Source organism: Mytilus galloprovincialis, chromosome 12 (genome assembly GCF_965363235.1).
Source record: "Mytilus galloprovincialis chromosome 12, xbMytGall1.hap1.1, whole genome shotgun sequence".
Taxonomy (NCBI): domain Eukaryota; kingdom Metazoa; phylum Mollusca; class Bivalvia; order Mytilida; family Mytilidae; genus Mytilus; species Mytilus galloprovincialis.
In genome coordinates, this window is record NC_134849.1 from 57,924,616 (window position 1) to 58,205,936 (window position 281,321).

The following is a 281,321-nucleotide window of genomic DNA, read 5'->3' on the forward strand; positions in this document are numbered from 1 at the left end:
TATGTTATTAATATATAATTGTTACGATTTAAAATCAATGATTTGATCTAAGTTACAGTATAAAAACAATATTAGGCCAATGTCATAAAGATATAAACTTTTTGGTATTCTGAATGAAACTGGGGAAGTGCACAGTAAAATCTCACTCTTCCCCATGCCCAGTTTCTCAGCCTCATACATATACAATATTAGGTCAATGTCAGGAAAATCAAAACTTTTTTTTATGAAGCTGAGAAACTAGGGAAGAGCGAGGTTCTACCGCGCACTTCCGAGCACAAAAAAGTTTATATTTTTCTGACATTAACAATATTGTTTTTATACTGCAACTTAAATTAATAAATTTATAGCTTTTGTCAAACTTATTTTCATCCCTTAATGTACCCCTGAGTGCGGAGAAAGTGTGCCATGATGACATTGACATCGTACAAATATGGCTTTGTTACTATATAAAGGAAATAAACACAACTAATTGCAGTATATTTTATTTTATATTTTTTTGAATTTGAACTTATATTTTATGTGTAGATGTACTTTAAGTACTGAAAAATGACTGAAATTTTCAGTAATGAAAAGTGACTAAATTTTTCAGTACTGAAAAGTGACGGAAATTTTCAGTTCTTATTGCTAGACATCTCATCAGGAGTGCACCATTTTGAAAAATCGTGCGTACATGTAAGACTTTGAAGCTTGTGCACACGACATTTAAACTTTTTTGTCAAAATCTGGTGCATAAGACTTGTTCGTATGAGTTTCATTTTTTTTCCTACGAATTTCCAACTACTGCACATGACTTTAAAATGGCAGGCACGGCCTTCATAAACGTGTGCATGATTTATAGAACATAATAGTACAAAGACAAATAAGGGGAAAACTTGAGACCATTCTGTTTTATTTAAATAGACGCTGGATATCTATCTGTTAGGGCTTGGTACTACTTTTTTTTTATCAAAAATTGGTGGCTCAGGCTCTGACAACTTTTACAGACTATATGTAACAGTTGCCATCTCCTGGAAATCAAATAAGTTAAGATTAAGAAATATATACTCCATCCGCCGATAAAATGGTAAATTGCTGCTTAGGTGAAGACAATTTATGATTTCAGATATTTGAAATTATCTCGTGTGGTCTATAGTCAAGTTTTCGGTATATGGCTTAAAATAAGGTCCGAGGAGCTGAACGTGTCATGTCTTCCATTTTCAATTCAAGACTTTTTATGGTATCTAATCAGAATTTTTCATTTGTTAATGTAAAGAATATCTTTAGTACACATATATGTAAAAGTAAATGATATATCTTTATTGATCTACGCTTTAAGCAAACATAAACGTGCAAATGGAGATATTTCCAGAGGAAGACGACCAGACATACTATCGCTTTACTCTTTTTAGCATTATAAATACAAAGATATTTGTTGTCGACTATTCACTCTACTGAAGGCATTATTATCTTGGATAACTAATTACATGAAACATTGCTTTTGAAAGTAAAACAGGTCTAACAATGGGCATATATGTCGTGAACCAGTTTTTATTTTGTACAGTTTATAACTTTTACAAAAGTACCTCGTACATGTTATAACCTGTACAAAATATTGCTTAAAACTGGTTTTAACCTGTTCAAAATTTGAAAATAATAATAGTAAAGTAGAATATACATTCATGATTGAAATTGATTAAATAATAAAGAACAATAATCAAAAGTTAAAGAAGATGAATAATTTACAGCATGCATAATATACAACATTTTCATACATTTTAGAAACAAGTTTTTTTTACTTGTTGCTACAAGACAGAGACATTTGACACATTGAGTGAAGACCCTTTTAGCCCCAAACTTTCATTCTTCTACATTTACACCTACAAAACTTACAACTGCCTTTCTTACACTTGCAATGCACACAACTTTGCCCTCCCCTCCATGTTAACTTTCGTATTATCTCTCTCACATTCATATATCACTCATTGTGACTTCACACACATTTAAAGTTGCATATGCAAAAAATTGAACCTGGTTTCTACTCAAGTATCCCGTTATTTGTCCAACTTTATTTCCAATATTATAGCCGCAATGTTCATTAACATTTATAACGGCGCCTTTTATATTTCTCTCATCGACAGGGCCCCCATCAATGGACGGAATAGGAATGATAACGTCATCACCTAGGGAGAGAACATTAAACCTAATTTTTAAGTTTTTTGGTAAGGTGTCAGCTTTTACCTGCTGGCCAGATTAGACGAAATCATTAATTCACCATGTTTACGTTCTTAGCAAGAAATTACAAGCTCCAACCACTAACGAGTATATCAAACAGTAAATTAATTTTTGTTATTGATCATTAAGTCTAGTCACGTCTTGTCTATCAAGATCAAAAAAATTCGTTGAATGATTAAAAATCAACAAAATCAACAAAGTTATGCTTTTTTAAAAATAATATGGACGATTTCAAGTAATAACTTAATTTTATTTTACTAAATGTAGGACTATCTGACAGAATAAAGATTAAGTTTCAAATATATCATGATATAAAAGAATGTGATCATTTTAGCTACACAACATGTTTTAATGATTCTCATTTAATTTTGTATCGCTTTATGTGTTTTGTTAAAAATTACTGCATTTTTTCTTTAATATAGGTTGAATTATTTTGACTAATATTTTTTTTCTAAATAGTTCCCCGTTTCAAAAATACAGAACTTTTTTCACACATCTTGAATTGTATTCAAATCTTAAACCAGATATTCTACGACCTGATCAAATGCTTGATAGTCGTTAGTTATTCTTAAATGATAATTTTTATATACCAAATGTCATCCCGTACTATCGTGTTGAAAATTAAGTACACATTCGGTACCAAGTTTAATAAGGTGAGGTCTCAATCTAACAAAGAGGACGGGATTGTTGTTACGACAATTGGAAATATCTTTAGTAACTTCGTCTTCATCACTTATAGTCCATGAATCTTGCAAGCAGCAACCGTCACATCTCTATATTTACTCAATTGTTTGTGTACTGAATAGTTGTTAAATCAAATATGTATTGAATTAGCTAGATGGTTGTATTCTATGAACTCATATACGTATATATTTCTTTCAAGGTTTATGAGAGTAATTATGTTTTGTTATTAATGAAATTTAGAGTTGACAAATGATAGAATTAATTCATCCAATTTTTAAATTATATTGCATAGACTTAGCTATCTAACAAATCAGTTTTTAGAAAATACCAGTATTGCTTCTAATATTCTACCAAACATAAACGAATGAATTTAGATATTTAGAAATATCGTATAATTTGATTTTTAAAGGTTTTTTTTACTAAATGAATCAGATTCTTACCACTCATTACATCAAAAGTAGTATACTATTTGAACGCAATAATTTCATAGTTACTTGATTCTATCAACTCCATCCGACCTAAATGCATCTTTCCCTCAAATATACTTAAACGTTGTATCGTTTCTTCATGTTTGGACTCCATATTTTCAATAATTACCTACAAAATATGTTAAGAAATGGCATAATTAACAGGTGATACTTTGAGCCTACACAATAATTTAAAATATAGACTAAGCTTTTGATTTTAAATAAGTTTTTAACGTTAGGTTACCATAAACTGCTAACATAGCATACGTTAAGAGGTTTTGCAAATAATAGATCCATCTCACTCTATCTCAATTACACCTAATGATATAATTCAACCTAACGCAACATTCCTTGTGATATGCAGAATGTTGAATTTATATAATTCTTAAAACTGCAAATTGTTCAATGTATCTTATATCTACTGGTCTGCTCGTTGCCAGTAATGGTTAATAATTCGAAAAGTTGCATCTGCGGGTATCACCATTTCAGTAGTCCTGTACCTCAGTCCTGGCATGAACAGATGCATATTATTAAGTGAATATTGTTGATATGACATCTGATGCAGTTGTTACTGTTTATCTTGCTTATTAATATAGAAGTTTCTTCACAAATATACAACGAGTTCAGGATGTATTCTTCTTACGTTTCAGTCTCGTTGAAATATCGTTCTGGAATTATTTCAAAAACATGAAATACAAGTGGGACATATAAATGAATTTCAAAAACAATTTTATCAAACATAACACTGTGAAAAAAATATGTATTTACAATGAATAGTGTTTGAGTAATCCAGTTTTCAAATTTTACGACCAATGAAATCAGTCTTTTTAGGCAAAATTTTGAGAAAATACGTGAGGGATACAACAAACGATTTTCCAAGAATCATGTACATCCCATACCATTCTTGTTTTTTCAAATTTCTTAGATATGTATGTTTTCAATCATTTATAACAAAAAAAAGTGGAAATAATATGCGTTTTGTTCTTAAAACCGAGAAAAATCACATATTTACAAAATTGACAGCATGGTAAATTTTACACAAAAAGCATCAAAATATGATAAAATTTTCTTATATTAGCACCTACCTATAGTTTTTTTAAGTTAAATTTATTTAGATTGGTCCACTTCATCTTTATTGAAAGTATGAGAAAAAGTTAAATTGTGGAACTGTGATTTTTTTCACGATAATAGCCCCAAAATAGGTAAAAATTGATGAAAAATGGAAATATCCTCAAAATTGGTATTTTCAAAGGGTCGCAGCAAAAAAAGAAGTTTGAATTTTTCTTCACCAATTCTTTTTGTACAGTCATATCAACCCAAAAATCAGGTTAAGAAAAAAAGTTTCATTCTAGAAATTTTTTGGGTTCTCAGAGGTGTACATCCTTAAATGCAACGATGAAATTACAGTTACACAATGAAAAACCAAATATTAAGTTTGTATAATTCTAAAATTTAAAAAATGACGACTGCTAAATATTTACAACATACCCTACATAGAAATTATTTTAAAAGAATTGTAATGAGTGATATAACCTAATACAATTCCAAAATTTTACTGGTTACGAAAATTAAGTTAATACACCAGAGGCTACGTATTTACACATCCAAGCACTGTTACATTTGCACTGGTATAAATTTTAGATTTCAAACTTAGACGAAGGTTAAGAAATTACAACGTGACTACATACTTATACACCGCAAATTATGTTACCCTGCAATTTAAACTGATTGAATTTGCAGAACTTGAGAGTTTGCGATGGTAGAATAATTACACCAGAGAATGCCCAGTAATACAGCACAATACATACGAAAAGCACTGTGCTATTAGAAATAAACTTTTTCATTGATCCCATTTGGTGCCTACGTTTTTAATTTTCTAATCCAAAATCTAAATTTTCAACTATTTTACCTGAGTGTACCTGATGAGAATAGTCTAGACTATTGCTTGGGCGCCGTAAAGTTACAAAATGTTATTTATACCTAAAATAAAGGTTTTTCCAATGTTGATATAAAAAGTAAAAAAATATATTTTCCACCTCTAAATGAGTCCCTTCTTGTCACCAAAAGCCATGACATTTTAAAATTGACTGTGTTCAAGACATCAATTGTTTCAAATGTCCATAAGGTGAACTTTATCTTTATAAAGTAGATTAATATAATCATATGTAATCAGTGATTAAATAGAATTCCTCAATCTAGTAAAATGGGTCATGTTGTTATTGTGTGTAACTAAAAATCCAATAATACCTTTAGTAATCGGTATCCAGTGTTTTATCCATCCCAAATTAATTTGTTGGTTTTTTTTGTTGTGTTTGTTGTTGTTATCGGATTTTTTCAAATGTTTTAACGTTTGTAGTTTGTAACGTCACTTTCGGCGTTGCATTGACCATGGCTAACAGGGCTGTGATTTTGTAATATATTCGTTTTTTATTCTATAGCTAGTCACCACTTCAGTTTAATCATGTAAACCTATTATATAGTCATTTTATAAAATTTACTGTTTGCAAAACTATGTATTATGCTTGCTAATAATGATGTTTTTGTCCAAGGCGGATAACCCTGGCCTCACAACTGTTTGGAACTTTTGGTCCTCGGCGATCTTCAACTTGGTAGTTGTAATGGCTTTCAAACTTTTAACATCTGAGAACAGTTTTGTGTGGACGTAGCGCGTGTGGCGTATACAAATATTTTTTTAACTTGTTACCTTTTGATTGCTATTATTTGTTTGTTTCTCTGTCCTACATTTTCTCCCATTTATATGTTTATTTATTGTAACCCTGTCGTGTAATGTTGTCATTTTAATGTTAAAATTAACACTGCAATTAAAGCGGGAGGTTTAGCATGCCACAAAACCAGGTTCAATCTACCATTTTTTCATAAAATGCCCTGTACCAAGTCAGGAATAGGGCCATTGTTACATTATAGTTCGTTTCTGTGTGTTTTACGTTTCGGTGTTGTGTCTCTGTTGTGTCGTAGTTCTCTTATATTTGATACGTTTCCCTCAGTTTTAGTTTGTAACCCGGATTTGTTTTTTTTTCTCTATCGATTTATGAATTTTGAACAGCGGTATACTATTTTGAACAGCGGTATACTACAGTTGCCTTTATTTAGACATAAACAAATACAGTTAAAGTCTGAACTGATAGAGTCATAAAACATGGATGAAAAAATAGACAAAAAAGAAAAACTTGTTGAATGTTTTAAAAAGCATATTAGATAAACTACCTTTCTAAGGTCTTCTATAATATTTACCTCGTTTTTCTTTATGTCCTCAAGGAGAGATTTGCGATAATCTTCACAAAGGCCAACATCTAAACTTCGTTTTTCCAAATTTTCCAATTCAAACTTCATTTTTGTTTCTTCGCCATAAAAACTTGCAATATATAGAAGGCATTCCATTAGTTCGGTCCATTTCTCTGTGAATGCCTTTTGGTCAATTTCTGCTTTTGTAACATGGCCGTACATTGTGTTACGTAATAACCTTAGCTTGTCTATTTTAATTTTCAACGGACATAGAATGTTGAGAATTGTACAAGCAAGTTTATTGTCTAATTGTGAAGTTTGGATTCCTGAGGTAGCTGCTGCACTTTTAGGATTATCGTATGTATAGGTATAGAGTATATCCCACTGATCTTGATCAAGCTTAGGATTAGATTGCGGAAACGTGTAACTAGAAACACATTGGCTACATGGTTTGGTATCAATCCTAAGATGAAAGAGGTCGTGTTTATTTGCATTTAGAAAAGATTCCAATGTACCACCGGTCAAGCAACATTTCCAGAATAATTCAATACAACAGTTGACCACAATAGAGTAAATAAGAGTGAAATCAAGGTCTTCAACCGTAACATTTTGTTGTACATCGCAACAACAAAAATCATTATTTCTACCAGTATGACATGATAAAAGGTTAGCTGATTGTCTTTGGAATAACACTTCTAATTGTTCTTTTCGTAGAATTCTTTGGCTTGGATAGTCACAGTCTTTTGCACAGTTACATCTTTTAATAAAGTATAAATGATACAAAACATGCTGATGAGTTCTGAGAAACTTTACAAAGGATAAATTCGAATCGTTTAAAATTTTCTCCAGCAGCTTTCGATAACATTGTGTACCATAATGTAATATTCCAGTAGCCATTCGATAGAAATTTTCCTCTTCCTGTAAACATATGTGAGTTATTATGAATTATATAAACATATGTCCAAAAAACTATTAACAAAGAAGGAGAAAGAATGGTAGATAAAAAACCCAAATTTACCCTAAACTATGCTACTTATCCGAAGATGGAAGATTTTGCATGTTTTGTGTTAATTTGCATTCAAAAAGGGTTCTAAAATTCGATCGGTCATATACACACTAGTCAGTATAATTTGTGATGTAGCTCTTTCAATCAGTAAGATCGGAACCTTACATGATGAAAAGAATACATTTCTTTCTGTTCAGTTTACCAATAAAGGAAAGGATGCAATCAACACCAGTAACGTTCAACATCAAAAGGTGGTAAATTCGTAAATTTCATTTTCTTTTCAAAATCAGTCGGTTCCAATTGTATCCTACAATTACACTAAAACCTTTACACCTACAGTATTTAACTATAAGCAAGGATAGAAGGATATTAATCTAGATACCTTAAACACCCTCTGACATGTTACTGTTCCCACTCGCCTTATATTAAGAGTCCCTCAAGCTATCCTCTGGCGTCCCTCTTTGCCATGTTATTACTACAGATCTTATCATAAATCAACATGAACATCTCCGAAAGGTGATAAATTTAGTGAAACCCAACACATCAATTGAAACCATAACTTAAAATAGTTATTGGTTCCAATTGAGGACTACACCAGAGCATTTACACGAGCTTAGCGCTAAAAAGTTGAACTGCACTTTTTGTCAGAATTGATCAAACCAATCAGGTCTCTGATTAACACGTCAAATTCATTAGTTGCAATGATCGACCAAAGACATTTTTCGAAGACAAAGAAGTTGTGAAATTTCTATCATCTCTTCACGAATGCATGTCGTTTCGTACCTGGTCGATTCGTAACTACTTTGATTTGTAACTGAGGCCGTGTTCCCACCAAACGCCGTGTAGAGTAAACATGTTTACATTTGGTTTAATGTAATGTACACTAGTTTCACATTATATTTGTTCACATCTATACACCTTGTTTAGCTACCTGTACATAAGATTTGTTCACACTTGTAAACTATATGTCATTTAAATGTTCATTACGTAGAACCGAATTCAAATTTTCAAACAACTTTTCTAGCAGTTAGGGAACGACCATCGACTTTAAAATAAATGGGGGGGGGATGAATTTTTCCACAATTTGATTTTAAAAAAATGGGTCATTCAGATAATAATAACAATATTGTAATGTTTTTAATTTAAAACTTTCTTAAATCTTTTTAATTATTGGGTAATTGGCTAATTGGTAATTACGCTCGATGACAACTTTAATGTTTTATGACAACTAATGACAGGTAAAATAAAGTAATTATAGTAGGTGTAAAGTGATTAAGTTGATTAATGGCACATGATCTATCGCACACGACCTAAAAATAATTATTTCCTACTTTTTCCCCACTTTTACATGTAATTGCATAACCCACCTCCTTTTTCAACCGGGCTGGGGACCGGCGTTGTCGGAGTTATAGTTTGTTTGTTTTATTGCCTTTTTAACACTCTATCTTACTCTTTTCCTTTTTCTTTCTTTCAGTAAAATCACTATGCTGTTCTTTGTTTGCATGTTTATTATGGCATAAAACCTGATTTTTCATCCGAAAAACACCGATTTAAACATGAAACAAAGTCTAAGCTGGCCGGAGCAGCAGCAGCAGTTGTTCCGTATACAAAGGCACACCTCCTTAACAATGTACCTCAGGACATCTGGGTTTGAGTGTATTCATCCCAGATTGAGAAAATGCGTCCTTGTATGTAGCGGGTCCTAACACGCTGATACCGTACTTGATCGTTAGAGGAGGAAACGATGTCTTCCTGTGTAAAAGTCGACAAAGAAGGTAGAACAGAGGGTTGCCGATGACAGCTTGTGTGTTAAGATCGTTGTGCCACCCCTCTACGTCTTTATTGGTGCGAATGGATTGCATAAACACACACCAGCTTGCAATTGGCCACAGACGACTGTTTATCCAACGTTGTTGGACATAGCGAAGAACTACTCGAAGACGACCAGCTGGAGCGGTGTCCATTAGCTTGTTAAAGGCAGTACTGATGTGCTCCACTGGCAGGAATGGTAAGGCCATCAACTTACGTAAAAAATAAAAGTGTTGCCCTTGGAATTGTATGAAACTACCAGGCCAGTCCTTTGGATTTCACGGAAGATGGCTTGACTCCAGTGATATGCACAACCTTGGACAGGGACTCCTGGAAACAGATGATGTAGAGCATTCCACAGGCCACATTTAAAGTCTGCTATAAACTTTTGAACGGCAGTGCGTGGCAGTTGTTGCAAAATGGCCTTGAGACATAGTCATCGACGTGACATGATAACATACATGAGAGATACCTGTTTGATTTCTGTTCCACTGGTTAGGAAGCAGTTGATGTAAACAGCTGCATGAATGGTGTTTACCACTTTGAAAGTGCCGTCCATATACCAACATTTGGACTTAGACGGTAATTGCAGTTGCTGGTCTGTGGCTAAGACTCTATATCTTTGACCATGATTTTTGATATCAGCTTTAAGGAAGTTGGCCGGCAGGTAGTAGTCTGCAAGATCGAAATCTAGGTGTTTGGGCTCAGAAGGACGATCTTTTTTACGTCTACGAAAACATTGTCTTTTTAAATTAGTGATGACAGGACGACTTGCCTCCAGCATATTTACATTAGCATGTGTTGCTAGAACTGTCTTCCCAATCTATGATGATCATAGCATTGCATAGTGAAGAAATTTAAACCAGAAATTTAAAAAAGACGGGGTACATCTAAATGATGATGGACAATTTAAATTCTTCTGTTCTATTCGCATATGTACAAAATTGTACTTGTATTAAAGTGTAAATTTAACTATTATGTTCAATCAATTATTTAATAAATAAATTTATATATATATATATAACAAGTCAAAAAGGGTACAACATCACCATTAAATAACTATAAAGTGAACAAATATTAGATATTTCGGATAACAGATATCCTTCTTCAATAATAGCACGATGTCAAATGAATCATGTAAATATATTCAAACTGAGAACCTTTTTCTTAATCTTGAAATTTAAACAATTAAAGCGAACACCACAGACGCTGATACAATTTTAGAATTTCCAAACACGGCGCAAAGATTACAAAGATATGCCAAATGAAAAAAGTTATTTCCGATGTTAACTGGCAAAACTCTAAATTTCCAAAGGTTGTGACAGTATAGATGGTATCTACCTTTTTGGTAGTCTGCATCGAGTGTGTTCACCCGATCCGATTTTCTTACTGCATTTTCCATCATGCATTTGCAATTTTATTTTAAGAAATTAAGATCTTCTACTATCAAAATTATCAAAACAGAACATCACATTTCAAATTTAGAAACCTACATTGATCAAGGAATTATTCCGAAAGGATTATTTTTAAAAGCCGCCCCACTTACAACAGGAGAAAAGTCAAACAGATTTTTCCACAGATAGAATAACATTCTATACCACATTTCTTTTAGTCTGATGGATCTTTTACGCCAAGAAGCAATTCATCAAGTACATTATTTATATAAACTACGTGATAATTTGCACTGCCGATCTCGTGAACAATTGTCTGATCCTGAACTTGACGAAATTCAAGTACGTCTTGGTAATATCAACCATATTGAATCACACAAGCTCCACGTCAAACAGATTAACAAATTTCAACGTGATGGTGTTAATTAACCACTCTTTAATCAGACCCTCTAAAAAATCATAAACAGCCTCGAAATCGTAGATTTAAAAGAAAAATTCGCGTTCCGACCAATCCCAACATCACGGTTGTTAATTTATCCTCAGTCTCTTTATCTGAGGACGAAACTAAAGTCTTGTCTAATGTATGCCCTTCTCCCAATAACATAGATAATATGAAACTGGGAGATGACCTTGATAACTTTGCCAGAACCCTCAGAATCAAAGAATATTTTGGTAACAATGATAAAGAGGTGGATAATGAGAAAGACACAGACACGTCTGACTCGGAGGAAGAAATCATAATTCCGCATTTTAAAAAGAAGAGTTCATGGATTCCAAAACCTAGTAAATCTGCTACACTGGAAGATGTTATCGACAAAATCAAATCGGATGTTGTTCATCTAGCTAGCAACAAGTACTCGTCATTTTACACTTCTCCTGACGAGAAAAAAAGCCATACAATCGATGAGAAACCGAGATGATATTGTGATAAAACCAGCAGACAAGGGCAGTGCCGTTGTGATAATGGACAAAGCTAACTATATCGCGGAAGCAGTGCGTCAGCTCTCTGATGAGAGATTTTATAAGAAGCTAGACTTTTTTTTAAGATCTCATGTAGAAAATCTTCCTTCCAACATTCAGACACTACATATTATCTTCGTAAAATGGAATCCATGAACCCTCTTCCTCCGGAAACCCTGCTTGTCACCTTAGATGTCACCTCATTGTATACCAACATACCTCATAATGACGTCATACAATCTTGTAGGGAAATATGGGACTCGCGCAACATTTTAGAACCACCTACTGAATGTTTAGTCCAGCTGCTTACTCTGGTCCTGAAATGCAACAATTTCACCTTTAATGGTGATCATTATCTTCAAATAAACGGGACAGCGATGGGGACGAAAATGGCACCGTCTTACGCCAATATTTTCATGGGCAAATTAGAAAAACAAATTTTGCAGCATCTTTATCCAAACCTTTGTCTTGGTTCCGATTCATTGATGATGTTGACATGGAATGGATTGAATCCCAACAAAAACTGGATGATTTCATCAGACATGCAAACAACGCCCACCATTCAATTAAATTTACGTATGAAATTTCCGACTCTAAGATATCTTTCTTAGACCCAACAACATCTATAAAGGACGGTGTCATATCAACAGACCTCTACTGTAAACCCACAGATAAACATCAGTACCTTTCTACCCAAAGCTGTCACCCCAAACACTGTACAAAAAAGTATCCCGTACAGTCAAGCTCTCAGAGTCAAGCGGATTGCCCCTCTGAGGAGGCTGTCACGAAACGGTTACAGGAACTTCGCGGATTTTTGACAAAACAAGTTAAAAGAAATTGGACATAGATAAGGGGTTTGCGCGCGCTAACAATAACAGTCGCAATGACCGCTTACAGTACAAACGGAAGAGGCGCAGCAAAATAGTCCCGTTTGTTCTAACATTCAATCCAGCCTTTACTAAACTTTCACGTTTGATCCGTGCCAATTGGCAAACTATTGCAAAACACCCTAAATTATCCAAGATCTTTCCCAATCCTCCTGTCTTAGCTTTTCGTAGACCAGCAAGTCTGAAAGACTTATTTGTTAGAGCTGACGTCTCCTCAAATAAAAGCTGTTCAATTGCAGGATGGTGCAAGTCATGTGGTAACAGACGTTGTCTGCCTTGTCAACAAATACTAAATACTCAAACATTTACTTGCCACTCGACTGGGTCTGTGTACACTATATTTTGCAATGTAATTGCAAAACCCAGAATTTGTATACCTCCTTCAGTGTCGATGTGGCATGCAGTATGTTGGCGAGACAGAGCAGCCATTCAACAAACGCATGAATGGTCTTCGAAGTGACTACACTTGCAAGCCCGACCTACCCGTAAGTCGTCATTTGAGATCACCTGGGCACACACAAGCTGATCTCAAAAACCTTACCATCACAATCATAGACCACAACGAGGGTTGGTCGAAGGTCAACAGAGTCGCCCGGGAAAGATTTTGGATAAGAAAGTTACGGACAGTTTCCCCAGAGGGCATAAATGAAAAAACATAGAATGAGTCCCTCATTTTCCTATCATCACTTGTTTCCAGTAACTCCGGCTTTAGTACTGGCTTTACAGTTCGAAATTTTTTAATATACCAGTTTAAATTACAGGGCTCCATTCATTCGGGATGGATGTATAAGTACGTAGCAACGTTCAATTATTTTACCTCATTAGATAAAACTTATTTTTCTAATCATTTTTAGACTGCTATTCGTTTGGGAGGCTTAAATATGTAGTTTCTGTTGCAATTGCCCTACTGTTGTCAAATTTGAAATATTATACCAACATGGATCGGTAAGGACATTTTTGATTTTTTGTTTGTTTGAGGACTGCCCTCGATGCAGTTATAACATCTAAACTGTCACAACCTTTGGAAATTTAGAGTTGTGCCAGTTCACATCGAAAATAACTTTTTTCATTAGGCATATCTTTGTAATCTTTGCGCCGTGTTTGGAAATTTTAAAATTGTATCAACGTCTGTTAGTCCAGTCAATTTCTGAAACAATTGCTCAGATTGTGGTAAAAGCATAAAATTTTACAGAGTGTTAGTTGAGGTCTTAACTAACATTTATAGCTATGGACCCAATTCAGAAAATCAAAATGGCGGCTCTGGGCGGCCATTTTGAAATCATGTCAAGAAAATTAATAAAAATTATTATTAAAAATATGAAAAATATATTACATTACCAATTTTGATAAACTTTCGTATATCTTATGACAAAGACTATCAACTGAGGACTATTGAATTATTAGGTGGCAAACTTGAATGGTGGCCATTTTGGAAACGTAAATTTCAAATATATCATTAATCGCTATCCTAAATTGTTTTTTGAATTAATACTAAGTTTTATATGCATTTACAACTAGTTTTTCTTATCATTTATTTATATGACTGTTGCTATTCATATAGGATATATTCACCAAGTGCTCAAATAAGGCATGCATATGTTAACAAATAAATGTATTTAAAAAATACGCGTAAATTCTTTTAATTGCAGTTTAGCATGTAGGACTTAGCTACTTTTTTACCACCAAAAAATGCGTATATACAATATAAGTTATGACCACTGTATGTTGAAAAGGAATAATGCGTATTTATTAAGTCAAAGGAGCTGAAAACATATTAAATAGACTGGAAAGAATTCCGTACGCCAAGAGGGGACACATGAGGATTTACAATGACAATCAAATACAAAAAGAGCAGACATAGACATTTGAGCTGATAATCAGTCATTTTTGTAAGCAGATAACTGTTCCAAGTTGATGAAGGCCATGTAATGGGAGAAACACTCCAGAATCACAATGACGGCTCACACTCTGGAACCGATATTGTTTTAATATTTGAAATTGATGATATTGGTAAATTGTACAGTAAAGGTTCTTAGTAAATATGAGTTGTCATGGCAGGAATGATTAATACAACACTTCTGAAAAATTGAATACTAGCTGCCATAGATGTCAGATATGTAAGCACACACGAAAGGTTGCGTCATTCTCCGGATTCTCAACGAATATGTTGGGGAAGTTCTGAAATAGGCCATGTCTTTTAGTCGTGATGATGAAGGCCTCTTCATAGTCAAAGTAACTAGAATAGTTTTAAGAGTTAAGCTTGTTACTATAAAAAGGTTTAAGGACCATTCAATGTAGGCTTTCCAAATGAATCAGTTCCACAATCTTTAAGACATCTTACTCACCATCTGTTGAATTCTTTCAACGACGAGTTACACAATTGAACTATTATAGCTGAGAAATGCTAAGTCTTGTCTGCCACTCAACGATATTTCTGGACTGTGTCTTGATGTTTGGCCATTCTTACTAAGGAAATTTATGTCTGTTAAACTGATTCGTGTCAACAGCTGTTATTGAGTCTCCCTGTAAAGTTATTCCTAGTATCACGCATATATATTTTGCCTGCTATGGCTACGGTGATGTCTTTATATTTACCCTTTTATTATAAGGTCTGATTCAGAGCTGCACGATTACATTTGTTAAAAATCAAGAGCAATTTATCTTGCTTGTATGCTTATAGATATCCTGTGGCAGCTACATTCCAATTTTGTTAACCTCATTGTATCAGTTCTTCTTTCCATGATAACTCCAAGATCTTCGAGGAGTGATCTGCAAGCTTGGAGATTGGTACAATACTTCTTTCAGACCGTGTGCCATCAATGTATTTCATTATTTAGGAAAGCATAACTCCAAGGCTAAAATATTCCTGGTTTTCTTTCTGTGTCTTTTATTCTGCCTATTTGCTATGTTGTCAAGTTTCATCAATCATCAAGCATGATACTAGTCATTTGACATCTCCAGCTCTTACTTTGGCTAAGGGAATATGTCTTGTAGTACAAATGCACAGTCATGCCCTATTTTTGTCGATTTGAAAATGTAGATGTATCACTGAGATCTTCAGATACATCACCACAGAAAAAATACATTGCAGTCATTGTTTTTTTTATCCAGTTCCACTTTACAGTGTCTGGTTACTTATTGTTTCCTTTCAATTGGCAACTTATCTTCAACATCAGAAGTATGTTTTCCCTTTTGCTGATGAAATATTTTGAGGTCTGAAAATTTGTTTGACATGATTTGTGCCATTTTGCCTTGTGATTCCGGAGTGCTTCTGCAGTTCCATAGCCCTCATTCAACTGTTTCGAATTGAGCGAAAGGAAAACCAATTCAAGACCCAACATCTTCGTATGCTTGCATCAAAAGAGTGATTGCCAGCTCAAATGTCTATGACTGTTCTGTTTGTATCTGCTTGGCATTGCAAACCCTTACATGTCCTCTCTTGCCGTTTCACACATTCCTTCCAGTCTAATTGCCCATTATGTTTTCTTATATCTAGTTCCAGTGTTTTCAAAATCTACAATTTTGATCTCTTCCAAAAAAAAAATTTCGGTCATAAATTATATAATATATACGTAATTTCTGTTTTAAAAAGTTACTTAGGCAAACGTGTAAGTAACAGAAATTTTTATGCTGATATCTTAATTTTGTAAACATGTGCATGCCTTATCTGACCTCTTTGTGAATATCCAATATAAATTAGTAAAAAAGTATGAATGCAAACAGTGAATTAGCGAATAATTATATATTGGAAATTCATGTTTTCAAAATGGCCATCATTCAAAATGGCTACCAAAAAATCAATAGATATGAAGTCCTCAGATGACAGTTCTTGTAAATTGTGATGAATATACCATATGACTATATAATGATTTCCTGCAGCAAGCGCTTAACTTACATGTATAAGTCAAAGTGAACACGGTTACTAAGGAAATTCAAATGTGTAAAGGCAGTATTAAGTTGTTCTACTCCTTGTTGATGAGGAGGACGATGTGATAGAATATGATAAACAGAGTGTGGTTTGACAAAACATGTACATTTCATTTATTATTAGATATTTGTAACGTCACTTGAGAACATTTGGGCAGTTGATGTTCTTATAACATTACTTGTATGATATAACATTCATTATGTCTGCAATCAAGGTTTTTGAAAGTTGTTTCAAATGAACAATATCAACAAAACAAATTATCCAATGGTCAGCCAACTATTATAAATGACAGGTATACAAATATTTTCTTGCTTTATTTCTACGTATAAAATAAAATTCTCCTGTTATTCTATGTCGAACCAGCGGTTGCTTTCAGAGTAATAGTTCATTTTATGATCCTCTTCGTGCCTCTTTTTGTACACAAAACAATAGAATAACTCGGGGGGAGGGGGAAAGGCTATCTTTTTGTCCTGTTTATATAGCTCAAACAAATGCATTTGTATATATCTTCCACAATGCATTTTTTTTATTATGTCGAATAATGACTACATATTTTGGCTTAAAAAATAATCAAGATGGCCGCCATTTAATATGGGTAATATTTCCAAAACTTTTGTTCTACAAGACAATTGGATTCAGCACTGTTATTGTATTGATTTAATGTCAATATCTTCTCTAATATCATTTTCATGTTTTTCTATTATTAATCTATTGAGATCAAACGGCTGCCATTTTAAAATGGCCGCCTCTTCCGCCAATTTCGATTTTCATATAGGTCCATAGCTTTAAATGTTGTCCATGACATATACTACTACTATGCCAAATTTCATGCTTTTACAACAATCTGAGCAATTTTGTCAAAAATCTGCACAAATCGACTGGACTATGTGGTGTTCGCTTAAATTGTATAAATTTCAAGATTTAGAAAAAGTTTCTCAGTTTGAATATATTTACATGATTCATTTGACATCGTGCTATTATTGAAGAAGGATATCTGTTTTCCGAAATATCTAATATTTGTTCATTTTATAGTTATTTAATGGTGATGTTGTACCCTTTTTGACTTGTTATATATTATATTTTGTAGTGTACAGAATCATATTACATGATCCATCGCCCTGTAAGATTGATCGTTGACTATTTAATCAGTCATTTTATATATATATAATGTCTAAAAATAGCAACAATCAACATTCAATCTATTTAAGCGTTGATCAGTTTGTGAAAATAAACTGATACAGTTACTGAATTAAAATTATATAAACGTCTAAGAATATAACTTAAACACGCTAATTAATACATTAAAAAGTTCTATTAGATGTTAAATAGAAATACGCATATTTCGCTAAACAAATTAGCTTCATCAGGCGTGTGCATCTCTCAAGGTGAAATCGGATGCATGACAAAAAAATATTTTTGTAGCTTAATCTATACAAGAGCTGAGAAAAAGTGTAACATATTGATTGATGTTGCATAACATTTATTTGTAGCTACAACTACATGAAGTTGGAATAAAAGTTTAACACATTTATAGATGTTCGATTAATTGTATGAATTTCTTTAAATTAATTTGTATGATTTCAAGATAATTATAGTTTTGATTTGGTTTTAAATCTTTTTTCGTCTCTCTCATTGAGTCCATCAGGTTCAAGAGTTCGTAACTGGTGCATCCAAAATCTCTCTCTTTTTTGTCTTCCTTGTGTATCCCAATTTTGATATATATATATATACATAATGGGCATTTTTATTATTCTTTAAGTAACCTGCGACTCATATTATTAAACGACTAGGTTACGAAACGACCTGCACCCCTCTTCATGATGAATAGTTTGTTATTCCTGCGGACAAAGCTTTGAATATATTGAAGTAAATTGTATTGCTACAAGAATCGTGTAAAAGAATTATAAGGATTAAAAGAAAACTCACTTAATCCCACATACAAAAACATATCATTTTGACATGGTTGAGATTTTGGTGAATCATAAGTCATTCATGGTCTCAATGAACATTACTTTGAACAGAACATCTGAGAACTTAAAATTGAGAATGGAAATTGGGAATGTGTCAAAGAGACAACAACCCGACCATAGAAAAAACAACAGCAGAAGGTCACCAAAAGGTCTTCAATGTAGCGAGAAACTCCCGCACCCGGAGGTGTCCTTCAGCTGGCCCCTAAACAAATATATACTAGTTCAGAGGTAATGAACGCAATACTAATTTCCAAATTGTACACAAGAAACTAAAATTAAAATAATGCAAGACTAACAAAGGCCAAAGGCTTCTAACTTGGGACAAGCGCAAAAATGCGGCGGGGTTAAACATGTTTATGAGATCTCTACCCTCCCCCTATACCTCTAGCCAATGTAGAAACGTAAACGCATAACAAAATGCACATTAAAATTCAGTTCAAGAGAAGTCCGAGTCTGATGTCAGAAGATGTAACCAAAGAAAATAAACAAAATGACAATAATACATAAATAACAACAGACTACTATTTCATCATATGAATATCAGGCACAATCCTTCCCGTTAAGGGGTTCAGTATCATACCATCATAACATATATGAGAAGAACATAACCCGTGTCATGCCAACAAATGTTTTTTGAATAAATGTGTTAAGTTCCGATGCAAAGACCCTATGAATAAACTCATCATATGAATCAATATTAAGGCCAAAATATGCAATCTTTAATGACCTGACAACAGTATCGTAACTATATCCCTTCTTAATTAGTCTATTTAAAGGTGTTGTTAGTTTCTGAGGTGAATACTGACATGTTTGTGCTTTATAACGAATATTTCTATTATATTGTTTGTATTATTAGCTACAAAGCTTCACCCAATTCCGTACAAACAACGGTACATTGCAGGCTCATCAATTTTATAAAAACTTTAGATTTTTCAACTTTGTATACCACTATTCCCCAAGTGAAATTGAAAAATCGTCAAAAGAGAATAAGAGAAGAACAAGTGATCAGTATGCTTATTGACAACATATTTGTTGATTTGTCATTTCAATGGAACGAACTATGCACTTCTCCTTGTGGAATTCTTCTTATTTTCATATGAGGCGGATTTCCCTCAAACACTTGTCAAAAACAAGAAAATCAAAGACGCAAGATCATTTAATTTCACAAACAGATATATTGATGATCCAAACTTTTCTGATTTGGATGAATTAATATATCTTCCAGATCTAAAAATTAAACAACAGACAAGCCTTCATCAGCCTCATATTAAGACGTATACCTCGTATTTGACATAAGCGGTAATCTCCAGACCAGAATCTATTAGAAAAAGAGACGATTTTTATTTTCAATTATCAATTTCAAACACCTTAGTAGAAATATATCAACTTTACCTGCATGCGGGATATATGTTTCGCTGCTTTTTTGTATTTAAGAGCTTACAATTGCTACTCAAACGTCACCTGAAACTGATCAGAACGTTGATGGACCAAGGTTACTTTAAAGAACGTTTCGTCCTTTTTTTCTAAAGAAGTTCATCGAAAAAAATCAAGACCTTATGGAGAAATATTCTGTATCAACTTTTCGAATAATAAACGATGGTCTTTAAGTAAAGATTCTATGTATGTGTCTGTCCCAAGTCGGGAGCCTTTCATACTGTGATAGTCATTTGTTAATGTGTTGCATATTTGTTTTTTAATTATTTTTTTTCATAGGCCGTTAGATTTCTCGTTTGAATTGTTTACATTGTCATTTCGGGGCCTTGTATAGCTGACTATGCGGTATGGACTCATTGTTGAAGGCCGTACGGTGATCTATAAGTGTTAATATATGTGTCAATTTGGTCTCCTGTGGGGTATTGTTTCATAGGCAATCATACCACATGTTCTTTTTTTATAGGTGCTGACGTTGTTTATCTTCTTAATAACGTGTTATAGTGTTCTTTTATTTGTCTTTGCAAATTACTATCTTTACTGTTCAGTCTAATTTTTAAATAAATATTAATTTGACGTTGTGTTATTTTGCTTTGGTAATATTTATCATCTTGTCTTCCTTTTTGATCATGTGCTTTATCTGTATGCCTTTTTGGTTGTTGTTTTTTATTTTTGGTTTTTGTTGACATATTTGTTTGATTTTATCGTGATTAAAATTATTGACTGCTGTACCCTATTTTTGACATGTTTACCTTTTATGTCGGTTTGTTTTTGTCCACATATTGTTGTCAATATAGTGAGAGTTTTAGCTAAATATAAAACTAGGTTTTATCCACCATTTTCTGTGTAAAAACAATTTCTGTAGCCAGTCATGAATATGACATTTATTAACCATTCGTTTAATGTCTTTAAGCTGCTTGTTTGCCTTTTGATTAGGGACTCCCATTTTTTAATTTTCCTCCGAGTTCGTGATTTTTGCTACTTAATTTCATACAACAGCTCAAAACTAATTCAACAAAAAAAGCTAAAATTCAGTATATGAGAGTAGGATTAAGACATCAATGTGAGAAATTCACAATAAAAACAATATTTGTATATTTTGATATGGTAGGAGAGCTATTGATTGTTTTCAGAATAAATCTGCAAATTGTATAGGACATGCAATTCTATTACGTTAAAATACCAACACCTTACGCATTTCAATAGTATCAAGAATGGTATTACCAATGTTATTTTAACTGATCGGGCGCAGCTAACATTATAATTTGCGTAAGGACAGTCTATTTGAAGATGTGTGTGTGATAAGGATGATGACCGTTATAATTACAATTGATTTATTAATCACCTATCAGAGTCACCAAATGTATATACAATGAACTGAGTGTATGATATAGGACGAATAACTGGTCTCTTCATTAATGAGGTTATCCCGAAATAGCTGTCTATAGTTGGACTGGTCTTAAATAAACGAACCGGTTAAACCCCGCCCAGTCAAGTGAAACAAATCAAGTTATAACGGAGAATGTGTTTTAAGATGCGAAAGTTTTCAAAGGGACATTCAAACTCATAAGTCGAAAAAAACCAAACAACGCCATAGTTTATAAAATACAAAAGACCAACAGACAAACAACAGTACACAGAACACATAATAAAAAATAAAGACTGAGCAACACAAACCCAAACAAAAATTAAGGAGACAACAACCCGACAAAAATGAAAAAATACAGCCATTAATGTGATTTCAGCGCAGCAAAAAAAGTCCCGCATTCGGTGTTAACCTACGGTGGCCTCTGATAGTGTTATAGTTTACCGAAACTGACGCCTCACTTTACTCCGAAACATACAAATAATCTAAAATTGAAAAAAAATACAATACTAACACATACTAGATGCTACTGAGTTGGACAGGCGCATTAATACATTGGGATTACAAAATGTTCTGGGAAATATCTATGTTTGTCAGCTGCTACAACGTTAAGTAGGTGAAAAAGATTCCCTTTCTTTCCCTTCGCCTATTCAAAATTTCAGATTTGAATCTTCGTATGCATCCATTCCTTTTCAATCCTACATTAAATGTATCAAATCTTGGACATAAGCTAGAAGGAAAGCAATTAATCAACAGTTTTGTCTGTTGTATCCTTTTGCATTTGTTGCTTTTTTTTTCAAAAACACCAAAACAAAAATTAAAATTGATGAGGTGATTTACTTTCAAAAAGAAATCGCAAAAGTGTAAGTAAATTTCACAGAAGCCTTTTCATAGTTCAGAGATACTATGTAGAGTTTTTATTTCATTCCACAATTTCTCAGTCCTTTATTGGTCAATTTATAAAATCCTTAATAACGTTACTGAAAGAAGCACAACTTATCAGTTGAGAAATGTATACATTTTAATTGTCTATTCTAACATGATGTCAGCTACACTACCAAAAATTTGACTAGCATTTACATGTACATTAAATGCCACTAAATAAACAGTACTTTTAGGAAATATCACTAATCAGTACATTAAATGCCACTATATAAACAGTACTTTCAGGAAACATCACTAATCAGTACATTAAATGCCGCTATATAAACAGTACTTTTAGGAAACATCACTAATCAGTACATTAAATGCCGCTATATAAACAGTACTTTTAGGAAACATCACTATTCAGTACATTAAATGCCGCTATATAAACAGTACTTTTAGGAAACATCACTAATCAGTACATTAAATGCCGCTATATAAACAGTACTTTTAGGAAACATCACTATTCAGTACATTAATTTTTATATCATTTTAGTAATGTTGGGAAAAATTTGTTTACAGTACTGAAAATTTCAGTCATTTTTCAGTACTGAAAATTTCAGTCATTTTTCAGTACTGAAAAATTTCAGTCATTTTTCAGTATTGAAAATTTCAGTCATTTTTCAGTACTGAAAATTTCAGTCATTTTTCAGTACTGAAAATTTCAGTCATTTTTCAGTACTAAAAATTTCAGTCATTTTTCAGTACTGAAAATTTCAGTCATTTTTCGGTACTGAAAGTTTTAGTCATTTTTAATACTAAACTTTTTGTCATCTTTAAGTACTTCTAAACATACAATATAAGGTAAATGTCAGAAAAACATAAAATGTTTTTTTTTATACTGCAACTAGTTGTGTTTATTTCATATAAAATATAGTAACACAGCTATATTGTGTACGATGTCAATTTCATCATGAAACACTTTCTCCACAATCAGGGGTCCATTAAGGGATGAAAATAAGTTTGACATTTGTGTTACGATTTGAATAGCTATCAATTTATTAATTTAAGTTGCAGTTTAAAAACAATATTAGGTCAATGTCAGAAAAATATATTTTTTTGTACTCGGCGCAAAAATGGGGAAGGGCTCAGTAGAACCTTGTCCTTCCCCAGTTTCTTCTCAGCCACATACAAAACATATTACTGACACTGAGAAACTGGGGAAGGACGAGATTTTACTGCGCCCTTCCCTTCCCAAGTTTTATTCAGAATACCAAAAAGTTTATATCTTAATGACATTGACCTAATATTGTCTTTATACTGCAACTTAAATTAAAACATTGATTTTTAAATCGTAACTATTATTTAATGAATGGCTGTTATTTATTTTTAATTTATTGAACCATAAAATTAATTTTTGACTCTTCACATTGAATGTGAAGAGTCAAAAATTAATTTTATGGTTCAATAAATTCAAAATAAATTATTGCCATTCATTATAAATAAATTTCTATTAAAAATAAGGCTCAAAGATATATATTAATACGAATAACAACGTACACAGATGTTTGCGTATGAATACACAACGTTAGAGTGGGCGTGTCGCCATAAAAATTGATAACATTGAAAATAAAGCTAATTATTTTAACCAATCAGAAGACAGTAAATTCACCAAATTTATTTATATATTAATAGCATAAATATCAAATTTAGTTGTATCCCTTAATGAACCCCTGATTGTAGAGAAAGTGTTCCATGATGAAATTGACATTGCACAAAATATAGAAATCAACGACAACGGAAGCCCGCAATGAACGGTGTTTTAATATTTTGCTGACGACAACTTCCAAATCTACTCAGGACCAGGATTCTTTAAGGTAAAAAGTTACGAAATATATCAATGTAGTTCACATTTGAGAAAATCATTTAAGAATTGAATGCTGCTTTTTGTAAATTTATTGGGGTGTAAAAGCGTTGACCGAAGTACATTTTGTATGAAGCGCGGAAGCGCTTCATACTAAAAATGTGCGCACGGTCAACGCTTTTACAACCCTATAAAGTTACAAAAAGAAGCATTCAATACTTATAATTACATTTTTTTTAGCTAGAATCATGAAAACACGATTTTTATCAAGTTTTCATTTAATTTACCTGTGCACTTTATTGTGGGACCTCGTGTCATCATGAATGATAAATGTTATTGTCTAATACAATTGTTTCAGGAATAGCACGAGATGTGCAGTTGGCCAATCAGAATAACGTATTATAATGAAACATACATCTAATGTAATTATTTGAGTATATGGTGGTCCTGAAATCAAATAAGGTGTTCAAACTTATTTTAGTTGGGTGCAAAACTATGGAAGGGAATATCCGCCAAAATTATACAATTCTTAATTTGTGACATGGCATGCAATTTCTTATTCGTAACATATGCTTTTTGTAAAAATGTATTTTTTCAGTCCGTTACACAAATTTCTACATTTCTTGATTTGTGAAATGTAATTTCTTGATACATGTGTAAACACAATTTCTTAATTTGTAAACGTATTTTCTTCATTCGTTACATGAATTTCTACATTACTTAATTTTTGAAATGTAGTCCCTTTGTTTTAGTCACGTTTTGTGAGATTGCGTCTGTGTAATTGTTTCCGCTGCCAGCCAAAGAGAAGTTGCATTTCTATATAAAAAATACAAGTTACAAATCAACATGTTACAAATCAAAAAAGTTTGACATGTCTAAAAGTCTTACAAATCTAGAATAACATAGTTTCACAATATTGCACACGATGTCGCTGTGGAGCCATGTCAACTCGTTCCTTCGCAAACTCGTACCCAATATTTACCAACTCGTATTTCTACCACAATATATCTCAACTTTTAAAAATGAAACCCATTTTCAGACATTTCAAGTATATTTAAATAATATTTATAATTTATTATATGAAGTTACGGAAGTGTTTCACGACTTTTTTTTTGGAAAAAAAATTTATGAAGAATCTTGTGCAATCTAATACCTTCGAATAGACCTGCAGAGCTATTTATTTACGTACACATCAATTTCTTCCAACCATTATTTTGTCTTGACAATAGATCCCATATTGACAGTTTGCTGACAATTTGCATATAGGCTATTTTTTTTGCGTGATTAAACCAAATATGTAATAAAATATACCTTCATGTGCCACTTTTTTTTAGTAAAATAAGGTCGAAATTTTGTATATTTGCTCAAAATTCGGAATTGAGGACGTATTTTTCCTTTCGACAGAAATACATAACTTTTTTTATTTTAAAAGATAAACATAATCTGTTTTTTGTTAAATTATTTGTAAATCCTGTTTTATATATAAGATGTTACGTAGTTTAAATTTGTGCAATGTTTTTTTTCTTCAAATAATTCATATTTTTTTAATGAAAGTTTACTGTTAAACACAATTTTTATTTATTTTTTTTTAAACTGAAAAAAAGTTTTAAATGTCTGAATATCTATATTATTTTCTTTTTATTAGACATTATGATAATTTGGACTTATTTGTTCACTCTGCACTTTCAGGTCCTCCTTTTTGCTACTTTGAGTCCTGTTACCAAAGACATATGTAAACATATGGGCTAATGTAAACATATGGGCTAAGTTGTAATATTTTTTGTTAAACTCATGTGGCTCTAGTGAACTAATAAAGTTTAATACCGCAGTCCAACTAGGCAACGATCGCTGTACGATCTGTGAAAAAATGTAAATTTTGACGATCGTAGTGCGATCGAAGTAAGGTGGTATCATGGTCGTGGTGAGCTTTTCAAAATCTTGATGAGCGTAGCCAACTTTGAACATGTTCAAAACAATTTGGTGTGGTCGTGGCGAATTCAGGTCGTAGTAGAAGCGTAGTGAGAGCACACTAAGGTCGTGGTAGGATCGCAAAGGTCGAGACCACTACGATCTCACAGCGACGTTATTACGACCTCACTACGACCATCACGTTCCACCGCGACCCAACTACGCTTCCACTACGACTATATCACGTTTACACCTTGCTGTTGACAATACATGATACTAGCACGCGCATGCCGTCCTCATTACGCATTTCTTACGATCTGACTACGTTCATACTACAACCATCATTCTCATTGTCATTTTCAAATAAAATATTAAATCTATCCAGGTTTTGTCTGTCTGTATGTAATTAAGACAACTTGTCCATTTTCTCTAACAGGCTCCACCATGCCTGACACATATGTGTCATCTCTGCTGGCGTTCACTAAAATATCGTCATTTGAGCTTAATGAAACAGCAATAGGTTGTAATTTAGGTTGAATGGTCGGTTATATCTCTGCTGGATCAGGATTCGTTACTATCAAAGCTCCCTCTGCCTCTATATCTACCCCTACCACCACGCCCACGTTTTCTAGTAGATTTTGGTGGCATGACTGTATTGTTTCGGAGAAATCGACGTATTAATCAGAAATAGAAGGAATGGACGAGTATTGATATGGAACACGATGTTGACGTTATTGTTGAGAACGTAGTAAGATCGCGGTATAAACGTAGTATTATCGTGGCAAGAACGTGCTATAATCGCAGTAGAAGCGTGATGCTATCGTGTTGCAATCGCATAAATCGTGATATAGTCATAGTGAGAACGTGATGAGCGTAGAAAGATCTTGATAAGCGTAGTGAGGTCTCATAATAAGCGCGGTGAAAACGTGGTATAATCGTAGCGGGATCGTTGTAGAAGCGTAATGAGGACGTGGTAGCATCGTGAAAGCAACGAAAATTTACATTTTCATGCCGCTCATACCTCGACCTCACCACGATCTGAATTTATTTTAGATCGCGGTGAGCGTTGTGCGATCGTGGTCTAGTGGGACTCAAGCTTAAAACAAATCTTTTTTAGTGCGTGCCGAAATATTTTGGTGATTACAGAGAACTGCTTTTAAATGTTCACCAATGTAGAAAAAACATCATATTTTGCTGTATATCTATTTAACTTAAAAAAAAAATGCACGATTTTACGTGGCGACGGTGTTTTTTTTAACCCAAAAAAATTTGAAATCTTGTTTTTAGGAACTTTTTTATGATTTTTTTAATTATAATTTATTATGAATGAATGGACCACAATTAATTATACATGATTTATTCAGTTTTGTATTGTTATAGTCACTGGCATACATTATTATCTAAGAAGAAAAACATATTTTTTTGCTGCATATTAATCTCATTTAAAAAAAATTGCACAATTTACGTGGCGACGGGGTTTTTTTTTAACCAAAAAAATTTGTTTTTAGGAACTTTTTTATGATTTTTTTAATTAGATTTTTTTTATTAATGAATGGACAACAATTAATTATACATGTTTTATTCAGTTTTGGTTTGTTATAGTCACTCGCATGCATTATTATCTAAATACAATTTTCCTTGAATATCGTTAAAAATCGGATTTTTCAGCTTTTCACCTGAAAAAACGGGACGGACGATGTTCGATTTTGTTTCATTATATGATTGGGTACCCTTCCCTGAACAAAATGATGTATCATATTGGTATAATAGTATCACTAAGAAAAAAATCAAGGTTTCACACAAACCTTACCTTAATTAAAGTTGTGTCTACCAGATAAACTGCCGTATCTAAATTTTCTAATAAATTATCGTAAACTTTGTTTATGTAATCCAACACAAAAAATGTGCTATATTCGACGGCAAATTGAATTGTTGTTTTGTAACTTCAAAATATCTCCTGAAGAGGTCCTGATTCATTTTTTGGACTATTCAACAGAATATATTCTGGAGATATACAGAAGAGACTACTAAAAACATGTTAAAAACGCCCTAGGTCTGTACATGAAGAGACATCTATATCAGCAGTTGAGTACTAGTGCTATTCTCAAGTATTTTTTGGACTTGTCTGTCTGTTTATGGTCCTTGAACAAAAAAATTCACTTAAATAATTTCCGCACTTTTGTATTATGCTTGACGATTTTTACTTGACATTTGTTATATTCAATGTAGTTTAAAGAACAAGTTTAAGCGATAGGGGACTATATATTGCTATGCAATAGACAACTTTCGAGTTCGATGCATTTCCGTCAAAAACTCTAATAATTGACAATCAGCATTGCTGTCATAAGGAGACTGTGATTAAGTACTTACATAACAAACTTTATTTTTTAGTTTATCCTGTATAATGACGATGATGAACGGTAATAGTGCAGGGATACAGGCGATCCCCTCTATCTAGTAAATGACGTCATAAAGGCGTGCATAATTGACGAGTTTCACTTAATGCCTTATTTCACTTATTGCCGCTAACATATAGAAAAAACTTTTGTTCATTTATTAATGAAAATGAAATAGTCAAATAATTATTCGCTTAAACAGCCAGTATAGATCAATTTTGTCATGAAATTGCCTCCTTTGAAAGTATGCAAAGTGCATGCAGGTCATAATTTAATTCGTTGAATGAATTTTTTTTTAACTATTAGTGGGTGCCATAGGAGGTCCACTGGAATTTTTAGCGAGAATAACTTGGCATGGGAGAAAGAAAGAAAGATCATTCACAAGTTGACTAACATTTGTTTTCTCTGTTTTGATTAAATAAAAAAAAAAGTTTTCAAATGAGACTGCATAAGATAAAAAGATTCCCTGAGGAACGCCTCCTTTTTTTTGTGCTCTCAATTTTCAACCCTCGAATTAAGATTTTCGATCTTAATTAAAATCAAACCCTTGCTTTCTAACTGATCTTTATTATGTGCCGGATCGGCAACTTTTTAATTTTATTTCATAAGAGAAAATATACATTGCCGTTAAACACATGCACGTTGTTTGCTTGGATACGCGCCACAAAAAGAAATAAATAGCCTAACTCCAGTATAATAAATTCTTGCATCACGTGATTTTTGCCACAAGGAGCTTACCTAAGGATAAATATCGAATATGGAAAGTGAAACTAAAATTCAAAACATAACATCTGAAGGCGGGCACATAGAAGAAAAAGAAGGTTTAATTTTTGGCAAAGGATTTCTAAGCAATCTTCTCTGCATGTGTTCAAAATATACATGAAATATTTGCAACTACCCCTTGTCTGTTCTATAAATTATATCTGTCACTTTAAAGAATTTAGATAAATAGGTAATGAGTCCATTGGACAAAGCCCCGCTTGCATATCATATAAAGTTATAAAAGGACATCACTGAGGAACAGTAAAAGTGATACTACCTAAATTTAATTTGTCATTGATCCAAGTTTTGTCGTAATAAGTATTGTTTATAAGTTACATAACATTTGGTTTAGGCAATTTAGACTAAAGTTAAAAATAGAAACAAAAAAATATCATTTTTTCATTTGTATAGGGGCATAACTCTAAAATGGGTAGAATGACGCCACTAAAATTCAAACTTGATCTGTTTTTTGTTGTATTTAGCATTGTTTATAAGTTTCATAACATTTTGGTTGAGAAAAACTAATGTTTATAGCGAACAGAAACGAAAAAAATCAGCATTTTTTTTTAAAGGAGCATTACTCTTGAACTGTTGAGGTGACCCCACCACAATTCTAACTTGATCTGTGTTCTGTAAAAATAAGCAGTGTGTATAAGTTTCATACTATTTTTTATTGGGGCAAACTACAGTAAGAGAATGGAAACGAAAAATTCAGCAAGTTTTCCAATTGTAAAAAATATACAAGAGCAACACAGGCTAAAGGTCCTGACTTCGGTCAGACACAAAAAGGCGGCTGGTTTCAACTGGTTTTATGCACGCCGATCATTTCCCCTTCATCTCTAGCCAATGTAGACATATATAATTTTAACATCCACAATTTTGAGTGTCATTGTCAAAGAATAAATTTCGAGGTCCCTAACGAATATTGCCCGGCTCTACATCTGCACTAAAAAGCCCACTCTAAACGAAACTTGCAGAAGGGATCTTTTACATATATGTACCATTATAGCTTGGTTGCTATATCTTCCTTTACGTTTAATATGACGGTGCTAGCTATGAAATTTAATTATGATTAAACTGCAAGATATCCGCTGTATCTCAAAAGGCTACCTGCTTCTTCAGAAAATCATATAGTAGTGATTATGTAAGAAATCCATTTTATTTTTACGAAGAGATAAAAACAACCAAAAAATTCAACAATACTGTATACAACTCTATAAGCAATCATCATTCCAAAATTTTAAACAGTTACACCAAAAAAATAGTTTCGTTTCCACAGTTTTACGCAATTCGACTTTTGTAACTCGCAACTCGACTTTTTCAACTCGGAACTGTACTTTCTTAACTCGCAACTCGACTTTCTTAACTCGCAACTCGACTTTCTTAACTCGCAACACGACTTTTGTAACTCGCAACTCGACTTTTGTAACTCGCAACTCGACTTTTGTAACTCACAACTCGACTTTTGTAACTCACAACTCGACTTTTGTAATTCGGTACTCGAGTTTCTTAACTCGCAACTCGACTTTCATAAGTCTTATTGTGCCTACAAATAGTAAGCAATCGTACAATTCTCGACTTTCATCATCGGATAATTGTATTGTCACTAAATCAAATACAGAGTTATACAAATCAAGTTTTTCTTTTAGTGGTCCAAAAGCGTGGAATTCATTATCCAGTGAAATTAAAAAAATCAAAAAGTATATCTGCTTTCAAATACTCTCACCAGTCGGAAACCCAGTTGAAATAGAACAAAAGAATCTAAGCTCTTTATTAGAGAAGGCGATAAGTGCTTACTTTAATGTTTACTATAGACTATAGTCTCAACATTTTTAAATGTTAATAGAAATGAATAAAACGATAATTTTATCCTCAATTACGAAGTGTTTTATTTTAAAAACACCATATGCATAAGTTTTCAATTTATCTATTACATAGTAATGCAGAACAAATAGATATCAAGTCCACGTCATGGGTATCTATCAAGTTGATGTAGAAAATGCATAACCTCCGATTTTTTTTTTTTAAATTTACCACGCACGGAGAACCTATCAATCTATTAGTTCAGTAATTTTCGTGTCTGCCCTTCCATTATGTGACACAAGAAAAAGAAAAAAAAAACATCGAAAAGAGAAAATCGAGTGCACCTTTTTGTTAAGGCGTGTTTGAGGAGTATATTTTGTCTTTGAAACGTACAAAGCAAGAGTATTTGATATATCATCTCGCTTCAGATTCTATCATTTTTATATATCAAAGCTACAGACTGACTTTATAACTTAAAACAATCACAGTACGAAAAGATAAAATATATGGGTCAAGTGAAATACCTATCTAATGAATCACAAAAACAGAGTAGGTGTGTGGTCGAATAGCTATGTTTTTTTCTAAAAGTACTTGACGACAGTCTTTTAAGTTGGATGATGAAAATGCATATCTTCGAGAAAAAAAAATTGTGTGTGATAACTAGGGTTTATAATCTTCAACCACTGACATTTTTTAGTCTGCCCTTCCACGAAATATTTAATTATAAATTTCATAAATGTTTAAGAATTTTCGAAAATTCCACCAGACAACCGATCAGACAATAGTTTTAAGTTGAATCAATGCAGACTGCAAGATCATTAACTGATGCTCATTAGCTAGTAGATACATTTATCTTTTAAAATACAACTGACATATAAGGATCGTAATGGTGCTATGTGGATATTATAGCTTTGAATAATTATCACGTGTTATTTTTGTGTATACTTGTGTACAGAGAATTAGGTATAATGAACTATGTATGTATATTTCTTTCTATCTTGTTCACCATTGTAAATTATTACTTGTATTATTTGTCTGCCTCTTGTTACAGTGTAAACTGTCTAGAGTGTTAATAAAAGTTGAAGTTGAAGTTGATAAATTTATCGGTTTTCAAGAGCAAGATTGGCAGCGCGTCATCCCTACAATGGCATCCATTTCAACGATTGTGAAAATGAACTGGCGTAATGAGGAGATAATTTTAACGAAGTAGAATCCTGACTGTTACACGTCATTATATTTTTCAAAGTGTCAAAGAGGTATGGCCAATTTCCCGTGAATTCTTTTCATTCGATAAGATAGGTAAATTATGTTTTAAATAGCCCGATAGATGCTAATTATAGTACATTAAAATACGTCATATCATCTATTTTCATACCTTAAAAGGTATTCCTACAAAAAACAAGGCCAAGACTTTTTTTATTGATTTTTTATATTGATTTTATATAACTGTTAACACCCTTTATGCGCATGAGGTAACATGACACGTAACTTGTTAGGAAGCCAAATAATATTGAACAAATTCAAATAGGATGCTCTTTATCTCATTCTGAATATATGTGCATCTGTATTTGTCCTGGTCTTAAAGGTTTTATCGTCTGTAAGATAAGATAAGATCATATATATTTTAACCGGGCGACGAAATCTGACATTAGTTGGTCATAAAACACCTTGTGTTACCACACAACACATGGAATATGGCATTTCCTGGCATTTTAACAAATACAACAGCTTCTTGATGTTTTACATTTAATTACGATTTGTAGTGTATTTGATTTGTTCTGTGGTGTTGTTTTATTTTCTGATGACTTAGGTACCGGTACAGGGACAGTGGTACAAATTTCAGTAGTAGTATCTACACAGTTGGTGGATTGGCGACAAAATTGCTGTTGACTGCATTTGTTACATTTAATACCATGTTCAAAAAGATTTCCCAAACTTGTTTGTGTTGTTTTTGAAACTTGTGTCATGGAGTCATTTTAGACCTCATTTTATATTTTGGTGAAAATATAGTTTTCAGCAAAACGGCATAAGTTTAAGACATTTTTTTTACTAATTCTATTGTCCGGTAAACACAAACAAGTTGTTGTGTAAACAACATATGTCTAGGTAACCTGGTCTATAAGGGTTCTTTGTCCTGCCCAGCAAAGACCTTTCCACGCCCCCTTTTACCCCAAAATATCAGGATAACTAAGACAGCTTGATTGTTTAACGAATCTGATTGGACAAACCTGAAACAGTAACGCAAAATCGAACAAGTGAATTTCGGTCCCAAAATTGGCATTATTGAATGCGCTTTAGAAGATATAAGATCTACAACAAAATTCACTGTGTTTGTTTTAACTGTTTTCAGGTGAGTCAAGTATTTTTATTTAGTATTTTATTTAATTGCATCATGAAACTTCGTTAAGTTTCATTTCCATTTTATTTAGTAAAGTTGAAGTTAGTTATCTATAAGTTCTGCAAGGAAAGAAATCAAAACCAAATTGTTGTTTCTCGATCAGTGTAAATAGATGTATATATGTTCAAAAAAGGTTGGTTTATTCTTCCCAAACTTTCTGTACTCAAGGGTATTTTTAAACGCGTTATAGAATTAAGTTTTACGCTCGCATGTTGGAAATGATAAATTTAACTTATCGCTTGTTCATACGTAATACGATTTAAGGTCAGTTCCGCAAGATATTGATTATTTTAATAAACGCGTTTTGCGTAATTTTCACATGTGTAGATTAATTTAATAAGAAATTGTTTATCGTAAACTATTCTTGTCGTTTAGTCCTATATTATTATGATTCATGAATGTTTGATACAAAGCAAGCATTTATATTTTAAAAGCTAGTTTCCCCAATTCATATTTTAGTTTCATATTTATATTATTTGCATATTCACGATTAGTTTCGTAACGGTAAGTTTGTCTCGATTTCGAATATTTCTCAACCAATGCTCATTGTCGGAATTGATTATTTTTGGGCTGGTAGGTTAATAGTTTTAGTTTTTACAAGCGCCATATATGCTCTATCATGTTTATATTTCAAAAGATACCAGATCGCAACATGTTCTTACATGCCCGTTGTCAAAATAGTATATATTCAATATGTTATGCTGTTCAGCACGTTCTTTATGCTCTGTTAGGTTCAAATAGTCGGTCTCGCATTATGCTCATATATTTAAGATTAAGTCCGCATCTTGCTTATATATTTGAATGCTAAATAAGCTTTTATTTATAAGAAATATTATAAGCATACGTGTTCGTCAGTTTAAATGCATATTCTCATGCATTTACATAAAATTTGTATACTAGTATAGATATTATTTGATCATTTATATGAATTACATGTTTCTATTATTTATTCCAATGAAGAAGGCCGTAATGGCCGAAACGTATGGGAATTTGTGTTATAGTTTTTATTAATGATTATCGAATGCGCTTTAGAAGATATAAGTTCTACAACCAAATTCACTGTGTTTGTTTTAACTGTTTTCAGGCTATTACCCATATTCATAAGTCCGTACCATAACAGGCAAACGACAGTCCATAAAACCCAGCATCCGACAAACCTGATACCAGTCAGAATCCCAACTCTGATACTTGTATACAATGGCCTTATTTTAAGTTATATGTATATTACACATGTAACATTTGAGCTTCATTGCTATATAATCAATTCTCGTGTTATTGGTTATGTACAGGCATCTACTCCAGTTTGAAGGCAGTTGTTCCTTGCAAATATGTAATAAATGTAAACACATGAATAGAAAGTTAGTCAAGAGTATGTACAGTCATAGGAATGCATGCAGTAAGCGATACAATCTAATTAAAAACCGATCTCTCATCGCTCCTGTTTCTGATATGTCGCGTGGGAATTCTAACGAAACCGGATTTGAGGTCACATGTGAGTGAACTAAAAGTTATGAATTTATAAAGATATGCAAATGAGTTGACGACCTATTAATAAGCCAATCAAAAAAGTTTATGAATTATTTTGACTGACGATTTCGTCGTAAATAAAATGAGTTACATCCCTTTGCCTTACGTTAAACTTCCAAGATCGTGGAAGACTCAATTTCATTGGTCGAAAAGACACACCTACGACATATCAGAAACAGGAGCGATGAGAGATCGGTTTTTAATTAGATTGTAAGCGATACATTATTTGTTTTTCTTTAATAAAATGATATATAGTCAAAATGATCCAGAATGACTATGAGTTAAGCAAACATCCCAAAAAATATGATAAAAACATTATTATCTAATATTTCAACACCAAAAAAATCAAAAAATCCATGTGAGACTAGAATCCTTTCTTGAAAATAATATTTCCCTTCAAGTTCTAGGCTCTACCGATTGAGCCACGGCAGTAAGTAACCTGTGGTATTAATCAACTATATAGGTACAATTTAGCGATGTTCCACTTTTTCATTGAAAAGTTGTTTCTTAGGTAATAAGGACACACTAAACCAATTTCATTTTTGAGGGAAAGGTTGTATTAATTACAACAATATCAAAAAACATAACTTTTTTTTGGTTTGAAATATCCTACTTGGGGGATTCCCTGTTTTTCAAACCTAAAAACACCCTAAATTCTGCATCTTTGACTTTCATCCTTTTTTAGGGTTGAAATAACTATCTTTCGCACATATCATGATATATATATTAATCGAGATATTGATCAAAAAGCATTTTTATTTTTTGTTTTTAAAGTAAATTTTATTCTTTCAGCACTTTTTAAAATTGGCCCTTCTGTGAAAAAAATTATCGGGAAATTGGCCCTACCTCAAATTTTATAAGTTCAGCCACACGGTAAACTATAGGTGGTTTTTTATACGACCGCAAAAAATTGTTTGGGACCGTATAATGGTATGACGTCGTCGTCGGCGGGTTACACGCCATTATTCCGACAGCCCATTAGTCCGACAACCCATTAGTCCGACAACCCAATAGTCCGACAACCCATTTTCAATTCCTAATGTAATGGGAGAGCACCGATTCTTAATTAACATGAATATGAACTACCTTTCTTAAAATCAATAATATCTAAATATTTTTCTTCTTGAAACAGTCTTTAAATGAAAAATAAGTGTCAAGTATGCCACAAAACACATAATGTACTAAGTTTTTACAATAAGATAATTTTACAAAGACACAAGCGGGACAAGAAAGTCACACATTGTCTTAGATTTTTTACTAGTTGTTATTGGCTTTTATACTTCACCCGTTCTATTTAAGCAGTCAAATTGCGTTGACTGTATATTTCTATGTCATATACAGTCACTGACCCTGTCACACGATATCACTTTTCCTCATGAATATATTTAAATAGAAGTTGCCGAAATGTTCATGTCCGTCATATTTGTTTTTCGTCATAAGTTTTGTTGTAAATCATCAGTCCTGCACCTTACCAACCATTGTAAAAGAGGCATATTTTTTCTAGATTTTAAAATAAGCTTGGGATATAAAATTGGTATCCCTACAAATATATTAAGTGTCATCCATTAGACTATGTCTGATCGATTGCTATTGGAAGTGCTGTGTACTGGCTCCGTATTTCGTGGATTCACATTTCCGAAAATGGTACCGTATTTATTATTGGAATTGCTCATCTTTTCTGAGCACATATTTCGTCCTATTTGTCATCTTATTTTTTAGGATCTGGGTATGTATTTGTCTCTGTTTTTCTCATTTTGACTGACGCCACATAAGTCCCTTATTTCTGCGACAAAGTCAATTTAAATAAAACTCAGATGAGCGACACAAGGGGTAGAAAAGAGGGCGGGTAGTGTAATCCAACTCCGATATATTTATTTATGTAGGTAATTGTGGTGAAACCTCACTACCCTGATACGTGAAAGGGGAAAACCGAAGATCTAGTGAAAGAAGGTAGATCAAGACACACAAAAAAACAAGCGAACTAGAACAGCACAGACTGACAGTGGACACACAAACGACGAAATATAAAGACAAATAAAATACTCAGACACGTAAAACGAAACAGGGACGAAGGTGAGGAATGAGCAGTTGCAATTAGCATGTGTATCAACTCCAATATAATGAGACAAATATCCCGCATGAAAAGAATAATTGGAATCAAAACGGACAACTACAAATATTACAGAGAACAGAGTTGGTATTTTTAGAGAAAATTTACCAATACACACAAGACAGACGCATTGTCGGAGTAATGGGTTGTCGGAATAGTGAGCTGTCGGAAGAATGGGCTGTCGGAATAATGGTTGTCGGAATAATGGGATGTCACCCGTCGGCGTCGTCGTCTGCGTCGTCCAAAGTACATTGGTTTCCGGACAGTATCTTTAGTTAACGAAAATAGATCTTTATGAATTTTTTTCAGAAGGTTCAATACCACAAAAGGAAGGTTGGGTTCGACCTTGGGGATGGTGGTCCAAACCGTTTAGGAATTAGAGGCCCAAAAGGTGCCCAAAGCAAGCATTTTTCTAGTTTAAGGATAATAACTTGTGTATAAGTATTTCAATTGCTCTGAAATTGTACCACAATGTTTAAAACCACAAGTAGAAGGTTTGGATTCATTTATGGGGTTATGGGTCCAAAGTTTAGGAATTAAGGGCCAAAAAGGGGTAAAAAACAATCATTTTTCTAGTTTCAAGACAATAACTTACAAGTGTGTAATTGTATGGATCTCTCTAAAATTGTACCACAATGTTCCATACAACATGGGGGAGGCTGGTATTAAGTTTTTGGATTAATTGCCCAAAATATGTAGGAATTAGGGGCCAAAAAAGGACTGTTTCTAGTTTCCAAACAGTAGCTTGTGTTTAAGTGAATGGATCTCTCTGAAATTGTACTACAAGGTTCCATACTACAAAGGAGAGGATGGGATTGAGTTTAAGGGTTATTGCTTAAAGGGGGGTTTCGATAAGTTGGGGGGATTTTTGTTTACAAACTTTTTAAGGGATTCTTTTTTTTTCAAAATTTTTCAAATTTCGATTTTTGAAAAGTTTCAGAAGAAATCTTCAATTGTGCAGTAGATTTGTTAGATCTTTGACCACATTTATTTTGTGACAAAAACCTTTATTATGTAAAAAATTCGATCACAATCCAAATTCAGACAGTATCAAGCAAGAATATTGTGACCAAATTTGCCCCAACCGTTCAGGGTTAGACCACTGCGGTCGTAAAAAGTTGCGCCCTGCGGAGCACCTGGATGTTGTTGAAATTATATTTTGTTTATATACATCTATTCTTTACATTTGTGTATTAATAGATTAATTTTGTTTTATTCATGTAATTGATATTGTATGTAGAGAGCCTTTCAAACGTTATACTACAAATAAGCTATTACGTTATACTACATGTACATATGTGCTCATATGTAGTATGTGTGCTCATATGTAGTATATGTGCTCATATGTAGTATAACGTATTCAGAGATAAATATTTTAATTTGATTGAGAGCCTTTAAGTTACTGAAAATTGGTTTAATCCAAATGAGTTACTCTCTTTAAATAAAGATATTATTATTCTTATTATTATAACTGGCAACTCGACTTTCTCAACTTGCAACTCGATACTCGCAACTCGATAACAAGTGAATCTCTTGCGAATTCAGTATTATGCCGAAATGATGTTAGAGGCAGACTAAATGGGGGTATGGGTACAGGACCCCCCTTTTTGGAAAAAAATTGGTTGCTTATAATTAAATAGGGAATCACTGAAGCTTGACTGGAACAGGCCCCGTCTTAGGCATTCAGTGGGCCCCCACTTATCCACGTTATCCTTGTCCGTTAACTTATCTAAAATTGTAAAAACTGTTCTCCCCTTATATACTAATAAGCTTAATTATTTTATTAAACTAGGGAACAAGAAATCTTCATAGGGATATCTAGATTGGACATTTTCTAAGGGGATCCACAGAACTCTGTGTCTCATCTGCAGTTGCTGCTGTCAGTGTAATGTGAAAGTGTGATGTTGACTTAAAATGTGAGTATATTTATCAGTAAAATACAGAATTTAAAAGAATATATATGTGTATAATACTCCTATATAAACTATGGTTTTTATGTACTGATAATAAAATCAATGTTATACCAATAACAAAAAAATATATATAGATCTAATTGTAGAGGTAAAATTGGCATATTCTTATTAGAAAAATTTTCTTGTTCTAGTTTATGGAATGCAATGATAAATTATAAATTACAAAAAATCCTTAATCTCACTATTGCACATGTCAGAAATGCGAAATATGTGCATGACTCATCTTCAAAATTCCTTAGTAATAACCCTGATTGGTAATGTTACCGTAGTATTTGATGATTATTTTACGAAAATTGTACCCTGAATTTTATTTTTAGATTGCAGCAACAGAATGAAGAATTCCAAGAGTCTAATACGGTTTATTTAACAGGATTTTATCACTGAATCAACATCCTACACGAATATAACATACAAATAAATGAAAGAATCCATGGGTACTAATAGTAATTATGTGCAGGGGAGAACTTTTCAACAATACTTCAATATAAGAGACATATAGAGGTGTATTTTTAAAGAGACCGAAAGAACCTGTAATTACTCGCCATGAGTGTATATTTTCCCAACCAGAAGCTCGTTCATAATAATATACAATTTCAATTAAAATTATTGTATGAACATTACAGATAAAGTCTCAAAAGAGAAAATTTAGTTTTAGATAAAACATTACGTACAAAACATTGAAATAAAAATAATTTTTACAAACTTTTAGTCCTTTCCATGTTGTGGGACATGTAGAAAGTTTATGCTTTAACCATTTATGTAGCTCCATATAGGGAATTGGGTACCTGCCCCCCCCCCCCCCCCAAAAAAAAAATCCGACAGCAATCAATCGATAAAAAACACCAAACAAAAATCAAAAGGGAAACATGCCATTCGTACACTTATTTAATAAATAGTAATTTGTTTCAAAGTTGATCAACAAATACAACTAAAATCCAGGATATGCGAGTCATCGATGTATATGACATTGCTTGTCTTCTTGCTTTATTGTCGCGCCTGTGACATGCGAAAGATACAGATAACAATCCTACGGCGTTAGCTATTCGTATTGAGCTTGATATTTTATATGGTAATTGACTTGAACTGGAGGCTTCATACCTTGTGTACAGATGGCTTATACATGTATAACGAAAGTCTGTATTATGTCTGTTGGCCTTGACCTCATTTTCATTTGGAAACAAATTTCTATTTTTGTTATGTTAATTTCTCACTTACCTATTAGTGAACTACCGAAGTGGACTATTTACCGGGTTTGTAATAACACGAGCAACAGGATGGGTGCTACATTTATATGTGGAGCAGGATCTGCATACCCTTCTGACAGGAGCACCCGAGATCAAACCCATGATGGGGTTCGAGTTGCTTAGTAATTAGTTTTCTATGTGTATTGTATACTATTATTTGTCTAATTTGCACAGGTCATTGGTCAATATTAAATTTTGGATTGTCTATTTCTTTAACCAATAGATAAAACTAGATCTACATGTAGTGTATGAAATGATTTATGATTTAAATGTCTTGTCTAGCAGGGTTCATGTGACGAGTCACCTTGACTTTATTTTTTCATGGTTCATTGGTCAATATGTAATTTTCATGGTTTTGTCTGTTTCTTGTATAAGATAAGCAATAGCAAAACTATATTACGTGTGTGTAATGATTGTCAGCTATACATGTCTTTCTGACTTAAATTGGTTTATCTCGCATTGACTTCATTTTCATGGATCTTTGACAATGTGTGGTGTATGTGACACTTGTACTAAAACTCTATCCTTGGACTATCAGCATAAAATAATTCGTGTATAGAAAAGCAGGCGAGACTTTTCAGCTTGAGCATTCTTGTTGCATCTTATGTTATAAGTTGAATTTGAGACATTATTGGTTAGAGCTTACAGGACTGACTTTTATTGTTGAGGGCCAAGAAATTTGAACAACAAGAAAGAAAGAAAGAAAGAAAGAAAGAAAGAAAGAAAGGTTGTATAAAACATGCTCACTACCAAAAAAGAAGACATATTTAGTCGATATAATATTATCTTAAATATGTTCAGTTACTGTTAAATTCTTGTGAAGGCTCGATTCGTGTTCATTTCCCATAAAAAAAAATCTTGTGGTATCTGATTCACTTTAATTTCATAGGTAGAAAATGTGTCTGTAGTTTAGATAATTCTTTTACACTAACCGTGATTTTGAAAGTGCTTGAGGTCAAGGACAAAAAAAAATCAGTTTTTGAAATTGAACACTCCTTGACTTGTAACGTAAAAGATGAAGAAAACCGAATTAGACTCCATATAGCTCAGTAATAGACTGAAATATCTTTGGTAGAAGGGTTACTGTTTCGTGGGGATTTAACTAATATTTCTTTTTATATTTAGAATATGTATTTTAATTGGATTCTGCCTTTACTACCCTAAAAATTAGTCCAGCTTTTCATTCAAAATCTACTGCTGTCAAAATTCGTATGCTATATTAAAACCACATAAAGAACAATAAGAAGCAAAAATCTATGTTCTTGCCGTTGAATAGAAAATATCAATGTTGGTAAAAATAAGGAATGTGGTTATAATTTTCAAGGACACAACTATAATTCACCAAAGTTTTAGGTAGATATACGCAATTGTAGTCAATTGTACGTCCTTGATAGAGTGCGTAAAAGTCGCTATAAAAGATTTAAACATGTGAAATGTGAATATGAAACAATTCACATGAGAATATTAACTCCCTAATGTATAACAAAACAATTTACAAACAACAAATGGGACCGAAATGAACCAACCACAACCACTAGACTACAGGTTCCTTACTTGGTCCAAGGTTCATGTTATAAAAATATCTTGAAACGTGTGCTTATTCTTTTAAATTACTTTGAAATTATTACTGATAACAAACGTGAACTCTATTAAAGACTTCATTGCAATTCAAGTGCTACAAGACAGTGGCGGATTTAGAGGGGGGGGCCAGCCCCCCTCCTTTTGCCGGAGGAAAAATTTTGGTTGCTTTTATAGGGAATCACTGAAGCGTGACGGGAGCGGGCCCCCTCTTAGGCAGTCAGTGGGCCCCCACTTTTTGAAAATTTCTGGATCCGACACTGCAAGAAAGTATGAAAGAACAACAGATTTAATATAGACGACTGCATATATGATCTACATATTTAGTTCTATTAATAAAACAAGGAGATGTGGTATGCCTCCCTACTAACAACAACAGAACAAGGATACTATATTATATAGCAATAATGTTCAGCGTAGGACGTCGACAAAATCGGTTTAACCCGCCACATTTATATGCACCTCTGTCCCAAGTCGGACACAGTCATGTTATAGATATGTCTTTGTGTAGTTAAAAATACATTTAATTTTATTGAACAAGTTAACAATAAATACTAGTAGGTCTTGTAATAATAGAGGCCCACCGGGATGATGATCGGGAGGGGGGGGGGCAGGAATTTCGAATTCCACTGGAAAATAAAGGTATAAAGGTATATTAGATAGGGACAGAAATTTTGCCATGCAACAGAGTTGTTGCAAGGGTTCTTCACGTGCAGAGATCTTGTCACTCTCTTTACATGAGCCATTGGATTTATCCTCGCCATATGCATTCTGACAGGACGTAGCTGCAAACTTGATACATCTTGCACAGCCAGACGGACGCCCCACTTTGGCAAGCTTTTTACTGCCGGTCGGAACAGGACCAAGTGACCATATTTCTAATCCCAACTCACCCTTGGGCCTTATGAAATTTGTGATAGCATAACCGAGTTTTTTTTATTAGGTCATGAATTTGACTACAACTTTCAGTACTGGAAAATAACTAAAATTTTCAGTACTGCAAAATGACTGAAATATACAGAACTGAAAAATGACTGAAATTTTCAGTACTGAAAAATGGCTGAAATTTTCAGTACTGAAAAATGACTAAAATTTTCAGTACTGTAAACAAGTTTTTCCCAACATTACTAAAATGATATAAAAATTAATATAATGAATAGTGATGTTTCCTAAAAGTACTGTTTATATAGCGGCATTTAATGTACTGAATAGTGATGTTTCCTAAAAGTACTGTTTATATAGCGGCACTTAATGTACTGATTAGTGATGTTTCCTAATAGTACTGTTTATATAGCGGCATTTAACAAATGTTTAATGTACATGTAAACGATAATCAAATTGTTGGTAATGTATGCAAAATATTCAAATTCAATGAAATCATGATTCAAGGTACAGATTTTCTTAATCGTCAAACTTAAACATATTGTTGACGCACAGCCACCACCGCGTAAAACAGCATTCAAAATTCTCACCGTGGAGGCGAGACAAAACACTCACAATTAATCTTCTACATTGGTACCTTTTCATAATAATAAGAAATTGAGATATCATTCAATAGACTGTTTGAAAAGACTAGTTTGTGGTATGCTTTAATCATTCTGTTGGTAAAATCACAACATTTGCTTACCTTTCTAGGCATGTCTTGAACGTAATATATGACTATACATCAAAATCTTTGGCAAAAATACTGTAACAAAATACATCTATTCATTAAAAGTTTAATAAATATTCATAAATACAAAATTGTCATTCAAAAAAATATTATATACCTGTTTGTAAACAAAAAGTATAATCTTAAATACTCTTTAAAATGATATTATTTTCATAATTTGTGTACTGTTTCGGAGGGGACTTTTGTCCCCTACGAAACTGCTTCTAAACACACATATTTTTGCAATTTTAAATGTTTCCTATAGACATTCCAGTTTGTTTACTTTATATACTAGAAAAATCTCATTTTTTTCTGAATTGGTGAACCATTTTTTATCGATAAAGATTAGACGGTACTTCACATATGAAGGTACAACTCATGTTACGTAGTGGACATTTTGATGCGTTTCGAAGTTGACAAAACCGTTTCGTAGTGGACAAAAAGTTTCGTAGTTGACATCAACCCTATTCGATGTTAATAAAAACATAATAAAAATTACATGAAACTAACCTTTGTTATTTGCTTTGCACGAATATAATTGAAAAAAGAGTAAAAAAAAGACTGCATGGTAGTGGTAGTGTCCACTACGAAACGTTTTTCTCCCAAACTTGTTTCGTAGGGGACCGTTTCGTAGGGGACGTATTCACATATTTTATTTTTTTCTCACAACCCTATGTTGCAATAGTAACAAGACTGACTGTATTCATCAAAGCGTTATTGAGCTGTACACTGATATTTTTTTCATAATTTTAAAACCAGTTACTGAAAGAGATTTGACCCGTTTCGTAGTGGACATTTACAAAAATACGGTATCACTCTTGTCCATTTGATGTGCTCAATTTTTCTTACCAACAGTTTAATTGCCGTTATAAAAGCATCACTTCTTTTGTAAGACCCTAATGTTTATATCTCTTGCAAACAAAACATTACATTGATTTTATAAAACTGTTTATAAGCAAGTTTTAATGACTTCGTTTCGTAGTGGACATTATGTTAGGGACACACCTTCTAAAATAAAAAATCCTATGTTAAAAGCTGTTTATTAAAATATGTTGGCTCTAAACATACTTTTGAATTATTAAAGAACTTATATTAAGTAAAATTAATATTTATTTCTACATTTGTTTACGATATTTTAGAGTATGAATGTTGAACAGGCGGTCTAGGGACATGCCTTTTTGGTTGTTTTGGACCATTCAGGAATCAATATCTTATCAATCCCTCTAAAAAATAAACTGTTTCTTTGCTTAAAAATGTTATATCTAATTCAATGTCCTGACTGCACAAAAAATTACTTGCAAAGCTCAAACACATTTTTTTTAAAGTGGTTGGGACAAGAAAGTACGTTTTTATTGAAAAACACCCTTATATGCCCTGAACTTCTCAGAGTTTAAACTAACACTAATTTTCTTAACTACCCTTACCTCGAATGAAAGGTCATCACAGATTGTAATGTAAACAATATGCACATGTTTATTTACTGGTAACATTCCCAAGTTATGTCTCTGTGAGATGGAACACAGAGAGCATAACTAGGAACCAGTATGTAAACAAAATTAATTTTCTATGAATATTAAGATCTTCCCAAAAGAGGCGTGTTTTGAGAAACAGCTGTATTTACAAAGTGCAACCTAAAAAAAATCATCAAGCTCACGGCCGACACTCGGCTAACCGAGAAATTGGTCAGTTAATCTATATTGAGTTTGCGGCTATATGGGCGTTTGGTCTGTTAATCGGGTTGGATAAAGTCTGTTAATCAGGTGTTATCGGGAAAATCATTGCAAGATTCCTTTGTATAACTTTTTTTAAATATATATTTTATCATAAAATCTATTCATATCTGACAAAACAATTCAGTGTACTGAATCCAGCGGTGTAATTATTTTTTTCCAGCTTTGGTAAACGATCTATAAAATGAAAAGACGAGTTACTCATCAATAAATTTATACACATTTTACACACGCAAAATGTACACAAAATGACAAGTTGGTTGAATTTACTTGCATGCAATATTTTGAGCATCGTAACAAGACAGACATTATGTTTGTCAACCATATTAATATCATTATAAGAAAAATCTACACGAAAATCTGTATTATTGTGGCATAATTCAATTTTTATTAAAATCCTGGTCTGTTGATGGGTCGCATGTATAAGACGCGGTCTGTTAATTGGTCTGTTGAGAGTTATAAATGGCAATAAAAGTATAATTTGATTGCTATATGGGGTATAATCGGAACAAATGAGAAGGCACAAGACAAGTGGCTAAAATATAAAGAAAAAAACACACGAACAATGAAACATTAATTTAGACAATGAAAATGGAAAATTTTCAATACCGCAGATTTGAAATGTCTGCAGATGAGGTTGTTTTACTATCAGAAACTGCTACAGGGTTACACCATGTTTAGATAGACTCTCTAGCTATTGTTACAAATGAAGACTAGAATTAAAGTGTTGAAAAAACTAAATCGCCTGTTTTTAACTTTTAACATTATTCCATATGTTTTATAATACTGTTAATAGATATAGCCATAGGAGGATGTGGTGTGAGTGCATATAAGACAACTCTCCATCCAAATAACAATTTAAAAAAGTAAACCATTATAGGTCAATGTAAGCTTCAACACGGAGCCTTGGCTCACACCGAACAACAAGCTATCAAGGGCCCTAAAATTACTAGTGTAAAACCATTCAAACGGGAAACCCAACGGTCTAATCTATATAAAAAAAAACGAGAAACGAGAAACACGTATAAATTACATAAACAAACGACAACTACTGTACATCAGATTCCTGACTTAGGACAGGTGCAAATTCAGTTTTGTTATATAGTACTAAGCTGTGACAAATAATCAGCTGGGGTGGGGGATAAATACTTAAATAAGTTATTTAAAAATTTAACTGCAGAAAAACTACATTTGAAATTTTGTAAATCCCCCTTGGGAGTAAATAAAAGGGCAACACATTTAGCTGTTATGGCAGAACTTGGGAGATATCCCTTATTTTTAGAAGTAATAGTTGGCATATTCAAGTATTATATACATCTGCATCAATCTATACATAAATCTAATAACTCCTTGCTTTTTGAAGCACTCACGTTATCTCAATCCATTTTTACAATTTTACAATAAAAAAATGTTGGTTTGGATGTATTGATAGTTTGGCAAAATATTTAGATGTTGATTTAAATCACATTTTAACCTTGAAGAATGCGTTAAATGGTTATCAAAGGTACCAGAATTAAAATTTAGTACGCCAGACGCACGTCTACATAAGATTCATCAGCGAAGCTCATGTCAAAATATTTACCTTTTTTTTTAATAATCTCAAGTTAAAGTACGTTAAAATATGGAATATTGTATATTGGATGATAGAGTAAATCAGCAACATGGAAACAAATTAAGAACATATAGGTTATTTATAAGTCTATTTACAGGAACATTTGAGAGTTTTCTTTTATGTGAAAATTTTAATCAAAGACAACTTTCAAACAAAATTCAAAATTAGTGCTCCTAAATTAGAAATAGAAATTGGACGCTATAAGGAGCTTCAGGTACAAGAGAGAATATGTCAATTATGTAAAAGAGATATAGAGGATGAAATACATTTTTTATTACAGTGCCTAGTATTAGAAAAGATATTATTTTAGAGCTTGAACAAAATATGTCAATTTAAAAAACCTAAATTTGAAGTCAAACTTAATTTGGTTCATGTCATGTGAAGTTAAATATGTTCATAAGAAAATACATAACCTAATTTTTTATTTATAATGTGAGAAAAAAAACTTTACTGACTCCAGATATCTGATTGTAATTAGATGTCAAATTTTTTAAAACTATTACTTTTAGTTATCAAAGGTACCAGAATTATGTATTAGATACAATACAAAGGTAACAAAAAAATAGACCGGAAACAACCTGCCGGATAGTTCTTCTGCACGAGTAGTCAGGTCAAGGTACGAGGCGACGTTTCAATGAAGAAGTATTACATTTTGTAAGACTGAACATTTGAGAAACTTAAATGGCCTCAAAGGAGAAAATTTAAGTTATGGTATAAAGTTAACACATTTTTTTCTCCCTTCAACCGAGTTTTTTTTTAGAAAAAAATTCATGAATCTAATAATTTGATAAAAAAAAGGAACTATTTTAAGTAAAAGATGAAAGTTATCACATTTGAGACTTTTAACATGCAACTTCCATTCTCAATATTAACTTCGTAAAAAAGTAATATATTAAAGAAATATTTTTCTGGTAAATAAGATATCGTTTGATTTATATGGGGGAAAAGGGGCGGGGCTAATATAATTTGAAACAAACAGGCTGTGATCTTTAAGTTTGCTCCCTAATACATTAATTCAATATTCAGTGGGGGAGGGTTTCCGGGGTTGGAACCTCCTTTTTTGGACGATCAATGTATTTGAATGGGGACATATAGTTGGACCCGGGGTGTCCGCTGGCGATAAAAATACGTCATTTGCGAAAGAATTTGGCGAAAGAAATATATATAACGATTTATTTTCCTCCATCTTGTTTATTTACTTTTTTCGAGTTTTTCGGACTTTACCTGATCAGACAATACTCGGAATTCACCTTGACCTCATTAAGATTTTGACAGAAAATCAATAATCAGCTGATTGCATTTTATAGCGACTTATTAATAAAGCTGTTGATTGAATTGTTTGACAAAATGATATGGTTAAATGGCCTCCGCGAAATGTCACATAAAGGATTTATTTACCTCTGTGCGACGCACGTGTTTGAAGTAAACGTTTGGCGTCTCCTCTCCTTTTAAAGATAGTTTAGAAAAGAAAGCAAAAATGTTCAAACGCAAGAAAAATCTCCGATTTAACACTTTCATTATTATTTGACTTGAATATAGATAATTGATTAGGGAGACTACTTTAAAGTCGTTTGAGTGACACGCGTGTTTCACGCACAGTGTTACGTCTCAACGACTTCATTTACGATGGTCAAGAAAAGAAAACTGTCGGTATGAAGAAATCTATTCTAAAGGTTGGGAACAACCCCTCGAATGAGAATAACTCTTCAATGTAATGACTAAAGATGAAATGAGGGATCAATTTCATGTGATAAAAACTTTTGTTTTGTTGTAAAAACCACTTCTTAGTTCAAAGGGGCGCCCTACATCAGTATTTTTCTTTTAAATAAACTTTCCCAACGAATTATACTGGTATTATATGATCAAAACATGTCCATGAATTTTTTTATATTCCAGGACTTATATCTTCTATATTATTTATTATATTATTTTTTTCCCATTTTTAGTTTAAAAAAATCTGTTGTTTTAAAGTAAATGCTTAGTGTTTATTTATTACAATGTAGACTCTAATATAAGTTTGAGAGTGGGGCAAAATCATCTTATCTAAGGGAGGTAGTAGAAAAAAGTTAAAACTAAAACGAAAAATATATTTATGTACTTGGCGAAAAAATATATTGATTTGGTAATGGAGATGGCGAAAAAAATAATTGACCCAGGGGAAACCCTGGTTGACCCCCTTTTTTCCTGGGTTTTGAACCCCGTTCTTAAAATGGCTGGATCCGCCCCTGATAGATTTGAAAGCAACTTAAATATAAATTCAATAACAATATAAATGAAACAAAATAATGAATTTTCTACTTCATAAGTGTATAAAATGTTATGAAAAAAAGGATTTTGTCTTGTTATTGTATATATTAAGACAAACACTTACTATTTTTTTTAATTCATGCTCGTTCCTGCAAGTGTTGATTGCGATTAATTAAACACGTGTTACTTTATGCTCCAATCGCAGCCTACCGTCCAAAATTGAGGACATAAGTTGAATGATTTTCTTCAAGAGTTGCTGCTTGTTTGGACATTTATTACACGAACACTTTTTATTTATAGGATCAATCGTTAATTGGTGATAAGGATTTTATCTTTTGATGAGATTTGATTTTTATTTTCATATTTCCTGTCTTTTTTAATTGAAATATAAACGTCGGTATTATCATTTCTTTATTTTCAACATTGTCCAAAATACTATGCATGTCCATGTATTGAAGAAAATACGTTTATTGACCGATTATTTTGCTCCATAAAAGGGGAAAGGGCGGTATGTTCTTTTCTGAATATATTAACTATTTACCTTTACCGCCATCACCCAATATATATATATATATGTTCCAGACCGTATGAGTATTTGGACCGTACGCGTACGGTCTGGACCGTATGCGTACTTTTTCAAAATACTCATACGGTCGGACGCGTAATAGTAAAAAGTTGGTCAAGTTTATTAGATGCAAATGCATATAACAGATCAACATTACTTAACTCTTAAATGATTATATAAAAGTTCAATTGTAATTAAAATAAACACTTTATATTTTAACTATTTAAAAAACTCACGCTTATTAAATATGTTAATCTCTAGTATTTAGCATGTCGATCAATAATACATTTATTGAATAATGATCACTGAATTTGTAGTTATCGGAAGTAAATATAATGTGGGAGGCCAATTTAGTAACTTTACAAAGAAAATCCAAATGCAAAGGAACAAGCATGAATTGCAAACATGTAAATGTAAAAAATATTACGCTACTTGTGGTAGCAAGTGTCACCTTGGGCGAGAGTACCAAAATAGGACTGTGATATACAATTAAACAAATATTTAATTTCAAGTGTTTGTTTGTTAATTTTATCCATCCAATTGTAATAATGACAATTTGTAAAACTAAAAATAAATACATAGTGTTTGTTTAAATTTAACCCATACATGTATGATCTAATAACATGTATGGTCAGCTAGTACTGGACCATACGTGTATACTCATACGGTCCGCCCGTACGCGTATGGTCGGACCGTACGAGTATACGTATACGGTCCGGACCGTACGCGTACGGTCCAAATACTCATATGGTCTGGAACATCTATATTTATAATTAGCAATATCATATATATACGGTATTCGAAAAATCAGGAATCATGCTGATCAATAATTTGTTATCTGCTTTACTACCATTGTATTTTTTTTTCTCATAAAATTTGGGATCAAAATATGTTTTGTTTTTAGGAGAAAAACATACCCCCCCCTTTTTTTTAAATTAAATGTCTAATCACTTAGTGTACTGATATGAATAGTATTTTACTGCAAACGTGTGTAACACCCGTTTATGTACTATTCTTCTATAGCTCTGCGGGGGTAAAGTGGTACAAAATTTAATAAGCCAGGCGCGCGTTCGTCTACGTAAGACTCATCAGTGACGCTCAGATCAAAATAGTTATAAAGCCAAACAAATACAAAGTTAAAGAGAATTGAGGACCCATAATCCACCCCCCCCCCCCAATAAAAATTATGTAACTTTTAATATGGGGACGAAGTCCCCTATTACAGTAGAAAATTCAATAAAAAAAAAATAAAAAAAAAAAAATCGGGAAAATTTCCCGAATTTTTCATTGTACTAATGAACTCAAAATCGTTCAATTTTTTTTTGTCGTGTTTTTTAATTTCCGGATCTGCGCAGAACACATAACTCTACTTCCTTCTTCCAGTCTTGTTGTCGTCAGACAACTTCCGAAGCAAGGTTGTCGGCTCTCCGGACATTCCCGAAGTCCTGCGTTTAATTGATTGCCGAGTTTATGAGCTTCGGTCCTTGCTTGGAAGTTGGTCGTGAGACTTTGATTAGTCTAGTAAAATATAGGAACTCAAGGAACACAATACCAATATTTCATTTTTAATCATTCTTTGTCTTTGGTATGAATAAACGTTAGGCCTACCTGATGCATTGCGTTTCTTTCTTTACATTGAACATGACGTCATAACTTAAATAACGTCACAAGTAAAATCCCTAACAACAGAACCAAAATCGGAAACGTTACGGTATTTCCGTATCTTTTTCTTAACAAATATTTAAAATACAAAAAAAATAATTTAAACAAACTTCGTCCCCATTCACAGGTAATGCCTGCCTCATATTAGATATAAATTATTCAGTATATAATAACAAAAAAGACTGGCTTGTGCATACATATCCAAATATCCAAAAAAAAGTTAGATCACTGACATTAGACATCATTATATGATTATGATTATGATTATAGACCGTAACAGATATTTTTTATTTTAGTTTTTTTTTCATCACTGTAATCAACAAAGTTAATGTTAATCATATGTATATATCACAATGTGTATTAAATATTCTGCTCTTCATGGGCGTCTCGATTGACAAATAAAACTATTTTTTATTCCTATTCATCCCTTTTTCTCGTATGTGACCTACCGAATAAGACTTATTACCGGGTTCGTACTAGCATGAGCAACACGACGGGTGCCACATATGGAGCAGGATCTGCTCACCTTTCCGGAGCACCTGAGATCATCTCATGATTTTGGTGGGGTTTGTGTTGCTCAGTTATTAGTTTTTCTATGTTGTGTTTTGTGTATTATTGTTTGTTGCTTTTTTTCTTCATTTTTATCAAAGACTTTTCCACATAATTTTCTCAGTCCTGGTCCGGTATCTAGTCCAGGACCGGATTTCAGACCAAATTCCAGATCCGGATTCCCCTCCATTTCCAAAAGCTTACCCAAACAAATACAAAGTTACAAAGGTAACGAGGAATACCATGATTTAAATTATTAAATGTACCTTTAAAATTTTGTGAACATAAATTTTATCTTATAAACACATATTTTTAATTTTGGGATGAAATATTAGTGTTAAACTAAATGTAGATATATTGAAATGTTTATTAATAAATCTTTTTATGAACAATTATTTATTTTTATACGCAAATATTTATTTTATGAACAAAAAATTGTTTTTATGTCTATTTTTTTCTTAAAAGACAAATATTTTTTATTATACTTTATGGTAAAATGCCATATTTTGATTACCTAATACGTAGGAGATCATCAACTTTATCCTGCCACTATTGTAACAACGTCACGTCATGGAAAATAGTTTTAAATTACATTCATCTGTACAAGACAGTAATGATAGGGCATTTATTATAATAAATTAAATAACAAATGTCAATGTTATCTCGGGGTAAAAATCTGATCTATTATTCTCTCAGCTATGTATTATTTATGTAATGTTTTATGCATATATATCGTATTTTATGAACATGTTTATTGCATTTTATGTACACAAATATTGATTGTTTGAATATACAAATTATCTTTATGAACATACATGACATATACTAGTTTTAACAAATAGTTATTAAATTTTATGAACATATATGTTATATTTTTTGTGAATATTGAAGCGTTTGACCCGCAAATTGTTACTCATTACAGAAATTAAGTTTTATTTTTGCACATTAATTTACCTGACTTACCTTGGCCGAAACACACGACGTGTTTAACGTTGTTCTGTTCATTGTTTTTTCTGTATTTCTACAACTTATTTTGAATACATCCTTCTCTATAGCAGATCAACTACAAATGAATGTACATGTTGTGTCTATATTTCTTTTCAAAACATTTAAGTATTCATATATAAGTTGTCATGGTTGGCGAGTCTTACTGGTTTATCGATTGTTTAAAGTTTCATAAGTAATTGACATGGATTTAATTTCATTCCTTTGCATATTTTTATCTTTATCTTATCATAAAAATATGAAATATTTTTGAACAACATATATTTTAACAAAATCAGAACTGTCTGATAATAAAATAGTTCTAAAACTTGCAGATCAAAACATGATATCTAACTTGTTTGCAGATAGACAATTTTACGTCCATGCAAGTATAACGTTTATAAATTACATTTAATTAGAGGTTAATAGGCCTTATTTATAAAAGCTAGTTTGCATTTAAATCTTTTGATTCAGAATAATAGTATAAAATGGTTTATTGTGTGAAATTCTTTGTGTGCTTTTAACCATATATATTATCTGGTCTGAAGTATTCTAACTTCATAGTATACACATATATGTTTGGAGATAAGAAATATATGTGTCTCATCTGAATAAATCATCAATTAAATATAGTTTTAATAACTGAAATCTACAACAATCATAAAGCAGATTAGTCATTAGAACCTTTTCTCTATTTGCGCAGATATAACAACAACTGAAATTCTATACAATTCAAATCCTGCTTTTACAAAACATTCTTAAAAGAAACATTACTTTTATTATGTGCAGACTTTTATTTTACTTCTTCAAAATGATGTACATTTGTCAACAACGAGTGTTTATCTATTTATCATGTTGATAGAATAACGGTACCTCATATACCATGTATACGACATACAAAAAATCTTATGGAATTTATAACAAATATTTTGAGTCTGGTATTATCTTCAATGTAATAATAATTAAAAAAAAACACAGTGCTTTTGGTTCATTAAAGATAAAAATATATTGGGAGAAGTGCAATTAAAATAAAAACACACTGGCGGTAGACACGTCATTAGCTAGTAATATTTTGCGATAACACCATTGGTAATCTATATATCACTGTTTTCCTGTGTAACGTCAATGACATATATCCTTAAAAATTTATAAATACATTCAATAGTTTGAATCATTGGATCCCTCATTACTTTTGTAACAGTATTTTCCTGACGATATCAAGAATTTGGTATTTAGTCAAATCTTATCCAGAAATTGTGATTCTAAAATTTATTAAATGTAAATAAAATGTCGAAATATATAGGCTTGAAATAAATATATTTTTGGATAAGTTAATGCAAGCACACGAGGTGTATAGTGTCTTATACGATTACAGGTTTGTAATGTTTAACAACCATATTAAATCAGTGTGTAAACACGTTATTATGAGCTTTGAAAGTCGAGTAGTTCGAGCATTTTTCTGAGTAAGTGTTAAAAAAATTTCAAACAAATATTCCTTTGTGTGGCTAGAATTCATTAGTCGTCAGTATCTATAGATTAACAACTTGTGGTTATATTGATAATTTAGAATCTTTCTTGAAGGTGGCACACGAATTCGCAGCTAAATAACTCGATTGATGTGTCATTTGTATACAAGAGTTATATTCCTTTGAACTATGAGTCTATGTTTAATTTCATAAAGTCAATATGTTGATTGTCTACCTTGAACAGGGTTATAATTATATCTTATAAATATAGTTTTTTTATTGAATTTAAAATCGTTACTAAATCTGTAATGTACTAGATATTCGTATATTTCATTAGTTTATCAAAGACATTTATGTATATCTATAATTTATTTTATTTGTTTTGAAATGTTTAGAATTAATATATACCAATATAAAGAATTATTTTGTTATCTTATAAATATTTTTTTGTTATTTGTAAGTATTCATACCGTGTTTATACGCAAAAAATAAGCAAGGTCAAATCTGCCTTCATCATCACTAACATTCATAGAGCGATGAGACAAACTGCTCTAAATCCCAGATCACAGGCACTCGTTACAGAATAAAACTTTCCTTTGTTATACCTTAATATACCATTAAGGTATATAGGGGTAAATATTCTGAAACAAGTGACTATGTCACAGAAAAAGCATCTTCCCAGTATTCATGAAACTGCTCTCTATTAAAGCCATATCCTGGAAATTATTAAAAAAAAAAAACTTTTTTCCTACTTTTAATTTGAGGTACAATATGCCGGTGAAAAACATTAATTGTGCTGTCAAGGATACACTGTTTCAAGTTGTGGTATGCATCAAAAATTGTCCAACAGCATTCGTCATTCTACTCGTAAAAGCATTTGTTTCTAAGATCGGTATGGTGTATACCATTATGCCAGAACTCAAATGAAGCAGAAAGCTGATGTAACTTATCTGCTTTACTCGATCCCTTAAGACACATACATGAAAGAAGTGTAATAACGCCTAACACAAACACAAAACAGTACACCATAGCCACCATTTTATTCCAGAAGCTTCTAACTGATGCCGAATGCTATAGTGTAAAATTGTAATTGGGACCTACCCAAAACAATTAGAACTTTTCTGAAAAAGACTATAAATGAAAACAGAACTATATCATCTTCCTATAATGATTGAATGTAAGGAAAATTGACCAGAGTTATCTTACTTTAATCACAGAGAGGGGAAAGCAAACAATTGTTGATTTAAGCCTAATTAACATTAAAACAATTTTCCATTAACAAATAAAGTTAGCTAAATCTTAATTTTATTAGATATTATGAATTTTTATGACAATTGAGAATCATGCTACAGCATTTGATTTGGTTCGCTTTGAAACCAGACATAAGGTTCTTTTATTATGACCACTACCTTTTCCCTTCTTTTTTTGGACAGTGTATCATGTTAATAGAAAGAGATCATTGTATTCATGGTATATGATTGTATTCTTTCTTTCTGTCTTTCTTTCTTCATGCTTGAATCGCAGTTTTATATTAGCATACCCCTGCGGTGCAGGACGAGCAATTAGGTTTGTAAACATACACAACCACGTATGTTATATAGAATATGTTCAATGTTTAATGTCAATCAAAGGAATTTGCGGCAAATACGCTAGAAAAAAAGAGGCAAAAAATACCAGAGGGACACTCTAACTCATAAGTCGAACACAAAAATTTCGAAGTAAAAACAGAAATCTTTATATTTCAACGTTTCTTTTCAAAGACACGGAATGCCATTGAATAGAAACTGTTATTGAAAAATATGCTTCATTATCTAGTATTATTGTAAATCTATACTATACGAAAGCTACAACTCTCAAACTAATTTAAGGGTATATATATACTTGATAGGATATGCTGGAAATTTTACCCATTTACATCGATTACTGATTCAAACAATAAGCAATTAGTTCCGAAACTATCCGATGCGATTTCCTTTTAGTCATGTCATGATATGTCACATTTTACCTATAACCTTATGTGTACGTTCCGCATCTGTTAGACACCCCCCCAAACGATGTATTTAGGATTTGCTATATACACGGGTCATAATTACAGGGCTGACACTACTAAATTCAATCCATGTCACATTGTAGTATTTTAATCAGCATGACTTTAAAAAATGACAATACGAATACTAATTAAAAATCTAGACTTAAAATGAGGCATAGGTACAGTTTCCAATTTGTTAACCGACATGACGTTAAAACAGCGAATTGAAGAATTCAACTTTATTCATAACTAATATAAGACAATGCTGTTGATTAAAAATTTCTTTATTCAATCCCCTTTTGTTTTCCAAATAATTAATATTACCAATAATTGATAAGTCACATGTCGACGGGTTTAAACAGAAAGATTTTGAAAGCAGAGGAAAATGTGCATCTTATAATCAGCATGACTTTATCAGATGACAATACCAATACTAAAATGTCAGGCTAAAATAAGACTTGTTGTTTCTTTGAAACATTCCCCAATTCCATTCTCAATCTTATTAAACATAATTAGATACTTTAATTCAGTCACGTTTCATCTAACGATTTATACTTTCAATTTCAGTTAGAGCGAATAAAAAATAGGGCAATGTGCTAGTTTTCGTGATTTTAGCCAATGAAATTTTGGTGGGAAAATATTCTTTCTTGGTTTTTCATAGCTTTATCATTAACAAGTTAAAGTTATCAAAAATAAAAAAATAACAAAGAATTTATTATATTATATTTATTATATTTAACGATGGCTTAGAATCATAAATGTAAAAGATAAATAAAAAAAAATAAGTAAGAGGGCAAATGTTTTAAAGCATTCAAATTGATAAAATCAAGAACTCGGAAAATCTGACAAAAAGCCAAATTTTTACACGCGAACATCCCTCAAAGGGGCACTTGCTACGAAATATATGAAAACCTAATACATATATATTATTGTGTTTGGCTCAATCAGTAATGAAATACAAAAAGTGAAAGAATAACTAACTTTTAGTAGCAAATATAGTTCAATTTTGTCAAAATAAACAAACAAACATTGATTATGAATTTTTTACTTGCAAGTGAATAATCCGACCTCATTGAATCCGTGTTCATGTGAACTTTAATGTAATCCCTGAGCTTGAGATGGATAACACGTGAATTGTATGTGTAAAGTTATTTAAAGGAAGAGAATGTCAACATTGAAAGTGAAACAAATGTACGGTAAATCTTTTGATTGACTGATTCGATCCACAAATAAACATTCTAATACAGGTAAACACGATGATAAACATTTATTTTTTATCTATAATATGAAATTAAATAGACCTAGAATAATTCAACAGCACGTGTTTGCTTAATCTATTTCTAACTATATTTATGTTTACATCGCTTATATGGTCATCCGATGACTATAGAGGTCAACTCGTTAAATAATAAGATGTCGCCTAGACTCAAATACACACGAAACGAAGCTACGTATTTTCATGCCTGTGTCGTGTTTATTGTTTTATTAAGACTTTTAGTATTTTGGATAAATGTTTTACATTGTTATAAATCAGATATGAGAATTTGATTAGAATCGTTGAACATGAATTTGATAGCTAGTGCCACTTTAACAAACGTGACGATTAATTTAATATAGTAAAAAAGTGTATAAAGGCAAAACCCTGCAATAATTAAAAAACAATTGTTCAGAAAACAATTGAAGTGCTTTCAACATCATGTTTCTAACAATGGATTAGACGCAACTTCCGGTTTACTAAAAGCTACTATTGGCATCCAAATATAAGTTTCTTCATACTGAATCCACAAATAAATGTTCCTGTTTGAAAGAATGGTCACTGCCGGTCTCACATGATAAATTAATTACACTGATTCAAAAATATATAGTTTCTGTATACTTTTGCCTGGCCTGGATTTAGGAAGATATTAGGAACTTCCGATTTAGTGCAGTACACTTCCAGTCTCAAATGAAAGGTGTATGCATATTAAGAAAATATCTAGTTTCTAAGAAATTTTTCATGAAAATAAGTGCAATTATGGCTACTTCCGGTTTATTCAAGGTCACTTCCGTTTGACATTTTAACAGTCATATGTCAATCAACAGTTTGCAAAAAACACTATGGCTTTATCGTGTATCAAGTTGGAGTAATAATACATTAGCCTTAAAACAAAACATTTCAGGCAGTTACTCATATAAGATGTCACTGGATTGTTTCAGACCAAATGTATCATATCTTCATCTCAATAAAACATACCTTTTTCACTTTTATCGGGAGAAAACGTAAATCAAGCGAAAGACAAAATTCAGAACATGACCTTTCACCTTGACCTCATTTTCTAAGTAAGGACCCATGGAATTCAAATAAAAAGACTCTAGGTCTATACGGCCTACGTTTGATAAGTTACAAAAACTTCACGACAAATGTATTTGATGAACGTAGATAACTGTATCAAATTTCACCGGATTGCTTCCAACTAAATTAGCAAAATATTACTAAGGGTGTAACGAATAAATATGAAGAAGAATTTTCCGTTATCTCTATTGTTACGGAGGAAATAGACTAACAAGAAAAACACCGTCTTACAATATAACCTTAACAAGATGCTCAATAACTGGTCAATATAATATCCAATGTATCTAAGCAACATCTTGTGAAAGAACTTTATACGGCAAGAAAAGGGTTTGGCAGAAAAAAAAAAAAATAATAATAAATATGAATCAATTGTTTGAAAAACAATACTTAACGGTCTTTCACTTCCTAAACATAACTAATTGATTGATTGGTTGATTAATTGATTGGTTGATCGATCGATTGATTGATTGATTGGTTGACTCATTAAACACGTGTGATAGGGTCTTTTGTGTGCACGAAACAATTGAGATCTTGGAACCCTTATCAAACGCATGAGACCAAAACATGTATGCAATGGTTGGTTCGTTTGTTAGTTAATCAAACACAAGGGCCGAGCCACTAGGAATACTCGAATTGATAACCTATTTCCAGTGTTTGAACACTGGGAACCTAGCCTATATTAACATGCGAAAGAGGAATTTGGAACATAGTTTCCGTGTTTTAACATTTGAGACATAGCCTCTACAAATACGCGAAAATGAATTGAGAGCCTAGTTCCCGTGTTTAAACACCTGGGACCATGTCCCTAGGAAAACGCAAAAACGGGTCCGTGCAACATATTCCTTTATATTTAGATTTTGATATTTGTAGGAGCATGTAATGATTCAAACACGCCTACAAAAATATACTTGCATTTTCTTTTATCAATGCATTGTATTCAATTTTGTTTTTAATGTAAATCGGACCTCACCTGCATGGATCTTTTGTTTTTAATCTACGTGCACATTTTAATTTTTTTCGAAAAGAGGAAACTCCTATTTCATTTTAGGTAGTACTCGGCTGCAGAGGGTGTGGTTGTGACGTCACCAAGCTGATATTATATACACATAAAGTCTGTTATAAAAAATCATTTGCAGAGGGATTATCGTCCTAGCCCTGTAAATAAAGATTGTGCTAACAGATTTAAATTGTCTTTCATTTACACGTCATTGATTACGGATCGTGCATGCGTTTTCGTAAACATATTTACGGGAACACAGATTTGTTTTTAATGCATATTTTGATATTTGAAGGATTTTAATAAAATTTACGAACTTCAGGGCGATTTCTATGTCATTGGTTTAAATTTCTCAATCCAGATTGGAACGTCAATCGGACTGCATGTGATTTATACTGCTCACCGAAAATATATTTTCTCGATTCATTTTATAGAAAACTATTGTCCAATCTCTGACCACTGGTCGTCATTGCATGCACACAAAAATAATGCTGGTGTTATAGTACTTTAACTAATCTTTTATCGATTAATTTGCAGAAATACATGAATTGGCGCAGATTTTGGCAGGAATGAATTTGCATTTCAGCAAAAAAAAATCTTAAAAAAAGAAGGATTAGCATTTTTATTAGGAAAAAAAAGATGGGATTCCTTTAAAAACATAAGGGGGCTTGAAGGGTGGTTGTGTGCCTTGGATGATTGATAAAGATAAATTGCATGTATACGCATCATGATAAATGTTAAGTTGGAAACTCTATTTAGTTAATTTGTTAATTTTGTTCATTTTTGTGGCATTCCTTGATGTCATCTATAGCTTTTTCAACCTACAAATATTTCAAAAGATTAATTAAGAACATCAAGATGTAGATTTGGAGCTAGGATACTTAGTGCACACTTTTACAAGGAGTTACAGATCATGTTTGACACTTTTTTTAGTGAATAATGGCTATTGGACAAAGAAAATTTCATGAAACTGTTTCATGTTTTGACTGATTTTCTATTTTATCCTGTATTTAGATGATACTTAAAATGTGTTAGAATATTATTATGTAGGCAAATGAGTTATAGATCTATGTTCACATACTGCTAAAGAAATTATATCCAAAATACAATTTTTTTTTTGTAAAAACAAATACATTTTTATTTTATGTTTTACCAGAAAAAAAAATCAAATTTATAGTCCGTTTAACTCACTATTAACTTTTTTCTATGTGACAAACGATATATTTTTATTATAAAATTTATCTGAAGTAAAGTTTCCCATTGGTAAACTTCAACATTTCTAATTCTAATTATACATAGAGATGGATTGAAACTTACTGTATAAAGCACTGAATCTCTATTCTCCCATGTGTTGGCAATAACTTTTATTAGCAACATATCAAACAGATCTGCCATATCTGAGCAGATGTCTCATCGGCTGTCATGCTCATGGTCACATACTCCTTTAAAGCATGGATCACTTGTGCTCAAAGCATATGGTGCACAATGGTCAGCAACTGTTGAAGTTTGCCTCACATGAATCTGAAAATTTAAAGCTAAACTATATGTTCATGATAATATTTTGTGTAAGTAAATGACATTTATTGGCTGTCTAGTGTCCAGTGGCATAAAATATGCATATAAAGGACTTGGTTATGATTAATGAATAATAGCCATGCTTTGTAATAGACCATCAAATATTAATTAAGCCATATTTTTAATTTTCTAACTCACAGGACAACAGTTTACAGAGACATGTCGAACAAATCAATCTCTGGGCCAGCAGTCTTTGTTTTTTCTCCAAAATGCTATGCGTTAAAAGTGTAGAATTTTTTAATGTGCTAACACTTATAACAGAAAAGTTCACAAAAAGACATATCTCCTCACCTGGACCTGGACACATTATTCAAAATCAGGTTACCAGAAATGTCTCGAAATGTCTTGATGATCCCATTCTAATTTTTTTACAGAAATAAAACCATATTTTTAGAGAACAATTTCATATAACTGATATAGGCAAAAGCCCTCTGCTTTTTTAAATATACTTTCATATTTCAAGATGGCAACATGACATATACTGATATAAAATGTCTTTATTCCTTTCATGCAGACAAATCTTTTGAAAATCTTATTACTTTTTTCATTCAATATGCAAGGCAATTAAATAGGAAAAAAATATGTGCCTTAAATTTTTTCCCAAAAACAGAAAATATAAATTTTATTGTACCTGTACTTTTCAGGTACGCACATATATATAATGATTGGTAGCCATAGCAACAAAACATAACAAGAACCAAAAAATAAAAAAAAAGTGATTTAATGGTTCATGAATTATTCCTGCAAATTTTTACGCAGTTTGCTGTTATACCCTGGCATGGGTTTTTTGGTGGTTACAGAGAACTGGTCTTAAATTTTCTTTTCATAGTTGTTGTTGATTTTAAACAAAATTGGCTGAAATTACCAAAGTTACAGTGGGTCGTTCTTCGAAATGTGTAAATTACTATATTTCCAAAACGTCAAAAGTTTCAAATCAATTTCTTTATTCCATAAGGCAGAAAAAATACATTCAAAATATCAAATTGATTGATTGTTGGTTGCTTTACGCCGCATTAGCACAAAAAGGCTATATCGCGGCGATAAAAATATCAAAATACACATTCATAAAAAGTTAAAAGTGCATAAACATTTTACGGTGCACTCATAAATCAAACCTACCATGTCGGTTGATCATGCTATTCAAAATTATCGTTTATAACAATCAAAATCATGGCGTACATGTGGCTTTCAAAAAAAAGACAATGAACAAAAGCGATAATTCAATTAACCTGTCCCTCCAGTATCTTTCTCCCCTCTTTTTCAATCGAAAAACAGTGTCCATTGTTGACAAATTATAAGTAATCTACTTTAGACGTAATATAAAAGCCCCAGAATTTGTATCAACAAATTGCAATTATTCTAATTGATATCGAAGACCAATGTTACCGTGTAGAACCCCACATGGGGGTGTCGGCTATCCTTGACACGGGGTGGCGGTTTCGAACTGGAGAAAAACTATCAAAGTAATTTCAAGTATCGAAATTTCTTTTCTAAAAACTGTTAGTGCCAAATACTGTATTCCACGAAAGAAACAATTAACTGATACATAATAAATCTCTGGCAAGCAGATTCAGACGTTTTCAGAGCTCTGTTTTCTCAAACACTTCTCCGTAGGTTTCCGTGTTGCAGACTTTGAGGCTTAATATGCAAGTTTAATGATAAAAACAAACCTACTTTTTACGAGTTTTTCTCGCATTATTTATATAGAAATGAATTCCTATCATGGACTTTAACCAAATGCCAGCTTCTCGGTAATATGTTATTAGTTTTAAATCTCTTGTTTTCAACAAAATATAATGTGTCGCTCGGGGTGTCAGATTGTGCGTCTCAAGGGGTAGAGGCATTTATTTAAAAATAAATAAATTTGCATATAATGCGGCCTTTATCTGATACTTTGTAATAGAAAAACATATTCTCTGTTATGATGATCAAAATGCATTCGTTCGGTGTTCTCGTTTTTGTCAAATTCTTGTTGATCGAGTTAAGCCATTTCTATTAATGTTTTATAGTGTGTTTTTTTATGTTATAATGTCGTACCACTGTTTCAGGTTAGGGTGATGATTGTCGCCTGTTTGAACCAGCTGCATTTGTTTGCACAAGTAAAGAACTTGTTCTTAAGTGATTGTTGTCGTTCATTGATGTGGTTCATATGTGTGTTTCGTTTCTTGATTTCATATAGATTTACCCTGGGTTTTCCCGTTTGAGTAGTTTTAAACTAGTCATGTTGTGCCCTGTAGCTTGTAGTTCGGTATTAGCCAAGGCTCTATGTTAAAGTCCGTACTTTGATCTATAATGGTTTACTTTTTCTTTTTTTTACAAATTGTGAATTGGATCGAGAATTATTTCATTGGCACTCCTACCACATCTACTTATCTCAAATTACAGACTTAGGATATACATTTGGCCTATATTTTAGTCTTTAAAGTAATGTTGATTTTTTTCAAATGTAGAAATAGAGAGAAAAAAATGGATTCAGTCGAGGATTATGCCAGGCAATGGGCTAAGCGCGAGAAGGAAGACGTAGACACTCTTTCCGAATGGATTAAGGCAGTGAGGTCGTTGATACAAATCAGAATTAAGAAACTGAATGGGTCCATCAATGCCCATGCTACGTCTATCTTTAAAGACCCAAATGTTGCAAAACACCTATCCGACCTCCATGACAAATATGTTGTTGTCCCTGCAGATAAAGCCCCAAATAACATCGTTTTTGTGTGTAAAAGTCACTACATCAACTGCTTGATAAACGAATTAGGTATTGACAATTCACTTGGTAACTCAACATATACCCTCACGACACTTACCAAAGAGGAAATCCTGGATAATCATAGGTCTGTTCTATGTTCCTTTGGAATTTCAACCTAAGATGAAGAACTGGATCTTCCATCACTGTATTGGATACCTAAACTACATAAGTGTCCTTACAAACAACGGTATATTGCTGGGTCTTCCAAGTGCTCCACGAAACCTCTTTCTAAATTATTAACATCTATTTTATCAGCAATCAAAGACGGGCTTCAAAGTTATTGTGAAACTGCCTATTCTAGAGGTGGCGTGAATCAGATGTGGATACTTAAAAATTCAAAAGATCTTTTAGAGTACATACAATCTAACTCTCTTTCATCTTGTAACAGTATTAAAACATTTGACTTTTCTACCCTGTACACAAGTATTCCACATTCCAAACTAAAAGACAAATTGAAAGAGTTGATATTACTTTGCTTCATAAAAAAGAATGGCCAACGTAGATACAAGTATCTTGTCTCAGGGAGGGATAAATCCTACTTTGTAAAGAATCACTCTGATTCAAACAAAAAATTCTCTGAAACTGATATTATCAAGATGCTTGATTTCTTGATTGACAACATATTTGTTACGTTCGGAGGACGTGTTTTTCAACAGACTGTCGGCATTCCAATGGGAACAAACTGTGCCCCTCTACTCGCCGACTTGTTTCTTTATTATTATGAGGCTGACTTCATGCAGGAACTTCTTAGGAAGAAAGATAAAAAGTTAGCAATATCCTTTAACTCTACTTTCCGCTATATAGATGATGTTCTTTCACTAAACAATTCAAAATTTGGTGACTATTTGGAACGCATCTATCCAATCGAACTAGAGATAAAGGATACTACAGATACAGTTAAGTCGGCTTCATATCTTGACTTACATCTAGAAATTGACAATGAGGGTCGGTTGAAAACAAAACTTTACGACAAAAGAGATGATTTCAGCTTTCCAATTGTGAACTTTCCATTTCTAAGTAGCAACATTCCAGCAGCACCTGCATACGGGGTATATATCTCCCAATTGATACGATATTCCCGTGCTTGCATTTCCTATCATGATTTTCTTGATAGAGGTTTGCTGCTCACAAGGAAGCTATTAAACCAAGAGTTCCAAATGGTAAAGTTGAAATCATCCCTTCGTAAATTTTACGGACGCCATCACGAGTTGGTTGACCGTTATGGAATAACCGTTTCACAAATGATATCGGATATGTTCCTTACGTCGTAACTACAATCCCCTTCCCTTTCATGAATATGACCTACCGAATTAGACTATTTACCGGATTTGTAATCACTTAAGCAACACGACGGGTGCCACATGTGGAGCAGGATCTGCTTACCCTTCCGGAGCACCTGAGATCACCCCTAGGTTTTTGTGGGGTTCGTGTTGTTTATTCTTTAGTTTTCTATGTTGTGTCGTGTGTACTATTGTTTTTCTGTTTGTCTTTTTTATTTTTAGCCATGGCGTTGTCAGTTTGTTTTAGATTTATGAGTTTGACTGTCCCTTTGGTATCCTTCGTCCCTCTTTTATTACCACTGGGTCGATGTCTCTGCTGGTGGACATTTTGTCCCCGAGGACATCATCCGCCCAGTAGCAAAACTACAATTGCATGAACTTACGAAGATTAAACAGGAAACTGGCTCGGACGTCGCCCAGTATAAAAAGGTCCGAAACAGACGTCACCATGGACACGGTGTCGTCTGATACGGCAGGTGTCCCCTCATCACCAGACATGACAAATATCTCAAACACGACTCATTCAGATCATCGTCCTAGTGACAATAGCAATATTACACATATACAGCCATGTTCAGTTCTCCTTAAAGACATTTTGGTGTTTGATGACACAGTACAACACTGTCGCATTTCAAAATGTGAGACCAAAGGCTGCAAAACTTGTGCTATTTTAATTACAGATGCTGAATTCACTAGCAATTTGACCAAGAAGTCATATTTTACCAGAAGTTACGATGATCTGAATTGTAAATCGATAAATGTCGTCTACGGATTAGAGTGCAACCTTTGCGGATTGGTATACGTCGGTGAAACGAAAGGAAGGCTTAACAAACGTATGTGCGGTCATAGATCAGACATTAACCTTAATGCTAACGACATTCTATACCAGCATTTCAATCAGCCCGATCATTCCATCGTTTCTATGACAGTTCGCATTATCGAAAAGATATACCAAAGCTCTAACAATCCTAATCTTTCAACGACTCTCCGTAGACAAAAAGAAGACTACTGGATTAGACAATTGGGAACTGCAACACCTTATGGCTGCAATGACAAAATTGATGGTATAGGTATTCTATCTAGTCCTTCGTGTAACTCGGTGAATGTGATGAATATTTTCAACTCGACTCCTCGACGTAGACGCAGTCATGGTCATCGTCATTATACATCACCTTCTCTGCATGATGACTCTATTAATGACTTGCTGCCATTCATACAAAAGCCGTTAGGTATTCATCACATTCGCACGAAACTTTATTCATTACCCCTTTCGAAACTTCATTCTCTGTTCAATTTATGTTTGGAATCCACTGTTACAAACCCTCATTCAAACCAATACAAACTTGAAGCTATAATTTCGGATATTGCAAGTCACAGACTTTTCAAGCCAGTTCGCATTGGAAAAGATGAAAAAGAAAAAAGATCTTTTCTTAATCTTTCCTTTGCCAACAAAGGTCTCGATGGCGTCAACCTAGGCAATATCCTTCATCATAAATTAGTGCAATCGAAAATACCTCCTTATTTCAAAGACCAGTCTGTACCAATAATTTCTTATACCTATACCAAACCTATTGCAACTAAAATTTTCAATTACAAACGCGTTTTGCAGGATCTCGATATTGACGACTTCAAGTCTAAACCTCCTGATTGCACTTGTGCTAGTTCCAAATTCACATATAATCCTGCTGGCCACGTTATTACCGGTGACCTTAACATTGTTAATAACACTTCTCTACGAAATGTGTTATCGAAAGGTCCCAAATATCGTGAGCCTAAATCCATCAATTGGAAATACAACTTTAAAATTTTGATGGATTCAGTCGAGGATTATGCCAGGCAATGGGCTAAGCGCGAGAAGGAAGACGTAGACACTCTTTCCGAATGGATTAAGGCAGTGAGGTCGTTGATACAAATCAGAATTAAGAAACTGAATGGGTCCATCAATGCCCATGCTACGTCAATCTTTAAAGACCCAAATGTTGCAAAACACCTATCCGACCTCCATGACAAATATGTTGTTGTCCCTGAGGATAAAGCCCCAAATAACATCGTTTTTGTGTGTAAAAGTCACTACATCAACTGCTTGATAAACGAATTAGGTATTGACAATTCACTTGGTAACTCAACATATACCCTCACGACACTTACCAAAGAGGAAATCCTGGATAATCATAGGTCTGTTCTATGTTCCTTTGGAATTTCAACCAAAGATGAAGAACTGGATCTTCCATCACTGTATTGGATACCTAAACTACATAAGTGTCCTTACAAACAACGGTATATTGCTGGGTCTTCCAAGTGCTCCACGAAACCTCTTTCTAAATTATTAACATCTATTTTATCAGCAATCAAAGACGGGCTTCAAAGTTATTGTGAAACTGCCTATTCTAGAGGTGGCGTGAATCAGATGTGGATACTTAAAAATTCAAAAGATCTTTTAGAGTACATACAATCTAACTCTCTTTCATCTTGTAACAGTATTAAAACATTTGACTTTTCTACCCTGTACACAAGTATTCCACATTCCAAACTAAAAGACAAATTGAAAGAGTTGATATTACTTTGCTTCATAAAAAAGAATGGCCAACGTAGATACAAGTATCTTGTCTTAGGGAGGGATAAATCCTACTTTGTAAAGAATCACTCTGATTCAAACAAAAAATTCTCTGAAACTGATATTATCAAGATGCTTGATTTCTTGATTGACAACATATTTGTTACGTTCGGAGGACGTGTTTTTCAACAGACTGTCGGCATTCCAATGGGAACAAACTGTGCCCCTCTACTCGCCGACTTGTTTCTTTATTATTATGAGGCTGACTTCATGCAGGAACTTCTTAGGAAGAAAGATAAAAAGTTAGCAATATCCTTTAACTCTACTTTCCGCTATATAGATGATGTTCTTTCACTAAACAATTCAAAATTTGGTGACTATTTGGAACGCATCTATCCAATCGAACTAGAGATAAAGGATACTACAGATACAGTTAAGTCGGCTTCATATCTTGACTTACATCTAGAAATTGACAATGAGGGTAGGTTGAAAACAAAACTTTACGACAAAAGAGATGATTTCAGCTTTCCAATTGTGAACTTTCCATTTCTAAGTAGCAACATTCCAGCAGCACCTGCATACGGGGTATATATCTCCCAATTGATACGATATTCCCGTGCTTGCATTTCCTATCATGATTTTCTTGATAGAGGTTTGCTGCTCACAAGGAAGCTATTAAACCAAGAGTTCCAAATGGTAAAGTTGAAATCATCCCTTCGTAAATTTTACGGACGCCATCACGAGTTGGTTGACCGTTATGGAATAACCGTTTCACAAATGATATCGGATATGTTCCTTACGTCGTAACTACAATCCCCTTCCCTTTCATGAATATGACCTACCGAATTAGACTATTTACCGGATTTGTAATCACTTAAGCAACACGACGGGTGCCACATGTGGAGCAGGATCTGCTTACCCTTCCGGAGCACCTGAGATCACCCCTAGGTTTTTGTGGGGTTCGTGTTGTTTATTCTTTAGTTTTCTATGTTGTGTCGTGTGTACTATTGTTTTTCTGTTTTTCTGTTTGTCTTTTTTATTTTTAGCCATGGCGTTGTCAGTTTGTTTTAGATTTATGAGTTTGACTGTCCCTTTGGTATCCTTCGTCCCTCTTTTATGACAGTTAATACATGTAATACATGTACTAGAATATGCAGTTGTATTTCTCTTTAAATGACACTAGAAACAAAGTTATGCCAGCACATCAATCTATTTTTATACTTTCTTTTGTAAAGAATTCCATTTCCATCACACAATTCCTACCTTTAACTTTCATCAGTATTTTATTCGATCGGGTTTTGTTCAGCTAAAAAGATTAAAAAAACTAGATATGGACAATGTCCCCTCCCTTTCTGTTCTGTCATATGCATGAAGATAGTTCCACTTAGTTTAGATTTTACAAACATTGATCTTAGCATACAAATGAAATTGTTACGCTGTCTGCAAGACACTACTGATGCCCCGCCTGACCATAGGATTTCATTAATTTAACACTTAGTATGATGATATGATATATAACTGTATGAGGAGATACCGGCCAAACCATGATCTCTTTATGCAGCTAGTAGAAAAAAAACCTGACTGAGTCCAACTACCTGTCATTTGCCATGCACACCTCCATTATGTGTTCAAACATCCTACAAAATATTTTAGTTGTACCTTCAAACATGTAGAAGGACAGAGGCGGAATTAAGGGGGCAGGGGGCCCGGGTCCCCCCCCCCCCTTTTTGGGAAAAAAAATGGTTGCTTATATAGGGAATCACTGTAGCGTGACTGGAGCGGGCCCCCTCTTAGGTCAGTCAGTGGGCCCCCACTTATGAAAATTTCTGGATCCGCCACTGGAGGAAATAGCCAGACAATTATCTCTTTATGCAGCTAATACAAAAAAACCTGACTAAGTCCAACTACTTGTCTTTTTCAGAGTATGCACACCATCATAATGTGTATTAATATCCTACCAAATATTAAAATTGTACCTTCAAAACTGTTGTAGGAGAGAGCCGGACAAACAATGTATCCTAATCCAGACGGATGGACATTGGTAAATTATGCCCCACTATCGACATTTTGTCACGGGGGCATAATAATATTAAGAAGTGATTACAAGTATGTACAAACATATTTGAAATCATTTTTTTTTTCGTTTGCTTCTGCGCGATGGAAATGGAATTCTACATTTGAAAAAAAATAAAGATAGATTGTGCTGACATAAATATGTTTCTATTGTCATTTATAGTTTGGATCTGTCCGTATCTTAAACTTGAATATCTTTCCTTGTGCAACGCTATTTAAAAAGGAGGCTCGCGGGTGTAAGATTTAAAAAAAAAATTAAACATTTATTTTTCATTACAAGTTTTATTTATTACCTTTAGCAGTTGTTACTTTATCATATGGTACACAAATTGTTCTAAAAAAATCAATTCATGTTGGCCCCAAGTGACTGTTAAAATGTAGATATTATTGAAAAAGCTCAAATTAAATTATCTCCCTTTGGTGCAAAAATACCAATTTTTTACATTAAAATTGAAATATCTTTTTTAACTCATCGGTGACCTATATTTTTTATTGTTGTTTTCGAGTAAGCTGTATATACACTAAATAATTGTAAAATTTAAACGATTTCTGTAATTTGGTTCTTTTTTTATTTCGATATTACCGCTATTTCTCCTATTATTTCAACAGAAAAAAGGACATTAAGAAAAATGTATGTTTTTTTCGAATACAGATTGTGACCGTAAATGAACGGAGACTCCATTTTTTTATTTAATTTTTCTATTAAGCATAATATAAAGTTCATTTATAGAAAAATATAGCGAAATCCTACATTAAAAAAAAATTTACATTTTAACCGGCGAGCCCCCTTAATATAATGCATCATCGGGTACGCCTTTTTGCATTTACCCGTGTGTTATTGAACAGTTTTGCGCCTTAAACGTATAAAACAAAAACAAATAACATATCACCTCTATTCGTATTCCATTAGTTGCTTACTTTGGGGCTTTTTCTTTATATATAAAATAGTGTTGTCAAATAGTACACTTTTGCCTAACCGGTTACTCGTATAATCGTTCGACCGATTAACCGGTTAACCGGTACTTTAAGCTGATGTTAGAAGGCCTTATCAGTAGAACCCTACACATCGATATAAGAAGATGTGGTTTAAGTGTCAATGTGAATACCTTCCATCCAAGTCATACACTTTTTGTTTTTATAATACAATGAATTGAAGTTTGTCGTTTTGGTATTATAAGGCTTGTCTGTGAATATTCCTGTCCAAGTTTATTATCAAATACACGTTATCAACTATGGCGTTTCAGATTGAAAAAAATAAAAAAAAACGTCTTGATCTTGTAAAATTGAATTATGTCTGAAACCGATGAATCTTCCATTTTGTCTTGTTGTCTCCGAAAATATTGTGAGGTGTTTCAATTTAAATTGATTAATCCTGATATTCGTACCATCAAGTATACATTGATTACATTCACGTTGGTTTGGTTTTTTTTTTACAGTTTTTGAATTAGCATTTAGTTTAAAGTATGACAAAGACTTGCACGACGGAGATTGCACATTTAGATGTAGGTCTACACAATAAGTGTTTTCCAATTTATCCAACTTTTCAAAATAAGGTATTCTCATTTAGCCAACTTTTTATTTTTGTTAACTATTGGGTTGTTTGTTTAGTAATAATAAGGTGTCTTTCTAAAATTTGACAGTTAATTTGTTCCTGTAAGTTTTTATATTATCTAAAAAATATATCATATGATAGGCTAGAGTAAACTTGTTACAATTCTATTTAAATAAAATTAAGTATAATTTGAATAATAAATAATGCATTACTATTTAAAAACAAATGTATGATGTGTATATCTACTGAACATTTCTTTAGTGCCACTGTAGATGGTGGCAAAGGGTTATTTTCATGCAACGTTTCCGGCCCTTTTTATTTCTCGTATTTTTGTGTTTTGACGTTTTATTTCTCGTTTTCTCGTGTTTGGCTTGATTTGCGTGCCTCATGTTTCCCCTTATTTTTTTCCCGTGTTTCGTGTCTGTGCTCTTAATTTCTCTTCCATGTCCTGCATTTGATTAAAAAGTCAGTGTGTTAAAATACCTTATGAAATTTGTGTAATCTAATAGCTTGTCCACTACAAAACTCTTTTTAAACGCACATCTTATTGCATTTTAATGTCTCATATAGACATTCCAGTTTGTTTTACTTTTTATACTAGAAAGATCTCATTTTTCTCCGCATTGGAGAACAATTTTTTATTGATAAAGATAAGACAGTATTTCACATATGAAGGTACAACTCGTGTTACGTAGTGGACATTTTGTCGAGTTTCGTAGTTGACAAAACCGTTTCGTAGTGGACAAAAATTTCATACTAAAATGATAGTGAAAGTAAAATCAACCTTACCCATGTGTGCATGGCTAACCATATTTAGTTTGCGAACATGCCATTTTGTTTTTTTTTTTTGGTACCATTCAGGAATCAATATCTTATTAATCGGATTATCCCTCTAAAAATAGTATGTTTTTTGGCTTACAAATGTTAAATCTAATTCAATGTACTGACTGCACAATTACTTGTAAAGATCAAACACATTTTTGTAAAAGTGGCTGGGACAAGAAATCACGTTTTTATTGAAAAACGCCCATATATGTACTAGTATATATGTTGTGTGAGTTTTTTTCTGTTCAGTCTTTGTGTATTACGTATTCAACTTATAGTGTGTCCCGTTCGGATCATTTGGTCAGAAGAACAGAAAAAAATGAATGAATAGGATTTATTACACAAAAAAGCTCCATCTCATTGACAGATCTTTTCATGAATAACACTGCAACTATTTTTCTATCCAATTCACATTTTAATAACGGTTAAAAACTTAAAAATACTTTCAAATGAATTACATTACATTAACTAAATGTTAGTTGCACATTCTAACATACTATGCTAAATAATACTACAGAAAATTTAATCCGAGTATAATTGTCAGTCTTATTTTTCACCTGTCATGCAACACAAACTCTAATTGAAAACCCCTTGTTCTTGATTATCTGTGATCTCATCTATCCAATTTTTTTTTACCTGAACTACCTATAATTTAAAAAAGTTGGATAAATGAGAATGAACCACACAATTGCATTGAATTGAATATAAGATAAAAAAAGCAATAATGAAGTCAATCGTAAAATGTAATCGTATAACTGATTAAAAATTACTGTTTACAACATGTAACTAATTATGTTTCCTTAATATCTTGCCCCGAGCTGTGAGACAAGTTCTAATTAATTTTATATTTTTGGATTAACAATAGCAATCAATATACTGGACAATTGATCAGTCAAATGAATTACCTTAACGACAATTTTTAAAGAAAACACATATATTTCATGATTTCAATATAAATTATATATCAAATCTATAAAAATTGAAAAAAAAGTCCGGTTACCCAACCGGTTAGCATTTTTGGTATTCGGTATTTCAAACACTAATATAAAATGAGAAATGAACATTCAGTAGAAGACTAAAATATGGGTCAAATGTAATAACTTGTGTTTGTAATTTATCATTAAAACAGAGTAGGTGTGTTTAAATTAGCGAGTGTCAGATAAGGGCCGCATTATATCCAAATCTATTATTCTTTTAATAAATGCCTCTACACCTTGAGACGCAAAATCTGACAACACGAACGACACATTATATTTTCATGATGAAAGAGTTTAAAAACCAACACAGTTTTGCTAAGAAAATGGCATTTGGTTAAATTCCATGATAGAAATTCATTTTTATATAAATCATACGAGAAAAAATCGTCAAAAGTAGTCTTTTATCCTGAAACTTGCATATGAAGTCTCAAAATCACGGAAATTTAGGGAGAGGTATTTGAGCAAACAGTGCACTCAAAACGTCTGCTTCTGCTTGATGGAGATTTATTATGTTTCAGTTCCTTCCGTACAGTACATTATTTGGCACTAAAAGATATCAAAAAAGAAATTTTAATACTTGAACTTACCTTCATCGTTTTTCTCCGCTTCAAAACCACCACCCCGTATTAAAACCGTGACTAGAAAAGTTTCGAATTGGCACAAAAACTCTAGATGAACTATGTTTTAAGTGTCTCGTGAAATCCATACAAACAATAGTTTATCGTCAATGTCAGATTCGAAAATGAAAAATAATTTCCAAACGGATCGTTGTAATACTGTAGTTAGGGTTTAACTTTTGCAAAAAGTACTGCGCTAAAGCTGTGCATCACAAACTCTTGTGTTCAACCAACGGTCCTACAATGTGTTGGTGTATTTTCAACTAAAAATACTACATCTCCAACGTAGATACAAGTTAATTTTACGAACGCCATCACGAGTTGTTACGGAATATCCGTTTCACAGATGATATCAGATATAATCCCGCTTCCTTTCCACGAATGTGACCTTCTGATTTAGAATCTTATTACCGTGTGTGTAAAATATGAGCAATACGAGAGGTGTCACATGTGGAGCAGGATCTGATTATCCTTCCGAAACACCTGAGACCACCCCCAGTGTTTGGTGGGATGCTTGTTGCTTAGTCTTAAGTTTTTCTATGTTGCGTCTTGTGTACTAATGTTTTTCTGTTTGCCTTTTTTTCTTGTTTAGTCATGGCGTTGTTAGTTTAATTTTGATCTACAAGCTTGAATGTCTCTCTGGTATCATCTTGTCCCTCTTTTTCAAGTTTCTTTCGAACTTATTCCATTTGGCTTTCAAGGATTCTTGTATCCACCTATGCCACAATAAGTAGGTGAAATGTTTGTCAACACCTTCAAGTCTTCAATATTTTCTGAAATAGCTGTAATATGCCTTCCATTCAGAGTTGCTTCGACTTCACAAAATAATGTCCGGAGATTCTATTCATAAGGTCATACGTTTTTTTTTCTGGTGCATAATAGAATATAGTACTTTCCTCACAGAAATGCTGAACGGTTTTCGAAGCGGTAGTCGCTCCATCCTTTGAACTCTGTTCGCTGTGAGTGGTGCAACCCTTGACTTTCATTGCTCAAATGAGCAATGTATCCCATCGCTTTCATCTAATAATCGAATATAGACAATCTGTTTCGTGTTGTTATTGTTTGATTCTTTAATCTAATTAGGAACCCTAGTGTGTCACTATCAAAAGAGGTCGGTCATTTAAAGACGTGCCAACCGTATCGTTTACGTTGACGTATCAGCATCTGCAGATTTATCAAAAAACAGTATGTGATCTCGAGCTTTAATTGTATGTACTTTCAATAATGCAAATGGGGAACTGATTAATTTCTAATGCAAAAAATAACAAAACAATTAGGAAATATCGAGTTTTTGTGGAACATGTAATCCGAATTTTAAAGATATTCCGGATAGTTGGAACAGTTTACAGGAATAATGTGAAAGGGTGAAATTTAAATGGTTTGTATGTATATAGTTTTAACTTTCAGAATTGTACTTTGATCTATATGATGTTATGTTTTTCTGTATAATAAAATATCCATTGGAACGTATTTATTGGATTTGTTTACTTATTTACAGAATAGAATCTTATGTCAATAATAAAAGAATAAAGCATGCTGTTTTGTTTATCTTTATATGCTAATTAAGGTGATGACCTGAGTTCTGGTATGTGAACCCTTTAAATGCATATTCATAGTACTGATGGTCAGTATTGGTCACTTTGTCTATTCTCATTGGTCAGTTATATCACATGTATATGTGTGGAGGGAAATCTCTTTGTTCTTTGAAATTCTTCTTTTGGATTTACTCAGCATGAAGGCAGACATTTTGAACTAATCATACTAATTCATATTCTGATGTCCATTTGAGTCTTTATACTCAGCCACTGTGTTAATTTGTCACCATATTATTCATTTAGGAGTTACTATCATGATGATGTATTGTTGATTCCATCCCATGAGGGGATATTGTGTTTGACCTTCGCATCTAAGTGTGAGGGTCTTTTGTTTACAACCTTTTCGTTAACATAATAAAGAATCCAAAACCTGAGGAGTGTTTTATTTGTGTTTAAAGCCAAGAAAACCACTCGACAACAATAATAGGAGTGAATACGGTAAAATAGTTTATTTGTGTGCTCACTTGTGCTCACGTAGATCCAAATTGTTATTTGACAAATAGAGTGATACTCAGTACTGTTTTATTAAATGTACATGTATGTATATGACATCTGAAGACAACTCGTGTTTCTATTACCTCTTATGAAAACATCGCAAATGAACAATATTCAAAGTTCCTTACATGTATATAAGAAGTACATTTGATTTTTTGTGGGTGTTTAGTCATGTAAGATCTTGAAATATTTTTATAAGGATTATGTACCCTTCAATGCTAAACATATGACTGATATAGGATAATTGCATGCAGTGCATTGATTTCCTTAAAACAAGTTTATAAATGTAGTTATTGGTTAAAACAAATAAATATTAGGGTGCGCTCGACTTTAGTGACTCAGCACGAGGTATTTTAGAATTTACAGGTTGGTTAAAAAATAAACACTAGCACATCATAGAAAAGAAAGTGAGTAATATAATATGTTTCAAATTGTATAACAAAAATCTCTGTATTAAAGGCTGTGGATTTTCTATAAAAATCTTGGTTTATTTGCCACAAAGTACTCTTTTTCTTTTAAATGCAATGACACAGTATATTATAATGCTTTCCATCAAGTTTCCCCCTAGCATATGTTGAAAAAGGCCTGTCTCTATTATTCATTATATCTGTAGTTTTGATACAATTGATGTTTGAAAAATTCGTACAAAAATGGCTACAGAAGGGGTCATAAACCTTAAGGTTCATCATAACCAACGGACATATATGGCTTTATTTACATGCCAAAAACTACTCTGAGTACAGACTTACCTGTGAAATTGGAAAAGTTTTGATGCCTGGCATCCACTAGATATATTAAAGTTAAATGCATTTTGTTTTTCAGAAAGATAAAATATCTTTTGGATTTTGATCGGCATTTTTTTCCCTTGATGCATAAGGTGTGAAAATTAACTAAGTTGTGGTACAACTTTGAGATGCTCCCACTGGTAAAAAAAACCTGTTTGTATTGTTTTGATTGTCCTTAATTGACATTGACAAGAGGCATCTTTACAACCACAGGTGAGTTAAAGAGTTTATCTGAGTCAGTGAGTGGACAGTATCAAAGTAATTCATGTGTTTGTTTATTTTTACACCTTCTGCAGAAAGGAAAAAAATGCCCATCAAAAACCAAGACGGATTTTATCTTTCTTAAACACAAAATGCATTTAATTTCTATATATCTAATGGATGCTAGGCCTTAAAACTTTCCAAACAGTACAGGTAAGTCTGTACACAGAGTAGTTTTCGAGGTGAAAATACGGCCATATTTGTCCATTTGTTACGATGAACCTTTCAATTCAATTTTATGGAAAAACGAGCAGAAATACATATTTTTTTTGTCCTCTTGATAGATAAATATTTATGGTTTCAGGAAAGGTATCACTCTAGTTTATTGAAATTTTCTTTGGGCGAAATTTTGGAGACTTTTATGGCATTTACACTCCTGTTTTTGCAATATCTTGTATAAAATAAATGCAGACTGTAGCCATAGTTACATCAAAAAGAGATTATATTTCACCATAATAACTATTGGAAATCAAATCTATGGAAGATTCTCTTTCAACAGTTAAACGTACCCAATTAAAGGCATCAGTACTATACCGGTGTTTACACCTAATTTACAATAACCCTGGAAAATCTCACTACTAGTCTTGTTTGTAGTCTGCTCGGCTGTCTTCTCTACTACCTGATTGTCTATTATTGTTCTTTGTATCCCAATGAGTTCTTCGGAAATTTATTTAGTAACGCTTCGAATACTAAGTACCAGATAATTAGTAAACTTGACCGTATAAACTCGTCAATCGGTTGATAAGTAATTATTATATTATAAATAGCCTCGGACTAAATTTTATTTTATATTACTGGTTTGGGCATCAGTCGAGAGATGTTCCGAAAACTGTAAATTTGACCCTTTTGCACATGGCCTAATTTCTCTTTCCATATCAAAATCAGATAAAATACAACATCCAAAAACTTAGTTCTCCTTTTTTTCATTTCCACCCTAAAAAGAACTAAAAAGTTAACGAGGAAGGGAAAGAAAAAGAAAATAAGAAAAAATACACTGGAATTAAAAAGGATCCATATTCGTAAAAGAATCGCATGTACAAATTTTATTGGATTGATTTTCAGGATATTTTTTTTTAATTTATTTTAGTATACAACAAGAACTGTTATATTTATAAATAACAACATCCACTATAAATATAGAAATAGACTTAGACGCTGTAACTTTTTCTAGACCTTTGCATATAGCCATCTCAGTCAATTCACGTGCGTGTGTAATTCATATGACTATGCAAATAGTATCATAACTTTAAAACATTCTTCACATGTATGCAAGTCTGTGTGATATAGAGGTTGGTATGATAAATCTTTATGACGGTGTCCAATTATAAATATAAAAGTATTTGAGACGAATCGTCTGTCATAAAATCCATAATTGTTCATGCCAAAAGCGTCCCTGGGACGTAAGCAATATTTTCCAAATCAATCTATTTATGTCAAGTATTAGAAACGAGACGAAATCCATTTTAAGTTCCCCCCTAAAATATTGAAATTTCAATTCCAAATGCCCCATGAAGGAGGTTTTCCGTGTGAGTATATAGGTCACCATACGGCCTTCAACAATGAGCAAAGACATAACTGCATAGTCAGCTATTAAAGGCTCCGAAATGACAAAAGTAAAACAATTCAAACGAGAAAACAAACGGCCTAATTTATGCATAAGAAATTAACAAAAACAAATATATGACACATCAACCATGTCAACAAACGACAACCACGTGCTGAATTACAGGCTCCTGACTTGAGAGTCACACAGGCACATTCATAAAGAATGAGGCAGGGTAAAACATGTTACCGGCATCCCAATCCTCTAAAAATCAATTGAAAAAGGCTCAACTCATCAGATGGATACAAATAGAAATACTACACAGAATGAACGTTGCCGGGTACTGGTATATATCCTATCAACAAAATGGTCTGTGTGAAATTTATTTTCAACTTTGTACGATTTTGACGTGCAAACATTACATTTTACTTTTGTACACCTTTATTTTCTACATTGTGCTGGGTAAAATATATATTTTCTATTTTCGTTAATTCTGTTTGGGCGAGATTATTTATTTATAAGTCTTCACCAAGCCAGACTACTAATTTTTACAATTATGCACCTCTCCTCGGAATATCAAGTGATCGTCGCCTAACCTACAGAGTCAAAATAAAGGTGGTTACATCAACTTCAAGTAATTATACGGCCTACACCATTATTATCAAACCAGATACCATGTAGTCAGGCAGAAAGGACCCGACATGACAAAATGCGAAACAATTCAAACGAAAACAATCAACTCATTCTAGAAACAAACTTGCCTTAAGAGTTACAAGTGATCCATTAGCAAACAAGATTAGGCAACAAAGAGTAATCAGGTAATTGATGAGCTATATACACCAAACAAACTATAGCTAATTTCCCGGTATTCGGAGAGTTACTACATAAATTTCTAAAGAATTCATTGCGGTACAAAGGACAATCATAGACAGGTAGTAGAGAAGACAGTCGAGCAGACTACAAACAAGACTAGTAGTGAGATTTGTCAAGGTTATTGTAAATTGGGTGTACAAGTCGTAAATCGATTGAGGGAAAACAAATCCGAGTTACAAACCAAAACCTAGGGAAACACGCCAAATTTAACGTCTGTGCTACATCTTTGCACTATTGAATTTCCTGATTAGGACGAAAGACACACATTCGTCGTTATGACGATTAAAACATTGCTTAATTGCTGCAAAACAACATTTTTGTCTATATATATATGCTGATAACCACATCTGGCCCACGCTGGATCTGACGTAACTGGAAAAAAAACATGGTATCCACTGTGGCCTGGCGTTGTATTCCATCACTGCAACTCTGCTGAATTTATATGTAGGTCTCTGGGGAAATGGTAACTCGCTTGTTTGGTATATTAGGAAAGCTTGTTGAGCTGATGAGTCAACATGATCCAGACCTGGCACCAGATGTGATAAATACAAACTGGGTATATCATATGACTGGATTATATGTTGGCCTGTCATATCGAAATGACAAAACCGTTTATATATATATAACAACCCTAAAATTATTTCAATGGAATTGACAAATATTTCTCTTAATGAAAGACAAATTCAATTAATAGTGCGGTGACAGAAGTGTAAAAAGTCGTCTAGATAGCGAGTTTAATCTCCCCGAATAACACACGGCTAAAAATGGTCTTAACTTGAAGACAAATGTATCTTCTTTATTTTTTGCCCTGTCGTCAGAAGTTCGTATGGTCACATTTTTCCAAAAAGTCGTTTGAATGACTAGTAGTATATTGAAATGTTTCAACCCCCCTTTTTCAAAATGAAAATTTGAACATATTTGTTTACATTTAATTGATATATTTTTTTCTTAAGTTATTATCATATGTCGAACTATTATGTTCAGTATTTTATTTTCTTTTAATTTAATAATTTTACTTAATTTTGACTGTTGAAAATTCAGGTAATTTTATTTGCAAATTCAGACACAAACTTTAGTTTCTTCTTTATAGTAGTATTGAAAATTATCCAATGATATTTTAACCATAAAGTACTTTATAAAACAAGTTACTGATAAAAATTTCGGAGCCTAAATATGAAAAGGCCTTTAGATATCAAAGGAAAGAGAATAGACTAAAAAATTGAAATTTCAACACGGAACTTGATCAAATCTCTTCCATCACGTTTTTTGTATTATTAAACTTTATGGTCTCAACTGATATATGAAATTGCTACATTTTTCGCTATTATATACAAATATTTTCAATTAAGTGCACTAGTATATAGTACATAGTTTGTTTGTATATGTTTATATTCTATTTCTTTGTTGTAAAACATCAAAAATATATTTTGTTAGAAAATTGTTACTGTAAAAAAACTAAATAATTGACGGATAGTTTCAGTTAAAATTCCGCGACATGTACGATTCGTCAAGTCCGTTGAAACTTGACCCTTCTAGTCCTAAGAAAAGACGAAAGTCGTCAAATTTTATGCATTGTTTAATATGCCAAAAACCATCGACTGAACGTTTGAGTCAATTCACAAGTATAGGTAAGTCGACTTTTGTTTCTGCAATGAATAAAAGATTGGATGAGGTGTACAGCAGGGTTCTAGATGAATTTGGTTCATTTGATACTTGTGCATTTGAAGAAATGCAGGCAGTTTACCATCGGTCCTGCTACAAAAGTTACACAAGTAAGCATAATTGTTCCCCCTTTAAGAGTGATGAGGCTACTTGTCTGACATATAATGACGACAGACAATTGTCGGACTGTTGCCCCTCAGTTTCCGGGGTTTGTACGCGTTCGAGAATTCAATCGTTTGACTGGCACTCTTGTATTTTTTGTTGCAAGAAAACCTTTAAGAAAGATCGAAAACTACGCAAGTTTCAATCAGATGAGCGTATTAAGACTGTTTTATCCGTGGCGCAAAGCAATGACGATGATTTAAAAGTTGAAATTATTTCCCATCAATCTTTTAAACTTCAAGCACTTTATCATTCTGGTTGCATTACAAAATATTTGCTAAACACGAAAATACAAAAATCTGAACCCGTTGAAGCAGAAATCTCACATCACGATACTGCTTTTACTAATTTTATATTGGCCATTGACAATGATTTAATGGTGGAGAAAAAAGCATTCCTCATGACAACGTTACTTGATAAATACAGATCTTTCCTTCCTCCTGATTCATTGATTCTAATCTAAAATATTCTACTTGGAAGTTGCAGTCTAAACTCATTGATTTTTATAGGAACTCAGTTGTCATACAAACACATCAGGGTCAGGGTAAGTCTAACATCATATTCAGTAGCAACATAACTATTGGAGATACCATATCAGCTGCTAATCAATTAAAAACTGACCTCAAAATCTCAGAAATGCAGGCATCAATGTCAACTTCAATAGACACAAATAACGGACAGATATTGCATTCCGCCGCAAGTATATTAAGGAAAGACATCGAAACTCTACAGATTTCCACAGACGAGTACCCAACTTCGGATGAATTGTCTATTCCTTCTTCAATCCAGTCAATGCCTTCGTCTTTTTTTGAAATTCATTTCATGGTTACTTGATGATATTGCATACAACCAAGCATATTCACAAGAAGTCACACCCGATAAATTGCGTAAATGTTTGGCAATTGTTGAGTTTATTATTTCTGTGGCCAAAAACAGTTTTACTCCTTTTCATTTAGGATTGGCCTTACAAGTGTATCATGAGTTTGGTTCGAAACACCTTGTTGAAACATTGAACGCCAATGGATTTTGTGCTTCGTATAGTGAAGTTCGACGGTATCTAACAAGTGTTGCCAATCATGAAATTGAGCGAATCCAAGATGGTGTGTACGTTCCTTATAATGTTTCTCATGTTGCAAATGGTGGGGGTCTTGTTCAAGAAGGTGCCGATAACATTGATTTAAATACAGAAACAATAGATGGAAAAAACACATTTCATTCAATGGCACGGGCAGTTTTCCAAGTCAGTAATCCCAAAGAATCGTCTATTGAACCAGTTAAGATAAAACGTGGTAATGAGAGATCGTTGACACTGACCGAGGATGCCATGTCCATGATGAATTGTGCTATTTTCCATAAACCAAAAGATAGAACAGAACCACCCCGAGTTCCTAATGCATATGGAAAAATTTCCCTTTGCGCCACAGATAGAACAAATTCACATATGTTATGGGTGCTATTGAGATCTTTGTCTAGAGGTGTACTTGAATTAACTTTTGCATTGCCTTCTGACACTCCCCAGCTTCCTTTCTGGAGTGGGTACAATAGCACTCTTTCAGAAGTTAGGACAGAATATTCAGTTGTTTCATACCCACCCATAATTGACTCAAAGCCAAGTGATATGTCTACAGTATTTACTACCATGAAAAAATGCTTGGACATGAATGACCAAGTCTATAGGACAAGATCATGCTATCCAGACATTTGACCAACAACTGTATGCAATTGCTCAGCAAGTAAAGTGGGCTTTGCCAACAACATTTGACTGCCATGTCTTACGAATGGGTGGATTTCACACATTATCGTGTTTTATTGCTGCAATTGGTAAATTATGGGGCGATGGCGGTCTTCGTGATTTGTTAGTTGATTCATCTGTGTATGCTGCTGCAACTGTGGATCAGATGTTATGCGGGAAACAGTTTAACCGTGCAGTAAGAGGCCTTACATTAGTTTACGAGGCACTTTGCTCTTTGTGGTTTGGCGCATTCTTTCGTTGGCTTAATGATAAGATTGAAAAATTTCCAGAAAATACATTGACCCTTTTTCCACGTTTAGGTCAATGTTTCAGGCAGGGAAAACTGTAGAAGCCAAACACTTTGCTGAGGTGAAAGTTTTTTTTGAAACAAACATTTTGCTTTTGACTGAAGAGTTTCGGATTTGGGGTTGTGAAAATTCCCCCACATTTATGTTCTGGAACATGTTTTTGGAAGCCATTGAAATACTTCTACAGAATGTAAGATCAGAAAGAGAGGGAAATTGGTTCCTTCACTTAAGCTCTACTGCTGCAATGTTGCCCTATATATATGTTACAAATAGGATCAACTACTCAAGATGGCTACCTGTCTACCTGCTAGATATGCTATCATTACCACTAGATGTAGAATTAGCATTTCAACGAGGTGAGTTTTCGATACGCCAGAAGCCTGGAAAGTTCAACGGAGTATGGAGTGACATGGCAACTGAAAAGTCTGTCATAAAAGATTCTAAAGGTTGTGGTGGCATCAGTGGCATAACACGACAAAAGCAAGCCCTGATGAGATGGTCATTGACTCGACATGTGCTTGCAGACTTTACGTCAGAAATGAAAACTCGGTCTGGTTGCATCAATGACAAAATCGTTGAGCATGATGAGGTTAAGCCAACAGCTTTGATTAGAGATGAAGAACAAGTTCAGAAAATTTTAGACCATGTTCTAGAAAAAATGACTGACCCGTTTGCCACAGAACTCCATCCACCATCACTAATAAACATTTCTACTGGAATGCACGCTTCAAAAGACATACAGGCCTCTTTGACGTCAGCTGTTGATGATGGTAACACAATGGCAAAATCATTTATTGACGGGGCTTTTTGTGAAGGCAAGGTTCGTAGTTTCTTTGGTTCTATCCCTCGGTCAAAGTTAAAATCATTTGAGGACCTAATGCGGGGTTCACACATTGCCGATTATTGCTCCCGTTTGAGATCAGACAACGATACGACACGAAAAGTGAAAAAGTCGGATTAGTATCCTCAATTATCTGGAATGTCCTATTATTGTCTGAACGCAGTCGTTTTAATTCGTAACAGATTCCTACTGGTCGGGAAGGGTCCGAATAGTTCGGCAAAGCACCCCGACAGTTAGGTGCGTCCCGTAACATTCGGGGAAACTCAGCCGATTTTGTCTAGTCGGATTACAATCGTGCCTATGTCGTGACAGATTCTGCTGTATCGGATCGAATTCCTAACAATGTTCTGTGTATTCGGGACGGTGTCCTGTGGAACGGGAATGATCTGGAGAAGTCCCGACAATAACAGAATACAATACGACTGAGACCAGACAAAGCCGTTTGCAATGCGATAGAGCGGACCGTGATAGGATTACGTTCCGACAGTACCAGATCATCCCGATTATGCCGACAGTTTTCAAACGGATAACTTCCGTCAGCGTCGGTTCACTGTCTTGTCACTATCTGATCTCTGTCGGATTACATTCGGTAGAATCGGGACGCAGTCGTGACAGACTCGGTCGAATTTTACCTGGCGAAAGATACAAATCGAATTTCCATCCACGATTCACAGGATCTTGATCAGACTTTTGACAAATTTTAATCGGGAATGGTCCTGTCAAGGACGGCAGTAAAAATCGTGAATGTGTGACCCCAGCTTAACGAAAAAAACAAAATTGAAATGTAGAACAGGTGAAATTTTGAATCTTCATATCAATCCTGAACTCGTGTTCCGTCGAGCTTTGGTGTTAGCAAATAGTCGAGATGACGTCACTGTTGAAAAGGTGTTGACATTTCCGATTGGACCAATCCCTACAGCCCTTTTTCATGATGATGGAACCATGAGAAAATCATGTAAAGCCGATCTTTGTCATCAACTCGAAAACGAGACATCATATTGTCACTCTCTCCCTGACTTCGATAAATCGCTTACAGTTTTGATAAGGGATGGTATGGCTCTTATCCAGTGTATCAATGCTAAAAATTTGAAAACTTTTGGTGACATTGGGACAGAGATCGTTCAATCTCAGCTCCGCGGCTTTTCAAAAGCATCTTCCGTTGTTGATGTCTTTGACAGATATGACGTCAAACTTTCTATCAAAGCCGCGGAACGTGATCGTAGATCACACTTTACAGCAAAGGTTTTCCAAATAATCGAAGGTCGATCCCTTCCAGACTGGAAAAAGTTTTTATCTTCTAACGAAAATAAGCAAGCATTACTCAAGTTTCTTGGTAGTTTTATAGTTGGTTACCACACAAAGAATCCTAATGCACTAGTAAATAATAATGAACTTACGTTAGCTGGAACTTTTTCCGATCCTCAAATCGTAAAACGCTTTTGTGATCAAACTGTCAAAGACTGCGTTGATCTTTACAGTACGTATGAAGAAGCTGATACTCGTATGATTTTGCACGCAATCTATGCTGATAAGCAGTTTGGTAGTGGTAACACTTGAAAGGCAGGATCATAGTGAAATCCCCTGACACGGATGTTATAGTTCTTTGTGTCCACTACTTTTCTTCTATGAAAAACACAACAGAACTATGGTTTGAAACAGGAACTGTAACGAGCACCAAAGATGCAAGACGTTTTATACCTATACATGAACTATGCAATTCTTTGAATTCCATCGTAAGTCAATGCTTACCTGCAGTACATGCAATTTCAGGATGTGACACCACATCGGCAATGTTTGGTATAGGTAAAAACATGGTTTTCAAAGTTCTAAAGCAGGTGTGTTGTGATGTGTCTGATTTAGTAAACCTGGCAAACTGTGATGTTGAAGAATCTGTTTCAGTTGCAAGAAAGTTTGTTGCTATGCTGTATGATCAAAAGGGTAAATTCAAAAACCTTCACAGTGACCTCAATAAAATGCGTGTAAAACTAGCGACAACTAAAGATGCGTCTATGGCCAAGCTTCCCCCCTGTGAATCAACATTTACACAACATTTGCTTCGAGCATCCTTGCAGACAAGCATATGGATGTCATCGCACCTCCCAAAACCACCTATTAGATCTCCGTTAAATTTTGGATGGATTGATAAGGATGGTTTGAAGCCTGTGTTTTTCGAGGGACAAATGTCCTCGGACTTCCTACAAGACCTTGTTTGTACTTGTAAAGGAAAATCTGTATGCTCAAAAGAATGTGTTTGCTTTGAGCAGAACCTTTCATGTACAGACCTGTGTCCATGCCAGGCAAGTGAAATGTGTAAAAATATTAATACACGTCTTGTGATTCTTGCTGAAAATGAAGATGACGGAGATAACGCGTAAATGTGTTGCTTGTTGCCCTAGATGGTACACAATGTTTCAAGTTCTGGGAGGGTTTGCGTGCCTCCAAAATAATTAGTCCCCGCCACATTTTGTATGTGTCTGTCTCAAGTTCTGAGCTTGTTATGCAGTGGTTGTTGTTTCTTTCTATATGCTATATTTGTGTGTGTTTTCTTAATCTATTTTGTTCATTTATAAGGATGTTACATCATTCGTATACATTTGTTATTTTGGATATTGAAGACCAAGCAGTATAGGTTTTAATCATTGTTGAAGGCAGTACGGTGACACATAAGTATTAACTAATGTGTCAGATGGTAATTTTTGGAGAAAATTCTCGTTAACACTCATACCAAATCTTATTTTTTATATAGAATACCTTTGAAGATTGTTGCACGTTGCCAAGGAAAAAAGGGGGTTACAGATACCAGAACGATCATGTAATAGACAAGACAAGAGAATAATACACAACAGCAGATAATACTATGAAAGCCGCAATAATTGTGGAAGAACAGAAGCAACATTACAACACGGCCGACACTCGGCAAACCGAGAGATAGGTCGGTTAATCTATATTGAGTATGCGGCTATATCGGCGGTTGGTCTGTTAATCGGGTTTGTTATACGTCTGTTAAGAGTAAAACGCACAATTTTAATATTAAAATCTATTTAATATACAGATTTTAGGTACATTATAAGAATCAAATAAAAAAAAGAAAAGTGTCTGACAAAATGATATATATCATAGAACATTTTCCAACTGTAAAAACATTTCATAGTCTGCACAGTTTTCAGTAAAACTAAAAGGCGTCGCGCAAGTATGTAGTATTTATGCTTATACGCATAGCAATTTTTGTAATGAAAGGCGAAAAAAACAATTTTAGATATCATTTAAAGGACACAAAATCGTACTTTGGTTCTAAAATATAAATTGAAACTAGTAAATATTTCATAATTGTAATATAACGTGTGTAATACCACGTTTTAGTGAACATTATGGGAATAAAGTCTGTTAATGGGTTGGACAATTGAAATTGTGTCAGTTAAGAGTTATTTAGCCACGACAATAGTTGTGCTACCTTTATATTTTCCCTTTGAAAAAGTTAAGAATGAGATGCTCTTGAGTAAAAAAAATGACAATACGCTGCAACAGTATCCTTCTAGTAAGAACATTTTTATTTTGACTTCCTTTGCATTTTATCAAAGGGTGTGTCACTTCAATATATGGATATGGATTGCCTGCTGGAATATGCATGAATCTATTATTAACGTTTTCTTCAGCCTTAATTTTTGTGTCTGTTCAAAGTAGCACGTTCTCAAATTCGTCCGAAAGTGTCTTTCTAATACAACACAGGGTACATATAACGTGTTGTCGTTCTCATATGCACATGATATTTGTCACTGGACGTTAAACTCTAAATCGTCAACATCATCCGATTGGTTCTTTTCTTCTATTACTGAATCATCTGTTGTTTACAAATCAGTCTAGAGAAGTAAATGGAAAGGAGCAAATGCAGCTACATTTGGTTATCTTAAGTTTTAATTCATTTTATTCTGTTTAGTTCCTTTCTACATAAGTGCAGAGGAGAACTGCAGTGTCCGCATGTAAACTTTTAGCATTTATTACCAATATGAGTACATAGCAATCCGTTACTGTTTCAACACCCAGGGGTGTTTCATGTCTTTATTCTCAAACAGTTATTATTTTTTCTATCTTTTTTTATTAATGCATCACTTCCTACTGTCCTTATCTATTATTCTATATATTCTGTGTTTCCATCCAGATTCTCGTGTATACATTGACGGTCCGGATTGGGGGTGTTGTTTATTTCTATATTCTTTAAATTGTCTGTTACTTTTCTCTACATTTTATTTTATCTTACTCATTATTATTTCTTTATTCTGATACCGATCTGCTCTATCACCCTCTCAGCTATGTGATATTTGATATATTATAATGAATGTCCTATCATCATTTTCTTTAACAGATGAGTTTTATTATAAAGTATTTTCTATGTAGTCACGTACTTGACAGCGTAACGGGTATTTGAAAAATCATCAGAAGTGAAGTAAATAGACAATAGTAGTGCATTGACTTGACATATAAACGATACAAGGATTAGGCCCGAAACGGGAAAAAAGCTCTGATATCAAGGGGAAAAAAATATTTTCAATTGTTGTTATTTTGTTATTGTTATTTATTTTATTTAAATTTTGGGTAAATACCCCTTTCAAAAGGCCTCATATCTGGCTGAGAAATATACATCACAATGAACATGATGAAATGTACATCACCCGTTGAAACCTATCGATGGTGAACGAATGCGTTTAATATCAACAATAAGCATAACACACAATGATTTATAGGTTTTAAAGTAAAAATATTAACAAGTGAAATACGTTTTTCCAACAATTGTAAAAGAAATAAGTTTGAGTCGTTCCACGCTTCGTTGTATAGTAAATTAGAACTTTAAGCATTGTCTATAAAATAACTTGATGTAGATTCAATTCATTGTCGTTTAAACTGCCGATTTTTGATTGGTCTAGCCGAGAGGGTGACATTCCTAAAAATTTCCGTCACCCGCTCAGCCATGTGATAGAGTAAATTAACACCTTCGTATTGGGCAATCAAAATATGGCACTTTAACATGATGTATAATAATACTTTAATATTACACTTTTTTATATCAGTTTTCAATATTCATGGCCTAAATTCATTGTTCATGTCAGTGTTTCCGTATATATTATGTTTCATTGCTCATGTGTTGTTTCCGTAAATTTTAGCCACTCGTCTTGAGCCTACCCATTTGATCCGATAACACCCCATACAGCAATGAAATTATACTTTTATTGCCATTCATAACTCTTAACAGACCAATTAACAGACCGGGTTTTATACATCCGACCCATTAACAGACCAGGTTTTAAATAAAGATTGATTTATGTCACCAAAATACAGATTTTTGTGTAGATTTTTCACACAATGATATCAATTTGGTTGACAAACATAATGCCTGTCTTTGTTCGATGTTCAAAATATCGCATGCAAGTAAATTCAACCAACGTGTCTTTTTGTGTACATTTTGTGTGTGTAAAATGTGTATAAATTTATTGATGAGTAACACGCCTTTTCATTTTATAGATCGTACATCGAAGCTAGAAAAATAATAATTACACCACTGGATTCAGTACATTGAATTGTTTTGTTAGACATGAATAATTTTTATGATAAACATATATTTAAAAAGTTATACAATGAAACATGCAGAATTTCCAATGATTTCCTCGATAACACCTGATTAACAGACTTTAGCCAACCCGATTAACAGACCCACCGCCGATATAGCCACATACTCAATATAGATTAACCGACCAATCTCTCGGTTAGCCGAGTGTCGGCCGTGTACAAGTATTCTTTTGAAAAAACAGAACCATCCGCAAAAATCAATTTGAGGACATATTTGACTGTAGTGTATTATTGCTTCGTTTTGATACCACACCCAATATGATAGTTTTAAAAATAATTTGGAAGTACTGTCCTTCATGACTCTTGATTTTAATCTGAAATTGAAAATATTTATAAAGCTACGGTGCTCTAAACATTTTATGGGTTGAAAACTGGATTTTTGCAGTTTTGTTTATAAAACGTCGTTTACGGACATTTTTTATAAAAAAAATTGTTATGATTAATGTTTGTGTATAATAACAAACATTTCTAAAGCTAAAACAGTATCGTTTGTATTGAGGTAGAGATTAGAAATAGAAATAAATGTCAAAATTGAAACCCTTCAAAATTTTCACAGATTGGTACATATGACCTTTGACCTCAATTAAAAAAAATTGTGACCATATGAAGTATTGACGACAGGCATAATCATTGATAATGTTATAGCACAAGGTTTCCTCTTTCGAATGATATATTATATAGGTGTGTGTTCGGTGGGGAGATTAAAGTAAAAAAAATCTTCCTTCAGTCACCGCACTATAACAGATTATATTTATAAAAAAATAGCATAATTATATAGATAATAATTAACAAAAGAACATACAGAATTATTTGATGAAATTAACACGATTAATAATAATCTTTATTTGTCATATAAGTAACATTATTCTTGTGACATACAACTGATAATATAAGTAGGAAATCGTTTAATGACCTCTTCAAGCTGTCGTAAATTCTCGTTGTCCTCGAAAAAAACCCTTTTCGAAGTTGTAGTCTGCGAGCAACTAATCCTATATCTGTGTTTGTTTTGTTTATAGCCTATTGAATTTAGAGATTAAATACTTTAAATTCGGACGAGCAGGGCGAGGGAGAATCTAAATATATTTTATTTCGTTTGAAATTGGTGTTTTCCCGTTTGCTATTAGTGGCAATTATTTATAGATGGGAACTAGTATAACTAGTCCTGCAACAGTATGTACTATTTATAGAGTTTGATGTCGGGTGTATAATGCACGAGGAAAGTTTTGGCGGTTTCTACGGGTGGGATTTAATGGTACTATATAAAGTTTGGCATTTAAATTTGTACGACTTTACCCCCCGCAGAGCTATAGAAAAACAGTACATTAACGGGTGTTACACGGACTCTTTTTAGACGATACACGGACTCTTTTTAGTTGTTACACGGACACTTTTTATGAATAGAATCACTCGTGCATGAACAATGAGTTCATGGGCACTTTAACTTTCAATTAGATTTGAACGTTTTGGTTCAGGTTCACCGACATATTTCCTGTCTTTTTTTTTAATAAAATATTTACGTTATCATCAATATTTTTTTTAAACATTTTCAGTAAAATACCATTCATATCAGTATACTTAAAGATTCGTACATTTAACTTCAAAAAGGGGGGGGTATGTTTTTCTCCTAATAAAAAAAGATATTTTGATCCCAAATTTTATGAGAAAAAAATTACTATGGTCAACCAGATAACAAATTAATTATCTGCATGATTCCTGATTTTTCGATATATATATATATATATATATTGGGTGATGGTGTTGAAAAGGTAAATAGTTTATATATTCAGAAAATTACATACCCCTCCCCCTTTTTATGGAGCATGGACATGAATAGTAATTTTGGATAATGCTGAAAGTGAAGAAATGATGATACCGACGTTTATATTTCAATTAAAAAAGACAGGAAATGTGTAAATAAAAATCAAATCTCATCAAAAGATAAAAACCCTATCAACTCACCAATGCACGATTGATCCTATAAATAAAAAGTGTTCGTGTAATACATGTCCAAATGAGCAGCAACTCTTGAAGAAAAACATTCAACTTATGTGAGACCTCAATTTTAGAGGGTTGGCTGCGATTGGTCATATAGTAACACGTGTTTAATTAATCGCAAACAACACTTGCAGAGACCGAGCATGATTTTATTTTTTTTTTAAGTATTTGTCTTAATATATACAATAACAGAACAAAATCCTTTTTTTTTTTCATAACCTTTCACTAATGAAGTAAAAAAGTCATTCTTTTGATACATTTATATTGTTATTGAATTTAATTATAAGTTGAATTCAAATCTTTCAGGGGCGGATCCAGTCATTTTAAGAAAGGGTTCCCAAACCAGGAAATAAGGGGGTTTCTACTATTTGTTCACATTCAAATGCATTGATCGTCCAAAAAATGGGATTCCAACCCCCGGCACCCCCTTCCCCCACTGAATATTAAATTCATGTATTTGACAGCAAACGTGCAATTTTCACGAAATGTTTAAAGGGGGAATGAGGAAATGAAATGGCACATCCGGCAATTTTTTCAAAGTAAAGATCACAGCCTGTTTGTTTCAAATCAATTAAGGCCCCCTCTCGCTTTCTGTTTCACCCATAAAATTAAACGTTAGCTTACTTACCACTAAAATATTTCTTAATATATTACATTTCAACGAAGTTGCATTTTAAAAAAGTCTCAAACTTGATAACATTTATCTTATACTTGAAATTGTTCTTTTGTTTTTATCAAATTATTAGATTCCTAATTTTTTTTCTAGAAAAAAAAACTCCCGTTGAAGGAAAATGAAAAACAAATGTGTTTATTCTATAACTTACATTTACTGATTTGAGGCCATTTAAGTTTCTCAAATGTTCAGTCTTGCAAAATGTAATACTTCTTCCTTGAAATGTCGTACAAGTCAGATACAAAACAAAAGTAACAAAAAACAGGCCGGAAACAACCTGCCGTATAGTTTTTCTGCACTTGTAGTCAGGTCAAGGTCCTCGGCTAGCGCCTCGGACCTTGACCTGACTACTCGTGCAGAAAAACTATCCGGCAACGGTTGTTACCGGCCTGTTTCTTTGTTACCTTTGTATTGTATCTAATACGTAATATTATCGAAGGTGCTCGCAGTTGCGTCGAATTGAAGTTGGTCACATTGGTATATTAAAGGGGCACTAGCTACGATATATATAAAAAAATAAAGTATGATTTTTTTTAGATCAATCATTAATCAAATTGGAATAATGAAATAATAATTTGCTTTTAGCAATCAATTTCCTTTAATTTTGTTGAAATAAGCGATTAAACATAATTTTTGACTGATTCACTTGCAAGTGAAAACGTCATCATCATACTAACCGGTATTCATGTGAACTTCAAGTTAACCCCTAGCTAGAGATTGACAACGCATGCATTGTACGTGTACTGGTTATTTAAAGAAAAAGAATGTCAACAATGAAAGTGAAACTACGGTAAATCATTTGATTACTAATTCGATGCACATAAAATCATTCTTATATGGTTAAAAACAATGAGAAACATCTATTTTTAATCTATAAAATAAAATCAAACAGACCTATAAAAATGCAATTGCACGTGTTGGTTTAATCTATTCGTATCTTTATTTTTGTTTACATCGCTTATATGGTCATCTGAGGTCAAATCGATAGTTAATTAGATGGCGTCTGGACTAAAATACACACGAAACGAACCTATATATTATCTACCCCATGCTCTGTAAACTGTTTGTTTTAGACTTTTGATAGTTTGGATAAATGTTTTACATTGTTATAAACCAAATATGAGAATTTGAGTCAAATCGGTTACAATGAATTTGACAGCTAGTGCCCCTTTAATAGTTGCTGCTATGTTTATTACATACGTACAGGCGTTGGAGGTATTAACCGAGGAAAAAGAAATATGCGAATGAGAAACAATGTTATATGTCATGGATTTATATGTCCACGGCCGACACTCGGCTAACCGAGAGATTGGTCGGTTAATCTATATTGAGTATGCGGCTATATGGGAGATTGGTCTGTTAATCGGGTTGGTTATACGTCTGTTAAGAGTAAAACGCACAATTTAATGTTAAACTCTATTAAATATAAAGATTTTTGGCATATTATAAGAACCAAATCAAAACTGGACGTTTAACCCTAATTCGTAAGCATCGTCCAATTGGTTCTTTATTTCTATTACTTAATCATACAGTATGTTGTTTACAAATCATTCTCAAGTAGTAAATGGAAATGAGCGAATGCAGCTACATTTGGTCATCTTGAGTTTTAATACATTTTATTCCGTTTAGTTCCTTTCTTCATAAGTTATAGGAGAACGTCAGTTGTCCGCATGTAAACTTCTAGCATTTGTCACCAATTAGAGTACATCGAAATCTGTTACTGTTTCAACACCCAGGGATGTTTTTTAAACAATTATTATTTTTTTTCTCTTTTTTAGCAATGCATCACTCTCTACTGTCCTTATCTATTATTCTATATTCTGCTACTCCATCCAGATTATCGTGTATACCATGAGGGTTCGGATTGGGGGGGGGGGGTATTTCTGTATTCTTTAAATTGTTATGTCACGTTTCCTCCGTGACTTTTTTTCCTTTTACCTTTTATTTATCTTACTCATTATTCTTTCTATATTCTTTATATTTTAGCATCCCAATATATTTTACTTACTGATGTTTAGTTACATTACGATGTTTATCTCTGATCTATATACTGGCTACCAATGTAGATGACAAATTGGTGTCATTCATGACAATTAAACAGAATCCACATGACATATGCGACCATTCTTGGATGAAATTAACATTACTTTAATATTACACTTTTTGAAACCTTTTTTTATCAATTTTCAATTTCCATTGGTTAAATTGTTCATTGTTCATGTGTTGTTTCCGTATATTTTATGTTTCATTGCTCATGTGTTGTTTCCGTATATTTTAGCCGCTCGTCTTGAGCCTACCCATTTGATCCGATAACACCCCATATAGCAATAAAATTATACTTTTATTGCCATTCATAACTCTTAACAGACCAATTAACAGACTGGGTTTTATACATCCGACCCATTAACAGACCAGGTTTTAAATAAATATTGATTTATGTCACCAAAATACAGATTTTCGTGAAGATTTCTCAAACAATGATTTCATTATGGTTAACAAACATGATGCCTGTCTTTTCTCGATGTTCAAAATATTGCATGCACGTAAATTCAACCAACGTGTCATTTTGTGTACAGTTTGTGTGTGTAAAATGTGTATAAATTTATTGATGAGTAACCCGCCTTTTCATTTTATATAGATCGTACATTGAAGCTAGAAAAATAATAACTACACCACTGGATTCAGTACATTGAATTGTTTTGTTAGACATGAATATTTTTTATGATAAAAATATATTTAAAAAGTTATACAATAAAACATGCTGAACTTTCAATGATTTTCTCGATAACACCTGATTAACAGACTTTAGCCAACCCGATTAACAGACCAACCGCCGATATAGCCGCATACTCAATATAAATTAACCGACCAATCTCTCGGTTAGCCGAGTGTCGGCCGTGATTTCAGTGGTTTGAATCGAAGAAATATGTACAAGAAAGTAAAATAAAATATTGTATCGCAAGAGAAAATGATATGTTACTGCGAGCAACTAATCCTATATCTGTGTTTGTTTTGTTTATAGCCTCTTGAATTTAGAGATTAAATACTTTAAATTCGGATGAGCAGGGCGAGGGAGAATTTAACAAAACATAACTATTTGTTTATAAATAATTAAACATTTCACAACAACCATGATAACGTCTTAGCCGTACCAGACTCAACTTTCTAGAATCTGGATTTTTGCTATTGCTCTAATTCTTACTTGACTAAACCTTACAAGTGTTTTGCTTCGAGCACCACTGATAAGAGTCTTAAGAAAAACACTTATCCAACGTATACTAGATTATAACTATATAGCAACAGATCGGTTTGTTTGGTTGACAATTTAAACCTTGAAAGGGTGATTTACATCTAACGTTTCAGAGGGTTCTTCTTCTTGTTTCTCTTCGGTTAGCGGCAACCATCAACTTTCATATTACAACGTGCATGGATATCGGTTTATTAAGAAAAGGATAACATATTAAATAAAACTTCATTTTATATAATATATCATATATATTTAAAATCTGTGATTTTTGCGAAAATCTTGGCTTTTTTCCACCAAATCCAAATTACCCATTTAATTTAATGAGATATTTAACATTATTGCTTTAAATTTGAACAACGTCTCCCTTTGGTGTATGTTCAAAAATGGCACGTCACTTGTATTCTATATTTTTGTAGAAGGGATAGTTGATCTTTAAAGAAATAGGGAATTTGCTGTTAGTAGTAAATTAATAAGGAAACGACAATTTAACTTCAGGAGATATGGTTTTTCCTAATAACAATTATTGTAATCCCCAATTTGATATAAAAAAAAATGTGGTTAAGCAGATAAAAAAAATAAAATATTCTGAATCCAGATTTTCACCATACCTTTATAATGTTATTTTTTTTTATTTTCTGACTCATACCTGTACCCTCCCCCTTTTTTTGAAGAAAAAATGTACCATTATTTTTTTTTTCAGTTTGCAAAAAAATCCACAGACTTAATCATTGACATTTTCGTTATAAAATTGTAAACATATATAACTAACTGATTTATGCATGTTGTGCTAGCGTTTATGTTTTCTACAAAAAATCCTGAATAATCTTCATCATACTGAGTTCCTAAAAAATTAAAACGCACACTAGAAGCTGTATTTGATCAATTTTCATACTTGTTAAAACAATATGTTTACTTATATCAGAGACATATAATACATGTATTATATGTCTCTGCTTTATATATATTTGCATCATCTGTCCATTGTCCAAATTTTAAAACATAGGATTAACGTAAGGGTACCCAAATTGCACCTTTTTAGAAAAAATAGCAACGGAAATCTTACAACATTTCCTAGAGACTAAACAATTTGTATTTTTTTTATTTGATACTATGCACGTCTTTGGACATAGGTAAACATATTTAGATATACACAAAACGTTCACAGTATTTATCAACAGATGGACTGTTTACTGAAAAAGCAAAATGTTCGAAAACGTCACCGTACGACGTCATCAAAACGTCATCTTTTTAAAATTAGCAAAAACAATATATTATAAGCATCCATTTTGTAAAATATGAAGAGTAAGCATGGACTAATATCCAATTGTTCAAAATATTTGAAGAAATTAAACAAAAGCTCGGTTATTAGACTTTTGACGATGTGAATTTAAGCATGGATGCAACTTGGGTACTCCTCATTACAGAATCCTGGATAGTTTGTTGATTCAAACCCATTTTTTTGGGTCTCACTAATAAGCGACAACAAGCGTCAAGATGCGACAACAAGCGACAACAAGAATTATTTAAGCGACAACAAGCGACAAGAAGACTATTTAGCGACAAGAAAACATTTTTTTTATTAGATATAAAGAAATTTGTATTTAATATTGTTTTTTTTTTTAAATATACGAGCAGATATGTCTAATTAAAATGTTTTATTATATAGATAGACGAAAAAAGGAAACATTTGTGAGGAAGAAAGAGATTGTGAAGTTTATATTAGTATATTGGTAGATGAAGAAATTAAACATTTGTGAAGAAGAAAGAGATTGAGCTTCTTTTTTTTATTTTTAAATATGAAGAATATTTATAAGATAATGTATGTATCTGTTTTCATCAAAGTCAAAGTAAGAATAAACGAATGGAGATATATATGGAGCGGGCATAATAGAATATAATATTTTGATTCATTTGCTTAATACTATGCACTAAGTGTACTCTTGTTATGTCAATTCGATGCTTTATTTGTAGAACTCTCAACCACGCTTTGCCATCTTTATTATTTAAGCGTGTTTCCAGACCCCACGACGAGGACGTGGTTCTACCTTGGGGTCCATATAATTTTTTTAATTTTTTTTTTTTTTTAGTCATTATATAGTAATATGTACATTCCTATCTAACATAATATTTATACATTTTGTACATGGTGGTCCCATTTTGATAAGCCGTAGATTTTTACCACTAAGGTTCACTGTATTTTTGCCCTTTTTGAAGACCAGACTCAAGCTAGCGAACAATAAGCCAGCGAACAATAAGATGAACCAAGCTAGCGAACAATAAGCCAGCGAACAATAAGAAAACGCACCCACATGATCATGCCTAAAAACCGAAGATTTGCAATAACACGACACGTACTTATAAATATGATGACAAATAAATAAAAATGATGACAAATAATTTCCAATAGGAAGATGAAATGAAATTCCATTTAAACACAGAAAAGTTTAATAATTTATTTGTGTATTTAATAACTTTTTTTTAAGGCCGGGAATTAAAAAAAAAAACCTTTCTCCTTTCTCTTTGATAAGGGATTGGTTATTGTCTGTATAATAATAATTATAACAATTGATAACAACAGGTTACACTATACTACTGTAGCGAAACAATAAGATCTTCAAACTTATATAATTATACGATTAAAAAAAACTGATAACCATTATATTCACTTTTCGCCAAAGAAATAGCTAGTTCACGTAATTATTCAAAAGTAAATAGTCACTCTTGTAATTTATTTATTACATTTCGATAAGAGCGATAAGTGTAAGAGTTACACACGAATACACCGATTACGTCAAATAGAATGAAAACGATTTGACATAAATATTTTGGTTAATCTAAACAAGAGGACGTCTCTAATGTTGTTATAACTTGTGTCCAATCCCTTTTGCTACTTTTGCAAATAAAATATGTTTAAACTAACAATTTATTTAGAATCAAACCTAACTTTAATCCTTAAACATTTCCCTACGGCAAAGACCCGGATGGGGTAGGGTGACCTTACCACCCCCTTCTTTAATTCATAAAAAATAGCTACGGTAAAGCTTTTGTCCCCACTATACACAAATGATTAACACTTGCCTAAGCTTGCCTGGGCCCAAAAATCCAGGTGGGTAAAGTTACGGAATTTTTTTTTCGGAGGTCCAAAGTTGGGGTCGGGTGACCCTACCTCCCCCTTCTTTAATTCATAGCCAAGTCACTACGGCAAAGCTTTTAACCACACTAGGTACACTCGATAGACAATTGCCTAAGCTTGCCTTGGCCCAAAGATCCAGGTGTGTAAAGTTATGGATTTTTTTTCGGAGGTCCAAAGTTGGGGTCGGGTGACCCTAACCTCCCCCTTCTTTAATTCATAGCCAAGTCCCTACAGCAAAGCTTTTAACCACACTAGGAACACTCGATAGACAATTGCCTAAGCTTGCCTGGGCCCAAAGATCCAGGTGGGTAAAGTTACGAAATTTTTTTTTCGGAGATCCGAAGTTGGGGTAGGGTGACCCTACCCTCCCCCTTCTTTCGTTCATAAAATTTTCCCTACGCCATAGCTTTTTTGCCCACTAGGTACAAATGATAGGCACTTGCCTAAGCTTGCCTGGGCCCAAAGATCCAGGTGGGTAAAGTTACGGAACTTTTTTTTTTGAGGTCCAAAGCTGGGGTAGGGTGACCCTTCCCTCCCCCTTCTTTCGTTCATAAAATTTTCCCTACGGCAAAGCTTTTTTGCCCACTAGGTACAAATGATAGGCACTTGCCTAAGCTTGCCTGGGCCCAAAGATCCAGGTGGGTAAAGTTACGGAACTTTTTTTTTTGAGGTCCAAAGCTGGGGTAGGGTGACCCTTCCCTCCCCCTTCTTTCGTTCATAAAAAATATGAAATGCAAGTGCCTATCATTTGTTTTTCTTTCGTTCATAAAATTTTCCCTACGACAAAGCTTTTTTGCCCACTAGGTCCAAATGATAGGCACTTGCCTAAGCTTGCCTGTGCCTAAATACCCAGGTGGGTAAAGTTACGGAACTTTTTTTTTAAAGGTCCAAAGTTGGGTAGGCTGACCCTACCCTCCCCCTTCTTTCGTTCATAAAATTTTTCCTACGGCAAAGCTTTTTTGCCCATTAGGTACAAATGATAGGCACTTGACTAAGCCCGCCTGGGCCAAAAAACCCAGGTGGGTAAAGTAACGGAACTTTTTTTTTAGGTCCAAAGTTGGGGTAGGGTGACCCTACCCTTCCCCTTCTTTCGTTCATAAACTTTTCCCTACGGCAAAGCGTTTTTGCCCACTAGGTTCAAATGATAGGCACTTGCCTAAGCTTGCCTGGGCCCAAATACCCAGGTGGGTAAAGTAACGGAACTTTTTTTTTTGAGGTCCAAAGTTGGTGTAGGGTGACCCTACCGTCCCCCTTCTTTCGTTCATAAAATTTTCCCTACGGCAAAACTTTTTCGCCCACTAGGTACAAATGATAGGCACTTGCCTAAGCTTGCTTGGCCCAAATACCCAGGTGGGTAAAATTAGTAACTTCTTTTTTAGGTCCAAAGTTGAGATAGGGTGAATCTGCCCTCCCCCTTCTTTCGTTCATAAAATTTTCCCTACGACAAAGCTTTTTTGCCCACTAGGTCCAAATGATAGGCACTTGCCTAAGCTTGCCTGTGCCTAAATACCCAGGTGGGTAAAGTTACGGAACTTTTTTTTTAAAGGTCCAAAGTTGGGTAGGGTGACCCTACCCTCCCCCTTCTTTCGTTCATAAAATTTTCCCTACGTCAAAGCTTTTTTGCCCACTTTGAATAACTGATAAGCACTTGCCTAAGCTTGCCTGGGCCCAAATACCCAGGTGGGTAAAGTTACGGAACTTTTTTTTTTGAGGTTCAAAGTTGGGGTAGGGTGACCCTACCCTCCCCTTTCTTTCGTTCATAAAATTTTCCCTACGGCAAAGCTTTTTTGCCAACTAGGTACAAATGATAGGCACTTGCCTAAGCTTGCCTGGGCCTTAAATACCCAGGTGGGTAAAGTTACGGAACTTTTTTTTTTTAGGTCCAAAGTTGGGGTAGGGTGACCCTACCCTCCCCCTTCTTTCGTTCATAACTTTTTTCCTACGGCAAAGCTTTTTTGCCCATTAGGTACAAATGATAGGCACTTGACTAAGCCCGCCTGGGCCCAAAAACCCAGGTGGGTAAAGTTACGGACCTTTTTTTTTATGTCCATAGTTGGGGTAGGGTGACCCTACCCTCCCCCTTCTTTCCTTCATAAAATTTTCCCTACGGCAAAGCTTTTTTTAACTACTAGGAACAAATGATAGGCACTTGCCTAAGCTTGCCTGGGCCCAAGTACCCAGGTGGGTAAAGTTGCGGAACTTTTTTTTTTAAGGTCCAAAGTTGGGTAGGGTAACCCTACCCTCCCCCTTCCTTCGTTTATAAAATTTTCCCTACGGCAAAGCTTGCCTACTAGGAACAAATGATAGGCACTTGCCTAAGCTTGCCTGTGCCTAAATACCCAGGTGGGTAAAGTTACGGAATTTTTTTTTTGAGGTTCAAAGTTGTGGTAGGGTGACCATACCCTCCCCCTTCTTTAGTTCATAAAATTTTTCCTACGGCAAAGCTTTTTTGCCCACTAGGTACAAATGATAGGCACTTGCCTAAGCCTGCCTGGGCCCAAAAACCCAGGTGGGTAAAGTTACGGACCTTTTTTTTTAGGTCCATAGTTGGGATAGGGTGACCCTACCCTCCCCCTTCTTTCGTTCATTAAATTTTCCCTACGGCAAAGCTTTTTTGCCCACTAGGTACAAATGATAGGCACTTGCCTAAGCTTACCTGGGCCCAAATACCCAGGTGGGTAAAGTTACGGAACTGGGTTTTTTTTAGGTCCAAAGTTGGGGTAGGGTGACCCTACCCTCCCCCTTCTTTCGTTCATAAAATTTTCCCTACGGCAAAGCTTTTTTGCCCACTAGGAACAAATGATAGGCACTTGCCTAAGCTTGCCTGGGTCCAAATACCCAGGTTGGTAAAGTTACGGAACTTTTTTAATTGAGGTCCATAGTTGGGGTGGGGTGACCCTACCATCCGCCTTCTGTAATTCATTAAATAATAACCTACGGCAAAGATTTTGTCCCCACTAGGTACAATTGATAAGCACTTGCCTAAGGTTGCCTGGATTCACAGACCAAAGATGGTAAAGTTACGGAACTTTTTTTTTTTGTCCAAAGTTGTGGTCGGGTGACCCTACCACCTCCCTTCTTTATTCAAAAGCAAAATCCCTTCGGCAAAGCTTTTGTCAACACTGGGTTCATTCGATAGCCAATTGCCTAAGGTTGCCTTGACCCAAAGACACAGGTGGGTAAAGTAACGGGACATTCTAAATTAGGGTCAAAAGTTGGGGCAGGGTGACCTTTCTATCCCCTTTCTTTAAATTGCCCAAGGTTGCCTGGGCCCAAAGACTTAGGTGGGTAAAGTTACGGAACTTTTTTAATTGAGGTCTTAACGTGGGATAGGGTGACTCTACCATCACCTTCTGTTCCTTCATAAGATTTTCCCTATGGCAAAGTTTTTTACCCAATAGGTACAAATGATAGGCACTTGCCAAAGGTTGCCTTCACCCAATGACCCAGGTGGGTAAAGTTACGGAACACTTACAATTGAGGTCAAAAGTTGGGATATGGTGACCCTACCATCCCCTTTCTTTCCTTCATAAAATTCTCGATGGCAAAGCTTTTTGCCCACTAGGTACAAATGATAGGCACTTGCCTAAGCCTGCCTGGGCCCAAAAACCCAGGTGGGTAAAGTTACGGACCTTTTTTTTTAGGTCCATAGTTGGGATAGGGTGACCCTACCCTCCCCCTTCTTTCGTTCATTAAATTTTCCCTACGGCAAAGCTTTTTTGCCCACTAGGTACAAATGATAGGCACTTGCCTAAGCTTACCTGGGCCCAAATACCCAGGTGGGTAAAGTTACGGAACTGGGTTTTTTTTAGGTCCAAAGTTGGGGTAGGGTGACCCTACCCTCCCCCTTCTTTCGTTCATAAAATTTTCCCTACGGCAAAGCTTTTTTGCCCACTAGGAACAAATGATAGGCACTTGCCTAAGCTTGCCTGGGTCCAAATACCCAGGTTGGTAAAGTTACGGAACTTTTTTAATTGAGGTCCATAGTTGGGGTGGGGTGACCCTACCATCCGCCTTCTGTAATTCATTAAATAATAACCTACGGCAAAGATTTTGTCCCCACTAGGTACAATTGATAAGCACTTGCCTAAGGTTGCCTGGATTCACAGACCAAAGATGGTAAAGTTACGGAACTTTTTTTTTTTGTCCAAAGTTGTGGTCGGGTGACCCTACCACCTCCCTTCTTTATTCAAAAGCAAAATCCCTTCGGCAAAGCTTTTGTCAACACTGGGTTCATTCGATAGCCAATTGCCTAAGGTTGCCTTGACCCAAAGACACAGGTGGGTAAAGTAACGGGACATTCTAAATTAGGGTCAAAAGTTGGGGCAGGGTGACCTTTCTATCCCCTTTCTTTAAATTGCCCAAGGTTGCCTGGGCCCAAAGACTTAGGTGGGTAAAGTTACGGAACTTTTTTAATTGAGGTCTTAACGTGGGATAGGGTGACTCTACCATCACCTTCTGTTCCTTCATAAGATTTTCCCTATGGCAAAGTTTTTTACCCAATAGGTACAAATGATAGGCACTTGCCAAAGGTTGCCTTCACCCAATGACCCAGGTGGGTAAAGTTACGGAACACTTACAATTGAGGTCAAAAGTTGGGATATGGTGACCCTACCATCCCCTTTCTTTCCTTCATAAAATTCTCGATGGCAAAGCTTTTTGCCCAATACGTTCAAATGATAGGCACCTGCCTAAGGTTGCCTGGACCCAAAGACCCAGGTGGGTAAAGTTACGGAACATTCTAAATTAGGGTCAAAAGTTGGGGCAGGGTGACCTTTCTATCCCCTTTCTTTAAATAATAAAAAATTCCCTACGGCAAATATTTTGTCCCCACTAGGTACAATTGATAGGCATTTGCCTAAAGTTACCTGGACCAAAAGACCCAGTTGGGTAATGTTGCAGAACTTTTTTAATTGAGGTCCAGAGTTTGGATTTGATGACCCTACCATCCCTCTTCTTTCCTTCATAAAATTTTCCTTCGGCAAAGCTTTTTTGCCCACTTGGAACAAATGATAGGCACTTGCCTAATATTGCCTTGGCCCAAAAACCCAGGTGGGTTAAGTTATGGAACTTTTTGAATTGAGGCCCAACATTTGAGTAGGGTAACCCTACAAACTCCTTCTTTCCTTCATAAAATTTTCCCAACGGCAAAGCTTTTTGCCCACTTTGTACAAATGATAGGCAGTTGCCCAAGGTTGCCTGGGCAAAATAACCCAGGTGGGTTAAGTTACGGAACTTTTTTAATTCAGGTCCAAAGTTAGTGTAGCGTGACACTACCATCCACCTTCTTTCCTTCGTAAAATTTTCCCTACGGCAAAGCTTTTTTAACCACTAGGTTCAAATGTGAGGCACTTGCCAAAGGTTGCCTGAACCAAAAGACCCAGGTGGGTTAAGTTTCGAAACATTCTAAATTAGGGTCAAAAGTTGGGGCAGGGTGACCTTTCTATCCCCTTTCTTTAAATAATAAAAAATTCCCTACGGCAAAGATTTTGTCCCCACTAGGTACAATTGATAGGCATTTGCCTAAAGTTACCTGGACCAAAAGACCCAGTTGGGTAATGTTGCAGAACTTTTTTAATTGAGGTCCAGAGTTTGGATTTGATGACCCTACCATCCCTCTTCTTTCCTTCATAAAATTTTCCTTCGGCAAAGCTTTTTTGCCCACTTGGAACAAATGATAGGCACTTGCCTAATATTGCCTTGGCCCAAAAACCCAGGTGGGTTAAGTTATGGAACTTTTTGAATTGAGGCCTAACATTTGAGTAGGGTAACCCTACAAACTCCTTCTTTCCTTCATAAAATTTTCCCAACGGCAAAGCTTTTTGCCCACTTTGTACAAATGATAGGCAGTTGCCCAAGGTTGCCTGGGCAAAATAACCCAGGTGGGTTAAGTTACGGAACTTTTTTAATTCAGGTCCAAAGTTAGTGTAGCGTGACACTACCATCCACCTTCTTTCCTTCGTAAAATTTTCCCTACGGCAAAGCTTTTTTAACCACTAGGTTCAAATGTGAGGCACTTGCCAAAGGTTGCCTGAACCAAAAGACCCAGGTGGGTTAAGTTTCGAAACTTTAAGAATTGATGTCCAAAGAAGGTTGACCCTACCATCCCCATCCTTTCCTTCGTAAAATTGTCCCTGCGGCAAAGCTTCATTGCCCACTAGGAACAAATGATAAGCACTTGCCAAAGGTTGCATGAGCCAAAAAAAATGATGGATACAGTTATGGAACTTTCTTAATTAAGGTCCAAAGTTTGGATAGGATGACCCTACCATCCTCTTTCCTTCATAAAACTTTCCTAACGGAAAAGCTTTTTTGCCCTCCAGGTACAAATGTGCGACACTTGCCAAAGGTTTTCTGGCCCTTAAGAAGAAGGAGGGTAAAGTTACCGAACTTTCTTAATTGAGGTCCTAGGTTGGAGAAGTGTGACCCTACCATCCCCCTTCTTTCCTTCATAAAATTTTCCCTACGGCAAAGCTTTTTTTAACTACTAGGAACAAATGATAGGCACTTGCCCAAGGTTGCCTGGGCTTAAAGACCAAGGTAGGTAAAGTTATGGAACTTTTTTAATTGAAGTCCAAAGTTTTGGTAGGGTGACCCTGCCATCCTCCTCCTTTCCTTCATAAAATTTTCACTACGACAAAGCTTCTTTGCCCACTAGAAACAAATGAAAGGCACTTGCCCGAGGTTGCATTGGCCAAAAGACTCAGTTGTGTAAAATTATGGAACTTTTTAAATTGAGGTCCAAAATTTGGGTAGGGTGACCCTACCATCCCCCTTTTTTCCTTCTTAAAATTTTCCTAACGGCAAAGCTTTTTTGCCCTCTAGGTACAAATGTGCGGCATTTTGCAAAGATTGTCTGGCCCCAAGGGCCAAGGTAGGTAACGTTACCGAAATTTCTTAATTGAGGTCCAATGTTGGAGTAGAGTGACCCTACCATCCCCCTTCTTTCCTTCATAAAATTTTCCCTACGGCAAAGCTTTTTTAACCACTAGGTACAAATGTTAGGCACTTGCCCAAGGTTGCCTGGTTCATAAGTTTCGAAACTGTTATAGTTGAGGTCCAAAGTTAAGAAAGGTAGACCCTACCATCTGCCTCCTTTCCTTCATAAAATTTTCCTTACGGCAAAGCTTTTTTTGCCCACTAGGTACAAAAGTGAGGCACTTGCCTAAGTTTGACAGGACCCAAAAGAACCAGGTTGTTAGAGTAACGGAACTTTTTTAATTGAGGTCCATAGTTGGGTCGGGTGACGCTACCATCCCCCTTCTTTAATTCATAAAAAAAATCCCTACGGCAAAGATTATGTCCCGACTAGGTACAAATGATAGGCACTTGCCCAAAGTTGCCTGGGCCCAAATACCCAGGAAGGTTAAGTTACGGAACTTTTTAAATTGAGGTCCAGAGTTTGGGTAGGGTGACCCTACCATCCCCTTCTTTCCTTTATATAATTTTCCTAACGGCAAAGCTTCTTTTTTCACTAGGTACAGGCATTTGCTAAAGGTTGTCTTGCTCCAAAGACACAGATGAGTAAAGTTACCGAACTTTCTTAATTGAGGTCCAATGTTGGAGTAGGGTGACCCTACCATCCCCCTTCTTTCCTTCATAAAATTTTCCCTAAGGCAAAACTTTTGTGCCCACTAGGAACAAATGATAGGCACTTGCTCAAGGTTGCCTGGACCTAAAGACCCAGGTTGGTAAAGTTACGGAACTTTTTAAATTGAGGTCCATAGTTAGGATGGGGTGACCCTACCATCTCCCTTCTGTAATTCTTTAAATAATAACCTACAGCAAAGATTTTTTTCCCCACTAGGTACAATTGATAGGCACTTGCCTAAGGTTGCCTGGATTCAAAGACCAAAGATGGTAAAGTTACGAAACCTTTTTTTTTGGTCCAAAGTTGGGGTCGGGTGACCCTACCACCTCCCTTCTTTATTTAAAAGCAAAGTCCCTTCGGCAAAGCTTTTGTCAACACTGGGTACACTCGATAGCCAATTTCCTACGGTTGCCTTGACCCAAAGACACAGGTGGGTAAAGTTACGGATTTTGTTTTATTGTGTACAAAGTTGGGGTCGGGTGACCTTACGACCCCCTTCTTTAATTCATAACATAGTCCCTACGACAAAACTTTTGTCCAAACTAGGTAAATTCGATAGGCAATTGCCTAAGGTTACCTGGACCCAAAGACCCAGGTTGGCAAAGTTATGGAACTTTTTTATTTGAGGTCCAAATTTTGGGTTTGGTGACCCTACCATCTCCCTTCTATATTTAAAAAAAAAAGTCCCTACGGCAAAGCTTTAGTTCGTGAAAAAAAATCTGTATGCCGAAATGCTTTGAACATCCCCAGATACATATACAATTGAATAGCACAAAGTTTACCTGATTAGATGATGCATGTGAGTCAATCATGTCCAAGATGTAACAATAAATCAAGATCTTCGATATAGGCAATGTTGACATGATACAATGTATCGTATCGATATCGATGTTTGCTTCAAACAAACATAAACGGATGTAAATATCAACAATTTACATAAGACAAACTCAGATATACCAGATGTCGACGATATCGATAAAGTCGAATCGATTTCGATTTGATATCGAAGCTTGCTCTATACATCCATCACATAACCATATTTCGATAGTGCATGAATGCTGGATGTTTGAAGATCCAACAAAGTGGAATGTAATGTGTGCCAACACATTCTGGCAATCAACGCACAGATATATCTGGTCAGACCATTCAGAAAGCAAACCACAGTGATCATAACCTTCATGCGAACTGGGGTTGGGATAGCACAGAAATCAGCTTACAGAGTTATAACACCTCATGGAAGGAGAAGATATAAATCTGATAAAACCAACAGTTAGAAGAGAAATGTTACCGCCAAGGAAGGAAAATATTAAGTAGCCAAATAATGCAAACAAAGTGATATGGAAAGCTTTCGGTGATGATCTCATGGAAAACAACTTAGAGACAAAATTAGCAGGAAAAGTTGAGAGCAGTGACGTCTATTATTTACTTCGTAGGCAAGGAGAGATTTTGGGTTGATTACATCTGGGAAAAGAGAAAGAACACGAAGTCAGAGTAACCGCAAACAGTAGAAGAACAGGGATCTGAGAGTGGACTTAAGAAGGTTAAGGAATAGTTAAAGAGATGCTATGGAGTAGAAAAGGTTACCTCTACAACAGTTAGGGAAAGAAACCTGGATTAAATTTAAAACACTAACAAGAGCAAAAACACATATACTGGTAACATATAGACAGAAATAAAGGAGCAAATGAACGAGTTCAATTCACAGCACCACCGTATCTGTATATGAAGAGATTATTTGGCGCCAGAGGATCTGGTTAATTGGAAAACTCAAAGGATGAAGTCGAAGAAAATAAAAAAAAAACACAAAATGATGAAAGGCGAGAGGAAGAATGTAAGAAACTGGCAACGCCAGAGGAACCAATATAACTGCATGTGTATTTACAATTGATGAGTCAGAACTGAAGTTCAACAAAGTGCAGGATGTTTTGAAGAAAACAAGAGCAGTACCAGGGCCATACAGTATATGTTCCAATCTAAACAGACGATTGTAGAAGTTTTTGAGAGTAGTTTGGAGAAGAAGAAAGATGATAGATGCTTGGTATAAAACAGATAGATGTTTTATTCCGAAGGGAGAGAACTCCATGAAGGTTAAGTTGTTTTGAACCATCTCTATACTGAACATCGAGGGTTAAAATCCTACCAGTTCTAGCAAAGAACAACACAATTCCTGCTAAGTAATGAATAATGCATAGACCTATCGGTTTAGAAATGAGGCATGACAGAGGTATCAAGATGTATTGACAATACTAGTGTTTTGACTCAGAGCTTAAGAGAATCATAGGAGAAGAAAAGCGACTTTGGCTAGACCTTGCTTATGCTTAAGGATTCATACCTCACAAACTGGTAGATTTGACATTGCAGAGGTACTGTGTGCCAACCACAACATGACAATGCTGCAGGAATACTTTGATCACATAGAGATGGTATTTACAGTAGGAGATTTCAACACAGCTTGGCCAAGACTATGAGAAGGAATATTAATGGGATGTACATTGTCCTAGTATTGTTTGCAGCAGCTGTTAATCCACATTATGAAGTCAGTTGAAAAACCAGGAAGAGGACCATTAATGTCAGCAGGTAGAAGAAAACAACCAATAAGAGCATTTATAGATGACATGACTATTAATTATTATAAATTAAGAAATGCATCTCCGTCATGCAAAGCTCTGATTCCTTTCACGGATATGGCTATACTTTTTGGACCTTTTGGAATATATAGCTCTTCATCTTTTATATAAGCTTTGGAATTCAAATATTTTTGCCACAAACATCACTGAAAAGACATGTATTGTCGAAATGCGCATCTGGTGCAGGAAAATTTGTACCGTTAATGTTATAAAAGCAAACACAGAACTAGAGGGAAGATGGACCTTAGAGATATTGGAAGGAATGATAAATTGGGCATCAATGAAATTCCAACCCAGTAAATTCAAGAAGTTTACTTCTGAAAAAAGGCAAAGTGAGATATGAAACTTTCGAATTAGCAGGGGAATTTTACCAACAGTCGGAGATAAAATGCTTTTAGGACAGTAGACAGTAAAACACAAAAGAAATACTAATGCAGCTAGTATAAATAGATTGGCTGTCGAAGATAGACCAACGTGGTCTGCCAGGAAGATACAAAGCTTGGATGTATCAACATGGTGTCTTGCCAAGAACACTATGGCCGTTATTGATATATGAGTTTTCCGTGTCCAAAGCTGAGGTTAAGAAAAAAAAGACTTTGGTTCGGCGTAACAAGAAGTTTCAGCAGCGTTGACAATATAGTGACTAAACAGCAATAACCACTCACTTAATTCGTGGACTGAAGAGTTTGAAGTTACAAAAACACGACAGGTCATGATGGTAAGTAACAGCAAAGATGGCAAAGTTAGAGGAGCCAAAGTGAAGATGAAGACAAGAAGAAAGTGAAAAGCAGAGAAAGCAGGAAGCAGGAAGTTCGACAAATAAAAGAATAGAACAGTAATATCAATGCGGTAGGTATGAAGCAGCAAGGTGGCTGGTCTATTTGGCAAGGAACTAGAAGCGGGGTGTTTGCCAGGAGCGATATTTGGAGTATGGAGGGATATCGTTTCAGCATCAATCTGAGATCAGTGTATGATGTACTGCCAAGTCTATCAAATCTCTATGCATAGGGATTGATAGAAGATCCAATTTGCACCGTATGCAAAGACAAACCAGCTTCTCTACAACATGTGTTGTTGTCATCTTGTCAAGTGGCACTGAAAAATTGTAGGAACACATGGAGATATGATAGTGCACTGAACACATTAGCAGCGAGGTTGTACTTCGTCAGGAGGAAGAGGAAAAAGGTAAAAAAACACATCACTTTTGAGAGCATGGCCAGCACACATGAAGGCCATAGGATCCATGCAAGAGCAACAGACTGGAGGTTTACTATAGTCTTGCTGGAACTGATAGTCCCTTTAGAAGAAAGGATGTATGAGGTACACGAAAGGAAGATGGTAAAATATCAACAGCTTGTATCAGATTGCCAACAATAGGAAATGAGGACTTAGTGCTTTGCTATTGAAGTAGGGTGCAGGGGTTTTGCGGAACAGACAATATGACAAGCTCACAGAACCTATGATAGAAGAGACTTTATAACATGTACAGCTCTGGTGACAGCATCAATCAGTGACAGTGCAAACGTTACATCAGCTGACACATCGGGTGCGATGTAGGCCATCCAGTTTCAGAGTCAGACTGAGCCGGCGCACCTCTGGAGATTGCATGGTGTTGAAACGCGCGTCTGGCGTATAAAATTATAATCCTGGTACTTTTGATAAATGTTGAATAGCACAGAAACAGCTGCGGATGGAGGCTGCACATGATAAAGGAAATGGACCAGCAACTTTGGACCTCAAAAGAAAAAGTTCCGTAACTTTACCCACCTGGGTATTTGGGTCCAGGCAACCTTAGGCAAGTGCCTATCGAGTGTACCTAGTGTGGACAAAAGCTTTGCCGTAGGTACTTTGCTGTGAATTAAATAAGGGGGATGGTAGGGTCACCCGACCCCAACTTTGGACCTCAAAAGAAAAAATTCCGTAACTTTACCCACCTGGGTATTTGGGTCCAGGCAACCTTAGGCAAGTGCCTATCGAGTGTACCTAGTGTGGACAAAAGCTTTGCCGTAGGTACTTTGCTGTGAATTAAATAAGGGGGATGGTAGGGTCACCCGACCCCAACTTTGGACCTCAAAAGAAAAAGTTCCGTAACTTTACCCACCTGGGTATTTGGGTCCAGGCAACCTTAGGCAAGTGCCTATCGAGTGTACTTAGTGTGGACAAAAGCTTTGCCGTAGGTACTTTGCTGTGAATTAAATAAGGGGGATGGTAGGGTCACCCGACCCCAACTTTGGACCTCAAAAGAAAAAGTTCCGTAACTTTACCCACCTGGGTATTTGGGTCCAGGCAACCTTAGGCAAGTGCCTATCGAGTGTACCTAGTGTGGACAAAAGCTTTGCCGTAGGTACTTTGCTGTGAATTAAATAAGGGGGATGGTAGGGTCACCCGACCCCAACTTTGGACCTCAAAAGAAAAAATTCCGTAACTTTACCCACCTGGGTATTTGGGTCCAGGCAACCTTAGGCAAGTGCCTATCGTGTGTACCTAGTGTGGACAAAAGCTTTGCCGTAGGTACTTTGCTGTGAATTAAATAAGGGGGATGGTAGGGTCACCCGACCCCAACTTTGGACCTCAAAAGAAAAAGTTCCGTAACTTTACCCACCTGGGTATTTAGGTCCAGGCAACCTTAGGCAAGTGCCTATCGAGTGTACCTAGTGTGGACAAAAGCTTTGCCGTAGGTACTTTGCTGTGAATTAAATAAGGGGGATGGTAGGGTCACCCGACCCCAACTTTGGACCTCAAAAGAAAAAATTCCGTAACTTTACCCACCTGGGTATTTGGGTCCAGGCAACCTTAGGTAGCACTCCACAGTTAGGTGTGTAGTTTCGCATTTTGGCCCCTGTGGATTCTTCAAATATGAGAGCTAGTGTGCAATAAAATTCATTTTTGGATAGCTGAGTATTAAAATAGCCTTTGTATTGCGTTTATATGAACATCAAGATTATGTAATGTATGTAATATAGGCTGTTTTCTGTATGACAGTCCGTATTTGCATGTCCCTACCATACATTGGTCCGGCAATTATTGCGATGTTTTTTTCCAACTTTTTATCGCACGAACTTTGTGATTGGATTTTACGAAAAAATGAGGCGAAAGACACCCATTTTTTATTTGATCATTAGGAAGATTTATGAAAACAGTTTCTAAAAAGGCATTGAAATTCTAGTTTGATCAAAATTTTGGGGGGATATGTGACATGTCCACCCCCCTTTTTGCACTATTTCATGGTAAATAAATGCAGAATGTTGCCATGGATACACATAAAAGGAATTAATTTTCACTCTTTTAACTTTTGAAAATCAAATCTATGGAATATACTGATTACATACATATGCACATGTACAACACAAACAGTTAGGTTAATGTATTAGAAATCCAGGAATAGGAGATGATAAAATATTTTGTGGCTCATTTTTAATTTTATTTTCTAACTGTGGAGTGCTACCTTATGGCACATCAGAAAGCACAGAAATGCACTTTTTAAGATAAAATTTACCACAAATCTTTAGTCTTTTATGTTCTTGTTTTAGTTCTAAAGGTAAAAAATCTGCTAGGAATGCAATTTATGTTTATTTTATTGTTTACTGTCCTTAGCAACCAAATATACACATTTTGACACTTAGACATGTTGCGGTCTTAAATTTGTACTCAATTAGCTTCACCATTGTAACCAAAGATTGCGCTTTATATGATATCTTCAGAATGTATCGCTTTATATTTTTGAATGCGAATAAGTCAAATAAACATTTTTAGCAGGATTTTATATTATAATTTGGCATTAATTAAATTTTAATGATGCCAGTACTGCTAGAAATTTATACCCTGCTTGAGAGCTTCTAAACCAAGGTTAGGTATGCTATTTACAGCAAAATTGACCTATAAGTGCTTTCAAATACCTAAAAATTGTACAATTTGTCCTCTTTGAAGGTAATTTTATGATTTTAAATAAGATAATGGGAAAAGTTTTTGGAATTTACCCCAAAAATGAAACAGACTTGAAGTTTTTCACTATGATCCAGCATTTATTTTTAAATCACTTTTTGTCGCGTTTCAACATCAACTGCTAACCTTCATAAAATCTTTATTACTGAACCAATTTTAAAAACTGAGGTACCATTTTCATTGTAACAGCTAGTAGAACACAGAAAATATAATAAAAATTAAGGCAGGAGGGGAAAAATTTCACCTTATGGCACATCAGAAAGCACAGAAATGCACTTTTTAAGATAAAATTTACCACAAATCTTTAGTCTTTTATGTTCTTGTTTTAGTTCTAAAGGTAAAAAATCTGCTAGGAATGCAATTTATGTTTATTTTATTGTTTACTGTCCTTAGCAACCAAATATACACATTTTGACACTTAGACATGTTGCGGTCTTAAATTTGTACTCAATTAGCTTCACCATTGTAACCAAAGATTGCGCTTTATATGATATCTTCAGAATGTATCGCTTTATATTTTTGAATGCGAATAAGTCAAATAAACATTTTTAGCAGGATTTTATATTATAATTTGGCATTAATTAAATTTTAATGATGCCAGTACTGCTAGAAATTTATACCCTGCTTGAGAGCTTCTAAACCAAGGTTAGGTATGCTATTTACAGCAAAATTGACCTATAAGTGCTTTCAAATACCTAAAAATTGTACAATTTGTCCTCTTTGAAGGTAATTTTATGATTTTAAATAAGATAATGGGAAAAGTTTTTGGAATTTACCCCAAAAATGAAACAGACTTGAAGTTTTTCACTATGATCCAGCATTTATTTTTAAATCACTTTTTGTCGCGTTTCAACATCAACTGCTAACCTTCATAAAATCTTTATTACTGAACCAATTTTAAAAACTGAGGTACCATTTTCATTGTAACAGCTAGTAGAACACAGAAAATATAATAAAAATTAAGGCAGGAGGGGAAAAATTTCACCTTATGGCACATCAGAAAGCACAGAAATGCACTTTTTAAGATAAAATTTACCACAAATCTTTAGTCTTTTATGTTCTTGTTTTAGTTCTAAAGGTAAAAAATCTGCTAGGAATGCAATTTATGTTTATTTTATTGTTTACTGTCCTTAGCAACCAAATATACACATTTTGACACTTAGACATGTTGCGGTCTTAAATTTGTACTCAATTAGCTTCACCATTGTAACCAAAGATTGCGCTTTATATGATATCTTCAGAATGTATCGCTTTATATTTTTGAATGCGAATAAGTCAAATAAACATTTTTAGCAGGATTTTATATTATAATTTGGCATTAATTAAATTTTAATGATGCCAGTACTGCTAGAAATTTATACCCTGCTTGAGAGCTTCTAAACCAAGGTTAGGTATGCTATTTACAGCAAAATTGACCTATAAGTGCTTTCAAATACCTAAAAATTGTACAATTTGTCCTCTTTGAAGGTAATTTTATGATTTTAAATAAGATAATGGGAAAAGTTTTTGGAATTTACCCCAAAAATGAAACAGACTTGAAGTTTTTCACTATGATCCAGCATTTATTTTTAAATCACTTTTTGTCGCGTTTCAACATCAACTGCTAACCTTCATAAAATCTTTATTACTAAAACAATTTTAAAAACTGAGGTACCATTTTCATTGTAACAGCTAGTAGAACACAGAAAATATAATAAAAATTAAGGCAGGAGGGGAAAAATTTCACCTTAAGGCACATCAGAAAGCACAGAAATGCACTTTTTAAGATAAAATTTACCACAAATCTTTAGTCTTTTATGTTCTTGTTTTAGTTCTAAAGGTAAAAAATCTGCTAGGAATGCAATTTATGTTTATTTTATTGTTTACTGTCCTTAGCAACCAAATATACACATTTTGACACTTAGACATGTTGCGGTCTTAAATTTGTACTCAATTAGCTTCACCATTGTAACCAAAGATTGCGCTTTATATGATATCTTCAGAATGTATCACTTTATATTTTTGAATGCGAATAAGTCAAATAAACATTTTTAGCAGGATTTTATATTATAATTTGGCATTAATTAAATTTTAATGATGCCAGTACTGCTAGAAATTTATACCCTGCTTGAGAGCTTCTAAACCAAGGTTAGGTATGCTATTTACAGCAAAATTGACCTATAAGTGCTTTCAAATACCTAAAAATTGTACAATTTGTCCTCTTTGAAGGTAATTTTATGATTTTAAATAAGATAATGGGAAAAGTTTTTGGAATTTACCCCAAAAATGAAACAGACTTGAAGTTTTTCACTATGATCCAGCATTTATTTTTAAATCACTTTTTGTCGCGTTTCAACATCAACTGCTAACCTTCATAAAATCTTTATTACTAAAACAATTTTAAAAACTGAGGTACCATTTTCATTGTAACAGCTAGTAGAACACAGAAAATATAATAAAAATTAAGGCAGGAGGGGAAAAATTTCACCTTAAGGTAGCACTCCACAGTTAGGTGTGTAGTTTCGCATTTTGGCCCCTGTGGATTTTTCAAATATGAGAGCTAGTGTGCAATAAAATTCATTTTTGGATAGCTGAGTATTAAAATAGCCTTTGTATTGCGTTTATATGAACATCAAGATTATGTAATGTATGTAATATAGGCTGTTTTCTGTATGACAGTCCGTATTTGCATGTCCCTACCATACATTGGTCCGGCAATTATTGCGATGTTTTTTTCCAACTTTTTATCGCACGAACTTTGTGATTGGATTTTACGAAAAAATGAGGCGAAAGACACCCATTTTTTATTTGATCATTAGGAAGATTTATGAAAACAGTTTCTAAAAAGGTATCACTCAAAGGCATTGAAATTCTAGTTTGATCAAAATTTTGGGGGGATATGTGACATGTCCACCCCCCTTTTTGCACTATTTCATGGTAAATAAATGCAGAATGTTGCCATGGATACACATAAAAGGAATTAATTTTCACTCTTTTAACTTTTGAAAATCAAATCTATGGAATATACTGATTACATACATATGCACATGTACAACACAAACAGTTAGGTTAATGTATTAGAAATCCAGGAATTCTCAGATCCGGACATCCGGGTCATTCAGTAATCAAATTATCTCCCCTTAATTGTTGTCGTCAAGGAGGTGATACAATCGCCATTTTGTTTCCTTCAGATAGTACACCGATCACATTAAAAACTTAATATTCACTTTAAATAGATGTCGACAGCATGCCTAAATCGTGCTGTGCCGTTGGTTGTGCTAATCATAACTTCATGTTAAAAAAGTTGTCGTTCCACAAATTTCCAAAAGACAAAAATAGGTGTTCTTTGTGGATCGCCGCACTCAAAAGAGACAATCCTGATGGCAGTCAGTGGGAACCCACAAAAAACTCTGTTTTATGTGGAGAACATTTCATATCAGGTAAGTTTTATTTCTTAAATTTGCTGTTTGGATTCAGAAAATTATTTATAAACTTTAAATGATGATATTTCAATGTAGTGATCAGATGCTTCCTAATACATGTACCATATATGCAGGTCATATTCTAAACAATTGGTCAATATGAGAGCATTTACCTACTGCACTGGCTGATTTCCTTACCTATTTCAACTATTTTATAATTTTGAATAACACTTTCAATGATTTGAATTGCACAATTTTCAATGTAGCCCAGAACTTATTGTTATTTAAGTTAAAATAGGAGTAACAATGTTAAAAACATAAACTTAAGAAAGAAAATAATTTCCATGTGTTCATGCGCTATTTTGCTATTTTTAATTTAAACTGATAAATATAAATAAAGACTGACATGATTTTTTGTTTGTTTAAATTACTACACATATTAAATGTTATTATATATTATCATGTGTATTATATCAATTTCTTAATTGTTTGTTTGATATGTTTGCTGTAACTTACATGTACATGTATTTTCACATTTGAAAAAACAAACTTATTAGTGTTTTATTTTGTAGGAAAACCCTGTGATGATCAAACACATCCTGATTACATACCAACTGTATTTGCCCACACCAAGCTTTTAGTTAGTCAGGAACAACTGGACAAGAAATTGATAAGATTTACCAACGCAAGAAAACGTCAACTGTCTGGGGCATTCACACCAACCCAAGAAAACAAAAAGCTAAAACTCTCACCACGTGCTTTATTTTCAAATTCTGAAATTGAGAATGTTGACCCAGTCATGTACACAGCCGTGAAGTTGTTATCACCACCTAAGTTGTTAACTCCATCAAACATTGGTTTAAACAAAAAACTCTCTCCATCAGAACGTGAAATGCTACATGAAGAAATAGACAATTTACGTGAGGAAAAGGCTACTTTAACTAAAGAAAACCAGGACTTAAATACACAACTTCAACAGAGTAGACTTTCTGCCAGTGCCATTGACTCAAATCCCAGCAGAAGTACTTTTTATACTGGAATTTCATATGACATATTTGTGACAATATTTACATTCTTATCTCAGTTCTTAACCCGTACAAATTTATCAGACAAGTTTCCACACAGAGATCAACTCTTCATCACCCTAGTGAAGCTGAGGATGGACCTGCCATTTGAATTTATTGCATTGCAGTGTGGACAAGCCAATTCTACTGTCAACAATGTGTTCTGGAGGTGGATTGACCTGATGCATGCCAAGTTAGGTTTTCTTGTCCATTGGCCAGACCGTGAAACAATGCAAAGGACTTTGCCTTCTGTGTTTAAGTCAAAATTTCCAAGACTAACCAGCATTGTTGACTGCTTTGAAATTTTCATAGACCGTCCGAAAAATCTGAATGCACGTGCCAAAGTTTATTCTAATTATAAAAAGCATAGTACAGTAAAAGTGTTCATTTGTTGTAACCCCTTAGGCTCTGTGACATATTTATCAAAAGCATGGGGTGGTCGTGTTTCTGACAATGAACTTGTTCGTTCAAGTGGTTTCATTAATCCTATTTACCACCACCCAGGTGACCAGATCTTGGCAGATCGTGGTTTTACTTTGCAAGATGACTTTGCAGCTGCGTGTTCTGCCGAACTTATCATTCCATCATTTACAAAGGGTAAAAAACAGTTGTCAGCTAAAGAAGTAGAGACATCAAGAAAAATTAGCAATGTAAGAATTCACATTGAAAGAGTGATTGGACTTATGAAAAATCGTTATACAATTTTAAAAGGACCCATGTCAATTGTTCTCATTAAATCCTTGAGTGATGAAGTAGATGATTGTGACTTGGCATCAATTGACAAAATTTTGCAAGTGTGTGGTTCCCTCACTAACCTTGGTGAAGGAATTGTTTATTCCGAAAAATGATTTAGAAAAATGGTGAACATTCTATAACATGTATGTGCAATTGTTACTATTTTCTATTATTTGACATGAAAAATCATAAATGATATGAAAAAAATCTGTTTTATCATGTTTATTGTTTTGCTTGCAATGGAACGACTGTTGAACATTAAAACCAACAGCTTTATTTTTTTACAAAACAATCAATGAAATACACCTTTGAACTATCTGAACAGGCTCCTGGCTTGGGACAGATACATTGAACCTTCACAATGCACCATGTTTAAATGCTTTACGGTTTACAAAAATGTATCTGGTAACACCTATTTTACCATTTGTAATCACATAAAAACCCATGACGAGTGCCACATGTGCAGCAGGATCTGTTTTCCCTTTAATATACCCTTGTTTATTATTTAGTTTTCTATGTTGTGTCATGTTTTTCATTTTTGGCCATGGCGTATTCAGTTTATTTTCGATTTATGAGTTTGGCTGGCCCTCTGGTATCCTTCGTCCCTCTTTTGTATGGTTTATTTTTCTCAATGTTCAGATTTGTTAAGATGTAAACAAGAAGATGTGGTATGATTAACAATGAGACAACTCTCCAGCAGCAACAAAATGACACAGAAATTTCAATTACTGTACAACCTTCAACATTGAGCAAAGTCCATACTGCATAGCCAGCTAGATATATGCAATAAATGAAAAATGGCAAACAATTCAAATGAAAAATCTAACAGCCTAAAATGATTCACAAAAACAAGAACAAAGAACACATCAACTATTAATAACAACCACTGATAAATGCTGAGATCCTGACTTGGGGCAGACCAATTTAAATAAGATAAGGAAATCAATTGTATGGTATGGTAGAATAATAGGATCAGTTATCTGTGAAACAACAAGAAGTCTAAATATGAATGATATTGAAATTACAGGAAATGAAACCAACCAAAAAAGACATTCATTATCTGTATCTTTCACTGTATGACTACTATTAAAAGTTATAAAAAAGGATTCAGCTTTCAACATATGTTTATTTTGGTTACAGATACATAGTATACTTTATATTAACATAATGATTAAATAGTATAATATACATTTTTTGTACATCAACAAACTGGAATGAAGCACTGTAACACATACACACTGAAAACTCATTAACATGTTTTTCATTGAAAATATATTTTTGAAGGTTACGGAAATAAACAAAAAAAATAACATTTGAATAGCAGATGATGTAGCTAAACTAAAGGCTGCAGTTACCAATAAAAAATAAAATGCATCCTCAGCAGTTCTAAAAAAATTGTAGTAAACGATTTATATGTAATTATGACTTTAAAATATCTGAACCTTTTAAAAGTTATTCAACAAAAAATAAACAACTGTTTGACATGTACACACTCATCTTGGTTATCTTTCTATTAATACATGCAGTACATATACATTGTCCCTAACTTATTGCAACTGATACAAAGCACTAACAACAGATAAACAAATCACTATCAATTATGTAAATTTCTATGTAACTTAGCACCTTTATTGAACACAGTTTGACTAGTATGACTAACATTCAAACAAAAATTCATATCAACATAATCACGACTGAAATTGTTCATAACAACTGTCTGGATTTTTTGTGCACACGATAATATTCAACGTTTACAGAATCGACAGTACCACACTGACTTTGGAACCTGTTTCATCTTTATACAATCCAGATGAAACCATTTGTATTTACAACGTTCATTGTCACAACCAATCATGTCACCATCTTCAGGGGTCTGGCATATACAAAACAATGGCACATCTGTTTGACTAGTTTTTTTTGGCACCGATGAATGTTCAAGTCTGCGAGTTAGTAACTCAGGAAGAATACAATTAACGAAAAAAGTTCTAGCATGCGTTGTCAATTTGTGGATGAATTCATTGTCTCTTGTTACAAGGCTTACTATAAGAAATTTTTTACCCCATACAACGAAACTACAAAACTCTGTGTCATGAACATACATCTGTAACTGTACTTGACTGTAGTATGGATGAGAAGTATCAAGTTTATTTTTGTCATATATACAACAGTTTGAGTCGGCAATGTATTCCTCATATGTGCTGTCCCTGTGCTTGTATGGACACTTGACCTCCACAACACTTTTTCCATGGCATGTACAGTTTGCAATGGAATCAGCACTAACTCCAATAAATGGGTATACAGTATCAATTAAAAACCCTGAATCAGTCACTGTGAAGTCCTGGTGCATAGTTGAGAGAGTATCTTTAAATTCAAGTATGGCCTGTTTTTCATGTTCTCGTCCCCATACAATTGACGGTACTTTCAGGTCAGTGGTTGATGGATTGCAGATCTGCAAAAGCAGTGATTTCGATGGTTTTTCTAATGAGGTTTTGTAAATTCTATGGATGGTGGATGAGGAAACACGACCTATTCGCTGTTCATACCATGTCATGGAACTGCTCTGGGTTTTGGTACAGTCATAAATGTAGGTTTTATCAATGTCTGAAATTGTCATACGGTCACTGATCCCTTTACATTTTGAATACAAGTCATCTATTGTCAAGTTCTGGTTGTCTGAGGAATACAAACTGTTCAATGGTAAAGGCATTTTGGCAATAGTTGGAGCTGGTCGTGTCCAAAAGAATTTGTCGGAAACACCATCAAAGGTAGACAAGGCGACTGGCTTGGTTGAACAGGAGTAGAGAGCACTTAAAAGTTGTTGCTGCTGGTCAATTGAGGATTTGGCATACTTCTTTACTTTTCTTCTTTTAGTTTCTTTTGCTTTCTTCACTCTGGCTGCTTTATAGAAATTTATTTTACTGATTGTTGCGGGGACTACCTTTTTTACAAAGTCGGCATTCCACTTGTATGGTTCCTCAGTACATGCTGTTTTGGTGTAACCAAGCTTGACGGCTGCCTCTATTTTAAAGAGCAAAGCACCTATGTGTGAGCAGGACTCTGACAACCTGTAAAAAAAATAAATTATTATAAGAGTTCAGTATCACTAATGAAAAATAAAAAGAATTTAGATCCATTCATTATCATTTTTTAACAGAATCAACATGAAATTCAATTATATTTACTGTAAATTTGCAAATTATGGTGATGGTTTTATTATTCTGAAGAAGGCGAAAGGGTTATATTTGCATTGATTTCAACTTATGATTTTTTTTTTTACTGAAACAGAATTTTCGCAATAGCATAAAAAAGGTATATCGCATTTTGTTTTAAATGGACAAAATATCAAAAATAAATGCATGCAATAATAATTTCTAATTTTACAGTAATTGAAATTATGTCAAGAAACATGTCCACATGATGCTTATTAAAGCTTTGTATTATTCTAGTGTACTGCCCTTACATTTGTATATGATTTTAGACTGGTTTCCCATAATTTTCTTGATGTATATACTTTTATGGACGCCGGCATCCATGTAATAGAAACAATTAATTTGCGAGGTACAACTTAAAATATGATTAAAACCCCTGCCCTATTGTTAATAATAAAAATTGACATACATGTATATAAATATACATAAAGTAAGACATCTTCATACATGGATATATAATTTAGACTTTCATTGAAAGTTATCAATATAAATCTCTTCTGTTGTCTGCATTAACTTAGTAGCTGATTTTCTTTGGTCATCAATATAAATGAATATATCCTCATTTTCAATCACAATTTAATTTTCATAAGTGAGTATGTAAAAAAATATTTACCCGGCCATGCAGTCACAGTGGGCTACTGCAACTGATCCTTCTTTAGTGAGAGCAATCCATGGATGATGTGGTGCTTCATTTACTCTCATAGAAGGTGTGACATCGGCTCTAAGAATGACATGGTTAGATTGCTCAGGGATGTAGCTTTGGACAAGTTTCACCCATCCAGACAGATAAAAGATGTGGGCATCTAGACTCTTGAATGATTTCATGCTCTCTCTGGTGAATATACCTATACAAAAAAAAAAAGAATTTGATTAAACCATATCATTTTTTTTGGCAGAGATATCATTCTTTATATAGGGAAAGACAGAATAAAAGAATAATATTTTCTGTGAATTTGAAAAGAAAATTCATTCTTAACTAAACCTGCTTATACAATATATTTGATTAATGAATTTAAAAAAAAAGAGGAAATCATTTTTATACTATAATTAAAATCTTAATAGTTTCTGAAATCTGCAATCGTTGGGTAGAGTTTAAATAATAATATTTATTGAATATGCTTAGTATCATTTTATACATGATTATGTATATATATTCTTTATATATATAATACATCCATTCTTAATTTTATTTAACATTTTCTTGTTAACTATTTAAACATTTTAGGGCAACAACTGACTTCAAGAATATATTTATCAAATAGCCTGGGCTGGTTTATTTTAAAAAGAAGATTGTGCAATAGTTTTTTAAGGATATTTTAAAAAGAGAAATGTATTCCCCCCCTCAAAAGGTACATCAACCCTTACTGTGGCCTCTCAGTAAGTGGCCTTTTTATGATAGCTTACAGTAACACCTGAGTTTCTGTTTGCAATTAACATCCTGTATACAATATGACACCTTTATCCCAAGATGACAGATTTGTGAATTAAAGAAAGTTTATGGTAATTGGAAAGGTAAAGTGTCTGTGCTTGAGACAGATTAAACAAGTAATAAAACAGTTTGATTTATATATGTTTTATTCTTTATAATTTAGTTAAAATACTGCAATTAAAGACATTTAATTGAAAAAAAAATCATATGAACACAACATTAAGGATTTGAACTATATACATGATATAAATACAAAATTATTAATTCTTGACAAAATTAATTATTTTTTTAAGATTGACTTGGAATTAATATTTGACTTCTTATATATAGTGTACATGTGGTCATTGTGGTCCCTCTAAAATATTCTGTAAATGGTGTGGTCCAGAATTTACTAAACGACCCATTTATCTTAACTGACACTTTATTAATATTATATGTCATTATGTATAGGTGTGTACTTTCAAGCTTGGCAATGTTTTCATATAAAAATGCAAATTATTATTTTTAAGAATTAAAAGGCATCGGTTCATACTTTTTATACTATTCAGTTTGTTTAAAAGTTTAGTATAATACACTGGATAAAAATGTGATATATCTGTACTTGCACTTTATATGCAATATTGACCAACAAAAATTACAATGTGTATTTCTTAATTTTAGAATTAAATGGTTAATATTGAAATTTAATCACCTTTTATACTAATATGTTTACAATAATTAATGTTCTTTAAAAAACAGTTTTAACCACAACTATATCTTTCAATTAAAAAGTCTGCTTCAGGATTAATCTTATAATCACAAATAAAATAAGCAGATTGACAAATTCAATGCACTTTCTAAACTTTAGAAATCAATTCTTATAATTATTAAAGGAAGCCACACAATTAATAATAACCGAAACAACAAAAACATATTTATATAGTTAACCTACAATGATCCATTCATAAACTTTCTTTTGACAAGTAAAGTATGAATTCATTGTCCAATACCAACAAAGGCACTAAAAATATTTTAAAATACCCCCTTAATTCTGACAACAGTATACCCTATACATATATTCACGAGTAGTAAATATAAATTCAACTGTTTGCTTAAAGTATACTGAACCAAGAATATGTCTCAAAATTTAATAAGATAACATGAAATAATATATACAAACTTGAACATTGTTCTTATAATTGAGCTTACCAATGTAGCTTTTGAATTTAAGTATTTTAATAAAATTTGGACTGTAAAAGTCATATATATAGTAACTGCATGTTTTCATTTCTTTATTTTAAATGAAACTGTTTTAGTCCCTTTAAGATGGCCATAATAAATTATTATACTTTAACACATATTGTAGGAAACAATCAGCTACTAAACATTGCTAAGTATCATTCACTTTCAAAATTTTAATTTAAGATTCTGCTTTTCATTTCTTAACTCCACCTTACAGAATATAAGAATTGTAACTGACGAACAAATGATATAATTATGGTGATTAAATAATTATTATAATAATAATTGCTTAGGATAACAAGCAACTCTTCCTCAATACTGCGAAATACAGGCTTATTTTTTACAAACCTAGCATGAAATGGTTCGTTTAATTTATATATGGAACATTTACTTGCATATTGTTATGATATATTTACTAACAAAATATAAAAGTCCTGGTTTCAAATGAAGGCTTAAATGTAATAATAAATATTTACAATTATTTCTGGCAATTTTTCAACTATCCGGGTAAAATGTTTATTTTATATTTCAGTATTTAATTTTATATTTATTTTAATTCTAAATATAAATTTTCAAACATTTATTGTTCAGCATCATGGTGTAATAGGGATATTTTCATGTTCTTTTCAAGATTTAAATCATTTTTTACATGCAGCATGTGCATGATCTGCAGGGACATTTTTCTAATTTACAAAATGATGACTAACAATTTATCTTAGAATATAAAAAATATTTAAGGCATGCCAAAATATAACTTGTAATAAAGAAATAAAGAATTGAAATTAAAATCAAATGCCCCTCCTCCTTTGGCAAATGCTATATTCTCTCTTAAAAATTTTATTTGTAAAAAAAAAAAAAATATATAAACAAAAATAATTACCAGGGCTCTCAATAAGATAGGAATACACATCCCCATACTGGAGATCAGGCCATTTACATGGATTATTTTCCCAAACACCTGCTGGCAACTTGTAAGGACACTCTGTACAGTTGATAAGAGTCAGTTTTGATTTATAACGACTTAAAGATTCACCAGTTAATGTTTCTTGATAACTATACGACATAATTAACACTAGCACACATGTATAATCCAGGATTGCTGATTGTCATGTAATGACAAGGTGTTAATTAGCCTTAATTTATAGATAACTCACCTGTGCTCCCCATTGAAGCCATGCGTATCCAAGATGGTGCATCACCGCTTCAAGATGGCGGACATCAGTTGTTAGGGGAAGTGACGTCAGCCCGGAATTAAGAATAGGAGATGATAAAATATTTTGTGGCTCATTTTTAATTTTATTTTCTAACTGTGGAGTGCTACCTTATGGCACATCAGAAAGCACAGAAATGCACTTTTTAAGATAAAATTTACCACAAATCTTTAGTCTTTTATGTTCTTGTTTTAGTTCTAAAGGTAAAAAATCTGCTAGGAATGCAATTTATGTTTATTTTATTGTTTACTGTCCTTAGCAACCAAATATACACATTTTGACACTTAGACATGTTGCGGTCTTAAATTTGTACTCAATTAGCTTCACCATTGTAACCAAAGATTGCGCTTTATATGATATCTTCAGAATGTATCGCTTTATATTTTTGAATGCGAATAAGTCAAATAAACATTTTTAGCAGGATTTTATATTATAATTTGGCATTAATTAAATTTTAATGATGCCAGTACTGCTAGAAATTTATACCCTGCTTGAGAGCTTCTAAACCAAGGTTAGGTATGCTATTTACAGCAAAATTGACCTATAAGTGCTTTCAAATACCTAAAAATTGTACAATTTGTCCTCTTTGAAGGTAATTTTATGATTTTAAATAAGATAATGGGAAAAGTTTTTGGAATTTACCCCAAAAATGAAACAGACTTGAAGTTTTTCACTATGATCCAGCATTTATTTTTAAATCACTTTTTGTCGCGTTTCAACATCAACTGCTAACCTTCATAAAATCTTTATTACTGAACCAATTTTAAAAACTGAGGTACCATTTTCATTGTAACAGCTAGTAGAACACAGAAAATATAATAAAAATTAAGGCAGGAGGGGAAAAATTTCACCTTATGGCACATCAGAAAGCACAGAAATGCACTTTTTAAGATAAAATTTACCACAAATCTTTAGTCTTTTATGTTCTTGTTTTAGTTCTAAAGGTAAAAAATCTGCTAGGAATGCAATTTATGTTTATTTTATTGTTTACTGTCCTTAGCAACCAAATATACACATTTTGACACTTAGACATGTTGCGGTCTTAAATTTGTACTCAATTAGCTTCACCATTGTAACCAAAGATTGCGCTTTATATGATATCTTCAGAATGTATCGCTTTATATTTTTGAATGCGAATAAGTCAAATAAACATTTTTAGCAGGATTTTATATTATAATTTGGCATTAATTAAATTTTAATGATGCCAGTACTGCTAGAAATTTATACCCTGCTTGAGAGCTTCTAAACCAAGGTTAGGTATGCTATTTACAGCAAAATTGACCTATAAGTGCTTTCAAATACCTAAAAATTGTACAATTTGTCCTCTTTGAAGGTAATTTTATGATTTTAAATAAGATAATGGGAAAAGTTTTTGGAATTTACCCCAAAAATGAAACAGACTTGAAGTTTTTCACTATGATCCAGCATTTATTTTTAAATCACTTTTTGTCGCGTTTCAACATCAACTGCTAACCTTCATAAAATCTTTATTACTGAACCAATTTTAAAAACTGAGGTACCATTTTCATTGTAACAGCTAGTAGAACACAGAAAATATAATAAAAATTAAGGCAGGAGGGGAAAAATTTCACCTTATGGCACATCAGAAAGCACAGAAATGCACTTTTTAAGATAAAATTTACCACAAATCTTTAGTCTTTTATGTTCTTGTTTTAGTTCTAAAGGTAAAAAATCTGCTAGGAATGCAATTTATGTTTATTTTATTGTTTACTGTCCTTAGCAACCAAATATACACATTTTGACACTTAGACATGTTGCGGTCTTAAATTTGTACTCAATTAGCTTCACCATTGTAACCAAAGATTGCGCTTTATATGATATCTTCAGAATGTATCGCTTTATATTTTTGAATGCGAATAAGTCAAATAAACATTTTTAGCAGGATTTTATATTATAATTTGGCATTAATTAAATTTTAATGATGCCAGTACTGCTAGAAATTTATACCCTGCTTGAGAGCTTCTAAACCAAGGTTAGGTATGCTATTTACAGCAAAATTGACCTATAAGTGCTTTCAAATACCTAAAAATTGTACAATTTGTCCTCTTTGAAGGTAATTTTATGATTTTAAATAAGATAATGGGAAAAGTTTTTGGAATTTACCCCAAAAATGAAACAGACTTGAAGTTTTTCACTATGATCCAGCATTTATTTTTAAATCACTTTTTGTCGCGTTTCAACATCAACTGCTAACCTTCATAAAATCTTTATTACTAAAACAATTTTAAAAACTGAGGTACCATTTTCATTGTAACAGCTAGTAGAACACAGAAAATATAATAAAAATTAAGGCAGGAGGGGAAAAATTTCACCTTAAGGCACATCAGAAAGCACAGAAATGCACTTTTTAAGATAAAATTTACCACAAATCTTTAGTCTTTTATGTTCTTGTTTTAGTTCTAAAGGTAAAAAATCTGCTAGGAATGCAATTTATGTTTATTTTATTGTTTACTGTCCTTAGCAACCAAATATACACATTTTGACACTTAGACATGTTGCGGTCTTAAATTTGTACTCAATTAGCTTCACCATTGTAACCAAAGATTGCGCTTTATATGATATCTTCAGAATGTATCGCTTTATATTTTTGAATGCGAATAAGTCAAATAAACATTTTTAGCAGGATTTTATATTATAATTTGGCATTAATTAAATTTTAATGATGCCAGTACTGCTAGAAATTTATACCCTGCTTGAGAGCTTCTAAACCAAGGTTAGGTATGCTATTTACAGCAAAATTGACCTATAAGTGCTTTCAAATACCTAAAAATTGTACAATTTGTCTTCTTTGAAGGTAATTTTATGATTTTAAATAAGATAATGGGAAAAGTTTTTGGAATTTACCCCAAAAATGAAACAGACTTGAAGTTTTTCACTATGATCCAGCATTTATTTTTAAATCACTTTTTGTCGCGTTTCAACATCAACTGCTAACCTTCATAAAATCTTTATTACTAAAACAATTTTAAAAACTGAGGTACCATTTTCATTGTAACAGCTAGTAGAACACAGAAAATATAATAAAAATTAAGGCAGGAGGGGAAAAATTTCACCTTAAGGTAGCACTCCACAGTTAGGTGTGTAGTTTCGCATTTTGGCCCCTGTGGATTTTTCAAATATGAGAGCTAGTGTGCAATAAAATTCATTTTTGGATAGCTGAGTATTAAAATAGCCTTTGTATTGCGTTTATATGAACATCAAGATTATGTAATGTATGTAATATAGGCTGTTTTCTGTATGACAGTCCGTATTTGCATGTCCCTACCATACATTGGTCCGGCAATTATTGCGATGTTTTTTTCCAACTTTTTATCGCACGAACTTTGTGATTGGATTTTACGAAAAAATGAGGCGAAAGACACCCATTTTTTATTTGATCATTAGGAAGATTTATGAAAACAGTTTCTAAAAAGGTATCACTCAAAGGCATTGAAATTCTAGTTTGATCAAAATTTTGGGGGGATATGTGACATGTCCACCCCCCTTTTTGCACTATTTCATGGTAAATAAATGCAGAATGTTGCCATGGATACACATAAAAGGAATTAATTTTCACTCTTTTAACTTTTGAAAATCAAATCTATGGAATATACTGATTACATACATATGCACATGTACAACACAAACAGTTAGGTTAATGTATTAGAAATCCAGGAATAGGAGATGATAAAATATTTTGTGGCTCATTTTTAATTTTATTTTCTAACTGTGGAGTGCTACCTTAGGCAAGTGCCTATCGAGTGTACCTAGTGTGGACAAAAGCTTTGCCGTAGGTACTTTGCTGTGAATTAAATAAGGGGGATGGTAGGGTCACCCGACCCCAACTTTGGACCTCAAAAGAAAAAGTTCCGTAACTTTACCCACCTGGGTATTTGAGTCCAGGCAACCTTAGGCAAGTGCCTATCGAGTGTACCTAGTGTGGACAAAAGCTTTGCCGTAGGTACTTTGCTGTGAATTAAATAAGGGGGATGGTAGGGTCACCCGACCCCAACTTTGGACCTCAAAAGAAAAAATTCCGTAACTTTACCCACCTGGGTATTTAGGTCCAGGCAACCTTAGGTAGCACTCCACAGTTAGGTGTGTAGTTTCGCATTTTGGCCCCTGTGGATTTTTCAAATATGAGAGCTGGTGTGCAATAAAATTCATTTTTGGATAGCTAAGTATTAAAATAGCCTTTGTATTGCGTTTATATGAACATCAAGATTATGTAATGTATGTAATATAGGCTGTGAATTAAATAAGGGGGACGGTAGGGTCACCCGACCCCAACTTTGGACCTCAAAAGAAAAAATTCCGTAACTTTACCCACCTGGGTATTTGGGTCCAGGCAACCTTAGGCAAGTGCCTATCGAGTGTACCTAGTGTGGACAAAAGCTTTGCCGTAGGTACTTTGCTGTGAATTAAATAAGGGGGATGGTAGGGTCACCCGACCCCAACTTTGGACCTCAAAAGAAAAAGTTCCGTAACTTTACCCACCTGGGTATTTGGGTCCAGGCAACCTTAGGCAAGTGCCTATCGAGTGTACCTAGTGTGGACAAAAGCTTTGCCGTAGGTACTTTGCTGTGAATTAAATAAGGGGGATGGTAGGGTCACCCGACCCCAACTTTGGACCTCAAAAGAAAAAGTTCCGTAACTTTACCCACCTGGGTATTTGGGTCCAGGCAACCTTAGGCAAGTGCCTATCGAGTGTACCTAGTGTGGACAAAAGCTTTGCCGTAGGTACTTTGCTGTGAATTAAATAAGGGGGATGGTAGGGTCACCCGACCCCAACTTTGGACCTCAAAAGAAAAAGTTCCGTAACTTTACCCACCTGGGTATTTGGGTCCAGGCAACCTTAGGCAAGTGCCTATCGAGTGTACCTAGTGTGGACAAAAGCTTTGCCGTAGGTACTTTGCTGTGAATTAAATAAGGGGGATGGTAGGGTCACCCGACCCCAACTTTGGACCTCAAAAGAAAAAGTTCCGTAACTTTACCCACCTGGGTATTTGGGTCCAGGCAACCTTAGGCAAGTGCCTATCGTGTGTACCTAGTGTGGACAAAAGCTTTGCCGTAGGTACTTTGCTGTGAATTAAATAAGGGGGATGGTAGGGTCACCCGACCCCAACTTTGGACCTCAAAAGAAAAAGTTCCGTAACTTTACCCACCTGGGTATTTAGGTCCAGGCAACCTTAGGTAGCACTCCACAGTTAGGTGTGTAGTTTCGCATTTTGGCCCCTGTGGATTTTTCAAATATGAGAGCTGGTGTGCAATAAAATTCATTTTTGGATAGCTGAGTATTAAAATAGCCTTTGTATTGCGTTTATATGAACATCAAGATTATGTAATGTATGTAATATAGGCTGTTTTCTGTATGACAGTCCGTATTTGCATGTCCCTACCATACATTGGTCCGGCAATTATTGCGATGTTTTTTTCCAACTTTTTATCGCACGAACTTTGTGATTGGATTTTACGAAAAAATGTACAACACAAACAGTTAGGTTAATGTATTAGAAATCCAGGAATAGGAGATGATAAAATATTTTGTGGCTCATTTTTAATTTTATTTTCTAACTGTGGAGTGCTACCTTATGGCACATCAGAAAGCACAGAAATGCACTTTTTAAGATAAAATTTACCACAAATCTTTAGTCTTTTATGTTCTTGTTTTAGTTCTAAAGGTAAAAAATCTGCTAGGAATGCAATTTATGTTTATTTTATTGTTTACTGTCCTTAGCAACCAAATATACACATTTTGACACTTAGACATGTTGCGGTCTTGAATTTGTACTCAATTAGCTTCACCATTGTAACCAAAGATTGCGCTTTATATGATATCTTCAGAATGTATCGCTTTATATTTTTGAATGCGAATAAGTCAAATAAACATTTTTAGCAGGATTTTATATTATAATTTGGCATTAATTAAATTTTAATGATGCCAGTACTGCTAGAAATTTATACCCTGCTTGAGAGCTTCTAAACCAAGGTTAGGTATGCTATTTACAGCAAAATTGACCTATAAGTGCTTTCAAATACCTAAAAATTGTACAATTTGTCCTCTTTGAAGGTAATTTTATGATTTTAAATAAGATAATGGGAAAAGTTTTTGGAATTTACCCCAAAAATGAAACAGACTTGAAGTTTTTCACTATGATCCAGCATTTATTTTTAAATCACTTTTTGTCGCGTTTCAACATCAACTGCTAACTTTCATAAAATCTTTATTACTGAACCAATTTTAAAAACTGAGGTACCATTTTCATTGTAACAGCTAGTAGAACACAGAAGATATAATAAAAATTAAGGCAGGAGGGGAAAAATTTCACCTTAAGGTAGCACTCCACAGTTAGGTGTGTAGTTTCGCATTTTGGCCCCTGTGGATTTTTCAAATATGAGAGCTAGTGTGCAATAAAATTCATTTTTGGATAGCTGAGTATTAAAATAGCCTTTGTATTGCGTTTATATGAACATCAAGATTATGTAATGTATGTAATATAGGCTGTTTTCTGTATGACAGTCCGTATTTGCATGTCCCTACCATACATTGGTCCGGCAATTATTGCGATGTTTTTTTCCAACTTTTTATCGCACGAACTTTGTGATTGGATTTTACGAAAAAATGAGGCGAAAGACACCCATTTTTTATTTGATCATTAGGAAGATTTATGAAAACAGTTTCTAAAAAGGTATCACTCAAAGGCATTGAAATTCTAGTTTGATCAAAATTTTGGGGGGATATGTGACATGTCCACCCCCCTTTTTGCACTATTTCATGGTAAATAAATGCAGAATGTTGCCATGGATACACATAAAAGGAATTAATTTTCACTCTTTTAACTTTTGAAAATCAAATCTATGGAATATACTGATTACATACATATGCACATGTACAACACAAACAGTTAGGTTAATGTATTAGAAATCCAGGAATAGGAGATGATAAAATATTTTGTGGCTCATTTTTAATTTTATTTTCTAACTGTGGAGTGCTACCTTAGGCAAGTGCCTATCGAGTGTACCTAGTGTGGACAAAAGCTTTGCCGTAGGTACTTTGCTGTGAATTAAATAAGGGGGATGGTAGGGTCACCCGACCCCAACTTTGGACCTCAAAAGAAAAAGTTCCGTAACTTTACCCACCTGGGTATTTGAGTCCAGGCAACCTTAGGCAAGTGCCTATCGAGTGTACCTAGTGTGGACAAAAGCTTTGCCGTAGGTACTTTGCTGTGAATTAAATAAGGGGGATGGTAGGGTCACCCGACCCCAACTTTGGACCTCAAAAGAAAAAATTCCGTAACTTTACCCACCTGGGTATTTAGGTCCAGGCAACCTTAGGTAGCACTCCACAGTTAGGTGTGTAGTTTCGCATTTTGGCCCCTGTGGATTTTTCAAATATGAGAGCTGGTGTGCAATAAAATTCATTTTTGGATAGCTGAGTATTAAAATAGCCTTTGTATTGCGTTTATATGAACATCAAGATTATGTAATGTATGTAATATAGGCTGTGAATTAAATAAGGGGGATGGTAGGGTCACCCGACCCCAACTTTGGACCTCAAAAGAAAAAATTCCGTAACTTTACCCACCTAGGTATTTGGGTCCAGGCAACCTTAGGCAAGTGCCTATCGAGTGTACCTAGTGTGGACAAAAGCTTTGCCGTAGGTACTTTGCTGTGAATTAAATAAGGGGGATGGTAGGGTCACCCGACCCCAACTTTGGACCTCAAAAGAAAAAGTTCCGTAACTTTACCCACCTGGGTATTTGGGTCCAGGCAACCTTAGGCAAGTGCCTATCGAGTGTACCTAGTGTGGACAAAAGCTTTGCCGTAGGTACTTTGCTGTGAATTAAATAAGGGGGATGGTAGGGTCACCCGACCCCAACTTTGGACCTCAAAAGAAAAAGTTCCGTAACTTTACCCACCTGGGTATTTGGGTCCAGGCAACCTTAGGCAAGTGCCTATCGAGTGTACCTAGTGTGGACAAAAGCTTTGCCGTAGGTACTTTGCTGTGAATTAAATAAGGGGGATGGTAGGGTCACCCGACCCCAACTTTGGACCTCAAAAGAAAAAGTTCCGTAACTTTACCCACCTGGGTATTTGGGTCCAGGCAACCTTAGGCAAGTGCCTATCGAGTGTACCTAGTGTGGACAAAAGCTTTGCCGTAGGTACTTTGCTGTGAATTAAATAAGGGGGATGGTAGGGTCACCCGACCCCAACTTTGGACCTCAAAAGAAAAAGTTCCGTAACTTTACCCACCTGGGTATTTGGGTCCAGGCAACCTTAGGCAAGTGCCTATCGTGTGTACCTAGTGTAGACAAAAGCTTTGCCGTAGGTACTTTGCTGTGAATTAAATAAGGGGGATGGTAGGGTCACCCGACCCCAACTTTGGACCTCAAAAGAAAAAGTTCCGTAACTTTACCCACCTGGGTATTTAGGTCCAGGCAACCTTAGGTAGCACTCCACAGTTAGGTGTGTAGTTTCGCATTTTGGCCCCTGTGGATTTTTCAAATATGAGAGCTGGTGTGCAATAAAATTCATTTTTGGATAGCTGAGTATTAAAATAGCCTTTGTATTGCGTTTATATGAACATCAAGATTATGTAATGTATGTAATATAGGCTGTTTTCTGTATGACAGTCCGTATTTGCATGTCCCTACCATACATTGGTCCGGCAATTATTGCGATGTTTTTTTCCAACTTTTTATCGCACGAACTTTGTGATTGGATTTTACGAAAAAATGTACAACACAAACAGTTAGGTTAATGTATTAGAAATCCAGGAATAGGAGATGATAAAATATTTTGTGGCTCATTTTTAATTTTATTTTCTAACTGTGGAGTGCTACCTTATGGAACATCAGAAAGCACAGAAATGCACTTTTTAAGATAAAATTTACCACAAATCTTTAGTCTTTTATGTTCTTGTTTTAGTTCTAAAGGTAAAAAATCTGCTAGGAATGCAATTTATGTTTATTTTATTGTTTACTGTCCTTAGCAACCAAATATACACATTTTGACACTTAGACATGTTGCGGTCTTAAATTTGTACTCAATTAGCTTTACCATTGTAACCAAAGATTGCGCTTTATATGATATCTTCAGAATGTATCGCTTTATATTTTTGAATGCGAATAAGTCAAATAAACATTTTTAGCAGGATTTTATATTATAATTTGGCATTAATTAAATTTTAATGATGCCAGTACTGCTAGAAATTTATACCCTGCTTGAGAGCTTCTAAACCAAGGTTAGGTATGCTATTTACAGCAAAATTGACCTATAAGTGCTTTCAAATACCTAAAAATTGTACAATTTGTCCTCTTTGAAGGTAATTTTATGATTTTAAATAAGATAATGGGAAAAGTTTTTGGAATTTACCCCAAAAATGAAACAGACTTGAAGTTTTTCACTATGATCCAGCATTTATTTTTAAATCACTTTTTGTCGCGTTTCAACATCAACTGCTAACCTTCATAAAATCTTTATTACTGAACCAATTTTAAAAACTGAGGTACCATTTTCATTGTAACAGCTAGTAGAACACAGAAAATATAATAAAAATTAAGGCAGGAGGGGAAAAATTTCACCTTAAGGTAGCACTCCACAGTTAGGTGTGTAGTTTCGCATTTTGGCCCCTGTGGATTTTTCAAATATGAGAGCTAGTGTGCAATAAAATTCATTTTTGGATAGCTGAGTATTAAAATAGCCTTTGTATTGCGTTTATATGAACATCAAGATTATGTAATGTATGTAATATAGGCTGTTTTCTGTATGACAGTCCGTATTTGCATGTCCCTACCATACATTGGTCCGGCAATTATTGCGATGTTTTTTTCCAACTTTTTATCGCACGAACTTTGTGATTGGATTTTACGAAAAAATGAGGCGAAAGACACCCAGTTTTTATTTGATCATTAGGAAGATTTATGAAAACAGTTTCTAAAAAGGTATCACTCAAAGGCATTGAAATTCTAGTTTGATCAAAATTTTGGGGGGATATGTGACATGTCCACCCCCCTTTTTGCACTATTTCATGGTAAATAAATGCAGAATGTTGCCATGGATACACATAAAAAGAATTAATTTTCACTCTTTTAACTTTTGAAAATCAAATCTATGGAATATACTGATTGCATACATATGCACATGTACAACACAAACAGTTAGGTTAATGTATTAGAAATCCAGGAATAGGAGATGATAAAATATTTTGTGGCTCATTTTTATTTTTATTTTCTAACTGTGGAGTGCTACCTTAGGCAAGTGCCTATCGAGTGTACCTAGTGTGGACAAAAGCTTTGCCGTAGGTACTTTGCTGTGAATTAAATAAGGTAGCAATACACAGTTAGGAAAACAACTTAAAATTGACACTCATAATTTTTAAACACCCCCTTTCCCCTCCTGTCTAACAAAGAAGGCTTTATATGTGTGTTATGCATGTATATACTTGTAGAAAGAGAATCTTCCATAGATTTGATTTCTAATGGTCATAAGGGTGAAATATAATCCCTTTTGGGAGTAACCATGGCAACAATCTGCATTTCTTAGATACAAAATATAGCAAAAAAGGGGGGTGAACATGTCACAAAAGTCTCCAAAATTTGGTCTAAAGGAAAATTTCAATGAATTACAGTGATACCTTTCCTGAATCCATAGGTTTATATCTATCAAGTGGTCCAAAAAAAATCATATGTCTTCCTGCTCGTTTTTCCATAAAATTGAATTGAAAAGATCGAGCGCAAAATCTTTGTTGATAAACACTACAATAATTTATGGACCTATGAACGGTACGGATAGGAAAATACGGACTGTCAATCATTGAAATGGCCTATAAAACATGTTAAAATCAATCTAAATGTTCATATAAACCCACTAAGAAGGCTATATTAATCTTCAATTACCTAAAAATCAATTTTATTGTACAAAAACTTTCATATTTAAAAAATTCACAGGGGCCATAATGCGAAACTAAACTTCTAACTGTGTATTGCTACCTTAAGGATTAACATTTTTTTTCCCAATTCCACTTTAAATGGATTTCTGTTTTCTACTAGTTAAAACGAGCATTTTCGCCTGCTAGTTTTGAAAATCGGTTCAGAAATAAATATTTTATGAAGGTTAGCAGTTGACACTGAAATGCAACAAAAAAGTGATTTTATGAAACATGCCATGTCAAAGTGCATTTTCTCATTTTTTTAGTCAATTTTCTAAAACTATCCCTTCTAAGCCTGTCTTTCCTTGTTTAAAAACCTAAATTAACCTTAACAGTAGACAACTTTTACAAGTTAAAGCTATTTTAAAGCTCTAGAATGTCAATTTTGTTGTGTATTACCATACCAAGGCCTTGGTTAAAATTTAGTCAATACTGAATTTATTTATAACAGCGGGGAAAAAATTGGGTTTAATTCATGCTAAATTGTGACTTTATACTTGCTAAAATAATAAATTTGATTTAGTCGCATGAAAAAATATAAAGCGTTCCCTTCTAAGGTTTCTACATAACGCGCAATCTTCTTTTCCAAGGGGTAGCCAATAAAGTATCAATTAATAACGGAACCAAGTCTATGTGTCAAAATGTCTATATTGGTTGCTAAGGATAATAAACAACAAAACTAACATACATTGTCATACTAAAGGTTGTTTCTTCCTTAGAATTGTATCTATAACCTAAATATCAATAGTTTTGTGGTATGTTTGTCTGAAAAAAAGGCAATTATTTGCTTTGTCAAATGCCATAAGGTAGCAATACACAGTTAGGAAAAAAACTTAAAATTGACACTCATAATTTTTAAACACCCCCTTTCCCCTCCTGTCTAACAAAGAAGGCTTTATATGTGTGTTATGCATGTATATACTTGTAGAAAGAGAATCTTCCATAGATTTGATTTCTAATGGTCATAAGGGTGAAATATAATCCCTTTTGGGAGTAACCATGGCAACAATCTGCATTTCTTAGATACCAAATATAGCAAAAAAGGGGGGTGAACATGTCACAAAAGTCTCCAAAATTTGGTCTAAAGGAAAATTTCAATGAATTACAGTGATACCTTTCCTGAATCCATAGGTTTATATCTATCAAGTGGTCCAAAAAAAATCATATGTCTTCCTGCTCGTTTTTCCATAAAATTGAATTGAAAAGATCGAGCGCAAAATCTTTGTTGATAAACACTACAATAATTTATGGACCTATGAACGGTACGGATAGGAAAATACGGACTGTCAATCATTGAAATGGCCTATAAAACATGTTAAAATCAATCTAAATGTTCATATAAACCCACTAAGAAGGCTATATTAATCTTCAATTACCTAAAAATCAATTTTATTGTACAAAAACTTTCATATTTAAAAAATTCACAGGGGCCATAATGCGAAACTAAACTTCTAACTGTGTATTGCTACCTTAAGGATTAACATTTTTTTTCCCAATTCCACTTTAAATGGATTTCTGTTTTCTACTAGTTAAAACGAGCATTTTCGCCTGCTAGTTTTGAAAATCGGTTCAGAAATAAATATTTTATGAAGGTTAGCAGTTGACACTGAAATGCAACAAAAAAGTGATTTTATGAAACATGCCATGTCAAAGTGCATTTTCTCCTTTTTTAGTCAATTTTCTAAAACTATACCTTCTAAGCCTGTCTTTCCTTGTTTAAAAACCTAAATTAACCTTAACAGTAGACAACTTTTACAAGTTAAAGCTATTTTAAAGCTCTAGAATGTCAATTTTGTTGTGTATTACCATACCAAGGCCTTGGTTAAAATTTAGTCAATACTGAATTTATTTATAACAGCGGGGAAAAAATTGGGTTTAATTCATGCTAAATTGTGACTTTATACTTGCTAAAATAATAAATTTGATTTAGTCGCATGAAAAAATATAAAGCGTTCCCTTCTAAGGTTTCTACATAACGCGCAATCTTCTTTTCCAAGGAGTAGCCAATAAAGTATCAATTAATAACGGAACCAAGTCTATGTGTCAAAATGTCTATATTGGTTGCTAAGGATAATAAACAACAAAACTAACATACATTGTCATACTAAAGGTTGTTTCTTCCTTAGAATTGTATCTATAACCTAAATATCAATAGTTTTGTGGTATGTTTGTCTGAAAAAAAGGCAATTATTTGCTTTGTCAAATGCCATAAGGTAGCAATACACAGTTAGGAAAAAAACTTAAAATTGACACTCATAATTTTTAAACACCCCCTTTCCCCTCCTGTCTAACAAAGAAGGCTTTATATGTGTGTTATGCATGTATATACTTGTAGAAAGAGAATCTTCCATAGATTTGATTTCTAATGGTCATAAGGGTGAAATATAATCCCTTTTGGGAGTAACCATGGCAACAATCTGCATTTCTTAGATACAAAATATAGCAAAAAAGGGGGGTGAACATGTCACAAAAGTCTCCAAAATTTGGTCTAAAGGAAAATTTCAATGAATTACAGTGATACCTTTCCTGAATCCATAGGTTTATATCTATCAAGTGGTCCAAAAAAAAATCATATGTCTTCCTGCTCGTTTTTCCATAAAATTGAATTGAAAAGATCGAGCGCAAAATCTTTGTTGATAAACACTACAATAATTTATGGACCTATGAACGGTACGGATAGGAAAATACGGACTGTCAATCATTGAAATGGCCTATAAAACATGTTAAAATCAATCTAAATGTTCATATAAACCCACTAAGAAGGCTATATTAATCTTCAATTACCTAAAAATCAATTTTATTGTACAAAAACTTTCATATTTAAAAAATTCACAGGGGCCATAATGCGAAACTAAACTTCTAACTGTGTATTGCTACCTAAGGGGGATGGTAGGGTCACCCGACCCCAACTTTGGACCTCAAAAGAAAAAGTTCCGTAACTTTACCCACCTGGGTATTTGAGTCCAGGCAACCTTAGGCAAGTGCCTATCGAGTGTACCTAGTGTGGACAAAAGCTTTGCCGTAGGTACTTTGCTGTGAATTAAATAAGGGGGATGGTAGGGTCACCCGACCCCAACTTTGGACCTCAAAAGAAAAAATTCCGTAACTTTACCCACCTGGGTATTTGGGTCCAGGCAACCTTAGGCAAGTGCCTATCGAGTGTACCTAGTGTGGACAAAAGCTTTGCCGTAGGTACTTTGCTGTGAATTAAATAAGGGGGATGGTAGGGTCACCCAACCCCAACTTTGGACCTCAAAAGAAAAAGTTCCGTAACTTTACCCACCTGGGTATTTAGCTCCAGGCAACCTTAGGTAGCACTCCACAGTTAGGTGTGTAGTTTCGCATTTTGGCCCCTGTGGATTTTTTAAATATGAGAGCTAGTGTGCAATAAAATTCATTTTTGGATAGCTGAGTATTAAAATAGCCTTTGTATTGCGTTTATATGAACATCAAGATTATGTAATGTATGTAATATAGGCTGTTTTCTGTATGACAGTCCGTATTTGCATGTCCCTACCATACATTGGTCCGGCAATTATTGCGATGTTTTTTTCCAACTTTTTATCGCACGAAGTTTGTGATTGGATTTTACGAAAAAATGAGGCGAAAGACACCCATTTTTTATTTGATCATTAGGAAGATTTATGAAAACAGTTTCTAAAAAATTATCACTCAAAGGCATTGAAATTCTAGTTTGATCAAAATTTTGGGGGGATATGTGACATGTCCACCCCCCTTTTTGCACTATTTCATGGTAAATAAATGCAGAATGTTGCCATGGATACACATAAAAGGAATTAATTTTCACTCTTTTAACTTTTGAAAATCAAATCTATGGAATATACTGATTACATACATATGCACATGTACAACACAAACAGTTAGGTTAATGTATTAGAAATCCAGGAATAGGAGATGATAAAATATTTTGTGGCTCATTTTTAATTTTATTTTCTAACTGTGGAGTGCTACCTTATGGAACATCAGAAAGCACAGAAATGCACTTTTTAAGATAAAATTTACCACAAATCTTTAGTCTTTTATGTTCTTGTTTTAGTTCTAAAGGTAAAAAATCTGCTAGGAATGCAATTTATGTTTATTTTATTGTTTACTGTCCTTAGCAACCAAATATACACATTTTGACACTTAGACATGTTGCGGTCTTAAATTTGTACTCAATTAGCTTCACCATTGTAACCAAAGATTGCGCTTTATATGATATCTTCAGAATGTATCGCTTTATATTTTTGAATGCGAATAAGTCAAATAAACATTTTTAGCAGGATTTTATATTATAATTTGGCATTAATTAAATTTTAATGATGCCAGTACTGCTAGAAATTTATACCCTGCTTGAGAGCTTCTAAACCAAGGTTAGGTATGCTATTTACAGCAAAATTGACCTATAAGTGCTTTCAAATACCTAAAAATTGTACAATTTGTCCTCTTTGAAGGTAATTTTATGATTTTAAATAAGATAATGGGAAAAGTTTTTGGAATTTACCCCAAAAATGAAACAGACTTGAAGTTTTTCACTATGATCCAGCATTTATTTTTAAATCACTTTTTGTCGCGTTTCAACATCAACTGCTAACCTTCATAAAATCTTTATTACTGAACCAATTTTAAAAACTGAGGTACCATTTTCATTGTAACAGCTAGTAGAACACAGAAAATATAATAAAAATTAAGGCAGGAGGGGAAAAATTTCACCTTAAGGTAGCACTCCACAGTTAGGTGTGTAGTTTCGCATTTTGGCCCCTGTGGATTTTTCAAATATGAGAGCTAGTGTGCAATAAAATTCATTTTTGGATAGCTGAGTATTAAAATAGCCTTTGTATTGCGTTTATATGAACATCAAGATTATGTAATGTATGTAATATAGGCTGTTTTCTGTATGACAGTCCGTATTTGCATGTCCCTACCATACATTGGTCCGGCAATTATTGCGATGTTTTTTTCCAACTTTTTATCGCACGAACTTTGTGATTGGATTTTACGAAAAAATGAGGCGAAAGACACCCAGTTTTTATTTGATCATTAGGAAGATTTATGAAAACAGTTTCTAAAAAGGTATCACTCAAAGGCATTGAAATTCTAGTTTGATCAAAATTTTGGGGGGATATGTGACATGTCCACCCCCCTTTTTGCACTATTTCATGGTAAATAAATGCAGAATGTTGCCATGGATACACATAAAAGGAATTAATTTTCACTCTTTTAACTTTTGAAAATCAAATCTATGGAATATACTGATTACATACATATGCACATGTACAACACAAACAGTTAGGTTAATGTATTAGAAATCCAGGAATAGGAGATGATAAAATATTTTGTGGCTCATTTTTAATTTTATTTTCTAACTGTGGAGTGCTACCTTAGGCAAGTGCCTATCGAGTGTACCTAGTGTGGACAAAAGCTTTGCCGTAGGTACTTTGCTGTGAATTAAATAAGGTAGCAATACACAGTTAGGAAAAAAACTTAAAATTGACACTCATAATTTTTAAACACCCCCTTTCCCCTCCTGTCTAACAAAGAAGGCTTTATATGTGTGTTATGCATGTATATACTTGTAGAAAGAGAATCTTCCATAGATTTGATTTCTAATGGTCATAAGGGTGAAATATAATCCCTTTTGGGAGTAACCATGGCAACAATCTGCATTTCTTAGATACAAAATATAGCAAAAAAGGGGGGTGAACATGTCACAAAAGTCTCCAAAATTTGGTCTAAAGGAAAACTTCAATGAATTACAGTGATACCTTTCCTGAATCCATTGGTTTATATCTATCAAGTGGTCCAAAAAAAAATCATATGTCTTCCTGCTCGTTTTTCCATAAAATTGAATTGAAAAGATCGAGCGCAAAATCTTTGTTGATAAACACTACAATAATTTATGGACCTATGAACGGTACGGATAGGAAAATACGGACTGTCAATCATTGAAATGGCCTATAAAACATGTTAAAATCAATCTAAATGTTCATATAAACCCACTAAGAAGGCTATATTAATCTTCAATTACCTAAAAATCAATTTTATTGTACAAAAACTTTCATATTTAAAAAATTCACAGGGGCCATAATGCGAAACTAAACTTCTAACTGTGTATTGCTACCTAAGGGGGATGGTAGGGTCACCCGACCCCAACTTTGGACCTCAAAAGAAAAAGTTCCGTAACTTTACCCACCTGGGTATTTGAGTCCAGGCAACCTTAGGCAAGTGCCTATCGAGTGTACCTAGTGTGGACAAAAGCTTTGCCGTAGGTACTTTGCTGTGAATTAAATAAGGGGGATGGTAGGGTCACCCGACCCCAACTTTGGACCTCAAAAGAAAAAATTCCGTAACTTTCCCACCTGGGTATTTGGGTCCAGGCAACCTTAGGCAAGTGCCTATCGAGTGTACCTAGTGTGGACAAAAGCTTTGCCGTAGGTACTTTGCTGTGAATTAAATAAGGGGGATGGTAGGGTCACCCGACCCCAACTTTGGACCTCAAAAGAAAAAGTTCCGTAACTTTACCCACCTGGGTATTTGGGTCCAGGCAACCTTAGGCAAGTGCCTATCGAGTGTACCTAGTGTTGACAAAAGCTTTGCCGTAGGTACTTTGCTGTGAATTAAATAAGGGGGATGGTAGGGTCACCCGACCCCAACTTTGGACCACAAAAGAAAAAGTTCCGTAACTTTACCCACCTGGGTATTTGGGTCCAGGCAACCTTAGGCAAGTGCCTATCGAGTGTACCTAGTGTGGACAAAAGCTTTGCCGTAGGTACTTTGCTGTGAATTAAATAAGGGGGATGGTAGGGTCACCCGACCCCAACTTTGGACCTCAAAAGAAAAAGTTCCGTAACTTTACCCACCTGGGTATTTGGGTCCAGGCAACCTTAGGCAAGTGCCTATCGTGTGTACCTAGTGTGTACAAAAGCTTTGCCGTAGGTACTTTGCTGTGAATTAAATAAGGGGGATGGTAGGGTCACCCGACCCCAACTTTGGACCTCAAAAGAAAAAGTTCCGTAACTTTACCCACCTGGGTATTTAGGTCCAGGCAACCTTAGGCAAGTGCCTATCGAGTGTACCTAGTGTGGACAAAAGCTTTGCCGTAGGTACTTTGCTGTGAATTAAATAAGGGGGATGGTAGGGTCACCCGACCCCAACTTTGGACCTCAAAAGAAAAAATTCCGTAACTTTACCCACCTGGGTATTTGGGTCCAGGCAACCTTAGGCAAGTGCCTATCGAGTGTACCTAGTGTGGACAAAAGCTTTGCCGTAGGTACTTTGCTGTGAATTAAATAAGGGGGATGGTAGGGTCACCCGACCCCAACTTTGGACCTCAAAAGAAAAAGTTCCGTAACTTTACCCACCTGGGTATTTGAGTCCAGGCAACCTTAGGCAAGTGCCTATCGAGTGTACCTAGTGTGGACAAAAGCTTTGCCGTAGGTACTTTGCTGTGAATTAAATAAGGGGGATGGTAGGGTCACCCGACCCCAACTTTGGACCTCAAAAGAAAAAATTCCGTAACTTTACCTACCTGGGTATTTGGGTTCAGGCAACCTTAGGCAAGTGCCTATCGAGTGTACCTAGTGTGGACAAAAGCTTTGCCGTAGGTACTTTGCTGTGAATTAAATAAGGGGGATGGTAGGGTCACCCGACCCCAACTTTGGACCTCAAAAGAAAAAGTTCCGTAACTTTACCCACCTGGGTATTTGGGTCCAGGCAACCTTAGGCAAGTGCCTATCGAGTGTACCTAGTGTGGACAAAAGCTTTGCCGTAGGTACTTTGCTGTGAATTAAATAAGGGGGATGGTAGGGTCACCCGACCCCAACTTTGGACCTCAAAAGAAAAAATTCCGTAACTTTACCCACCTGGGTATTTGGGTCCAGGCAACCTTAGGCAAGTGCCTATCGAGTGTACCTAGTGTGGACAAAAGCTTTGCCGTAGGTTCTTTGCTGTGAATTGAATAAGGGGGATGGTAGGGTCACCCGACCCCAACTTTGGACCTCAAAAGAAAAAGTTCCGTAACTTTACCCACCTGGGTATTTGGGTCCAGGCAACCGTAGGCAAGTGCCTATCGAGTGTACCTAGTGTGGACAAAAGCTTTGCCGTAGGGACTTTGCTGTGAATTAAATAAGGGGGGTGGTAGGGTCACCCGACCCCAACTTTGGACCTCAAAAAAAAAAATTCCGTAACTTTACCCACCTGGGTATTTGGGTCCAGGCAACCTTAGGCAAGTGCCTATCGAGTGTACCTAGTGTGGACAAAAGCTTTGCCGTAGGGACTTTGCTGTGAATTAAATAAGGGGGATGGTAGGGTCACCCGACCCCAACTTTGGACCTCAAAATAAAAAGTTCCGTAACTTTACCCACCTGGGTATTTGGGTCCAGGCAACCTTAGGCAAGTGCCTATCGAGTGTACCTAGTGTGGACAAAAGCTTTGCCGTAGGGACTTTGCTGTGAATTAAATAAGGGGGATGGTAGGGTCACCCGACCCCAACTTTGGACCTCAAAAAAAAAAATTCCGTAACTTTACCCACCTGGGTATTTGGGTCCAGGCAACCTTAGGCAAGTGCCTATCGAGTGTACCTAGTGTGGACAAAAGCTTTTTTAGGCAACCTTAGGCAAGTGTTTATCATTTGTGTATAGTGAGGACAAAAGCTTTACCGTAGCTATTTTTTTATGAATTAAAGAAGGGGGATGGTAAGGTCACCCTACCCCATCCGGGTCTTTGCCGTAGGGAAATGTTTACGGATTAAAGTTATTTTACATAGGTTTGGTTCTAAATAAATTGTTGTTTAGATTAACCAAAATATTTATGTCAAATCGTTTTCGTTCTATTTGACGTAATTCGTGTATTCGTGTGTAACTCTTACACTTATCGCTCTTCTTATCAAAATGTCATAAATAAATTACAAGAGTGACTATTTACTTTTGAATAATTACGTGAACTAGCTATTTCTTTGGCGAAAAGTGAATATAATGGTTATCAGTTTTTCTTTTTACTCGTATAATTATATAAGCTTGAAGATCTTATTGTGTCGCTACAGTAGTATAGTGTAACCTGTTGTTATCAATTGTTATTATTATTATACAGACAATAACCAATCCCTTATCAAAGAGAAAGGAGAAAGTTTTTTTTTAATTCCCGGCCTTAAAAAAAAGTTATTAAATACACAAATAAATTATTTAACTTTTCTGTGTTTAAATGGAATTGCATTTCATCTTCCTATTGGAAATTATTTGTCATCATTTTTATTTATTTGTCATCATATTTATAAGTACGTGTCGTGTTATTGCAAATCTTCGGTTTTTAGGCATGATCATGTGGGTGCGTTTTCTTATTGTTCGCTGGCTTATTGTTCGCTAGCTTGATTCATCTTATTGTTCGCTGGCTTATTGTTCGCTAGCTTGAGTCTGGTTTTTTTAAGTTGTAGTTTTAGCATTTTTAATACGTTTCCGTTGGCAAGGTTTACGTGCACATGCACTTGTTTTTGGGGATGTCTATCCACCATCTGCGGGTATTTCGCCAGATTACCTTATATAAAAACATTTCAAGTAAATGTTTTAAATTTATCATTATTTAGGTGTTAGCCTATATTATATATATTCATATTATAGAAATTTTGTGAGTTTTTTTTCCCTTATATTTAATTAATCTTGAGATTTAAATCTGAGCTATAGTGTGTATTTTAATTATCTTGATGATCTATTGGTTAATTATATTACGAAGAAAAATATATGTGAGCTTATTCTTCCGTTATTTGTAACTTAGCCTTCTTTGTATATAAATATTAAATGATTTGGTAGGTAGGTGTGTTTTTTGTTTTTTTTTTAACATGAAAACTGTAAGTATCATATACTTTTGGATAGACATATCTGACTTTTACAAATATGCAAATCGTAGAAGGGGTCTGACATATTCCCGTACATTGTATACACATTAATACAATTATACCGCGGCTCGTACGTCCTTGGTAAATTGTGATTCTCTGTATATTGAATTTGACTTAAAGATAGCACCCTCACTTATAAAAGTTTCTTAAACTTACGTTCTCCGAGACGAAAATTATATATATATATATATATTACTGTGTATATATAATTAGAATCTATAATGTATTGTTGTGACATATTTGTGTGTAATAAATTGTAAATGTTCATGTTTACAGTTATGTATAGTATAGATGTATACCAGAGAGTGCTATCTTGGTAGTACTTGATTTAGTGTACTACTTTAACAATAAAAGCTTTCGTAGAAGTTTTAATAGTGTATATTGTCAAATTCAACGGGGTTATGTTTCTTATATTTAGAATAATACTGAAATGCTGACAATTCACTTTATACTAAACATAAAAGTTGAATGGCTTCAGTCAGCTTGGTAGAGCAAAGGAAATGCACACTCTATAAAATTGAAACAAAAACAAAAAAAGGTCAACTTTCCTTTGAAGAATTTATTGAAACAAAAACATGAAATATAATTTCCTTTCTAACAGTATAATTCATTGTTCTTGGTAGGAACAACATTAGATGTGGCTTCACCCTAAGGTAATAACAGTACAAACAATGTGGAACATCAAATGAGATTAACGAGGCGTGTGTCTCCTGTTTTATTGCTACAATAACATCCAATCAACACCTTCAACTTTGTACACGCGTCAGACTATACAAGACAAGACAATTATACGCGCCAGAATATACAATCATTGTAAATGGTGAACACCTGTTAAAAACTCAAGATTTTCATTAATTTCCTTTCATCTTCAATCAATATGCATAAACATGATAAATATCGTTTAATGAGGCAATAATTAAGCAAATAAAAAGATGAAAACATTCACATTTCAATTTTCTTAACACAATAATTAAACGTAATACTGGCTGTTATACATAATAGATGATAAAATATTATGTAAATAATGTTTCATTTTTTTTCTATCAATTTTAACTTTCTAGTCGCTAAAATTATTTTCTTTTGCACATTCTTTTAAGATTTATTGCAATAATTAATTTTAATTAAAAATAATATGTTTTCATGCGCTAAATAGTTTCTTGTCGCTTGTTGTCGCTAAAATAATTCTTGTTGTCGCTAAAATTCTTGTTGTCGCTAATTAGTGAGACCGCATTTTTTTATGGACTCAATATCACAGGTATTTGGGGCATGGACCCCCCTTTTTTTGACCTCACTAAAAAAAAAATTGTTTGGTCTTTTTTTATTGGCAGTTGCTATTTGTCCGGCTAGCCGGACGAATAGTACCAGGACTATTTGTCCGGCCAATACAATGCGCATGTCACTATAATATTTGTGTGTGCGAGTAATATTATCTTCAGCATCACGAGGGGGTAGCACATGTTTGAAAATTTTAGTGTTAAGGCCTAATCTTGTTACTGGTAATTGAAATTGTTGTTTTCTTCATACTATAGTATATAGTTCAATGTTGATAACGAATAATTAGAATAAAATCATATATATCCCATATTTTTATATAAGAAGAGAGAATAATTTACTTGTAAAACAAACTTGGGTAGTGTTTGACTCGTGCATTTTAAGTTAACGTAAAGGATTTTGTCTAGCTGAAAAAGGTACAAAATTATTATGTCTGTAGCTGTCAAAGAGAATTATATAGACCCCGCCTTGACATAACGTTATCCATTCCACTGTTTTTTTTAATTTTATTTACGTGAGGGGATCGGGTGTCACAGTGTGCTCCTATTCCCAAATTTCTCTTTTCTTTTCTTGTCTTGCAAGACTCATTTTTGGATTATAACTAAGCTAAATTTCAATCAGTAAGACAATTCTTGCAATTGTAAAGGCCTTTTTCAACTACACTTGCTTTGAACATCTTTTCCACCTGTACACATCTGTAGCGAATCGAATAATTTTGTGAAACTGATTCTCCGATCAATTATATATAATTAGTTTTATTTCCCATTTTCATTGTGATTTCAATTTTTTAGAGTCCCTTTCATAAGATTTATATCATTCTTGGAAGTTCATAATATCGTGTTCCATTGTCAAATTCCGAAAACTGCAAAATTTATCACAAATATTTCAGCTATGATCTAAAAATCAAAATCAGTGATCAGATTAGGGAGCTACCATTTGATTTTTATGGGGGGGCTAGGATGAAAAAATTTGTCCTGCATTTTTTTTTAGTTGTAATCTCTGTCCTGCCTTTTTATTTTTCACTCTATTCGGTCCTGCCTTTTTTTTTATTGGTTTATCCTGACTTTTTTTTACCTTAGTTGTCATCCTGCCTTTTTTTTTTGCAAAGTGTCTCATCCTGCCTTTTTTTTTACTCAAAACTCCTGTCCTGCCTATTTTTTTCAAATTTCATCCTAGCCCCCCCATAAAAGTCAAATGGTAGCTCCCTTACACGCGCCCCCTTGGTGCTACTGCATGCATGAAGATAATAATGTTACACGCACTTCCGAACGCACATTATATGACATGCGCATTACAATGGCCGGACAAATAGCTCTGGCACTATTCGTCCGGCTAGCCGGACAAATAGCCACTCCGTTTTTTATTTAATTTTCAATTTTCTACAATGTATGAACATATATCAAGTCTCAACAATCCATTGCTAGTCGATTGCAATAACTTTTTTACTATCCATACGAGCCCCAAGCTTTTTTCACTTGGGGCTCGTATGGATAGAAAAAAGTTATTGCAATCGACTAGCAATGGATTGTTGAGACTTGATATATGTTCATACATTGTAGAAAATTGAAAATTAAATAAAAAAACACCAAACAATTTTTTTTTTAGTGAGGTCAAAAAAAGGGGGGTCCATGCCCCAAATACCTGTGCTCAATATGGATTAAAAATCAAATTAGTGTACCTATACAATGAAGAAGGATAGGAATACAAAATAAACACAGTACGGACATATTTTACTTGATCATAAATAAACGTAGGTGAAAAAACTGTCAAAATAGGTGCAATTTGGGTACCGTCACGTTACAAGACGGGGAACGCCTGTTGTGGATATTTTTTATAATTTTCATGGTTAGCATTGAAACAACTTGCAGTGGCAGATCCAGAAATTTCTAAAATGGAGAAGGAGCACTGACTGACCTAACAAAGAGGAGGCTTCAGTCATACACAAGTGATTTCCATAAATTTTGAATCGTTTTTGTTCATCTCATTTTAATAGATTGAATGGTGATTAGTCAAACCAGTTTTGACAGTATAGCGGAAAAGAATAACAGCGAAATGGACAAGAAAACAATGAAAAACTCAGATTTTAGCCCCAAGAACTTTACAGAAACACCAGAAAATGAACAATACAATTTGAAACAAAGATTTACCAAACAATCAACACGAGAAGAAAACAAGAACACAATAAACATGCGTGAATATGCTCAACAACTGGCCCCATGGATTCACCAGTACAGGTTATGGACTACAATATCAACTTTACCACCAACTTTCCCTCATCAGGCAATGAGTTGTATGCAGTTCGGGGGCCAACAGACGTTTCAATCGTTTGGTTCTGCACCTGTTTTTCCAACAGCCAGTCCTATTATTCATAATCAGATCGGTGCAACCCCTCACTGGCCTCAGGCTCAAAATCGAAATCAGAGAAACGTTAGAAACGGGCAAGAAACAACAACAAATAGATTAGGTATTTCAGAAATTTCTGTTGCTTAATTAATATTTAGAATTAAGAATGGAAATGGGGAATGTGTCGGGCCTCGGGGAGACCAACAACTAGCATGTGACCAAACTAATAACAGAAAAACAGCCAACAACACAGTAAGAAAATCCCACACCCGGAGGCTTGCTTCAGTAGGCTTCTAAACAAAATATGTACTAGTTCAATCAAGGATTTGTATAGTAAGATCTTATATACAAATCCTTGGTTCACTGAATAGGGACGTCACAACAAACTCCAAAACATATAAATAAACAGTATTTCGGATTGAATGGAGCAAAGACTGGGGTCTATATATATGAATATGAACCAGCACACAGGAATTGCATGAATAAAGTAAAATAAAATAACTATTTGGCTAATGTTAATATCAAAAACAAAATACAGGGTATATCAGGGTAGCGCCTGATATCGAACCAATAGCAAAATGGGCGCTAAATAATGAAATATGAGCACATGTATGATGCTACATTCCTAAAGTACATGTATGATGTAAAAGTAATGTGCAAAAAAAAGGTGCCAACCTACACACATGACACATGCTACAGAATAAAATTAACATATTGTAAGTTTCTTTTTATACAGTCAAAAGACTTACCTTTGTAATTTATTTTTGGCATTGATTATTAACATGATTAAATGATGTATGCTCTAACTTTACAAGTGCACAGATAAGTCTGTAGTAAAGTAAATTTATGGCATAAACATACATGTAGCTTATATTTGTCTGTTCATTTTGATGGACCATATAATGCATTTCCATTTTGAAATTTCAGGTACAGAATATATGTTACCACCCTTATGGAAGAGAGTTCTAGCAGAAGTGATAGACTTTATTGTATTATTTTACCTGAAAATCATAATCATGATTATGGTGATGAGACAAATGGGTATTTTGTAAGTTTTATGTTATATAATTATATCATTATAACTGATCATATTATTATCTTTTAGTCATTGTTAGTTGTGGTTATTTCAAAATGTAATTTTTAGTCATCAATTTTTTTATTATATTTTTTTACACTTGCTAAAGATGAACGAAACATTTGTGCCTCAATCGGCAATCCTCGGGTGAATCCACTTCTCTCCTATCTGAGATGGAGGTACGAAATTGGCCAAGTTGTGACGAGCGATTTTTGCCCCTTAAGGGATTGGTAGAAACTTTACTTCAATGGAAACTGTACAGCCTTCAACCTGGAGTAAACCCTATATTATGAAATGTATGATACAATGTATGATTTAATTTTTTTTTTATATTTTCTTTGCACTTTCATACTCTTTTATATACACATGATACATGTACTGCGATGTTTAATCAAATGTTAGGAATCAGAATTTGATTTTAAGTTTGAAGTTTTAATGAGCTTTATCTACATGATATATATACATTTATAAATATTTATTTTTCTTTCAGAAAAACAGAAAATGTGTTGAATGTTCATATTGATGTTGTCCCATATTTTGACCTGAAGAACATGGAGATGGACATAGATAAAGCCTTTACGATGACGTCAGAAATAATAGCTTTAGAAATCGTCAACAGAATAATGATCACTTTATTTGAGGTACAATTGTATTTCAACTTTGAATGTTTAGAGGGAAGGGGAAAGAGGAATGAATCAGTTTGTCTAAGAATTTAATATGTATGTGCAAGAGTTCCGAATCAGTTGGTTGGTCCTTATACATGTATCATGTTTGTGAAGTTTAAAAAAGATGTAAGAGAGAGCCAACATTTATGTTTAGAGCAAAGAATTGTAGTTAAAAACTGTTGCAGACATGTATGTTGATGTTATCAAAGTGGAAAGTATTTACAACTTTCTATAAGATAAAGAATTACATGTTATAGTTCAATGATTTTACTCCTGTTTGTTGTTAAAAAAACATTAATAATTTGAAATTTCTCTTTTTCATTAATAATTTGAAACTTCTCTTTTTCATTAATAATTTGAAATTTCTCTTTTTCATTAAAAATTTGAAATTTCTCTTTTTCATTTTAGACTTTCTGCTTGCGGAAAGGAATGGGATCACCAGGTGGAGCCACTCCTGGAAAAAGACTCCTTGGAATGGTGGTTGTATCGTGTGAAAATATCATGGATCTGGGGAATGGGAAAGTTTTAGTCATTCCTGCAGAGGATATAGGCTTTATTAAGTAAGTTTTCGAATAGAATTGGCAATATAACTGTCCAAGTTTGCATAATCATATAGAACCAAAAAATATATATTTTGCTAAAAAAAATTATGGCATTATGGTAAAATTCTTTAAAGATACCAGGCTTCTAATTTTGTAAACCAGATGTGAATTTGATTGATCTGCAGTTTGATTCTTAACATAAATTTGAAGATACTTGAAATGGTAGAAATATCCAAACATACAGACAGGTAAATATAAAGTAGCATACAAAAAAAGAGAAGAGTACATGTATTTGAACAAAATAGATTTGAAATGGTATTAAACCCTGTTTTAAGGGATATATATACCTAATGTTAACAGAGTGCTTTAAACATGTTAGATAATAAAAGGTTTCTGAAAAAAAAAATTGCAGTTATTGTTTCTTTAATCAGTTATTGTTTATATATTAAAATAATAATAGAGTAATACAATTTTAAATATATTTACAGATGATCCATTATAGCTAACAAATGGAACAACACAAAATTGAGAAATATTTTAAAACATAAATTTTCCTTATTTGAATCTGAAAAAATTTGAGCAACATATTTGTAAAGTTTGAAAACAAAGATTAGTAAAGATATTGCTGATAATGTAAGCCATGGGGATAAGATTTTCAGTATTTAATTTATGATTGTTTTTATGACCCCTTAAAACATGTTAAGAATGTAAATTTAACATACAAAGTTGAAATTATCTAGTCAAAGGGAGATAATCTCTCATATTTTTTTAATACATTTTTCAGTCAGAGGTCGAAAGTGTTTCTACACTCAAAAAATACAAATTATATTTTAAATATAAATGTTTTCAAGTTTTTATTGAAATATAACTATTTAATAGAATTATATCTGCAGTTTCTTTCTACAATTTTAAGATATGATTCAAACTTCTAGAGAAATTACCGTTTATGGACAAATCTGAATGTCTGCAAGACTTAAAATATTATATGGTTAATTGGAAACATTATGATACTAAATTTCAATATATTTTTTTTTAAAGCTTATGACTTTTAAGAAATGACATGTCATAAAAACATTTCTAAATAACCTTAAAAAAGTGTAAACTTTTAAGTGATTAGGGTAACAGTAAACATTTCATCAAAATTGGATCTGGTTTAAGATTTTGACAATCTAAGTTCAAGTGAAGAAACTCTTTAAATATCTGACTGTAACTAATATAACGAATGTGAGTATAAACAAATGCATTTTTCAAATCAAAGGAATTCAAGGTGTATAAAAAAATTGATTGTCTTCTTTGTTATTTAAAATTTTAATAAGTGTGAATTAAGGTGGTACCTAACACTACAGGGAGATAACTCTGTAAAGTCAGCTTAACGTTTTAATTACATTGTGTTGTACAAGGAATATGAAGCCTCTCAATCATCAAAATTGGTGTTTGTCAAATTGCTATATAACCAGTGTATTTTTTCTGACAAAACGGTTGGTTCAGATTTTTTAAAACTTTTATATTTTGGTTTAAGTGTCAAAGTAAATACTTTGACCAAATTTTATGAAAATTAAACGAGCCAAATTTATTTTAGTGAAAGTGTTGGGTACCATCTTAACAGGTTCAGAAACTAACAAAGAAAAGAAATTTCATAAAACTTGTTAAAAAACATCAACAAAATAAACCTGAACAAAAACCATCATTTATGTACTGAAATCCAATAGTATGGAAAAAATTCATTAGAATGGATCTAAATATTGACAATGTTATACTTAATTTTTCAGTGCCTTGGTCAGATCTGTAATAAAGAATTTCACACTAGCATTCTTTTTTCCTGCCTGTTTAACTGTGTTCTTTTTCCAACATAACCGAGCAGCATATGACATTTTAGCCAAGACAATAGTTGTGGAGCACATACGTCCAATTCAGCGAAATATGCGATAGCAAATATATGTTAATTTTAATATGATAGATATTATTTGTTACAATTCTATTTGTTTTATGTTTTATGTAATGTGTTTTTATGATGATGTTGTTTTACAAAACCTATCATTGCCCTTTATTATGATTATAAAATTTTAATCACAATTTCATTAAAATTTCAAGCTTCATATTATAACAATTTATTATGTGTTCATTGTCATTTTGTTTTTCCAATTATACATTTTAGAATAACTTTCTGACATATATGTTAGTTTTCAAAACATTCTTCTTTTCTGAAATTTATTGTATCAGAGCAAACCAGCTATATGGGGAAATTTTTGGCACCAGAAACCAAGATAAAAGGCTGAAATTGAGATGCAGTTACAAACTTTAATGAAAAAGCAATTTAGTATAGTATAAATTACAAGATTGGATGATACTTTTCAACATCAGCAATACAGTATCAAGTTGAACAAAACTATCAATTCACCTTCATATATCACCCTTTGCCTGTAGATATATATTGATTCTTACATTGATATCAGTGGATTATAAGGTTTATCCAATCAAGATAGGTAAATTATTAATTTCAAAGACTGAGCCTTGGCAAGGACTTTAAAATCTATAATTCAACTTAAGAATGAATAAATCCGATAACTCATGAAAAACTATGTAAAAATCTGTTTCTTTAATGATGAAAAAAATAAATTTTAAATTTTTAAACTTAAATCCTTATCGAGTGCCTCCCACATTCCAAAAACAATTTCATTAAACCTGTTAGCATATTTTGATCCATCCTGGTAAAGGTTATGACCCTTATATTCATTCAATCATCTTCTGAGATCACCGGAAACCACAGGTTTATTATTTTTGGGTTAGAAACGTCAAAATTTCCATAGAATTAGAGAAATGTGGAATGACTACATTGTCTGGGGAAATATAAAAATATTTTTGTACAAGACTCAAACATGTTGGAAACAGGAAGTTTCCCCCAGCATTTTAATTCTTTTCGAGCCTAGTACAAATAAAATTTACATTGAGGGTCAATGTATGGGTTATTTTTTTCTCCCACAACTGTTTCAAATGAAATATTTGGATGAAAACAACAACTTTGAATTTAAAGCTAATGACGTAAAGATTCTGTGAAGCTGTATTCTTTATTGACGTCATAAATAAAACTCTACAGAAACTCTTTATTTGTAAGTGACTTATCTATTTAAAAATTTTGTGCTCATTTATAGCTTGGATATGCTCTATATCAAGGCAAGAAAGAATTCTCTTGTTACATTATGTTATCTGTCATTGATGTATTATATGGTCACATGGTGTATAAGTTTGTGATATTTTGTACTGTGTATGTGAATCATTTATTAAGACGAAATTGATGAGAATGAGTTGACTTGTATTCTTGCCATATTGTTTTTTAAGGTTTAAAAAAATATGTGATACCTTTGTAAAGCTTCATGCACAAATTACTGTTCAATTCTGTGGATTAGTCTTATTTCATAAAGTAAAAGTAATAAATTCCTTTGAAAAAGCTCATTAATGGAAGAATGCAAAAAGTCAGTTGTTATCTTATATATGTCCTGCTTAGGTGTTATGATTACTCTGAAATTTAATGTTCAGTCAATTAAAACATAGATAAAATGATGGGTCAACAAGAGATTATTTCCATTTTAAGATAATAAAAGATTGCCATGGCAACAATTATCACTTGTAAGTTTGATTTTTAGCTTAGTGGTCTGCAAAAATTGCAAACATCAAAATTAAGGCAGGAACCTGTTCAGTCGTTGTCGTTTGTTGATGTGGTTCATATGTGTTTATCATTTTTTATATAATGTAGACCAGTGGTTTTCCTGTTTGAATTATTTTACACTAGTCATTTTGGAGCACTTTATACCTTGCTGGTCAGTGTGAGCCAAGTCTCTCTGTTGAAGACTGTACTTTGATCTTTCATTGTTTACTTTATTACGCATTGTGACTCATACCGCATCTTCTTATTTCTATGTAGTCAAACAATTTGTTGTTTTAACAATAAAGTTTTAGGAAAACCTTAGATAGACATCAAATCTCTATTTCTATCTGTAGAAAAGTAAAAAAATGTATGTGTTGTTTTTCACAATTGTTGGCATGTACTTACAGTGAAAAAGTACAAATGCTCATTTGTTTAAACAAAGTATTTATTTTATTGTTAAATTGTCTTCATATTTTAAACTAAATGTATTCTTTTACATTAAAGCTTTTAATAAAGTTTGATATCTGGAAGTTTTGTAACTTATAAAGAATACCATGTTGCCACAATTGAGAACATCAAGAAAGGGTTAAATAAGGACAATCCAAATTAAGTTTAAGAAAGACTGGCAGCAACTAGATGTTAAGCAAATGACACTCAATTAATCATTGTTATGCCTCTGTCCAAGTGGAGCGGACATTAAGTTGTACCCTTGTCCATTGTCCTAAAATTGATTTCAGTTCCTTAACTTTAGTTTGCCACAACCACATATTATGAATCTTATACACAATGCTTATTACCACAAAACACGGATCAAATTTGAATTGAGGTGGCATCTCTTTTAGTAATTTACAGTTTTTCCCTTTTACAAATGGAAACATTGCTAAATTTTTCTATTCCGTCCTCTAAGCTTAAGTTTGCCTCAACCAACTTATACACAAAGCTTATTACCACAAAACTCGGATCAAGTAGGAATTTGGGTAGTCACTTTATTCATTCTGGAGTTATGTCCCCTTATAAATTAAAATGCAAGCGTGGGCATCATCCATGTCACATGGACACATTCCCCATTTACTGTACGAGCATTCATTATTATTCGTTGGATACCAATTATCGTAGGTACAAATAAACCACGACATTAAATATCCACCAACATATAAGTTTTTCTTTCTCCACAAAAATTGGTACCAACAAAAATTAATGAATCCAAAGTATTCATTACGATTTCTCCTCGGTTGGAGAATAAATATTTTTATGCCCCACCTACGATAGTAGATGGGCATTATGTTTTTTATGCCCCACCTACGATAGTAGAGGGGCATTATGTTTCCTGATCTGTGCCTTCGTTCGTTCATCTGTCCGTCCGTCCGTTCGTCCCACTTCAGGTTAAGTTTTTTGTCGAGGTAGTTTTTGATGAAGTTGAAGTCCAATCCACTTGAAACTTAGTACACATGTTCCCCATGATATGATCTTTGTAATTTTAATGCCAAATTATAGTTTTTACCCCAATTTCATGGTCCACTGAACATAGAAAATGAAAGTGAGAAGTTCAGGTTAAAGTTTTTGGTCAAGGTAGTTTTTGATGAAGTTAAATCACATCTACTTGAAACTTAGTAAACATGATCTCTATGATATGACCTTTCTAATTTAATTCCAAATTAAAGTTTTGACCCCAATTTCATGATCCACTGAACATGGAAATTTAAGTGCGAGTGGGGCATCCGTGTACTATGAACACATTCTTGTTATCTTTGTGATATATGCCAATCATTCAGAATTAAAAACCATTTTCACTAACCGCAACATCTCTGAAAGGAAATTGAATTTCCAATTTATTTCTAAGGATCTTTTGATATTCTCACCATGCATGTGCGAGATTATGGGTTAAAATTCTGACTTTGTCAAAGCAAAGACCTCATAAAAGGTTTTCATAGCTTCTCACACCAGCTCCCATTTATATGTAATAGCTTTTGTTGACCCAGAGTTTATTAATGGGTCCTTATTGGATGGCAATTGTCTTTCCTGTGGCTTGATACTTTGAGCTAGAACATACAAATTATGACTGGGTTAGATCAAAGCAGGGTATACACGTTTATTTTATTGTCATTTATCAAATAGTCTTATATCTTCCTGAATATGCATGTAATATTTGATGCTGGACATTGCAGTGGTCAAGCACTCAAATGAAGAAAATTGAGAAATATAGGTTTATGTGTTCACTTTGTTCTACTTAGAGGAATGTGTTGTGTGCATATGATACAACTGTACACCTTACTTTATTTAAACTAGAGGGTTTTTATAATGATTATCCTAAACATGTCTGAAAAATTTGCCACTGGTGGTTAAGCTAGCAAAACAATCGTGTCTTCAATTCACTTCAACATCCTACTTAATGTTGGAGAATATTCTTTTGAAGACGAAAATTGTGTCTGTAATATACACTTTTAAAGACTGGTATCAATTTATCAGTATTTATGACATCATTTTTGGATGTAACACTTTTTTTGATTGGCTGATGTCGTTTTGTTTATCATATCATAGACACAATTTTGTCATGTGACCATGACGTCATCAACGTTTTTTCATGATTTACGCCGGTTTAAAATGGAATTTAGAATTATATTATAAGAAATAACTGTAATATTTTTTCTGTCTATTAGAAATAACATAAAAAATGTGGTGTACAGTGACTGTACACTGTTAAATAACCCGCTATGCGTGTCATTCAGTGTGCGCCACATATTTTATGTTATTTCTTCATAGACAGAAAAAATATTACAGTCATTCCTCAAATAAAAACACTTGTAAAATTCATTTCATATTTTATTGTAAATAATATATCTTAACAAATGCACTTGATGATAACTCTTGATACAAACTTCCTTTAAATCATATTGGTGCATTCTGACATCAGATATCTGGGAGATCATAAAATGAAATTATATTTGAGCACCATATGGTTTTCAAAAATAGATCAGTGTCTACACAAAGTGTAACATTTCACTATCTGGAATTCATTGAAGCAGCATTAGACATTATTTGTATGCTGATATGATGTTTACAAAGATGTCTATTTATAGCATTGCCCAAAGTAACATGTATCTCAATATCTTCGCATATTAGGACAAAGAAGTTGCTGAATGATGAAAAACAAATTCATTGAAACAGCTTACTTTTGAAAAATTAGGTATAAAATGCTATAGGTTTCCATGGGTTCAAAAATCAGCATGCTTAGTGGTATCTTTGAAATAATGCAACAGTATTGTCAATGGTTCATAATAGCCTAGTTGTTGCATAATAAATAAGATTTGAAAACAAAAGCAATGCACTATATTAAAGATAGAACTGCCCAAATATAATATGTATTTTAAATTGTATTTAAATATATTCTTACGGCTTTCTGTTAAAAGTATTAAAAGAGCAGAAGTATTATCTACAAAACACAAAAGGTATGTTCTTAACAGCAAAACTGTTATCTGTAACTTAAATCGTAACACATAATAAATCTAAATTAAATAAGTTATGGTACTTCAATAGAGGGAGGGAAGCAGAAAATATAGTTCTGTTACACATGCTTCTTTTGTTTGTCACATGAGATTCAAAACATCATGGACAATGTTATCCTGCTGTTTCTTTAGATTCGTTTTTTTTTCTTCAATTTATTAACAAACACAAATTTTGGTAAAAAAAAACAACATTTAAAAGCATATCTTTAACATATGGTATCAAAACTACAGAAGTAACACAATGGCTTCAATATTTGTTTCACAAACACAGTATGTCTTGGCATCACTTTCATTGTATGTATTTGGTAATATTAACAACAAAATTTATTGCTGAGTTAAATATTTCTTCAAAAATGTACACATATATATAATTTTTTTTCTCAGTAAATATAAATTACGTAAATAAAATTATGACACATTTTTCCACTTGAAGGATTTCTTGATCCAAAAAAAATGACAGTTCACAAGTCATAAATATGAATATTGATCATCTTAAACATCTTATAAACAGGTATTATCCAAGAGCAAAACCTGAAATATTTTTTTTCTTTCAAATTTACAGTCTTCTAGAAGACGGTCCCCTTTAACACATCCTTAAGTGTTCTACAACAGTACTTTGTTAAAGTTCATCAAAGTCTTATTTATATTGTATATGTACGCCTCTTGAGGGTCCATGATTGGTTAATTTATTCTTGAATCCTATAGATGAGAAATAGATGTGGAAACTTACTGAAATCAACTTATAAATACTATAAATTCAGAAATTATTGCAATGTTTTTATTACCGGTATTTCCAAAAAATGCAACAGGGTTTTAATCGCAATAATTAACTCACATTTTGAAATTTTTCATGATCAACAAATAAAGATAAAGCATTTATAATTGTGCAAATTATTTTTTAATTTATAGTGGTCACATAGCCTATTATTGATGAGATACCTTAAATAGTATGCAAGTTTTTTTTTGTTAGGTTTCAGAATTAAAATAATTACAAACAAAGGCAATATACATGTATGAGGGGGGGGGGGGGGGGGGGGGGGGTAGAAGGGGTCCTGATCCAGAAATCCCGGGCTTAAAAACATGAAATCCTGAGGTCCCGATTTAAAAAAATCTAAATCCCGAAGTCCCGAAATTAGAAAAAAAGAATTTCCGGATCCCCCAAGGGTCAATCCCGAAATCCTGAGCTTAAAAACACCTGATCCCGGAGTCCCAATAAAGGTCCTATCCCCCCTCATGTATTAAAGGGCACATTCTACTTTAAAACAATGTGAATTAATGTATGATTCAATATAGTTAAACAACATTACTTGCATAGATTTTCAACAATGAAAGATTTTTTTCTTCTCTTCAATTAATTTTGTAAGAAATAACCTTCTTAAAGAGGGTCTGGAAACTGTAGGGATTGGTAAAAAGCAAGGGGATGTTGGGGGTCTTCATTTCTGAGTTCTTTATTCATTTTGCCCATCTTTCTCTAATTTTTATATTTTAGGACCCCATAATGATCATATCATATCCTCTTTTTTGCCCAATTTTCCTCTTTCTTTTTTAAAAACCATTACAAATATGCATTAGTCACTATTTTTTTTATCCCATCCACACCCTTATTCATCCAAATAGAATCATGGTATGTATAAAAATTAGTGTTGGAGTTTAATTATAAAACCTTTATTATCAAAGTAAGATTTAAATGAAATCTTTTTCTTTCATAAAGATGAGTGGAAAAAAAAATGAAACACATGACTGTGTATAACAACCATGATAACATTTCTTTAATTCTTATGTAGTCTTGATTTTGAATTACATCTAAAGACAGTACATTTAAAAAACAAATAATTGCATTCACAATTCAAAAGCAATATGAAGGTCACAAAAAGGTTAATATTTAGCACTAACATTCTCTGGTTAATTGTTATAACTTCAAATAATCAGTGATGGTCTAAGGAAAAAATCAAGCAAGACTGGCCATATATCTATGTCAAAAAAGGATTAATTATGAAAAAAACTAAAATCACTTTTCAGTTCATCAAAATCATATCTATAAATACTATGGTACATAAAACAATGTAAGAAGACAAGAAGAGAAGATCCCAAAGTATGAGGATATATTTTGATGATCTTTTTCCTCTTAAAACTTATTTATTTATCTGATCCATTCCTGAACTTTTTTTAAACATGAATTAGATAAAAACAAGTGAAATTAATAACGCAGTGTGAATGAAATCTCTTACAATTAGTAACAAATAAAAACAAGTTTCGTAAATTCAACACTTAAGACAATGAGGGAGGTAAGGGAAAAGGATGATGTATAGGTCATTGTTGTACCATTAAAGATAGATATGAAATAAAATTGACAAGTAAGAAAAGTAGTTATTATTGGACAACAAGGATATCCCTACCTGCGATTCCCTCAACATGCATTAAGTCAGAACAAAACAAATTTCATATATATACTTAGCTTATTAACATACAACTACACACCAAATTACTGACAGACAAGATAACAAACATGGTTAAAACAAAATTCAGCCACAATTTAGTAACCAAGGCATAAGATGCAATATTTCAAGTTTTTTTAGAATAACTTAGAAGAACCGAAAAGATAAAAAAAAATCTGCCAAAGTTTTTTTTGCATGGTTGTGGTTTTTAAGATAATGAAAAACATGTAACAAAATAAATTCCGTTTCAAATGAAAAATAATGAAACAGGGTGTGTTTTCGAGAAAAATTCAACTTTAAAACCAATATTTAAATGCTTCATAAACTAATCCAACCAAAAAAATGTTTACATGAAATCAGAACCACATACAATTCAAATATGACAGGTATGGAAAGATTACAATTTTTTAATCAGCAGTTACATTAGAAGATAAGTATTAATATCTATCTGTGAATAGAAAAGTGGCCATTTTCTAAATGCTAATTGTCGAGATAGTGTGTTTCCAAATTGTACTTTCCAAATACACTGCCAACTTCGGGACATCCAAACTTGGACAGCTCTTGCATATATATATATATCCATACACCATAACCTTTCAAATATCATAATTATCCTAATTCTGTCTGTGTGTCACGTTGCTTTTCCCAACTCTATCTTTTTCTGTAAAGCTTTAGCCGAATGGTAAATCATTGAATCTATTATTCCAGCCACTAGAAAAGAAGAAAAACAATCAAATAAATCAAAATTCCATGATTGATGGTATGATGGGGTGTGGTATTCATTTCTGTTCTTCATTTTTACTGCCATCTTGTTTTATTTTCTCTATACTTCTATACTTTGATTATTCTGAATTCTGTTTTCCTATCCAGAAACTCATCATTCAGCATGACACAAAAAATGTAATTAATAAAATTAACGGTACCAATTTTGTTGCACCAGATGCGCATTTCGACAATACATGTCTCTTCAGTGATGCTCGTGGCCAAAATATTTGAAATCCAAAGCTTATATAATTAAGATATAGTTTAACACAAATGTCACTCCCAAAATCTCAATTTAACTTTTAATTGCAATAAAGCTATCTCTCGATTTTCTGAAATATTAATTTTTTGACTTCTTTTTTTTTGAGCAAGCATAAAGAAAATTAAAGTTTTTAAAATGAGGTGAATAAATGGATTGGGGAAAAACAAGTTAAAAAGCTGCATGAAAAATTTGCAAAACTAATAAAATTATGATTTCTTTGGTAAAAAGTGTATTTCAGGTGAATGTTTAATGAAAGAAATATTGTTGACGATGAAGCATGCCTTCGGGTGCGAGAGTTTCTCGCTGCTTTGAACACCCATTGGTGGCCTTCGACTGTTGTCTCCTTATTGGTTTCGGTTGTTGTCATATAACACATTCCCCATTTCTATTCTCAATTTGATTAAAAGTCCAGAAATTAAATCATAGATCTGTTATAATTAAACTCACCAGTAAAGACACCTCCTATAATTGCACATACACCAGTTAGAAAATGCATAAATGACCTGAATAAAAAAATACAATTAAATGTCAAGTTGTATTTTTTTCAGACTGTCCAAACTCAAAATCAACTCTGGTAGACACCAATATAATGAAATATTGTTTCATGATCCTATCAATTATTTGGTTGTATAAATATGTTTACGCCAAATTATGTATACTTATCTAACTAAAATATAATTAAAAAAAAATAATTACACTAATTCAGACATTTAAAACATTGACAAACTCTGAAAACACACAATTTGCTGAAAAAAGTATCTTGATGTTTTTTTGTTGTTGTTGTTGAGTTGCTGTATTTTGACATAATCTAACTATTTCTTTTAATCCATTTTACCTTTTTCAAGATTAACTCTTAACACCTATTCTCAGAATAAGTGTCCACGGTTGGAAAATAATTTCTAATTCAAAAAGTTGTAACAAACATCAATATTTATATTTTATTTCAAACATAAGCATACAACAAATCAAAATGCAAAACGGCAGATCTCAACCAATAGAAATAAAAAAGAAAATACAATGCCAAAATATGGGTATAGAGTATGCTGTAATCTACGTTTCAGGTACTTATGCATAGATTCAAATGAATAGTTCAAACATATTTTGTAAATTTGAATAGTTTTCAATGGCTAAATAAACTGATAATAATACAGTCAAATAACTGTAAAAGTTTCTCCTCAAAATTCCTATTAAAAAAAAACATTGGATCGAAATATAAACTGATAAAAATTTGGTATAAAACATGACAATAATATGACAGCTTACATTTTCAGTATTAAAAAACATGCTCAGTGTATGCAAACACTCTACATGTTGTGTATTGCCTCTCATCTGATGAAAAAATAATTACTACACATCTTTTTAAAATGTTTTCATAACAAACTTGGATTGCCAACAATGAAACAATAACGTAAATTACACAAAACTGTAACGTATCTTACAAAGAAAAATTCTCTCATAATCAGGATTGTTTCATCCTTCTTCCTGAATTCTTTCAAAATGTATGAAAAAAGAAATATTGTAACAACATTTTGGGTGTTTTATCATTAAACTGTAAATGTTTTACAAATATAACGTAAATTACACTTTATAAAAAAAGAACGTTCTTTCTTGATTTTCAGTTTTTAAGCATCTGTTTAAGTATTAGATCTTAACTGTAACAAACTACAGGCATTTCTATAGTCCTGAGGATCAATTTCAAAGCTTCGACCACTCCGTCCAACTTTATTGGGCTCTCTAATGTTACACAATATGTCTGTGACCTGTAACCATATTTTGTCTTCTGGATTTGGCCATTTATACAAAGGATTTCCAGTATTCCTTCCTTGACTTGGCCGCAAAAAATTAACTTGACATTCTTTATCAGTTTCATCGATGTCTGTTATTTTTCCAACGTGCCATGCATTATCATATATTGCCGCAACAAATTGGTCGACGGCGATGAGTATCTCAATCCTGTCAGCTTCGACTTCAGCTGTTTCAACATGCTCATTTTGATTTATATTGGCCTCTTTTTCTGGTACTACAACACGACCAGCATTCTCTCCTTTCAATATGTTTGACTCTGAGTAATCATGGAAATTACCTATCAAACATTCCTCACAGTAACAGGAAGTCACGGTCGTCTTGACTATACCTTTAGATACACCAACCACACAGTGGACCTGCATTGTTCCCTTCAATGGAATTATGTGTTTGTTGAACTCTGAAATCTCTAACTTGCTATCTGTGCATTCTGTTGAATTGTAATAAATGTATTTAGCACTCGTGTGGTGCTTTTGCACTCTTTCAAAGTACTCAGGTGCATCCTGTACTGTTATTTTTCCTTGTCTGACGGCGAGGTCTGCGGTACGTTTTGATGTTCCCCCAATGCCATCGCATGGCCCTTTTCCGTGCCCGGTTTCAAAATAGTTCCAAATGGCATTGACACCAAATATATTTTTATGATCAGACACAATGTAGAAGGCCGTCTTGTTACGATATTGTGAACTTGGACTATCTGTCCAGTAGTGAACAACCTTCAGATTATTGACATGATTCTTTATTTCAGACAAAAGCTTTTGAATGATGGTATAAACAGATCCTATGTTGTGCCCAAGATCGTCGGAAACGAAGACATAGTTTTTATGTTCAAGTTCCTTCTGTTCGTTCTTGAAATAAACAACAACTGGATGTAGGGTAACAGCACTCGAATTCCAATATGCACTCTGAACTTCATCGGCTGAAGTACATGAAAAGTTTTCGGCAAAGTCCATCTGCACGATTACATTTTCACACGGTAAATTTTCTTTCAGATTGTTTAAGGCTTGGTATTGAAGTCGAACTCTTGACACGTGTTCTTGAAAATCACGAACTTGAGTATGTACAATTGAAATGAAGCTGTCCCTTGTTTCCTCTCTCTCAACAATTTTTGTTCTTTTTTTGCCATCTGCCATCTCAACCTTTTTCCACTGTTCATACCTGACATTTTCATTTCGAATTTCTGAGAGTATCTCTGGGAGTGGCTTGTCTTTTAGCTGCCTTACAAATTCATCGGGATTGATGGTTACGTTGGCACCTGACGTTTTCATGTTCTTAAGGGCTAACGCCATGTTTTGGTGCTTTTGGCAGAGGCATTTATTTCTACTTAAATGTTTGGTCAGGCATATATGCTTTGGTCTCAAACGACAGAAGGTAGCAAGTGAAATTTTCTTCGGTGACTCAGTTTTGAATTTGAGATGCAAAAATAACATGCTGTCGTTAAGAACTCTTTTTTGTATATGACCGGTTTCAGTTTTCTTTTTATCGTTTTTGCCAGGCATCATTCTGCTATTATCGTCTCTTTCTAAGAATGTGACGACGTCTCCACGAAGTATTTCTCTTGATTCTACACGCTTCCTCAATAAAGGAAAAGAGAGCAATTTGTTGGAACACACTGTGGCCTTGAAGTGATGACATCTTATTCCGGATTTGATGCCTAACATTTTCTTCATCTTGTACTTCTTGATTATTTCTCCGTTAACAATTTTCTTCAAAACGTGTTTTCCCTTCAACCCATTTGATTTCCAAGCAGCCCCTATCTCTTCTGTTATAACATTTGCAAAGAGTAGTTTTTCCTGGATCTTTTTTGGAACCTTATGTGGTGTCAGACCCTCTTCTCTGATTTCTTGTATAGTTCTTTTTCTAGGTGTCAGAGCAATTGATGTTGATGTAGAAGGGCTATTTCTGGAGGAGGATGATGTAGTAGAATTTCTTATGATAGTTTGTGTTTTCTTTTCCCTGTTTATTAATCTCTGATATCGCTTTGATACGGTCCTAATTTTTCTATTGAGTAGTTCATTTTTGTCTGTCAGGTCTGCTATTGTTCTTCTATGTTTGGCGTTGGCACGATTTACTCTAGTTCTGGTTCTTTTCTTTGTAGCCAGTGACGGTAACTTAACTATCAATTGTTCAGTCACAATGTTAACTGTAGATGTGACATCTGATGATGATGATATTTCTGAACATTGCTCCAAGTTATTAGCTACTGTTTTGGTTTGCTCCAAATTATTAGCTACTGTTTTGGTAAGATTCTTTTTCTTTAGCCTATGTTGTCGAACCCATTCACGAACCTTTTTACGCCTTTCATTTGCCTTTCTTTGTGGCTTTTCTTCTATTGGCACATAGTATCCTTTGACTCTTTCTCTTTCTTTTTTAAGATAAGCTTCTCCTTCTTTCTGTTTTTTTCGCTCTCTATAGGCTTTCTGAATTTCAGCCTTTGATTTTCCCATTTCTGAAAATAAAATAAAATTTGATTAAATCAACAGAACACAAATTAACTACAGCATTATAAAGCCAGCTGTCTGAAATGATGGTAGAAATTCTTTGATATACTCTTAATAAGAATGCGTAATCTACGTTATCAAGTTGTGTAGTCTACGTTATAACATTTTGCACACGTTAAATGAAGCCGTTAAAATAACAATAAACACCCTTGCTGTTGTTTACATGCTTTCAAAACATGTTTGACTTGACACAGCAAAAGAAATGTTATAAATTATAAGCCTTTCTGTAGCCATAAGTAAGCTACGTTATCAGGGATTCAAAGGAGCAAATATGCAATATATTTACACATCTGGATACACAATGGAATAAGTTTGCAAAATTCATGAACAATTATGTCTATTTTTATAAATTTTTGGGATGCTAACTTCTTTGTACCTTATTTGTAGTCATAACATTCGGACACTACTGATCACGTAAATTACCAATTTTTCTAGTGTTTTTAAATTGAAAATACATGCTGTAAATGCTTATAGCCTCTAATGAATGCATCACAAAAGGTTTGATAAATATGCATTTAACTTTATATATAATCTTGAATCACAACGAAAGACAATATAAACTCCTTACCTGAATTTAAGCTGAGTATTCCACATTCATATATTTTGAAAAACCTTGAAGGTCAAATGACGCTTTCCTTATATGACGTCAGACGAAATATGAAAACAAAGAACCACTGGCGGTAGAATAACGTCAAAATTTCCGTACTAACGTCGCGTTTTATTGTCATATTGTATAGCAGGTAACGTAATTTACAAAACGTAAATTACAACCACCATCTATTTTCAATTTTTCAGCAAGTTCTAAAGCCTCAAATCTAAAACACCGGGTATTTAATTGGTCTTTACAATAAGGTGTACCTTTTAAGGCAAACAATAAGCATTAATTCACATACTTATGTTAGTAATCGCTATAACGTAACTTACAAGCTTATAGCAACGCTCGTTTTCGGTTTCATAAAATGTAAAAAAAAATATTTCAATGAATTTCAAGACAAAGTTTGTACATATGTTTAACAGCAATACTTTTAAAATAAGTTTGGTCTAGTTAACATTCGTTAAATACTATATGTAGTAAAATTGTATAAATTTTAAGCTTAACAACGTAGATTACATAGTTTTCGGCGACATCAGAAAAAAAGGTGTATTGAAAAAATGTATATATTTGAATGAGAACTGTTTTTTTCACTTTGTTGTAACGTTAATATGCTACAAGAAAACACTTTACATTGTTCAGAACTATAGATTGGTTTTTATTTGGCAGTTGTTTCATTATAGCCCTATGCCTGGCGACATGCATTTTTGGTGAAATTAGCGTATTTCGACACTAAAATTTTACTGAACTAATGTAGGCAAGTCAAATAAATTGATTGAAATCATTAAATTATATATATCTTCGTATAAAAATCACAATAATTGACAGATATATGCTGTAATACTCCCCTCGGGCATCAGCGACAAGGATTTCACAAGCGTGGACACTTATTCTGAGAATAGGTGTTAAATTTAAAAAAAGAAAGATTGTACACATGTTGTATACAAAGATTTCCTGAACTCATCATGTAAAAGTTGAAGGTAATCAAAAATAAATGTTTATGCATATAAGCAAAGTTTTATTCAATGCTTTCCAGTGAGATATATAAAAGAAAATATTATTTTAAAGGGAGATAAGCTGTGTGCAAAAATTTAGGCTCAAGGGAGATAACTTATCTTACCTTTGTTTTTCTGTATATTTAACCATCATTGGAGATATTTCATATATAACAAAGACTCCAGGTAACCCAGATTCTCCTGTTGTACCTCCCACTACTTTGGAATGTTTGGTTACTGAATACTGGTTTGTATTTAATATCTGAAATAAAAATTCTTATTCATATTTATTTTAAATAATAGATTATGAAGATAATGACTGCTTAAAGTCAAGCAGCTAATTAAATATATAATCAGGATGAGATCATACCAATATAATGTGAATATTATGCCTGCTTTGTAAATACATTGTACCTATAAGCTTTTCCAGGATAGTTGACATGGTAACAGTCTGCTGGCAAACATTTGACTATACCAGTGCATGCTTGTTTGCTTAGCTATTATATTATGCATGTGTTTTATTTGTATGTGTAGTCTGTCAAATGTGCTTATAACTTGTTCTTTGTTTGTTTAAAAATCAAGTCGGTTAAGAGCTCTACAGAGCCCATATTTACTGTGTAATTTGTGCATATCATGCCCGACTCTAAAATTAAATTTACTAACTTACTAACTTACACATTATTCTGTCTCAAAACTAACTGGTCTTTACTCTTATTCCTTGATACTAGCAGAAAAACATTATTAGTTTCTTAAACTACTATTTGTACTGAAATAAATTCAAAACATACCTTGCTGTCCACTTTAACATATGTAGTGGGTACAATTTTTACATAATACTGGAACATCATCTGAGCTAAAAAGGAAAACAAAATCTGTCTATTTGGTATTTATAAAATAATGTAATGAATTTCATTGAAAAATTAATAAGGTTACTTTTCTTATTTAAGTAAGACACCTTTATTTGCCTTTATTTTTCCAGATACCATTAAAATCTTTTAATTAATGCTCTGATTTCAAGAGAGTAACATGTATATTGTTTTCTTGAAGGTATGATTATTTTCTGTTATGCGTTTGCACAGAAAATACCTTTCAGTTTTGACCTTAAACTTAATGTGGGTGTACAAGTCCAAAGAAGTATTTTAATCCCATATTTTGTATTTGATTCAGTATTCAGAAACCACTGTTATGTTAAAAAGTCTATTACTAGAACTTTACTATGAGCTTCAACTGCAAGCTTTTTTTCGCTTGAAATCCAAAGGGATTTTTCGAAAATTATATCAGACAATTTGAAATTTCAAGTAAGATAGCACTCTCATATTTTGTATATATATGACTATATATAGCTAGTATCTATCAGTTGCCTATTTTATGTACAATTTTTTGTCTTATTTTAGTAACTCTGGCCTTGACCTTTCACATAGTGACCTCAAAATAGTGAAATAGTGAAACACAAATCAATCAATCTATAATCTATCTTCATAGTTGAAGAAAAATTAATAATCAATAAGTTTAACTAGAGGCTCTCAAGAGCCTGTATCGCTCACCTGACTCTACTTGGGTTTTTGAAATCATATAAAAAAAGATAAAATTTGGCTACAAATTAACAACACTTGGCCAGCACCTGATTAAGAAAGGAGCATTCATGCTATACTTGGTTTCATTTCATTCAGTGGTTATCTAGAAGAAGACTTTTGTATGCATTTCCAATAATTTTTAATTATGGAATTTGCTTGTTTTCTTGTTATTGAAAATTTTAATAAATTCCATGTTTATTGTGTACTGAAATGTTCTGTGCTGTGCACAACACTTTCTATTACAAAGAAAATAGTTTATTTTCAATAGAATGTACTGTGCCGCGCACAACACTATCTAACCGAAATACATTTTATGGAAAGTGTTATTAACCGCTCAAAAGATTAAAATACCAAATAAACATGGAATTTATTACAAATTTTAAACACAAGAAATTATGCAAATTCCATAATTAAAAATAATTCCAAGTTCAAATAATAGCCTGTTATAGGGTCCTATGTTAAACTAAGTCCCCCCACTGGCAGCCATCTTGGACACTAGATTGGCGACAAAGTAACAACACTTGGTAAGCATTTCATTAGGAACATTCATACTATATTTGGTTTCATTCCATTCAGTGGTTCTCTAAAAGAAGACATTTGTATGTTTTTCCATTAGAGTCCTATGTTAAGCCAAGTCCCCCGCTGGCAGCCATCTTGGATGATGGATCGGCTACAAAATAACAACACTTAGTCAGCACCTCATAAGGAACATTCATGCTATGTTTGGTTTCATTCCATTCAGTGGTTCTCTAAAAGAAGACATTTGTATGTATTTCCCATAAAGTCCTATGTTAAACTAAGTCCCCCGCTGGTGGCCATCTTGGATGATGGATCGGCTACAAAGTAACAACACTTGGTCAGCACCTCATAATGAACATTCATGCCATGTTTGGTTTCATTCCATTCAGGGGTTCACTAGAAGAAGTTCAAAATGTAAAAGGTTTACGTCGACGCCGAAGGACGACGGACACCAAGTGATGAGAAAAGCTCACTTGGCTCTTAGGGCCAGGTGAGCTAAAAAAAAAACATCATAATCATAGGCGGATCCAGGGGGGCACTGGGGGGGGGCCCGGCCTTATGTGGGAAAAATTTGGTTGCTTATATAGGGAATCACTGAAGCATGACTGGAGTGGGCCCCCCCTTATGAAAAGTTCTGGATCCGCCACTGATAATTATTGTTAGCAAATTAAACCAAACTATGGCCTATTGCCTAAGGGTTAGTGCTTATGATGACAACAAGCATTAAGCCACTGTGTTTTTCAATTATGTTTATATAGTTTAGGTTTGTAAGTAACAGGCACTTTTTAGGCTAAAAGGCGTAAATGAAAGGAAAATGAATTAGAACTGACTGACTTCTTTGCTAAGTTTAGACCGTTCAAATGGATTTTTTTGCTGTCACTTTCAGAAATCTTCCACTTCTACCTTTTATCATTTTTAATCTCTTGGAAAATTTTGTCTACATGTTTTTAAATGAAAATACGTTTTATCAAAAGTACAACAAAATAAATATAAACGACCGTTGTGACACCGATTTGATTTTCGGTTTGTAGACCAACCGGAAGTCACGTATGTTTCAAGAAATGCTTCTAAAAATTTCGTAAAAGCACCTTGAAGAAGAAAACCACGTTCCCCGATTGTGATAATAGTAGACATCGTGTTTTTATGTGATCCTGTCTACAAATAAAAGATACAACATAAGGTCAGTCTGTTCAAACCATGACAATATGATTATCGTTGAAAAGTGTGAAGTGATGAGATACATGTCATTTGTACTGTTATTCGTCATGAAGGTACCAATACGACACTTGTATATGATTGCCAACTTGACAACTATCCACCAACATGACCAAAGTTCAAATGAAGTTGATGTTTGAACCCCCCCCCCTTTTTTTTATGATCAATGCATTTGAATGGGGACATAAAGCTAGAACACCCCTTAGTCCTGGGTTGGGAACCCCCCTTTTCAAAATGGTAAGCTTTTTATAGGCAACCAAACAGCCTTCAAACATGAGAAACCCAATTTGTAAAGTTAGGGATCAAAATTGTCGCTGGTCCAGTGTTCCAAGACCAAATGAATTTGCTTTTGGACCAGTAGGTTTTGTCAGCTGGAAATTTGTCGATAAAAATGCGATTTTACCTGCGAAATCAATCACACAGTCCTTGGGGGGGGGTTACTTAGTATAACAATTGATCAAGTTAATTAATATCTCGGGTGAGTGTGTCACAACAACACAAAATGTTGAAATTTTTGGTAGGAGTTAGACAGCCGGACAAAAAAAATTAAAATAAGGGACATTCAAAAGAAAGATTGGAAAAAAGTTTATGAATTTGACAAAAGGAAACGTAAATATAAAAAGTCCTTGGAAAAAGATCACAATTGATTAAATCAATGTTTCACACTGAAGATATAGCTTCATTTGATCCGGTCACGGATATTGAAATGTTGAACATTTCTGGACAGCGCTCCAGACGACCTGGTCAAGCACCCTAGGGTGGCCTTGAGGATTGTGATGATGTGGAAGACATAGTTGACATTTTTTCTGTCCTTGATCCTGATTTTGATAAAGAAAATCATTGAGATTATCAAACCCTTTTCAAAATCAGGATCAAGACTCTCTCTTTTTCTTGTCTAACATGTCTAATATATGTAAAAGAAAGCATGAAAATAAAATAAACATCTATCATTTATATAAGTTTTTGTCAATGATTGTCAGTATCATTTTTGCCTGACCTGTAGATTTTTCAGTCCACTGGTCATGCTGGTCATGCTGGTCTGGCTGGCCAGTACACAAAAAAGCTTAAATTCAACCTCTGTAAAATAGGCTATAAAAGGTGCTGATTTATAAATGTGTAACAGTTTAATTGAGAAAAATAACATGAAATCCCATTATACAAGGATAGGTGTACTTTTGGTTCTAGTTCTGACATGTAAAATTTGAAGCAAACTTATTTTTTTAAATAAGATTTATATAGATGTATAACGTAAACTTCCTTTTTTTTCAGAATAGAAAAGCATGCCGGCTGTTCCTAGTGGATATGGGCAAACAGGGCCAAGATGTTTTGATAAAATGAAAATGGGATTCACAATGGGTTTTTGTGTAGGTTTAGCATCTGGTGCACTCTTTGGAGGATTTTCTGCTTTGAGGTAATATATATATACAAATTTTGTATACATAAATCTATATATACATTGAAGTCCAGGAAGTACCATAATAACTTTATGGCTCCCGATTTTTTTGAAAATTTAGTGTTCACCCCAAGAACCAGTTGGGTCACAACATAACAATTTCAAGTTGAGTTACAATTTACACAGTGTGTATACGTTAAGTATGTTTAAATAAACATATGTTCCCATAGTTTAGGACTTTATTCATTATAGCATGTATAGGTTGAAAAATACAGGCAAAGTTTAGATGTTTTAATAGAGTGTCCTATATTTTGACTTTAGTGGAACCTTAAAGAGAAGAAAAAAACAGTCTACAAAACACCTAACAGAAAACTAAACATCAATTCCCACTAAAATACAATGTACTATTATTGAATGCAGATAGTAATATTACACTTTTCATATACCTTTTTCTCATGATACTCCTCCGTTTTCAACCTGGTGTTGTAATTATATGTAGCTTCAGATTGAATGATTTGATACTTGAGTTTCAAATATATAATACAATACTCTTTTATAGGATGGGATTACGAGGAAGAGAATTAATACAGACCGTTGGTAAAACCATGGTACAAGGTGGCGGTACATTTGGTGTGTTCATGAGTATAGGAACTGGAATACGATGCTGACAGAGTGATAATAAACACAATCTATTGACTAAGAACTCAGTGCCAGTAACTGTTCGAAGAATTATAATCATGTTCACATAAAGAAAATTTGTTTTGTAATTAAAGGTTGATATGATATAGGTTAGACATCTTTTGAGTTAATATGTTTTCTTGAAGAAATTGTACGAAGGATTAAGTTGAGGCTTTTACTGTCAAAAACAAATAATTTCTGTCAGTTTACTAAAGTTTGATACAACTTTTTGTCTTCCAGTAATTTTGTGTAGTTAGGTTGCTGTCTCTTTGAAATTGATTTAGAACTCTCTATATCAACAGTGAAACTAAGGTCGTTTGGTTTATGTTACACACCACGATCAATCTTTCAGCAGTCACTATTGTGCTATTTCATGGGAGTCAGTTTTTATGGGTGGATGAAGCTACGGTGCTGGAGAGAAGAACCACCAACTGACAATATTAGTCAATTAAGATTGGAGTCCAGCGCACCTACCATGTGCGTTATTCAAACTCACAACCTGTGTTGACAGGCTAATGATACACAATTTGACAACCTTTAACCACAGCACAAAGTCATGCCTTGAGAATTCCTCAACAATTGGAATTGGTGAATAAAAGGAGATGTGGGTTATATGTCTAAGTAGACAGTAAGCAAACTTTCAGAAAGACATCTAGAGGTTGATATACAGATTTAAAAAAATAAACATGTGTCTATTAAATGTTAAGTCTAAATGACCCAATCTTAAAAAGTTATGAACAGAGACTCAAAGAAATGCCATCAAAACAAAATAATTTAAATTCCCTAAATGACAAAAGAAAAACATTAAGATGGGAAAATAGACAAGGACTCCGACAAGGACTTCTCTGATGTATAAGGAACTGAGCTCCCACAATGATGATTTCTTTATAAAAATTTGCATACAAGCTATTTTTCACCTGAGCATTTCAAATATGTATTTATACAATATATATTTTCATTTGCTACTTTACGAGAGAAAAAGGGTTGAAATTTAAGACTACTCAAAATATTTCTTTTTAGACATGAGAAGACATGGTAGGAGTGCAAATGATACAACTCTTGATCCAAGTCACAATTTATAAAAGTAAACAATTATAGGTCAAAGTTAGGTCTTCAAATGGAGCCTTGACTCAAACCGAAAAAGCAAACTATAATGGGCCCAAAGATTAGTAGTGTAAAACCATTCAAACAGGAAAATCAATGGTCTAATCTATATAAAAAAACAAGAAATATTATGAACCACATCAACAAACGACAACTACTGAACATTAGATTCCTGACTTAGGAGAGGTGCATACAATTGCAGCGGGTTGAAGCATTTTAATGGTACCAAACTTTCACCCTTATATGAAACAATAGTGTAACATCACAACGTCCACAACTCTCTCCACCCTTTAGGCTTAAATTAAAATATTGTTTGTTTGCCCTTTACCGACCGACCCTATAAATTTGTTCCGCCTGAAAATCTTTTATTTATGTTTACCAGCAAGATTTTATTTTATTTTATTTTTTGTTCCTACCAAAAATCTTATATTTGTATTTCCCGCTCAAAACTTTTTTACCGGAATTCTCAGGTTTTATCTTTCCTGTATAAGGTTTAGTCCGTTTGGTATCACATGAGCGTTTGACATGAATGAACACTTGCATTTAAAGTTTCAAAGCATTTGTTTGAAATCGATGTTGAAAGCTTTGAAAACGTTACTCTGTGTCTTTATACATGAAGAGCAGGGTTCATTCAAAAAAAGTTCGTCCAATACTAAATTATCAACGTGTGTACAAAATATTTTGTAAACAGACTTTGTATCCTATGTAGGGATGGCCTTTGGTGGTCCGTAGATTAGGATGATTATGTTAATGATGCCTTCGACCAGCATTGATATATTCTGATTTATATCTGACATGAACCAAAGGTCTGTAAAGGGGAGAATATTTGGCAGTAAAATCGCCAAGTTTTTCCATACAGATCATTTATAAATGTGGTGTAAAATACGTGACAATTGAGTTTCAAGTCTTGTAGCATTTTTATTGGAAACACAGGCACACACAAAAATTTAAACATTCTAGGGACTTTTTCTACTAGTAATGTACAATGTATTTATGCCCGGACATATTTTACCAGAACAAAGTTATTTCTTACCTGCTTACAGAAAAACTTTAGGTTTGAACCTTGAAGTAAGCGTTCAAGGTACAGAGTACTATTAGTGCAAGTTAAAATTCTTAAAAATTCCAGGTATGTAAACGTTTAAAATATGCCGCACAGCCCTATATTTTGAAATTTGAAAAAAAGTTGTAGTGCATATGAATTAACTTCACATTCTACATGATATTTTTTTTTCAAATCTTGGGACTATTATACTAATAGTCCAAGAAACTTATTAGCAAAAGCATACTTAAACAAAAGCAATACAGACAAAAATGACATCATGCAGATTTTGTATCTATAAAATAAAATATTATACCTACCTGCCTACCCATGACAAAAAATGGACCGAGCTAAGTTATTTTTTAGGAAAGAAAAATAAAATATTTTACCTACCTACCTACCCTGTTTCAAAACATAGGGTCGGAAAAGGGCAAACAAACAATATTTTAATTTAGGCCTTACCTTAAATATCTAGCAGATTTTTAATTCATATGATTATCCCCCTTCTACATTCTTCCCTTATATATATATATATATATATACTCGGATGTACTTATAAATATAATAATTTTCTGTGACTGTATCTTGCATTAATTTGTAGGATCTACTATAGATATTTGAGCTGATCTGTAACAATAACATCTCCATGCCTATATATTATGTACTGTATTACGACGCAAAATTAAAACTGACTAGGAAAGGTAACACACGGCCACCGAAAGCTTTATTATTTTGAAGCCAAGGTGGTCGAGCGCACCTGATACAGTGCAGGCGATTTTGTGTCACGATTTCTCAGTAGTGTGGGTTCAAATTCCGGGCGAGGGAAGAACAAAAAATTTGCCAAAGCAAATTTACAGATCTAACATTGTTGGGTTGATGTTTAGACGAGTTGTATATACACCATATATATATAGCCATATATATATACTTACTTTTGTCTGCTATATTATCAACATTATCTAATAAATTTACTATTCCAGGATTATCTCCCCTTACCTCTTCTACATTCCTCCCTGATAAACTTACTTTTGTCTGCTATATGTTCACCATTATCCAATGGATTTACTACTCCAGGATTATCTCCCCTTACATCTTCTGCACTCCTCCCTGATATACTTACTTTTGTCTGCTATATGTTCAACATTTTCTAATGGATTTACTATTCCAGGATTATCTCCCTCTTACCTCTTCTACACTCCTCCCTGATATACTTACTTTTGTCTGCTATATGTTCAACATTATCTAATGGATTTACTATTCCAGGATTATCTCCCCCTTACCTCTTCTTCACTCCTCCCTGATATACTTACTTTTATCTGCTATATGTTCCACATTATCCAATGGATTTACTATACCAGGATAATCGTCTCCAAATGATAAATGTTTTATATAATGTGTTAGATTAAACTGAAAAAGAAAACAAAATATATACGTTTTTAATTGTTAAATAATAAGTTGGCAATAAAGGTTTTGTTACACAATGTTCTATCAAATTGTAGATTGATGATAAGGAAGTTGAAAACGCAAAACTGATAAGAGATTTTAACATATTGTGTATTTCCTGAATAAATAAACTTTTAAAAGATATACATTGACATAATGAAAGCAACAATTTCAAGTCAGGGATGTTTAATTATACATGTATTGCTATTAAAAATCCATTCTCCTGAAATTGTTAAAATCAATAAGCCATTCTTTATAAAATTCTATAGCCAGTTTTTCTTGTTTGGCTTATTAATAATTCAGTTTTTATCATGAGTTATTGGTTGAATGATAATCATTTCCTTGTCTCATGTCATAATAATATGTTGTTCTCTAAAAAAGAACCTGTATACTGTTTTTAAATCAATATTCCATTATGAACATTTGAAATAGGTTTTATATTTTGAAAAATGAAAAATTTAAGTTACTTTTGCAGTAAGTTAATGCTTAGAAAATTAAATTAATCATTCTCTAAAAAAAAATTGTATTATGAATTAGATCTAGATTGTATGACTGCATCATAAGTTAGAATGTGTTAATCACAATTTACCAATTTTTCACTATTTGGTGTTAAAGTATTCTTGCTACGAAAAATGCACTTCTTGTTAAAACTTTGCTTTAATACAAGGATCTGACAAAACTCTGTTTTACTTTCTACTCTGATAATTATTACATCAGCCCATGAAATTTCAGCCTTTAAATTTTTGAATATGTGTATATACAAATCTGATAAAACCAGAAAATTCGGAAAAAACTTGGAAACAGAGAGTAGAAAAGAGCACTTTCAGATCCTTGTAGGCAAATTGTGGACACTTAATCCGTATTTTAATCAGATTGGTGAATTACATGGAATATATTGTATAAATGGGTTAAGAACTAACTAAATTATAATTCTTAAATGTCTTACCTTTTGGCCACCAAAGGCTTGTAAATCATGGACTGAAAGGGAAAAATACAGATAATAAATAAAACAATATTGTATTTTATTGTTAAAATGAAGAAAAAATATATATATAGTAGACACAATAACTGTTTTTTCTAGAGGTAATTCATAAATTAACTGGGCAGATTAACACAAAAACTGAATAAAAGTTTTGTTTACCTAACACAAAAACTGAATAAAAGTTTTGTTTACCTTTACACAAAACTGATTAAAAGTTTTGTTTACCTAACACAAAAACTGAATAAAAGTTGTTAATGTTTTATTTTTTTTTGTCTGAAATATTAAGATTTTTTTTTTATATATAATTTTTGTTCATCTCTGTCAATGTGTCTGTCATTCACCCACTTAAATGTTCCAAGGGTGTTTGCTACAATCACTAGATTACCAGTCTAATTATCATGCTATATATGTACTATCAATATAAAATGCTTCTGCAATTGCATGCTAAAATGATAATATGACATTTTGTTTGTAAATTTCAAAACACCCTTGGAATTTGAATGGTTAAACTTGTTTGTTTACATCCTTTATCTTTTTATACTCTCAATATTATTTAAATAATTTAGATTCTTTTCGTCTAGACTGAAAATAATAAGTGATTTTGGTTTTATTCTCTCAACCATTGTATATTTTAGATTCTCGAAACTCAGGAGTGAAGTGTATTGTAGTGACATATTTCATGCATGTGGTCGTATATATCAAGTAGAATAAAACATGTATTTACCATGAACATGCTGTTGTTGGAAACTTTTTCCAGGTGCAAAATGGAAATTTCCAGCAACTCTGTTAACTTCTAAATATCCATAGACAAGACAACCTTCATTTTGTTGGGCTTTCATCTTCTGTGACCACCCTTCTCTCTCACATTGTTCTATATTTTCTGGATTATTAAAAGCCCATCCTTTCTTTCTATAGGCTTCTCTAACATCTTCACAATTATTACAACATCTGAAACATAAAAAGAATTTGGTTAATTAGAAATCCAAGCTTCCTACTTTGAGAAAAAAGAATTCTTCATTTATTATAAGTTAACAAAGTAGGTCATGGTGTACTATTTTTTATTGGATTTTGACATTAAAAGTAAGTCATGAATAATGCAAGTTTATAGGATTTTACATCAAACAACAGGCCATTCTTATCCTTTTAGTGAAATCAATTAAGTAAACTGATCAGTCAGTAAAGTTTAAAGACAGGTTACAGCACCCTACTTTTGTTTTAAATTATACATGTATAAGCTACTTGTACAGGGATGATTCCACTATATATTTTAGGGCCGCTAAGCGGCCCTTAAATTGGCCAGCGGCCCCAAAAAATGTACATGAAAATGAATTCCCAATTCAGGAAAATAAAATAAAAATCGATATTTCCGGAAAAGTTCCTGTCACCGATTAAGGCAACTATAATTTTTCATAGTTTGTTGTCAAAACGTTTTAAAATCCGGATAAGAATGCTGTTTACGATCGCATCTTAGTAACAACGATTTAATTATGTCAACATGTGGGAAACAATTTTAGCAGCCGAATACAATTGATTAATATGTTATGGGAGTATTGGATCTTGTAAAAGCAGATCGCACAGCAGGTTGATAAAAATGGGTGTCAAAGCAGACCTTGGCAGAGAGCAAATTCAAATTTTGATATAACATTGATGGATAAGGTTTAATGGACGCCGATCTCGTAAAAGCAGATCGCCCAGCAGAGCCGGTTATATAATATGATGAAAACTTGTTTTGTAACAGAAATTATTTCCTCAAAAGACAAAAGTTTGAGCAATTTTTGAAAATAATGTTGAAGATAGACCATTCATGAAATACAATGTCATCATTATTGAACTATTTCAAAAGTTTTGAAGATGATCCAAATAATTTTAAAGAACACTGGTTCAATGCTTTAAATATCTTATCAATTAAGTATATGAACTTTTGTAATTGCTTTTCTGAATTCGACAATTGACCAGTTCAATTTGAAATCCATTTGAATTAAGGTAAATTTATAGAGATGACCTGCTGTTGAAAAATACCCGATGAATGATTTTTTTCATTGGTTTATGTTAGCTGAAATATATGTTTTTGTAATAGGCCTAGGTAACTATAGCTAAGAAGATAGACTAGTGCATCATGTTCAATTATATTCATGTAATAACAGTAGCCCAATCAGAATTATTCAAAATGTTACAACTTACATGAACATCAGTGTACAGGTTAAACTTAATAATATACATTTTCCGTTTTTCAGGAAAATAATGTTATTTCGTCTTAGATTTTACGCTTAAAAAATTCCCAATTTGATGTTCAAGGGACCCATTTGAAAACACCTGGAATCATCCCTGTTGTAAAAGCATAATGTATATTTTTCCCTTTTTAAACAAAGTTGCCTTCCTAAGAACATGAATTACAAAGTAATGAAATATAATAAAATTTGACAAATACTCTACTTAAAATTTTGATTATGAAAAGAAGAATATGATCGCACTCATATACTGTGATGGTCTTATTAGCCTAGGCTATCATCAGAGGACACAGCGCTTTCTTTTCATTTGCCATTCTGTATTTTATCATGGCATCTTGTCCTTTTATATAAGCCTCTTTGAAAAATGTCTCTGTGATCATTAAGGTAAATGAATCTTTCTCAAAATTTCTGGCTGTGAGTAAGTCATGTGTCATGGCTACTCTGACTACTACTAAATGCTTCCCATTTCCATAAAACTACCGGTATATCATTTTACAAAATTTTTTATGAGTCTTGGTACAATTTAGAGCTTGACATACTGTAAAGTAGGTAAAGACAATAATGATGACCTTGAGATGTTTTTTGACAATTTGTGACATTGGGTAGCTGCATATCTTATACCAATTTTCCTTTTAAACATTCATATGAAATTGTACAAATGTTAAAATAGTGGGGCATAAACCACACCAAACAATTGATTACTGAATTTTCTCACAGTCACGATAATGAGAATTAAATGAATTTTCAAATTTTTAATTTACACTCCAAACTTACTGTCCATCTTTAGTCTCTGCACCGTAACAGCTTTCACATCTTTTGGGATCTAATGGTTTAGATACAGCCTAGAAGGTAAAATTATAAAATTAATCAATGTATTCATAAATGTTCCAATCACAATGTTTTAAAATTCCTTTTCCAATCAAAGAGGGGGAGGGGAAATTTGCACTTTTAAAGTTAAAAAGTTGAAGTAAAAGATTTTTCATAATTGAGATATAAGCATCTATCAGTGGAAACTTTATATCTATCTTTTCTTTATATTTAAAGTCATTGGGTGAGGGCAGTATTGGAATTTCTAGTAAATAAACTTCTATATCCTTTCAGTGTACAGTAACAACATGGAAAGCTCTGGTTTTCTAAAAAACAAGTGAAACTGTGAGCTACTGCTCACTGATGATACCCCCGTCGCAAGTGGATAATATTAATTGTGTAAAAATATGCAAGTGTTCGGTAAACAGGAAGTTGTTGAGTGATGAATCTGAAAACGCATCACACAGTATAGCTGACTTATATCAAGCCTGAAACTAAATTTCAGAAATCCTGGTAGTGTAGTTCCTGAGAAAAATGTGACGAAAAATATTCATGGGACGGACGGACTGACGGAAGGACAGACAGAGGTAAAACAGTATACCCCCCTTTTTTTCAAAGCGGGGGTATAATTAGCACCATAGCCTCATTACATTTTATTCAAAATCATCTCAAGATAGCACCACGGTACCACAGAGCTTTAATGACCTTGGGAGAAAACTTCCTTTGGTCACTTGTGGCGAGTTGTTTCATTGGCAATCATACCACATCTTCTTATTTTGAGTATATGACATTATGTGATTGATTACTATTTGACTAGTCATTGAAATGAAATTTAAAGTTTAGTCACAGTTAACAATGGGAGATAACTCAATATTACTTACTGTTGTTATATTCTTAGATTCATCTCCTAATTCTAAAATCAGAAATACATGTATAAATACAAGTATTAATCCTTGATGTTAGGCACAATTTTTATTAAAACACCTAAATGTAATAGTTGCTGTTATTTAATGAGTTTTTATAACCCCTGACATTATCCTAACCCAAGGCATTAAAAATTATTGATGCAATCATTTTTGGTATACTATGTCTCCATTACAATTTGTAGAATTCCAGTTTTAGTGTATTTCAAGACTTAACCTTTCAACAAATTTAATGTTAAAGGAAGTACACATTTTTTTAAAGGATTGTATGTACAGCAGACTTAAGGAAAAACAACACAAGAGTGCACACGCTGAAATGTCTTGCCTTCTATACTAATCATTGATATTATGTTGATAGTCCTAAGTATAAAGCTAAGCTTTAATACAACTTTCACATAAACTTAACATTAACCAAGATAACTAAACAAAGACCAATGAACCTTGAAAATGAGGTCAAGGTCAGATGAACCATGCCAGGCAGACATGTACAGCTAACAATGCTTCTATACAACATATATAAATGACCTATTACTGATAGTTTAAGAAAAATAGACCAAAACACAAAAACTTAACACTGTGCAATGAACCGTGAAAATGAGGTCACGGTCAAATAAAACCTGCACGACCGACATAAAGATCATAAAATATTTCCATACACCAAATATAGATGACCTATGGCATATAGTATTAGATAAAAAGACCAAAACTCAAAAACTTAACTTTGACCACTGAACCATGAAAATGAGGTCAAGGTCACATGACATCTGCCCACTAGATAGGTACACCTTACAATCATTCCATACAACAAATATAGTAGACCTATTGCATATAGTATGAGAAAAACAGACCAAAACACAAAAACTTAACTATAACCACTGAACCATGAAAATGAGGTCAAGGTCAGATGACACCTGCCAGTTGGACATGTACACCTTACAGTCCTTCCATACACCGAATATACTAGCCCTATTGCTTGTAGTATCTGAGATATGGACTTGACCAACAAAACTTAACCTTGTTCACTGATCCATGAAATGAGGTCGAGGTCAAGTGAAAACTGTCTGACAGACATGAGGACCTTTCAAGGTACGCACATATCAAATATAGTTATCCTATTACTTATAATAAGAGAGAATTCAACATTACAAAAAATCTGAACTTTTTTTTCAAGTGGTCACTGAACCATGAAAATGAGGTCAAGGACATTGGACATGTGACTGACGGAAACTTCGTAACATGAGGCATCTATATACAAAGTATGAAGCATCCAGGCCTTCCACCTTCTAAAATATAAAGCTTTTAAGAAGTTAGCTAACACCGCCGCCGTAGCCGCCGCCGCCGTAGGATCACTATCCCTATGTCGAGCTTTCTGCAACAAAAGTTGCAGGCTCAACAAAAATGCACTATCTGAGAAAATACAAATTTCCTCCAATCCACGCAAAAAATAAAGAACATGTTGACACAACCTTAATACTGTAAACCAACTTATTTACGTGAATACTTTATTTCGCGTTTTACCCTTTCTAGACCACTACGCGGGTATTTAATTTCGTGATTTTCTGATTTACTTGATGAAGTTTAATAAGGAATAATGGTATAGTTTTACATATATTCGCGATGATTTAAATTCACAATTTTTTTCAAGTCGCGAAAATAAATCGCTCGCGAAAATAAGTTGGTTTACAGTAGTATCTCATTACACATGTTACATGTCTACTAAAAATATGCATTTTTTTTCCATTGTAAATAAAATATATCAAATAGGACAGGATTATTTGTTTGCCTTAAAATGAAATGTTGACTATTTATGATCCACTCTGTATAATACCTTCTTTCTCTGGTGCTTCATCTATTTTATTTCCTTCTAAATCTATTCTTTGTTTCCATAAATGATGATCCACATCTATCTGCTGCTCTCCTGATACATCCATGGCATCTATACTCAAATCTGAAATATTATATAAAAGATAAGATGACACACATTGATTTGCTGTAAATTTTGACATGCATCATGTACATCTATCTTGTCTATGATGGAATCTATATTTAAATCTTAATTATAATCATTATGCCATTACAATGAAGAAAAGTAGTACCTTTTTACTGTTCACTTCAACATACGAAATATACATCCATACTTAGGTAAAAACAAAATCTATTTCTGTTTCCTGTCTTCCTATAGCTACCTAAGTACTGTCAATTGACTGTGCTACATTTATTTTCATGCATACTTTTACATACTTCATGAATATTTTTTCGAAAAGGAACTTTAACATGCTTAAAGCAAAATGGTCTAAACTATATCAATGTTAAAATACTTACATGCACATGGTAAGACAGGGAATTTAACTTCTATATTTATCTTTAATTTCTGTCCTCTAGACGTGTCTACAAACAACTCTGGTGTCACTTCATATGTTAAGTAGTAGTTCAACTCTGACATGAACAGTATCACCATAATAATGGAACTGACTATAGTCACTGAAAATACAAATCAAACTCTGACATGAACAGTATCACCATGATAATGGAACTAACTATAGTCACTGAAAATACAAATCAAACTTTGACATGAACAGTATCACCATAATAATGGAACTTACTATAGTCACTGAAAATACAAATCACACTCTGACATCATGGACATGAACAGTTAATCTTAATAATGGAACTAACTAGTACTATAGTCACTGAAAATACAAATCAAACTCTGACATGAACAGTACATTGTATCACCATAATAATGAAACTAACTATAGTTACTGATAATACAAATCAAACTCTGACATGAACAGTATCACCATAATATGGGGACGGAGTCCCCAATAACAGCAGAAAATTCAATAAAAAAAAAAATACGGGAAAATTTCCCGAATTTTTCATTGTACTAATGAACTCAAAATCGTTCAATTTTTTTTTGTCGTGTTTTGAAATCCCAGACCTGCGCAGAAATGTACAATGTACTTCCTTTTTCCGGTCTCGTTTGTATGAAACTTTGAGTAAAATATATATTTATCAGTCTAGTATAAAATAGGAAGGAACGGGCAATACCAATTTCATATTTAATAATTCCTTGATATGAAAAAACGTTACCTGATGATAGCGTTTCTTTGTTTACATTGCATATGATGTCATAATTTAAATAACGTCACAACTAAATCCCTAACAACAGAACCAAAATCGGAAACGTTACGATATTTCCGTTTCTTTTTTTTTAAACAAATATTTAAGTTACAAAAAAATAATTCACACAGACGTTCGTCCCCATTTACAGGTAATGCCTGCCTCATATTAATGGAACTGACTATAGTCACTGAAAATACAAATCATGCTTGTGGTTGTAGTATCTTAATAATTCAATAAATATATAACAAAAAGATCATGACATGTCTGTAGTTGTTTTGGGGATATCATATTATTTTTCTTTTACCTGTTGCTCCTCCGAATGTTTTGATTCTAAAATCTTCCAACGTCTTTGGATAAGCATCGAACTGACGTAGTTTCTCGAATACATTTTGTTTATTCATTTTCTTCCATTCAATTTAACATACAAAATCAATTTAAGTTTGAAATAAACACAATTTGTGTCGGCGAATTGAAACAACGAACGTGTATTGATCCCGGAAGTGGATAGCAAACTGGTCTTCACAATAGAGTGTTTAGGGGGAAATATCCGATTACCACAAAACAGAGATCGATCAGAGAGAACACATATTATACAGTTGCTCTTAGTCCAAGTGCACATAATAAATACGATATTTGTTTTTAATGACCGGCCTCAAGGGACATAAGCCATCAAATTTTTGTTCACCAATTTTACTTAGATTCTCATATTTGATTTATAACACACTAAAATAAATACCATTATAAAACAATTTACGATACAGGGATTTGATAATATGTAACAGCATTTCATGTGTATTTAGATGTACATGCCATCTAAAAAAAACCACCAAGAGCGACCACCGGGAACTTCCGACAGTCAAATAACAAGATGGAAAGTGGCATAAATATAAATATTTAAATAGATGGCGAGCACGTGCAATTGGATCTTTTTTTTTTTATTCTCATGTCTGTTTGATTTTATATAAAAGGTTAAAATAATATGATAATCATCGTTTTTACCTGTATAAGAATGATTGATTGAGGATCGAAATAAGTAGTATGCAACCGAATGGCTTACCATTGTTTTTCATTTGCAATATGACCGTTATTTTCCTTTCAATTGCTGAACACACATGGTTTATGCGTAACCAGGGACACATACATTGTGAGATATAATGTTCCCAGGCGTATCCCATCTCTAGATAAAGGGCGAATATGGATTCAATCATCAGACATTGAATTATTCGCTTGCAAGTGAAAAATTCTACAGCATTGCTTCTTAGCTTATCTTGACTTAAGTGAACCAAGCTGCGTGCTAAAATTTCACCATTTCATTTTCATTATTCATGTTATTGGTTGAACAAAAAATTCACATTTCAAGTATCTATTATCTGTATATCTCATAGGCTGGCCATATAGACATATATTCTAAAGTGTATTAGTATATAGCATATACATATCTGCATCCTCGTAGCTAATGCCTTTTTAACTTGGATATGATATGAACCTACAATATAAATTAACATGCTCGGATCCATGATTGAATTGAGGATCATGGGGAGGGGTACAATAAAATGTCTCGATTTACCGTCTGAATCCGCAACTGACTGAAACACCTTGGTTTCAATTTTAAATTTGAAAATATTAATGGTTGATTTGGAAATGAAGGAAAACGTGCTCTTCATCCTCAAAATTTTTACAACTTTACATACTCTGTGTATATAATATGCTATTAATGACATAAGTCATGCTCTTCACCTTCATACTTTATTTGGCCTTTTAAACTTTTTTGGATTCGCGCGTCCGACTGATGAGTCATTTGTAGACGAAACGCGCGTCTGGCGTATATATACAAAATTTAGTCCTGGTATCTATGATGAGTTTATATTCAGACTGATATGTACAATATGTATCACTGCACCATGCTTAGGCTATGGTCATTCGACAGAAGTATGACTTGTTAAAACTTTTTTGTTGTTGTTGAAGAAGCAATAAAGAAATTTCACAATTAGGAGAAAAAAATGAAAAAAGAGGCCTAGGAAGACGTTCAAAACTCGAAAATAAATAGAGGGAAAAAAAAAACAGGCGACAACACTACAAAACTAGAGTCTCAACCCAGGGTACAAAATTTCTCGCTGCGTTGGAGGTCCATTAATTGGTGGTCATGCATGGGCTGGTTTCTGCTATTGTCAGACGGTTGTCTCTTTAACATACTCCCCATTTCCATTTTCAATTTTAGCGGTGTCTCTCACCTAGGTTTATGTACACCATGAGCCATGAACTATATGTATCTGGTTTACAAAGATACCTATCTTCTTTAGTGTTTGCTCAAAACACAGAAAAGCACCAAAAAAAATCGTCATTAACGGACAATTTAAAATGTACTGCTGAAAATTTGTATGTGTCTGCTAACGAATTCGGCAATATTTGACTTATTTGTTAGTGAGATAATGTCTTGTTGATCATTTTTGCAAAATCGCCAAAAAATAGTGATCACTGTCATTAGGCAGATTCTCCAATAAGGAATCGACTGATGAAAATCATTGACATAGGTCATATTGACTTCTTTGTGTAGATCATTCATCTTCATGTGATCGACTGTCTTGCTGACTAATTTTGCATTTTTAAAGTGCCCGTCTATCATTTACAGTTTTGAACTTAATAATCGGCAAAAAACGCTAAAAATTAAGAAATAATTATTTCATGCCATGCTCTATGCTCATTTTAACATGGGTAGGCATTGTGTTTGTTAATATCTTAATACCGAGCGTTAGCGATGTATTAAATGTTTACAAATATAATGCCTACCCATGTTAAAATGAGCTTAGAACATGGCATGATAGAATTATTTCGATTCTAATAGGAATATTTTGAACTTTTGTTCTTAGAAGCGGACCTATAGTAGACGTTCGAAATGTCGCCATTTTGATTTGATGACCAAAAACGTTATAGAAAAATCAACAGTTTATCAATAAAAAAAAGAACAGAAACATTTAAAATTACTTTTAGAATGTTTTTATTTAAATTCCTAGCGAGCAACACCAACAAAAATGTCCATTTTGATCTCTGGCGTTGTTCAATTTCAATTGTAAAGTCAATCACGTGCAGCCCATGTTCTATTCAAATTAGAACATGGCTTTGTACCCAAAGCTAAAAAAGGAACGTCATATTAGAATTAGTTATTTAAGAGCAATAACTTCTTTAAGGATTCCTCTGATGAATTCGTCAATTCACTTTTTTGTAGACCGTAACTGGGTGATGATCTTTAATTTAATCTGCAGTTTCTGTATCTGTTTAATATAGTTTTCAGATAACAGGCGAACTTGAACGCACACAAATGGAAAAATCTTCATTAAAGGACAATAACTCCAATTCGTTTGTCGATTTCAGTCATTTGACCTCTTTCAGAGACTTAAATTTGTCTTGTATATCAATCCTTTTTGCTATTCAAAGTTTCATTTTATCAATGATTGATTTCAAGATAATGATCAAAAATGTTTTATGTAGTTTTATCACAGGCACTTGTCTCAGAATTCCCCCCCCCAATATACCTTTATATTGAAGGCCGTACATTGAACTATCATGGTTTACCTTTATTATAAATTGTCATTTGGATGAAGACGGTTGTCTCGTTGGCACTCAGACCACATCTTCCTCTATCTATATAGGATATTTTTTTTCTGAGACGAATGTCTGTGAGTTTTATGTAGACTTTTCTATCTATAGCGGTCTTCAAGATAAAAGACTGTCTGAACAAAACTTGCATTTTACCCAGGAGCTGTGTTCTATTTTTATATGACTGAGAAGCAATTATAATGTCATGGGAGACATTTTTTAAAACTAGATACCCCAATAATGATTGTGACCAAGTTAATACAATAGTTTCATCAGAGACTATTTCTGTATATAAGATAACGGACGACAGACGCCAAGTAATGAGAAAATCTCATATTTTTTATTGACAACATCTTTGTGACACTTGGAAAACGTGCTTTTCAAATCACCATTCCTATAGGAACTATAAACGGTTGTCCACTTCATCCCTAAATGTTCCTTCAATCATATGAGGTTGCCTTTATACAGGAGATTTTCTGGAATAACGAATTAACATTTCAGCAGTGCCTGCGATTGGAGTGTATATATTCCAGGGTTTTCGAGGTCTATCAGATTTCCTTGATGGCATGGTTGCTGCGTACAAGCAAGATTTGAAGCAAGGGTTGAGAATTCGTCCTAGAGTTTTAAAGAAGACCACAAATATGTTACTGTCCCAGGTTAGGGGGAGGGTTGGGATCCCGCTAACATGTTTAACCCCGCCACATTATTTATTTATGTGCCTGTCCCAAGTCAGGAGCCTGTAATTCAGTGGTTGTCGTTTGTTTATGTGTTACATATTTGTTTTTCGTTCATTTTTTTACATAAATAAGGCCGTTAGTTTTCTTGTTTGAATACACCTTATCGCTATTTGTCCGCCATTGCTGGAAATCACACAGGTTCCCGTAAAATTTTGACGTCATAAAACAAAATGTCTGACGCCACAATGGAAAAGTGATTGTTGTTGACGTCAAAAGTTCAAGCGGACGGGTCAGCCGGGAATAGCGATAAGGTGTATTGTTTTACATTGTCTTATCGGGGCCTATTATAGCTGACTATGCGGTATGGGCTTTGCTCATTGTTATAGGCCGTACGGTGAACTATAGTTGTTAATGTCCGTGTCATTTTGGTCTTTTGTGGATAGTTGTCTCATTGGCAATCATACCACATCTTCTTTTTTATATTCAATTGTCATAGCCACAATTTCGCACCTTTTCTTTGATTATGACATATCAATATATCTTTGATGTCATTATGTGTATCTAGTGGAGCAAGATCAACCTACCATTCTAGAGTACCCGAGATCACCTTTGTTATTGATGACGGTCATGTTGATCAACGTAGTTTTCTATGCAGTGTTTTGTAATTACACCTTTTTAGCAATTGTATTATATTTCTCTATTTCAATTTTTGTCCCCTTGGTATCTTCTGCTTTTTGTTCAGCCCCGAACGTCTAATTTAAAGTAATACAGCAACTTGTCATTAAATGGCAGGTCCAAGGTTAGGAAGATGACAGAACACTTCATATTGGTTCTCTACAACACATCATATTTTGACTGATAAATGACGTCTGATGTTAATAACTTAGCATTCACCAATACTAACATGTGAAGGAGTTCGAGGTCAAATGAATCACATACGGCAGAAATGAACTACTTTCAATCCCTCAAACGTCATCATGCGGATAACATATCACGTACAGTTGCCGATTTTTTTTTTATGCCCCACCTACCATAGTAGAGGGGCATTATGTTTTCTAGTCTGTGGCTCCGTTCAGGTTAAAGTTTTTGGTTAAGGTAGTTTTTGTTGACGCTGAAGTCCAATTAACTTGAAACTTAGTACACTTGTTGCTTATGATATGATCTTTTTAATTTTAAAGCCAAATTAGACTTTTGACCCCAATTTCACGGTCCACTGAACATAGAAAATGAAAGGGGAGTTTCAGGTTAAAGTTTTTGGTCTAGGTAGTTTTTGATGAAGCTGAAGTCCAATCAAATTGAAACTTAGTACACTTGTTGCTTATGATATGATCTTTCTAATTTTAAAGCCAAATTAGACTTGTGACTCCAATTTGACTGTTCACTAAACATAAAAAATGAAAGTGGGAGTTTCAGGTTAAAGTTTTTGGCCAAGGTAGTTTTTGATGAAACTGAAGTCCAATCAACTTGAAACTAAGTACATATGTTCCCTATAGTATAATCTTTCTAATTCTAATGCCAAATTAGATTATTACCCAATTTTTACAGTCCATGGAACATAGAAAAGGATAGTGCAAGTGGGGCATCCGTGTACTTTGGACACATTCTTGTTTTTATGCCCCACCTACGATAGTAGAGGGGCATTATGTTTTCTGGTCTGTGCCTCTGTTCGTCCGTCCGCTTCAGGTTAAAGTTTTTGGTCAAGGTAGTTTTTGAAGAAGTTGAAGTCCAACCAACTTGAAACTTAGTACACTTGTTCCCCATGATATGATCTTTCTAATTTTAATGCCAAATTATAGTTTTGACCCCAATTTCATGGTCCACTGAACATAGAAAATGATAGTGCGAAGTTCAGGTTAAAGTTTTTGGTCAAGGTAGTTTTTGATGAAGTTAAAGTTACATCAACTTGAAACTTAGTACACATGTTCCCTATGATATGATCTTTCTAATTTTAATTCCAAATTAAAATTTTGACCCCAATTTCACGGTCCACTGAACATAGAAAATGATAGTGCGAGTGGGGCATTCGTGTACTATGGACACATTCTTGTTTTTTATTTTACTAATACTAGTAATTCAGAAACTGCCCAGGCACCTTATAACACGAACTTATGGACCAGGAAGAGACCAAAGTCAGATGAGTTCTCCCAGATGGATATTTAGACCCTCAGAATAAGACCAAATTGGACGGATTTACACTTACTTATAGCAGAGGTCAACCATTCTAACAAATTGTTACTGTTCTTCTTCTTCGAGGAAAGATAAACATATCAATATGCTGACCAATGAACCATGAAAATGAGGTCAACGATCAAGGAAAATGAATAAATAGTGAAATGAAAACATGTCAAGGTTATAGATGATCAACATACAATTGAAAATGGAAATGGGGAATGTGTCAAAGAGACAACAACCCAACCATAGAACAGACAACAGCAGAAGGTAACCAATAGGTCTTCAATACAGCGAGAAACTCCAGCATACCTTGCAATATTACTTTAAATACAATAGTTGACCTTGTACTCAAACTAACTGAACATAGCAGTTGTAGAAGAGAAAAAACCTATTTAAACAGTGTCCTTCCCAATAATAATATAGCATCCTAGTTACAGTAATTCTAGAATACTATTTTGTTTCTAGAAATTAAAGCATCACATCCATAACTTAGACAATGTTCAGAACTGTCAACGTATATTTGTTCCACCTTACAGAAGTTCCAATGGAAACTTTGTTATAAACAATGTCATAATATCTGTTCCTGTTGGAACAAATATTCTATACCATTTATTCCGTTAGGAACATTCACTGTAATATTTATTCCAGTGGAAATATTCCAGAATATTGTTTCCATTTGGAACTTATATTATGAAGGAACTTCTATAACAAGAGTGGACACGCTGAAATGTCTCACCTTCTTTACTAATCATTTATGGTTATGTTGAGAGTCCTAAATATAAAACTTTACTACATATCATATAAACTTAACATGATCCGATAAAATGAGGTCAAGGTCATATAAACCAAATAAGAAATACGTGTACAACTTACAATCATTCACTACACTTAATATGGTTGACCGATTGCTTATAGTTTCTAAGAAACAGACTTAATATTGACAAATGAACCATGAAAATGAGGTCAAGGTCAGATGAACCATGCCAGACAGACATGTAAAGCTTACAATTCTTTCATTAAACAATGAACAAATAAAGTTGACCTAATTTACAGTTTAAGAAAAACAGACCAAAACACAAAAACTTAACACTGAGCAATTAACCCTGGAAATGAAGTCAAGGTCAAATAAAACCTGAGAGACTGACATGTACATCATAAAATATGTCCATACATCAAATGTAGTAGACCTATTGGTTATAGTATTAGAAAAAAAGAACAATACTCAAAAACTTAACTCTGATTTGTAACTGAACCATGAAAATGAGGTCCAGGTCAGATGACACTTGTCAGCTAGAAATGTACCCCTTACAATCATTCCATACACCAAATATTGTAGACCTATTGCATACATTATAAGAAAAACAGACCAAAACACAAAAACTAACTATATAAACCACTGAACCATGAAAATAAAGTCAAGGTCAATTGATACCTGTCACTCCTTCCATACACCGAATATACAAGACCTATTGCCTATAGTATCTGAGATATAGACTTGTCCACCATTACTCAACCTTGTTCACTGATCCATGAGATGTGGTCGAGGTCATGTGAAAACTGTATGACGGACACGAGGACATTGCAAGGTACACACATACCAAATATAGTTATCCTATTACTCATAATAAGAGAGAAATTAACATTACAAAAAATCTTAACTTTTATTTCAAGTAGTCACTGAACCAAGAAAATGAGGTCAAGGACATTAATGGATATGCAACAGACCTAAACTTCGTAACATGAGGCATCTATATACAAAGTATGTATGAAGCATCCAGGTCTTTCACCTTCTAAAATATAAAGCTTTTAAGAAGTTAGCTAACACCGCTGTAGTAGAGGCTGTGGACGGAACACAATCCCTTAGTCAAGCTTTCTGCAACAAAAATCGTTACCAATAGCATCACATTCCCACAATTTATCATCACATTACCATGATGGTCAAAAGAAGAACACAACAACCTATATATGCATTCCTTGAGCCATGAAAATGAGGCCAAGGACAACCGACATATGTCTGACTGAACCTTAAGGATGTACTTAGGTGAGGTTTTGGAATTTGTGTCAAATGTTCGGACTCCTTGGTGTCATTTCCATACAATACAATGTAAAATATTTTGCCCCATAACACCTATTTATCTTTTCAGATAAGACTTAATAGCTCATGAAAGGTCATTTACCAAAATTTTAGAAGATTCTTGATTTTCTTTCTTTTGTTTTGAGACCCAAATGATACCAATGCAAATATAAGGTAAAAGTCCGAGTCAGCCTTTTCCTGTCATATTTTAAATCTCATATATCTTGAAAAGGAGGTCCATGACCTATCAATATTTTTAGCTTAACCTTATCTTTAATTGATGCTCTACCAGCTTATAGTATCAATTTTAATTTCTTAATTTCTTAATTTTTACCTAACCTCACCTAAGTACATCCTTAACATCAAAAGGCATCTGTTTATAGATGTAATATAATTTGTCTAGCTTTTCCACTTTCTGTTTATAAAACTCTAAACAATCTTTTTATTCAAAGTTTCTAAACAAGAACCCATGTCTCAAATCCTGCAACACTCCTCACATGTCATGAAAGTAAGACAATTTTTTTTTCTCTGTGGATAAAAAATCTTTTAAAACTGAACCATGAAAATGTGGCTATGCAATGCTAATAGTAAGTTAACAAAATTCAAATGGTCTATTCTCCATCATATTCATGAAACTTAAAAGCTTTATATAGCTTCATAACATTACAGCATTTGAGGCTGAACTTAACAAGACATTTTGTTAAAGAACACAGATAAGAACCTTTTCATGTGTTGGTGTATATGCTTTTCCAGAGATATATGTGTATATATGTCTCTGGCCTTTCTTAATGTTTTCTTATTATTTCTAAAATTAGATGTTAAATCAAAGTCTTTGATAACTTTGCTTTAAATTATTCCCTTTTTAATCTTTAATAGGAAGATTTATAGTTTGATATTGTTTAGACAGCTCTCTATCATTGAATAGATATAGGAAGATGTGGTGTGAGTGCCAATGAGACAACTCTCCATCAGACTGTATTTTGCCCACTTAAATCCCATTCTTTGAAATATTTAGAGTTTTTGATCTGTTCAAAAAAAAAAAAAATAGACAATAAATTCAATCTTGTTTTCTTAAAATATAACAGAATATAAAAAATAAATGGTAGATTTACAGTAATATCCAGGCTAATGATCGTGATTCAAAATGTGCAGAAAGATATCAGACTTGAAGACATTTTCAAAACCTCAATTCAGACAATTATATTTTTCTATTCTTTATTTGTAAAATGTATCTTGAATGTATTGAACATATCCAAGATGACAGCACCTCACATATATACAAACATTGAATCTCATAAAACAGTGAGAGAGGCATAAACACTGAAACATTAAACTGATAATTTATTCATTCATTAACATAAAATATTTTGAACTCTATCAAATTTCAAAATCTAAGTCCTCATCATTCAAGTCATCAACTTTAAACAAATGTTTTGTACCTGGCAATTTCTCTATAGAATTCATGATGATTTCTGTGTCGTCTGCATTATTGCTGAGAGGAACATTTTGTTTGTTTGCTGAGTTACCTCCCTTTTTCATAATAGAACCTGTTGCATAAGTATTAGTATTTATAGGATATAAGACATTACTTGAAAAATTAGTAACATTGTCTTGGGACAATTCAACCCCATTCATGACTTTTGGAGAAAATAACTCTTCTTTCTTGAAGGCAGGAAATTCGTTTGTGACAAACCCTTTAGGTGACCTCTCAATTTTATGATGAAAATATTTTTGGCAATTTGAAGAGTCAGACTCTTCTTCTTGTGATGACTGAGATTCCTGAAATTTTACGACGGGATTAACAGTAAAATATATGCCCTGTTCATCATCGCTATCATCACTAGAGCTCATGGTCTCGTCCTCAACAAATTGTCCCCATTTAGAACTCTTGGCTTCAATGGTATTTGGCGATTCCTTTGACTTTACTGTTTCTACTTGACTTAACCTAGAGTTTTTCAAGTCAAAAACATTGGTCGATTTTGATAAATTGTTTATTCCTGTTTCATTAACACCTTCAGATGGGTAACCATAACCTCTAACCTTTGCACTCTGACCTGTAAATGTTAAACTAGAAAAATCTTGTTTACTACCTTCTGCAAAAGGTTTATCTGTTTTGTGATTATTAAGCTTATTTCCACTTTTGATTTTGTTGTATATATTCTCGTCAGATGCTGTATCCATAGCAACATTTTGTTGTTCTTTGAAAGGATGGTTAGCCCTGAAATTGTTTGCAGAAGAAGTAGGATTGTATTCGGAATATTCATCACTTCTTTTGGAATTTTGTTGCCAGTTTCTGAAAACAATAACGATAATCTTATTATGATAAAATGAAAACACTTTTTTTACTAGGATAATAAAAATACCACTTCTTTTAAGGTTTTCATTTGTTTAGCTGTGCACATTATTGTGAAAGCTGGCGTCATCATGAATGTTACATTTCATTTGAAATTAAAGAACCTTAGTGAGTGGGCTAACATATCCCACGCCCCCACATTGTCTCTGGACAAACAAAATAACTGTAAGAAAAAAAATTAAATCATAATTTCCTGTCGATATGCACATCTACATTAAGTATATCCTTGTAATCTAAAAGGTTTCATGAAATTATGTTGTGTGGTTTCAGAGGAGTTGCAATGACAAACTGTTGCAGTAGTATATTGAGACAAATAAGTTCAAAGGGGTGCAACTCCTAGAAAAAAACTCGATTCATAATTTCAACTGTTAAACTGTTGCAGTAGGATATTGAGGCAAATAAGTTCAAAGGGGCGCAACTCCTAGAAAAAAATCTGAATCATAATTTCCTGTCTATATGCACATCTACATAGTAGCATGTTTCTCTATTGTCGTAAAAAATCATAATATATATCTAATAAAATTGATAGATTTAGCTAACAAAGTCCTTATATTTCAATAAGGTAACTTTATTTGTTAGTGGAAAATTGTTTTAATGTTAATTAGGCTTAAATTAAAAATTGCTTGCTTTCCCCTCTCTGTGATTAAAGTAAGATAACTCTGGTCAATTTTCCTAACATTTAATCATTATAGGAAGATGATATAGTTCTGTTTTCATTTATAGTCTTTTTCATAAAAGTTCTAATTGTTTTGGGTAGGTCCCAATTACAATTTTACACTCTAGCATTCGGCATCAGTTAGAAGCTTCTGGAATAAAATGGTGACTATGGTGTACTGTTTTGTGTTTGTGTTAGGCGTTATTACACTTCTTTAATGTATTTGTCTTCAGGGATCGAGTAAAGCAGATAAGTTACATCAGCTTAATGCTTCATTTGAGTTCTGGCATAATGGTATACACCATACCGATCTTAGAAACAAATGCCTTTACGAGTAGAATGATGAATGCTGTTGGACAGTTTTTGATGCATACCACAACTTGAAACAGTGTATTCTTGACAGCACAATTAATGTTTTTCACCGGCATATTGTACCTCAAAAAGTAGGAAAAAGTGTTTTTTTTTTAATAATTTCCAGGATATGGCTTTAATAGAGAGCAATTTCATGAATACTGGGAAGATGCTTTTTCTGTGACATATTTGCTTGTTCCAGAATATTTCCCCCTAACAAGGGAAAGTTTTATTCTGTAAGTGCCTGTGATCTGTGATTTATATCAGTTTGTCTCATCGCTCTAAAAAATTAGTGATGATGAAGGCAGATTTGACCTTGTTTATTTTTTTACGTATAAGCACGGTATGAACACTTACTGATCACAAAAAAATATTTATAAGATAACAAAATAATTCTTTATATTGGTATATATTAATTTTAAACATTTCAAAACAAATAAAAGAAATTATAGATATACATAAATGTCTTTGATAAACTATTGAAAAATACGAGTATCTAGTACATTACTGATTTTGTAACGATTTTAAATTCAATAAAAAAAACTATATTTATAAGATATAATTATAACCCTGTTAAAGGTAGACAATCAACATATTGACTTTATGAAATTAAACATAGACTCATAGTTCAAAGGAATATAACTCTTGTATACAAATGACACATCAATTGAGTTATTTAGCTGCGAATTCGTGCACCACCTTCAAGGAAGATTCTAAATTATCAATATAACCACAAGTTGTTAATCTATAGATACTGACGACTATTGAATGCTAACCACAGTAAAGAATATTTGTTTGAAATTTTTTAACACTTACTCAGAAAAATGCTCGAACTACTTGACTTTCAAAGCTCATAATTAACATGTTTACACACTGATATAATATGGTTGTTAAACATTACAAACCTGTAATCGTATAAGACACTATACACCTCGTGTGCTTGCATTAACTTATCCAAAAATATATTTATTTCAAGCCTAAATATTTCGACATGTTGTTGACATTTAATAAATTTTAGAATCACAATTTCCGGTTAAGATTTGACTAAATACCAAATTCTTGATATCGTCAGGTAAATATGCTATACATAGTGCCAAAGAAGTTTTATGTTTTTAGATTTGGTCTGAATAACAGCTCTCACTTCCTCCCATGTTAACACCTTAAAAGGCGTTTAATGCTGTCAAAAGACTCTAATTACCTCTTTCTAGCCATTCTTTTTTGTTTTTGAAAACCATCAAATTTACTTTTATCTGTTGTGTACATTTCTTCTCCTAACTCATCAGGCTGATTTGTTGTTTCTGAGTTATCTCCCATTTCTTCTGTAATATCCACATACTTTGACCACTTCCCTGATTCTGTCTGAGGTAATTTTTCATTCCTATCAGCTTCATCATCATCATTAATATCATTATCATACTAAAAAATATAAATACCGTAACCAGAATTGTGAGTGAACTCATAAACGGATACCTCTGCCCATCAAATTTAATTATCTCCCCTTTAAACTTTTTGAAATAGATTATATATATTCCATGTCTTGATGTTACACTAAATGTAAATTAGTATACCGGTATGTTATAACAATGATAATTGTAATGATAGTATGGTTCTGTTCCTGCCTGGAATTAAACGTATGCAACTTGTATAAAATGAGGAAATATATATATATATATGTAGTTATATCATATTAATAACATCTGTTTCAACCTTAATATTTCATTTCAATGTATAAAAATATGTTTTTTTAACTACAAATCACAATGCATTGGTTTATGTGAACATGTACTGCTGCCAATCATTGGCCATTGATTGGTAGAATCAATATTCTTTTTATTATGAGGTAGTGTTCAACAACTGTGTTAAGTTTCTGCTAATTTGCATCAAAGCACATGAACAGGCAGACAAACAGTGATCCTTGTTTACCTCACTTTATAGACGACTTTACCAAAACATATCAATCTCATTAAATTTCTGCAGCAATCCCTTAATTGCTTTTATTATGACTGCTTTCACTTACATTTAATGTTATATGTTTTTTTTTAATTGATTTTGATTTTGGTGTTTTAGCACCACTTTTAAGCAACACTTTTGGGCATTTTGTGACGGCCAGTTTTTATTGGTGGACACATGGTGGAAGAAGCCAAAGTGCCTGGAGAAAACCATGACCTTATATATAGGAAAACTAATAATCTTAGTCTATTTAGATTGGAGTCCAGTGCACCAACAAGAGCAGGGGTTAAAACTCACAACCTCAGTGTTGACTAGCTGGTGATTACACTAGTTACTACTTAGACCATGTGTACTCAGCCACCAAGGCTCCTCCAGTTTGTTTTTTTAATATTGGTGTTGTTTTGTAAACTTTCAGGGGCTTTTGCTATAGAACTGTATATACCTGTTGAAATGAAAACCTGCTTTGATAACCATCTGTTGAGGAGACACACTGGTTTTCAACTGTATCCCTGTTTCCTTGTTCAGCTCTTAATAAATTTAGTTTCTGTACATGCTGTCTACAGTCATAACCAGATCCTCTTCCAAATACCTGTTCAAATGTTAACATATTAAATGATTAAATGGGTTATATTAGACTGTTTAACGGGTTTGTAATGATGATAAGCAACATGATGGGTGCCAGATGTGGAGCAGGATCTGCTTACCTTCAGAGCACCTGAACCCCCCCCCCCGTTTTTGGTGGGGTTTGTGTTGCTAAGTCTTTAGTTTTCTGTTATGTCTTATGTACTATTATTTGTCTGTTTATCTTGTTTTTAGCCATGCATGGAGTTGTCAGTTTATTTTCAATCAATGAGTTTGAATGTCACTTCGTTATCTTTAGCCATGTTAGCCCCTCTTTTAGTACTAGTCAATTCATAACTGATGGTTTGTATAGATATCAGAGCATTAACAGGTTAATTACATGACCATTCAATTGAATATTTTTCTTGAAAAAATTTGACCACAAAAAGTAAACATCTGGTTAATTAACATGATTAAAGTCTTTATGTCCTATGACATTTTCCTCAAATGATCCCAGGTTAAGTTCATTCATAAAAACGAAATTGGAAACTCATCTAATAGTACCTACCAAGTTGATAATTGCTCAAGTATTTATTGTCTGTTATAACCTTGTCAATCTAGAACACATGATATCAGAGAAAGTCACAGACCTTTCGATAGGAAAACTGACAATCCTAGTCAATATAGATTGGAGTCCAGTGCACCCCTATTGGCGGGGTTCGAACTCACACCCCCCCTTGTTGCCATTTGGAAGAGTTTATGTTGTGTTGGATATGGGTAGAAATTTAATAATTACCTTTTTAATGGACTGTTTTTCACCACATAATTTACAGTTCCATTTTGTAGATTTTTTTACTTGATGGACTTGAAACGTCTGACACTTGTAGCACTGTAAAACATTGAACTCTTGAGGCATCTAAAACCAGAAATACAAAGTCAATTTAATAAAAAATTGAAGTAAGTACATCATCATGATCATGTACATGTAGATAACAGCAAATTAGGATAGCCCATTGTATGGTGGGGTTCATTTTGCTCAGTTTCTAGTTAAAATCTAGGACTATGTTGTGTTTTGTATGTATACACCTTTTGGTCTTTCAATTTTTTTTTACATGGGGTTGTCAAGTTTATTTTTCGACTTATGACTTTGAATATCCATTTGGTAATTTTCTCATCTTTTATAGTAAATCTCAGGTTGATCCATTATTCATGTTATTAAAGTGATTTAACAAGACAAGTTGTGTCAATCTGTGAACAGTATTTCTATCAAAAAATGAATCTGATAAGCTTTTGAGTATAAAATTGATAATATCTTTAACTCCAAGAGATATATTTATGGATTTTGGTAGCATCTGTTTGAAAAATTATCAGAACTTCTAAAACAATTACCCACATATATAATTCTAAAAGTAAAAAAGTGTTAGTAAAAAGTAGATATATTTTGTCATAAAAAATTACCAAAATACATGTAAGGGTGATTTATTTCATATGTATTTGATGTCAATTAAGTGTTTTAAGATGTTTTTTTGAATTAAGAAATGCAACCAATGCCATTTTTTATTACCCTGCTTGCAGTCTGCACAATTACAATGTATGATAAAATGAATGCAATTTTAAACAAATTTGATACGCAGGCATCACTTTAAAACTAGTTTGAAATGTTTGAATGACATTTTATTGATATATAATCAGAAATTATAATTTAGGATAAAAGCAAGTAAGTTTTTAACACATCTTGGTTTCTGTATCATATCTTTATTAACCATTGTTTACTATGACCGAAGATGAAATCAGCTACAATTAGGTAGTGTCATACATGTCATAAGTCCTGTCAATATATGGTCCTGTGTCAATTTTGACCTTAGCATTAGCAGATCCAGGGGGGGGGGGGGGGGGTTCAAACCCCCCTTTTTTTTGGCCGATCAATGCATTTGAATGGGTAAATATAGTTGGAACCCCCCCCTTTGTCCTGGGTTGGGAACCCCCCCTTTTTAAAATGGCTGGATCAATGCATTTGAATGGGGACATATAGTTGGAACCCTCCTCTATCCTAGGTTGGGTATACACCTTTTTACAAATGGCTGGATCCGCCCTAGTCGAGATAACTATGACATCTGGCAAGGCTATTTTATTTTTTTTCTACGACAAGGCGTCCCAGAAAGAAAAAAAATAGCCTTGCCAGACGTCATAATTATTTGGACTAGATCCCCCATGAACATGATGAATCATGAATTTTCTACATTTTGTTGATAGAGGGTAGTAATGCCCTTTACCTCAGGAGTCAAACGGCCATTTTCGGCTACCGTTTAATAAGCATCAAATTGATTAAAAGAGGGACGAAAGATACCAGAGGGACAGTCAAACTCATATTATCGAAAATAAACTGTTAAACTTTAAAGCCATGGCTAAAAATTGCTTGTTTCTGAATCCTTAATATTATTTCAATGTATATTATCCTTTAATGTTGATTTATCTGAATAAATATTGTTTAAACTAAAAAGGATTAAAATTTTAGCTTGATTCATCAAATTATCTTTATTGTGATTCATCAGAAGTCTCATAAAATTACTGTTATTTTTGGAAAGAAATTAATTTGATTCGTCAAAATCATTCAGGTTTTTTTTTATCATCTAAGAGGGGGGATAGGAGGGGTCTTGATCCCGAAATCCCGGACTTGAAAAAACGAAATCCTAAGGTCCCGAATTTAAATAAAGCAAATCCTGACATCCCGAAATCCGAAAAAAGGATTCACGGATCCCGAAAGGGTCAATCCCGAAATCCTGAGCTTAAAAACACCCGATCCCGGAGTCCCGATAAAGGTCCTATCCCCCCTCATCTAAAAGATGAAAAGAAAGTGCATATTTTATTGTCATGCACCAAAAATTACCGTTAACGTCATTTGGTAAGAATTTTTACTGTTATTCATGAAGGTACCTATCTCCCTCTACTACTTGTAATTTGAACTTTATATTTTCTCTAAAGTGAGTTTACCACCCTCTTTATCTGTTTATAAAGACATATGATGTAAAAGATTATGCTGGGAACAGTATACATTGTATCTGTTCCTGGATCAAGAGTATATATATAATATGATAAGAAAGCTGTTTTCTATAAAGAGTTTCGTTCTTTCGGACAGATGTTTACCTTCCCTACACACTCACACCAGTTGCTGTAAAAATCGTCAATTAAAATTCCCGCTAAATTTAATGTTTATGGAAATTCCCTAATGTGGAGTCATTATTGTGTAAAAGAAAACCACTTACAAATCTAGTACTTTACCTAAATTTCAAAAGTACAATGTGTAATTTTTTAGGGAACAATGTTAAAATATAATGTTATTTCTTCAAATCTATGTTAATTTTCCAACAAACATTATTTTTTGAATGTAAAATATATTTTAAATGTTAGGATCCCTTAAGCCTCTTTTTCAACAAGGAAGTTGATTTCTGCTAATGAGAAGAAACCACAAATAAGAAATGATGTTGTTTATCTAGAATATATCAAACATTCAGGCTTAATTTAGAACTTTATTATGGTAAGTTATAGTTATTTTAATCAACAGAACAGTACATGACTAACAAGATTGCATATTTCCATGGATTTCATCATGATTCATGTGTAAACAAGTGCCTATGGCTATGAAGAGTTCTGATTTTGAATATACAATATTGATATCTTAAACTCATCACATTTTAATTATTTATGTAGTATTGTAGAGCTTGATTTTATTTCCAGAACTTCCACTTATGACCATAACCATAACCTACTCCATTGTGTACTCCCTCTTGCCAGTCTTGGGATATGATTATTTTGATGTGTCTGCAGCTATTTTCTATTTAATTAATCGGCAAGAGAATCCCTTAATTTATTTATAAATTACATAGACCTTATCGCTATTTGGAAATCTGTTCCGCTTTTCCTGAGAATCTGTTTTACATAAACTTTCATTGGCGGATCCAGGTGTTGGAACACCCCTTTTTTTGGTTGATCAATGCATTTGAATGGGAACATTTAGTTGGAACCCCCCTAGTCCAAATAATTATGACGTCTTGAAAGGCTATTATAATTTTTTTCTTTGACGCCTTACATCGACGTCAAAGAAAAAAATTATAATAGCCTTTCAAGACGTCATAATTATTTGGACTAGGGGGGTTCCTTTTGTCCTGGGTTTGGTAACCCCTCCTTTTTTAAATGGCTAGATCTGCCACTGACTTTTTTGACGTCATACAACAATCATTTTTCCATTGTGGCATCAGATATTACATATGGACCATAATTTGCTATTGGGCTCCGTTTCCTATAACTATAGAAAAGTGATAAAATGTGAATTACTGTAAGAAAAGTTGTAACTTCATCTAAATATAGATATTTTTATCAACATACAATATAGTGTATGCTACTCTTCCCTAGAAAAAAAATTGAAATTAACAAATTTCAAAGATTATACGACCGTATTTGTGTGTCGTTTCTCGCGTTACTTTTCGCGTCCGAAGTGCATAACGCTGACTAATTTATAGATAATCGTCACCGGCAAATTCGTTATTTTTGCTTTAAAATAACAAAGAACATCGACCAATAAGAATAGTGAGAAGAAAATGCCGAGAACTATAAGTATTTCTGTAGCAGGTGTAAGAACACTGTCGTTATTTTGGTTTCCCATTTCGTAACGCACATTTTAGATGGTTTAATCTGCTTTGTTGTAAAAGAATTCTTTGCAACAATATGCAAATACGAACTCTCGCAAGATGTTCAAACAGGTAAATCAGAGATGATTTACATTCTTGTTTTGTTCTTCGTAATAATAAGTTAGAAAATGACGTTATCGTTATGCGTTACATTTCACACGAAACAGAAGTCCATTTATTTATTAAAATTGTTTTTGTCGTTAAGTTCTAATCATTTCCGGTCATACGTGAAACATGTGACTAACATGTGATCACACCCTTACAGCCGGATATACGAAATACTAGGTCTAAACATTGTATTTGTTTCCAACGGGATGTAAGCAAGCATAATCTGTAGGCTTGTTTCGTCTTGTTTAAAAAAGGAAAATACAATTTTCAAAGAGATTGCGTCGGGAGTCTATTATTTTTCCTATGTGCATAATGTTACATACGATCTTGTGTGAAAATAAATGCCCAATGACTTGACAAAATCGATTTCAGATTTGACCGACGTTTTAACACACTTCGTTTCCCAATAAAGATGTAAAGGGTCCTTGGAAAATTCAATCGAAATTACGTCTCCTATCATGGTGCCGATGTTCGTTGGATTGATTTAGCTTCAACAGTAAATATTACTGGATATTTTAGGTGAATAAAGATAATTTAATAAAAAATACATGTTAATGTACCGTTACACTTGGAATGTACAAAGTTGGTATCTTTGTCACAATTTTTAATTAATTTTTTTTATTCATGTTCTGCAAACACTTATCAGAAACGCAATAAACTTGTCAAAGGAAAAGTAAACTTTAATTTACCATGCATGACTTGAAAGGAAGTACTTTATTGATTTTAGCCCACTAAAGTAGGTTAAAATGTGGAAACCATGTAGATGGTGTACAGGTCACAAATATCACATGGTGCCTATTTTAAAGATGCTAATTCCAAGTTAAAAGTTGTTTTCTTTACTGGATTTAAAGAATTTTACATTACCAATGATTTGGAATAAATTGTATATAACTGGAATTTCAAAACCAAATATAAATACATTATTTTGGCTAAAACATCAAGATACAACGATTATGGTATCCTGTATCAATGAAGAAAATACGGAAATTCCTGAATAAATTGTACTAATTGTTTTCAAAACAAGCACATATTTAGGAGTTTTATAATACTGTTACATTTAAGATGGATTTTAAGAAAAAGTATACTGTTCAGATCATTTTAAGCAGATTTTGCAATAAAATAAAACTAAAAAAATGCTTTCGGTTTCTTATGGTTTCCTGTCGCGTTTAAAAAAAACTTTAATTTAACATTGAAAATAGATTTTAAATATTAACATGAAGCAAGTAACACTAGTAATGGTGTTCATTTATGTCTTTTGAAATATATTGTGCAAAATAAAGAAAATAAAGATTGGTTTCCTGTTTTGTTTCCTGTCACGTAAACGGTGAATCAAAATGTATTAATTTTTTCTCGAAAAACTCAATTGTTCCATTAATACTATTCTAACATCAACACAACCCACAGAATAAAAGTTAAAGTTTTAGAACTTATAAAAAAGGATACAAAAAGAAACCAAAGGCCGAATACCAAATTATGGTCCATATGAGCTCGAGAATGGTAGCTATATAGGACCTTTATCGGGACTCCAATATCAGGTGTTTTTATGCTCTGGATTTTGAGATTGATACTTTTCATGCTTTTGGGATCCAAGAATTCTTTTTTCGAATTTGTCGGTGCCATATAGTTTTAACCTTTTTCGTAAGTCTGAAAATTACGGAATTCTGAAATTCTGCAACAAACCATTATACAGGGTTTTTTTCTAAACTGCTTCAGATATTGGGCTGATTTGGTATGTTAGTTAACCATAATGAGTTTCAGATCAAGTTTAAATTTCGTTCCGCTCTGATAAATTTTGATGAAATTACGGGCTGTGGAGATTCCGAAATTCTGTCATTCGGTCATTCCACAACAAACCTTAACATAGACCTTATCGCTATAAATGGAAAGCTTTTCTGGAGAATTTCTGCATGAACTTTTGACGTCTTCCAACAATCATTTTTTTTTAAATATTCATTGTGGCATCAGATATTTTCTAATATAATGTTACATATGAGGATGGTAGGACCTTAATCAGGTGTTTTTACACTCTGGATTTTTGGATTGATACTTTTGAGATCAGAGAATTCTTTTTTTCGAATTTTGGGATGTCAGGATTTTTTTTTATTAAAATTGGCCCTGCAACGAAGTTGTTGGTGCCATGTAGTTTATCCCTTGTCCGTAAACTTAAATTTTGTAATTCCGTAATTCTAAAATTCCGCAACAAACCATTATACAGGTTTTTTTACTAAACTCTTTCAGATATTGGGCTGATTTTTGGTATATATATATGAGTTAACCATGATAAGTTACAGATCAAGTATAAGTTTCGATTCCACTCTAATAACTTTTGATGAAATTACGGAATTCCGTCATTCCATCATTCCGCAATAAACCATTATACAGATCAAGTTTAAGTTTCGTTCCGCTAATTTTTGTAAAAATTACGGGCTTTGGAGTTTGATAAATTGTTGAAAATCACAGTTATACATACTTTTTTTCTAAACTCTTTCAGATATTGGACTGATTTTTGGTATGTGAGTTAACCGTGATGAGTTTAACAGATCAAGTTTAAGTTTCATTCTGCTCCGCTAATTTTTGCTGAAATTATGGGCTTTGGACTTTGATAAATTGTTGAAAATCACAGTTATCCAGACTATTTTTCTAAACTCTTTCAGATTTTGGGATGATTTTTGGTATGTGAGTTAACAAAGATGAGTTACAGATCAAGTTTAAGTTTTGTTCCAATCAGCTAATGTTTGCCGAAATTACGGTCTATGGACTTTGATAAATTGTTGAAAATCACAGTTATACAGACTTTTTTCTAAACGCTTTCAGATATTGGGCTGATTTTTGGTACATGTATGTGAGTTACTCACGATGAGTTACATATCAAGTTTAAGTTTCATTCTGCTCTGCTAATTTGTGCCAAAATTAAGGGTTTACAACTTTTAAAATTGTTGAAAATCACAGTTATACAAACTTTTTTTCTATACACCTCCAGATTTTGAGCTGAATTTTGATATATATGAGACTACCATCATGTTTGTGTCCGCATGTGTCATGAAATTGCAACTATTTCAACTTTTTGACACAAGGCCATTCGTGTCCCTTTGACACATCTAGTTTTTCAAATTTGGGATCTCAGGATTCCATGTTGTAAAACCCAGGAGGCTGAGGACTTAGGGATATGTTGGTCTAATAGGGCTTATTTATAGATACACATACATGACATATAACATACATTAAACTATAAGTAAACTAGCATATTGTCTGTTTTTGAAAAAAAAAGAAAAAATAACACATCATAAATTTAATGGGTCCTCAGCACTTTTCTGGATTTATTTTTCATCAGGAACACTTAAAGCAAAATATATTTGAAAGTCATGGATTTATAAGAACCATTGAAAAAGAGCTTTATATATATGAAAAAAATATATCTAAAATAAATTGCCCAATGAATCCATCAATCTAAAGTCAACTTTGCCTGGGGGAGTTGAAATCCCAGGGCCACTTTCTTTATAATTTCAAAATTTATCAGTGGATAATTTTAGAAATGTTTGTTAAAAATCATGTCAGTACCGTAGTCATGATAGTACTACATGACTACAGAGCTGATGATGCCCTTGGGGACAAAAAACAGAGGTATCGACTACCGACCCAATGCTGTAAAAAATAAAAACAATCCATCATAGATTTAAAGTGTCTGAACATGCATTTAAGTTAACTTGTTGTTGGAGATGAAACAGCTGTATGGTGACCTTTATATAGTTGTTAATTTCTGTGTCATTTGGTCCCTTGTTGAGACTTGTCTCATTGGCAATCATATATAGCACATCTTCTTTTTTATATCCAGCATCATATTTCCATTTCATGTTTAAAAGAGTTCAAAACTTTTTTTAAGAATGTTCAGCAATTCAATTTTGTTTTGTTATTTTAACTCTAGATGTGGAAATTTCTGAGATAAATACAATCAATAACAACCTAAAATGAAAATCAAATGATCATGACTTCTTGTTACATGAAATAACTATTAAAATGGAACCGATTCAACATAATAGACCTGGGCAGAGGACAACATTATGTATTAATGAAGCATTTGATTTTCTGGAATCTGCGGAATACGGGATACCTGAACATACAACACCTATTGTAACTCCTTGTATGAGGAGAGCTGTAAGTGATACTGGAATAACCCAAAAAGTGCAAAACAATTTTTATTATAGAGAGAGTATCAATGGACACATTGTAGAAAATGATGAATTTGGTTGCCATGGTAACCTCAAATGCAAACAAGAGGACGAAAACTGTAATCTTGCATTAGAATCATCTGAAATTGTTGACATGGAAAATTTATTAAACAAATCTTTCGACTCAGAAATAATTATCAATGAGCAAGAAAATGGCTCTGATGAAAAGAATATTCCAGATTTTAAATTAGAGGGAGATAACTCTGAAGAAAAACAATTTAAGGGAGATAATAATCCTGATCAAAATTGTAATTGCTCACAAAATAATTTGGTTGTGACAAAAAATGATGATTGTGATTCTGGTTGTGGAGACATTAGGTCATCAGTTGAAAGGTCACCAATTGAAGGTTGTGATAGGCTATCATCAACATCAATAGATGATAATGCAGTCATGGCAACAACATTAACAAATGGAGAAAAAGAGGCAGTGCATATCAAAAATCAAGTTGATGAAGTTGACACAAATCAAATTAATGAAAACAATGAAATTAAAGTTGATGATATGAATGAAAAAAATGCAAAAATTGTTGATGAAAAAAAAATAGCTGAAAATATTGAAAATAAAGTTAATGAAATTAGCAAAAACAAAGTTGAGGAAAATGGGGCCTCTGTCATTGCCCATTCAGAAACTGGGGTTATAAGAGAAATTTTGAGTAAGGGGACTTTGGAAAATACAGTGAGAAACGACTTAGTTCTCAATAATGGTTGCGATAATAATGATGAAGATGAGGAAGAAGTAGTCAGACTTCGTCCAAAATCTGTTACAATACCAAGTCCTAGAAGAGGAACTACACAAATTGTCAGTGATGTGTTTGGATTCCTAAAGGAAATCAGTGATGATGATGATGATGACAAAAATGTTCGCAGAAGTAGTGGATATAAATCGTCCAACTTACCTGAAGAGATTCCTAAGCTAACGGAAAATGTCAACAAATTGTCTGGGAGTCGAGAGTCAAGCGGTGATGTTGGTAAACACAATAAAGTTATCAGTGAAAGTTCAATTGATAAGGGAAGTTCAATCAAGGAAGTAAAAAAGCCAAAAGTCAGACGTCAGAAATCTCATAAAGATATGGATGATGATCAGAACTCAGAAGATTCTTCTGATGAAGATACAGGTAAGTTACCATAGCAACTATTTAAAATATTTTTCAATTTTGATTTTATTTAGGAATTCAGATTTTCATTGATTTAAGAAAAGAGTAAAGTTTGATTTTTTAATTTTTTTTTAGATAATTACAGTTATAGAAAAGATGCTCTTGTGACTTGTGTACATGTATGTTTAGCTACATTTTTTCATTCCACTGAAATGACTGCATAAATCATGTGCATGGTATATATATAGTTATCAAAGGTACCAGGATTTTAATTTAGTATACTCAGACACACGTTTCGTCTACATTAGACTCATCAGTGACGCTCAGATCAAAATAGTATGTACTTGAAATATCATGTATATCATGAAATATTTGTGTGTTGTTTGTATGTTGTTTGTTTGTATGATATACACCATGTCCATACATATAATTACATAAATTACAAGTACATGTACAGTATTCAGCTGGTATCATTATGAAAAAAAAAAGTTGATGAATTTGGTAAAATTAATTTTTACACAAGAATTAGGTTACTTACAATATATACATGTATATATATCTATCTGATTTATAAATCTTAGTTTATTACATTGTATTAAGGAAGCAGTAATATATTAAGCCAGGTAAGATGTGGTATGCATGTTGACCAAACTATTTCTTTATTTAATTAAGCGGGTGATAAATTTGATGAAACTGTTTATTATGTTAATTATCAGATTTATCAATTTGCATGGATAAGTAATCACTATTTAATTTGAAACATTTCTTACTTTGTTGTGTTTACATAGTTGACAAGGAAGTGGAATTTACTTATATATAATTTAATACATGTTGAATAGATGTTAAAAAGTTTGTTTTTGTACTGGATGAATTTTAACAAATGAATTCAATTTCATCATTGTTCATTTACCTATATTAGTTACCACACCCTATTATCATATTAACTATCTATCATTGCATTTAAATACAAGGGATCTCTATGTTTCTGAATTTTCCATTTAGAACAAAGAATTTTGCTAAAGTTGACAGCAGATTCTTAATAATAATATTATTGAACCTTGGACAAATGGGAAAATTCTATATTTGCAATGTATATATATTTCATGAGCTTTTAAAAAAAAATCTTTTTGAAACTGATTTTTTTAACCTTCCATTTACTACAAATGTATATGTATATATATATTTATAATGATTGTCATGATTGTGGCTTGTGCCACACATTCATACATGTACATTGATCTTATAAACAAATGTATAGGAATAATGAGATATTAGATGATAATTAAAGTCATAAACAGGGTGTTACAAGTGTAATGAGGCATGTCTTCATATAATAAATAGCTATTATAGGGTATTAATTATTAGGAATGTAATTGTACAAATTGGGTAAGATGTATTATGAAATAAACTGGTGAAATATTTGAGATTTGGATATATAATAATATGTTTTAAAACTGCTTACACGTGTGGGCCCACCTTTTATGTCGGATGAGTTTGGTTGATTGTATAGAGATACTGAAGCCAGACTGGAGTGGGCCCCCTCTTAGGCAGTCAGTGGGCTCCCACATATGAAAATTTCTATATTGACCACTGCTATTAGGTGAATGTTGAGTGACTGAGACTTAGAGGGAGGGTGGCCAAATTAAAATCTTTAATGTTATTTTTATGCTTAAAAATGTTTTAAAAGTGCCTGATCATTTCAGGTATTTACAATGAGAGTTTCAGAAATTCCTGTTGGATCTGTGTTGACGACACACCTCATCCTGTAATGCAGGAATCCATTGATGAAGTTGACGAGGACAATCAGAATGGAGAGGACATGGTAGATGGCAGGAGATCAGGTTTGTAGACCCATAAGACTCATAGCTACAGCCTGTAGAAGGGTAGCACTGGGTTCAAAATGAATGGTCTCCAGCTGGATATACATTGTATTTCATAAACCCATCAAAAATATGAAAATTGGCTTTATACAGTGATGAATGGGTCAGATGAAAAAACCAACACAAAACTTATTTAAAAAAATATTTATTTGTATTAACTTATGTTAATCCTCCACAATTGATTAATAATCATTCTGTGATGTGCAAAAGGCATGCATGACTATTGTGCTGTACACATCATAATTTGCAAATGGTAATTAAAGCCTGTATGATTTTTATACGACCGCAAAAATTGAAAATTGATTTTATTTTGAACAACTTTAAAGGAAGGGGGCCACTTACTTTTGAAATTAAAGAAGATATAAATCCTGGAATATAAAAAAATCTTGGTTACCTGAAAGATGTCACAGTTCTTTTGGAAAGTTTAAAAAAAAAAATAATAACATGTGTCCTTTTGTACTATAAAGAAGTATTTTTTTACAACAAAACAAAAGTTTTTTATCACTTGACATTGATCCCTCATGTAAGGTTTAGACATAACATTGAAGGGTTATTTTCATTTGAGGGGTTGTTCCCAACCTTTTGAATAAATTTCTACAGTTTTTTTTTCTAGACCATCGTAAATACATGTGTAAGTACAACTATGCTTGAAACATGTGTGTCACTGAAACGACTTTAAAGTACCCACTCCAATCAATTATCGATATCAAAGTTAAATAATAAAGTTTTGAATTAGAGACCTTTCTTGTTTTGGAACATTTTCCTTCATAGCAAGTTTTCTTTTCTGGACTATCATTAAAAGAAGGAGAGGAGTCGTCAAAATTTTGCTTCAAACACGTACGTCGCAAAGTGGTTAATAGATTCTCTAAGTGACATGTAACGAACGCCATTCAACCATATCATTTTGTCATTACACTCAAAACCTTTTAATTAGTCCGTTGATGTCGATAGGCATAAAATGCAATCGGCTAATTATTGATTTTCTGTCAAAATCTTAACGAGTTCAAGGTGAATTCCAAGTATTGTCTGACCAGGTAAAAACCGAGAAATCCGAAAAAAAAGTAAACAAACAAGATGGTTGAAAATAAATCGTTCCATATATTTCTTTCGCCAAATTCTTACGCCAATGACAAATTTTAATCGCCACAATTATTATTTTTTCGCAAATTGCGAAAATGGCGACCGCCAGCAGAAACCCTGCTACCAACTGATAAATTAAAACAATCTTTACCTATCAGTGATAACAAGCACTTTATTTTACATTTTAATATTTTATGATGTATTTAAATGAGTAATTGTTGTTGCAAACTCCATTAGAAATTTGAATTGAGATCAATTTTGGAAAAAGGGAAAGGGGGATGTGATAAAAAAAAAAGGGGGGGGGGTTAAATTTTTCTCATTTTAGATTTAATAAATAAAAAGAAAATTTCTTCAAACATTTTTTTGAGAGGATTAATATTCAACAGCATAGTGAATTGCTCAAAGGCAAAAAAAATATTTTAAGTTCATTAGACCACATTCATTCTGTGTCAGAAACTTATGCTGTGTCAACTATTTAATCACAATCCAAATTTAGAGCTGAATCCAGCTTGAATGTTGTGTCCATACTTGCCCCAACCTTTCAGGGTTCAACCTCTGCGGTTGTATAAAGCTGCGCCCTGCGGAGCATCTGGTTTCTTATAATCTGGAAGAAGGTTGTATTTTTAACCATTATTATATTAAAGCGCATTTACTAGATATAATAAATTAATAGAAAATCATAAATTAAATCAATTACTAGTAAACATAATATTTATTATTTGAAGGTTGTTTTTGGAATTCAATGCATTTTTTTCCAGCCCTGGGAAATTTCAGAAGTCCCAAATCCTCAATGAGTATTAAACCATTATTTAATCTACCCATCATTCACATATATACATGTACTAAATCTGTTTTTCTGCAGGGTATAAAATGTCAGTAATAAATTACCCATTAAATTAGAACAGAGAATGGTTAAATTACCTACATCAGTACTAAGTAATACTGGTTCTACCAGAGATATGGTGTTTTAATTGATAGATAAACAAGATAATTAATGTCTAAAAGGTGTTTATGTGAAAATTGTCAATTAAAAGTGTAAAATGTCTATTTGTACAATTAATTTGTTTTTGTCATGTATGTGTTACTTTGGATGAAATGTTAGAAGCAGTAGCAATGGGTAGGTGTACATTTCTATTTAGAGTAATATCAATGCATTGAGATTTTTTAAAGAAAATATGAGAATTAGTATGATATATTGCTGACAAGAATAAGTACTGTATATGAACAAAAATATACATGATATAGGACAATGATGCTGACTATTTTCTGTCATTTTCTCTTAAATCATATATACATTAAACTTTGGAATATAGACATGATAGAAAATACTTTTATTCGAGAAGACAAAACAGAAACAACAGTTAGATTTTTTTTCTCAGAGTTAGATGAAGAAGTAAAATTGTAATCATTTTTTTGGCATATATACCATGTATACATTGTAAATGAATATCTATTGTAAAAAAAAATAGCAATACACATACTGTTGTCTGAATGACAATCATACCACTTCACTTTATGTTTAATCTAATAGTTTTTCAAATTCTAAGTAACTTCTTTGCTGTGTTTCGTCTGAAGCTCAGAAACTTCCAATGTTTGCAGAACCATAATCATTAAATACTTGCAGAGAAATTCATATTGTTTTTTTTCTAATCCAGATGATGTTTTTGTTGACAACATATCACCAAGAATCATGAATGGGACATCTAATGGGATTAAGCCACATCATAAGCGATCTGATTCTACGACAACCACAGCATCAGAGAGTGAATTTAAACGGAGTTTCCAAACTAGACGTAAATGTTTTATCCAAAGAAAAAACAGTCAACAGGAGTATGAGAGGATGTCTTGTAGAGTATTTGGTATGTAGTTTATAAGGCCATAAAAAAGAATAGGTTTGTTTGCCCAAACGCTACCTACCCAGAAAAAAGCTGCCTACTCAAATTCTTTTATTGTCCTGATTTGAAGAAGTTTTTTTTTTTAATCAGATAGGTATGAAGACTAATAAACACCTGATACTTCAATTTCTTTAGAAAAAAAAAAAAAATGTCTACCTACCTACCCACTGTCTCAACCATTGGGTAGGGTTTGGGCAAACCAAAATATTTTTAATTGTGGCCTAATTATGTTTTTTTCAGTGCAAATGTGTTTAGGCAAACCAATATCTATATATTATTTATTGTTTTGAAAATTGAAAAAATTGAAATGAAAAGATAGAAAATTTGAAGAAAAAAATGCAGAAAAATTAGATGGAAAAGAAAAAAAAACCAAACGTTGATGATTTTAAAGCAAAAAAAATTGCATGTTAATAAGAAATTGATTTATTGTTGAAAGTGCCTCTGAGTGAATTGTACTAAGGTCAGATGAACATTATAAAATATTTTTCTACTTTATAACATTCAACACAGTAACAAATCACTATAAATTTGAATTTGAATTATGCTATCAAAAAATAGATTAAGTGTTAATTTATTCATTGTTTGTTTTTATCTACAAAACTATTATTTAATCTTATGGTATCTGTATTATTTCAGACAATGAAAGAATAGTGACATTGGAGAAGAAACCTCAAGAGAATGGTTTTGGATTACATATTCTAGATACACATCCTGTTATAGTCTCCGGAGTGGATCCAGGTAAGGGGAAAACTAGATATAAGAACCTACTGTGGATTCATTTTTATTCGTTGGATACCAATTTTCGTGGATTTCGTGAGTACAGTGGAACCACGAAGTCAAATGTTCAACGAATATCATCTTTTCAATAGGCTTTGTATACAGAGACTGACAAATATCCACGAATATGCAAGTTTTCAGCAATCCACGAAAATTGATACCCACGAAAATAAATGAATCCACAGTAATTGTTAATTCAGTCCTGTAGCTCATGGCCTGGTAATATCATATGAGTATTTCATAATGAAGGAATGAGGGTTGAATTAGAGAAATATAGATTTCACCACTGCAAATAGTGTGTTACGATTTTCTACACTCAAGACAGTTAAATTTTAATGTTTAAAGTGCAAGGCCTGTTGAGAGTTTAAAATAATTAAAATTTAAATGTTTAGTGTAAGGAAATATTGTAATATACGAGTTATAGTGGTTGAATCTGTTTCACTAATAATTTTGATCCTTTCTTTTCAAAGATTTGAAGAAAGTTGTGCTCTTTATTTATGATGTCATCAGACATGGCCGCCTTTTTTCATGACACAAAATAGGAAATTCATAAGAAATCAAGAAAATATATGTCATAATTAAATTTCGACCAATCATAAGCTGAGAACAGATTTTTTTCAAGAAATATTTTTCTTACACTGCTCAAGAAATGTGAAAAAATAAGAGAAACTATCACATAAAAAAGACCAATTCAAAAGATAAGAAACAACTTTGGAATTATGAAAAAATGAAATGTCTTGTGAACATGATGACATTATATTCGAATCTTGTTTAAACATATAATTTGGTTTTCAAAAATGATGAAGGGGCTAGTATTTTTGTAATATGCTGATTATAAACAGAGCCAGATGCTTTGAGATTATATTCTAAGTTTATTTCCATTGTCAGTATGTATTTTGTATAGTAATCTCGGATATATTTTTAAGAAGTTGTCATTTATAGCACGTGTGCATCATTTCCAGCCTGATGTCAAAAGTTTGAATGAAATTACCGAAATATTTTTTATCTTTAAGACTTTTTATGACCTTATCAATTCCTGTTTATTTTGTTTTGATTTTACAAAAATTTATATGTTTTTTTTCTTAGAAAGTCCAGCATTTAGAGCAGGTGTCAAGGAAGGTCAGATTTTACTAATGGTAAATGGTGTGTCAGTTCTAGAAGCCACTCATGACAGGATTATCTCCCTTACACAACAGAGTAGGTATTATTTATTAGCCTGGCCATTTTTCTGTAACAGTCTGTGACATGATATGGCTGTACTCTAATATACACATGATGGAAAAAAAAAACAGACAGTGTATTATTAAAATCAATCATTCAAAATTGCCTGAAATTCAAAAGATTTTAAGTTAACATTGTTTAAAATTTCATCAGAAATTGTGATTTAATTTTTAAACTTTAGATCACGGTAAAGTCTTGAAGAATGAATTTGCAATTGCACATATATTGTTTTCAGAAACATTTACATCCTAAGCAACCAATTAGGGTATATGTATTAACAACTTAGCCAATCATATCTCATGTTACATTTCAGGTACTAAGACATTGCAGATAGAGGTAGCGAATGCAGATATTCACTATATCAGAGATTTACAGAAACCAGTCATATCTGGTTACCTGTATAAACAAAAAGATTCAACATTCCTTCGATCTTGGAAAAGACGATACTGTGTCATGAGGCAGGACAATTGTTTGTACTACTATAAACACCAAGGGGTAAGGAATGAAACTCATTTTTATTTATAAAAAAAAAGCTTCAAAATGACCATTTATATTTCATTGTTAATTCTGCACCTTTAGAAAAAAAAGGAATTAAGTCAGCAAAACAACAGATGAAGGAAAAAATGTTTTGCATTAAAATTAATAATGGATATGTTAATTGTTAAAGTCATATGAAACCTCAAATCAAAAAAAAAATAATGTATATGTTTTTTTATAACTAAATGGATAGTTTTCATTATAAAACTTATGTACATATACTTTTTTCTGAAGAAAATTCTTTAATTTATTCATGTTTAGAAGAAGTTTACTTTATTTTAATTGCAGCAATTCCCCCGACATATTTTCTGTATGTGACCTCAGTGTGACAACAACTCTGACCGATAAAAAAAAAATGACGGTTATACCAAATTTACGCAAAAAAAATTATAAATTCGTTCACAGAAGACTAAATTTATGATGTTTGTATGCATTGGTTCAAGAATTGGAAGAACATTATTTTTCACCGGTCACTCGTTTCTTATGACTTTAATTTACAGTAAGCCCATGAGTTTTGTATGTCAGCAGACATCATTTTTGTTATATCAGTCTTAAAATAAGTTTGATAAAATAGGGACATCTATAGCTTACTTTTGTTTCAAAAACATATTTCTTTTAAATCAAAAAAAAATAGGGTTAAAATTCAACACACAGAATACATAACTGATGAAACTCATGCACAATGTTTTAGGCATAATTTCTTCATGTTAAACATTCAATCAACACATTACCACACAATTATTTCTCTTTGTCAGATATTTACTTGAGGATTTTATTAAATAGTTTATTTGTTTTTTAAACTTAGAAGAATCATACCCTTTTGGCAAGCAAATCAATGTTAAATTTCACAGCGTCTCAACATCGAGACAATGGTCACCTTTAGCTTTAAATTCATTAATAATTAAAGGATATATATTTTTTTGCAGGATGTAGACCCTCTTGGTGCTATACCAATGTTGAACTACACAGTTTCTCGTCATCAAGACAGCAGTAAAGAGTTCTGTTTTAAAGCTGAGAAATATGGAGCAAAGACATATTATTTCAGTGTAGAGAACAGAGAAGATATGGCCAGGTCTGTCAGTCAAAATAATTTGCAGCTTATCTAGGAAAATCCCAAGTAGGAACTGAAAATGAAAATAACACTGGAATAATTATGTCCCTTAATTTTTTCTTAAAAGATAATCTCTGTAATTTCATAGTAACTGAGATCAGGTATCTTTTTTTCTCCTCAATCAGATCAACTTGTGTAGCCTTTGTGGTAAAGGGGAAATAACTATGTTTTAGATTTTTTTTTATTAATGTTAAAGATTGCCATGCTTTAACAAGTCTGATTGATTGTTATTATTTCTTTTTTGACTGCAGACATGTATTGTGACAAGAATTACTTATGAAATTGAACATAGTTTTATCTAAAATCAAGTGATAATTAATGCATGTATCACTGAGTTATGCTTTGCACTTATGTAAGCTTAACATTTATCTGAGACATAAAACAAATATATCCAATGTTGTACATTCTTACTTACACATAGTCAAAATCATTAGTCAGAATGTTGCAAAAACATGGAATTTTCATTAAATTTTTACCTGTTTTTACATAAAAGTCTTTGCCGTTCATTTAAAATTATTACCAAGAGTTATCTCCCATACACCACAGATTGAACTATTTTATCATGCTCAGTACAAAATATTCACTAAAAAAAGATTTCTGTGAAGTTGACCAATGCTAAAAAAACTTTCAAAATAATGGAATTATAGGTAGGCATAAAATTTATTATAAGCTGCAAAATTCCAGAAATTTGTCAGAATATTTGACCTTGATTATTTTAGTCTACTTTGATGGGATATTGTCAAATGTACACCCATCAATATCATCTGAATAAGTTATCACTGTCATCTTAAAGATGTACTTAGGTGAGGTTTTGGAATTTGTGTCAAATGTTCAGACTCCTTGGTGTTTTTCCATACAATACAATGTAAAATATTTTGCCCCATAACACCCATTTATTTTTTCATACAAGACTTAATAGCTCATGAAAGGTCATTTACCAAAATTTTAGAAGATTCTTAATTTTCTTTCTTTTGTTTTGAGACCTAATAATACCAATGCAAATATAAGGTAAAAGTCCGAGTCAGCCTTTTCCCGCCATATTTTAAATCTCAAATATCTCGAAAAGGAGGTCCATGACCTATCAATATTTTTAGCTTATTTTTATCCTTAATTGATGCTCTACCGGCTTATAGTATCAATTTTAACTTCTTAATTTATTAATTTTCACCTAACCTCACCTAAGTACATCCTTAAGAGAAGAACAGCTTGACCACTGTCTGAATAGCAATTACTGAAGATTATAGAGAACATTTCAAATTAGTCCATTATGTTCAGTTATTCAATAATGCTAATTTTTACCTTAAAAGAGCTGAAGGGATATATTTACAACAAACAATGAAGGAGCTATAAATTCTTTTAATCTATTTTAATTATGGTTTTAAGGTGTACCTGCATTATTCTCCTGGATGCCATTTAATTGTTGTCTATATGTTTCTGTTTTATTTTCTAGATGGGTTGGAGCAATGAATGAAGCATCAATGGCATCTAAGAAAAGGGTAGGGATGAGTTACTTTTTTTTACAAAATTACAAAATATTCTTTGCAGTTGATTCATCACTGCAAAGATAAAATTCTTTGATAATGAATAAAAGTACACTGTAGGTGTGAAGAATACAATGGATTTATTATTATTTGTGGGATACCAAACTTTTGATTATATAGATAAATAGTGAATATATTTAACACAGAGATTTCAAAAACCTGCAACCAACAACATCTAAGAACAATAACATACTTGTACATGTAGTAAAATCACATCAATATCAGATTTTTCATAAATACTGGCTTATTAAGTCTTCTTTGACTCAGCTTTACGAGGCAAACTGAAATACAGTTTTATTGTCCTAATTGAAGTTACAAAACATTTATGCATTCAATAGTGGCTTTTATAATTCTTAAAATTTTTATTTCAGAAAGAGTCTTGGATGGATGTCACAAGCCATAATGTTGGGTTACCTGCCCTTGAAGTGAGAAAACCTGAGTGTTCAGGATCTTTAATGAAGTGTGCTAGAGCTACCAAGACTTGGCAAAAAAGATATTGTGTCTTAAAAGATGCTTGTATATATTATTATAAAAATATGTATTCACCAAGGGCTCAAGGTAAGAAGATGTATTAGTTATTACATCCCTTCACCTTTCCCACCCTGCTCAGTTGCTCTATAATTATGCCCCAACCATGATAGTAGAGGGGCATTATGTTTTCTGGTCTCTGCGTCCGTCTGTCCATCGGCCCTCTGTCTGTCCCGCTGATAAGTATAAAACCACTAATTCATAGCCCCATTTCTTTCTATGTTAAATTCTGCAATTTCAAGCATTTATTGCTACATTGTCTTAAGTTCGAATAAAGAGGCAGTTATTTTATGTCAAAACTGTACCTTATCCTGACTTGTGCTGAAAGAATCAACATACCTTTAATTGCATATTAGAGCGTACTGGTTCCCCGAAGTTTGATACATGTGTAGTACCAAAATTTCTGATCTGAACAACAGGCCAAATGTGCCCTTCTATTAAAATTTCACATACTTCTTTATTATTCAAGTAAAACTTTCAACAAGGGTTCTGCAGTGATCCCAAGTCTAAGCCAGTGATTACCAAACACTTGACGTGGGGATATAATATTAACTCACAGCTCAACTTGTTTTTTTTTTTATTGTGGAGCCTGGGATAAAAGTCATGTGAGAGATCTAGGGTCATAGCAATTCTACATTCGATTTCAGGGCATTGTTATCTGCTATGTAAGTTTTGTGCAAATCAAAAGTTCAGTCTCAAAAATACATGCAAACAATTATGTAATCAGATATAATAATAAAGAAAAATTTGTGAATAGTATAAAAATTAAATATGTTAATTTGTAGGTTGGTGTTGATTATTAATGTTTTAATATTTTCAGGAATGGCTCATCTCCATGGATACACATTACATGATTCATCAAAGAAGTTTTCCTTCACATTAAAACCACCAGAACCTCAAATGAAACCGTTTACTTTTGCTGCTGACAATGAAACTGACAAAAACAGGTAAATATCAATTAAAGTAGATACTAAATGTATACCAGTCATAGTCTTTTCACAAAAAAACTTACGACAAGAATTTATCTGAAGTTATACTGAAATGTTCATGTCTTGCAAGGATTTTTCTGAAGATTTTTTTTGTGAAATGAGTTGCTGGTCAAACATGACATTTAATAACACAACAAGATATAAGATTTTAGCATGAATGTTGTCATAGTTCCAAGCAAAACATTTGGCTACAGATTTTGAACTAAAAATAGTGAAGAAGTTCAAAGGTTGATTAACAATTTGTATATAAAGAAAACCAAGAAAACAGATGGGTTAACAACTCATACTTTCGCAAAAAAATCTTAAATCACTGTTTCTTTAAAGATCTTTTAATGAATGTTTTTATTGGATTCAGAGAATTTTTGCTTATTTACACATTTGTAATACAAATGTGTTTGTTTTCTTGTAGATGGGTCGAGGCGCTGTCCAAATCAATACAGAGATGGATCAAGGTTGATTAAGAAGTGTAATTCTTGTTTGTTGATTGACATCTTGTTGAGCTGGATCCCTGTACCACAAATCTGTGTGTGCATTCATGTTAACTGGTTCCTTTTGACTGGGATTGATTAGAAAGTCTAATACTTTTGCAATGATAACTTGTTAAACTGAATCCCTGTTCCATAAATCTTTATTTGCATTCCTGCTAACTGGTTCCTTTTGACTGGGATTGATTAGAAAGTCTAACACTTTTACAATGATAACTTGTTAAACTGAATCCCTGTTTCATAAATCTTTATTTGCCTTCCTGTTAACTGGTTCCTTTTGACTGGGATTGATTAGAAAGTCTAACACTTGTACAATGATAACTTGTTAAACTGAATCCCTGTTCCATAAATCTTTATTTGCATTCCTGCTAACTGGTTCCTTTTGACTGGGATTGATTAGAAAGTCTAACACTTTTACAATGATAACTTGTTAAACTGAATCCCTGTTTCATAAATCTTTATTTGCCTTCCTGTTAACTGGTTCCTTTTGACTGGGATTGATTAGAAAGTCTAACACTTGTACAATGATAACTTGTTAAACTAAATCCCTGTTCCATAAATCTTTATTTGCATTCCTGCTAACTGGTTCCTTTTGACTGGGATTGATTAGAAAGTCTAACACTTTTACAATGATAACTTGTTAAACTGAATCCCTGTTTCATAAATCTTTATTTGCATTCCTGCTAACTGGTTCCTTTTGACTGGGATTGATTAGAAAGTCTAACACTTGTACAATGATAACTTGTTAAACTAAATCCCTGTTCCATAAATCTTTATTTGCCTTCCTGCTAACTGGTTCCTTTTGACTGGGATTGATTAGAAAGTCTAACACTTTTACAATGATAACTTGTTAAACTAAATCCCTGTTCCATAAATCTTTATTTGCATTCCTGCTAACTGGTTCCTTTTGACTGGGATTGATTAGAAAGTCTAACACTTTTACAATGATAACTTGTTAAACTGAATCCCTGTTTCATAAATCTTTATTTGCATTCCTGCTAACTGGTTCCTTTTGACTGGGATTGATTAGAAAGTCTAACACTTTTACAATGATAACTTGTTAAACTAAATCCCTGTTCCATAAATCTTTATTTGCATTCCTGCTAACTGGTTCCTTTTGACTGGGATTGATTAGAAAGTCTAACACTTTTACAATGATAACTTGTTAAACTGAATCCCTGTTTCATAAATCTTTATTTGCATTCCTGCTAACTGGTTCCTTTTGACTGGGATTGATTAGAAAGTCTAACACTTGTACAATGATAACTTGTTAAACTAAATCCCTGTTCCATAAATCTTTATTTGCATTCCTGCTAACTAGTTCCTATTGACCAGATTTCTTTTATGTAAGAGCATGAAGCAATAATGAATCCAAAGGATCAAAGCATTACTTTATTTTTTGAAAGAACTTGAATAACTGAAGAAAACTGATGTCAAAGGATTATGGATGATTTTTTTCAAAATCTAGAAATTTTTTCTCAAATTGAAACAATATAAACAACAAGTTTTCAAGGCCATTGATTAAAGAATATGAAATCTTTCTTACAATTTTATCGTCAAGCTCATGTATACCATTCCTACATTTTTTATCAATATATATTTTGTTTTGTATTCATAGTTTATTTTATTGTTTATGATATATATATATATATATATATATAACAATTAACATTCCTATTTTTTCTTCCATGACAGAACATTTCATTTATGTTTCTGAAAAAATTGTTATTTTTTAGTTGATTAGATTTTGTAACTTTTTTTGTTAATGGTATACTATGTATATGATTTATGGTGTATATACTTTGTTCTGTGCAAATATTTGTTTTGAAATAAATTTTTTTCTTACCTTGTTCAAGAAGGGAGATTTATTTAAAAGAGAATTGGATTTATGTAGCAGCATTTAACATTTTTTTTTACATAGAACAATGTATATTCCATTTATGTTTTACTTGTTATATTTTGTTGATGATTGAAATGAGTTATTGTATACAAATTATATTTCATAGTATATACATACATATAATCTATGTTTATATTCATAAAGTGTAATCTTAAATTACAAATTCTTGGATCTGAAATGAATGGACGAATTATACAAAGTAGGTTGGAAAATCAAACATTTAAATTTTAATTTATGATTAACTGAAAATTTGCATAGTCAATTTTTTTTTGTACATTATGTTCTCTATCTTTTTTTTATCGTTTGGTTTTATCATAGTCCTATCTTCCTCATATTATTTTTTTATTATCACATATAAAATAATATTAAAGGATGTACTTAAGTGAGGTAAGCTGAAAATTAATAAATTAAGAAGTTAAAATTGATACTATAAGCTAGTAGAGCATCAATTAAGGATAAAAATAAGCTAAAAATATTGATAGGTCATGGACCTCTTTTTCGAGATATTTGAGATTTAAAATATGGCGGAAAAAGGCTGACTTGGACTTTAACCTTATATTTGCATTGGTATTATTAGGTCTCAAAACAAAAGAAAGAAAACTAAGAATCTTCTAAAATTTTGGTAAATGGCCTTTCATAAGCTATTAAGTCTTATATGAAAAAATGAATGGGTGTTATGGGGCAAAGTATTTTACATTGTATTGTATGGAAAAACACCAAGGAGTCCGAACATTTGACACAAATTCCAAAACCTTACCTAAATATAAGTACATCCTTAAATTATGACAAAATGTGTAAAATTACTTATTTTGAACATAAATACTATATTTGAATAAAGAAATCTCAAATTTTATCAACACATTGCTATAAAATAAATGATTTTATTTAAAGGTTGTGAACCATTGATCTATGAGAAAAATATTTTTGCAATTATTTTATTAGATTTTTATATCTTATTTTCAGTACAGGTACTATTATTTTGTTGATTTTTTTGTTAATTATATACATATTTTTATAAATGTAAATTGTAAATTGTTATGAATGATTATATTTTTTTTTTTTGTATTCGATTTTCTCGTTTTACAGGCCTATAGAAAATTTATACTTTGAACATTTTCATTGGTGGTTATAACATGTTGCCAGAAAATCCTCAAAAAAATGATATTCCACAAATAAAAATGATTCAACAGAAATGTAATTCTTTTCTAGTTTTATGGTTCTTAGTGCAATATAAAATGTCCAAACTTGAGGAGTAACCTTGGGATAAATTACCTGTGTGTTTTTGTCAACGATTCTTATATGTATTCTAAGTTTTTCACTCCATTCAAATGAATGACAAAACTGGCCAATGAAAATGATTTCTAATTCATAGAGTTGTCTCCCTTATATCAGAATATCTGCCTGAAACAAGCAATCTTTAATACAATTTGTGTAATTTTTAGTTTGTTGAATTTTTTTACAACTGATATATTTAAAAAACCTTTTGTGGTTTTATTTTTTTATATTTTTCATTGTTGACATGCCCTTATGATGTCAACACTTTGATGACTTTGCCTGATGATGTCACACAAACAGGAAAGATTTTTTCAATTTGCAATTCATCAGAAGAAAAATATCGGGAAAGCATTCCACCACAACATTTTGTGCAAAATATGATTACTCTTTACAGTTTAATTTGAATACCAAATCCCGTAACAGAAACAAAGGTCTAATCGAGACATAAAAATAAAGGTTCTGCCACCACTCTTCCCAAATAAATGCATGATTTTGAACAACATTTTTATTGTGACAGTATATTACCTGTATATATCGAATAAGTATTATATTTTTTACTTTACATGCATTTCAGCTAGTAAATGATTTATGCAACAATCAATTATTAACCTTATGTTTAAATTTAATATGTAGATTTCAACAAGTGGGAGACAATTCATCAAACTTAGTTAAAGGGAGATTATTTGCTAGGTATGCTCACTGATCATGTCATCGATGAAGGAGACAAAGTATTGTTGTTGCTCATTGATCAGTGCATTTATTAATGTATTATTTTGCCTTGTAGGTTTTTTGTTAATTCAAAATGTCCGTATGAAATTCTTTGCTTGCATTGAATAGATGGTCACATGAAAAATTAATTATAGCATTTAACATTATTAGTAGTTATGAGGGCCCTCATGGGGTTTTTGATTATGTGATTACTTGGCCGTTTTTTTAATGATTATTTGATTATTAAGCCAAATATTTCATGATTATTTGATTACCTAGGACTGTATTTTTAGTTTATGATTATTTGATTACTAAAGATAAGCAAATATTTAATGATTATGTGATTATATTGGCAAAAAAATGGTGATTATGTGATTACTAGGACCCCCCCATGAGGGACCTCAGTTATTGAATAACACTCACTGATCTTTTTAGATGATTAACACTGTGTATTTATGTGCATATTTTATAATATATAGTATAGCATAACGTTATGAAGAGAAAATTGATGAAGGAAACTTTATACATGTTGAGCCTCTTATTAAGCTTTTTGTTGGTTGATTGCAAACCTGCTGCCAAACTGCAGTGCGGCTATTGCCAAAAATGTTTTTTTTAATGACAAAACAACTAGTTAAAAATTGTTTGCTCAACTGTTATGTGTTATTGTGCTTGTCTTCTTCTTTACTATATTTTTACATTTCAAAAATTGGTTGTGCAAAAGATTTTTAAGGTGCCATATTGTTTTTGAGAAAGACAATTTCTCATATTTTGCAAATTTTCAATATTTTTTGTAACTTATCTTTTATTCTAAATTTATGCTTGTAATATAAAGACTCCTGACTTTTTTTCACCATTTATCCTTTTTATAGATTCATTTTAAACATTCTTTCAGAATATTTTCCTGTTACTCTGTCCAAACATTTGATAAAGTAAGAAAATATCACCTTTGATTTTTAAGAATTTTATTATTTTGTTCACCATATTCTAAAGGGGAAATTAATTTATTCTTCACACTTTGAAATTTGATTTTTGAGATACTTTTAAACAAGAGCATTCACTTATTTTCATTTTTCAAGAAAAAAAGACGCAATGAGACTGATTTTGAGAAACATTTTCACTAATATATTACCAGTAAAATCACTGATTTTATATTCACACAATGTCCAATGACATGATTTAGTATTTTTTGATTATGTACTGAATTATCAAATATTTATATCAATATTGAACATCATCTTAGGGCACAGTTATATAAACTCAGATTTACAACTAAATTTAATTGTTTAATTGATTGAAACATGGTAAAAATGTTTGACTTTGTGATAATAAAATCAAATATGAGATTATCATATAGAGAGGTAGAACTTGTATAAAAAATGTGATCATGGTAATTTTATAGTAATAATGAGATTTAATAAATAAGCATTAAAGGATTAAAACTATGCGCTTACCAAAGTAAAAAATACTATAAATTCAGAAATTATTGCTTGCATTTATTATTGTGATTTTGACATTTGGGACTAAAATGCGATTGTTATCTTTGCGATATTTAGAAAAACCCTGTTTAATTCATATATTAAAAGAATTTCAAAATGAGATGTTTAAACTTTTGCGATTATAACCCTGTCACATTTTTCAAAATAATAAAACATCGCAATACTCTCTGAATTTACAGTAGAATTGCCATATTGAAAAAATTGTGATTACCATAGAAAAGAATTTTTATTACCATATCAAAAATATGTGATTATGAGTTTATCTTAGTGAAAATTTTTTAAATTATGGGACTACCATGAACGTCAAAAATGTGTGATGATGAGTTTACCATAGTAAAATTTGTGACTACCGGATATCTTCTGGATTCAAAGGAAATATTCTAACTTTTCTGTTATGTCTACTGCTATACCTCTAGAGAAAAAAAAAGACTGCTGTTTTTGAATGACTTTAAATAAAGTGTAAAAAATATTTATTGTTTTTATTTCTGGCATTTTTTTTATTTTATGGAATGTCTGAATACAAACTCTTTGTTATCCTGATGTTTTAGGTAAGGGTTAGCAAGTTTTGGAATAGATTTTCCAGATACTTTCTTTTGTAAAATGTATATTGAAATACATTCTAGATATCAGTCTTAGAATAATTTTGATAAATATAGAACATCTTTGAATTTGTGTATACCTATACAGTTAATCCTCTTTCCAGTACAATATTAAAAGTGTTGTATTAATTTGTAATGTCAGTAAAATGCTTTTAATTGTGTAGAGGGGGACTCTATGGCCCATGTCAGTGATCTATGAAGTCGAATTTCTTTAGTACAGCTGCCATATTGATGGGGCCATAGCTAATCATATGAACTCCCATAACTACAACCATGCCACATATGGGGCTTTCATCGCAGACATGATATTCTTCTGCTTTAAAGCGGTAATCACTTTTCGATTTGTCTATTGTCTGATTCCGATTTTTTTTTAACTTCATGAGTCAGTGTTTCAAATTTATAATTTTCAGTTTTTATTAATGCCAGAATCATCATTTGATCATCATCCCAATGTTTTTACTGATCTTCTGGACTACATTTTGTATCTCTACAAGTTTTTGTCAGAACTAAACTGTTTTATCTCCACACTCCCACTGAATTATAATAGCTTATTCATTTAGTAAGTTCAGAGAAAAATATTTTGATAGTGTTGCATCTCTCCCTTTTTCAGTTATGTTTGCTGTTAAGGTGGTACCCAACACTTTCACTAAAATTTATTTGGCTCGTTTAATTTTCATAAAATTTTGACACAGTATTTACTTTGACCCTTTAACAAAAATATAAAAAGTTCAAAAAATTTGAACCAACTGTTTAATCAGAAAAATTACACTGGTTATATAGCAGTTTGACAAACACTTATTTTGATCATTGAGATGCTTAATATTCCCTTAACAACACAACGTCATTAAAACGTTCTGCTGATTTTACAGAGTTATCTCCCTGTAGTGTTAGGTACCACCTTAAATAATAATCTTACTTGAACTATTCTTAAGATTGTTTGCATGGTTTGAACTAAATAAATTAGCAATTCTAAGCAAATCAAGCAATCAAGAATTGGGGATGATACAAATTTACAAAATCTATAATTTATCTCCACTAAAAATATATTGATACATTTCTAAAAACATTTGTTTGTATAGAAGTGTATTATCTCCAGAAAGATTTATCTATTTAAGTTGCACGCCTATTTAAAAAAAAACTACAACAATAGAACAAATTGTGACTAGTGATCTTCATATATGTGCATACGAAAGAATACTATATAACTTTTTATGTCTCAGTCAAATATTTATGACATTGCTCTTATAAATCTCAAACTACTATTCAATTTCCCAACAGTTTATAGAAAAATGAGAAATACATCATTATAAGACTCACACAATGAATAAACTCATCATAGATACCAGGACTAAATTTTGTATACGTTTCGTCTAACAAAGACTCATCAGTGACGCTCGAATCCAAAAAAGATAAAAATGCCAAATAAAGTACGAAATTGAAGAGCATTGAGGACCAAAATTCCTAAAAGTTTGCCAAATACAGCGAAGGTAATCTATGCCTGAGGTAGAAAAACTTTAGTATTTAAAAAATTAGAAATTTTTGTAAACAGTCAATTTATAAATGATAATTCATGTCAGCACAAAAGTGCCGACTACTGATGTGTACAAAATTGAGGAGAAATGTTTTATCTGATAAGTATGATTAGATCAAATATCTTATCATGTCAATGTAATACAAACGATTATAAATATTACATAAGCAGATTGCACATTACAGTGCATATTAACAGTTTATCGTGTTATATAAATTTTAAGTGCAAAACAGGGTTTTTTAAGCTCTACACAAAGACAAAAATACATAAATTTATGTGTAGAAAATAGATAAAAGTGTGTAACAGATAAGAGAATAATGAACAAGAAAGAAAAAGCATAGAATGATGGTCCCAAAAAATAGTTAATAATCAGATGCTAAAATCTTACGAAAAGATAAAAATGTGCAAAAATATGAAGATTAAAAAAAGATTACATAACATATTGACAAAAACACATTTTTTAAAATACAGGTTAGCAAGTTTGTCTAATGGCACTATAACTATATAGAAATTAATAACCTAAAAAAGGTTTAAATTTTAATGGTGCGTCTAACTATATAGAAGTTTAAAAAAACACCTAAAAAAGGTTTCAATTTCAATGATGCGTCTAACTATATATAACTAACTTGTATGCAAGCTATTTGCATGTTAACAAAAGTAGAAACTTGGTAAACGAAATGAAACAGCAAATAAAAGGCAGATGATATCAATGGTATAATTGAAGCGATCAATTGAGAAATATAAAACGAACGAACGAATTTCAAACAACCGTCTATAGAGCATTGCACAAATGGTTCGCTATATGATATATATGCATAAAATCGCTCCACTGACTTAATATTACACATAAAAAGTCCTCCAGTTACTTATATAATTAATATGGTGAGAGCGTAAAATATACCGACCGTGTATATGCAATATTAAGTTACTTGTAGACATTTATATTTATATTCATAACACAGATGCAAATTGTCAGTGGGGTGAAGGTTGTGACAGATGCATATCAAGTTCAGAGACAAATATTTTGACAGCGTTGCATCTCTCCTTTTTCAGTTATGTTTGCAAGGTTTGAACTTAATAAATAAGCAAATCTTATCAAATCAAGCAACCCAGAATTGGGGATGTTACAAATTTGAAAAAAATCTGATTTCTCTCCACTAAAGATATATTAATACATTTCTAAAACAAGAATGTGTCCATAGTACACGAATGCCCCACTCGCACTATCATTTTCTATGTTCAGTGGACCGTGAAATTGGGGTCAAAACTTCAATTTGGAATTAAAATTAGAAAGATCATATCATAGGGAACATGTGTACTAAGTTTCAAGTTGATGTAACTTTAACTTCATCAAAAATTTCTAAAACAACATTGTTTATAGAGAAGTGTATTATCTCCAGAAAGATTTATCTATTTAAGTTGCACATCTATTTAAAAAAAACTACAACAATAGAACAAATTGTGACTAGTGATCTTCATGTATGTGCATACGGAAAAGACATCATTATAAAATTCACACAATGAATGTGTACACCAGTGAGGAGAAATGTTTTGCGGGAGAAAAAAAAATTCTGTCTAACCTGATAAGTGTTATTACATCAAATATCTTATGTCAATGTAATACAAACAATTATAAATATTACATACTAAGCAGATTGAACATTACAGTGCATACTAACAGTTTATCGTGTTATATAAATTTTTAAAAACAATAAGTTTGTAACAAATAATATAAACATACACAAAATACATCTAACAAACAAAACCATGAAAACAAAAAAACGCTTTAGTGCAAAACAGGTTTTTTTAAGCTCTACACAAAGACAAAAATACATAAATTTATGTTTAGAAAATAGATAAAAGAGGGTAACAGACAGGAGAATAATGGACAAGAAAGAAAAAGCAGAGAATGATGGTCCCAAAAAATAGTTGATAATGGGATGCTAAAATCTTACGAAAAGATACAAAAATAGGCAAAAATATGAAGATTAAAAAAAGATTACATAATACATTAAAGAATACAGAAATGAACAACCCTTACATATTGATAAAAACGCATTTTTTAAATAAAAACTAGCAAGTTTGTCTGATGACACTATAACTATATAGAAGTTAATAACCTAAAAATAAGGTTTAAATTTCAATGGTGCGTCTAACTATATAAGTTAATAACCTAAAACGAAAGGTTTTAATTTCAATGGTGCGTCTAACTATATAGAAGTTTATAACCTAAAAATGTTTTAAATTTAAATCACATCTATTTAAAGTCTCAACATGCTCAAGTGATTTTATGTCCACAAAAAAAATTTACATCATATGAATAGTTATAATGCAATAAAAATTATGTGTTTTTTAAAAGCGAAAACTGTTTTAGGTGCACTATATTACACAAGAAAATTTAAATGTTATGCAAACAGAGTATGCAAGGCTGTAAATATCGTGTTAAGTAGAATAAGGTTTAATATTTCAAATGTTTGATAAGCCAATGTTGAACACTGGAACGATATAATCGATATGATATACATTTGTATATACATAAAATGGCTCAACTGACTAAATATTATAATAGGCCTCAGATCACAATTAATTCCCTTTGTTCATGGTCTAGGAATATAGTTTACAATTATTATATGGGGTATTTCTTCCCAAGTGATCTGTCTACTGTTTTCTTTGAAATGTTTACTATTTAAGTGGTCCTATCAGTTGCATATATATTGAAATAAGTAAAACATGTGGAAAAAAATTATTGTTGAAAGTGAAAGTAGTGATTTGGCCAAAATGAAAGTAGGATAGAAATCAGTCTTCGTCATTTATTCAAGATTCAAATCCTACCATTGGCATCATAATAGGACCCTCAAAAGAAAAAGCACTGATGGATTGTCCTGGGACAAGCATATTTTATTAGAATAATAATGGTCTATAAGCAGTTAAATTTATTTCATGTTTGTAGCGGTGCAAATTTTTTAATTCAATTTGAATTTAACTAAAAAATGGATTGTAGCTAAGGGGAAGAATAATTGTGTTCTGAGGCCTACACATAAAAGTCCTCCAGTTACTTATATAATAAATATGGTGAGAGCGTAAAATATACCGACCGTTCAATGCAATATTAGGTTACTTATAGACATTTATATTTATATTCATAAAACAAGTGGGGACGCAGATGCAAATTGTTTGTGGGGATGAAGGTTGTGACAGATGCATTTAAGGCTAAACTGGAAATGTGTATTAACCAATTTATTTGATGTGTATATCAGATATATGTCTTCATTCAAATGCATTGACTGTCAAAAAATGGGGAACTCGAACTCCCACTCCCCTCGATGGATCCGCCATTTGATAGTTTGAATATGTAGATTGTCAAAAATGTGGTATCTGAATGAAAAATGATTAGAAACTGTTTAATTCAGTTATTGATATTTTTATTTGTAAATTAAGCATTAAGCAGAGAAGGGTTTTTAAAGTTGTGATAAAAAAAACTTGACCGACGTCAGATCATACAGCATTGTTCTGCATAAAGAGTTTCACGGGGTATAATACTTTTTAAAGGGCATTAAACTATAGGTACTGTTTTATTATGCATTCGTCAGTGGAAAATATTTGCAAAATGTTAATTATGTAGATGGAAGTAAGGTTGTAAAAGATCAAAATCTTGAATGAATAGAAATTGATAACACAATATTGTAATATGGATGTGTGAAAAGGACTCACCAGTAGGTGTTTCACACATCAATATTACCAACAACAAAAAAATAAAACTCGATTGGTAGAAATCCAGAGAATGAGTTTCTGGTGACTTCTCAAATAAATATTTGATCGCATACTTAGAAAAGATAGTACTGCCTATACTCCAAGGCCAGGTTGACTTAGTCTAAATTGTGAAAAGTTGTTTTAGAGATAATTTTGAATATTTGATAAACATAATTTTCATTTATATTGAACAAAATACAACTTTGATGAACACATTATTTAATGTGTCGGTATGGCCTTGTGAGTTTCGTCCCTTTTGTACATCTTTTCAAGTTACATTAAAAGAGGGACGAAAGATACCAAAGGGACAGTCAAACTCATAAATCTAAAACAAACTGACAACGCCATGGCTAAAACTGAAAAAGACAAACAAACAACAGCACATACGACACAACATAGAATTAAAATACTCTTATAGATTAGATATATATTGATGGTTCATATAGTTAAGTTTTTAGCTTAACAAAAACGTGGTTTGTATACATAAAATATAGTTAAATAGTGGATTGTAGCAGTGGTTGTGGTTGATTGAATAAGAGTTTATGTGAAACAAAATAAATCAATTAACATATGATTGGAAAAATTCAATTTATATTCATAACAATTGCTCAACTAATGAAAACAGTTATTGGCAAATGTGTCTCTTCAACAAAGAAAAAAAAACATGATTGAGGTTTGTAGACAAAAAAAATCATAGTAATCAAATTATCAAATCATATTGCAAATAATGTGCTTATTTGTTAAATATTTGGTTGTATTTATAGTGATTACGAATATAAATCATTGTTGACTGCTATACCCCTATATTAACATTTTTACATATTATGTCTATTTGTTTTGTTCACACGTCGTTGTTAATACAATGACACTATGCGACTGCCATACCTCTGTAATAGCACTACACTATAATAAGGACTAAGGACTAAAATGTATTTATTAAAACAGCATATTATATGTATAACTACAAACATAATATCTTACTCCGGTCGTTTTATGACACCCAAGGAAGGATCAGAATTTTAGGGTGATATATGTGTACAATATTTTAAACGGTTGAAAGCTGACTACAGATATTTATATAATTTTATATTGATTAAGATTTCGTTCTGGTAAGGTTGAGCAACTTTGTTTTGTTGACCCATTTAACTACCACTTTAGCATTTCTTTTAAAACTGATGTCGTTCAAAAATATAATTATCATCTTTTAAATGAAATAAAAATGCAAATTTTCCGTAGTCAAAAATATATATGGTTCAAGGATATACGATGTTAGTATGCAATATGTTACACAAGAAAATCATAAATGTTATATAAGGCCAACTAAAATTAATTAGTAGATTTTCATCCAAATTTTTGAAAAAAATGGGGCGGGTGGGAGGATTTTATTTTTTCAATTTTATTTCATAAGAAACCCTCTAGTGACGAGTTCTATATACCGCAGGGGTATAAACAAGTGTAAAATAAGCTAATATATCATGTATATACATGTATGACTCATGTATAAGGAATCGTTCATAGATTTTCAAACTCTTTAAAAATAAATATCTCTGATAGGCAACCACAATTGACTGTTTTACATGTAATTGCCACGTTAGAAACCTATCTATCATTTTCTATAGTAAACATCAAAAACATGGAGAAAATTAATGCTCTCTTCAGTTGGACTATACCTACACCAAATTTATTTAGTTTCTAACCGATGGTTTGAAGTTCCCATAAAATTAAGCAAACTTGTACAAATATATGCAATACAAGTATTATGAATACAGAATTAAATGAAAACTCCAACAATGTTGAAAGTAATAGGGTTGGTGCTAAAGCAAGATGCAAATACAAATATGATGTAAAACATGAACTTAACCAAAAAAAGTTGTTGTTTAATGACTATATTGAGGGTATTGGGACAGAGGGTGTTAAGCTGTTTGTCAACAAAAAAACGATAGCCATGGGTATTAAGATCTAACGAATTGCTATAATATTAATGTTTGTTGACCCTTGTTTGAGCTCAATATACGGTCATCAATCTAACAAGTTCGTGCTGGTGTCAATTTCTATAATCCTGACATGTTTTTTTGTACCAATGTGTTCAACGATACTTGCGCTTTCGATATCATTGAATTCATAGTCCAAATTTCCTGACACAAAGTCATTGTATAAATTAAAAAAAACGGCTTTCCGTAACCATTTGTGACATACCGCGATTTGCGTTCTTGGACACAGCGTTCAACTCGTATAAACCCGAATATTTCATGCCCTTCTCGTAATCTATCTGTATTCTCGGTACATGATGTTGAAATCATAGAGCTGCAGAATATGTCGAATTAATCATTTACGTTAGATTACTCGAAGAAATAAAAACCAAAATTTGAAACAGGAAGTTTTGAATGAAACGAAATTATCGATGTTTACCGGTAACGGACATGAACAAAATCCGGAAATCGTATTTTTCCCAAAATACAAAAATCGGGGCGGGAGGATTTCAGAGGAGCGGGTGGGGATGAAAATCTATCAATTAATTTTAATTGTCCTAAGGTAGTGTGCGTCTGACATAGGATAAGAAGGATACAACAGAGCAATATCCGGTCACACTGAATTATTTGTTTAAAAAACAAAATCTGAGGCTTTCAAAAATGTTCTTATCTTATATAAGTGATAAATTAAAAAAAGAAAGGTTGTGTTATGAGCTAATACTAATTAATTTCGGAAAATATCAGTAAAAAGCAATGAATATGATAGTTGTTTTTCAGTCGTTTCCTTGGTTGATATAAATTTAAAAAAAAGTTGTGTTATGAGTTAATACTAATTAATTTCAGAAAATATCAGTAAAAAGCAATGAATATGATAGTTGTTTTTCAGTCGTTTCCTTATTTATTGTTTTTATTTCTGACATTTTTTTATTTCTTGGAATGTCTGAATTTAAACTCTTTGTTATCCTGAGGTTTTAGATAATGCTTAGCAAGTTTTGGATTGGATTTTCCAGATACTTTCTTAAGTAATATGTATATTGAAATAAATTCTAGATATCAGTCTTGGAATAATTTTGATAGATACTGAACATCTTTGAATTTGTATATACCTATACAGTTAATCCTCTTTCCAGTACAATATTAAAAGTGTTATATTAATTTGTAATGCCAGTAAATAAAGGCAACAGTAGTTTAAAACAAAATCTGGGTTACACAATTAAATTAAGGGAAACACAGCAAATATAAGAGGACAAGAACGACACAACAGAAACACAACACTAAAATGCAACACACACAGAAACGAACTATAACATCACAATGACTATTTTCCTGACTTGGTATAGGACATCTTAAGAAAATAATGTGGATCGAACCTGGTTTTGTGCCTAGCGAAACCTCACACTTTTAGGCAATGTTAAATATTATAGCAAAATGCTTTAAATTTTTTAGAGGGGAACTCTGAAGCCCAGAGATCCATAAAGTCGAATTTCTTTAAAACAGCTGCTATATTGAGGTGGGTCCATATGATAGATAATATTGCTTGAAACACCTAGAACTACTACCATGCCAAATTTGGTGGTTTGATCATCATCCCAATGTTTTTACTGATCTTCTGGACTACATTTTGTATCTCTACAAGTTTTTGTCAGAACTAAACTGTTTTATCTCCACACTCCCACTGAATTATAATAGCTTATTCATCTAGAAAGTTCAGAGACAAATATTTTGACAGCGTTGCATCTCTCCTTTTTCAGTTATGTTTGCATGGTTTGAACTTAATAAATAAGCAATTCTTAGCAAATCAAGCAACCCAGAATTGGGGATGTTACAAATTTGAAAAGAATCTGATTTATCTCCACTAAAAATATATTAATACATTTCTAAAACAAGAATGTGTCCATAGTACACGAATGCCCCACTCGCACTATCATTTTCTATGTTCAGTGGACCGTGAAATTGGGGTCAAAACTTTAATTTGGAATTAAAATTAGAAAGATCATATCATAGGGAACATGTGTACTAAGTTTCAAGTTGATGTAACTTTAACTTCATCAAAAACTACCTTGACCAAAAACTTTAACCTGAACTTCGCACTATCATTTTCTATGTTCAGTGGACCATGAAATTGGGGTCAAAACTATAATTTGGCATTAAAATTAGAAAGATCATATCATGGGGAACAAGTGTACTAAGTTTCAAGTTGATTGGACTTCAACTTCTTCAAAAACTGCCTTGACCAAAAACTTTAACCTGAAGCGGACGGACGAACGGACGCACAGACGGACGGACGGACGAACGGAGGCACAGACCAGAAAACATAATGCCCCTCTACTATCGTAGATGGGGCATAACAACATTGTTTGTAGAGAAGTGTATTATCTCCAGAAGATTTATCTATTTAAGTTGCACGTCTATTTAAAAAAAAAATACAACAATAGAACAAATTGTGACTAGTGCTCTTCATGTATGTGCATACGACAAAATACTATATATAACTTTTTATGTCTCAGTCAAATATTTATGACATTGCTCTTATAAATCTCAAACTACTATTCAATTTCCAAACAGTTTATAAGACTCACACAATGAATTATTTCATCATAGATACCAGGACTAAATTTTGTAAATACGCCAGACGCGCGTTTCGTCTAACAAAGACTAATCAGTGACGCTCGAATCCATAAAAGTTAAAAATGCAAAATAAAATACAAAATTAAAGAGCATTGAGGACCAAAATTCCTAAAAGTTTGCCAAATACAGCGAAGGTAATCTATGCCTGAGGTAGAAAAGCCTTAGTATTTAAGAAATTAGAAATTTTTGTAAACAGTCAATTTACAAATATAACCATATCAATGATAATTCATGTCAGCACAAAAGTGCCGACTACTGATGTGTACAAAATTGAGGAGAAATGTTTTATCTGATAAGTATCATGTCAATCATGTCAATGAAATACAAAAGATTATTAATGTTATACAAGCAGATTGCACATGACAGTGCATATTAACAGCTTATTGTGTTATATAAATTTTAAGTGCAAAACAGGTTTGCATAGCTTAACCCCAAAACAAAAAATACATATATTAATGTTTAAAATATATATGAATGAGGATTACAGACAAGAAAATAGAGCAGATAATGATGGTTTAAAAAGTAATAATAATAAAAAAAAATAATCGGATGCTAAAATTTAACAAATAGAGAAAAAAATTGGCAAAAAGTATACAGATCTAAAAAAGATAACCTAATACATTAAAGAATACAGAAGAACTCTCAAACATTTTGATAAAGGTTAAACAAGTTTGTCTGATGACACTATAACTTTATAGAAGTAAATTATCTTAACAATGGTTTATATTTCAATGGTACACCCAACTATATAGAAGTTAATAGCATAAAAATGGATAATGGTGCGTATAAACTGATCTATTTAAACGAAATCAATATGCTCGAGTGATTTTGTTTTCACAAAAATAATTTTATATCGTTTGAATAGTTATAATGCAATAAAAATTATGTCTCTTATAAAGGCGGAAACTGTTTTTAGGTGCACTATGTTACACAAGAAAACTTAAAATGTTATACAAACAGAGTGCGCATGACTGTTAATTTCGTGCTAGATTAGTAACTCTATATAAAAATTTATAATGCAAAAACGTGTTTAAAAGCTTTACATAACCGAAAAAAATATAAAATAAAGGTCATAATTTAAAATGTTAGATAAGCCAATGTTGAACACTGGGACGAATACAAACTGCAATAACAATGAAACTGCTGACTAGGCTGGAAAATATTTTATGCAACTATTTGCATGTTCATAAAAGTAGAATAATTGAAAACAACACATTAAACAATTTCATGAATTTGGTAAATGGAATGAAACGGCAAATAAAAGGCAAATGATATTAACAGTATAATTAAAGCCATAAACTGAAGAAAAACAGAAAAAAAAACCCGAATGAATTTCAAACAACTGTCTATAGAATACCACAAATGTTTCCTCGTAAGATTATGCCAATATGAATTTATATACATAAAATTGTTGAACTAAAACTAAATATTACATAATACAAAGTCTACCAGTTACTTGATATGGCGAAAGCCTAAAATTTACCGACCGTCTATATGTGAAATTAGGTCACTAATAGACGTTTTTTTATATTCGTAATAATTGCTTGACTAATGAAAAACGTTTTGTCCAAGAAAAAACCAAAGAATGATTAAATTTTACACAAACAAATCATTTCTATAAAGTGATCAAATCAAATTACAAATAATTTACTATCCAAACAACAAATATTCTAAGATGGAGGTAGATTGCAATTCACAGTCATATAAAAAGAAAAAAAAATTAAAATCACAAAAATACTGAACTCTGAGGAAAATTAAAAAAACGAGAAGTCCCTAAACAAATGGCTTAATCAAAAGTTCAAACACATCAAACGATATGGATAACAACTGTCATATTCCTGACTTGGTACAGGCATTTTCTTGTAGAAAATGGTGGATTGAAACTGGTTTTATATCGCTACATTTTCACCAAGTTGTAGATAAACGTTATTCAGCAATTGAATAATTAAAAAAAAACCCCAACAATTTCACCATTTTACCATAATTGATTATCATTTTAGTAATTTCGTGTATCTTACATGACTGCATGACAAGTTAGAGGCTTTGTTTTCTATAAAACAAGGTTGAATTCACCTTCTTTCTACAAACGTAAATGCATATACCATGTCAGAAATATGACAGATGTTTTCAATTCGTTTGCTGGGTTTCAGCTTTAGTTTTTACTATTTGATAAAGGACTCTTATCTATGTTTTTATTTTTTCCTGGAGTTCGGCATTTGTTTTATTTCACTTGTTTACAGATTTAAACATTGTTAAATGAAGTTGAGGTTTAGGATTCTTCCAAAACTGGAAGAAAAGAGGGATGAAAGATACCAGAGGGACATTCAAGCTCATATATCGAAAACAAACTGACAACGCCATTACCAAAAAAAGATAAAGACCGAAAAACAATATAATTAATACACAAGACAACATAGAAAACTAAAGACATATTGCATATAAGAAATACGAACCGCACCATAAATTAGAGGTGATCTCAGGTGATCCAGATGGGAAGGGCGATCCTACTCCATATGTGGCACCCGTCGTGTTGCTCATGAAATTACAAACGCATGTTCCATAAGGGCGAACCGTAAAATTTACGAAGGGATGATTTCAACTTCACTACTTAGAATTCTTGGTTTGATAGCTTCCTTGTGAGCAGCAACCCTATATCAATGAAATCATGATATGAAATATAAGCTGGGGAATATCCTTTCTATTTCGAGATATAAACTACGAATGCAGGCTCCGCTGGAATGTTGTTACATATAAATTGAAAGTTCTCAATTAGGAAGCTATTCACATCTCTTTTGTCGTAAAGTTTTGTTTTCAACCGACACTCATTGTCATTGTCTAGATGTAAGTCAAGATATGAGGCAGACCTAACTTTATCTGTTGTATCCTTTATCTCTAGGTCGATGGGATATATACGTTTAACATAGTGAGACAACTTTGAATTATTCGGAAGGTATGCTTTAAATCTACATTTATAAAGTTACCATAGACACATATGGACGAATTAAAAGTATGACAAACGAGGTGGTTTAACTTTACAATTAATGTCAACTTTCCATTTCTCTAAAATTACATTCAATATACCAGATCGTATGGATCGATTTTATACATAATTTTAAAAACATTACAATCTTGCATGATTGTACTATACTGTACATAATTTTATAACATGGTGTTTTTATGATGTTTGATATACGTTAACAAAGTAGGGGAAAAGAATGACGCACCTTAACAACATTATTAGTTTTACCGATTGTGACATTTTAAATGAGTGTGAAATTGCGTTGCGGGTAACGCTGAGCAACTTTCTCTTGTTGACCCATTTAACTACCACAAATTTAGCAGTTTTCAAAAACTGATTTTGATGAAAACTATAATTATTAGATTCATCTTTTCAATAAAATTAAAATGCAAATTTGCAGTTGTCAAAAATATTTTTGGTTCAAGGATATACGACATTAATGTACAATATGTTACACAAGAAAATCAATCATAAATGTTATACAAATAAGACCGTGTACGCATGATATAAGACCAGAATGATAAAACAGAACAATATCCGGTTACACTGAATCACGTGTTTAAAAATCAAAATTGTTTTCTAAAGCTTATGAACATGTTCTCATCTTTTATATGTATTTGGCACAACTTTTTGGAATTTTAGGTCCACAATGATCTGATGAGTCTTATGTAGACGAAACGCGCGTCGGCGTATTAAATTATAATCCTGTTACCTTTGAATTCTAACTATTTATATAAGAGATAAATTATAAAAATGTTGCGCTCTGAGCTACTTCTAACTTATTTCGAAAAATGCCCGTTAACAGTAAGAAATATGACAAATAAGAAATAATTCATGGGGCTTAAATATATTGTGATTTTACCATGGGTTGGCCCTTGATGACAAATATTTTACCCTGAGCGATAGCGAGGGGTATAATATCGGCATAAAGGGACAACCCGTGGTAAAATCACGATATATTGACGCGCACATGAATTATTTCAATTCTAATAGGACAAATACGGCAATTCTTTTGGATCGAAGCGCTCTAGGCCTAGGTGGAGGACAATATTTCCCGTTCCCATAAATAAAGGAACTATTAAATTGGCGTAAAAGAACGGAGCAAACTAAATTAGTGACGTGCTTTAACTATTTTCTATAACGTATTTCTATAGTTTTGGATGAATTTAAATGATAATTTACGTAAATGTATTATATTTATAAAAATAATTGGCGTATACCAGATTTTAGCATCGTTTGTATACGTTTCCTTGTTGTGATGATTTTATGTTTCACAAGCGTGTATTTTCCCGTAAAATACTTATAGGTTGCACTTTGTAAATAAAGCTGTTTCACAAAACACGCCTCTTTTGGGGAGATCTTGAATATTCATAGAAAATTAATTTTGTTTACATACTGGTTCACAGTTATGCTCTCTGTGTTCCATTTCACAGAGACATAACTTGGGAATGTTAACAGTAAATATACATATGTGCATATTGTTTACATTGAAATCTGTGGTAACCTTTCATTCGAGGTAGGGGTAGTTAAAAAAATTAGTGTTAGTTTAAACTCTGAGAAGTTCAGGGCATATAGACGTTGAAAATATTCCGCACAGCCCTATATTTTGACCTTTGAAAAAAAATTGTGTTGCATATGAACTTTCAATTCTAGGATAGGATTTTTTTCAAAACTTCATAGTAAAAGTGGTACAGTTTTATCCGTAAAAGGAGTTCCTATGAGAAATTTTATTGTCAATATTTACAGAAATGCAACCTATATTATTACGTCATCTTTCTATGACGTCGGGTACCTCATTCATAAAAAAAAGCATATGACGTGGGAGTACAATCGGAATAGCCCATATTTATATTTTCATATTTTACCACGGGTGTGTACTCAAAGCGTTTGAAGGACATCATGTTAGAATTGTTTTTTATTCGTTCCATTGGTTGATATAATAGAGCGTAAGGTTTTGTCAGTTCAATAGACTGTTCCTTTTTAAATTTTCATTTGAATTCGGTAGTTTTGAAAAATGAGAATTGAACTGTTGTAAATACTTTAGGATTAATTTGCAAAGCTGTCTTCTTGGTAAAAGTTCTTCAATTTTATTACTTGTTTCTAACTATTTTGACCTGAGCGTCACATGTGTGTCGTATGTAGACGAAACGCGCGCCTGGCGTATCAAATCATAAACCTGGTCCATTTGAAAATGATTCTTGTGATTAATACGGTTTATTTCATTTACAAGATGAACCAATTAAGTGAATGAAATTTGACCTGTTTTGATATCGATAAACTACTGTCGCTTGCATTTACGTATTCTTATTTAAACGTTATTCTTGCATTTACTATTTTTTCGGCTATTATCACTAGGTTAGTTTAAAGTTCCGTTGAAGTCTTGTATCATTCGAATCTGTTTCTTGTTTTTCTCGCAAATATCACATGACAACCCTCTGTAAAAAAACATCTCAATAGCCAACGAATCGACAAACAGCAAATCGAGACGATTTTACCAGGTACAGTCAGCAGTAAAAACACAGTAACCTACCATGAGTATACAAAGCCCCCAACATAAATCATTATCAGAATCCACTCGAAGGTTTGTACATAATGCATAAATTTAAGCGACAGCCCGGAATTGTCAATGTTGCATTAATTGATTGGAACATTATCGTAGCAGCTATAAGGAAGGCACCGAAATGGGCCATCAGGAGAGACCATAACTCAACGAGAGAAACATCTCCGGATTTCTCAGGACATATTTGAACCACTGATTCCATCACCTGTGTTTCTTTCTTTCATTTGACGTGGTTCTGCGTTTATACATCACTTTATTGTGTTTGTTTATATATCTGTTTTCATAGTGATTAAGATAATAACACAACGTTGACTGCTGAAGCCATTTTATGAATTTTTTTCCTATGATGTCTGTTTGATTTGTTCAATATGATAGAACTTTAAACGACTGTCATACACGTGAAAGGTTTATCTAGCTATAAAACCAGGTTTAATCCACCATTTTCTCTGAAGAAAATGCCTATACCACGTCAGAAATACGACAGTTGTTTTCCATTCGTATGATGCGTTTGAGCTTTTGATTTTGCCATATGATTAGGAACTCTCCGTTTTATATTTTCCTCAGAGTTCAGAACGAGGTGACCAGTTTGGTGTAAGCCAAGACGCTGTTTTGAAGACTGTAATTTTTAAATAAAAGCTACCAACAATTTCACCGTGTCAACTTTAACAGCAATCAAGGCATTTAATAAAGATACATTTAGCAAAACATGCAAATACGTCGATTTTAGAAAGCTATGATAATTCGTGCATAGCTGCGTATAGCTATGTTTTTCGTTTCTTATAGATTTGTAGGTTACTATCATTTATATTCAGTACGTAATTCTCCTATCTACCTGTCCCCTGGTGTACTATTTTTAGCCTGTTATCTATTATGAGTTTACTTGTTCATGTTATTCAACAGACTTGCATGTACGCTTCTCACGTGTGAATGGGCCCAATAAATCATATTCCCATTTTGAACACTTTAACAAAATTCTAATTCAGATCCACCCTATATTAGAGTACCCTTCTCGTCTGTTGACACCAAGCCAATGCAATTAAGATCTGGTTATCATTTAGTAGATAGTTATCTCATTTTCCAATTTGAGAGTAGTAATACCAAGAATTTATTTCAACAACCATGTTAGCAACAAAGGGATATTACTTAACGAACATGTCAGGAATCAGATGTTCAGTAGTTGTCGTTTGTTGATGTGGTTCAGAAGTTTTTCGTTTCTCGTTTGTTATATAGATTACACCGTGGTTTTTCCTGTTTGAATGGTTTTGCACATGTCATTTTTGGGGCCCTTTATAGCTTGCTGTTTGGTGTGAGCCAAGACTTTACTTTGACACATAATGGTTTTCTTTTACACATTGATCTTCACACTCTTCCAGAGCACCAGAGCCCATGCCCAGTTCAATGTTTGTTTTGCTCTGACTGATTTTCTATTTGATAATGTGTATGCTGATGATTGCCTTTTACTGGATTCAAGTTTGTTTTTGCTACGGATTTGTGAATTTGTCTTTGAATTATGAGTTTTAATTTACGATCTGAATGTTAAGATTCAACACGATCAGAAAATTACGATACCTTTATCAGCCTGAATATATTCTGGTTCGCATAAAAAGTAATTTTATATAAGACATTTTAAAATTTGATTTTATTATTAAAAGAAAGCAAACATAATACATGAACGTAGAAAATATAAAAGTAAAAAAAAATGAAATAATGAAAAATATTAATTCATAGATGCACTACTAAATGAACAGGGTTTGTTTACAAGCTTACATGTCTATTGGTAGAAACATTGCAGTAATCCTCTACAGCTTACTTTTTTCAAGCATGTTATGTATAACACATTGTATATGGTATATAAAATACATGTATATCAATGAACAAATTGGTAATCCCTTGTAGTTATACCAGCAAACACAATGCTCTAATGACAACATAGTCAATTCGCCTTTCCAGAATCTAAGAATCTAAAGAACTAGGGGTAATCTTATTGTTCGTACACCAAAATGAAAAGAACGTTACGTCATTGGTTGAATTTCCATTGTTTAGAACGTTTCAAACCAATCACAACGTTTTGGTGTACGTTTTGAAAAATATTACCCAGAATGCATTAGATTCTGAAACGCCGAATTGAAAGTTTAAGGTAACATGTTTTCTTTTTTGCAATCTGGGGTATACTCTGGAAGCTCTTCCTTGTCTATCTGTTTTTCGTAGCTACCATTTTCTTTGTTTTTCTTTTCTTTTTTCTTTTCTTTGTTCTTCTTCTGAATAGAGATAAAGTTGGATTATACTGTCAAGTTTCTTGTAGGACAGTGACGTGTGCAAGAAGTGATGTAGTTTATATAAAAATCTTTCAGTATTGAGATTGATTTAGTGGCCTCATAAAAGGTTACAGATGTTAATTTTTGTCAATAAGTTGCTGTATGGATTTAAACGAAGGGAATTAATTATTATTTTGATACTAGAACATTACATGCGTTATTGAAATTATGTTCCTAAAACGGTATTTTTATATAAATTTTTTTTATATCGTTTATATGAATTTCTACAGAAATTTATATCTTAAATTAGATATGAACAAAAAGCATTAGCAGCTTTGGTACACGCAAATCATATACATGTACATCGTGTATGCATTTTTTTGAAATGGTGTTATAAAGTTGAAGTATAAAAGTGTAATATATATCCGATGAACTAGTCGAAACGCTCACTTTCAATGTTAAAATAATAATAATAAAAAAAAAATACCAAATAAATTCAAATTAAAGTCTCTGAAAAAAAAATCGATAAAGGATTATCATTTTTAAGATTAACATAGAAGCATAGGTTGTTTTGTTCTGTTTGAAAAATTTCCTTCTCATTATTAGAAAAAAAGACAATTCGTTGAGCCATACGCGACTAGACTACCATTTCAGAAATACGAACATAATGCTGTTAACTCAAACTGAAGCTGTACTTCTGTAATGGTTAGCTTAATAGAATCGAGAACTTCTATAAAAAATGTGAGTTCTTCTATGGGACATTGGGTTTTTCAAATGGAACGTGTTTAAGGTGATAAATGACTTTAACATATATGCAGTCGATTTTCAAAATAATATACATACTTCAAGTTTGCAAGCAGCCCATGGCGATACGCAACAGTAGACAGATGATGCAATGGATACTATGAATTCCAAAAGACCAAACACGCCTAAGGCAGCTGTCAACCCCACGTGGCTGTCTCGCTGAAAAAAAAACAATTTTAACAATATATTATGAATTGCAGATCGATTGAATAAGCTGTAATTTGGATGAAAAGTTAATCCCTGGCTCTCAAGTTTGTGGGTTTGAGTGTTCTTGATGAAGGTAAATCAAAAAAGGTGCTTTGGACGAAAGCAAAATCGTTGTAATCTTTTCTTATTTACAGTTTGTTCCAGGTAAATTATTGAATTCTTTATCTATCTTACAGCCCTATTGAGCTGTTTTGTGACAGTCAGTTTTTAGCCTCGGATTAGTTTGAAACCAGGATTAGTTGTCTCTTAATCGATTTATGACTTTTGAACAGCAGTATACTATTGTTTGCTTTATTTTTTCGATGGTAGAAATCGGAGTGCCAAAAAGAACAATCGATATTTGGTAGGAAAACTAGTAAATCAAGATCGGAGTCGATAGCATCTACCATTTGCGGGATTCGAACTCAAAACCCCAGTGTTCACAGTCTAGTAATACAGTAGTTAGACTTCACATCGTTGTCAATATAATGGAATATCATGAGTCTGTCATACAAGTGAGAGGTTTAGCTAGCTATAAAACCAGGTTTAGTTCACCATTTTCTACATATGATAATGCCTGTACAAAGTCAGTTTACTTTTGATAAACTCAGCCCTCCAAACAAATGATGAATATCATGGAATAGAAATCAAATGTAGTTTTATAGATAAAATGACAGACATTGCGTCAATACTTTCCATGAGATATATTCTAAACTTTTAAAAAAAATGACTTACGAGCACATCGGAGTCGATAGCATCTACCATTTGCGGGATTCGAACTCAAACCCCCAGTGTTCACAGTCTAGTAATACAGTAGTTAGACTTCACATCGTTGTCAATATAATGGAATATCATGAGTCTGTCATACAAGTGAGAGGTTTAGCTAGCTATAAAACCAGGTTTAGTTCACCATTTTCTACATATAATAATGCCTGTACAAAGTCAGTTTACTTTTGATAAACTCAGCCCTCCAGACAAATGATGAATATCATGGAATAGAAATCAAATGTAGTTTTATAGATAAAATGACAGACATTGCGTCAATACTTTCCCTGAGATATATTCTAAACTTTTAAAAAAAATGACTTACGAGCACATGGGTGGCGACGGCGGCTCCTATAATGATTGGTACAAACAATGATGCTGAGATGATGCTAAATACCATAAAAACCACTTTCTACAAAAATAAACTAAAATAATTTAATTTTGGATGTAACGCGTCTTCTGATTGGCTGACGTTATTTTATGAGCCCATAGACATAATTTAGTCATGTGACCGTGACGTCATCAACGTTTTTTAATGGTTTTCTACGGTTTAAAATGGAATTTAGAATTAAATTATAAGAATTGACTGTAATATTTTTTCTGTCTATTCGAAATAACATTAAAAATGTGGTGCACACTGTTAAATAACCCGCTACGCGCGTTATTCAGTGTGCACCAAATTTTTAATGTTATTTCGAATAGACAGAAAAAATATTACAGTCATTCCTTAATTATAAACACATTGCCTTGCTCTTTTGAAGCTTATGCAATTCCCTTAGTTTTTGTTTGTGTATTATTATTGGCTATTCTGAATCAAATTACGAAATTTGAACAAATGTAAATTACTGTCGACTTAATTTGTAGGATCAATTTTGGATTAATTCGCTAAAATCAAACACTTATTACATGAACAATAGTCATGGCACCGTAATAGATTGTTATCGCGACGTATTGACACCATCATATTAATATAAGTTATATGGTTCGCTACTGACCCCTACGGATCCATAGAGGGTTAGTAAAATCCATAGGGGGTCACCACGTGACGGCGTTTAACCAATCATAAGGTGATAATTCATCTGTGGTCCGATAAGTGTACTTATAATGCTCTCGTTCTATTTGAGCAGTCAAAATGTATTGACTGTATATTTCTATGTCATATAAAGTCACTAACCCGATATCACTTTGTCTCATGAATATTTAAATATTTGTTGCCGAAAAAAATATTGATTCAACAGGTAAATGTACATTTCATTGTGTTGTATATTTCTCTGCGAGCATGATATAAGGCCTTTTTAAAGGAGATTTCCCCTAATATTTGAATCAAATTAATAATCTTAACGCATTAAAACAACATTTAACAATGTTTTTTTTAGATTGCAGTATAAAGACAATAATAGTGCATTGACGGCCCGAAACGGGGAAATAGCTCGGCACAGCCTCGCATTTCTCCGTTTCTAAGCCTCATCCTTATATCGTTGATATGTCAAGTCAATGCACTATTATTGTCTATATAGCATTACTAGACAATAAGAAATATCGTTTTTTTTTTTTATTTAAGTATCAGTTAAAACATTTCTTTTAGTAAACGAAGAGATATTTGGATGAACATATCGGGTTCGTGTTGTTTATTCTTTAGCTTTCCATGTTGTGTCATGTGTTCTGTTTTTTGTTTGTCTTTTTCATTTTTAGCCATGGCGTTGTCAGTTTGTTTTAGATTTATGAGTTTGACTGTCCCTTTGGTATCTTTCGTCCCTCTTTTATCCCAAAACATTTGTACGCAAAACGTTTGTTGCAGAAATATATATCTTCAGATCTACAAAATAAGGATTCAAGATTTGACAACAGCATATAATCATGATAATGATGATTAAAACCTTACCGTTTTTATCAAATTGTATTCATTATTCCTTGCCATACAAACTGGAACTGCTCCTGTGACAAGGACCTTTGAAAATACAGAATGTAGAATTAAAAAAAAAACTACTTACATAAAAAAGATCGCAAATGTTAAAAAGTTGGATTTATCAAAAATGCTTACTTAAATTTCGCGGTTTCTGCCAATGTTATATACACGTATCTTTGCATAAAATGACAATCAGCAAATAAGAACATATGTGTTATCTGTTTTTTCCTTTTCATCTTGTTTTGTTCATTCAAATATTATCATCATTATTCTTTAAATTTAAATAAGTATGAAGTAGTTTATTTTTTTAAAAACTTTTCTCAATATAATTACTTTTCATTCATATGCTCGTTTATTTAAGCAAAGTTCTTAAAACATTTGATATGCTACTTACCCAGAGGGCACAAACAACGGCACTAACATCTAGTCCAAGAACAACATAGTTTACGTCAAAGGAAGTCCCATTTGAGATTTCTAGATTCGGAAAATAAAAAAAAAATCCATTTTAATGCTGTATCAAATAAATCTATTGCAAATTGTAACAACGTCAATTTAATAAATGTAGTAAATAGTAGTAAGTTGTATCCTAATGCAACATTTATAAGAATAAGAGAAAAACAACAAAAACAATGCATGAAGAATAACGGTTAAGGAGGCTCGCGGGTACAAAATTGCAGCAAAAAAATAAATTCATTATTTTTTTTTCATTACAAATTTTATTTATTACACTATCAGTTATTACCTTATGATATGGTACAAAACTCACCCACACAAATTGATTCAGTTTGACCACAGATGACTTATAAAATGTTAACATCATTGAACAAGCTCCAAATTATCTCCCTTTGGTGCAAAAATGCCATTTTTTGGCTTTAAATGGAAATATCTTTTTTAACTCATCGGTGACCTATATTTTTCATTATTGTTTTCAAATAAACTGTACATAAACTTATTAATTGTAAAATTTTAGAGATTTCTGTAATTAAGTTCTTATTTTATTTCGATATCACCTCTATTTCTCCTATTAGGTCAACAGAAAAAAGGACATTAACAAAAAATGTAGGCTTCTTTCGGCAGATTGTGAGCTTGAATGAACGATGACCCCATCTTATTTCATTTTTTTTATCAAGTATATAATAAAGTTCAATTATAGAAAAATATAGCCAAATCCTAAATTAAAAAAAAAAGATTTATACCCGTGAGCCCCTTAACATAAAACTTATGAGTTATTACCAAAACAAAAATTCTACCATTGATTTATTTACACTTATACCATTGATAATAAGGTTATTTACATAAATTCGTATATATAATAAGATGGACAGGAACATAAATATATCGTACTTTCTGCTTCATATCTTTGAACTGACTTGTCTAAGCTTTTTTTGTCTATTCCAATTGCAACGGACCCCACAATCATGCATCCAAGGCCTAAGAGCACCTGGATTGATCCAAATCCTTTGAAACTGGATCCCAGTCTCTCCTTCGCAGTACTGCTCTTTGGCTTGATTAAGTACTTCATCTTCTAAGACCTATGATTATGATAAGTAAATGGAGAGAGTTTAACAACGTCGAAATAGTTTTATAGTTACATTTTATTGCTGTTAATGATCTTAAAGCACATTTATAATCTTTTTATATATAAAATCTGAAGAAAAAGATCTCCGTTGTATATACTTGCAAATACCGAAGATTCCACTATTCTTAATGGTTGTAAAACATATATTTTATGAGATATAAAAGTATATTTCTGAAAGCATTATATATACCTGCAATAATTCCGAAAATCGGAATTGAGCATGTTTTGTACATAAGTGCATTGATCTCATCATAAAATGCACGATATCATTTCTGAAGATGATTTTAAGAAGAAGGTTTTAGAATTAAAGTGCCAATTAGGAAGCAGCCAAACAAAATAAACTATACAGTCAAACAATACGGGTTTGATGATAAATATGACAATCATAATCCGTTAATTCTTTCATTTTTTTTTGTATATATTTATTTAATATATATTTATTATTATTTTGTTCTGATAATTTTATAATGTTTTAAGCATAAGAAAATTCCTTCATATTCGATTTATAAAAAATTCAGAACTTCCTATTATAAAATAAATAGAAAACTTGCCTGATCTTATCCTAAGATTTAACTACTGGTCTCAACGTGCAATGCAGCATGTGATTTTCAAACCTAAACATATTCATAATGTGTTTCCTTTTTATACCGCTGAATCAAATTTCAATAAATAAACGTGACCATGTCATGCATAACCAAAGTTATATAACGTTAAATTATACATTTACGTAAGGAATTCATATTGCTCTTGACCTTTCGTCGTTCACTTTATTGTAGCTTGTGACATTTTTAAAAAGGTTCTTATCAAGTTGTTATGAAGTATCATTTTGTATTTTAATGAAACTTAGTGAATTTTGAAAATATATTAAGAACATTTAAAATCTCACAAAAGATAGTGGATTAATCGTCTATATCATTCGCAAATGCAACGCTCGAATCTACTATGCATACACAATATCCATGTTAAAGCATAAACTATTATTTAATTTATACATTAGATTGCCAAAATTTTCAATAAAAAAGAAATACTAAATCTTTTAAGTCTAGCTTTACATTATTATTAAACCAATTGATATTAATCAAAATGGGATCTTAGATGTAATCATTTAGTTGCAACTGTACATTTGTAGCCTGTATAGACAAGTCTGTCAAAGCCATAAGAAAAGATCTGTAGATAATTATATGAATTGTTCTATAAATAATATTTTTACAAAACAAAGTGTGAAATACACAACTTTCATTAAAAATCCTACAAGTTTTATCGTTAAGGGAAAATCACAACGTTTGCCACTTTCGGAGCAGGATCTGCTTACAACTCTGAAACATTTAAAATCGTCCATGGTTTTTGGTGGAGTGTGTGTTTCTCAGTCTCTAGTTTTCTATGTTGTGTTCTGGGAACGGCTGTTTGTCTTTTTGTCCTATTTTGTTTTTATGTCAAGGCATTGCCATCTTATTTCCTGTTATGCGTTGGAATATCCGTTTGTTAACTTTAACCTTCATTACTAGTATCATACTTCCACATGACATGTTTTTAGATTTATTGCATTTTGTAGACTTTAAATCCAATTTATGAAATCTCTATTCATTAATACGGGGTAGAAATGTACTATGATCATTGAAATTTGAGACGTTTTAGCAAATATGCACGAATCAATTAAATTAGGAAGTATCTACTGTATAGGCAGTAATATAGATAAAGGCAACAGTAGTATACCGCTGTTCGAAATTCATAAATCGATAGAGGAAAAAGAAATCCGGGGTACAAACTAAAACTGAGGGAAACGTATCAAATATAAGAGAACTACGATACAACAGAAACACAACATTAAAATGTAACACACACAGAAACGAACTATAATATAAAAATGGTCATTTTCCTGACTTGCATTGGTGCAGGGCATTTTATACAAATATATCATGCTTACAAGGGGTATTTGCCAAAAATACCGGTTGAGAGGTACAAATTTCCAGAGCCGTTAGGCGAGGAAAATTTGATTACCTCGAAACCGGTATTTTTGGCAAATACCCCTTGTAAGCATGATGTAATTGTTTAATTCCACCGAATGTTCCACCTCAGAAAGTTTATTTTAATCAGGTATCATATGAAATTTCAACTTGAATGTATATTTTTTGTATACACTGCAGCTGTGCTATTTGCGCAATCAAATTGCATTGACCGTCATTTCTTATCATTTTTTTTATGTACAGTCACTGACTGTATATATACCTCCCTTTTTGTGATAATAAGCTTGTTCTCGGCTGACTACTACACTTTGTTCATCAGTTTCAGTGAAGCGTAATACAAGTGGATTCCAGTTTTATGTGACCGGTTGACAATTCGTTTCCGTTGAGTTTTATTTATGACGTCATTCCCGGAATTTTTACGTCATTCGCTCCAAATTTAATAATGATGCAAATAATGATGCATTTTATTCTAAATATCTCATCTGGAACCATATATTTAGAATGACCATGATTTTGTCATATTAGAATAGAAATAATTCATTGAGTTATTTTAAGACATAGTATTCCCCATCTGCCATGGTATTTGCTAGGGTATTTCCCATCTGTCATGGTATTTGCTAGCAAATACCCCGACACATGGAATTCCCTAATGGCAAATACCCCGGCAGAGAAAAGAAAATCTCAATACATAGAAATTGGTGAAAAATACCATGTCTCTCATCCAATCAAAATACAGCATTATTACATAAGGTGGAATTATAAGAAAAAAATGGTGGGTCGAACCTGGTTTTATGGCATGCCAAACCTCCCGTTTTAATGGCAAAGTTAATTACAGAAAAGAATATGAATGTACGAAAGGAAAAATAACCGCTTTCTGCAATCTTTTCATTTAAAAGAAATCTATTATAATTTCGGTAAACTAGTAGTCTCTTCCATAAAAAGCAAAACAAAAAACCAAAATAAAAGTTGATGACAAGGCAATGTTTTTTTTAAACATTTGAACAGCAACATATCAAATCATCGAAATAAAAACAATTGCACAACAACAGAAGTGTCAAAGGGCAACATATCAGAGTGCAATATATAGTTCATATTTGGTTTTGCATTTCATATCGGAATGTTCTTCCTATAGACCCATACTTCCCTACATGAAAACTTTGACATTGCAAAACCACTAAATATTTAAGGAATGACTGTAATATTTTTTCTGTCTATTCGAAATAACATAAAAAAATTGGTGCACACTGAATAACGCGCGTAGCGGGTTATTTAACAGTGTGAACCACATTTTTCATGTTATTTCGAATAGACAGAAAAAATATTACAGTCATTCCTTAAATATTTAGTGGTTGTGCAATGTCAAAGTTTTCATGTAGGGAAAATATTACAGTCATTTCTTATAATTTAATTCTAAATTCCATTTTAAACCGTAGAAAACCATGAAAAAACGTTGATGACGTCACGGTCACATGACTAAATTATGTCTATGGGGTGATAACAAAATAACGTCAGCCAATAAGAAGACGCGTTACATCCAAAATTAAATTATTTAGAAATATCAAAAGAAAATAAAAACACATAACGTAACAACACGATGAAAAGAAAAAAATATGTTCTGAATTTTGTTCTAGGATGTTCATATCGACAATAGTAAATTGTACAATAAAATACGCGCCTATCAACCGAAAAATTAAATATAAGATATGCGTATTTGTAGCTCTAAAAGATAACATTCTGTAGATATAGTTATAATTGTAAAACACGCACACAATTGAAACCACTTTGAACAGTTTATCTTACATTCAATTAAAGACTCAATGGTATCAAGAAAATCTGGCGGAGAGCAAGTAGAAAACATAGTTATTTGAAGGACTATGATTAAATGAAAACGAAGTACAAGTACGACAATTTATATGTTTGTACATGATAATGTTGTCTTTTTGCATTAATAAAATTAACGGTACCAATTTTCTTGCAACAGATGCGCATTTCGACAATACATGTCTCTTCAGTGATGCTCGTGGCCAAAATATTTGAAATCCAAAGCTTATATAAAAGATGAAGAGCTATTATCCAAAAGGTCCAAAAAGTATAGCCAAATCCGTGAAAGGAATCAGAGCTTTGCATGAGGGAGATACATTCCTTAATTTATAATAATTTCTATCATTTTGTAACAGCAAATTTTAATAAGACAAAAAATCCGTATTTTCATGCCAGTACTGAAGTACTGGCTACTGGGCTGGTGATACCCTCGGGGACTAGTAGTCCACCAGCAGAGGTATCGAGCCAGTGGTAGTAATAAAATTATCGGTACCAATTTTCTTGTACCAGATGCGCATTTCGACAATACATGTCTCTTCAGTGATGTCATTAACATTCAGTATGAACATTATATTATATAGTTGATTTTATATTCTGTTAAGTATTTCTAAATTGAGGAATACATTTACTATTATTCTAAAGTCAATTATTTAACATTTTTGGTTTATATTTTCTGATAAAACGGTAAATTAAAAAATCCATGTTTTAACATAAGGGAATGTGTCACTTTTGCTTGAATAACCTAATTAGACTCTAGTATACACAGTACAACACATGTATACGGAGATATTTTTGAATTTTGGATTCTTAATGTACTTCAACTTCTTAATTGATTTGTCCTCTTAACTTTCTTGATTCGAGCATACCTGTTGAGTGTTTTGTAAACGGAACGCGCTTCTGAATTACAAAATTATGAGCCTGGTCTGTTTTATGAGTTTGTTTTATATATAAGTAGAGTGGAAAATGTAGTCCTATAATGATAAGCATAAAAGCATAAAATACCAAAACGATAAAAATCTATCCGCAATATCAATCATTCAAGCAGTACATAAGAATATTGATAGTAGAATATACATAGATAACAAATTTGATATAAAGAAAATATCAGTAAATAAACTCATCATAGATACCAGGATTGAAATTTAGCATTTGCACTAGATGTGCGTTTCGTCTTCAAAAGACTCATGAGTGACGCTCAAATCTACAAAAAAGTTAACAAGGCCAAATAGAATACGAAGTTGAAGAGCACTGTGGACCAGACATTCCTAAAAGTTTTACCAAATATAAATATTATCTATTCCTGAGGTAGAAAAGCTTTAAAATTTGAAAAATTTAAAGTTTTGGAAACAGTGGATTTATGATTATGACCATATAAATGATATACCAATCCAAACAGAAAATTGCTAGTAGATGATTGTCCAAAGTATTTAAAGATAACTGTTGTTTTTGAATTAAATAATTTCTTAATTATGAAGAAAACCTTATCGAAACGACCACACAAGGCAAATAACTTGCAACATTAGTTTCCTTATGATTATATATAGTAATTACACGATTAGAAATAAAGATAAAAAGCAAGTGAAGCGAATAAATGTGTGCATCGACAAAATAAAATTCTTCTGAAATGCAGACATTTAAATATCATATGGTAAGGCTACACCAATTTAATTTCTTGTTCTACGGATTTTTGGACTCCAAAAATTGGAGCGAGCGAGCGATTTGAAAATTTTAATAAAAAAATATTTAATTTGCAAAAATTTGAGGCGAAGCTTAAAAAGTAAAGGCGAGCGATTATAATTTTTTTTGGTAAACATAAAATAGTAGGTTTTTACTATATCAGTATCAAAACTTGATTTATCACTTGTACCTTGACATTTCTTTAATTTATGAAGTATTTTTCCCTGTTCAACAAGAAATAATTGATTAATTAAATCTGGTCTATGTATGTGTGACTGGCAATGAGACAATTCTCCATCCAAATCATAATCAGGTTCAGAACAACCCCTTTATGTTATGAATATCCCTTTTATGAGGGGTCAATATAAGTTATAATATATTTTTTTTGTAAAAACACTTTTAGTACAAAAGGGCTAATATTTTCCCAAAGAACTATAATATCTATATGGTATTAAATGGTCAAAACATGTCCAAGAATTTTTTAATATTCCTGGACTATAACCATGTTTACACATTTACTTTTAACAGTTTAATATTATTCAAAATAAGTGGACCCCTCTTTTAGAAAAGTTGTTTAAAATATAATGTATTTTTCCTCTTTTTAAGTAAAAAATTCTAAGTTTTCAAAGGTTTTGTATAATAGCACTATACACATCCTTAGTGTTTCTATTTTCTTTTCTACAACAGTAAACATGGTAAAATGACCCCTTCAAGGCCTTTGTCTGAGGGATACCCTGATAATAACAAACATAGGTCATAGTACGGCCTTTTACACAGAGCTTTGATCCAGACCAAACATCAAGCTATAAGGGACCACAACTTAGTACTCTACACAATTCGAACAGGAAAACCAACGATCTAATTTATATTTCCAAACGGGAAAATATCAATGAACCACATCAACAAACGATAACTGCTGAACGACAGGTCCCTGAATCAATCAGGACAGGTACACAAACCTGCAGCGGGTATGACCGTCAGCATACATTATAATTGCAGTTGAAGGCAAATCCTTCAGAATTTCTTTGTACTTTATTTTAACAACGAACATTTTTTTATAGGGAATATAAGTCTGGGGGAAAGAAACCAATGTTTTGTTCTGTACAGGTATTTCCGCTGTTATATTTATATCGAAGCACTCCCTCTTGGAATAAATTGGTTTCATGCTGAAACAAATATTCTCACAGATAGTTACAGTGTTGTGGGTTGCTTATATGTTAAAAATCGTTAAATAAAGGTTATACTGTGATTTTAAAAGCAAATGTTGAGATCTTTTTATAATAATTATAAAAAACGGTGCGGGAAATGGACATGATTACATTTCCGGATGCGGGAATCGGGAATATAATAAAAACAAAAAAATTCTGTTTTGAAAAAAATAGGTGCGGGCGGGTCCGTCGAACAAGGAATTAAATTGGTGTGGCCTAATATATTGTTTACTCTTGCGAATGATTTAATCTGATTTTTAGTATATTTATTGTTATAAGTGTTTTACAGATATTTAAAGTATCATAAAAATCCACTATCATTATCAAACGTCTTGTGACAAATGCGGTTAAGTTTTACGGTTCGTTTAAATTAAATATGCTTAGTGATATTGCATTTTTTCTCGGTCAATAGCTATGATATACACACATTGAGCATGTTAAGGGTTACTTGTAACTTTGTGCATGTACATTGTATAAAGCAGGTTATATAATGTAGAGTTGAATTATGTAATCAGTATGTAGACGTCGGGGTACCTTAAGCTATTTTGGGTTAACCTACCATTGTTTGTATCGTGATGTATACAGATTATAGTTACAAAGTCTGGTTGCAGTGAAGCAGAGTTAATATTTTTTAAACAATATTCAAATTAATTTCCATATAAAGTTATTAAAAAGTGACATGCTATTACTGCATATTTCCGTTCTTATAATATGAAGATGTAAGATCGTTAGGGCTTCTTTCTAGCCGATTTGATTACCAATATTGATTGATGAAAGAAGATAAGAAAATTAGAAAAAAAAATTTGCCTTTTTGTCGCTTTTTTCCACTTCACTTGTCGTAGAAGGTGTTTCACTATTTAGGTAATAAGAGCGGTGTTTCATTAAAACTCTCGTTTTCCATTTGGAAAGTGAAACTTTATGAATACTGTACAGGTCCTGTTTCTGAACACAAAATAGCAATTTTTATTTATAAAATTACCAATTCTGATTCACATCTTTATTATTGTTGCCTATTATATATGACTATAAAGATGTAAGAAAAAACGTCGTTGTTCAAAAACTGCACACATAATCAAACGTCTATGATAAGGCAAAAAGTTCAAATCTAACGACAGTAAGGATAATTACATCCCAGCTCCTTTGTTCTAACAGGGGTGATCTGAGCCCTACCAGATCACCCCAGTTTGAGTTTCTTAGTTTTGCATGCTTTCCTTTGTTCTGTAACATTTTTGCGGGAATGTCAAATCCACTATAATACTTATAATTAATTATACGGTAAAGACTAACTATCAAAATTCACGTAGAAAAAATCCAGTGTATATGCTGGGATTCGAAACCAAGACCTTTAGCATATCAACCCACGACACATACCACTACACCAGGACGATTGGATACGAATTAACAGTAATTTAACATACTTAAAGGAAGCAAGATATTTTTATAAGTGGGGCGAGTTGGCAGACCTTTATTCAGTGGGGTTTAAACCTTTTTCGTTAATAAGTGAGTTGTCAAACTGATTGTTCAATTTGATTTTACACTTTTTAAAAAGTGGGGCGAGTCGGTAAACAAGAGTGGGGCGATGTTTTTATAAAGTGGCGATATAGTGTGGACCGATTGGCAAGTGGGGCGAGTTGACATTGTTTGATATCTACTTATCGTGTTCGAGGGTCATAAAGGGTATACATCATATAGTAATATATAAAGTATATTATAATGGTTGTGTGGCGTTCTAAACTAGATTTTATGAATTGTAAATGATTTTTCGTCTAATCTAAAACAGCCGGGATGTAAAATAGTTATCCCAATCGGACTTGGTGTGTCAGTGTTAGATCACCCTCTGGCCTCCGGCCATCGGGGTGATCTTACACTCACACACCGCGTCCTTGTGGGATAACTATTAAAGAAATGAAATCCGTGTGCAACTATCTCGGCGGTAGATAGTTTCATAAACACCAGCTATCGACTTATTTTATTCAACGATACATATTTGAACTTTAAACTAAAAATGAATCATTTGTTAAACAATTAAATCTATATTCATAAGTCAAATTAACAGTTTCAAGTGTTTCAAAATCAACTCAGTGATACTAAATATTTCATATGGAAAAATTAATTTTCACCAATTTCAAAATTGTTTAGACTCAGAAATAGTCTGAACGCGGCTTGATGAGATATACTTTCTAGATCCGGCAACATTATTTAAATTCCGACTAATAGAAAATGACTTATGCACAAGGTATTTTTAAAGGAACTTTTGTTAAACTGTTAAAAAAAGTAAATCTACTAAATATAATAATCATTATAACATTGATAACTTCCATAGTTTACTTTACGCTTTCCTCATCAAACATGAAGTACAAATGCCATTCATTTAAAAATTCACTTGATGTTTAATTATTTAAAGAATAAGATGTGTATTGTATACCTGTAGAGGATGTTCGTTTAGTGTGATATTGCACGAACATAACGTATACAATACCGGTAACTGAGATATGTAAACACCATTCGATGGGGCAGAACGTATGTTATTACTGAGAAACAGGAAATTGATAATTGGGAAATTGATATTGTCCCGTTTGTCGTGGGTCGGTTGAAAACAAAACTTTACGACAAAGAGATGATCTCAGCTTTCCAATTGCGAACTATCAATTTCTATGTACCAACATCCCAATTGATACCATATTTCCGTTGGTTGACTGACCGTTATGGAATAACCGTTTCTCGAAACTATAATCCCCTTCCCCTTCCCTTTTCATGAATGTGACCTGCCGAATTAGACAATTTACAGGGCTTGTAATAACACGAGCAACACAACAGGATGTGCTTACCCTTCTGTGGCACCTGAGATCACACACCCCACCAGTTTTTAGTGGTGTTCGTGTTGCTTATTTGTCTGTTGTCTTTTTCATTTTTAGCCAAGACGTTGTCAGTTTATTTCGATCTTTGAGTTTGACTGTCCCTCTGGTATCTTTTGGCCTTCTTTTATAGATATTCCAAATTGTTTCGTTCTTTGAGTTCGAAATTGACAGTTTAATTCTTTTTCAAACAGATGTTATTTATCTGATGAGATAAATATCAAGGAAAATTTAAAATCACAAAAATACTGAACTCCGAGGAAAATTCAAAACAGAAAGGCCTTTATCAAATGGCAAAAGCAAATAATAAAACACACCAAACGAATGGACAACAACTTGGTACAGGCATTTTCAAATGTAGAAAATGGTGGATTGAACCTGGGTTTATACTTTAAACCTATCACTTGTACGACAGTCGCACCAAATTCAATCATATTGACATCGATGCGTGAACGAAATATCACTTCTTCTTCCGTTAGCACCCATATATCACAACCACTGATAATAATCATAATAATAAATAACAAAAAAGAGTAAAGTGCAATACCACACGACAGAGCCGAGGGCTTGTTTAATAACAACCATTAAATGATATTTATTGTATACCAATTTCGAATCAGAACGAAAAGTCATCAATATATACTAGTATTTCAATACACAAAATCATTTGTAAATCAATCAATCTCTTAAAGCATGATTCAAAATATCAAATAGCATGGATGTAAAAATTAACGTGACCTATCGAGTAGACCCTGTCGTGCCGAATGATTTAACCGCCAAATCACACAAAACACTTAACCTAAACGCCATCTATGGGCAGACAATTCAGAAGAAACTAATTTCATTCTAATTCATAAATTCAACCGACTGAAATTATATTTCTTCTTCCGTTAGCACCCATATATCACAACCACTGATAATAATCATACTAATAAATAACAAAAAAGAGTAACGTGCAATACCACACGACAGAACCGAGGGCCGAAAACACAAAGAACGGGAAATTTTTAAAGGTGATCTATATCATGCAATAAAAGTCTGAAAATAATGCAACAGAAATTATCTAAAGAATTCTTCACGATAATATCATTTGCCGTTTCGGAACACCATCTACCGTGTCTCTTAAAATGAGTCTGGTAAACCTAAATTAGCACAAACACTAGCACCTTCAGACCTAAAACTGTGGAACCCATAACGATCAATTTCAAGAATAAACGACTGAAAACTTCAATAAAGAGCACGCGCATCCTAAAGAATGACACTGATGTATTCTTTTACGTAAAACATCAACATCTAAACATTTGGTCAAATTTCGAAAAAATAATTAAATAAAAAAATAAACTCGTCAAAATTGCTAGAAATATCAGCCCAAAAAATAATTCCATGTTTTTCACTTGACACTTAAACGAATGTGTACGAACAATTAATACTGAATCGCCATCTCTCAATCTGTATACGTCCGTTTTGATATGTAAAATGACAATTGACATATAACGTTCTAGAATAACTTAAAATAATCACTTCGTCGAATATAAAGCAACTCAGAAACTCGAAAAAGCAATGAAACACATACAAATATTAAATACGCTGATTATACAATTCACCAAAAGAAAACAAAGCAACCCACATTTTATGCAGTAATTCTACCGAAACAGGCTCTTTTATATTCGTAGGAATAGCCAAGCTACGCTACACATCTTTTAGTAATTAATTACTAAAGACGAATTCGTCGGTAAACACGATGATCCAATAAGAGAAGATATCCACTTTAAAGAGTAAAACGGTTGTTCAACTGGACTAATGCAATGTGTCAATGCATCTAAATATATAGCAACGTAAAAAGCTTTTGCTGGTACAATATAACCATATTCAATTCTGTTTGATGCAGGCCAATTATTCCATCGTAAAAAAGTCTGATAATATCCTTTTGTAGTAGAAACTGTTCGAGATTCCTACATTAGTTCTGAGAGAAAATTCACTTTCCTAACTGGCGAAGCAGGTAAATCCTGCAGTTCTTCCGGAGAGTGCTTGCAAAAATTTATTTGTAATTAAAATAAGAAACATAACTAATTAAAGCAATCTAAAATTATAACTATCAGCTTAGTACTATGCATCTAATTATCCGCAAATTTCATATGAAATCCCAACTCAAAAACTAACTGAAATTCAAATTCTAGTAAAGCTAGTAATCTATACCAAGAGATCAAGAGAGATCTATCATATACATGCTCACATCAAGGTGATCTATAATACATGCTCACATCAAAGTGATATCTAATACATCAAGGTGATCTATAATACATCAAGGTGATCTATATTACATGGTCCCATCAAAGTGATGTCTAATACATCAAGGTGATCTATAATACATCAAGGTGATCTATAATACATGCTCACATCAAAGTGATATCTAATACATCAAGGTGATCTATAATACATCAAGGTGATCTATGATACATGCTCACATCAAAGTGATATCTAATACATCAAGGTGATCTATAATACATGCTCACATCAAAGTGATATCTAATACATCAAGGTGATCTATAATACATCAAGGTGATCTATAATACATCAAGGTGATCTATAATACATGCTCACATCAAAGTGATATATAATACATGCTCATATCAAAGTGATCTATAATACATGCTCACATTAAAGTGATCTACAACTGGATGGAAAATCCATCAATCATTAATGCTAATATGCAAAATTAATGTTAAATCAACAATGCCAAATATGGCCTTTTTACTCTTACCAGCTATATAAGCATGTTTGTATTAAAGTAGAAATATCCATAAAATTTGTCACTTCAGAAATGAAACCATCACCATATGGAAAAGGCTTTAGCCAAAAACCAGCAGAGAGCCAGTATAAAGTTAAAGTACCAACAGTTTAATTTATATCTATAATACTAAAATTACGATGTCCAATTTGTCAGCCGTCATCACGTAAAAACGACGAATCAAAGAATTCAGCTTTATATATAACTAATATAGTACAAAGGTGTAGATTAAAAATTACACCACTCCAGGCCCTTTTGTTTTCCACGTAATTAATATTGCCAATAATTAAGAGGTTCCGGGTCGAGTCCGATACCGATACCAATAGTATATTCACCTGTTACCTATTACCTTATCTGTACGTTCCGCATCTAACAGGTGCACCACCAAACGGTGTATTTAGGATTATGCTATATACACGGCTCATAATCACAGGGTTGACACTACTAAATTCAATCAGTGTCAAATTGTTTCCTATTGTAGTATTTTAATCAGTAAGACTTTCTAAGATAACAATACGAATACTAAAAATCTGGACTGAAAATAAGGTGTACATGTATATAGGAACCGTTTTCAATTTGTTAGCGGGCATGACATAAAACAGTGAATCAAATAATTCAACTTTATTTATAACTAACATAGGACAATGCTGTTGATTAAAAATTACTCCATTCCAGGACCTTTTGTTATCCAAATAATTAATATTACCAATAATTGATAAGTTCCAGTTCGACGGGTTCAAACAGAAAGATTTGAAAGCAGAGAAAACTGTGTATCTTATTATCGGCATGACTTTATCAGATAAAAAATAATACTAAAATAAGGCTTGCGAATCTTGTCTCACACAATTGACTTTTGTGTCTTAATTTCCATATCAGGTATGTGATACAGACTTGTTTTATGAGAACTTCAATTTTGTGATGACAAAATTCATTTTTGTGGACAAAATTCATTTTTGTAGACAAAATTCATTTTTGTCATGTCAAAAGTCAATTATGTCAAAAAGGTATGCAAATATAAACTTATTTGCACTTTTTTGAGACAAAATTGACTTTTGTGGGACAAAACTCAATTTTGTGTGACAAAATTTAAATTTGTCAATTTTGTCTCACAAAAGTCAAGTTTGTCTCACAAATTTCGATTTTGTATGCAAATTAGTTCACAGAATCCAAACTAAACTAATTTGCATACAAAATTGACTTTTGTCGCCCAATTTTCAAATAAGGTAATAAAAGTCAAGTCTGTGATAAAAAAATGAATTTTGTCATGTAACTTTTGTCCACTGAAAGATAATTTTGTATGACAAAATTTTAAATTTGTAGTCTGATACAAATTTTGTTAAACTGAACTCATTTTTGTTGAACAAAACTTACAAGAGTCCCATTCAGAGCCCCGTACGTTCAACATAGTCACCAAATTTTTAATCATTTTGTGAGAGAACGTCATCTTTATAGCGGACAGTAAAGTTAAAGCATAATACTAACTTATTATCTTTTTCCTAAGAAGTTACTGTATTAAGTCAGCCTCCAAATAATAAAGAAACAAGTCGGCAAGAAGAGGTGCCCAATTGCTTCCCATGGTAAAGCCGCTACAAGTTAGAGGTTAAGATAACTTTATATTCAGGTTTAATCGACCCTTTCCTACATATGAAAATGCCTGTAATAAGACAGTTGTTATTCATTCGTTTGATATGTTTGAACTTTTAATTACGAACGTTCCATTTTGAATTTTGCTCGGAGTTTGGTATTATTGTTATTTTACTTCTAACTACCTGTTGAACTAGTCAAAAGAATACAATATTTTGTATTCCCCAGTCATTTATTGGGGATCTGTTTGATCACGTAGGAAGCAGAATATCTGGGGATTTCATTTGTTCAGAAATGTATTGATTGCAGGATGTTACTGTATGTGTACATTTTCTGAACTCTCTGGCGTTATGCTTCTTTAGTCATGTTTTCGTGGGTTTGGCTTTTATCAAAATGTTTATCGTAAGTATATATTTTTGTTATCTAATTGTTCGTTTCTATGAATGTTGTATTGCTGTTTGTTTTTTGTTGTGTACCTCTTATAGTTGATGTGTTTTCTCTAAATTGATCAATGACTTTTGAACAGCGGTATACTACTGTTGCTTTTACTTATACTCTTCGCACAATTTTTTGTCTAGTATTGTTTGCATTTCAAATATCATTAAAAAGAAATCGAGATTCTATTAAACTGGACAAAATACTTCAGCAGTGTTGTACTGATAAATACTGTAAATTCATAAATTATTGCGAAGTTTTTATTACTGGGAAAAAATGCGACGAGGCTGTAATCGCAATAATTTGAAAGTTGTACATGAATTAAACAGGGATTTTTCTCAATAAAGCAAAAATTAAAATCGCACCAAAGTCTAAAATGACAAAGTCGCAAAAATAAATGCACGCAATAATATCTGAATTTACATAAATCAATACTAATTTTCATGGGTGTGATGATAATGAATTCAGCTCTAACAACACACGTGTACAACGCCAAGTTTAATATGTTTGCCTGTTCCAAATAGACTCAAATGTTACCAAAATTAAATTTGTGTATACCAGACGCGTTTTGTCCTCAGCAGTGGCGCTCGAATACAAAGTTATAAGTCCAAAAAAGTGTCCACCTGAACTGTTTTTCTCAGAACTAAAGTATCAAATGTGGACATAATTTTATAGCAACATTTATGAAATAATTTCGTATCATAATAAATAAAAAAATCAGCTATATAAAACAAATCTATTTTTTTATGTATCAAATTTAATTTCAAATTGTAGTTTTATCGGTCAATGTTCACAAGCACCTGATGCACAAACTCCTTTATCTCTAGTTCGATAGGATATATTCCTTCAAGATAGTCACTAAATATTGTATGATTTAGTGACAGAACATCATCTATATAGCGGAACGTAAAGTTAAAGGATATTACTAACTTCTTATCTTTCTTCTTAAGAAGTTTCTGTATGAAGCCAGCCGCATAAACAAGTCGGCAAGAAGAGGGGACACAATTGGTTCTCATTGGAATTCCGACAGTCTGTTAAAAAACACGTCCTCCAAACGTAACAAATATGTTGTCAATCAAGAAATCAAGCATCTTAATAATGTCAGTTTCAGAGAATTTTTTGTTTGAATCAGAGTGATTCTTTACAAAGTAGGATTTCTCCCTCGCAAATACAAAGGTACTTGTATCTACGTTCGCCATTCTTTTTAACGAAACAAAGTAATAGCATCTCTTTCAATTTGTTTTTAGTTTGGAATGGGGAATACTTGCGTTAAGTGTAGAAAGTCAAATGTTTTAATACTATTGCAAGATGAGAGAGTCTTAGGTTGTATGTTCTCTAAAAGATCTTTGAAATTATTTAGTATCCACATCTGATTCACGCCACCTCTAGAATAGGCAGTTTCACGATAACTTTAGAGCCCGGCTTTGATTGATGATAAAACTGATGTTAATAATTTAGAAAGAGGTTTCGTGGAGCACTTGGAAGACCAAACAGTATACCGTTGTTTGTAAGGACACTTATGTAGTTTAGGTATCCAATACAGTGATGAAAGATCCAGTTCTTCATCTTTGATTGAAATTCTAAAGGAACATAGAACAGACCTATGATTATCCAGGATTTCGTCTTTGGTAAGTGTCGTAAGTGTTCATGTTGAGTTTCCAAGTGAATTGTCAATACCTAATTCATGTATCGAGCAGTTTATGTAATGATATTTACACACAAAAACGATGTTGTTTGGGGCTTTATCTTCGGGAACAACAACATATTTGTCATGAAGGTAGAACAAGTGTGTTGCAACATTTGAGTCTTTAAAGATTGATGTAGCATGAGTATTGATAGACCCATTTAGTTTCTTAACTCAGATTTGTATCAACGACCTCACAACCTTAATCCATTCGGAAAAAGTATCTTCGTCTTCTTTCTCGCGTTCAGTCCATTGCCTGGCATAATCCTCAACTGAATCTATCAGTATTTTGAAATTGTATTTCCAATTGATGGATTTCGGCTCACGACATTTCGAACATTTTGATAACAAATTTCGCAGGGAAGTGTTATTGACAATGTTGAGGTGTCCGTTACTTACGTGACCTTACGTAGCTACCCGGATTATATGTGAATCGGGAACTAGTACAGGTTCAATCAGGAGGTTTAGACCTAAAGTCGCAATGTTGAGATCCTGCAAAACGAGTTTGTAATTGAAAATTTTAGGTGCAATTGGTTTGGTATAGGTATAAGAAATTATTGGTACAGACTGATCTTTAGGATAAGGAGGTATTTTCGACTGAGCTAATTTATGACGCAGGATATCGCATAAGTTGATGCCATCGAGACCTTTGTTGGCAAAGGAAAGTTTAAGAAAAGATCTTTCCTTTTGTTCATCTTTTCCAATGTGAACTGGTTTGAAAAGTCTGTTACTTGCAATATCCGGAATGATAGCTGTAAGTTTTTATTGGTTTGAATGAGGGTTTGAAACAGTGGTTTCCAAAAATAAATTGAATAGAGAATGAAGTTTTGAAAAGGATAATGAAAAAAGTTTCGTGCGAATGTGATGAATACCTGAAATTTGCATTCCAAAGTGTTTTTTTTTAAATAGAAGAACAATTTATAAGGCACTACAACGGGAAACGATATTTTGGTCCGTTGGTGATGCTGGTATTTTCATTGAAGCAACATCATCAGTGTCAGTGCAGAAAATTGATGACTAAAATTAATGTCAAAACACGTCTCTTCATTTTTCTATGAACTCACCTTACATTATGCCAAGACCTTGTTGATAAATTTTCTGTATCAACTTCGCAAATAGTTAATGAGTGTCAAAAACAATATGTTCTAGGTGATGATGTTGTTTGTAATCTTAAATATGTGTTATATTATTCTTTTATTTATCTTTGTACTGTTTTTGGTAATATACGTTAGGTGTGGCTCGTTACTCATGCATCTCACCAATATATTGTTGTGCTGTGATAATTTTTCATTTTCTTGTCTTCCTTTTTCGCTAAAATGGTTTATCTATAAGCCATTCCGTTTTTCTTTGTTGGCATATTTTAATGTTTTTATAGAGATAAAGAGTATAACACTATGTACACTGCTGTACACCATATTAATAAAATGTGTACCTTTATTGTTGTCTGTTGTTATCACATATTCGACTATCATACATGTGAGAGGTTAAGCTAGTTATAAAACCAAGCTTCATCCACTATTTTCTTAGTTAGAAAATGACTGTACCAAGTCAAGAATATTACTATAAAATTTAATTAACAGAAGGTACATTATTTCCATGAGTTATAAAGTATGTTAAAACTTTTTCAAATTACCGAGTTTGATTTAAAATGTATCTATGTTTATCGGTAATATAAGAAGAGACATATGTTATTCAAACTCGTGACAATCAGTAACAGTTAAGAATTTGAATTTACTTATTTGTCATTTCTTATGGGCTGATGAAATTTACTTATTTGTCATTTCTTATGGGCTGATGAAATTTACTTATTTGTCATTTCTTATGGGCTGATGAAATTTATTGATTTATGTTAATTAATTGGCAACATCCAGTGTTTATATAAAGGTAAATACAAACGAGGAAGTGTTCATACTAAACAACCATTATACATGTTATAATCAAGGTAAGCCTTTTAATCGTTTACATGTTTTATTACGACTTCTTTCAACATACAGAAAAAAACATTTATGTTATGAAGTTACACATAGTACTGTAAATTCAGAAGTTATTGTGAGGTTTTTATTATTGTAAATAATATGACCGATCGGCGATCGCCAACATTTTAAATAATCTTCTTTCAATCTCCCCTGAACATCTCCAATTGGTGATTGATTTGTCTCCCTTAAACCACCTGTGTTATCTTAATTTCATAAAGTTTGATTAATGTATCTATGTTTATCGGTAATAAACCAGTGACAATCAGTAACAATCATCAATAGAAATTAAGTTAAACTGTCCCTCTGGTATCTTTCGTCTCACTTTTGCTGGTAAGAGCCTCTAGTTTTTATTAAAATTTTAATTATACTCTAACATTCTTTTTGATGTCTCGTACTGTTTGTTTTAAATGTCTAATTGGAGGTCGTATCTCAATTTCAGGGCGGCGACAACATTGACAGGTTCTGTAGCGTAATTTGTAATGGGGTAAATTCAGTAAAAAATCTCTCATTAACTTTAATGTAAACCTACATGTTCAATAAAATTCATAACTTTTTTACCTTTACAAATTAGAAGCTTTCATATTTCATTCATTAAAGTACAAATATAGCCCCATATTTTGCAACCATCAAAACATAGGGTCATGCGGCATTTTCGGGCCTTCCACATGGCTTTGTTTACAAACACTGTAGTTTCGCACTTAATTCCTACAATGACCCCATCACTTTTCAATCCTGTTTTAAAAAAAATTAAATCCATTCAGCATTATTTAATTAATTTTTTTAACCTCAGATTTGATCCATCTAATCAAAAATATATAATTGAAAAATTTATCTACCAATCATTGCAGCACAGGTCTTCATTTCTATACTAAAAGCTCTACCTTAAATGGGCGGTTCCTGATGACGTATATTTATATACTGAATGTACCCCTTTAGCATGAGTTTCATTTCGGCGTAAAGTGGTTGTTACTGGCTTTACTATTGGTTCCCTGTTTGTTTAGTGCTAGTAGTTGACTTTGGTGGTAGCGTTAGTTTAAACATATTTATTTTCACAATGGTGAATTTAATTTTTTCTCAACTTAGCTTGTATGCATCAAAGGACTCAAAAGCCAAACCTGAATTACTCCAGTTCATAATGATTTAATAAACTTTAATACTTCATTTGTTTTGCTTCGACGCTAAATACATAAATAAATTACCCAAACTGGACCTCGCTGTACGCTAACCTTCACGTAATCGAATAATACGTAAAATGTAAAAACAAATACAGGTAATATTAATTGATTATATCTCTATTAGAGAATTTGTATTATTCACGTATCAGGATACGTGCACGGATCGACGTATACGTATCGAACAGATTTGTTTACAATAATGATTTTACCCCGATCTCAATTAAAATAAAATGCATTATATAAGATTTTCATCGGGACCAACTTGACTTTATTTATCCTTTCCTCATATACGTGTTATACGATATGTCGATACGAATACGCCAGCAAATACTTGATTAATGCAAATGCTCTATTTAGCACATCATAACAACGTCTCTACCAATTAAATTCCGCTTATTTGTCTTCTCATTTACAAAGTACTTCCTTACTACACACAAATGACCTCAAGTTAAGATTTCATTTTATCGCATTTAAGATTTTAAATAAAAAATCCCACTGGCTTTGTTGAAATATAATTCTGTGTTTCAAATTTAATTAAATAGTTTGTGATAAGTTTAAACATTACGTATTAAATATCATGTTATTCAAATGTTTTTTTTTTCATTAACAAAAAAGTAAGAAATATGATTCTTTATATCCTGAGTAGAGTACCACGCTATCTTAAAATTGTGGTGATTTCTCATAAATGCAATTAATTTGTACACAAACAAACAAGTGTGTACTATGAAACATTGTGAAGTATAATTAAGTGATGATGATTTTTTTTAACATTCTAAAGGAACTCTATTTCGTCATGAATGATTGATTGGAAGCTTAATAGCCAATGTCAAATAGTTCATGCATGACAAAACATGATGTCATAAATTGAAGGGAAAGGAAATGAGCCAATAATGTATAAATATTTTCATATTCTGAAAAATCTTTTAGTTTTTATTTTGAAATGAATAATAAAAAAATCACCTTCGATCTATTGGTAGTTGTTTTGTAATGCATATGTGCAAAACTATCTGTGGGGACAAACTATCTATATGTTTCAAATTTATTATAATACAAGTTCAAAATTTGGTGACTATGTGGAACGCATCTATCCAATCGAACTAGAGATAAAGGATACTACAGATACAGTTAAGTCGGCTTCATATCTTGACTTACATCTAGAAATTGACAATGAGGGTCGGTTGAAAACAAAAGTTTACGACAAAAGAGATGATTTCAGCTTTCCAATTGTGAACTTTCCATTTTTAAGTAGCAACATTCCAGCAGCACCTGCATACGGGGTATATATCTCCCAATTGATACGATATTCCCGTGCTTGCATTTCCTATCATGATTTTCTTGATAGAGGTTTGCTGCTCACAAGGAAGCTATTAAACCAAGAGTTCCAAATGGTGAAGTTGAAATCATCCCTTCGCAAATTTTACGGACGCCATCACGAGTTTGTTGACCGTTATGTAATAACCGTTTCACAAATGATATCGGATATGTTCCTTACGTTGTAATTACAATCCCCTTCCCTTTTATGAATATGACCTACCGAATTATACTATTTACCGGATTTGTAATCACATTATCAACACGACGGGTGCCACATGTGGAGCAGGATCTGCCTACCCTTCCGGATCACCTGAGATCACCCCTAGTTTTTGGTGGGGTTCGTGTTGTTTATTCTTTAGTTTTCTATGTTGTGTCATGTGTACTATTGTTTTTCAGTTTGTCTTTTTCAGTTTTAGCCATGGCGTTGTCAGTTTGTTTTAGATTTATGAGTTTGACTGTCCCTTTGGTATCTTTTGTCCCTCTTTTTGTACTGTGTAACTGAAAATTGTTTTCAAAGCAAATGAAGCTTCCACTGCAATGTAATTCCTGTCTGATTTTGGGCATTTTTAGTCATCCTACCACGTTAAGAAGTGTAAGGTAACCTACATGTATACATGTAATTGTTAACTGTTATGTAATTTGGTTTCTGGTGGAGAGTTGTCTCATTGGAAATCATACCACATCTTCCTATGTTTATACATGTAGTAAAACCCCGCTTAATGTCAATATACATACTTACACAAGCAGCTACAATCTTTTCATCTGGAGCCATGGCCTTTTAAAATTACATATTTCACAATGATACTAGTGAGCAGATTAAGAAACAAAATAACTTCGTTAATGAACTCCTTTTTACAAACAAAGTACTTAACCAATATAAATAATGATAAACCAAATAAAATATAAGTTTGAGCTGTAAATATGTGCTTAAATGGATAGTATATGAAAAGGTATATCATTTAAAATAAAGAGTTCGGATTAAAACCCTAGCTCTTAATGGCATCGTCAATACCTTTTCATAGACTGACCGACACATATATATTGTTTCCAGATCCAATTTACCAATACATAAGACGAGAATATAGTACACAGATGTCGAATTCGAACTATAATTTTCAATGAACCGTAAAATTGTTCAAAACTCAAGTTTGACATTAAAATTCGAAAAATCATATCATAGGAAAATGTTTAAAGTTGATTGGATTTCAATCTCATCAAAAACTACCAAAAAAACAAAAAAACTTAAACCTGAAGCGGGACAGACCGACGGACGGACGAACGGTACAACAAAAGGACGGACTAAAATGCACAGACCGAAAAACATAATGTCTACGAATAGAACATTTAAACTAGATTTGCCATTGCAAGCAATAGCGGATGGCACCCTTCTCGTATTTCCAGGCGAGCGGCAGCAATCTAGAAGATTCCAATTTCAAGGAGTGTATCTACACATTCAAATTATCATTGTTGTAAAGTTTCATTAAGTTTGGAGCATTTTGAAATTTTGGATATTTTTGCTGTTTCCATGGTTACGGTGGCCATTTTGAAAATTCAAACTTCAAAATGCACATCTTCCAATGTTGCTCATCATTACTGTGAAGTTTCATTAAGTTTGGAGCATTTTGAAATTTTGGATATTTTTGCTGTTTCCATGGTAACGGCGGCCATTTTAAAAATTCCAACTTCAAAAATCAACTCTGCTTATGCCAGTGACCATTTCAGTAAAGTTTCATCCAGTTTGCAGCATTCTTATCATTTTTTGAAATTTTTGACTTTTTTGCATTGTTTCCATGGTAACAGGAGCTATTTAAATACCACATCTTCTAATATTGCTTATCGTAAGTGTGAAGTTTCATGAAGTTTGGAGCATTTTGAGAATTTTGAAATTTTTGGTGTTGTTTCCATGGCAACATAGTAGTTCCAATGAGTGCCAAAATCATCCAACACCTGTAAATAGTGGGCACCTACATTATATTAAAATATAATTATTCTGAGTTAAAGCATATCCAAATGTTCGCCAAAACTGAAATTTTTCACATTTGTTCTGTTTCCATGGTAACGGTAGCCATCTTGAACCATTCCATGCTTCCTGCAACACTGCACATGGGGGTCCTTAATATGGTAAAGTTCCATCAACTTTGGTCCATTGGATTTCGAGAAATCGCGAGGACAAAATGTGTTGCAAGAAAAATAATAAGAAAAAAAACTAGATTTGTAATTGCTAGCAATAACGGATGGCACCCTTCCCCCATTGCCAGGTGAGCGGTAGCCATTTTGAAAATTCCAAAGTCAAATAGTGCATCTACAGATGTCTAGTAACATTTTTGGAAAGTTGCATTAAGTTTGAAGCATTTTGAAATATTGGATAATTTTGCTGTTTCCATGGTAACGGCGGCCATTTTGAAAATTCCAAACTCAAAAGTCAAGTCTACATAAGCTAGGCAACATTTGTTATAAGTTTCCTTAAATTTGAAGCATTTTGAAGTTTTTCATATTTTTGCTGTTTCCATGGTAACGGCGGCCATTTTGAATATTCCAAAGTCAAACCCCCGCTGCAATTTTTTGCCCTCCATAAACATATACCATTTAATGTCTCTAGAATAAATTTAACATTGATGTTCTGGAATGTTCTGTGAAAATTCAAAGTTTTGACCTTTTTGCATTGTTTCCAAGGTAACAACAGATATTTTGGAAACTCCAACACCAAATTCCACATCTTCCAATGTTGCTCATCGTTACTGTGAAGTTTCCTGAAGTTTGGAGCATTTTGAGAATTTCGAAATTTTTGGTGTAGTTTCCATGGCAACATAGTAGTTCCAATGATCACCAAAATCATCCAACACCTGTATATAGTGGGCACCTACATTGTATTAAAATATAATGATTCTGAGATAAAGCATATCCAAACAGTTCACCAAAACAAAAAACTGGATTTTTTCACATTTGTTCTGTTTCCATGGAAACGGTAGCCATCTTGAACCATTCCATGCTTCCTGCAACTCTGCACCTGGGGGTCCTTACTATAGTAGAGTTCCATCAACATTGGTCCATTGGATTTCGAGAAATCACATGGACAAAATTTGTTGCAAGAAGAAAAATAATAATAACTAGATTTGCCATTGCAAGCAATAGCGGATGGCACCCTTTCCCCATTGCCAGGCCAGCGGCAGCCATTTAGAATATTTTTGCTGTTTCCATGGCAACGGCGGCCATTTTGAAAATTCGAAACTCAAAAGTTAAGTCTACATAAGCTAGGCAAAATGTGTTATAAGTTTCATTAAATTTAAAGCATTTTGAAGTTTTTCATAATTTTGCTGTTCCCATGATAACAGCGGCCATTTTGAATATTCCAAAAGTGCATTTTTTTCCCTCCATAATCATATATACCATCATATACCATTTAATGTCTCTAGAATAAATTTAACATTGATGTTCTGGAATGTTCTGTGAAAATTCAAAGTTTTGACCTTTTTGCATTATTTCCATGGTAACAACAGATATCTTAGAAATTCCAACACCAAATTCCACATCTTCCAATGTTGCTCATCGTTACTGTGAAGTTTCAAAACATTTGGAGCATTTCCATATTTTGGAAATATTTGGTGTAGTTTCCATGGCAACATAGTAGTTCCAATGAGTGCCAAAATCACCCAACACCTGTATATAGTGGGCACCTCCATTGTATTCAAATATAATGATTCTGAGTTAAAGCATATCCAAACAGTTCACCAAAAACAAAAACTGGATTTTTTCACATTTGTTCTGTTTCCATGGAAACGGCAGCCATCTTGAACCATTCCATGCTTCCTGCAACTCTGCACATGGGGGTCCTTAATATAGTAAAGTTCCATCAACTTTGGTACTTTAGATTTGGAGAAATCGCCTGGACAAAATGTGTTGCAAGAAAAATAATAATAAGAAAAAAAAGAAACGTAGAATAACAATACGTCACCCCAACTCCGTTGAGGGTGCCATAACTAGATTTGTAATTGCTAGCAATAACGGATGGCACCCTTCCCCTATTGCCAGGTGAGCGGCGGCCATTTAGAAAATTCCAAACTCAAAAGTCAAGTCTACATAAGCTAGGCAACATTTGTTATAAGTTTCCTTAAATTTGAAGCATTTTGAAGTTTTTCATATTTTTGCTGTTTCCATGGTAACGGCGGCCATTTTGAATATTCCAAAGTCAAACCCGTGCTGCATTTTTTGCCCTCCATAATAATATACCATTTAATGTCTCTAGAATAAATTTAACATTGATGTTCTGGAATGTTCTGTGAAAATTCAAAGTTTTGACCTTTTTGCATTGTTTCCAAGGTAACAACAGATATTTTGGAAATTCCAACGCCCAATTCCACATCTTCCAATGTTGCTCATCGTTACTGTGAAGTTTTCTGAAGTTTGGAGCATTTTCAGAATTTCGAAATTTTTGATGTAGTTTCCATGGCAACATAGTAGTTCCAATGATCACCAAAATCATCCAACACCTGTATATAGTGGGCACCTACATTGTATTAAAATATAATGATTCTGAGATAAAGCATATCCAAACAGTTCACCAAAACAAAAAACAGGATTTTTTCACATTTGTTCTGTTTCCATGGAAACGGTAGCCATCTTGAACCATTCCATGCTTCCTGCAACTCTGCACCTGGGGGTCCTTACTATAGTAGAGTTCCATCAACATTGGTCCATTGGATTTCGAGAAATCACCTGGACAAAATTTGTTGCAAGAAAAATAATAATAACTAGAATTGCTATTGCAAGCAATAGCGGATGTCACCCTTCCCCCTATTGCCACTAAGCGGCAGCCATTTCAAAATTGTTTAACAGTGAATGCACATATATACATGGCAATACATCTTTCTGTAAATTTTCAGTACATTCAGAGCATTTTAGAAAATTTCACATTTTTGCTGTTTCCATGGCAACGGCAGCCATTTTGAAAATTCCAAAGTCAAAAGTCTCATCTATACATGCGAGTTAACAATAATATTAAGTTTCATAAAATTTGGAGCATTATGAGAATATTTGACAATTCTGCAGTTTCCATGGCAACGGTGCCCATTTTGGAAATTCCAACTTCAAAAGTTTCATGCAGACTTGACAGTCAACAATCATAGTAAGTTTCATTACTTTTTGAGCATTTTGAAATTTTTGAAATTTTTGACATTTTGGCTGGTTTCTATGGTTACACAGACCATTCCAAATTTCTAATGGCAGATACCACATTGGTACATGGGAAGGAGCATACCATCAGAGTTTCAATGGATTTGACCTACCCTTTTAAGAAAGTAAATGCCACTTTTAGGTGTTTTTGGACCATTTTTACCATTTTTGCATTGTTTCCATGGAAACGGCAGACATTTGGGAAATTCCAACGCCAAATTCCACATCTACCAATGTTGCTCATCGTTACTGTGAAGTTTCATTTAATTTGGAGCATTTCCATATTTTGGAAATTTTTGGTGTAGTATCCATGGCAACATAGCAGTTCCAATGATTGCCAAAATCATCCCAAAACCAGTGTATAGTGGGCACCTACATTGTATTAAAATCTAAAGATTTTAAGCATAACCATTCTCAAATAATTGGCCGAACTCTAAAATTATATTTTTTCACTATTTTTCTGTTTCCATGGTGATGGCAGCCATTTTTTAGTTCCAAAGTTGCACTGCAACTGGAAAGTCAGGGTTCCTTGTTATAGTGCACCATCATTCAGATTGGTTCCTTTGGCTCCAAAAAAACTGCCGGACAAAATTAGGTGGAAGAAAAATAATAATAACTAGATTTGTAATTGCTAGCAATAACGGATGGCACCCTTCCCCTATTGCCAGGTGAGCGGCGGCCATTTAGAAAATTCCAAACTCAAAAGTCAAGTCTACATAAGCTAGGCAACATTTGTTATAAGTTTCCTTAAATTTGAAGCATTTTGAAGTTTTTCATATTTTTGCTGTTTCCATGGTAACGGCGGCCATTTTGAATATTCCAAAGTCAAACCCGTGCTGCATTTTTTGCCCTCCATAATAATATACCAATGTCTCTATAATAAATTTAACATTGATGTTCTGGAATGTTCTGTGAAAATTCAAAGTTTTGACCTTTTTGCATTGTTTCCAAGGTAACAACAGATATTTTGGAAATTCCAACGCCAAATTCCACATCTTCCAATGTTGCTCATCGTTACTGTGAAGTTTCCTGAAGTTTGGAGCATTTTGAGAATTTCGAAATTTTTGGTGTAGTTTCCATGGCAACATAGTAGTTCCAATGATCACCAAAATCATCCAACACCTGTATATAGTGGGCACCTACATTGTATTAAAATATAATGATTCTGAGATAAAGCATATGCAAACAGTTTACCAAAACAAAAAACTGGATTTTTTCACATTTGATGTGTTTCCATGGAAACGGTAGCCATCTTGAACCATTCCATGCTTCCTGCAACTCTGCACCTGGGGGTCCTTACTATAGTAGAGTTCCATCAACATTGGTCCATTGGATTTCGAGAAATCACCTGGACAAAATTTGTTGCAAGAAAAATAATAATAATAATAAGAAAAAAAAGAAACGTAGAATAACAATACGTCACCCCAACTCCGTTGAGGGTGCCATAATAATAATAACTAGAATTGCCATTGCAAGCAATAGCGGATGTCACCCTTCCCCCATTGCCACTAAGCAGCAGCCATTATAAAACAATTTAACAGTGAATGCAGATGTATGAATTGCGATATATCTTTCTATACATTTTCAGTTCATTTAGACCATTGTAAAAAGTTTCATATTTCTGCTGTTTCCATGGCAACGGCAGCCATTTTGCAAATTCCAAAGTAAAAAATCTCATCTTTACATGCCAGCTAACAATAATATTAAGTTTGGAGCATTTCGAAAATATTTGACATTTTTGCAGTTTCCATGGCAACGATGGCCATTTTGGAAATTCCAACTTCAAAAGTCTGATGCAGTCTTGACAGTCAACAATCATATTAAGTTTCATTAATTTTGGAGCATTTTGAAATTTTTGATCCTGTATCCATGGTAACATAGTAGTTCCAATGATTGTCAAAATCATTCAAAACCTGGATATAGTGGACAACTATATTGCATTAGAATTTCATGATTTTAAGTTCAAGCATACCAAAGTTATTCACCAAAGCCGGAAGTTTTTGGAGCATTTTGACCTTTTTGCATTGTTTCCATGGAAACGGCAGACATTTTGGAAATTCCAACGCCAAATTCCACATCTACTAAAGTTGCTCATCGTTATGCTAAAGTTTCAAAAAATTTGGACCATTTTCATAATTTTGAAATTTTTGGTGTAGTTTCCATGGCAACATAGTAGTTCCAATGATTGCCAAAATCATCCAAAACCAGTATATGGGTGGCACCTTCATTGTATCAAAATATAATGATTCTGAGTTTAAGCATCTCCAAATTATTCACAAAAACCAAAAAGTGGAATTTTTCACAATTGTTCCGTTTCCATGGAAATGGCAGCCATTTTTTATGGTCTTAGACCCTACTGCAACCTGGAATTTTGTGTTCCCTATTATACTTAACTATCATTAAGATTGGTTCCATTGGCTCCGAGAAAAGTGGCGGACAAAATAGTTGGAAGAATAATAATAATAACAAAGAAACAGAGGAAAAGCAATATGTCACCCGACATTGTCGATCGGGTGACATAATAATAGGGAAAAAGAAACAGAGGAAAAGCAATATGTCACCCGACTTTGTCGATCGGGTGACATAATAAGAAAAAAAAGAAACGTAGAATAACAATACGTCACCCCAACTCCGTTGAGGGTGCCATAATAAGAAAACTAGATTTGCCATTGCAAGCAATAGCTGAGGATGTCACCCCGTTCTGGACATTGTCACAGTAGCAGCAACCAGTTTGAGTGTACCAAAGTCAGATGACACGTCTAGTATACATGCCTTTGACTCCCCCCCTTTTTTTTCTTCTCGTAGACTAAGAGTGATGTCTATATATAGTTGGGGATGTCTTTAAAATCTTAAATTAGACACATGCGCGAGGAAGATAGGTGGTGTCACGTGATACTGAAGTATATTATCGTGGACTTAGAACATTACTATTCTTTTTAGAGGGGACCTTGGACAGACAACATGTGTATATATTGACGGATCGGCATACTGACTGTTCATTTTATTCTTCAATTACTCGCGTATCACACGATACATGTATCTTGTACAATTTAATTACACGCTTATCGATTGATTTTTAGCTCATGTGTATATTGTAGCAGGTGTTCGATTAACGGATGTGTACTTTAGTGCAAGTGCAGAAATGTCACTTATGTGTACTCTTCGTGTTTCTCTCTCTCTCTCTCAGTGGCGATTCTCTCCTCAAAGCACGATTTATGTATAGAATAGAAGCACGTTAAATTCTATATAAGTTTTCTTCAAGCATATTCTAGAAGATGTTTTGCAGTACAGATTTGTATTTGATCGTATGCACATAGTCATGATTACAGAATTTTGCCTGAAAGTTGCGATTTTTTTTTGATTTTTTTTTGGCTGTTTCCATGACAACGACGGCCATTTTGAAAATTTCAAGGACAGATGACGTTTCAATAGCATTTTACCGGGAATGAGCTTAAAATTTGCAACAAATTGATACTTTGACGTTTTTTCCCATATGGGTCAATATTGCACTTTTAGCCTTTTCTCCATGGTAACAGCAGCAATCTCAAAAATTCCAACGGCAATGAATTCTACAGTTCATAGTCTTGTTACAAAGGGGGAGTATTAGAGGTCGTATCGGTAACGGTTGATTTACTATGAATTAATTAAGGAATTATTTTCGTTTTTTTCACGTTTGGACTGTTTCCATGGCAACGGTAGCAATTTTGAAAGTTTTTAAGATGGATTTCACGCTTTCGCCTGACCAGTTACAATGTCTGAAAGTTTCGTTTATTTTGGACCATTTTTCGGTTTTTCACATTTTTGCCGTTTCCATGGTAACGGCGGCCATCTTGAAAATTCCAGACCCTAACTGCACATCTGCACATGGGGATTGTCATTATGGTACAGTTTTATTAATGTATGTCAAGTCATCTCCGAGAACTAAGCTGGACAAAAAGTGTGGAAGAATAATTCGGAACAATAACAATATATCACCCCTATTTCCATAGGGGTGACATAAAAAAGAAACGTAGAATAACAATATGCCACCCCAACTCCGTTGAGGGTGCCATAAAAAGAAACGTAGAATAACAATACGTCACCCCAACTCAGTTGAGGGTGCCATAATTAACTATCATTGTTGCATTGTGTTCTATACTGCTTGGATATTTCATAGATTATAGAAGTGTAAACGAGGTTTTGTTTTAACAGGTGTGCATAGTTTTTCAATAACATCTTATACAAAACATAACACAATATTTAGTAACTACTAAAAAGATATACATTGTAATGTCAAATTTAAAATTTGAAACAACTACCGAGTATAACGTTTTAAAGGGCTTCTGGAATGCCTAAAATCCTTTTATAAATAATTTTATTAAATTGTCGTATCATACAAATATTCGGGTTGATGTTCGTCTAAGCGTACTGATTTTTTTTCAGATCAAATGAAAACTTGGTTTGCACAGATGTTATGAATTGTACTCAGGTTCCGCTAGGCTATATAACATAAAAATAAAATTCGTCATTACAGTGTGTTATCTTTCGCCATTGTGCAGTATTGTAACTTGTTAAATGTCCAAGCGTTTTGTCAAAAGGCACGTGTCATAGACATTAAACCACCACAAACATGTGTCAATACTGACGTTTAAATTAAATAAATGAAAATCGTAAAATGTTAATCTATTGAGGCAAACTGCAATTAATACATAATGGACCGGGTTAAAGTAAAAAACCTTTCAATAATATTTGTTTGACAAGTTCAGTAGAGATGTTATTCGAATGACATACCTTTGATTGTTTTTGTAGTCTAGTTTAGAACA

The 281,321-nt window shown here is 32.9% G+C and overlaps 8 protein-coding genes across 9 annotated transcripts; 4 read left to right on the plus strand and 4 right to left on the minus strand.

Annotated features, from left to right (window-relative positions):
* The first annotated feature begins 115,972 nt into the window (after positions 1–115,972).
* LOC143054364 (uncharacterized) lies at positions 115,973–118,304 on the plus strand. Its single transcript, XM_076227366.1, has 2 exons — positions 115,973–116,306; positions 116,861–118,304. The coding sequence occupies exons 1-2, from the start codon at positions 116,114–116,116 to the stop codon at positions 118,198–118,200; spliced, it is 1,533 nt and encodes a 510-aa protein (XP_076083481.1). The 5' UTR covers positions 115,973–116,113; the 3' UTR covers positions 118,201–118,304.
* Positions 118,305–119,204: 900 nt separating this feature from the next.
* Positions 119,205–125,196, minus strand: LOC143054365 (uncharacterized). The gene is made up of 3 exons (XM_076227367.1): positions 125,101–125,196; positions 121,910–122,141; positions 119,205–121,152 (listed from the first exon to the last, which is right to left on the minus strand). The coding sequence occupies exons 1-3, from the start codon at positions 125,120–125,122 to the stop codon at positions 119,832–119,834; spliced, it is 1,575 nt and encodes a 524-aa protein (XP_076083482.1). The 5' UTR covers positions 125,123–125,196; the 3' UTR covers positions 119,205–119,831.
* Positions 125,197–149,295: 24,099 nt separating this feature from the next.
* LOC143054366 (protein FAM8A1-like) lies at positions 149,296–156,043 on the plus strand. The gene is made up of 5 exons (XM_076227368.1): positions 149,296–149,709; positions 150,516–150,636; positions 151,154–151,304; positions 151,737–151,888; positions 153,640–156,043. Exons 1-5 carry the CDS (start codon positions 149,298–149,300, stop codon positions 153,797–153,799), a joined length of 996 nt encoding a protein of 331 aa, XP_076083483.1. The 5' UTR covers positions 149,296–149,297; the 3' UTR covers positions 153,800–156,043.
* A 3,999-nt stretch (positions 156,044–160,042) lies between these two features.
* On the minus strand, positions 160,043–185,886 carry LOC143054368 (endoplasmic reticulum-Golgi intermediate compartment protein 3-like). The gene is made up of 12 exons (XM_076227369.1): positions 185,699–185,886; positions 184,591–184,749; positions 184,097–184,216; positions 182,227–182,258; positions 181,313–181,380; positions 179,035–179,258; positions 178,275–178,306; positions 177,196–177,292; positions 169,152–169,216; positions 168,489–168,625; positions 162,923–162,978; positions 160,043–162,162 (listed from the first exon to the last, which is right to left on the minus strand). Exons 1-12 carry the CDS (start codon positions 185,793–185,795, stop codon positions 162,083–162,085), a joined length of 1,167 nt encoding a protein of 388 aa, XP_076083484.1. The 5' UTR covers positions 185,796–185,886; the 3' UTR covers positions 160,043–162,082.
* LOC143055603 (reactive oxygen species modulator 1-like) lies at positions 171,498–173,856 on the plus strand. The gene is made up of 3 exons (XM_076228768.1): positions 171,498–171,636; positions 172,941–173,082; positions 173,624–173,856. The coding sequence occupies exons 2-3, from the start codon at positions 172,952–172,954 to the stop codon at positions 173,730–173,732; spliced, it is 240 nt and encodes a 79-aa protein (XP_076084883.1). The 5' UTR covers positions 171,498–171,636; positions 172,941–172,951; the 3' UTR covers positions 173,733–173,856.
* A 9,353-nt stretch (positions 185,887–195,239) lies between the features above and the next one.
* Positions 195,240–203,005, minus strand: LOC143054370 (uncharacterized). Of its 2 annotated transcripts, none has more exons than XM_076227372.1 (5): positions 202,926–203,005; positions 200,578–200,697; positions 199,663–199,809; positions 198,469–198,686; positions 195,240–196,204 (listed from the first exon to the last, which is right to left on the minus strand). In XM_076227372.1, exons 2-5 carry the CDS (start codon positions 200,695–200,697, stop codon positions 195,289–195,291), a joined length of 1,401 nt encoding a protein of 466 aa, XP_076083487.1. In that variant the 5' UTR covers positions 202,926–203,005; the 3' UTR covers positions 195,240–195,288. The 2 variants fall into 2 exon arrangements, with proteins under 2 accessions (XP_076083487.1, XP_076083489.1); XM_076227374.1 differs by having other exon boundaries at positions 202,943–202,982.
* Positions 203,006–203,210: 205 nt separating this feature from the next.
* On the plus strand, positions 203,211–227,263 carry LOC143054375 (uncharacterized). The gene is made up of 12 exons (XM_076227380.1): positions 203,211–203,316; positions 208,497–209,915; positions 211,598–211,735; positions 214,510–214,713; positions 215,386–215,487; positions 216,613–216,723; positions 217,061–217,242; positions 218,211–218,356; positions 219,846–219,891; positions 220,308–220,494; positions 221,285–221,411; positions 221,863–227,263. The coding sequence occupies exons 2-12, from the start codon at positions 208,589–208,591 to the stop codon at positions 221,912–221,914; spliced, it is 2,622 nt and encodes an 873-aa protein (XP_076083495.1). The 5' UTR covers positions 203,211–203,316; positions 208,497–208,588; the 3' UTR covers positions 221,915–227,263.
* An 18,135-nt stretch (positions 227,264–245,398) lies between these two features.
* LOC143054373 (uncharacterized) lies at positions 245,399–251,552 on the minus strand. Its single transcript, XM_076227378.1, has 7 exons — positions 251,421–251,552; positions 250,635–250,822; positions 249,685–249,764; positions 249,267–249,332; positions 247,710–247,796; positions 246,473–246,592; positions 245,399–245,632 (listed from the first exon to the last, which is right to left on the minus strand). The coding sequence occupies exons 2-7, from the start codon at positions 250,810–250,812 to the stop codon at positions 245,507–245,509; spliced, it is 657 nt and encodes a 218-aa protein (XP_076083493.1). The 5' UTR covers positions 250,813–250,822; positions 251,421–251,552; the 3' UTR covers positions 245,399–245,506.
* Positions 251,553–281,321: the final 29,769 nt, after the last annotated feature.

Excerpts from the sequence above, each read along its gene's own strand:
- LOC143054365 (XM_076227367.1), bottom strand. The coding sequence starts at position 125,122 with ATGGCTTCAATGGGGAGCACAG. Across the intron at positions 122,142-125,100 it reads GGCTTCAATGGGGAGCACAG|GTATATTCACCAGAGAGAGC; the intron begins GTGAGTTATCTA and ends TTTTTTGTATAG. Across the intron at positions 121,153-121,909 it reads CACTGTGACTGCATGGCCGG|GTTGTCAGAGTCCTGCTCAC; the intron begins GTAAATATTTTT and ends TTTTTTTTACAG.
- LOC143054370 (XM_076227372.1), bottom strand. The coding sequence starts at position 200,697 with ATGCCTCAAGAGTTCAATGTTTTACAGTGCTACAAGTGTCAGACGTTT. Across the intron at positions 198,687-199,662 it reads GCAGGTTTTCATTTCAACAG|TATGATAATGATATTAATGA; the intron begins GTATATACAGTT and ends TATATTTTTTAG. Across the intron at positions 196,205-198,468 it reads AAAAGAATGGCTAGAAAGAG|AAACTGGCAACAAAATTCCA; the intron begins GTAATTAGAGTC and ends TATTGTTTTCAG.
- LOC143054373 (XM_076227378.1), bottom strand. The coding sequence starts at position 250,812 with ATGAAGTACTTAATCAAGCCAAAGAGCAGTACTGCGAAGGAGAGACTG. Across the intron at positions 249,765-250,634 it reads TCAAAGATATGAAGCAGAAA|AAATCTCAAATGGGACTTCC; the intron begins GTACGATATATT and ends TTCCGAATCTAG. Across the intron at positions 246,593-247,709 it reads CCGTCGCCACCCATGTGCTC|CGAGACAGCCACGTGGGGTT; the intron begins GTAAGTCATTTT and ends TTTTTTTTTCAG.
- LOC143054375 (XM_076227380.1), top strand. The coding sequence starts at position 208,589 with ATGGAACCGATTCAACATAATAGACCTGGGCAGAGGACAACATTATGT. Across the intron at positions 209,916-211,597 it reads TTCTTCTGATGAAGATACAG|GTATTTACAATGAGAGTTTC; the intron begins GTAAGTTACCAT and ends TGATCATTTCAG. Across the intron at positions 214,714-215,385 it reads GATGTCTTGTAGAGTATTTG|ACAATGAAAGAATAGTGACA; the intron begins GTATGTAGTTTA and ends GTATTATTTCAG.
- LOC143054364 (XM_076227366.1), top strand. The coding sequence starts at position 116,114 with ATGCCTAAATCGTGCTGTGCCGTTGGTTGTGCTAATCATAACTTCATG. Across the intron at positions 116,307-116,860 it reads TGGAGAACATTTCATATCAG|GAAAACCCTGTGATGATCAA; the intron begins GTAAGTTTTATT and ends TTTATTTTGTAG.
- LOC143054366 (XM_076227368.1), top strand. The coding sequence starts at position 149,298 with ATGGACAAGAAAACAATGAAAAACTCAGATTTTAGCCCCAAGAACTTT. Across the intron at positions 149,710-150,515 it reads AACAACAACAAATAGATTAG|GTACAGAATATATGTTACCA; the intron begins GTATTTCAGAAA and ends TTGAAATTTCAG. Across the intron at positions 151,305-151,736 it reads TAATGATCACTTTATTTGAG|ACTTTCTGCTTGCGGAAAGG; the intron begins GTACAATTGTAT and ends TTTTCATTTTAG.
- LOC143055603 (XM_076228768.1), top strand. The coding sequence starts at position 172,952 with ATGCCGGCTGTTCCTAGTGGATATGGGCAAACAGGGCCAAGATGTTTT. Across the intron at positions 173,083-173,623 it reads GGAGGATTTTCTGCTTTGAG|GATGGGATTACGAGGAAGAG; the intron begins GTAATATATATA and ends ACTCTTTTATAG.
- LOC143054368 (XM_076227369.1), bottom strand. The coding sequence starts at position 185,795 with ATGAATAAACAAAATGTATTCGAGAAACTACGTCAGTTCGATGCTTAT. Across the intron at positions 184,217-184,590 it reads CCCTGTCTTACCATGTGCAT|ATTTGAGTATAGATGCCATG; the intron begins GTAAGTATTTTA and ends ATAATATTTCAG. Across the intron at positions 162,979-168,488 it reads AAATATACAGAAAAACAAAG|GTCATTTATGCATTTTCTAA; the intron begins GTAAGATAAGTT and ends TTTTTTATTCAG.